We start from the raw sequence: 286,098 nt of genomic DNA, 5'->3' as shown, positions 1-286,098 counted from the left end.
AAATCAAACCTGAAATATAAGTTATAAAAATACTAGAAAATCTATTAAAAAGTTAAATTCACTCCGTTTCCAAAGAAAGTTGCCGAATTTCACAAATCTTTGCATTGTCATTTGTCTTATTTATCAAGGTTTTCTAAAGAATTTCAAACGTATTAACTGTTCGTTGCCATACATGTATGGTTTACCCAAGGTATATGAACAAAACTGTCTTCTTACATTTATAATTTCCTACGTGGATACTACTACACACTAATGCTTCAAATAGTTACCAAAATATTTAGACTCTTTCTTTGTGTTTCTAGGTCTGGTTAATAGTTGTTTGTTTTTAACTGTGGGCAAAGCTACACGAGGGCTGTCTGAGCTAGCCTTCCCTAATTTAGCAGTAAAAGACTAGAGAGAGGGAAGCTAGTCATTACCACCCACCGCTAATTTTTGGACTACTCTTTTACAAACGAATAGTGGGATTGATTGTGACTTTATAACACTCCATGATTGAAAGGACGAAGATGTTTGGTGTGACGTGGATTCAAACCCGCGGCCCTCAGGGTGCGAGTTATACGTTCCGATTAATACATTTATCTCCTCATTTAGGTTTGAATTGTTAACAATATGGTCACATATTAAGACTGCACTACAAATGGAGATACAGAATGGCAAATGTAAATTTACTATTGCAAAATTTTCAAGGGATATTTCGAAAGTGAATTACTTCCATTAACAGGCATTAAAAAAGTAAAAATTCTACGTTTGTCCCTTGTATATGATACTGTTTTAGTTTAGATAAATAACAAAGATGATTTTTAATCCATCTTTACAAAACTACAAAATTTAAAGTTGAGTGGGAATTAAATATTTCACTTTTTTTCTTAGATATACGTATGACTGGAATAAAGCTTGGCACGGCCATGTTGTTAGGGCGCTCGACTACGAATCTGAGAGCCATGGGTTCCAATCTCCATCACACCTATCATGCTCGCCCTTAAGGGCGTTATATAATGACAGTCAATCCACAATTTATTGGTAAAGAAGTAGTTCAAGAGTTAGCAGTGAATGGTGCTGACTAGCTGTCTCTCCTCTAGTCCTACACTGCTAAATTAGGGACAGCTAGCTCAGACAGCACTCGTGTAGCTTTGTGTGAAATTCAAAGCAAACAATCAAGACTAGAATTATATCAAAACGTTCTTCTATGTACCGAAAGCCCGCAAATTCTTTTAAAGCCTATAGAATATGTGATGCAATCTCATTAGACCAAAAAGTTCATAGCATATGTACATTAAAAGCCATATCAGTCTTTATCAAATATAATGAACAAAATAAAATTAACGAAGAATAAGAATTTAGTTTAAAGTACAGCAGTAAATTGAACTAATAAGATATTATAAGGATAAATTAAAAAAAACAAAATCACGTGGAAACCGTAACGAATATCATCGCGATGTCAAAATGTAATTTTGACATTACTCCGCATTTTGTATGTAGTGTGATGTAATCGAAAATTTATTACTTGAAAAAGGTGTGTAACAATCCTTTCCAATGGAAAATATTGATACATTCATATCATAAAGGTGTGCTCAGACTGTGGATTTATAATTTACAGGACGGAGATAATACTTATCTTTAATGGCATTGGAAAGTAAAGAAATATGGAACAGCTTGGGGTACCACGAGCACTTAGAAAGAGAATTGTAATAATCCACATAATTAGCAAGCAAAGTACATCGTCTTCCAACAGGTGTGTAAAGACGTTTTACTATAATGTACTGAACTTGCGTATTGACAGTCTCTTAACTAAAGCTGGTCCAACTGCTATAAGAAAACAGATTTTGGATAGTGAATGACTTTTGCAGATACAAAACACTTGAACTATTATCTATTATTTTCACAAAAGTTTGTTTCTATACCTGCAAAAGAATTGTTAAATGTGATACGTTAGGCCAAAACATATTTCACGCTTGGTGAATTTAAAAATTGTGTGTATGTTTGTAATGCCTACTCTAGAACAAATAAATGTTTTTAATTTTTGTTTTATCAAGTCAAACATTTGAATAATATTTTTACATTACGAATGGCAATGAAAATAAGGTAATAAATTAACAACAACACGTTCCACATATTTGAAAAATATCTGTGTGCATTTAAATATCATGTTTTTGTTAATGTTAGTTTGTTGGTTACTCAGCGTAAAACTATGCAACTGACTGACTCTCTGTGTATCAATTACAGATATCAAAAGCGAATTTTTTAGCTTTGTAAGTTCTCATACCTACTGCTGAACCACCGTAGAGAAGGACATCTCTTAATGTTTCTTAAAGAGTACATAGTGGTTCTTTACAGAGGTATAACATAAAAATTATTTGTTACAACTAAAAACCTGTTCTTTCTGGAATATTTGCGTTACTGCCTTACAGCTTTTCAAACTCTGCAATCATAGAGTAGACATTTTTTGTTTGCTTATAATTAAGCACAAAATTACACAATTGGCTGTCTGTACTCTGCCCGCCACGAGTATCGAAACCCCATTTGTAGCGGCGTGAGTCCATAGACATGCCGCTGTGCCACTGGGTAACAGGGTGGATCTTATTTGTTTATATGTAAAATACTATTGGGAAATCAGAATCCCGATTACGATGCTTAGAAATTCTTTAAATTTAACCTTTAGCAAGTCACTTTATTCCGAGAGAGAGAATACCGCAAAAGGGTGCCTCATATATACCACAGCTGTCATTCTTTATGCGATAACTTTAACAAGCCTACCAATAAATAATTCTGTTTCGTTATGATTGTAGTTTATGTAGTAATAAAAATATCATGAATATAAATATAATCAAATGAGCTTTAACATTTTATCCATTCCTTTCTCTTTCACGTAATACAAGAACAACAAACAAAAGAAAAATATCTTGGTATTAATTTTGAGGAAAGGAACTATGACGAATGTTCGTAATTTATACTTTTTTGAAATGCAAAAAAATCTAATAAAATAATATGCAAGATAAGAAACAAATAACGTAAGTTTCAGAAATTATCTTATTTATGAAACAGATTATTTGCTTCACTCCTGTATTGTGATAAGTAATAATATAATATTAAAGGTGAAATAGTATTGAAATACATTTAAGACCATTATTAAACAAGAGTAAAAAAAAAACGTGGCCATGCAATCCAGTACAGAAAATACCTAAGGTTGTTTTTACATTAACTGAAGCTATTCATTTCAACTAAATTTCACTTTGATTTAGATGGAAAAAAATAAATAAATAAAACATTGGTGTATTTTTCTATTCGTTTCTAAATGATGACGAGCAGGATACACCTAACAAACCGCGATTATAAATTAGAAATTATATGAACTTGCAGTGATTACAGATAATCTAATATTGTCATCTAGTATAAGTCCTGTGAACTTATACTAGCACTGCGATCCTAGTTGCTCCTATCGTTTCTTCAGCTGAGTTAACGTTGCAGTCTTGTGATAAATTACTATTTAATCATGGATTCATCTATTTCACAATGATGTCACAACAAACGTGGTAACGATTTATTACTTATTCACAGCCATTTTGGAGCGGAAGTGTTTAAAGAGTAGAAGTTATAGTAAATAATAACTATAAATTTAGGTTTAACCTTGCTTAAATCTAATATTCTATGAAGGTTTTGATATGTGTGTATACTGTTCTGTTTTTCTCAAATTTCTTTTCTATCTGGACATTTATTATGTTTCGGTCACTAGAACACTTACTGTTTCTGGTATAGAAGCTAGAAGAAAATAGAATAATGAAAGCTTAGAATACCAAATTAGCGCTAAATAAGTATTCTTCATTGCTCTATATATGTGGCTTTAGTTTTTATTTGTCTTGATTAATATCTGGCGCTAGTAAGGTTTTCGATCGCTACGAACACCAGGTGCCAGTAAAATTTTTATCGTTATATCAGGTAACATTTATCTCTTCGAACACCTGGCTTCCATAAATTTTTGTGCTGCTAGTAACAAATAAAAGACACAGTAGCATTTTAAACTGCTTTGAACGTGTAGTGTTAATCAAGCAGCAAGTCTCTACTGTAAAGTAAAATGGTTAGTATGAAAATAAATTCAGGGAAAACTTTTCTTTCCAATTTTGTTATATCAATCCGAAGGCAGATCATACCCTTACAAGTGATAAGCTTCAAGGCCAAAGCCTCGTTATCATAGTCCTACTTGCTAACAAATATTCAAACACAGTAACGTTCATCATAGAGCCTGGGTATTTAGATGCGTTTTGAACATTTTATTGATGAAAAATATCTACTTTATACATGGTTATACAATCTCTGCAATTGATAAATTCATAACATTTTTTAACGAAAAAGTAATACAGTCAAAATAGCTCATAATGTTTTTGTAAGAAAACTTTTTATAAGTAGATCAGTTTTTGGGTATCGATGGGGATCAAAGAAATAATAAAGTATTCTAAGTAAACGGTTGCTGAGTAAGTCTTAGATATTATACTGAACAATTATCCAAGATAGGTTTGAATTTCACATAAAGCTATACCAGGGCTATCTGCGCTAGACGTCCCAAATTTAGCAGTGTAAGACTAGATAGAAAGCATCTAGTCATCACCACCCAACGCCAATTCTTTTACCAACGAATAGTGGGATTGACCGTCATATTATAACACCCCCACGTCTAAAAGGGCAAGCGTATTTGGTGCGATGGGGATTCATCCCCCACTGGTACAGCGGTAAGTCTACGGATTTATAACCCTAAAATTAGGGGTTCGATTCCCTTCGGTGGACTCAGCAGATAGCCCGATGTGACTTTGCTATAAAAAATCACATACACAATTGGGATTCAAACCTCGGATTACGAGTCGAGTGCTTTAACCACGTGTCCATGGCAGGCCATCTAAGAAAGGACGCTATGCAACAACTTAAAGTAAACAAGATTGAAATCGAAACGTAATCTGTAAGGATTTGTCAAAGAAAATTAATTCTTCATAGAATTTGTGCTTATGAGACGATGAAATATTAGCACAGAAAATAACATGAAATTTTTAAGAGTAATATGTTACTTGTGTAAATTATACACATCTTTAGAAAACAAAAGCGGAAAAATGTTTATTGATATATATATATAGTACTTGTTTTTCCGCCGTGGAGAACTAAAGCAAAGTTTTATTGAATTATTGATTTTCTATAAAACATTTATGTATAACTCATTACATTTATTTAAATTTGAGACTTCACTAAATTAAACTTTTTATAGGCGTTTATATTTTCATCTAACATTTGATTTAGTAAAACCTCCAAACTTCGAACTAAGTTGTATAGTTACATTATTTTCTGTACAGGCCAACCTTTATTCGAAGCTTCATTAAATGAGACTGTTATACTAGCCTTCATTTTATTTTCATATGACATTTCATTAAGTAAAACCATTATACTTTGAAATTCATTTTACATTGTTTTTAATTAAATTGTAATGTTTACGTTATTTTCTGTATATGTCACCCTTCATTAATAACTTCCGTCCAAAAATATAGTTATTTGTCATACCTTAAACACTATGGTTCTTTCATTTTAAAAAGTTGCATAAAATAACACAATATTTATTATTTTTCTTCTCTTTCTAACTAAATAAAATTCAAACATTCCATAAGCCGATGTTATTTTCAAGGTCTGTCACAAAAAAAAAAAAGTCAAAGAATCGAATCCCTGATTTTAGCGTAAAATTATGCAGTTGACCCACCGAGATACAAATTTTAAGGTAAGTTTCAGAGCAAAATATTGCATTTTTATGTATCCTCAATATGCTACCAGTGCAATTTCGAAAGAACTTCTTTCGTTTCCATGGATACAGCTCAAAAATTAATATTTATCGTGACATCAGTGTCCTCTTTTGAATTTAGTTATACCAAATGCAAATTTGTGCGTATATATATATTATTATTATGTTTGGTGCCTTATTGAATAAATACAAATACTATTTAATTAAATAAATATACCCAAAAACCTGCTGATACGTATTAAGAGCACACTTTCACTCAGTCCTTATACAAGACAAGGTTGTCTGTCACTAAGCAGAGAGACCAGATTCGGAACACCACGTATTTAACTTCATCTTTATTTTCCAAAAATGACCGTTAATGTGTCTATTTCAAGAAGACTTGTTTGGAATTTACTTGTTTTGGAATTTCGCACAAAGCTACTCGAGGGCTATCTGTGCTAGCCGTCCCTAATTTAGCAGTGTAAGACTAGAGGGAAGGCAGCTAGTCATCACCACCCACCGCCAACTCTTGGGCTACTCTTTTACCAACAAATAGTGGGATTGACCGTCACATTATAGCGCCCCTACGGTTGGGAGGGCGAGCATGTTTAGATTACGAGTCGCACGCCTTACGCGCTAGGCCCTGCCGGGCCGTTCAAGAAGACAACTGCGTAGTTAATCCAATACAGCTTAAGATTCCTCCTTTTCTTCCTGTTTAAAACTAATGGCCTCAAAGCCAGTATTACTTGATTATCAGCGGATTCAGTCTCATTATGTCAACAAATTCATAAAATGTTATACTTAATTTTTAATGTAAATTTGTCTTTACTAGAATTTATTAATTAAATCTTTTTATTTTATTCCTCGCCTGGTAAGTTTAAACGCGTATGAAATACAAACAAAATCGGTTTTCAATCGGGGCCACCCCCAATAACATAGCGATATGTCTGCTAGAAACCAGCTTTCAATACCCGCGGTGGACAGAACACAAATAACTTTTATATAGGTTTGTGCTTAACAGGCAAACAATTTTATAAAGGTTAATAAAGCTGTATATTTTGTTTTCTACCTTGTTTTTTTTTCTCTCCAGTCAGTAAAGAAACTGTATATATGTGTTAGAAATTTTAAGACAAATGATTATCTAACCTTATATTATAAGACTTGCGTCTTTCTAAGATTTACAATTCATTGCAAAATATGAAAACAAAAGTCGACATTTCCGGATTTCGCAAAAAATCCTCAAGCACAAACAGGACAACCTTAGTTTTACGAGAACTTATATTTGTTTAAAGTTAAGCACAAAACTACACTGTCTGTTCTCTGCCCATCACGGATATCGAAACCCGGTTTCTGGCGTTGTAAGTCCGTATACATACTGCTTTGCCACTTGGAAGGGAGAGTTATTAGAACTTGCCAATTTAGTAACCAAAAGGTTTCACAAGTTTAAGTGCACTTAGTAATGAAACTAGAGCGCCTCCAAATACTTTGTATAAACTACGTTATCTTAAATACAACAAGACGAAGAAAGAACTATCGACCCGGCCAATATACGTAAAAGAAGTGAATGAAAAATTCATGCTTTATTATGGTTATTCTAAGCCTATGTTATTCCTTTAGTCTCGTTTATATGACACGCATGCGCATAGCGGTTAATGGGGCAGGAGATTGAACAGGGTAGGATTTGGTAGTGTACAGTGAAATTGCTTCGTTATGCCATTTGCATTTCATGCATCGTTTGTATGTCCGAAATGAATGTATACTAAACAATCCAGATGTTTCTGAAATTGGTTTAACTTTTATACTCAGCTATATTCCAATTTTGTTATTTTTCATATTACTTCATGATAACTTGCCTGTAATGTATATTTAATTTCGTTTCGTGTGTCTACGAAAATCACGTCATAATCTCTTAACGCTATAAAGGTTAGAAACTGCAGTTACAATATTGATATAAATATAAAATAGAAGTTATACATCCCGCCATCTAGTTGATGCTAAAAAAAGCATACGTCGTCTGCAACGAAATCAATCTCTCACTCCTACATAAATTGATCATGGATTAGCGTAACAATCCTTTCTGAATCAAGACTCATAGTTATGACATATTTTCTCGTGTAACAAACAAATACTACAAAAACAATCTTCAGTACAAATGTGAAACAAGACAAGTGTAAAAAGGAGTAATTTTGTAATACTGATTACAATCCGTATGTGAAGCTTCTCACTATTTCTTTAAAAATTATTTCTTCACACAGATTGCTCGTCTGTTCTTCTAAGACTAGAAACAAAGCTACTAGTCATCGCAACCCGCCACCAACTCTTTTGTTTGTTTTAAATCTCGCGCAAAACTACTCTAGGGCCATCTGCACTAGCCGTCCCTAATTTAGCAGTTAAGACAAAAGGAAGGCAGTTAGCCAAAACCACCCACCGCCAACTCTTGGACTACTCTTTTACCAACGAATAGTGGGATTGACCGTCACATTAGAACGCCCCCACGGATGAAAGGGCGACCATGTTTGGTGTGACAGAGATTCAAAATCGTGACTATCAGATTTTGAGCCGAGCACCCTTACCACCTAGATTTGCCGGGCTTTGTCGGAGAAACAATTTGTATTATTTTTTACGACATAATATTAGACAATATGTACGACTTAACTGTATATAATTTTTGCAAGGTTTCAATCTTATAATGCAAAGGAACAACGTTTCACTTAATATCAGCTCTTTGAATTTCTAAATAAAAAGATTAATAACCATAATTACCTACCATAAACTGATAAAGAAATTAATGACAAAGCCTTCTAATCTCAATGGATTGTAAGTCCATTATTAGGGGGTCCAACTGTTCGTTATGAGTTCCAATTCACAACGGCCACTCAGCCCAACCTTCTGAATGTTGAATTGAAAAATCGAGAAATACGATAGTGAAGCGATATTTTTTCAGAAAAAAACCCGACAACATTCATTTCAGTTTAAACCACACGAGGAAATCATTATACATAATTCTAAACATCCATATACAATGTATAAAACATTTACAATGCCATTCATTGAATATTAACAAAAAGAAGCTTTATATGTCTTTCGTTTAGAGCAGAGATAAACTCCATGTGAAGTCCACGTTGCCATGTTTCCATTGCATTTTGCAACAGGAAAATTTATGTGCTCAGATGTCTAAATGTGATGAACTGAAAAATTTGATGGACATTGTTGTAAAAGTTGTGAATTATTTTAAAAGTGAAAGCTCTCTCATACATCGATAGTTTGTTGAGTCTTTGAAGAAAAGTAGTGACTACATTTGATGATCTTGCTGATTTTGCAAATGTAAGATGGTTAAGTAGAGGAAAAGTCTTGAAACGGTTTACTCCTTAAATTAATGAGTATTTTGTTGAAAAAGGTAAGATTGAAAGATTCCCTGAAATTGAAACTTTGTCATGGTAGTCTGATTTACACTTTCTGTGCAATATTATGGCTCACAGTCTATTCATGAATTTAAATTAAAGCTAAACCTCCTTGCGGAACAATTACAAAAGAATGATTTGACACTTTTTGCAAAGTTGAATACTTTTCTAGAAAATAATAAGGGCTGTGATTTTTCTAATGCTAAAGATGATATCTATGTAGACTGGATCAAAAATTTGAATCACGTTTCTCCGAATTTAAAAATTTGAAATTGATATTTGAATTTTTGCATGATCCACTTCAATTTGACTTAGGAAATTTCAGTAAGGAAATTACATTACTTTTGTCTTTGGATAAGTGTAGATTTGAAGACGAGATGCTTACCCTACAAAGTGTAAAACACATAAAAGATAAACATAAACGATTTATCAAAGAGATGTGGCTCATTATTCTGATAAATGAGTCTTACAAATTTAAAGATAGCAATTTCATAATTATTTTCCATGTTTGGTTCCACATGGGCGTGCGAGTCAAAATTTTCTACGGTAGATTTTCTCAAGTCCAGGTACAGATCTTGGCTTACTGATATAAATTTATAGGCAGAGCCAAGATGTTCATTGAGCATAGATATTAAGTCCAATTTCACGAAACTTGTTGATGAAAACCCCCTTCAATTTTCACATTGAAAATTTGTTGAAATGCAATTATTTTGATTAAACTAACATCTTTCTTCTTTTTTTTTCCAACAGTGTGGTCAACGTTGTTTTCACTAGCCACTGTTGTGGCCGCTATGAAAAATAAGTTGCCATCCAGAGTACTAAACAAATACCAGCACAACGATAGAAACTTAAACCATAGCAACAACCAAAGTTTTCATTTTGGCGAATTTTAAGCAAAAATGCATTCATGCATGAATAAAATAATCTTAAACTTTCGGTTTCATTAACCACAGGTTTTCCAAAAATGCCATTAATAATCATCATTAACGCTTAGTTTTACAACTCCGATTTTTAGTGACGTCACAAAGGTGTAAAAATTTAATTCTTTACATGACGTTCTATCAGGAGGTTTTAAAGGTCAAAGTTGTCACATGACTTGCTTATTTACGTATTGCAAATCGCTTTAACATAACGATCTCAATCCCGTATGATATGTGAAACGCTAATCCTTTTCCATTACACTCCAGTTTTGTATCTGCCTAGATCAATCCTTTTGTAATAAGTTTAATGATAAAATGGTAATTAGCCTTTGAGAACTAATTTTACTCATAATACGTTAATTTTGCCTGATCCAGATAAATTTATAAATTTCAAACTTCCTAGGTAGTGTTCCAAAAATATTTATTAACTCGAAAACCAAATTATACCAACATCACTACTTGTCACCAAAACATACAACTTAATATACAGTTGCGTACCTAATAAAGAGAAAATTACATGTGAATATATTATGAAAATGTCTACGTTAATAGTCTTACCATTTACATTATTCTTCATTCGCAATTCACATGAGAAGCTAATATCCGACATTTGCTGAATCTCATAGGCTCGAAGAAAAACAAGGCTTGTTAGACCGGACAAAAATAATTTACGAGACCACGAAGCCATTATGAACAAACAGGGAATGATCATACAAATATTACATCCTGTTAGCTATTCACCCTTGTTATTGTGTGTGATGAGAACACAAGTTCATTATCTCTTTCAAAAGTATAATCCCCAATAAAAAGAAAGAATAAGAGATATGTGGTGTAATAAGAGTGAAAGCACAGTTTCTAATAACTATTTATGTTGTTACTTTATGATGACAAAATTAACAATGCTTACCCAAGAAAAGTTTATTATTCAATGGGGAGTCATTATATTGTAATTCAACAAATGCTACTTATATTCACTAGATGGCGGGACAAGAAGAGACTACTTAGTCTATTTTCGTTTTATTAATTTGTTTTAAATAATACTTAAATACTGCTTTAAATAATTTATTTCACGTAAATGATATATTAAAAAAATGTTAAAACACACTAAGGTCTTTTTTTTATAAGAATTACACATGCCAATAAGATACAAAAATACCACTGACTTATACTTATTTTCAATTGTTCGACCAAGCTGAACTTAAAAAGTGTTTGAAAAAGTAATTAATATTCAAACACTTTTAATAATAAGAATACGCATATGTTAATTGTTGTAGTTGGAAATTATAAAACGAAAAATGTTTAACACCTCTGTTATAATTACTTCTAGGGTTACTTATACATAATGCGCATAAATACTTTATTTTTAAACCTATGTGTAATTTTTTTTTCACAATACATTAGAATGAATATAAAAATTCTCCATTAACATATATCCAGTATTCGTTAGTGATGTATTCGGAGAAACTGCAAAGAAGGATTTATAAAATAATAAAAATGTCAAATGCATACTTCTCAGCTTTTCCATACAAAACATTAATCTTAAACATCAAGCATCTTTACATAATTGAAAAGCACTGTTCCACTTCTTTATAGGGTTTTTTTTTGTAGGATATTTATGTATCAGAGTATCATCAAATAAGGATATTCCAAAGTTATTTGGACACAGTTACATGATTGTTAATCTTACATCTTTATTGTTTTGACTGTCGATGTAATAGATTAGTGGTAACTAATCACAACTGTTTATTACCACATGACAGAAATGCTATCCCTTTTGGGTTCTAGGTAATGAATAAAGGCTAGTGTATGGATTTTTTCTCGACTAATTTTATTTTTTTCTGTTGAAAAAAGCAAATCAATAAAATGTAATAAGTATTCACAGATTAAAAAAACTAGTATTCTCATATTTGTTGTTGTAAGGGTATCTCATAGCTAACTGAATATAGGCTTCAAAATTAATTATGGTAGGTTTGGTTTGTTTTGAATTTCTCACAAATTTCCATAAGGGCTATCTGCACTAGCTGTCCCTGATTTTGCAGTGTAAAACTAGAGGGAAGGCAGCTAGTTATCACCATCCATCACCAACTCTTGGGCTACTCTTTTACCAACAAATAGTGGGATTGACTGTCACTTTTTTAATGCATATCATGGCTGAAAGGGCGAGCATGTTTGGTGTAATAGAAAATCAAGCCCACAACCCGCAGCTTTGGAGTTGGGTACCTTAAGTATGTGGCCATGTTGGGCCAATTATGGTAGATAATTTGAGAAGGTTGAGCTATAAAAGTCATAAAAGATTAAAAATGTATTTGATTTTATTTTGAAGACTACAAAAGGAAGGCTGAGAAATATAGTGCCTATCTTGGATACAGTAAAAAATTCCCAAGCAATTACCCATATCACAGTTGCAGGCAATCAAGTATGAAATATGAATTAAATGAAAAAGACTGGATAGTGCTATGAACTTCATTAATTTGTTTAATGTGTCATTAGCTTTATTTAATTTACCGATGATGTCTAAAAAAATTTTAATAGGGTAAAACAAAAATATTGAAAAAAACAACAACTCACTTTTAATCCCAGAGTATTAAAAAAAATAAAAGAACTCCAAAATATTTTGTGAAACAATCCATGTATTGTACATTTCATTCCATAGCATGTAAAGATAAAATATTTCTTAAACTTCCAATTTGTTAGTAACTACCTTATCTAAATTACAACCTGCAGTTAAAATTGAAATAATGTTAGGCAAGCATCAAATTTTTCAAAGTTACTTTGAATGGTTTTCACCAGTATTCAGTTCGTGAGAACTTCTGCAGTATTAAGTTGTATATCTAGCATTTGATGATGGGTAAAATACCTTTTTCAAAAGCTCATAAGAAGCATTAATAATACCCCAAGAGAATAAGGCTCTTGTATAGTTGATATGAACTCCGTAAAACATATTTTTGACCCTATAACCCCGTTCTATATAAGTTAATTGAAGAGCCTCAGAGAAGCTCAGAAAACGAGTTCCATACTGAACTTGCATTTTTGTTTTGACAACATTCACAGGATAAAAAATAGTACTGATTATGGCACCAACAACAGCCCCACTCACAAAGTCCATTATAAGATGCTCCAACCATGAATTGCTGGTGGGCAATGTTTCTTTGACTTTTCCTCGCAAAGAAAAGAACATAATATTACTTGGTCCATTTCTCATAAGAATTGCAGACAATCCTCGGAAATATTCTTTGGTCCCAAATTGCCTTAGTTCTCTAAATGCATGAAAGGTATTATGGAACTGTTTATGATAGTTTCGATCTTGCAGGAGTGTCTGAATTCGCTCAAAGGGCATAAGTATTGCTTCTGTTGTCCCTGCTAATACTGATGATATACTTAAACAAAGGAACGGAGAAATAGAAGGGAAGTTTTTCTGTAAAACGTTACTGTATTCACTATAAGTTCCAAACATTATAGAAACAGACACAGTTTTTTGAATAAGTGGAGGCAAACAGCCTCGATACAGGCGATGTAGTCCATCTTGTCTTAACTGATGAATAGCATCATAAAAGTGTACTCCATCTCGCATCTGCCGGAAGATGACCTTATGAATAGGGAAAGTAACACTGATATTGATGAAAGCAGCTCCCCACCCACATGTGTATTCTTGCAGATTACTTGTTGTCTTAGTGTTACATTGACCACTGCTTTCCAGTATGGAAGTTTTGGAAAACTGATTGTTGGAATTTGTGGTAACAGGCTGAGATATTTCAACCATAGCCAAAAGTCTAGTTTTTCATTTCTAGAAGAAGAAAAAAATAGTTACCTCAAAATAAAAGATAAACTTACACTATACACACAGTGTCCATCATATAAATAATTCATTAATATGAAGTATATAATAATAATAACAATAAAATTAAACTACTTCCTATAAACACAATTTCTAATCACTTTACACATATCAATTTAATAGTTAATTTTAACGTTGATTGATTGATTGATTTAGTGTTTTATGGCACAAAGCAGCTAGGCTATCTGCGCCAAACGTCCAGTAAAAAGGTAGAAATAAATTAAATGTAGTAAAATACAGAAAAAGTAATGAAGGTAAAACAAAACATTATTGAAAAACAGAAAAAGCATAAAACTAACATTGACACCTAGTCTACAATATTAAGAGAGACAACAGAGTAAGAGAAGTTGTAGAGGACTTTCTCTAGCAAAATGGTAACGATCATAACCCACTAGGAAGACTAACAGGTAAGTACAAGAATCACCATCAGTCACTTGAAGTTGGTCTTTCCAGTCTTGGTTCCGGGTTATGTGTCATAACAGCCATTATCAAAAGGTAAAATAATAAAAGTATTAAAAGACATACAGCAAAATTGTAATAATGATTAGCCAAATGTCCAGTAAAAGGTAAAAGTAAAGTAAATGTAGTAAAATTCATAAAAGGAAATGACAGTAAAAACAAAACAGCAATTAAAAACAGAAAATGGCAAAAAACCAATGTTGACATCCAGTCTACAAAGTTGTAAAGGACTTTCTGTAGCATAATGGTAATGATCATAACCTGCCAGGAAGACTAACAGGTAAGTACAAAAATCACCATCAGTCACCTGAAGTTAGTCTTTCCAGTCCTGGTTCCAGGTTATATGTCATTATGGCCAGTACCAAAAGGTAAAGCAATAAAAGTGTTAAAAGACATGCAGCAAAATTGTACTAACAACTCGCCAGGACAACTAACAGGTAGTTCAAACAGCAGTGTTAGTCACCTGAAGTTGGCCTTTCCAATCCTGGTGTCAAGTGATTTAATGTTCTGGCCATTTTCCAATTTCAAATTGAACTAGAGAGATTGAGACTCTGAAAAGGGAACCACAATTAAAAAGGTGTAATGAATAAATATCCAACATTTAAATGAGATTAAAAGATTAATGGCCATTAAAAACTAAAAACTTTATCAAGGTGGACAGTGTCACCATCACCAATAACACTGTCCAATGTTACAGACAAACCCTGGGACAGAATATGTTTAAAATAGTGCTGTCGTTGAGAGTCGTAACGATAACAAGAAAGTAAAATGTGGCGTACAGTGATTTGAGTGTTACACAAACTACACACTTGTGCAACTGTTCCAGATAAAAGAAAACGATGAGTTAAAAAACTGTGACCAATGCATGGTCTAATTAGAACGACTTCCTCCTTTCGAACCTTATGAAAGCTAGATGGCCAAAGCCCAATATACGGTTTTATTTGAAAAAGCTTGTTGTCGTGTTGCTCACTCCAAGTGGACTGCCAGCTGACACAGAGCCGAGCCTTGAATACAGGACCATAGTCAATGTACAGAATAGGCACAGTGGTGAGAGTGCCAGAGCAGATGGATTTAGCTGCTGTGTCTGCAAGCTCGTTCCTGCAAATACCAACATGGCCTGGTATCCAGAAAAACTGGATAGAAGTAGATGTTAATGAGAAATGGGCCAGTCGGTTTTGAATATCAGCGAGAACAGGGTGTGAGCCAACGTGAAGTGATTCCAGGGCCAGTAGAGAACTAAGCGAGTCAGTACAGATAGTGCAGTTGGAGTACTGCTCAGCTTCAATATGATCCAGGGCAAGAGATATGGCATACAGTTCAGCAGTGAACACAGAAGCTGAAGAGGGGATTCTGCGCACAACCACCGATCCGTAACAAACCATGGCAGAGCCCACAGAATTACCTGATTTGGAACCATCCGTATAAATTGGAACAGAATGATTGTTCCGAAAGATGTTCAGCAAATAACAGACAGTATTTCCAATTGGGAGTGTCTGCTTTTCCCAGATGACTTAAAGATAGGTCATATTTAGGGACTGTAAGAAGCCATGGTAGGATGGGCTAACCAGTGAATACAGCAATGTTATCTAAGGACAGACCCAATTCATTCAACTGCATCTAGATACAAAGGCCAAAAGAAGCAATGGCAGATCATCTGTTCTGAAAATGTATGGTCCACCAAGGAAAAAAAACACAACCTCAGGTGGGATGATTTAGTAAGGAACAAAGTTTTGAAGCTTATATTAAAGACAGTTGCAAACTATGGAGTTACAAAGAAAGTTCATGAGACTCTGTGTATACGCTCTGAACTGGGAAAGTGTGGAAGGCTCTCGTGCAGAGCCAAAGTCCTTGTTGATGAATGGGGTCCAACATCTGTAAGGCCAAGGTCCTGACAGAGCCATAGACCAGTTTTGATCGAATAAGAGCACAATATATCTTTAGCACAGATCATCGATCCGCTCCCCACGTGGTGGAAGAAAGGACATGGAGGATGTTCAGTGCTCTTGTACATTTGACCCATAGCTGTTTGATGTGTGGTATAAACATCAGCTTATGGTCAAAGATAATCCCCAAGAACTTTGTCTTTGGGACCACAGGCAGCACAACTTCACTGATAAAAAGTTCAGGATCAGGGTGAATAACCCATTGGCAGCAAAAGTGCATGCAAACAGTTTTAGAGAGAGAGAGAAGTTAAACCTGTTTGATGTGGTGCACTTCAGTAAATGTAGCTGCCACTCAATACACCTCATGTTCGATGACTGACATTAGATGTAAAAGTCGTCAACATAGAGCTTGTTTACAACAGTAAGAGGGAGTTGTTCAGTGATGGCATCAATCTTTGCACTAAAAAGTGTGACACTCAAAATTCAAGCCCTTAGAGATTCCAACTTCCTGTAGAAAAGAATGGGAAAGTGCCAAACCCACATGAACTTAGAATCACCTGTCCATTAAAAGAATTTTAATAAAAATGGACAAATGGCCACATAACCCATATATATGGAGGTCTCGCAAAATGCCATACCTCCATGTTGTATCATAAGCCTTCTCAATATCAAAGAATATTGATACAAAATGTTGTCATTTGAGAAAGACTTTTCTGATTGATGTTTCGAGTCAAATTAGGTTCCATGGTGAAGTGCTGTTGTCAGAACCCACACTGGGTGGGCAAGAGGAGATTGTTTGATTTGAGGAACCAAACAAAAATAACATTAACCATCTTCTCTAAGGTCTTACAGAGACAGCTCATCAAAGCAACTGGATGGTAGTTTGATGGAATCTTGGGATCCTTCCCAGGCTTAGATAAAGGTAGGACAATAGCCTGGTACCAGGCATCAGGAAAAACATTCTCCTTCCAGATTCAGTTCAAAACAATCAGGATAGCAAGAGAAGCAGGAGGTAGGTGGCATAGCATTTCACAGTATACATTAATAGATCTGATTGATGTACTGCCAGACCGATGAAGGGCCAGTTTGATTTCTACTAGTGTAAAGGGACAATTATAGTCACAGAGACAATCAGCTCAAAATGAAATACGTAAGTGCTCTGCCCAAATCTTGATGGCTAAGAAGATGGAGGAAGAAGCAGAAGTGCTAGATACCCAGCAAAAGCTTTCACCCAGAGTATTAGCAATGCTCTGGATATCAGCTACTTTCTGGTTATGAGAGAGCAAGATTGAGAGAGGGACAGAATTATATTGTCCACTAATCTTTTGAATCTTGTCCCATATGACTTTGGAACTGGTGGATGAAGATATGCTAGTTGTGAACGTAATTAAATAGTCCTTCTGGCTTTGATGTCTTACCCACCGAGCATGTGCATGGGCCTGCTGGAAAGTGATGCTGTGGGAGAGTGTGGGATACCTACACAAAGTATCCCAAGCCCATTTTTGAGCCTTCTGTGCCATGTGAAAGACAAGATTTCACCATGGCGACGATATTGTGGAAAACGTGTTGAGGTTTTATGAATACACTGAGCAGCTGCCTGTGTAATACAGTCAGTTACTGCTGCCACACAGTCGTCTATTAGTGGCTTACAGACAATGGTAGGATCAAGTTCTGCAAGAGCGGTGAAAGAGGGCCAGTTTGCTTGATCCAGCTTACACCAGGGCACACAGGTCAGGTGAAATCGACCATGGCCAGTTTCTCTCAAAATTACAGGAAAATGATCACTGCCTCATGGATTATTGTCAACCTTCCATGAAAAGTGGAAGAATAATGAAGGAGAGCAAACTAAGAGATCAACAGCAGTAAAGGACAGACTAGGTGCATGAAAATAAGTATAAGAATTAGTATTGAAAAGAGAAAGGTTGTAATCAGAGATCATATGCTCTACAGAGCAAACCCTCTCATCAATATTAGCATTTCCCCAGAAAGGATGATGTCCATTAAAGTCTCCAAGGATTAAACAGGGAGATGGCAACTGTTCAATGAGAGCATCAAGGTCTGATTGATCATATCTCTCTCCAGGTGACAGGTAGAGAGAACAAACAGTGATGGTATGACCCAAGGAAACACAGATGGTTACAGACCCCAAAGGTGTGTTGAGTGGCAAAAACAGGGTGGGCACATGCTGACCAACCAACAGTGCCACCCCTCCATGCACTCGTCCATCACACAGTTTGTCATTTCTGTACACAGAAAAACTGCCAAAAGGTAACAGTATCAGCAGGTTTCAGAAATGTTTCCTGTAAGGAAAGACACACAGAATGGTAGGAAGCAATCAGTGCTTTGATGTCATCCAGATTTGAACGTAAACCTCGACAGTTCCATTGTATCAAGGGGACATTTTTATCTATGTGTAGGCAAATTGGGTGGAGAGCCCTTCTGTTTATAACCACATCTTTTTTTTTATTGGTTTTATCTGAGGGAGGTCTTTCAACCTCTATGGATTCTACCCTGGGTCGATTGGGCAGGTCTTTGCTGTTGGAAGAGGATTCCAGTGCTTGAGGACATGAACGAATGATTATTTTGCATCTTGTGATGGGAGAAAAACATGTACCCGAGGAAATGCCTGTACCCAGAACTAAAGGAAGTGGATCTTGGGGTTTGTTGGAATGTATGCTAGAGATAGATAAGGGTGTTAAAGTTGATTCATCAACTTCTTAACCACTGAGGTCAAGAGACTTTTCATTTGGTTTGAGAACAATTCTTTTTGAGGCACAGAGATCTGTCTGCACTCTCACTGTAGTAGTGAAACAAAGTGCAGGAGTATATGTCCAAGATAAAGTGGTGGACAGTAATTTTAGAGCCTCAGGGTAAGTAATGTTTTGAATCATTTTCAAACACTGCACCTCTTTTTCTTCCAACAATTTAGGACAATAATGAAAGTTGGATGGGTGAGAGCCATTGGAATTGATGCAATGAGGAGCCGTTTTACACTCGAAGGCATCATGGTCCTTGCCGCTGCAATGAGCATATGTCAAGGAACCACAACATGATGTCTTTGAGTGAGTGAACTGCTGACACTGGACACAATTGAAAGGGTTTGGAATGTATGGTAATACTCTGCAATTTAGATAACCTGCCTTAACAACAGCAAATGGACATGGTGATGTAAATGTCAGAATGAGGACATTGGTTGGCATCAAAATTCCATCTTTGTGAGTGGAAATATGCTTCACTGCAGAAACTCCTTGGGTGTAGAAACCAGTGAGAATCTCCAACTTGGGGATGTTCTTCAAATCCCTCTCAACAATAACTCCTCCTTACAAATTCAAAGTAGCAGGAGACTTAAACTCAAATGGTGTATCCCAAATCGCATTTTGAATGCAAGAGAAATTCATTGTGTTGAGATGTGGATGTTTCCCCCAATATGTCACAAGAATAAAGCTTCTTTACTGACTTTGGAGAGCCAGCAAGTCTCTCTAGTCTCTTCCAAATAAAAATGGGAAACATATGCCCTAGAGGTTTGTCTGAAAGAGAATGTAGTATAAGAAAATGAGGTACAGGTGTTTCAGATGTTGAAGATTGCTGCTCAGAATCTTGAAGATGTGGTCGTTTACCCACAAAATGTTTTTTCCCAATTTTATTGAAGTTTTTATTTGGAGGATTCATAATAAAAAAAGAATATTTTGGTGCCCAATGACCCCCCCCCCCATGGAGCCCTATGAGGGAACACACTACAGTGTCAAACAAGGACACTGCAGCTATGCCAGGATTTTGTGAGAACTATACCCAAACACCAGTACCAGATACAATGTCCACAACACCTGCTGAGAACATCCAACACTAATACTTGTTTGACCCTAGCCCAAGTGGACCAGCCAACTGACCTAAGGGGGACCACCCCAAGGTTGCCCGTCTACAGGAATTCAAGGCCAAAGTGTTGTGTTAGGGTTGGACCTCTCAACCACCTGGATCCTCTCTTCCACTTCATGGGTCACCAAACACGTGGGTGGATGTTTAGATCCCAGAGGTGAACTGAAAGAACAGAACCTTCCCTGGGAGGTCCCCTCACCATGTACAGGAATCCACACCGAGGGACAATCCACAGGTAACCATGTTATTGAAGAAAAGCACATATGGTTAGTTATTGTGTATAATTAAACAAGTTTTTCAACATTCCTCAAAATAAACCTTAGAATAAATTGCACCACTGTACTTTTAGAGCATATATAAGTATGCATGTGAATTGCCAAATAAGAGATTATTTACCTTGTGTATATACAACAATTTAGCATAACATGTAAGCAGGAGTTAATCTTTTTTCTTGAAACATTATATATGGTGCAAAAATATCTGAAAAAAAAAACAAAGAAAAAATAAAAGCTTATACTATAAGAATACAACAAAGAAATATTCATTAAGAAAAAAATAATTAAATAAAAATCTATTAAACTGTAAACTAGTCAAGGTTTGATCAAGCAGGTAAGAAATATCAAAACTTAATATTTAAGCTGTAATTAATTAATGAAATAGAGTATCTGCATGCAGCTCAAACGTCTGAACTATGTACCATTTCAGGATCCAATTTCTACTCTCTCTCCAGCACACTATTTTTCCTATTATAAGAAAACAAATTATAAATACTATTCCAGATGGAGGCCTCACCAGACTTTTATAAGGTTACCATAACTACTACTTTTAAAAGTGATATAAATACAACACATCTGAAAATTATCTTTCTTTTTTCACAACTGATAAAACTGAGCTGATGAAGAATTGATGTTGATTTCCTATATAAAAACCTCTTCTTTTTCTTTTAAATTACTTTTTCTCTCACACTATCATTTACATTAATATAAATCAGTAAATGGAGGTTTTTAATTCATTTGTACCTAGTATTTTACTTTCCTATCTTTGTATTTACGAAAAAGACCTTAATTTATAGAATGCAAAATTTTGGAATGGATACATACTGTTTGTTACTTTTCAGATAACACAGTCAAAATTATGCATATATAGACTTCATCGACACTTGCCCATTAATTTTCACATGAAATATGTTCCTTACATTTCCTGGAAGTCAACTTTACTAAGATTGAGATAATAACTTACCAACTTCGCAACTGGATTACATAAAAAAAAATAAAAAATCAGAGGTACTAATATCTAGGGTACTAGAGATTTCTATATGATTTTATGTATTCATCCTGATGTATTCCATAAGACATTTATTACACATCTAAAATGTATAATTTTAAGGTATTTAGTTTTTTCACAACAAATGTTATCTAGAAACAAAACCCTCAAATAAAGAAAGAGGTAACTGACAAGAAGCTGACCACATGTTTGAAAGGAGTTGTGTAACTGAGTGTCAGAAAGTAGAGGGCATGCTTAGATGTTTGAATGTATAATTTTATATTATAAACCAATACAAAGAAACACTTTTATACCTATATTAAAAATAATAAAATAATATAAAATTATATATCTAAGCATGTCCTCTACATTCTGACACACAGTTACATAACCCTTTTCAAACATGTGGTCAACTTCTGGTCAGTTACCCCTTTCTTTCTTTGTGAACCTGACAATGACCGAAGAAGGTTGAAAACCCTCAAATATTTAGAAAACCTAGGGGAAGAAGAATTGAGCTTCTCCCCCAGGCCCTATAAAAAGAAAATCTCTGATGTATGTAAGAACAAGGTGTTGAAACAGCATCTTTCTAATAGGATGTATCATTGGCCAAGCAAAAAAATTTTCAACAACCTTGAATTTCTTAACTTTCTACAAAAGAAAAGATTAATTCATTCAATATTTCTAAAAGTCACTTCCCATAACAACACAACAGAATATCTAATTTGCAGCTAAAATATACAAATTCCTATCTTTATCAGCATTCTAGTCCATTTTACAATATATTATGAGAAAGCTAAAAATTTAGGGTAGCCATGTTTCTTCTAGACCAGGGATGGCCAAGCTTGCTTAATGTAAGAGCTACATACAATAAACTTCAGATGTATGAGAGCTGCAAGACATGAACAAATATTATACACACATTTTTATTGTTACACGTACATTTGTTACATAAATTTTATAAAATATTAATAAAAACATGAACGTAATAATATTTATTCGTATATGTAGTTTTTAAACTGTTAATTTGTATTAGTTTCAATAACACAAAGTACACACACACACACACATATATATATACACCAAATGGTTTTACAATCCTGCATGATTATTGTTTTAACTATATTGAGCATTTTTTATAAGGTAATGAACTACGGAAAGATAAGAAAAATATTCAAACTTGCATTTCATTAACATTAAATGAGACTGCCAAAAATAAAATGGGTAAAAACAGATATTTTTAATAATATTTATTTGTCTTAGTAAATATCTGATTAAAATATGGAGGAAAATATGTAAAACAATAAATTTAGAAATATTTTAACCAGATATCACCTTAAAAAATTTTAGTCTTATCACAATATTTTTCTGACACAAACAGACATTGATATAATTATCAGGCTATTTACTGCTAGTAAAAGTCTTGTGAGCTTCCATCTTGGTTGTGAGTCATGAAATTCCAACCGATATATTGTCAAGGCTGTACGAGTTAGTTCTGTCAGACGTTAATTTGTAAGGATTGCATGATGCTTCGACTTAACAAACTTCATTACAGAGTACAGTGATTCACAGCAGTATGTTGTGCTGAAAATTGAGATGAGTTGCACACTGGTTTTCTTCAGTTCAGGATATTTTATTTCTGGAACTTGTTTCCAGAACTCAGTTGTAGAATGGGATGTATGAATCATCTTTAAACCCAAGTCCTCCTGTAGTTTTATCAGTTCCATTTCCACAGTAGATGATTCTATAACCAGAGGTTTGAGAATTGGACAACCATCACTGATCACATCAACCATGATTTACAAGAAATGCAAAGCAGGACTTCAGCTTTTGAAAGTCCTCAAACCTGTCTAGGAAATTATCAAACAGTCCTTGTAACTTATCTTTGTATTCTTTCAGTTTGTGGTCTTTTATTTCAATATCAGGGAATGTATTTACTCTCCTTTTGGGATTGGGAAAGAAATTGAAGTTTCTTGACAACATGCCTCTTTGAAAAAGTCTTATTTTATGCTGAAAGATGAAAATTGTTTGAGTAATATCAGAAACAATCTTATCCTTCCTCTGAAGTGCCAAGTTGAGAGTTTGTACATGATTCATTATATCAGTAGGGAACATTAAATCCGTTCTTCAAGAAAAGTAATAATAGGCTCCAACAGATCCACAAACCTATTTAAGACATAGCTGGTTGACAACCACCTCATAATGCAGTAGAAAGAGACATCACTAAGTTTATCTTCAAGCTCCAGTTCTTCAATAAAATATTTGAACTGTTGGTGGATCTTCCCATTTAAGCATATGAAATTGACAATTTCAAGAACAAATATCATAATATCTTCATACTTGAAGAATCTGGCTGCCAAATGTTCATGATCAATATGCAATGAAAAGGGAAAAATTTTAATAAGTGCAATTAATCCTGCATTTTTCCCCACCATTGCAGGTGCTCCATCTGTTGAAACACTGATAAGTTTATCCAGTGGAATATCAGTATTTGTTAAGATTCTGTCAATCACATTTTTAATGTAAAAACCACACGTTATTTCTTTTAGTGCCACTAAGTCCAATATCTCTTCTTTCACAATTACATCAGAGGAAACACAATGAACAAACACTGCCAGTTGAGGATTGACTTGTATGTCTGTTGATTCATCAAGGACTAAGCTGAATGCAAGGGAATTCTTGAAATCATTTTGAATTTTGCCTGCAATATCAGTACTGATATGGGAGACACATCTCTCTGTAGTGTAGCATAAAGCTTGTGTTTGTGCTATTAGTCACTGAAGTTTTGTGTTATATGGATCTAACACTGCAACAACTTCAGCTATATTCTTCTTAACAAATTCACCATCAGAATATGGATGTTTAGCATGAGCAATATTTCACGATATATCAAAACTAGTTTCACTCGTTGTATAAACCTCCCTACTGAACGGTGTCAACAGTGTCTGCTGGTTATTTAGTGGTGATTTTAACATAGTTAACTTGTTTTTCCATAATTCTGATTTTGGTGGATAATCAGACAAAAAGTTTTTGTGATTTGTTTCATAGTGGGGTTTCAAGTTACTGACTTTGTAACAACTGAGTAACACATTGCAGATAAGACACAAAGGTTTACCTCCTTCAATGGTGAATGCAAAATTCTTCCTCCCATTCTGGCTTAAAATTTCTGTTTTCATCTTCATGCTTTTGCTTCTTATAATTTGATGATGCCATCTTCCTTCACAAAATTTTCACTGACACTTCTTAAAAATTAAAGTGAAAGGAAACAATAAGCTCCAACACGTGCAATGCAACCAAACTCTACAGCACCCAGTATCACACTAACACTCTGCTAATTTCACTGCCTGCAACACAGCCACACACATAACAATCACGGGATCACAAGCCACGCCCACCAAAACTAACATTGTCAGCACCAGCTTGTAGGATTACTGATTCTCCAATACAATTCCTCTGTAATCCTTGCTGATCCGAAATTTCTTTAATCCTTGACTGAAGTCTAGCATTAAAATTAGGATTTAAATTATTAAGTATATTTACTCACCATGAAAATTAAACTTACCTTTTAATCCAGTGGATTCTCAGCTTAAACATGGTAAATAACTATAAAGCTTGAAAATTTGTTATTTACCTTTTATATTACTTGTGATGCAAAAAGAAGCTCAGCCAACGCAATCGTGGAAATTGCACATTATATGTCAAAGAGCCACATGTGGTTCACGAGCCGTGGTTTGCCCACCCCTGTTTTAGACCATAAAGGAAATAGAGGGCACTCATTTAAGTGCATCATAAATATTAAGGATATTAACAAACTTCCTGTACATTTCATTTATGTTGTAGATGTAGGTAACTCATTCAATTCCCTACAGATAATATAACAAGTTAGTAAAGATCACAATTGAATGGACTAAAATTATCAAAATAACTAGCTGAAGTCAGCATTCCTGATTATACAATGATCCAAATAATCAAAATATTACATTGTCACTTCTTACTACTTTTGATTAAAGTTAAGCTTAAATGACAAAGCATGACTCATGAAATAATTAATTAATTAATAGTACTGTTTCCAATCATTACTATTTTGATTATTCTAACCTTGATGGACCAACAGATCCCTTATTGTCCCTAAACATTATATTAACTATCCAAGTCATGTATGATAATAATTAATTTCCTGAATGTTACCAATTACTTAGCCGAAAAATAAATCATTTGCTAGCTTCACTAACTGCCAAACTCTAATGTATGGTGGAATAAAAAAGTTAGAACAACTAAATTAAATATTCAAGATAATGCATTTCTGTCTTAGAAGCCTAATTGTAGACTTATTCTTAGACAAAAGTATTTTTAACTTTTACAGGTAGTTATAAAATTTTGAACAATTTGCATAATGATTGAGTGAATTTTTAGTTTTGTATTTAAGTGGATAATATCACAGATGGAAAGGGCTACATTTAATTAACTTTTACACCCTAGTAGACTGTTTTAATCACTAAATAAATGTATGAATTTAATAAGCTGAAAAACTTGTAGCCTTTTCCTTAGAAACATTCTTATAACATTCACATATATCAATAACTTACAATGAAAAATAACATTTTAAATAAAATATATTTTGATTTTTATGTACAAGTTCTACTAAACTATCATAAAAATTCTGTTACAATACATTTTCTATTTTATGAGCAAAATTCAGATTTTTATGGTATATACATGTGTGTGTGTGTATATATATATATATACATAGGTTTAAGTGAAAACATTAGAAATCAAGTACAAAACTGACTTCCTCAACAGATATCAGCTTTTGTTTATACAATTCAGAGTATTAAGATTAGAAAAAAACATGTGGTGTGCCACATGATTCTGTATTGGAGATACCCATATCTAATTGTTGTAACTGTCCATCACATCAATATATTCCTGACTGCATCATAACATTTATAACCTCTCTCTCCAGTGTTCAAAAATTTATAATTTCTAAACAAGTAATCAAAATTCTACTTCTTGAATTGGACACTATATTGTGGTAACAGCAGAAAAATAAAATATTTATTTAAGATTGGTTTGATTTGTTTTGAATTTCACACAAAGCTACACAAGGGCTATCTGCACCAGCCTTCCCTAATTTAGCATTGTATGACTAGAGGAAAATCAGCTAATCATCACCACCCACCACCAACTCTTTTACCAATGAATAGCAAGATTGAACATCACATTATAATGCCTACTATGGCTGAAAGGGTGAGCATGTTTGGTGTGAAGGGGATTTGAACCTATGACCCTCAGATCACGAGTCGAGTGCTCTAACCACCTGGCCATGCTGGGCCATTTATTCAAGAACAGCATTTTATTTATTATTAAAATACAAAACAAAAACTTTATAGCTCTGGTAAAGATAAACAAGGTAGAATGATTTATCTGTAAACATTCTGACACTTTCTGTATTAGTAGAGCTAGGTGATCAGTGAAATTTGCTAATAAATTAACTGCCAGGCTTGTTAATCACTTTAATTCAAATAATGAGTTATTCCCTTGACTTGAATAAAAATAATAATATATAATGTCACAAACTGCTTAACAAAAACAAACATAATGGAAATATTTCAATCACCTGAACACCTGAAATAATCAAAAACAGTACTAAATGGAATTAAGTTTGATTAGTTGATTATTTTCATGAGTTATGACACCAATCCATAATGTTAATATTTCAGTTACTAGATAGTTAGAATAACAACCCATGCCCGAAAGTTTTATTGTCTTGAAATTTTAACGTTCTACAGTAATTCCTGTACAATGAATCTGAAAATGATATCCATTTTTCTCTATAAACAAAGTTTTCACAAAATGGCATACACACCTTTACATGCATGAAGCATTTCCATTAAAATCAGATCACATTTTGTTATGCTTGAATTGTTGATAATCACTAACTATAAATTTCTCTAAACCAATCAGTCATTCTAGAACTCACAAAAAACATGCTACTAGTATATAAAAGCTTAACAGCCACATAACATGTCATTTCTGAATAATATTTGATTGTGTGTGCCCTGAAACATTATTTTTTTCTTTTCAATATTAATTATTCATTGTAAATGACCCAACCATATTTATTACATTTTGATAAATTCATTGTAAAGAACCAAAGGCAAAACTTTACAAAATTGATCAAAAAACTGAATTACACTTAATTTGGAATAAAAATTGGAGGATCTGCACTGTCTATGTCAAAAAGTTGAGACAAAGGCAAAAAAATTGTGACAAAGTGTTTATACCATACATTGTACAAGAAGATTCACTGGTTTATTGAAACAATATTGCTGAATTAATACCAATGCTAGAAGCTGCAGCCTATGAACTAAGTGAGAACCAATTGTTTATTGATTCCTTGAAAAGAAGTCTAAAAGGTGTTCTCCTTCACAATGTAACATATTTACATTTTTTCCTATTGTTCTTTTTGTTCACTTGAGGGAAATGTATGAATATATCTGAGAGTCAAGTACAAGTAACATAATTGGTTAGTTAAGAGATTGTATGTGTGTTGTTGGTCAACAATCTGGTTATACAAATGACCATGCATAGTTAGCCTGGTACCAAGATAATAAAACAGTGAATGTGAAAGGTCGACCAAACGAAAGTCCTACTACCTCCACTTAACATATAACTGAGCTTCATGAAGCAGTTTGTAAAGGCTTTAGACAAATATGTTGACTGATTAAAGAATGTATGTGGGGCATTTTCAGCTCTTTCAAAAGTTAAATGTAAGGAAGAGATTTCTGGTGGGCCTCAAGTTAGGAAATTAAAGTCAAATGAACAGATTGCAAGGAATAAGAGGAAAGCCAAAAAAGGTGTTATAGACAATTTTTGAGAAATTAACAACAAGGCCCCAAATTTTGAAAATAATATCAACAACATACTTGTTAAATTCAAAGAGATGGGTTGTAATACAAGCTCAAAAGTTCATTTCTTATACTCAGAGAAGAACAAGGGAATAACTTTCACCAAGACATCAAAGAAATGGAGAGGAGGTATCAGGGAAGGTGGAACACATCAGCATGATGGATGACTGCTGCTGCTCATTCAAATAAGATGATTCAGATGTAATACAATGAAAAAAAAAGACCACAAACACTGTTTTGAGATTAAAAGATGTAGATTTCTCACACATAAAAACAGGACAAATGAGGATGCAAATTCATTTGGCATCAATTTTCTTCTCTATTCCTCAACTTGTTTGCATTTTTGTTAACAAACATAATAATAATAATAAAATATCTTTGGAGTAAACAATTTGAGTAAGGGTTGTTTTTGTTCCCCATTCATAAAAGAAATCCTTACACGATAGAAAAAAATTATTATTCTTTTTTAAATCTGCATAGATGAATTATGGATAAATCTATTATTAAAACCAAAACAACTTTTATGAAGTTTAAATTTACAGGTCTGTGTAATCTAACCACTTATTTCAAGTAGTCAATCAGATCTTAACTTAGTTTACTGAATAGTTAGAATAATCAAAAACAGCAATATTTGGAAACATTAGTTGGTTACATTCATGACGTTAATCAATTCCATCATAACTTCACATAATTATTTCACATCACAATGCTCATAGATAATCAGTTATACCAATTAACTGCACGCATTGAATACTGAGTTATGTCAGGCTTTTATAGAACTTTTTTTTTCTGACAGAAAAGACATACTAAAGTAGTTAGATGTGTATAATGATTGCTACTTATGTAACTGAAAATCATATGTGAAACATCACTTTTTATCTCTCGTATATAAATACAGCTGTGTCCTGAAGCAAAAGATAAAATATAAAGTCCTGGACTTTTTACAGACATTTTATGCAGAAAAAATTTACTATGTTATCTGTATTTGTCAGAAATGACAAAAAAAATGCAAATACTTATGAGTATAATCATTTTGCAGGTGAATTGACAGTTTTGTACATAAATTATTTTGAACTTTTTTAATAGTAATGGCAACTATTAGAGCTGCTGTATTTCATTTCAAAACAAAGTTTGTCTAAAGCATAAATAAACATATTGTTTAATGCTAAAACACACCAGTTCTTCATAAATACACGTGTTTGGTAAAACCATATTTTGTGGAAAATGTTTGGATCTGTTTGAAAATACAGCGAGTATATGAAGAAATCAACTAAAAACAAAACACTGAACACTCAAACATAATCCCTGATCTGCTTTATTACTATACAAACTTTCTCCTTATGTTTTAAAACTACAAAGGAAAATGGCCTAAATTAAAGTCTAACTTATTACTTGAATTTTAATATAAAAATTTCACGTTAGGTGAAAAAGATATTATATACATTCTTATGATGTTAGTAGTTACGCATATCTTAATAAAAAAAAAAAAAGAAGAAACTAATGTTTATGAAATTCCTCAAATAAAGTGCATTTTACTGTACTGAGATTACACACAGCTACAGACTACAAATATAAATACAAATAAGAAAATCTCAACTGATCACCTGAGATCATCCTTGATAAAAAACTAATCACTTTTCTTTTCTTAATTATAGCCCTTCATAACTAAGAAAATGAAAAAAAATTAAGGTACATATACCACATAAATATGCATACCATTCTACAAGTTCATAACTAAGCTGAACAATTCTGCATCTACATATAAACTTCTAAATCTAAAACTCATGTTACCCTTAATTTTCCATCACTATAATTCACAGTCCAAAGAATAATTTTCAATGTGTTATTATTTCTGTAATGATGGGATCAAAACAACACACAATGCAACTGATCATCAACCACACTTAATTTTTTTAATCATAGTAATAATACTACTCTCCCACAAGCATTAATAAAATGTAATAGAGGAAAAATTTATTTGTCAAAAAGAGGGACTAGCTTATGGAATGTGTTACTGTCATCAACAATGGAGGTTAGTTCCTTCACAGAAGTGATAGCTTTCAAAGAGTAAAATCTATTTATTATATATGATATTTCATTTACACGTTATATTTAATTTTAATCTCCAAAAATGTGAGGGGGCCAACCATAAATTCTTGCATAGCAATAAAACTGGTGTAGGGTGAGTTTCAAGGATAAAGTAGAAATATCACAATCCTACTGGTTTAAAAAATTTAGGCTTTGAATTTGCTTTTGTAACTTTTCATTAATTGCTTAAACAAAACTGAACCCATCTTTGTAATTTAATAATTCCATAATAACCAACTGACATAACATTTTATCGTATTAAATTTTGCTTTTAAAGAACACTTTACAGACCAGAAAAGTGTATATTATTATTTTACCTAACTTTTAACTGTGAATTAAGGATAGTCATTTTTTTGTGACTGTCATAAAATAGATGGATTTAGTCACCAGGAAAATAATCCTTAAATGTTTTATCATTCTGAACTTACAGGCTGTAAAGAAAGGCGATAGTTAACAGCAACCATCATCACCTTTTGGCCTTGTCTTTTTTTTTTTCTTTTCATGGGTAGTGAAAGTTCAAATAGTGTTCATATAGTGTACCAACAAATCCAAATCCAAAGTTCAGTGTGTGCTTTTGTAGCAATAGGCCATGAGTCATTAGCCCTCAGATTCACAGTTTTGACTCAGTGAAGAAACACAATCAAAAGGTTTGGAAAAATTAATTTTTAGAAGGAAACAACTAACTCACCTATCTAGTACATTAATCTAAGTTATCATTAAGAAGTGTGAAGAACAAAACCTTCTGTTGCTCTCTATTACCACCTAAATTATCTTTTTACCTGCAACAGACTACACAGTTATTAATGTACTTCCACTTAAAAATATGTATGGGTAAATATTATGAATATAATAACAGAATGCATAACAAATTACAAAAATAATGGGATTCAAAGTGACAGCACCTCATTTTCAGTCCTGTGTACACTATTATTTAACACTTAACCAGCACGTTATGAGTGACATTAACAAACAATGACAAACTGGTTAACCACACTATCATTCGTAACTGATACTTTTTTAAATGTTAATCTTGCTTTTACAGTTTTAAATAATAATGTCAACATAGTACATTACATAGTTGTTATATTTAGCTAGGACATGAAACATTAAAGCTAGATGCACACTTATTGTAGCTTTTATGTATAACATAACCACTTGTTATCTGCTGTGTTGATATTAACAGACAGAATCCTTATGAATTATTATATACATTTGTTAATATTCTCAATCCTGCTCTGCAACTTTAATGACTGACAAACTAGATTTACCACAAGTTTAAAATTATTAGAATTATATACCCTGATAAAATATTTAATTTTTAACATCACTAGTTCTAACAATTCTAATATTGTTAGTTTTTGTTACTGGATTTTGCAGTTTTTGATTTCAAAAATTTACCTGTAATCAGCGGGTAAACATAATATTTTCATACACTGGATAATGCATTTATATAGAGTTATAAATAAATGATAAAACTTATATTTTCATTCTTTTTGTTTGTTTAAGGTGAGAGATGACACAGAAGTATATAAACAATTTAGCTAAACAAGTGGAATTATTCCAGGTGGTTTCAAGCATATTCGTTTGTTAAGTGCCACCACGGAATACCTCTTTTTCATGTGATAATCTAATAGTTAAACATCATTTTCTGAGGTGACTTCACCCTTAAAAAACCATGGCTGTTTAAGAAAAATCAGCACTTTCAAACTTTGACCTTGAATCCTTTTAGAATATTCAACATTGTCTAAAGCATCAATCTGCCAAGATTGTTAGATATTGACCAAATAGACTGGGAGTAATTATCCAACAGGCTTTACAAAATAGAGGTTGGGTCAACTTCAATTTTCATACCATTAGGACATTCCCAATAGTTCATAGTACCAAGATATAAATTTTGTTTGATATTGTCCCAATAGGCTCAAAGAGTTAAGAGTGCAAACAAATATACAATTCATCTTCATACATATAATTGGAATCACACATGGAAGGTAAGAAATTTAAGCTATAATTTGGACCAAATGTTCAACACAGATGTGAACCCACTTAAGTAATATTACTAATGAAAATACTTTGGGCAACATGGTAGATACTGTAAGTAATTCAATCAAATGAAACATAGCCCTGTTGCTTGTACTAATAGTAAATATAATAAAATTTTAGCCTCTATTTATAGACCTTATGACCAAGTCAAAGGCATTGAATTATTTATTGACAGAAATTAATAGTTAGGGCTCACTTAAAATACTGTTTAATGTTTTGGTTTCCTTAAGGAACTGACTTATTGAAAGTGTCTCAAAAAAAGGCTAATAAGAATTATCTTATAGGGGATAGATAAAGATAACTTATTTTATCTTGATAAAAGAATGCTAAGAGGTGATCTTACTAAAGTTTACAAGTTTATACTGGGAATCAATAATATAAATAAAGACTTCTGACTTATTTGTGCTGTATTTTAAAAACAACAAAATGTATGGATTAAATTTTAAGATTTGTAAAATTACTGGTTAGACTCCACTTAAAATTATAACTAAATTATGGCAGTAGTGGTATGTGTATTGGACAACCTGCTCTGTCCAAGACAAGGAACCAAACCGTGAATGTTAGCATTTTAAGTCTGTAGATTTACTGCTGTCCCAACCATGGGACAATAGTACTGAAGGCCAAAACTTCATAACAGATTAAGACAATAATGAAAGACTCTCTAAACATTAATTTTTTCTTTTCTCAGAGGGTGAGTGCATTAAATTCCACATATATTCTAACCATAAAGACCAAAGCACAACAAAAAGAAATGAATAACATAATCATTCCAGTGACAAAAAGTGTTACAAATTTTTGAGAAATAAAAATCCATCACTTTGTTTTATCTTCATTGTAAAACAAAAGCAAATCTCTGAAACTCAATATACTGTGAATTTTTTTCCACAGATTTTTTCAGATAATTTATATACGAAAACCAGGTTTCACCCTGTCTCTCGCTCTTATATTATACTGTAGTAATGGTACCGTTATTTGACAGCGTTATTTCGAGAGTCAAATATACTTTTAACATTATTATTATCATGAATTACTAGCAGCCTTCTAATACCTATTTTCATATTTCTGTATTCAGCGTAAAGCCTATACTGTATCCGTGGATAGCCGAAAATTAATAAACGTTTAATTTTATGTTCAAGACACAAACACAGTTACAGTAACATTTCACTAGCAGTAGCCAGTAGTTAATTTTTACACTAGTATTAGTACACTATAATACTCTCGTACAACTAGTCCTGGTAATAACGTTGGTAACAAAAATACTTACATAATCAGCAACAGTAATCGTATTACACTCTGTAACAGTAATATTACCAGCACTTGAAAGTTACAACAGTAAAATGGTTAATGTTATTGTTAACACAATACAAAACAGACGTTGGAATTGGTTTCTTTAGTTTCTAAACCTCAGGCCTTGTCTTTATAATTATGGTAAACTATTAAAATAAAACATATGTGTGTTATATACGTTTTATGTAGAACTAAAATTTTAGAAGCTGAACAGCCGACATGAACCAATATAGCTTTTGTTGTTCATAAACATCATGTTATTTTACAATTTAGAAGTTACTCCTCACTTATTCATTTAACTTGAATGCCAACTATTTCTGCTTTATTCAGGTTTTAAAATTTCCAGCCAACTCTTAACGTAATAAAAAATAAATTTTCTTTTTCTAACACGTAAGTTTACAAATTGGGAAGCTAAAACGAAAACTCTTACTTAGATCAAATTATTATTTCGCTTATCACAATGAACACTTTCTCATTATTATGTTTATTAACACAGCCTTTGTTTATTAACAAAAATACAAATAAAATGAAGAAAAGGAAGAGAACATTGATGTCAAACAAATATCTATATTTATCAATCCTGATTTCTTTTTGTGTGAAATCAATGTCTTTTAGTCTCAAAATTACGTCTTATTGCCTTTCTTTTATCCACTGTGCTTGGAGGATTCCATTTTATTATTGTTGTTTGTTATAAAGCACAAAACTACACAAAAGGCTATCTGTGCTATGCCCACCACGGGTATCGAAATTCGGTTTCCAGCATTGCAACAGTAATCAGCCATAATGATGATGATGCCCCTTCCCTGATATATCCTCTCCATTTCACTATTTTGCTTGTTTTTCGCTGACGGCGCCAAGATTTATAGGGAAATAGTCCTTATATACTCGTAAGTGTAAGATTTGTTTTTCTTTTTGAATTTCGCGGAAAGGCTAAAAGGGCGAGCATGTTTGGTGTGGGATTCAAACCCGCGACTCTCAGATTATGAGTCGAGTGCCTTAACCACCTGGCCATGCCGGACCATTAGTGTAAGAAATGAAATTTCAATCTAATATTACAATTCAATTATTTTAATTTATCAAACATGTTATTGACAATATTTTCGTAATTTGAGTCCATGTTGATTCCTAAAAAATTCTCAATAACATCTTTAAAGGCAATCCACACTTCATTTTCAGCTTTCCTCGTTGTTATTTTGAACTGTTTATCCGAAATCAATTTCTTAATCTGAAGTCCAACAATAAACCCTTTTGTCAGTTTCGCTTTTCAAAAGTTGAAAATTGTCAACATAGATACTTGAAACAGTCGCCATCTTTGTCTACAGCCTTTACAAATTGCTTCATCAAGCTCAATTTTATGTGAAGTGGAGATAAAAGGACTTTCTTCATGTTAACCAAGCTTTCCGTTCAATGTTTTTTCGATCCTTGTATCAGGCTGACTCTGCATGGGCATTTCTTCTACACCCAGTGCTGATTTTTTTATGCTGTTGTCCCATTTGCACATACACATACAAAATAAACAACAACATGGAAATTGTGTATAACTGGATTGTTGACGCAACAAATACAACGAACTTTTAAGTCTCCACAAAGTAACCAACCATAATGTTTGTATTTGACCTTAATAAGAATTCGAGATTTAAAACTAAATGAGCAATTGGAACATATATATATTGCGACTGTAAAGGAGAACACCTTTTAGACTTTTTTTTGAGGAATAAATGAGTAATCTTCTCTCATGAACTGTAGATCTTCGCATTGATGTTAATTCAACAGTATTGTTTCAATAAATTAGTGAACTTTCTTCCAGAAAGTATTGTATAAATCCTTATGTTCTAGTAAAATGATGTTTCTCAATAAAGTAAGACCTTAGCCCGAAGTCTGAACCCCAAAATTTTTGAATAATTCTTTGGAAGGCTCAAATCTCTCACCAACTCATTAAGTTCACCTTTTGTGAAAAGTCTTGTTTCAACGGACATTTCAGGTTGAAAACAATTGGTATCATAATTTCTCTTGACATCAGATGAGACTGTATCATAAGCCTACACGTACATCAGGTCTGTGAGCAACAGGTTATAGAAGACTGAAGGTTCAGGTAACACACTTTTATTTCGAGTGCTTTAGCCTTCTACGTTACATGAGCAAGAATAGCAGACATTTCCATGGTTTCTGGGTTCACGCAAGACTGTATGAATTTCAAAAAGCAAAACATTTTTCTCACTTTTAATATATTGTCTCAACTCTTCGATACAAATAGTGAAAACTTTGTGCAGAGCCAACGATTTGTCTTGGTAACCAAGTTTCATTCGTAAATATGAAGAAGACACGTTTTTGACGAATTCTGTAATGTTTTGCCTTTATTTCTTCACACCAAGTTTGCCACAAACATAAAAGAATATTTCTAGGTCATTTACACGACCTCTTGTTGCCACAGCAACGAATAAACTATATCGAAAAGAAAAAAAATAATGTCAAAGTGCACGCACAAACAAATATTATTCAGAAATGACACGTCGTGTGGCCGTTAACCGTTTATATATCAGTGTGGTATTTCTCGTGCGTCTCAGAACGATCATTTCGGTTCTTACGTCACGATTGGTCCAGAGAAATCTATAGCCAGTAGTTGTCAAAATTTTTAGTAAAATAGAATGTAAACTGTAAACCAATTTCATTGAAAATTATTCACTTATATAAAGCACATATGATGTTTTGTGAAACATTTGTATGCGATGGATAAAAATGAATGTTATTTTCGGATTCATCGTATAAGAATTACTATATAACTGTAAACATTTCAAGACAATGAAACCATTACAACAAAATAAACACAAGTAAAAATAAACATAAACATTAAACTGTCAACAGACCCTCAAGCTTATAAAACAATACAAAATTATGGTATGTATGTGTATATATATACATATATTATATTTATATATATACATACATTATATGGCCAAAAATATGTGGATACCCGACCATCACACCCATTTATGCTTGTTGAACACCTCATTCCAAAACCATGGGCATTAATATGTAGAAATTGGTTCCCTTTGCTGCTATAACAGCCTCCACTCTTCTGAAAAGGCTTTTCACCAGATTTTGGAGCATGTTTGCGGGAAGTCGCTCCTATTCAGCCACAACAGCATTAGTAAGATCGAGCATTGATGTCGGGCGAGAAGGCCTTGCTCGCAGTCAGCGTTCCAATTCATCTCTAAAGTGTTCGATGGGGTTGAGGTGAGGGCCCTGTGTAGACCAGTCAAGTTCTTCCACACCAACCTCGACAAACCATATCTCTATGGACCTCACTTTGTGCACGGGGGCATTGTCATACTGAAACAAAAAAAAGCCCTTCCCAAACTGTTGCCACAATGTTGGAAGCACACAATTCTCTAGAATGTAATTTTAGACTGTAGCATTAAGATTTCCTTTCACTGGAATTAAAGAGTCTAGCCCAAGCCATGAAAACAGCCCCAGACTATTATTCCTCCTCAAACCTTTACAGTTGGTTTTATGCATTTAGGCAGGTAACGTTCTCTTGGTATTCGCCAAACCCCGATTCGTTCGTAAGACTGCCAGATAGTGAAGCGTGACTCATCACTCCAGAGAACGCGTTTCCACTGCAACAGAGTCCAATGGCAGCGTGCTTTACACCACTCCAGCTGACGCTTGGTATTGTACATGGCGATCTTAGGCTTGTGTGCGGCTCCACGGCCATGGAAACCTATTTCATGATAATCCCGACGAACAGTTCTTGTGCTGACTTTGCTTCCAGAGGCAGTTTGGAACTTGGTAGCGAGTGTTGCAACTGTGGACAGACGATTTTTACGCGCTTCAGCACTGGACGGTTCCGTTCTTTGAGCTTATGTGGTCTACATCCTCGTAGCTGAGCTGTTGTTGCTCCTAGACGTTTCCACTTCACAATAATAGCACTTACAGTTGACATGAGAAGCTCTAGCAGAACAGACATTTGACAAACTGGCTTGTTGGAAAAGTGGCATCCTGTGACAATGTCATGTTTATAGACTGAGCTCTTTATTACGACTATTCTTCTGCCAATGTTTGTCTGGCGGTTGCATGGTTGCATGCTTGATTTTACGCACCTGTGGTTGAAATAGTTGAACCCACTAATTAAAAGGGGTGTCCACATACTTTTGGCTCTGTAGTGTATATATGTGCGTGTTTTTGTGTTTTTCTTATAACAAAGCCACATAGCGCTATCTGATGTGACCGCTGAGGGGGATCGAACACCTTATTTTAATGTTGTAAATCCGTAGACTTACCGCTGTCCCAGAGGAGACAGTATATATTTTTTCGTGTGTTTTATCATAGCAAAGCCACATCAGGCTATCTGTTGAGTCCACCGAGGGAAATCGAACTCTTAATTTTAGTGTTGTAAATCGGTAGACTCTTCCGCTGTATCAACAGGGGACTTTTTAGCGTGTTACCATTCGATTTAATTTCTATGTGCTGTTCTTTTTTGTTTTTACTTCTTTAATCATTCGAAGTGATTCGTATGATTAAAAACAACAAAAGAACTAAATGAATACACACAATATAACTTATAATAAAAAGTGAATGAATTAAGAAATACGAGATTCCAGTAAAAACGTCTTTTGTAATATTTTTGTTAGTTACTGACCCTTTATGTAGCTAAAAAATGTGCAGTTGAATAATTATAATGCTTCTCTGATACTTGCATGAGTGTGTCATTCCTAATTATGCCCAGCATGGCCAGATGGTTAAGGCACTCAACTCGTAACTCGAGTTCGAACCTCACCCCCGTTACACCAAACATGTTTGCCCTTTTAGCCGTGTGGGCGTTATAATGTGACGATTAATCCCACTATTCATTGGTAAAAGAGTACTCCAAGTGTTGGCGGTAGGTTGTGATGACTAGCTGTCTTCCCTCTAGTATTACATTGCTAAATTAGGAACGGCTAGCGCAGATAGCCCTTGTGTAACTTTGCGCGAAATTCAAACCAAATCCTAATTACAGATAGGATTCATTTTCTTTCTTTTTATGTCTAGGAGGAGGATGCACTTGTTAGTTCCCTTATATGAGTGCTTAACTATGATTAATAAAATAATATAAAACTAATGTGAAACCACTAATGGCGCTTTACAATAATAGCCATTTCTAAAATTATATCTAAATCTAATGAATCTTATTCTCCGCGTGATATTTAGCCAAAGTATATAATTTACAGTTATGTATGTAATTTATAGTGTCCAAAATGGTAACAGCACCATAACAGTACATACTATCTGATAACATATAATTTTTGAAATGACACTTTTTCGAACCTTGAAGGCCTGCAAAGAGAAGATGATTAGGATGCTCTACTCCCAACGTCAGTGTCGCGGGCTCAAATTTCCGTCCCACCAAATGCGCTTTCCATCCTAACCTTGTGAGTGTTGTAATGTTACGGTTAATCCCACTTTTCTTTAGTAAAAGAGTAGCTTAAGAGTCAGCGATGAGTGGTGATAACTAACTGTCTTCCCTCTAGTCCTTCATTGCTAAATTAGGGGCGGCTAGCGCAGATAGATCTCGTGTAGTTTTGTGCAAAATTAAAAACAAACAGAAACTTGAGTTGAGGTGAAAATATTTAAAATTAAATGCTTACATAATTTTTTGTCTCAACATTTACTTTAAAATATATTTTTACAATGTCTTCATTATGTGTTTTGAACAATAATGTAAAAACATTTAAATCTACAGTTTTAAACATATCTATAACTTTAAGATAAACTACATCAATTATACCACAAATTAACTAGAAATATACAACATTCAGTCTATGTACATGCACAATGCATTCAGGTGGACCAATGGTACGCCTAGGGTTTATAAAGTTACAACTCAGTTTAGGGACCTGCGGTAGGCAGAGCACAAATAGCCCATTGTATAGCTTTGTTCTTAACGAAAACACTCTCATCGTGTAGGAACGGTTTGCACAAGCTTCACTGGAATAAAAATAAATTTTACTAAATTTTTAGTGTTTAATATTCCATGATTAATGACACGCTTTTATCTCATCTCATCTCAGTGGAATAGCAAAACATATCTTTAGGCTTAGAAAGTGTTGGCAATGCCTTATTGGCTTTTTTTAGGTCATGGTCTTATAGAGTAGCAAATGGAATTCTGTTGCAACATTTAATGTTATAATAAACTATGATGTACTTGTTTAGGTGAATAATAAGCTAAGAGTTTCATCAATAAAGTGTAAGCTCATACTCTAGGACACATGTACATGCAGTATAATAATGCTTTTGCTACTTTATCTTTCGATCAGTAAGTTCATTTTCTCCAAGTCATGTAATACGTTTTCATGAGGTCATAATGATAAACTAATACACTGCTGAAGATGGTTAAGGACCTCTATATTTTGCCTATGACAAGGCACAACGTCTGTTGTTGAATAATGTAATGGCATCCTATAGATTATATTTGTGCAAAACAAGAGCTAGGTGATCACTCATATTATTTGACATGCTACTACGGGCTGTATAGATGTAATGTTATAGTGAAGACAAACAACTGGGCATATGGTGCAAAGGCTAACTTATAAAACCTGTATTTGACCACTTTCATTACGATATAGTGCTCAGTTTCTGTTATGTACTGGTTGCTTCGTGTCTATGTTTTTTTGTTTTTAATAACGAGTGTCAAGATTCCTTTTCAATTGTACTGGTGATCTAAAAATGAGTTCACATCTCATATCGTCTAACCTTTAAAACCATCATGTAGCGACTCTCTTTTGATCAGCTTCTAGTCAACTTGTTGATCTCAACATCATGAAAATGTCCAATTATCTATGTTTGGGCTATAGTGTATTTCGATAACAGTCTAGATCTTTTTACACAGTATGTTGCTGTTCAAACTTTCAACTGAGCACTGTGTTTCTATAGAAAAACGTACACCAAATCATATAACAGGCCATTTGACTATCTCTGTAAAAAAAAAAAAAAAAAAAGTTCAAAATTGCTGTTTATCTTATTTAAGAAAGACATCAATATCTTTAAATCGTCTTTCAGAGAAACAGCATTACAAAGGAGGCATGACTTACATCACTGAATACGTGTCGGTCTCTTCATTTGTGACTCGAGGTGTGACACATGACGACAGTTTTCCCAACATTTAATTTGTACTAAGCCATTGAAATAAAATACAACAGCACAATTCTTGTCGTTCACGGAATGTGTGTGAATTTTATAGGAATAGTGCAGAAATCGTTGAATTGTACCCAATGCCAAAAACCTTGCCAAAATATTGTTTCCAAGTGAAACAGTTTCTTCTACTATAATAAAAAATGCATCAGACATCATCAAACAGCCCTATTTTGTAATGATCTTTAATAAGTTCTATTTTGGGATATATTTGCAATGACTATTTTCAAACATTTTTGCTCTCATTTTCAGCACAGTATAAAATTTACACTCTGTTCTTAGATAGTGATTTGTAAATAGACTTTCAGCTGTGACTTTATGTTTAAATGTATAAAATTTAAAAATAAAATTATAAAATTGTAACGTTTATAAATATTTAACTTTCGTTGATCAGTTGAAATACGTCAGTGTTATTTCCCTTGTGTACAGAATGAATTATGATTGTTTGTCTTTGAATTTAGTGCAAAACTGTATGAGAGTTAGCGCAGGCAACCAGTACATAGCTAGTTTCCCCGATACACCAAACATACTTGCTTTTTCAGCCGTTGGGGCGTTATAATGTTACAGTGAATCCCACTATTTGTTAATAAAAAGAGTAGCCCAAGAAATTCGCGGTAGGTGATGATGACTAGCTACCTTCCTTCTTGTCTTACGCTTTTTATCAACAAATAGTGGGATTTATCTTCAAATTACAAGACACCCAAACATTTGACTCTAAACATGCCAATTAACTTGGGCGACTCTTTCACCAACGAATAGTGGGATTCACTGAAACATTATAACGTCCCAACGGCTGAAAGGGCAAGCATGTTTGGTGTGACGAGGAAACTAGCTATGTAACTTTTGTATATCATTTCAATAGCGTTTCAACCCTAGGGTTAATGCTATCTGTGCTCTGCCCACCACGGGTATCGAAACCCTGTTGCTAGCGTTGTAATTCCGGAGACATTCCGCTGTGCCACTGGGGAGCAGTATTGGAAAGATTTGAATCTGTTTCCAGTTCGGGAAGTCAGAGATCTAACATAGTGGAATCACATGCACCAAAATTTTTAAATAAGCAGAATTAACCAATTTTTTATTGATTTTAATTTCTATCAAATATGTGGCTAAAATTATTTTTCTGGACCCAGTAACCACTTATTGGTGTAAAATTTTAGCGGCTAATTTATACCAAATTTATCTTATAAAGACGAAAGTCATTAGTCTTTGTAAGCTAAGTTATTAAATTAATATTTTAGTGCATTATTTATATTCTATTTTATGAATAACTACATCAGATTTTACGCACAAGTAAATCATTAATGTTTTTAACAGTTGACAGCTTAAATACGGGTTTATCAATTTATACTAATTTAAAATTTCTTTGTTTTCATTTTGCAAAAAAATTGATAGGTATGCCACTCTCTTCTTTGATCTCCACAGTTTCTTATACGTTTTCGACAACCTTTAAAATTTGTCTTCCGGCCTTGATTCTTAGATAGTTGAAGAGATATTCGCATTCTTTCAAAAGCTGAACTGAATGCTCTTAAAATAGCTGTATTTAATTGTCTGAACATAAGTGTGGAACAATAAAGCGAAAGTTGATTGAGTCAATAAGAATGAGTGTGAGTAAAAACATTTCTATAACGTTAATGGAGAAAATAGTATCGTAGAAAGCTTCCAGCGATTATAATTATATATGTATATATATATACACACGTAATTTTCTTGTTTGATGTAACTTTTGTATATCATTTCAATAGCGTTTCAACCCTAGGGAGAAATGAAGAAAACAGGAATATCATGATGTAGTTTCTTCATGGAAACAAACTTTGTAACATTGTCTTAAATAATTAGTGAAAAATAGCTGTAATCGATAGCAGTTTGTTAAATGGTAAGACATAGAATGCAGAAGTGTTTATTGTTATGGAGACTTGTACTTATTATAAACTTGATATTGTTTTGTAGCTCAAGATTAACGTCGTTTATTTTTGCTTCTTTTTTATTTGATCTACGTTAATACAGTTAGACATATCTTAATTTTGATCTCCAAAATCTGACTCAAAACATGCCAATTAACTTGTAATATGGTTATGTTTACAAAACACTACCATGATTTATGAATCATTCTGATGCGCCCTCTCGATCAACAGAAGACAGGTTTTATTAAAACCTCTAGTCACTAAAGTATAAATGGAAGAGTAAATAAGTGAAGTACAAATGAGAGCTTTACGGGAGTTTATAATTTTGTTTGTTTGTTTTAAATTTCGCGCAAAGCTACACGAGGGCTATCTGTGCTAGCCGTCCCTAATTTAGCAGTGTAAAATTAGAGGGAAGGCAGTTAGTCATCAACACCCACCGCCAACTCTTGGGCTACTCTTTTACCAACGAATAGTGGGATTCACCATACATTATAACGTTCCAAAGGCTGAAAGGGCGAGCATGTTTGGTGTGACGGGGATTCGAACACACGACCCTCAGAGTTTGTAAATAGAAGCGTTTACATTTAACTCTGCTTTTTTTTTCATTTTTGTATTTCCATAACACAGATTCTACATTGTGTATAATGTACATGGTCTGTTTTTTGTTTTGTTTTTGAATTTCGCGCAAAGCTACTCGAAGGTTATCTGCGCTTGTACATGGTCTTTATGAACTCTAAAATTTTAAATGTTATAGTAAAATAATCATCGGTAATAATACAGTTTAATTATTGCTCGAAATTGATATCAACCTTACATTTTAATCTAATTTCGTAAACTTCTTTCTTCATTACGTAAAACATCAAATCTTCTAATTTACATAGCGTTAAATATGGTATGTATCAGAAATACATTTTGGTATTGTTTGGTTTTTTTGTATGTAGTGTGATGCCACAGAAAATAGGTCGATTGTAGAAAGAGTATATAACAGTTCTTCCCGATGTAAAATATTCATAAACACATGCTGAGGTTGCATGTTGGAAAACAAAGGAATACCCATCAAAATTTTCATCCAGAACCGTCCAATAAGAGACCTGCAACAGGTCGCACCGTAGCTGTGATATGTAAAGCGTCGGGTCTTGTAACAGGCCAGAATACATGAACACAAAGGTCAGGGGCTAAAGCCGTCCGCATACCCCACACAGCAGTATGCAGCATAATCAAAAAGTATATCTGTCAGGAAAATCGGCTTAAATTACATGTACACAGATTTCTTACATGATATATCTGTTGAACTGTCGCATACCCCAAGTAATGAAAAGTGAAATGGGTATTCGTGGTATTCTATAGGAAGACGTACTATTCAAGTCACTGAATTATTGATTTCTCTGCGATTGAACTGTTGAAAGAAGCACTAAAAACCCTATATCTTCCACCCTAGCTAAATTATGAAAAGCTTTGTTTGTTTGTTTGTTTTGGAATTTCGCACAAAGCAACTCGAGGGCTATCTGTGCTAGCCGTCCCTAATTTAGCAGTGTAAGACTAGAGGGAAGGCAGCTAGTCATCACCACCCACCGCCAACTCTTGGGCTACTCTTTTACCAACGAATAGTGGGATTGACCTTCACACTATAATGTTCCCACGGCCTGAAAGAGCGAGCATTTTTGGTGGGACGAGAATTCGTACCCGTGATCCTTAGATTACAAGTCAAGCGCCTTAACCACCTGGCCAGATCAGGCTTAACTGCATTGGGGAGCGCCGATTTTATCTCATAGTTGCCACTATTAGTAGCCTTTACGATCATCTAAGCCTAATTATTAACTAGTTATTAATATTTTTCTATTTTAGTGTTTATTACTTACTATTAATTAGCTTTATTCTAAGTTCCAGCTGCTAATCTACTGTTGTCTTCAAAGAAAATTTCAAAAGAAATATTTGTATGATAGTAATGGTCGGGATTCGAACATAAATGTTTTTTTTTAATATAAAGGCTTGTTTACTCCATTTGAATCGCTTAGGTCTACGTTCCTATTATTCTCTTAAAAGAAAAGGTTAATAATATAGATTTTATTTTCGTTTACATAGCAGGGTTTATATGTGTTTAGCCACATTGAGCTATCTGGTGAGTTCACAGAAGGGAATCGAGCCCCTGATTTTAGCGTTGTAAATCCTAGACTTACCGCTGTACCAGCGGCATACTACACTGCAGGGAAAAATCGAACAAGAGAAAACTTCATGTTTCTAATTGTGTGTTTTATATTTTCAACCACAGTTTCACCTTATGAGACACCTAAGTGTTTTCATTAAAGACCTAAATCTCAGACATAACCATTCCTAATTTAGAATTGCAGAGTCAGTAGAATTAAACAAGGTTACTCATTCGTTGTACAAACAACTTGCAAAGTCTCAGGAAAACATAGTGTAAAAACTGAACTTTGTGGATGACATAGTACACAATTAGCTGATAAGCTTGATTGTAAGAAAAAGTGACAAGATTACAAAAGTGATAAAACAAAGTTTCTAAACCTAATCTTTTTATATTAATTAAGCCAGAAAATGGCCAAAACTGAAATTCTAATAGCACGTACAATAAAGTACCTAGAGATGTCTGAGTTTTTCAGTCAACAGTATCAAATGTAAGTTATTTTAATGATGAACTTAAAAGTCTCGTGTTTAATTTTCAAAAATAAAGACAAAAAGTTACGAATAAAAGTATATTCAAACACAGTAAACAGAAGTGAAAGATTTTGATGGTAAGATGTCTGTACATTTAAGTGGAGACATTTTGAGAATAACATATTGTATGTTTTCCTTCCTTTTTTATGGAATTTGTTGTAATGGTTGCCATTAGGAAATAATGATAGATAGCTAGTTTTAAATCCTTTAAGCCTTCATTCTGTGACAGATTTGTTTATAGAACAAGAACATTTTTATAATTTTTAGTAATTCTAAGTATGAGGCTCAATTATTTATGATTAAAATAAGGACTATAGTATCAGATTCGTCCATGGAACATTAACACTATCATCATCTTGTAATATTTCAGATCTCTACGACATTATAATACGTAATACAACGTGTTATTGAATATTAAAGGCAGGCCTCTATTTTAACGGTTTTATATTATACTTTTTCGTGAAATATTTTTCGAAATAGTGAAACTTCATGCATACAAGGTCACACGTATTCGTATAATTTACTAAATAAAGAACTATATATTAGAAATGAAACTTTTTCCAGATAAAGATTTTCCATTTTCGACATTACCATTTGACATGTTAATGACTTTACAAGAAAGCATTCCTAAAACGCTGAAAACTGTAATTATTGGCAGTATTATTTGAAACTAGTAAAAAAATGCTAATGTAAAAAAAAAGAAAAAAACGAGAAACATGTATGTTAAGTTTACATATTTACAGAACTCAGCCTCGTGTTCGGTTAAAATATATTTTAACACCTGAATACACATTCATTTTCTCAGGGTTACAAACAAAATACCGCAACTGAAAATATATGATTTTTGAAATAAAAAATAACTACGATTTATCAACAAAAAGAAACACATAATGGGCTTCATTCTAAAGTGCCATTTCAGCCGTTTACGAAGGTTTTACAAGTAGCTTATAAATCATGTCACTAGATGACTCTGCACTTGCTTGGTCGTGTTTCCTAGGTTTTATAAGGTGAATAACATGAGAAGCAGTGAGTTATCTAGTTTTGAAAGCCATGATATCTTTGAAAAAAAAATTGGGAAACAAATAAATGCACTATAAAAAACGCAAAAGTAAGAGTAGAAACATTTCCTTTGTTATGCACTTCTAAAAGTATTATTCTAAATATTGGATACATGTCAGAGTAGCAGGTAAAGCTTCTTCATGGTAATTGCACACTGTTTGGTTGGTTTACATCAAAACACTTTTGTATATCCGCTGTGTCTACTGCGGAGAATCGAATCTCAAAATTTCGGATTGTAAGTCCATAAACGTTCCACTGATTCACCAGAAGACGTTGAAACCATTTTAAACATTCAACTGTAAGTCTGTAACTAGTACAAAATGAAATCTGAAAGAAAATATCTGAGCTAGCAAACTGATTTAGCTAGAAATTAGTTATTACAGAAGCTGGGTAAATCATTATTATTTTGATTGATGGTAAAAAATACCTGCAGATGCTTTCTGGCTCCTTTATGTTTCTTTATTAATTTTTTCTTGAGGTTGTTGACCTTTACAAAAGAAAACAGTTACAACTAGAAAACAAATAGTCTAATTAAGCGTCCTAAGATATTCAGTTACTTTGTTACAGTTTTTACCTGGATCGATAATTCCTTTGCTCATTTTCACAGTAGATCATGTAGATGTTTACAGTTCCACATATATGCTTGTAACATATTGAAATTTTTAAAATTATACATTGCAGGCAATACCAGACTATTTAGCCGGAGTTAAAGAAAGCCTTTTTTATTTTTGGTTTTATTCATTATGAAAACGTAACTAATATTCTCATGTAGCATCAAAATAATGCCTATTTTTAGACTTAGATCAAGTTTAATAATTGTATGTATGTAACATATATTAATTATTGGTGTTGCAGATGAATTAATTGTGTTTCCTTTTAGCGTTGTAAATCGGAAGACTTACCGCTGTCCCACTGGGGAACACAGAAGAATTAAAACAAGATTTTCGGATCCCAGTCTTTTTTGTTTTGAAATAACATAAGTGTGTGCAATTTTTAATAAGTCCACAATTCTAACACAAATTGTATTTGGTATTTTCACTTTGAACAGACATTACTGAGTAAATGCCCTAGGCAAAGGACCCTAGGATTGAAGTAAAATTATCCTTAATGTAGGATTGTCGACCAGATGGAAGGCAATCAATTGATTACAAACTCCGTCTATGTAATTATTTTTAAATGAATAGCAAAATTAACAGTCATACCTATTACAGTTATTATACCCCACCGCCCTCCAGTGGCACAACAATATGTCTGCGGACTAACCATGCTTGAAACCCGGTTTCGATATCCGAGGTGAGCAGAACACAAATAGCCCATTGTGGAGTTTTGTACTTAACTTCAAACAAACCAATGTCCCCACAGCTCAAAGTGAGTTCAACCTTATTTTGTGGCTCGAGTCTTGGACCTTCCGATATGCAGACTGCCTAGTTAATTACTGTGCGCGGTGTTCACTTCGTACTTAGATCAAGTATATACTTTAAATTTTTTTAATTTTTAGTTCCACGCTACTCCTACAGAAAATCTCATTTATTCGATCTATTAAAATACATAATAAAGATAGTTTTCACGTCTTTAGCCTGAAACATTTAAAGTTAAAAGGAAGTTGTTGTTTCTCTAAGTACGATTTAATTGCTGTCAAGAGCAAAACTATACAATTGTCAAGATTCAGTGTACTCACCGCGAGTATCAAAATGTAGTGTTTAATGACATAGTCCTCAAATTCACTGATGAACTACTAGGGAGCTTATAAATTCGATTTACTACTACTCATGTAAATTACATTTTCGTTCATTAATATTCTCCCAGTGGGATAGCGGCAAGTATTTGGATTTACAACGCTAAAATCTAAGTTTGCTTCCCTATAGTGGACACAAGTTCCTCGCTGGGACAGCGGTCAGTCTATGGATTTACAACGCTAAATTCAGGAGTTCGATTCCTCTCGTGGACACAACAGATAGCTCGATGTGGCTTTGCTATAATATAACACACACACACATGACGGACACATAAGACAATCCGATGTGATTTTGCTACGATACCCACACACACACTTGTCTATTTTATATAACATTATATCACTGTATACCAAGTATATGTACGGAGACACATCTAATATTAATACGTGTATAAGTAAATTAAAAATAAATAGCTATTTTCAGAGTTTTCAGCCTTTCAAACTGATAAAAATGTAGAGTAAGTAGCTTCAGACATTATTATTGTACTATATTTTACACAAAAGTAAAACTTTTCTAGAATCTTAAGTTGTAATTTGTTGTTTCAAAAATTCGTAAAAAGTTACAAAAGTGTGATCTTAACTAATATATACGAAGAAAGGCAGTTCCTTACCAACCCTCCCCCTCCATCCATATCTTGTTCTAATCTAACTGCATTCGACTGTCACTCTGATAACGCACCAATGGCGACAAAGTGTGGAACACGAATTTGCGGCAAAGGGAACGTTTACCATGGTCATCGAGGTTCACAGCTTAGTATACTAATTCCAAAGCCAAGTCTGGATGACTCAAGCTAGAAACGTTTACATAAAGTTATGTTTTTTTTAAGCATTAATGATCGATAACATTATTAAATACGTAGCAAATAAGTATTTCAAATAATTATTGTTTTTGTTCGCCGGATTAATGTGAATAAAAATAAAACTTAAATGTGTCTAATTCATTTTATTTCAATTACCACATGTTATCGTATTATTTCTTATACTAGCTGCTTTGATAATTAAAAATAGTTGTTTATTTATTTTATTTTCGTTTGCATATCACCTTTTATTTTCACTATGTCTAATGAAGTGGCCCAGCATGGCCAAGTGGTTAGAGCCCTCGACTTTTAATCCTACAGTCGCGGGTTCGAATCTCTGTCACACCAAACATGCTCGCCCTTTCAGCCATGGAGACGTTATAATGTACGGTTAATCTCACTTTTCATGACTAAAAGAGTAGCCTAAGAGTTGGCGGTGGGTTGCGATAACTAGCTTCCTTCCCTCTGTTCTTACACTTCTAAATTAGGGACGGCTAGCACAGATAGACCTCGTGTAGCTTTGCGCGAAATTAAGAAATAAACAAAAGTTTATGTAGCAAACAGGCTTTTTTATCCGCAGTTATTTTGGTATATCTTAAGTACTTTAGATCATCAGTATGTTCCTGTGACGAAAAATATCTGCCCTTTCTCCTTCACTCACATTTTAGTTAATTTGATATAACGATGTTTGCTTACAAAAATTAAAAATAAATAAAGGTATTCATCCTACTGCTTTGGATTTTATCATCCTAAATCAAAATTTACGAATTTGACATATTTCTAAAATACATATATACAGTAATGAATTACATTATTATTTTATGCATCAAAGTTTACTAGAAATAGAAACTGCATTTTATATACTTAAGTTTGTAAATATCTTTTAATTATTCGAAAAATTATAGATTTGCTCAATTATTCTAAACATGTCCTGGAATTCCATAGAGGGCCTATTGCTTGAATAACAGCAACAATAATTAGCAACAAGAAGCAGTAACAATAAAAGCACTGTGAGCATGCATGAATAGCAACAAAGATTTCAGGGGAACGTATCTAACAGCGACAAGAATAATGTATGTTTGTTTTTGAATTTCGCGCAAATCTACACGAGGGCTATCTGCGCTAGAATAATGTATGAGCAGTGATAAAAAACAGTAAAATGCACCTGATCAGCAATGAGAATAATGAACGTACCATTGTAGTGACGAAGAACACAGTAAAATGCGCCTGAACAGCAAAGAAAATAAAGAACGTACCATTGTAGTGACAAAGAACACATTGAAATGCTCCTGAACAGCAAAGAGAATAATACAACGTACCATTGTAATGACAAAGAACGCAGTGAAATGCGCTTGAACAGCAATAAGAATAATGAACGTACCATTATAGTGACAAAGAACAGAATCAAATGTGCCTCAATAACAATAAAAATAATGGAACGTACCCAAATAACGAGCACATTGAAACGCGTTTCTGTTACATGGATTAAAATTAAAGATTTTATTAGGCTTAGTAATTTTAATCACTTTTAAAATCAACTTTTAAATCGATCCAATTACATTCATCACAAAACTTTTTTATTTCTTCCATCTGTCTATGAAGAGTTCACGGATAATTGATACGTGAATATATACATATATTTTTCTGGTAATTATTTTTCACAAGGATATTCAATGCTAAAATCAGGGGCTCGATTCCCCTCGGTTAGCTCAGCAGATAGCCCAATGTGGTTTTGCTATAAGAAACACATACACACACAAGAATATTATTTTAGAAGATCGTTCAACCCACACCACGTGCAAGGTTTAACTGCATATTGTGATAAGACAGATCCTCCTGTTGGAGGTTTGAGCTGATGTAACACCATATTGTTTGTTTTTTTTAACTACAGCTTATTATTTAAGTGTAAGGTCGCTTACGATTTTTTTTGCAGAAGATGTAGTAATCGTAGTTATCACCATGCAAAATTTAGTTTTTACGTATATTTTCAGTTGTACCAGTTAGAATTACATGTTAGAAATTTATTTCATTTGTATTTTATAGAAACGACCCAAATAAATGGAATATACGCCATGTAAATTGGCGTGTACCTGTAGTTAGATTGTTGCATTCTCAATTTACTAATTTATTCAAATACAAAGAATTATTTATCGACAACAACAAATATAAAAATAATAGCGAGTTTGCTAAAGTGATAATCAGAGACTTCAGCATGTCAAATAAATATTGAAAAGACCACACCCAACACCCCTAGATGAGATAATGATGCATGATCAACATCTTATCATAAAAAGAATTTCCACTTTTGAATATTTTTTGTCACTATTTAAGAGTGCAGATAGCCCTCGTCTAAAATTGCGCGAAATTCGAAAAACAAAACAAAAACAAACAAAAGACTATTTAAATAATTATAAAATAATATAAATTCCGTTTCAATGTACCAACATGGCTGTTTCTGTAGTATTGTGATGTTTGTTTTTTTGTTTGTTTGTTTTTGAATTTCGCACAAAGCTACTCGAGGGCTATCTGTGCTAGCCGTCCCTAATTTTGCAGTGTAAGACTAGAGGGAAGGCAGCTAGTCATCACCACCCACCGCCAACTCTTGGGCTACTCTTTTACCAACGAATAGTGGGATTGACCGTCACATTATAACGCCCCCACGGCTGGGAGGGCGAGCATGTTTGGCGCGACACGGGCGCGAACCCGCGACCCTCGGATTACGAGTCGCACGCCTTACGCACTAGGCCATGCCAGGCCCAGTATTGTGATAGATGTAGTTTGATATTATTATATTTATTAGGTATTAATAAAAAATAGTCTATATTTCATTGATTGATTGTTTGGAATTACGCACAAAGGTACAAAATGGGCTATCTCTGTTTTGTCAGCCATGTGTATCGAAAACATGTTTCTAGTTGTGTGAGTCCGCATACGTACATACCGCTGGTCACTGAGGGCCCATATTGTAGGTAAGGCAGAATAGCCGTACTAACAACATATATCACGATATATAACGTATGCATGTATGGCTGGTTACAGCAAATATCCAATCAATAACACCACATATGATAACAGTGATTATGGTAAAGAGAACAGTTTGATGAAAACGTAAACTGATATAAAGATGTGTATATAATATATGTTATTGGACAACATTTCAAAATGTACTTGATAAATCCTGTTGTGTAATTTGGTGATAAGCAACAATTGCTAACCATTATTAATGTTCGTTGGTTGAATTTTAATGCCTTAGAGCAATATAGCTATCTGTGCTACATTTTTAGAATATTCAGTAAAGTTACGCAGATGCGTTTCGTAGCATTTTTTGGTAAGTGAAATTAAATGGTCATTTAAGAGTTTTACTGCATAGTCACTAAAGCAGTTACACAGCATATTAGAATATAAAGCTTACTGAAGATATTTTATACATTTACTTGATGAATATGTTGGCATTGAAATGGAAGTACTGCTTTCTCAATGGTAAATGTTTTTTGGACAACATTTCAAAATGTACTTGATAAATCCTGTTGTGTAATTTGGTGATAAGCAACAATTGCTAACCATTATTAATGTTCGTTGGTTGAATTTTAATGCCTTAGAGCAATATAGCTATCTGTGCTACATTTTTAGAATATTCAGTAAAGTTACGCAGATGCGTTTCGTAGCATTTTTTGGTAAGTGAAATTAAATGGTCATTTAAGAGTTTTACTGCATAGTCACTAAAGCAGTTACACAGCATATTAGAATATAAAGCTTACTGAAGATATTTTATACATTTACTTGATGAATATGTTGGCATTGAAATGGAAGTACTGCTTTCTCAATGGTAAATGTTTACACAAGGTTTACGAGTCTATATTTAAACATGTCTATATTTCAAGGTATTGATATGTTCCAACATCTTATATGACTAAGTTATGTGCACTTACTTTTATGTGTATGAATTAAAATCTTAAACTTTGATTAAACGTCACTGTAATTTTATTATTAAGTATTTGTCAGAACTATATGAAATATGAATGTCAAATGACTTATAGGAACAGAAATGCTTGATTAGTTTCATAAGGAAAGTCACATTGAATTACCAGCTATGTCCACCATGAGAAATCGAACCTCAGAATTCAGTGTTGTAAGTCCGTAATCTTATCGCTGCCCCATCTGGGGACCAATATCTTTTTATATAGCTTGATGGGTCAATAAATAGCTTAATATCCCTTTTTCGAGATGAGGGTCAATTTTGGCATACATTGGAGCATCTTAGGTCATAGTTCAGTAATTGAATAGTAGATTAAATAAAATATTAATGGAACGCGTATCTCCCGAGGTGTTATTATATATCGTTAATGAGCGAACTTGATATTAAGAAGAAAAAAATCTGAAAAGAAAATATATTCCACAATTTCACATGATCCCTCTTCCCATAAATATATTTGAGCAAGCTTGACCTAAGAGAATATTATGTTAAAAACTGTTTGTGCTTAGAGTTGTCAATCACTATTTACGGCTGGGACTAGCTCCTCGAGTAGGGTGTATGTGTGTGTTTTCTTATAGCAAAGCCACATCGGGCTATCTGCTGAGTCCGCCAAGGGGAATCGAGGCCCTAATCTTAGCGTTGTAAGTGCCAGTGGAGGATGCTCGAGTAGTACAGTGGTGATTTTAGTCTCTATTGTTTAGAAGACATTCTATTATGATATAAATTAGAATCTTGTGTGGCTTCCTCAAAACATCATTAGATTTTACTGATCTTTGTGAAGAATGTGTTCCTTTCATTAAGTTACAATAAAGCTCAGTAAAGGTTAGCAGGTTTTCACGTTGTATAACTTTGTTTTTTGATCATTAAAACATTCCTTTTGCTTTCGCTTCAGCAGTTTCTCATTTCCCGGTGGGACAGCAGTAAGTCTTCGGACTTGCAATGTTAAAATCAGGGGCTTGATTTCCCTCGATGGGTACAACAGACAGCCGAATACGGTTTTGCTATAAGAAAACATACCAAGTAACTTCTTTTCTAAATTTCTAGGTTAACTGCCTACAACCCAGAAATAATTAGCGAACATCTGTTACGTTTGGTTGATGACTCAACCGTATTCCTTAGCTTGTTCTATTAGCCTTTATAAACCTACGATAATTTCATGATAAAAATGAACAAAAGAACGACAGCAGTAGCAACAAGCATTTAACACGTGTGTGTGTACAGTAACAAAAAGTAAGTTCTGGAACTTCTCGGAATATACATATTCTACCTTCAGCAAGCTATATTAAACAGGGTAAATTACTAGGTACAAAAATGTATAAATATTTTGTAAAAGTAATTCAAATACAGAATCAAATAATGAAGTGAATTAAAAGACGACCAAATCAGCAAAGGATATGATAATAAAACAATATTACACAATTATTCAAAAGAGATTTAAGTAGTAAAGTTGTGTTAGTATTTAAAGTTGGGAGTTCATTTATAATGGATAAACTTTCTTTGATAAAAAGTTCGATATTGAATGATCCAAATGATATATTTTGAAATTCGTCATCAGGACGGGATGGTTAATGTTTCCACGATCTATGCGAAATGTGAAGCCTTATGGATTTGATAATTTTTTATCAGTCCTGCTTGATAATTACATATGTTCGTAGGTGTAATTGGTGTATATTTTTGCAAATGTAAATGACATTACAGTAATCACGTGTATTTATATACGATTATGGAATGCATAGGAAGGGGTAGGTAATAGGTCTTTAGATCTAAAGAGATTTTGCATTTTTAATGGTGATTTAAACATAATTTGCAGTTGAATAAAATGATTTAATTATTCTTAAAATTTGTGATTTCAGTGTGAAAGAAAGGAAAGACCAGTCTTAATGGTTATTTATCAACAATGTATGGTTTCTTTGAGCGCTTGAATGAAATTCAGAGGATGCCCATTGGTTATTAACATGTTCTCTAAGAATATAATTTCAGTATGGAGAGATAGGTAGTAACGTGAGTTATTGGTCTAACATCTAAAGAGCTAGAGCTTCTCGTAAATGTAAACATAGACTGTTTTTAGTTTTTGTCATTCGGATTGAGGAAGTCTGATTTAGAGCAGCAAAATTACGAAGTGAAAAACGTAAAGATTCTTAAGTATTTGTTTCGCCAAGCATACTAGTTTAGTAGTTACTAGCTCTCATTTTAAAAAGAAGCATAAGTAAATGGGTAATTTTCATTATTCATTGTTATCTTTTAAGCATAAATTTTCTACATTTCATGAAATTTTCCTTATTAAAGAGTTTAGCGTCACGTGATGATAGCTTAAGCAATTAGTGTAGCTAATGATGCTTGATACGGCTGTACCGATTGCACGTGAGTGATGACAAGTAACTGTTAAACTAGATTCCATGGTGTTACGATAAAGGAAGTTATTAACACTGTTTTAGAAATTTAAAGCACCACCATATATCGGTGGCCAAACGGTAGCTACACTTATGATATTGATAAGAATTTTACAAAAATATTTATTAGTTATCTAGGTTGCATTTTTTGTTCAACTTTGGACATGATGGTTGATAAAATTACTATACCTCATGAAATAAGATAAACCGACTCAATAAAAAATTGTAAGTTAAAGTACAAAAAACCCAGTTTCTCTTTTAACCGTAAAAAATATTGTTTAACATAAGTTATAAAAAGTATATGTAACTGTTGTAATTTAAGTAACTGTTTAAATATTTTTGTTTTATTTTTTATCCCTTAAGTATGTACTTTTCATAAAATTATTTTTTGCTTTTTATGTATTTTCTTTTCTCATGCTTGTTTGATTGCGGTATTGTTTTTATGATTTGTAATATTCATTACTTGAATAATATGAAATTGAATAACCACTAGCTTTAGCTGAAATTGGTAGCTAAGTTTTAGTGGTATCGTAAAACATATGTAGTTATTGTTTGGTGTATATATATATATATTGTACTTCCCGACTATCATAAAAAACGTACACACCTCGTGAGTGTTTAAATATTCTGTTGAATTAATAATTGTTCCGAATGGATATATGTGGTACGATTCGATTTTGTAAAGATTGATGAAAGTTTCAAGTTTTATTCAAATTTTGAAAGTATCCACTGAAGCCACAATGAGTTAAAAATAGTTATTCTCACATAAACATTTAAGCTGTGTACCGAAACGCTGTTAATGTTTACTTCCTAAGTACAATTGCAGAAACAATGAGAACACGGAATAACTGATGAATACATGACAAAAAAGAAAATCAATCATGAATGTGTGATGAATTACACATTTTTTTTCAAGTTCGAAATTAACTTTAAATTTTTTTCAAGGTATCTTTAATGAAATTAAAATTTATTTTCGCAAATGATATTAATTTATAAATATACATAAATAATTGGGGATATTTGGTTGTACGAGTAATCTCATATTCAACCAATGCATTTTATATTTTTTTCAATATGGCACCGTAATCATTGGATACAATAAGTTAGATATAAGAATCCAGAAGTAAGTTAATTTACAATTATCATTAAATGTAAGCAATATCTATAAATAAGTGTATTCTTAATTGAAATATAATTTAATATTTTGATTTTGTTTGTTTTTTTGGAATTTCGCACAAAGCTACTCGAGGGCTATCTGTGCTAGCCATCCCTAAATTAGCAGTGTAAGACTAGAGGGAAGGCAGCTAGTCATCACCACCCACCGTCAACTCTTGGGCTACTCTTTACCAACGAATAGTGGGATTGACCGTCACATTATACGCCCCCACGGCTGGGAGGGCGAGCATGTTTAGCACGACGCGGGCGCGAACCCGCGACCCTCGGATTACGAGTCGCACGCCTTATGCGCTTGGCATCTCTTCTCACTCAATATTTAAAGGATTTTATTGAAAGGTTAGCTGCTAGTTAAGTATAATGTTTATGCAAGATTTATATGTAAACAAAAGCAAAATATAATTTTGACTGTCTTTTCTAATGCTTTATCGTATAGTAATGATTATTTCTTACATTAGCATCACCTACAATAAAATAATCGCCATACTGTATACATGTTTATATGTATTAATTGTAGACATTTTATCCTTTAAAAATAGGGAAAACGACGATCAAAATTAAAAGAAATACAGATAATTCAAACATATTGCTTCTGTTTCACCAATGATGCTTCCCCCTCAAGGTGGTTCATTGGTATATCTGAGGATTTATAACACTAAAAATTGGACTTAAATACTCTCGATGGGAAACGCACAGATAGATTATTAGCTTTGTACTTGAAAAACAACAATAATCATGACCAATAATAAATCAATGTTCTCAACTAATTAAGCTACATAGTAATCTAAAACAAACAAGTGTTAAATGAACCACCCGTAATATCCTTTTACAATATACTTTCCTCAGATAATACAATTTACATAAAATATCATTTACTTTTCTTGCGCAACTTTGCACATGTTCTTTTCAGTTCAAATAATTGTCAATGTTTACTTTTAAATATCAGAAGTGTTTTCTAATTCAAATAATTCGTCTTTTTGGACTCGACATGGCCAGGTGGGCTAAGGCGTTCGACTCGTAATCCGAGGGTCGTGGGCTCGAATCCCTGTCGCACCAAATATGCTCGCCCTTTCAGCCGTGAGGGTGTTATAATGTGACGGTTAATCCCACTATTCGTTAGTAAAATAGTAGCCCAAGAGTTGGCGGTGGGTGGTGATGACTAGCTGCCTTCCATCTAGACTTACACTGCTAAATTACGGACGGCTAGCGAAGATAGCCCTCGAGTAGCTTTGCGCGAAATTTAAAACAAACAAACAATCGTCTTTTTGTTTGAAGATTTCTTAAAAAATGAATTATATTCTGTTTGTTAAAAGCACTTTTGATGCTGCTCACTCATGTAGTTATAATACTATAACTCATTTTTATGTGTCGAACACTACTAAAAACAAACATTATAATATTATTTGACATGGAAAAACAGTGTTATACTTTAAGATAATTTAAAGTTTCGTTTCATTAATACATTTTTATATTCAGCAATTTGTACTGAGAAAATTATCCATTTGTGGTTAAATAGATATAAAAAAGACCTATCTGGAGGAATGGCTTTATAATATCCGTTATTGCATTGCAGGTTGAATAATTTGTATTTGAATTGACGCAAATCTTTCATATAAATCAACACGAATGGGGTATGAGTTTATTCGATTTGTTACCATTATCTTAATCGACATGAAATTGCAACTAACAATGTGACCGATTATACACTATTATTAACATCTTTGATAAATTTAGAAGTACGACAAATATCTTCGTATACTTGATACTATAGCTAACTTAACATATCTAACTCCCACAGGTCGCTTTGTTCAGTAAAGTGGTGTAAACGATTATAACCCTGAATGAAATATGAATATGACTTGTTATATTTTACACTATATGATTAACATTACAAAGATAGGCAATTTTTCATGTTTAGCTGGGCTGGCACATAAGCTTATCGCTTAAGATTTCATTATTATTAAAACTGGAAGAATTAAAGGTCATGGTTTTAATTATCGTAAATGATTTTCTATTTTCTTTTATTAAAGATATAGCGATTATCAATCAATTCCATTCAGGTTTTAAATTTTCTGATCAGATTACAAGATTTAAAATATTTCCTTTTCACGTACAAGAAATATAAATAATATAAAATGACCAAAATGAATTGCAGATATTTTGGTGTTACGATTTTCAAATGCAGGGAGGAAATAAAAACATCTTAAGTTGTTTTTGGATAACAAATAACATTTATGTTGTTTAGTTTCTTTGTTTACTTATATGGAATATATTTTGATTTTTATTATCGAAATTATTCACAATTTAAAAAGACAAGAACTTAGAGTTTCAGATAAAATAGTGTTAGCAAAATAGTTCCTCCGTGATGTTTTATATATATATCGGTATAGTAGAACAAAAACACTCTCTTGTGGCGTATCATTAGGTGGTAACATTTTACGGCTGCCTTCATCTGCGGCTACAAAGAGTTGATTAATGTTGAAAATGTTTTTGTTGATATTCTGTCTTTTGCTGAGAGAAACTAAGATTAAAACGCACCGTAAATAGCTTTCCCACTGTCTATCAGCCTAAATTATCGATTACACCGGACAACAAAACCTCTCTCTGCTACTAGAAATAAATGCAACTGTTTCTGAGTATTTGATGATGCTGATTCTAAAACTCGTGTTAAAGATTACTGACCATCTTTCTTTTTCGAGTTATAATAGATTTATTCAAAATATTATTACATAGCGTAAAAATAACAACTTTCTCTTTAATAACATTTTGCTTCACTGATTTTTGGAAACTTGTTAAACACATATCTGAAATTGTTGCCATCTTTGTTCATTTCTTTTACAAAATTATTCACGAGTCTCATTTTAATATGAAGTGGGGTCAGAATCACGAGTCCCATTTTAATATGAAGTGGGGTCAGAAACACATTTTGAGAATTCACTAAAGGTTGATTCTCGATATTCTGTTTCCTGGTATGTAATTTCCCTCCCTGGTCATTCCTTCTTTTTTCAATAATTTTTACCATCTCAGGTTTCCCGGAGACACAAAAACCAACAATGGTTTGTAACCCAACTTTGCAGGCCTAGCAGGAGTGCAATAACTTTTAGATCACCACATATGTTACACCTATGGTGATCATACTTGGTGGATTCAAGTATAATTTGTATGCTTTGATAAATTTCTTTCGTGTATTCAGCATGGGTAACAGTAATCGATGGCTTAGTGTTCCCATTACATAAAAGCACAGTTTTCAGATTAACTTTTGATGAGTCGATAAAAGGTTTTCATTAGGAATGATGTTTAGTAGCTAATTATTACATTAGTACATCAACATTTAGACAGAAACACAAAATATCTTGCATGCTGTAGTGAAAAGCATGGCTTTGATGGCAACTTTGGTAAATTGAAACTCTTGTTCCTGGAGCTAATAAATTCCATTACAGTGAAAAGAGTCAAGAAGTTTCATATGCTGCTTTGCTATAGAAAAGCCATGATTGAAATCATAAAGCTCTTTTTGTGTGATCAGATGAAGCAGTTATGTTGAGGTGCCACAGGAATAAATTAGTTAAATAAATAGGATGAAGATAATTCATAGCCTTTTTTATAGGTTTTCTTATTTGCTCGTGAATGTGGCACCGGAAGATTGTCCCAATGAAGTGTTAGTTTCATTGCAGATTCAATATTTCGATACTTATTGCATTGTTTAGTTTGCCTCGATATCCAAAAAATATTACTATTGTAAATATAGCAGTCAGTTAGATGATCATTGGGCTCATTCCATATCAGAGATAACTTCAAATAACACATTTGCCTTCCTTTTATTCAGCCACTGTATCAAGCCAGGTGTGCAAAATGTACATATACAAGTCGAAACCAGGGTGCTTCTTGGCCACTTTACCATGGGTTTGATGATTTTCCTTCATGAAACCGTACTATTTTTTTTCTCAAATGTAGAAGAAACTAATTGTTTTTCCAATTTTGTAATTTCTTGAGATAGAAGCAGCCAGGTTTTGAAATGATTTTCGACAAAAAAAATTATGTTTGCAGAACTACAATATAAAATAGTTTGAAAAACAAAGTTTTGAATATTTTTATTATATCACGGGTAAGATGCGAGGAAGAAGATCGGACTTTGTTTTCACTGTGCATGAAGCGAGACGAAGAGACCAAATAAGTGAGTGAGAGGCGTCTAGATCCGCTATCTTTATGCTCGGTCAAGGGTCCTCTAGAATGTACTTACAAATTGAGCACTTGAAGGTTTCGTTATTCCCGAGCAGAGAAGGTGAGCATGGGAAAGAAACAAAAGTAGTGCAGTTCCCCACAATTACATCGAAAACAAATAGCATATATGAACAATATATTTATAATTTTATACCAGTGTAACGCAGTTAATATTAAAAGTTATCAAAATGTATGCCTATTATCTATTGAACTGCCCAACTAAACTTAATTTCATAGCATAAATTTTTCGTACTGAGTTTATTGTATGGTATTTCACATAATGCTGATAAAATATTGAGATATTATAACTCAAAATCTAGAAACGATGGACAATTCTTACTGCATGTTTAAAACCAGCAACATCAATTTATTCTAAATCGTTTGAGTTTTCCCTGCAACCAAATGATTTGTTTACTAGCATTATTTTTCGGAAGACATTTTGAGTTTTCTTAAGCACGTAGTTCTGCATTCTTTATAAACTGTTTCATTTGCAAACGCATCTCAATTTTAAAAGTGCAAAGTACATACTAATTTGAAAATTCAGGTTTTATCTATGAACTTTTGAGTTGGTTTTACTTCACCATATAGTAGCCTAGATGTTACAGTGTAATGTTTTAAAATCGGATATTTTAAATTGGCATGACAAAAATACTTATGATTTTTATTTTCAAAAGTGTTTTAGAATACCAGCTCTTAGAGTAAATTTGGTGTTTTGTTATTGCTTGTGTGGTTATTTACATGTCAACGAAAAATAAACCATTTTTTTCTGACTGAAGTAAGATGTGATAAGTTTCAAGGTAAAATCCTGATAAGAATTTCTCAATTGAGCGTAAGACTGCTTTGGTAAAGTTTTATTACAGAGTTTCATACAATAATTGATACATAAGTTCAGGAAAATTTCTTAAATATGAAAGCATTAAAAACTGTTTTCCATGCTTGATATGATCTCCAGATAAATATAGTTCGCCAGTGGAAAGAAAATACCAATCATATTTACTTACACTTCTTCGTTCAAGAACATTTCTTTATGTACATAAAATAGCAAACTTGTGTGGAATTCAATATTATATTATGCATTAAATAACGTCCTCAGTGTATGACTAGTATTCTCGGTTTATCTAAGACGCTAAGATAAAATCATCATCTACAGGGACTACTATAGTTATTGAATAACATACAAGATCAATCTGGTGCAGCAGTATCCCTGAAATCCGACTCGATAAAGGTAAATAGTTTATTTGCCTTCAGACATCTCATTCTATCACAGATCATAGTCTGAAATTAACCTGAAGAAATATTCAGAGCAAATATTTTGGTTTAGATAGAAAAAGTTAACGAACAACGAATTTTTAAAGACTTACAAACATTTCGACCAGCTCTCTCTCTCTCTCTCTATATATATATATATATAAATATATATATAGATAGATAGATACACACACATCTGGAGCTCTTATTTGCAAACTGGATATTGCGAGAAAGTTACGTCACTTTACCTATTTGGTTTATAGTACAGCGACAAGTTATACGCAACGAAGTGAGAGAAATATGAGTGGATTATCTCCAAATACAACGATAAACCTTATTCTATTGTGCAGTGAAAGAACATAGTTAAAGGCTTATCTCTACAGGATTTGACGTATCTTGCTAGATCTCAGGCATTATGTGAATAAGTGCTGTTGGTGGTCACGCGTCTATCAAGATGTTTGTAGAAACGTTTTACCCTTCTGTTACCATTATATTTAATTGTACATACTATTATAAACTTTAATATATAATGCTTTGTTAAACAGACCAAACTACCTAAGCATAATGTTTTAGGTAATAAATAAGACCGCTGTACGAAATATTACGCTTGAAAGGACGCATACTTTGCTTATTTACTTATGAATCATAATTTTAACATAATTATCGCACATATGCCTTATTGTTAAACATTTGAAGACATTTCTAGGTTTAAAACAATGCAACATTTGCTATGTATATGGCAGGTACGTGCTTAATGGTTAAGTTTATAATTACAAAACCTCTGTAGGGCAGGAACTAATTAAATTAAGCTTTTCAAACAACACGACGAGTTGAAAACTTAGAGATACTTAATTTTTGCCTAATATGGTAGTTTACAGGATTGTTTTTTGTCACCCTTTTGTATGAGATTTTATAATAAGTCTCTCCTTAACTTCCATATTTAGACGTATAATGTGTGGAAAATTCAAAACTGCATGTAAATCAAGTTACTATAAATCAAAAATGGAAAATAAAATCCTTTTGCTGGCATTTTTTACATTGTCAGCATTAGTGGAAACGTTGCCATTCAAACGAGGCGTAACTAATCCATTCTTCTTTCGCTAAACAAGAATTCCAGTTGTATATATAAAACGTACTAATATCTTATGTGAAAGTTGATTAAAGGAGAAAACCCTGAGCTGAATTGTGACTCACATGCTTTAGTATAAGATTCGTCAGACAAACTCACCTAAAATACATACTTAATGTACAAAAACTGGAATACATCTTATATATATATATCTACATTCGATATATCTTAATCTCTAACGTCATAACGTATGTCACCTGTAAAACCTGTAAGCTAACAGAATAGGTGCCTAGGAAAAAACAAGACTAGTTATGAAGTGACTTTTCTAGATAACAGGAAAGCAAAGTACTTTCTTTTTATTAAGCATAATTAAGCATAGATAATTAAAATAATTTTGTAATCCTTTGAGATCTTAAAATCTAAATTCAGTAATTTTAGAAACATTTCTCCATTAAAACAATTATTACTAGTTTCTAAGAGCACACTTAAATTAAAATTAGAGTTTGATCAAATATGCCTATCAATTTATTTATCTCTCTCTGTATGTGTGTGTTTATTTTGGCACAATACAGTTCAGTTATTGTCGTTTCCACAAACTGTTTCAATGTTTCACCCAAAAATATCACAAGATAAACTCCATAGATCTAAATGTAGGCTATTTCATAGATTGGTTTATCTACTTTCAGAAAGTGGTCATGAACCACATTTCAGCAAGCTGACTAGAGACTAAAGAGATCATTTTCTTGTGTTTACTATAACTGATATACAATAACTACTATATTATACATGAAAAAAATTCTCTCTCTATCTCTCTCTCTATATATATATATTACGACAAAATCTTAGCTACCATATTGAACATAGTTAACTGAAGCCGATTTAAATTAACCTGTATTCTCTTGTCATTCGCGTACAATTTGCCACCAAAATATCAGAACACTTTCTTCAAAATAAAGAAGAAAGATTTTAGAGGCGAGTATTTATATTCTAAAAAAATGTTACCGGATAATACTAGTTTTGGACATATATTTACTTAGTGTTGATCAGTTTTTTCCAACTGTAGTTTGTGCAGTTAGTTTAATAACACCATCGTTTTCAGATGCATTCTTTATTTATAATAAATCAAGACACCAAAAATTGTAGCAAAATTCACCTTTTTTTAAAGCATAAACTATATTTTATCAATTGTTTGTTGTTTAAACCTCAAAGCACGTTTAAAATTCAGACATCAACAACTAAACGTCCTAAGATCTGTCTTACAATAAACCACTAAACCATCTTCGTTTTTTAACATGAAGCAAGTTTAGCTTTCATAATTTATAAAAATCAAAAGTCACGTTTTTCACTTTATGATAGAATAATTGAAAAGAAAACGCATTGCAGGCATTATAAAAAAAAAAAAGTCGCGTCATATGGCATGACGCATATTTATCGGAAAGGGATATAAGCAACCATGTTAACTAAGGATTGGAAGAAGTCAATATATCCAACCTGGAGAGTATAGTATTGTGTCTTGGTTTTCTCTTACTCACCAGAGTGAGCCTGTATTGGTATCAAAAGCTTATAGTACTTGAATGTAAAGTAAGGAGAATTTTCCTTTGTGTTCGTCGCCTAAATTAGTAAGAAAAAAAAGCTAATCAAAAAAATTATATTTATTGACCCACGTCTGTACTGGTACTTTAGTGTGAGATAAAATCGGAGAAGTTAGCAAAGAGAATATGGAGAAAGATTGTGCGTTTGGAATGCAAAGTTTTCGTTAGCTGAACCAAAATATTTAATTGTTCAAAGTGTAGTTAAATCAAGTTCATACGAATTCCTCAGGCATAAATCGAATTCAGAATCAGGTACGAAATGCTAAAATTTCGTTTTCGGTGATATGAAATAACTCATTAAAAGTTATTCACAATTCTTTAAAATTGAGCCATTCTTGGGTTAATTACTTTATAAGAGAAAAACACATTTTAAACAATAATTCTTAGTTTTAATAACTACTTTTTTCGTCCAAGAAACTTTGCATATCTCTTGATGCTAAAACCACTGACGACTAACTAGAAAGAGAACTTTCAACCAACTGTCATTTGAAACATTTGAACTTTCATTCTAGTAGTATAATATGAAGTAATCTAAATATTTCGTTCAAACACTGATAAGGTTAAGCATTTGTTTTAAATAGAAACTTTTTGTTAAACCGCTAAAAATTTGGATTGTTCCACAATTATGGATAATTCAATATATATCGCAAATGGGAAAATATTTATTTAAAACTTGAAAGGCTCCAACACCCATCTTATTCTTAGAGATCGTTCACTAATTTGAGAGACAGGTTTTCTACTTAAAAAGTCTATATACAGCCGTACTCAGACTTAAAATGCTCTTTAGATTACCAACTGATGTTATAAAATCATAGTTAATTGAAGTCTTCGAAATATTAGCACTGTAGCTAATTAAGATGGAATTTTGATGCCTTTAGTATAAAGTGAAACACTGTCATTGGCAAGATGACTCCAGGCTTCACTCCTTACGAGGTTACCTTGCACACTGGTGATTCATTTAATTATAGTCAGCCACATGTTCTTAACCAACTTTGATCCATCGATCAACGGAGTACTCCAAAGCTGCCAACCATCTGAAAATCATATATGAAAGCTATTACACGTAAGTAAAAATAAAAATGTATATGTGATAATTTAATGAAACCTCCTATTTTTACGTTACTGGATGACGTTTTGAATTATTGCTTTTCAGTATATTAAATTGACACCGAAAGAAACAACAAAGATTTTTTTTCTTTTTGTAATATCAAGAGAAAAAATAATTAGCAAAAATCTTTAAAGTTCAGATCTCAATTCCATTGAGCTCTACTACTTTTATAAGAAAAATACCGAATATTTTTTTATGAAAAGAGAACCAAGACAAAGATATATATACATATTCTAAAGAAAAGCTCTTCGGTAACGTATCTGGTGAAGAAAATATTTTAACTCATCCTTAGGTATCCTCATACACAGGGTAATTTTGTGACATATCTATGTTTGTTTGTTTTTCCAGTGTATTTAGTGATAGGATTTCTACAGTATAGAACAGAATAAAGAACCACGTGTTTAACTGGTTATTTTGGTAACCACATTTACGACACAGAGAACTGAATACAAGAATGTTGTAAAATCGAACACTTTTAATTATAGTCGTTTGAGGATATTTGGAGGTTCACACTTAGCTTAAAGTTCAATATTAACATGGAAAAGAAAAGCATGGGATGATAGTGAAATATACTTGCACCAGCGTACAAAGGGTTCAAGCAAAATATAATAATGTATAACACCATATTGTTGAATAAAGAAAAAAAAGTATTGTTTAATTGGTGTAGTGGCTATTGGTGTATAAGAGACGTTTCAATACTCAAAATAAACGGCCTAATAACACCAACTTTGTTATTTTTATTTAATTGGACACTCCATGTTTCGCTTTACGGCTTCTTCAGGGCCATTTTACTAAAACACAAACTGTAACGTGGTTTCTTCTAGTGTTAAAATCAAAACAAAGTAGATTCAGAAAATACTAAAAATAATCATATTGTACTTACACGTTACAGTAAGATAGGGTAAACATATATGACCTTATGATCACCAGTGTGATCGTTTACAAATACACATGTTTTAATGGTGAAGAAGAGTTTTGTGTGTGTGTTTTCTTATAGAAAAACCACATCAGACTATCTGTCCAAACTTAGTTTCAACAATCTTTTATTCCTGATTAACAGAGGATAGTTTTGTAAGGTTCAGTAGAAGTCTGAGGTAGTGTTTTTCTTTGTTTTAGTAAAGGAAGGATTAACATGTTATTCAGTTTAAAATCATTTTCCGTTAATTTCATAACGCAGTTTATGTTAATTCACAATAACTCATTTAAAATAAATCCCCGATTCTTTGACCAAACCGAAATAATTTAATTTCGATTTTTTGGATTGTAACTAAAATATGGATAATTAAAACAAGCAGTATGGTGAGTAAGAATGAGTTTACTAAACCAGACGTAGTATTTAACTTGTAATTAAAACAAGCAGTATGGTGAGTAAGAATGAGTTTACTAAACCAGACGTAGTATTTAACTTGTAATTAAAACAAGCAGTATGGTGAGTGAGAATGAGTTTACTAAACCAGACGTAGTATTTAACTTGTATGCGGACCGAATGGCAACAATTGAGTAATCGGTTAATACATAATGTCTGTTCTTTATAATGAATAGAAATAAGGGAACTTTGGAAACAAAGCGAATTATGTCTTGCTAACATACTACGAAAAGCTTATCATAAAGTAACAGTTATTGCAACCCATTGCCATATTAAAAGATTGTGTTGTTTTTTTTAATTTCGTGCAAAAATACTCAAGAACTATTTGCGTTAGCCGTCCATGAATTTGAAGTGATAATTAGAAAAAAAGAAGCTAGTCGACATCACTCACTGCTACTTTTTGGACTATACTTTGCCAACAAATGGTGATTGATTGTCTTATCATGAAGTCACCACGACTGAAAGTGTGAGCATGCTCAGTGAGGGGTTTAAATCCCAAGGTCCGCAGACTGGGAATCGAGTGTCCTAGTATTCGAGGCACAAGAAAAATAAATAATAATTTTAATTTACTATTGAAAACGCATGTGAACAATATAAACGAGTAAAATGCTCAATTAAACACTGTTCATCTCGAAACGTGTAAATCAAGTTTGTTTCTTAACATAAATCTTATATAAAATATAGAGTTTCTGCTTTGTAAAACTGTTTTACACAGACTTCGACACCCGTAAACGTTTGTAATTTTAATGGTTCATTTACACGATCTAACCAGATCTTTCTAAATAAAGAACGCTTCACTACTTCAAATTAATTTGGGTCTTACTGCTCCGTCGAACTAAATACTTAACCTGGATAATGCAGTATCACAGTTGAAGAAGAGAGGATAGCTGTACTGAAAAGGTATGTAATGCTCTGAGAGGACGTCAGATGATGGAAACCAAGCAGTGGCTAAACATGTTGCTTCAACAAGCTAGAAATCAAAGAACTGGACACATTTTATTCTTATGGAATAACTTGAATAAAGTTGTGATAACACGAATTACTAAATACGGTATCGTTACGGTGAATAGACTGCTATGGGAATGAATAATAAAAGTAAAGTCGTGTTTTTTTTTTTTGTAAGTTGGAAAATAATATTTACATATTTCGAACGTCTTTCCTGTTAGTATGTTTGTTTGTTTTGAATTTCGCCTAAAGCTACACGAGGGCTATCTGCGTTAGCCATCCCTAGTTTAACAGTGTAAGATTAGAGGGAAGGCAGATAGTCATCACCATCTGCCGTTAACTCTTTTACCAACGAATAGTGGGATTGACCATCACATTTTATTTTGTCCTCACGGCTGAAAGAGCAAGAAAGTTTTTACTGTGACGGGCACTCAGACACGCGACCCACAGATTGGTGTTGAGCACCCTAACCATCAGGCCATGCCGAGCCCTAACAATATTCTATAATAGATACATAGGTGCAACATTTACCTTTTCTTGTCATTTTCTGTATCTGCAACGAAACAGAAATTTCGGAGTCGTGGATCTGGAGGGATGGCTTCAAAAGTATGTTTTTTACCTGCGACAGAGGAAGTCTGAAATTTGTATCCGTGCAGTTGAAACAGTCCTACAAGAAAAGGAAATTAAACATTGTAGAAGTCAAATGTGTATCTAAAATGAGACTTTAGTTGAGTATAAGATCAAGAAATACCAGTGTTTGTAGCACTTTGAAAAAGACGAGTTTGGTGGCTTAACTTTTAGGAGATATATACTTTAAGACCAACCAGATACAGTTTTAACGAGTTTGGAGTATTATAATTAATGTTTCATCTTTTTTTGTTGTTGAATGAATTTAATGCTCGAGCAGCCAGTACGGTACACACGATATGAAACTAGCTTAGAGTTCGTCAGGTGCTGTTGCTGGTATAATATTATAAGAGAGATTGCTCGTTGGGCAGAAAGCCATAAAGTGTAGTCATATTACCGGTTTGCCACGAGGTGTTCTTTTTAATAATATAATATTTTAATAACTAATAAAGGACGAAAAGTGAAGCTCTAGAAATAATATGTAAACGTCAAAAGACGAACTGTTTTGGAGAATAACACACGAACATTTGTAGTGAATGGATTCGTTTGTTCGTAATGGTGGTGCAAAAATTTAACAAATGATTAATTCATCTGCTGAACCAATAACAAACCGAATGGTTCGTTACGTATTTTGTATATAATAAATTTTGAAGTGGCAGAAAATTAAATGGTTTTTGGTAGGAAACAGACGAAAGTTGAATGATTTTTCTTAATTCTATATTTACCAACAATACAAACAAAAAAAGAAATACATGTGAATAGAAAATTAATTAGAAAGCTAAGATAACTTTGATCAAGGACAATTTAATTTAATTAAAACATACACTCAGTACCTATATACATATTTTATGAATGGCTTGTGCGAGACGTAAGACTGGTGCTAGACAAGAGTAAGTTAATTTATCAAAGTAAATGAATTCCATAACGAAAAATGTGGTAAGGAATGTAACTTGTGTAAAATTTGAGAAAAGTCTATCTGAAGTTTATTTTCGGTTAAATAGGGTGGCACAAAAACTATATATTTCTTAAGAAGAAAGTGATTAGTGTTTGGCGAGTTGTTGTTTTTTTTTCTCACCGCAAAACTACACGATGGGCTGTCAGTTGCTAGCGTAGTAAGTTTGGAAACTTATAGCTGACTTATGTTTAATATATAAATATTATTTAATGTTGTCAACATTGTTTCAACCCTTAAGTCTTTTTTTGTTATTTGTAGGGTAAGATTAATTTAATTTGTATCATAATAGTTATAAACTTTAATTGACTAAGGTATCGTTAGAACATAAGTAGATAACAATCCTGAAACACTTACCTATAGCTGATTGAGATGATCTATCTAAATACACATATAACGAAGCGTTTTTTAAAACGAAATATCTCCTTTTATAAGTTTTCCATCGACGACCTAGCCTTCCAAGATACCCGTGGCAATCTGGTACTGTTATTGACAATGGTGAATAATACATATTTTTAATGCTATCCTCTAGGAAAGGATCCACCTGTTGGTCAATAAAAGAAAATAATTAAAGTATTCATCGTAGCTTTAATAATTAATTTACATCAAAATTAATATTGAACATTCTGCATTTATTTATAAGTGGCACTTCAAACTAACGGTTACATTATTACTGAATATTGTTTAGAACAATGTAATTCATGAAACGAATTAACCATCCATATCAAATAATATAATACGTTTTGTAATAAATTTACTATACGCTTATTACTGTTCTCAAAGTATTGAAATATAAAAGACCGTAATCATTTGTTTTCAACATTATCAAGTTCAAAATAGCCACTATTAGTGATGCTAACATGTTTTATTTTGTGTAATATTTACATTTCATGCTAAGATAACTAATATAAAACCCACTTAACATTTGTAGCATATCTATTCCATGATTTATAAACGTTGTTATATAAATAAGGTAGGTATGTGTACCTAGACCATTAAATTGTTTGGAATAATTGTGATAATCATAATTCGAAAAAGTGGAACATTGTTTGTGTTTTATGTAAACAATCTGGAATTGCCTCATAACAGAATTTTGCAGTTTTTTAGTCGACAAAAAAACACAAACTTCTAGTATTCATGAGTTGTATATTAAATACCTGAGAAGCTGAGCTAGCCACTTGATTTAAGGCACTGATCCATCTGGAAGGAAGAAAAATATTACATATAAAAGTTTTGTACGGATAGATTTTGAAGATAAGAAAACTGACGTGTTGTAAAGAAGGGATAAATTACTATTGATAGCCTCTCTAAAGGCGGTGTATTAATTATCCATGTTGTAAGCTTTGAAACAGAAATAAAATGGTGTCGAGATTCGATTTAACAGTTTCCATAAACAACTGTACAATGAAACACCTGCCGTAGAGATAGATGCTTTTGGAAGAGAAGTGTTGACTAACGTATTTGTACATTCTAATACGCCAATGGAAAACGTATAGAGATAAAAACTTTAACTGTCTTTTTTAGTATCTGTACACAATAGTAAAGATATTAGGCATCAGAGTGTTACATACAGATATGGAAATGCAATGTTTTCTGTATCATGTGTATACTTCTATAGTTTAGTGGAAGTAGTTATGATTAAAGTATAGAGCAGAAACTAAGGGCTTGTAGATTAATGGATTCTATTCTACAGGTTCTACAGGTCAATAGAACCAGCGATTAAGATATGGGATTCCACCTACCAGAAAACGCAGATTGAAAATACCAGGCAGTTTTCTTTTTTAATATTCTTGAAGTGAAATAGATGGCATGAAATGATTTTATTGGACCAAACTTTAAGCGTAACTAGTTTTAAAACTAATATCTTTATTATCTCTAACGTTTAGCTATTTTAAACGTCGTCAAGATCTTTTCCGCTCGTATCCTAACATAGCACTAGTGATTTGGTTATGGAACAGACAGACAGCACAAACCGTATTTACAAAACAGCTCTATCACATTTTCCTTATATAGAGTTATAAAATCCGATACATTCGAATTTTGTAAAAATATTAAAAATAATAAATTTGAGCTTGTAACAATAAAATTTCAAATTTCTTTAAGGAACGTCTTCTTTTTGTTACGATTTTCCAAAAAACAATCACCAATTAAAACACATTATTTCACCTGTGCTATCAAGTTGCCTGAATACTTTCATTGATGAAAGCAACTCAAAGCACTGTTTAGAATAAACACGACTGTTATCTGTAGTCTCTGACTCACTACTTGCAAACTTGACTATTACACGTACTCCCTTCACTTACATATCTTCTATAATAAAACATACCTTCTCATTAATCAATGTTCAAACCTCAATTGGTTTCAAGCGAAAAGAAATGAATTAAAATAGGAAATTAATAATATCATACACGATTTAAAAAAACTAATACAAAAGAATGTAAGTCTCACTAATTGCCCTAAAAAGTGCTCAGGATTTTACAGACATTTGTTTGCAAAGGTAATAAAACTGCACCAATGGGTTACAGAGAACACATGTTAAAGATAATGATTATTTTAACATAGATTTGTTTGTCTGTAATTAAGTATTTTTAGTGTTGTATTGCTTCTTTATAGTTTTTTTTTAAGTGAAGCACAAAGCTACACAATGGGCTATCTGTGCTCTATCCACCTCGGGTATCAAAACCAAGTTTCTTTGGTTGCAAGTCCACAGACATACCGCTATGGCACTGGGGGGCGCATTTTAGCATTGTAAGTCCACACACTTATTCCTCAGTCACTGGCAAGGAGTTAACGTTGGACAATTTATAAGTAAAATAAAAGAAAAAGAAGTTTTGAATAGATAGAGAAACAAAGTTAGATCTCTACACAAACCTTAATATAATAAAAACAAGTAAAAAGTGAGGTTTTTAAAAGTTCTACAATTTTTTTGACGTTCACAAAGAGTGCACGTTACTGAGACCTACTGTGTGGGTCTCAGTCAAGTTTAGACATCAACTGATAAATTCTCTTATAATATCCGAATGACAGTCAAAAGACTCGAGCTTGCCTAGGAACACTGCTTTTTTCACTATGATTATCGTTTCACTTATAAGCATTAAATTAATTTTAAATCTTATCATAGAGTATTCCTGCGAGTTTGAATTAATCAGCATTTTAGTGTTTAATCTTGAGCTAGTATCAAATTTTGTTAAAACTAATTAGCCTTCAAGTTAAATTGTTATATTTATAGCCAAGTAAAAGGAGTGACAATATGAAATATGATGGCCGTGAATTTTTGTAGTGTTATTCATAAATTATTCTGTTATGAGGCCATCCTTTACTGATAAGAAAATATCTGGTAAATATCACTACTTATAGAGCAGACATAAATATGGCATGCTAGCAAGTTCCATGAGTGTTTGAATAATGTTAGCCATATGCATGCTAGCAAGTTCCATGAGTGTTTGAATAATGTTAGCCATACCATCATCACCACTACCAACTCTTGGGCTACTCTTACCAACGATTAGTGGGATGGCTGTAACATTATAACGCCCTTACAGCTGAAAGGGCGAGCATGTTTGGTGTGATGGGGATTCAAACCCACGACCTTCAGATTGTGAGTAGAGTACCTTATCCACCTGGCCATACTGGGCCTCAGAAATATTCATAATAAAATTAAAATATCACACAGTGTGGGACAACGGTAAGTTTTCGCATTTACAACGCTAAAATCAGGAGATCGATATTCCTCGGTAGCCCGATGTGGCTTTCATATAAGAAATCGTGCACGCGCACGCACACACTCACACACATCTTAATTCAAATACAAAAGTTTTAGATAATTTCCATGGTATAGCCTTGTTCTAAAGAGTAATAATTAAGTTTTAATCATTGATATAAATATCGATTTTAAAGATAGTAGCAAATATAGTGTTGAGATATAAAATATTTTATATTAATGGATTTACTCTTCATGTAAATGATTAAACTAGAGAGAATGAATAATATGCTCAAGCAAACATGTATAGCACATAATATTACTCATATTAAAAAAAGGCTAATTAGTCTTAGTCCTGCTGTTAATAACTTTAAAACTTTGCATAATTATATCACAGCTATCATTAGTACTGAAGGTATTGTATAACTATTTGAATTAGGAATATTTAATATTTCAACTAAGCACGATTATTATCCAAAATTTTCATGATCTTAGATATATTGATCAAAGTTAGCCAATAATTAGAAAGAGAAAAAACAAATACACAACATATGATCTAATTATAAAAGAATCTGGGATGAAGTATTTTAAAATATTACTAAATATTCTATTAATTACTTCACAAAACAGAATCAAAATGTGCTGACCCCAAAGTTCCTGTCTGACATAATTCTCAGATTACTTGCACAGTTAATGTAAATTTCTCTTCCCCCCCAAATAACACAAGAGATAATTAAAATCAAATGTTCAATGAATTACGAAATAAGTTACATCATAAACGTATTATTTGTTTATCAATAAAATACTCAAAATATTCCAATATCACTTTAATCAATATCATTTAATGTTTGTATAAATTGACTTAATATTGGAACATTTCGAGTATTTTATTGATATACTACAAGTATTTGTTATCTCCAGCTTATGCGGTGTACAACAAGCATAACGTATTGGTTAGAAATAAGCATAAACAGTTTTGTTAACCTTTTTAATGTAAATAAATGTTCATACAACTATTTACACTTATTATAAACCAACTGAAATTTCACTAATTTTACAAACTCTGGATAGGTACGTTATTAACGAACTTATTAAATACCTTAAGAAGTTACTTCTGGTAAACAATATAAGTTAACAATATTCAATTTAATTGTTATTACAAAATTATGACAACAGTCAATACTTCTTTAAATTAAAAACAAATCATTTCTGTAATATTTCTTGTTCTATTTAATAGTCCTTGGTACACTAAGTCATTCTATTTAATAATTAAACTTTTATTGATCCTCATGGATAAATTCTAAGCCCAATCTTATTTAAAATGTTTTCGAATTACTTAACTTATTTGGATTTTAATGCTGATTTTTCTCTTTATGTTGATTTATTATATATTATTATGGTATTAAGTATGATGCTCACTGTATTCAAAAGAACCTTAATCAAATGCCAGATGGCTGTGTAATAACAATGTTTTAAAAATAGCAATAGATATAAATGTATGTGCTGTCATATTCTAAATAACAATGTTCTGTTATATATTCTTATATTTCCATAATGTACATGTCTGTTGAAAAATTTAATCTTAATTCTGATAATTGCTCTGCTATTTAATATGTCCACGAATTTAAGTATATGGGAATAACTTTGTAATCAAACTTTAGATGGGCTATTTTTATCGTATGTGATATAAACTCTGTAGTTCTGCATCTATAATAAACAAACTGTACTATGCTACTCAAAGTACAAGCAAAATAGTTTATACATCTCTGGATAAGTCCACATTATGACATGGACTCTTAATATACCAAAAAGTATTACTAAACCTCTTCATACAAATAATACTATGTAACAAAAGGTTTATTTTTTCTTGTTCTGGGCAGAAAGTGTTATTTCCCAATTGCTTACACCTAAAGTAAACGGAAAAGACCCATTTTTCTCTTCAAACGTTGCTTTTGTGACCTGGGTAATGAAATTTTCAAATTTACCAATTTTCCAGAATATTCCAGGTAGATTCGGTGCTGAGTAGTTGATGCCGAGCTTTTGACATCTAGGCTCAAGGAGTGGGATTTGTTAGATGAAAGTGTACAAGTCAGAGGAAGTGTCACCGACATTTTTCATGCTTCTTCACTCGCCAAGATGAGCTCTGCTTCTGCCAAAATGTATCCGGAATTGCCTGTAACCCGAACGAGTGGCGCCTCTTCAATGAATCCATGTGCTGCTCCATAACGGAAATAAATATCCGTCTCTTCACCTGGCTCATTCGGTGCACCCCAAAGAGGAATACAACACCGTCAAAACCTTGCTAGAAGCCTTGAAGTATGAGGAGTATGGCTGGGAGGTTATCGGAGACTTCAAAATGGTGGCATGATGGGTCTCCAAGGAGGCTTTACAAAGTTTCCCTATTATCTTTGCCTTTGGGACAGCAGGGACACAATAGCGCACTACAACAGGAAGCACTGGCTACAACGGACGGAGTTCTTTGTGGGGAAGCACAATGTCAAGTGTGAGTCACTAGTGGACCTCCAAAGGTGTTGTTCCCACCATTGCACATAAAATTGGGTCTTACGAAACAATTTGTCACAGGAGTCTGCAGCCTTAAAGTACCTTCGAGACTTCTTCCCTAAAGCTATCTGAGTCACCAGTCAAAGCTGGTGTCTTCGTTGGACCACAAATAAAGAAGATCCTGGAGTGCACAGAATTCCCAAAGAATCTCAATAGGAAGAAAAAAAAGCTTGGGGCGTCTTTGTCGTAGTGGTTCGGGGCTTTTGGGGCAATCACAAGGCCAAAAATTGTGGAACTGGTTGAGGCTCTCGTGAAAAACTACGGCAAAATGGACTGCAGAATGTCCCTGAAAGTGCATATCCTTGACGCTCATCTTTATAAATTCAAGGAGAACATGGAAGCAAGGCGAACGCTTCCACCAAGATACACTGGACTTTGATCGCCGCTACCAAGGAGCATATAACGAAAACATGATGAGAGACTATATTTGGGGACTGATACGTGAAAGTGATTTACATTAGAGCCGAAAACTACTCATTTCTAAACATTTTTGTATAACTTTAGTATAAATACATGTAAATCTTGATTCATATGTTGTTTTATTCAGACCTTATGTAAATGAAAATGTACCCGATTTTACACAGAAAATAAGTTAATTTCTAAATTTCATTATCCAGGTCATGAAAGTAACGTTTAAAGGGAATAATGGCCATTTTCTGTACTTTTACAACACAAGCAATTAAGAAATAACACATACTATCCAGTAACAAAATTTGTGTTACATAGTGCAATCATAGATATATTCTTTGGATATATTGAGTTTTACTGATTTATATAAAAAAACTATTGTTGTTTAAATCTAGTATTCATATGAATGTAATGGTTTTGTTATTTATAAAATTACAGTGACTAGTAATAATTATGGCATGTGTTTCAAACATTATACGGTTTCTGTAATTTTTTATTAATTACGTATTATTACGAAGCAAATTTAAACAATGACTTTATAATTTGACCCAATGTGATCAGGGCTCTTCACTCTCAATCTGAAGGTCATAGGTTCGAATCCCCGTAACACCAAATACCCTCATCCTTTCAGCAGTGGAGGCATTATAACTTAAAGACCAATCCCACTATTATTTGGTAAAAGAGTAGTTCAAGAGTTGGCGGTAGGTGGTGATGACTAGTTGTCTTCCATTTAAGTCTTACATTACCAAATTAGGGAAAGCTAGCGCAGATAACCCTCCTGTAGCTTTGAGCGAAATGAAAGCAAACCTTCTTGGTCTATATGTAATTATAGCAAAGCTACAAAAGCTATTTTCTTTAGTTCCTAATTTTCGAATATCGATCACAAGAAAGGTAGGCCGTTCGTAGAATACTTCTACCCCCTGCTATAATGGCCCGGCATGGTCAAGCGTGTTAAGGCGTGCGACTCGTAATCTGAGGGTCGCGGGTTCGCATCCCCGTCGCGCCAAACATGTTCGCCCTTTAAGCCGTGGGGGCGTTATAATATTACGGTCAATCCCACTATTCGTTGGTAAAAGAGTAGCCCAAGAGTTGGCGGTGGGTGGTGATGACTAGCTGCCTTCCCTTTAGTCTTACACTGCTAAATTAGGGACGGCTAACATAGATAGCCCTCGTGTAGCTTTGTGCGAAATTCAAAACAAACAAACAAACCTGCCATAATTGCTAATAGACTGACTGCCATTCTTAGAACTCGCCAACAGCTGAAAGTAAGTATCGCACAGGTTTTAGCACGATTAGCGAGCTCTGAAATCCATACCTTTACTGAAGGGACAACTTGAGGCCGCTGCTTATATAATTTTAATCTCAGTTTCTAAGTAGTTTTACATCTTATCTATGCCTTAATTTAATATTTAAATCTATGTATTTGGTGTTATATTGTGTAATTGCACAACACTGAGCACACAAAAGTTGAACCGAAAAACCTTGAATCGCTTTTACAGTGTAAAAACTACCTACACCAACATATAATTAACACCTTCAACAATGAATACAACACAGAACTCTATGGTGAAGATAAAAGTAGTACCGTAAACAAAGTAGAACTACTAGTTAATCAGATTATCATAAACAAAAATGTACCTTTTCACCACCATAAGTAACCTTTAACATAACCATCCATAATAGCATTAGTATAAGCTAAATCACCTATCTTATATAGAGAACAGAGCGTAAACAAGATATTAATATTTAATCAAAATTGAGGAGATATAAACAGATGATGTCTAAACAAGTGAAAATAAATATTTTTTCAATATCCATATTGTTACAAATTAAACTTTTTCATGATGTAACAGTTAATATATCTTACTTTTATTCAATTCGTTTTAAGTGATCCCTCAAAGTGCATCACACTCAACTGAGTTTTGTAACCTTTTATGACACGAATGTATCTGGTTCACGAAAACGTTACACATAAAAGAATAATGTGTAGAATCTACAAATAATAATGCTATCCATGACATTAAAGCTGTTAATAATATGGTTCCCCCAATTAAAACTGCTGTTGCAAATGTCTTAAAAAACCCTAAGTGATACGAAACGAGAATTAGAAATGGTCGGCCCAAGAAAATTTCGCCGGCGTTGAGCAGGAAGATTTGAAGGGTTGCCCGGCAAGACACAAGCCGATCGTCGTATCAGATTAGGGGCCTTACGGACGCAGAATGCAGCTCAAGAACAATGAGACGGCATCTGAGTAGCACCGAACACGAGTCGTAGAAAAGTGGACGAAGGTTTTGTTCTCTGATGAGAAAAAAGTTAACCTGGATGGTCCAGATGACTTCTAACGTTACTGGCAGGATAAGGATATCCCACTGGAGACATTTCCTACACGACACAGTGGAGGAGGTTCCATCATGATCTGGGGTGCTTTCTCCTTCCATGGAACAATGGAACTTCAGGTTATACAGGGGCGTCAAACAGTAGCTGGCTACATTGGCATGTTCGAGAGAGCATCCTTATTGACTGAAGAGCCTCGCTTGTGTGGAAATGACTGAATCTTTCAGCAGGACAAAGGACTTTTTCATGGCGAATTACATGATTCTTTTGGACCATCCAGCGTCTTCGCCCGAACTGAACCCCATTGAAATTATTTGTGGGTGGATGGCAAGGGAAGTCTATAGAAATGGACGTCAATTCCAAACAGTGCATGATCTTCGTGAAGCCATCTTCACCACTTGGAATAACATTCCAGCCAACCTTCTGCAAACGCTTATATCGACCATGCCAAAGCAAATGTTTGCAGTTATTCGCATTGACGGCCGTACAAGTCACCACTGAGATCTCTTGTTGGGCATTTCCTACTCTGTTTAGGACTTCTTTTTGATATGGTCTTAAACTTTTGAACAGCTAGTATTTAGGCTAATTTCATAGTGTTCACATTTTCCTTATTACTAAAAAAAGTTTTTATTTTTTATTGTCCCTTTTCTTATTTTCATCTTTCGAAGCTCTACTCAAATAAGTGCTTGAGTCTAACAACGCAAAATGCATATTTTTTTCTTTATGTTCATTGGCCTCAAGATTTTGGCCAGCAGTGTAGCTGGTTGTTTGATAAATGCTCTTGTTGAATTAGAAAAAAATCTAAATTTTATTGGAGGTTTATGTAGTTTGAGAATAGCGTAAAGAAACGGTAAATCTACATAAAGATTTTGTTTAAAATAAAGTTTATTATAAGATTTAATGAAAATATTAATTACTCCATCTTGAGATTGGCTAACAAGTTTAAATGTTTATTTACTGTTGATTTCATTTATCATAATTCATGCATAAAACATTTTACAAATGATACCAATATTACGGTTAATCTTACCATTGGGAACTATAACATATTTTTCTTGCAATTCTTGAATCTTATGTTTTGATTGAAGAAATGATAAATCTATATGGTATTTCTTTAATTTTATACGAGATAATTTAAGTTTTATTTTTTAAGTGAATACAACTTCCATTCTCGAATGTCCGGAATGGCCAGGTGGTTAAGACACTCGACTCGTTCGAATCTCCGCCACACCAAACATGCCCTCTCAGTCGTGGAGGCGTTATAATGTGGCGGTCAATCCCACTATTTGTTGGTAAAAGAGTGGGTGGTGTGACTAGCTGCCTTCCTTCTTGTCGTACACTCCTAAATTAGAAACGGCTAGCACAAATAGCTCTCGTGTGGCTTGGCGCGAAATTCAAAACAAACCAAAACCATTCCAGAAACCCTCTAAGTGGAAAAGATGTAATATAGCTAAGCTTTAAAATATATTCAACAATATTGTTTTCAATACATTTTAGAATATTATTCTTATTACATTTTGTGACTAATCTATATTTAGATCCTTTTTTGAGTATTTTACATAAATTTTTATCTTTTATAATTTTCAAGTTACCAGTAACAATATGTTTATGAAAAGTATCAATAAATCTATTTTCACACTCACAAGGTAAGCTATTAACTTCACCTACATTTAGATTAGTTTAAAAAAATTATAATTAGGCTTTAAGTTTTTACAAGAAAAATATTATTTTTTATATATTAATGAACAATTTTAAAAATCTGCAAATCATTGAATATTTTATATTTAAAATTAATTATCAAATATGAAGGTTTGAATTGCAGTTTCTCTTTTTCAAAACTTGATAAATCATTGGCTTTTATCAATATTTTATAATACCTACAAGTAAGTGTTCTGCAGGATCGTTTCGAAACTCGAATTATTTTAATTATATCAATTAATACTCTTATTTTGGGAAGATTAAGTTGATAATTTTTTTAAAAATGTACTATAGGAGCATAGTACTCATTAGGAGCATAGCACAGTAAAAAGTTTCGGAAATTAATAAGTCTGTCTCAATAAACAGTCAAATTAATCGAATTATTATTTGTATTTTGGTGTATATTTTTAATAAGCGAAATCCAACCCGAACTTTAATAAAATGTTTTTGTCACAAGTTCACGTAAGTAAACCGTGACACATAGCTCTCAGTATTATTGTTTGTTTGTTTTGAATTTAGCGCAAAGACACACGAGAGCTATCTGGGCTAGCTGTCCCTAATTTGGCAGTGTAAGACTTGAGGGAAGGCAACAATAGATATCACCACCCACCGCTAACTCTTGGGCTACTCTTTTTCAATGAATTGTAGGATTTATCGTCAACTGTAACGCTCTCATGGTTTGGTGCGACAGAGATTCGAATCCGCGACCATCAGATTACGAATTGAGCGTCCCAATCACCTGTTCATGCCGGGAACTCTGAGGATAAGTTTCTGAAGATGGTATGTAATATAATACCTTATTGTTTTAGACAACTTCCGGAATATGTTTATGCAGTTAGGATTTATCTTGTAGCTTTCGCCGATTTTTTACAGATGTTTATGTAGTGGTATCTACCATGTGGTTTAAGCTGGGTCTTAAGATTTTAGTGCCAGTGTTCCAAAGATCTTTTAGAATTAACTTTGTAACTTTTAGTCTATTTCATAAATATTTTTATGCGTTAGATAAAAACATATCACTCAACTGGTTGCAGCAACTTCATCGTTTGTAGTAAAATAGCTTCTCTTTAATCAGTTGTAAAATAAAAATATTTTATAGGCTTATTGTATAAACTTAATTATTACAAAATTAAAATTATCTTTGTATCATCATAATCGTCTGGAACATTAGGATATTTGACTTACCTTGTCGCTGTTTCTTCTTCATCAGCAGTAAGGTAAAGATCTCCAACCCCTTTTTTAGATACTCTGAAGGAATGAGGAGATTCAGAGTCAGATACTCTACAGATAATGTGGCTGTTTAATAGTAAAGCTCCCACAGGAATAGAGTCCTGCAAAACCAGAGAGTAGGTTATAAATCTTTATATCCGTATCTTGTATACCAAAAGCACAATATTCTTGTAGCTAATCACAAAATTACTTTTTAATATACGTATAATAAAAAGGACTAACATATTATTTTCATTGGTAAAAAAACGTACCATTGAATATGGACTTAGGTAACAGCAGGTACCATTAGTGCAACAATTTAATATTTGGCTATTTTTCATTTCAATTTGGCAAATAAATCAACAGTAAAGCTCGAACCAACTGTTTTAATTCACACGTATTATTTGTCATTATTTCAAAGAAGAAAAGATAAGTTTGTTATTTGATAATACAAGAGTAAGAACAACTACTGCAGAACATCGAAAACAGTCGTAACTAGGGGGTACTCAGTACAGTGCATACTCTCCCCCCCCCTCGCTGCGTTGATCATATTCGGCCCTCAAAACATACAAAAATGTGTCTATATGGGCGTTCTTTTTAACAGAAACGGATTATGTTTTTATAGGATAATGAAGAATAATATTCTACGTATGTTCACCAAATTTAATTAAAAATCCATCATTTTGATTGAGATACAAAGCAAAAATAGCGTAAAAATCGGTCCCCGTGTTATCATAAGGAATTTTCTGTTTTTTTCTTGACCTTGCTGTGATACTGACGTTTGGTTTTTACTCTTCAAAAACAAATCATTTGTACGATGTGTTACGGTCCAAATGTATACTAAAGTTCGTCGAAATCCATTCGGCCATTTTTGATAAATATTGCTGACAAACACACAAATGCTGGTGAAGGCAACAATATCCGTTATTCGCTGACGCAACAAAGGCGTGTTTCTAGAATAAATCGAAAAACAATCTCTTCTGTCATCTACCGCATTTGATAACTAATCTTTAGAACAGTGCTTCCACGTGAAGGTGATGCATAGCAATAGCGTATTTCATATAAGATTGGTTCTAGCGAACGGAAATTGCATTGAGGTGCTGGAAGATTGTTATTACTAATGTGTAATGATACACCTTATATATAAATAATAATCAAACTCAACGAAAAACAAAACAGGTTTAGTTACATCGTCTTATAGTGTTGTATTCAAATGAATGGTTATTGAATTTCATTAATATACGTAAAAAAATTAATGATGTACATTCTAGTAGAGGTAGTAGTTGAGGTATAACCGATAACTGAGAATTTTAGAATACTTAGTTGAGAACTGTTAGTTAGTATAAAATAGTTACTTCAAAAACCTGCTCAGAATGACCAATGCTGAGAACGTTATTACGGATACTTTACGTGAATTAGATTATTTCAGGATTCTGCTTTAGTCAATACTTCTAATGATTGTCATTATTCATAACAAAGAGGACACTAAACTCTGTAAACATTTATATCAACCAATATATCTACGTTTATGACTCTTAGTAGGAAAACAAAAGATGGTAATAGCCAAAATATATTTAGTAAATGTTTGAAATAAAAACAGAAAATAAAATTGAAAAAACGCAAGACAATGCTATATCATTAAATATTATGAAACTACTTATTTTACTTGTGATTGGATGATACAAGTTTAACCTGTTCAGTGCCGTAGACGAGATAACTCGTCCACACCGATCGGTAACAAAGTGCCACGGACGCGTTTATTCGTTCTCAATAATACCTAACTTCAACGCTAGATTTCAGCACCATACATGCATTTGACCTACTTACAAATTGTTTCAATTTCGATCCAAAATGGCGTCACAAAATGAAAAAGCATTAGAGTTGTATTGTAGCAGCTTAAATACTTGGCAGTCAACAGGTTAAATTACTGTATCAGTTTTTATTTAGATAATTGGGTTTCGCCGTGCTAGAAAACTCACTTGTACTTAATTTAAATTCTAAAATAAACGTTTGTGAGCAGACATATTGTCTGATAAATAGTACATACTTATCACTGTGTTAGTCTTACATTGAATTTTTTTTTTCAGTTTTGTACTTATGGAGTTTCATCCAGTACAGATGGTTTCAAATTTCAATTACAGAAAATAAAACTTTCCTGAACATAAATTGTAATTATCAATTCAAATTTAGAAAGCAAAACATTCTGTATTATGATATATAGAGATAATGGGAAACAAGTATTTAATATACAGAATCATAAAATATTATTTTATAAATTTGTAAATACGTATAGATGTATATGTGTGTGTTCATACAAAGGTCTCAGTCATTGTTTAACATTGTTGATTATAATCAGTGATGTTGAGAAAACCCACTTGTAGAGAAAAATATATATGTAAAAACGGCTCGTTTTGGTTGAGAAAATATATATTTGTTAACTATAGTATTACTAAATATCTGGTGACTGTCCTTTTTGAAGGACGTAAAATGGTTGACTGACCTTACATTTACATTTTCTACGAATATATTGCAATATGTCAAAATATTTTTTTTAATTTTCTTTATTCTGTACGTTTAATAACCCTTTTTTACAGTTTTACGAAGGGTTAGTGGTACTATAAGGATTTCATATAAGCAGTAGGCTTTTCATAAAGAAGCATTTATCAAATAACATAAAATATTATTTTCCTTTGTTTTTGAAGTACAATACAAAGAATAAAAACATTACCAGTTTATGTTGTAGTGTGACACAATAAGCAGTGTATTCTATGGAAGATAGTGCTTTAACTTTCAAAATATCTCCTTGTTTCATGTCGTTCACTGTAAATGCTGGGGTTCACATATAGCATCATATTATATAACGTTATTTAAACACATCACAAATAGCAGTAAATAAAAAATGATTAAAATAGTTGACAAAATTACTAATTTTCTGTGCAAAATAGAAGGAAAACCCTACAAATAATCAGTGAGGTTAAATACAATATTAATGGTGTTTTGCTTACATTGTGTTTGGTGAATTATGTGTAAATAGTCCTCTTGATACCAACAATGCAAGTTACGTTGAATTTATTTTTTGTTTTAATTAATGGAATCCATTGATAATACTGTGGTTAACTAAACGCTTTATCTGGCAGATTGATTTAAAAGTTTGTGATTTGAAATAAGTATTAGTAAGAGGAAATGACAAAGAAACTTAGTTAGCATTTGCTTTCTCTACAGTCAGTTATATTAGGATAGAAGAAACATGACGTAGGTTTTGTTTGTTTGCTTATGAATTTTGCACAAAACTACACGAAGGCTACCTGCGCTAGCCGTCCCTAATATAAAAGTGTAAGAGAAGAGGGAAGTTATCTAGTTATTACCACCCACCGCCAACTCTAGGGCTACTCTTTTACCAACGAATGGTGGGATTGACTATCATATTATGACGCCCCCACGGCTGAAAGAGTATGCATGTTTGGAGTCACGGGAATTCGAACCCGCGACCCTCAGATTACGAGTCGAGCGCCTTAACTCCCTGGCCATGATGCAGGTAGCATCACCTGTTTGAAGTTACTGAATACATTTAAGGTTGTGAATGAAAAACTCGCAAAAAAACAGAACTATGAACTTTGAAAAAAAAAGCTGAATTAAGCTTCAATGAGGTTTTGCAAGATATTCTTACTAATAGGTGACAGAATTTGAACTTGTGAACCGCAAATTTGGAGTTCAGTCTCTTTATAACTAGACTATCCAAAGTCACTGAAGCGAGGCAGCATGGACGACTTACTAGAACGCCAAGTTCTCGGAAATCTTAAGTGATTAGATGTCCAGCCTTCATTTCTTCTTAGTGTGCTAGTTAAGCTATCGTTACATCTGCTTGCTAAATATAAACCCTAAATAAATTAATTTCAGAAGCCAAAGTTGCAGCTTTGAGAAATCAGAACTACAATATATACTAACTTTTGAGTTTTATACCAGTACAGACAGTTATCAGATTTCAGGACGAACCATCGTCTACACCATCGTCGGGTCTCACCTCCGCCAGTGCTCAGTCGTTGAAGATATCCCATTAGAAGCTGTTGCTGTTGGTGGTGGTGTTTGTTCGCGGACTCCATAAGGTGGTAAATACGAGCAACCTCTAAGCAGAGCGTATCACAACCTTTAATTAGAGAAAAATAATAATGTTTAGCGTATATTGGAAGATAACATTCTCTTTTGGCATAAGTTGAAAAACAAGACTCATATGGCGCATAACGATTCACCAGCAAATGTAGTTGTCAACGTTAAGTCAAAAAAATAATACTATAAATGAGGTAGTGGCCCGCCTCTTTTTATTATTTGGAGCCTTACAATAAAAACTGTTCGTCGTATGCAAAAATAAGTGTTGTTAATATTTTTATGTGTGCACGTGGAATTAAACCTCGTTTTCATTCAGCGTCAACTATACCTATTTCACTACCGATTTCTTGGCTCACCAGAACCCTCATTCATACCTTTGAAAGCGATAAACTAAATAGGTCTACCATATTCAAATTGTTTTCCATTGCAGCCAATCCATTTCAACTTCATTTTCTGGAGTTCCTTTGATAAATTTTGTCGTAACTGGCAAAGACAGGCAACTTTTGGAATAACTCGTTTGCGCAGGCTCGTCTCAAAATTATCATAGGTACCTCAAACCCATTACTCTATCTCTAATGAAACTAAAACAATATTTATAATGATATGTAATAAAAAATATATATATAAAAGAAATTGAGTATTTTTTTTATTTACAGTGACTTCAGTTCAGTACGAGTCTTAATTCACAATAATTTGTCAACATTTAAAAGTACCTACTAAGTATTTTTTCAGAATATTTCTACTTGTCAGTGTAGCGCACAAGATAGCTGACGATTAATTTTCTTCATATATACGTTTCTATAATCGACGTAAAATACAAGTGGCAAACGCTTAATCAAATATGTAATATGGATCATTCATAAAATTCCTGATGGCAAAAGTGACTATACAGTTGTCTCTTTCAAAATATCGTTTAATTTCTAAGGACTTATTACGAAACAAACAATAATTAAATTGGTTTCAGTTGTTTATGTAAAAGTTTATTTAGTAACAACTCTATAATAGCTTTAACCCCATCCTGTACATAAAAAAAAGGATTAGTACTTATTCCAGTAACATTATTTAATTTTATTAATCGTAAGGTATCAAAAACTAATTAGTGTTAACAACAACTACTAGTCAGCGACCATACCTGTGCTTCTCTCCATTAGCTCAGCGACAAGTTTACAGACTCATGACGCTAAATATCGAGTTTCAATACCCGTGGTGGTCAGAACACAGGTATCCCATTGTGCAGTCTTGCACTTAACAACAACCAAATCAAACCATACCTGTATGCGCTGTCTTCACAACTTCGGAATGTGAGGCGTCTAAGACTTTAATTCCATTAATACTAATAATGATATCCCCAACTTCCAGGCCACAACTCTCTGCTGGTGTCCCTATTTCGAAAAGATAAAAGAAATGGTTGTATAAGCCCCCAAAAAATGTGAGGCGTCTAAGACTTTAACTCCATTAATATTAACAATGATATCACTAACTTCCAGCCCAAAGCTCTCTACTGGTGTTCCTGTTTCGTAAAGACAAGAAAGACGGTTGTATGAGCTGGTAAAATTGTGAATTATTCAAAAACAGCCATCATATAACGACCCTTTTTATGTATTAGCAACATTAAACTATCGATGAGTGTATGACGTTTATGTTTGTTTGTTTTTCTAATGCAGGTGGATTGGGCGCTCCACTCGTAATCTGAAAGTCGCTGGTTCGAATCCCTGTCATACAAAACATGCTCGTTCTTTCAGCCATTGAGGTGCTATAATTTGACGCTCAATTCAACATTTCGTTGGTAAAAGATAAGCCCAAATGTTGGCGGTGGTTGGTGATGACTAGCTTCCTTCCCTCTAATCTTATACTGCTAAATTAGGGACGGCTATCGCAGATAGTCCTCGTGTAGCTTTGCGCGAAGTTCAAATCAAATAAACAATGACTTTTTTTTTTCTGAAGATATAGTATGGCACTATCAGTAACTAACTTATTAAATATATTTTGTTTTGAATTTTAGTAATTTGCCAACAGGTATATTAATATATTGATTTGTTTTATTTTTATAAAGTATGTTACCCATTAAATAGTTAAGTAACTGCATCTTTATATATCTGAAATATGCATGAATGATATATAACTAACGTTGACTCAGTATTTTATGTTCCAAGCTACTATTCCACTGTTTAGAAATTCTTTAAAAACACGATAGTTTCTAAGTTATTTGTTTTTCTATATATGGTGAATAAAGCTTTTATCTTTTAAATTGATTAATGACATTTCCCTTTGTTTATTAAAGGTCCATAACAAACACTGCTAGGTTAGTTGTGACATTAGTTGAATACAAATATGTTGTTTTGTAATTAGGTGAAACTCGAACGAATTATATCATATTTCTTTAAGCTTTACTGTCATGGAAATTACAACCAGCTTTATCGTGAACTTTTTTCAGTTTTCAGTAATATATGTCCAGCCGATTAATTAGGACCAAATTTTTTGTTATTTATAGATAAGTATGTCACAGATTCATTTTCATTATCACCAAAGAAAATTCGAAAAGTAGAATCTGTGAAACGCAAAAAAAAATTGTTGTTATTGTTTTCTCTACAACAATATTCGTTGACTAGTTTCAACTTACGTTCAGGATTTAAAGGATGAAGGAATATACTTTCTTTCACTCTTCTCTCCCTGCTGTTCGAGGTAACAAGGAGAATCTCAACGTTTTCACTGCTTCACTTGCCATCATGAACAAAGTGAAGGTAAATATCTGTATACTTCAACTTCAAATGTCCTTTTACACATGCGCAGTGGCAACGACTGCTAATTCACCTCTATCTCTGCGATTTCACACAAAGGTATATGAATTATATACTAATACTTTAAATGTGTGTTTGTGTAGTTGGTGATTTCCTTATAGCAAAGCTACATCGGGCTATCTGCAGAATCACCGAGGGTAATCGAACCCGTGATTTTAGTGTAGTAAATCCATAGACTTACCACTGTATCAGCGGGGGACTAATACTTCGAATATCCTCTATCTCTGCGAGTTTACACAAAGGTATATGAATTATATATATATACTAATACTTAAAATACGACGCTAAAATAGGGGTTTCGATACCAGCGGTGGGCAAAGCACAGATAGCCTATTGTATAGCTTTTTGCCTAATTACAAACAAACATTTTTTTGAACCGAAAACAATCACTAAGCGAAGAGTAGGTTTAAACCTAAAACGAAAATAAATTGCAGTAAATGGTGAATTGAAAATAACATTCAATTTAGGCACATTAAACCTATTAAAAAAAAGAGGTGTAAAGCATTTTTAATGTTTTTTTTCTATTTTGTGATTGTATAGCAAAGCTGAGGTCTCTAAAACCTCTAAAGATTTAAGTTTCTTTGTTTTGAATTCCGCACAAAGCTATTGAGGCGCTATCTGCGCTAGCCATCCCTAATTTAGCAGTGTAAGACTAGAGGGAGAGCAGCTAGTCATCACCACCCACCGCCAACTCTTGGGGTACTCTTTTACCCCACGGCTGAAAGGGCGAGCATGTTTGGTGCGACGGGGATTCGAACCCGAGACCATCAGATTACGAGTCGAACACCTTAACCCACCTGGCCATGCCGGGCAAAGATTTAAGAGTGAAACTACTTTGCTACTTCACTAGTTGAAACTTCAATTTTCGATAAACAATGAAATAAACATTTTTTCTTCATGTTTTGTTATAATAAAAACCAATCCTTTCGAAGTAAAAGCATTATGCATACAAAAGTACGTGAATAAATATTTATTGCTAAGATTTCATATATTATAAAGAGATCTTTTAAAGACAATAAGAGAAACTTCCAAACATCAATGCCAAAATAACAATACTTAATCAAATACACGCATCTAGGATTAACAAAGCCAGTAAGATGTAACTCTTGATGAAATATACATCGTTTAAGCAGTCACTCAAAAAAAAAACAGATTATATAACATCATTAACACAACTAATACAAGTTGACATAAATTTTTGTTCAATAAACAAAAACATTACCCTTTTCAATGGCTGATACCACCACAGGCCGACTTCCATGGATTCGAAATCCGAACTCCTCATTACTTCGTTGCACTGTTACTGTCTTATCAACCTCTAAGACAGTATAAAATATTCCATTATTTGCCGTTAGATTGGTACAGATAACATTATATGTATTTTATAGAAACTCGAACAATGATTCTTTAAAAGTGATATATTTCATTTTGTTAACGGCTCTTTAAGTGACACTTGGCTCTTTATTAAATCTACAGATAAGAGTTCAGACATTGTGAGTGTAAACATTCAACTTATAATCCTTAATTGATGTTTCATAGCTGCTGGTTATTTTTACATCAGCGTCTGAATGTTGTCTGATAGAATATAACCAACGCTTTTAAGTGCTATGAGCAGCAACATTATCTATTATGACTAAACGTTGACAACTGGAACTGATAACGGAAACTAATTAATTTTAGTTCATTTATAATGTATGTTTTATATTTAGTTAATTATTGTTTTATCAAGCTGATTTAATCGTCCATTGACAATTATTGTAACTTATGGTATTAGTATAATTAATTGTACATAAATAATTACTACAGTATCTTAACTCTTCTGTTTTTTATCTTATCTGTTATTTTGTACTGGTCAACATAAATAATCAGAAGTAAATACATATTTTAAAAAAATTAAACATGTAACATATAATTCTTACATAAATTATCTACCTAAAAATATACTAAAAAATTAATTAATTTAACGTTATCGAAAACAATTCCTTTCTTTTCTCTATCTTTATAAATTTTGATTAGATTTAAATTATTTTAATTATAATTTTCCTGTTATTATAGAAAAACAATGTTTTCATAATACTTAAAAATTATTTTAAATACAAAATATACCACTTACTTATTTTAATATCCTTTCTGTGATTCCCATTTATAATTTATACTGTTGCACAATTCTAAATAATTTTACTCAACTACTATTACTTCTGGCCTATCCATTTAAAATGGTGCCAAAAATTTATAATTTCTTTCGAAAAGTACTCTTTTATGTTTTACCCTACATGTCCCAAAAGGAAACACTTGAAAATGTGGTTGTTGTTTGTTTTTACACAATTTTTAAAATGTTCAGTATTTAAATGAGGTTGTTGTTTGGTTTTCCAGAATTTTAAAATTTGTTCAGTATTTGCTAAGATATATTTGATTTGTTTCTGAATATGTAACATGTAATTTATGTAAATTTATCCCTTAATCTTGTGTTTCCCCAATACAGAATTCACCGTAACTTATATATTTTAAAAGACATCGAATCTCGGGAATTTTAATTAAACAAATTATTAATGAAAACAATAAATCTTTTTTTTTAATTTTTACTGTCGTGTTTGTAGTTTTGCTATGATCGAAAGTACATAAACTCGAAATATCTTTTTTGAATATACTTTTTAGGCTTATACAGTAACATAACTGAAATATTAGGTTGCATTCTTGATAAAATAAAATCTTATCTTTGAAAACGTCTTCCAGTTTTTATTTGCTATTTGTTTTGATTGCGTACTGACAAATAAAATATCGATGCGTATATTTCTAAAAATGAATTAATACACAAGCAATAATCTCCTCTTTAGGTTTATTAATCTTTCCATCCTATTATGTTTGTTCAAAAAGGTATTCTGAGCAATTTTTAAACTTCGTAATGTAACATTTTTCGGGTAATGACACTGAGCTTAAAACAATTTTAGTTCGAGTAATCAGTTATGTACCAAATATTTTCGGAAGATGAGATAATGGTGGAAGTTATCATTTAATTCTTTATATTCATTCACCCTTCTTTTACAATTTAATTTCATGATATAATTTTTATCCTTTCGAGGCAAAATTCATTTTCATGCCATAAGATATCCCGCTACTGTAGTTTATATATAAAGATATGTCTGTAATTATGTATTTTGTTTTTAATATTCATTCTATTAAAGATATATATAAAGTGGTGCATCTTATGCAAGTTATTAAATCAATACACGATTTTGTTACTCACAGTTTTTTCTTAATCTTCCAAGAAGAAGTATAAAAAAAATGTCCTTTAGAAACAAATACCCTACACTCAACATGTTCATCTATATGAAAATCTAACCTTATGTCTTTGTTATTTTACTGTAGAATAAACGTGTACTCCTATCTCCCGAATTAAATAAATATATATTGGTCCTAATTGAGCTTTGTACACAAATATGTATAAGAACATTTTTATGATGACCTCAGATATATTCATATTGGAATTTTTACTAATACTTCCGCTTGAAAGTTGGAAATGAATACCAAAGAGATTGATATTCTATTTACCTTAGTTTGTTTTTATTAAATCGTAGCAAAGAACGATTAGGTTGTACTTTTGGAACTTGAAAAACATTGATCAATAAAAATATTTTAAAAGAAACACTAAGGATTTCTCAAAGTCTATGTTTATTTATTAAATCAAGCGAAATTCCGTCAACACACTAGAATCTGATGGTTAAAGTGCTCGATTCGTACTCGGAAGCGCCTGGTTAGAAACGTGTTACCTAACATGCTCGCTTTTTCGGTCCTGGACTCCTCATTAGCATAGCAACATGGATGCAGAACCCACCGCTAGAAACCGAATCTCTATACAGACAGCCAATTGTGTAGCTTTGTGTTTAATTCCAAACAAACAAACTTCCAGCCTTGATAGTTTTATAACGTGACGGTCAATCCCAATATTCTTTGATAAAATGTAACCTAAGAGTTGGTGGTAGGTGGTGCTAATTAGCTACCTTCCCTCTATTCTATCATTTAAAAATTAGGAGCGGCTAATGCAGATTGCTCTCGAGTAGCTCAGGACGAAAATTCAACATAAATTATTTCGTATGTTCTATGAATCAATGTCCTAACCAAGAAATTCCATCTCTTGTTTAAGTAAAATCAGGTACATATTTAATGTTGAAAATATATCGCGAATAAAAATTATGTAATTTTATTCAAAAAGACTAATACATTAGTATGTTGTATACCATATATTCTTTTTTTTTTTTTTGTCGAAAAACGAACATTTAGTTAATATTAGAGAATAATTACACTTATTTGATCCAAGGATACACAATAAATTATATGTACTGTCTTCTACGCGAGGAAGACACCCAGAATGTTAGCGTTTTAGGACGTAAAACTTACTGCTTGTCATCATCGTGGGATGTAAATGCTGCTTAAATACTAAAGGTAGTACTGGATATATAAAATAAACTGATTACTTTATTAGCCAAAGAGAAAAGGTTATATATTCAACTCAACGAGGATACTATTGTTAAAACAGCTGTTTTTGTTTTGTTTTTTGTAAACCATATTACAAAGCTTGCCACTTTGATGATCAACCAGAAATAATAGATGACATTAATATTCAGCAAGTATTGTGAGTACTTGTATTATAACGACATACTTCACTCTTAGAAATATGTAATTACTTTTGATGCCTGGGATTACATAAAACAAAATAAACAATGACGTATAGAAGTTCATGTCGACAGTCGTTTCTTAATTAAAGACTCAATTTGTTCGAAATGTTAACCCTTCAGTGGCAAAGCAGTACGTCGGCGGACTTATATCACTATAAAATGGGTTTTGATAGTCGTGATGGGCAGAGCACAAATAGCCCATCGTGTAACTTTGTGCTTAATTACAAACAAATAAACATCAACACGTTAAAAACACTCTGATCAGGTTAGAAGCCACAATGAAAACATCACGTATTTTGTGTGAAAAAAGACCAAGTGGGTACTTTTTTGATGATGATATAGGCTTAGTGATAAAAATTAGTTTTAATTGATCAGTTCGGTGATTTTTTATATTGAAACACCAACTAAACACTAACACATTTTATATTATCACACGTCATTGTACAATATGATGTATCAATATTCTGGAATCTTATACCAGTTTTTGTCTTGGAATGATAGAATATTACTTGCTGAAGCTATTTAAAATATCAATAATTCTCTTGGCTAAAAAGAAACAGATAATATCTGTTGGTCCTACAAATCACTGGGATGCTTGTCTAATAATGAAATATGTGTTTCGATAAAATTGTAAAATCAAATTGTCCAATTTAATAGCAAGAAAGAAACAGCATTTACTTTCGATGTACGATGGCTAACATTGGAGTTCGTTTATTAATGAAAAACAATTATTGTTAGAAATGTATTACTATAGTAGTCCCTATGATATCGAGTAAAAAATAACATACACCTAATATCTTGTAGATAACGTAGATCCTGGCTGAAAGATGACAGATATTTTGTTTTCATAATCAGAAACAAAAATACGATATTCACATTAAAATATGCCGAAATCATTAAAAATGCATGCACGAAATTTAAAATAAAGCTAAATTATTTTACACGATGTATTACAACTGTGTTATTTATTCTAAAGCTTAGATCATTATGTTAGGCTTAATTCGAGATTGAAACGACTGGTCAGCGAATTTGTTTGCGATGAAAGCTTCGAATTTTTTGAAGATTAGTCTCTCCTTACCGACACAAACATCAATATAACAACACAGTGTGAAAAGAAGAATGAAAGAAAAATGAAATACTGAAACCACACATTTAAAATGCAAGCTAGCTTACCAAAGTCAATAAAAATAGTATAGTTATTTTACTTTCCTTTAATGACGTAATACCACATGGTTACTTTTGTAAACCATATATTTCTCAAGATTGTATTATGAGAGGAGTAAATCTTAATCATTCGTGATTGTACACTGAGAAGAATTCTGGATATTTACTCTTATTACTTGTTATTCTTTTACAAAATCACTGTATGAAGTTAGTGTTGAAATATGGCATGGTATGGTTATATACACACATAAATACTGATATAATTCATGTTTAAAGAATATTACCAAGCGTGTGCGTAGACAGACGTTTATATAATTCCATGCTAGATTTCCGATGTATGAGTTTGTGAGTTACTGATTGATACTGGTTTCGAAATTCACGCTCTGACGTCGTAGAATCACTCGATTCTGACCTATGTAATGTTGGTCTAGTAACCATAGCAACAGCCTCGGAATCCAGTGGAGCTTCCTCTAATTGAAGGTAAAAGGAATGAAAGAGTTTCTTACTTAAGAAAATTGAACTTCACCGAAAATATAATCCATACAATAATATCATATATCTTTACATAATCGTTAACGCGAAACTCATTACCGTTTCTACAACATAAAGTAATTAGAAGCCACAGAGATTGAGTAAACACACTTATACAAATAGACAGTTGTGTAAGAGAGAAGGAAAAAGTAAAATAAGAATTTTCATCTTTAATTATGCATTTCACGTTTTCAGAGGCATTAAGTTTAAGTATTGTATCAAATGAAAAACGTGTTTAAGAATTTCGTATCATAGTACTTAGATATTTTAAACTATGATTAATACTTTCCTTAAACACAAAAGTAACCACAAGTTGGAAGTAATATTTACCTTTCTTTGAGCTGAGTCTGGCTGGAAGCAGCAAATAATAATAATAAAAATATGTTTACGATTGTTGTATATTATCTCTTTTTTTGCTTACATCACGTATACCTCAATTAATACGTTTGTGCTATTTTTCAAAAGTTTGGTACTTAACTTATTAAACTTTCTGGTACATATAGTTTAAAAGTATGATTTTGTCTACAATAAAACTGTGAAATAATTAGTATTTCCTCTTAATTCTCTTTAAAAATGTCTTAGAGGTTATATTCATAAATTTTATTCTAGCCTAGATTGTACTAACATTATAATATATATATTTGCTAAATGCAATATTTAGAACAAATGAGGAGTAATGGGGATTTCTGTATACTTTAATCGTGACAAGACACTAATATCGATACCACCCAAGGCTTACTTCTTATCCAAAACATGTGCCAATTGACTACGGTCTGATATGCACATTTTAGTTTGGTATAGCAGCAAAGGAACAAAATGAGGTCTTAGTTAACAGTTTAAACTGTGCAAGAAATTAAGAACTGTAAGACTGATACTAGGGTCACAACAAGAGGCATATGGGCATGTTCATGACGCGGAAATATGGAGGTTGGCTGAAAGCTGATAAAACATGACGAATTATTGTAGAGTGATTAAAGTCTAAGAATGTGTATTTAGCATTACTTTAATAAAGTGTTAATGTGAATTTGCTTTCAAGCCACCAATACAGTTGGCCAGAGACCTGGACAGAGTATAACATTTTCAAATACTTTTACGGAAGATTCACTTTGGCTTTACACGAGCAACAGCCTTAACTTCCCATGTGAATCAACAGCTCATGTCAGGGCAGAAACTGGACATCGATTCAGCAACCAAATGGCTGTAATTAGGCTTCATTCATAAAACTAACTTTTAGGCCAAATGACTGATAAGTCTTTCTTTCTAATCTATAAACCACAAAGCACCTTTCCTGTGGTGGTGTCTAGAACATTTGGGTCGGTAAAAAGACGCGTGGACGAATGTTTTCACAAACATATCGCGCATTCCATGTTGCTAGATGCTAGGTGTGCACACACCTATAGAGTTCAAGGGACCCGATTCAACCATAATTTCAAGACACGTACATAGTGGTGATGGCATACTTGTTTAGAACACTGATTGATTGTGTTATAATATGGCAAAATAACAGCATATGATATAAAATATTTTGTAGAGCTATTAGTTTTGTCATATGCCGGTTCAGCTAGTCAAAAAATTCTCTAATGGGTCACAACTCTCGCTCTTACCGCGCATAATGGCTAACAAATTCCTAAAAAAAAATAGCACCTATTGTGTGGACTGGCCATTATATAAGTACGTTTCAACATGTATAAGCTACTCAGGGAATAATCACATTATTCACTCCAGGCATTACTGAATAACAGGAAACAGAGATCTTATAGACAAGTGGTTCACGTTTCCCTACCATATCATAGACTTCTTCATTTTACGCTTCACACTTTGTCTTGCATGGAAATGGGTTCAAGGATATGATTAACATGATTTATTAACAACAGTTATGCTTTATCGTAGCTAGAGATAAATAGGTCAAAATTATTACTTAATTAACTTTAGTTGTTAATATTAGAGCTTTCTTATGAGTGCAGTTTCTAAAAATGTGTCTTATTATATTTTTTGTTCACAAACACTTATATAATAGATATGGTCGTTTGTAACATTACTAAAATTCTGTATATACTAATGAGGTGTGTAATATTATGTCTTGTTTCTGTTAAAAGAAAACAAAAATGATAATTTCTGAATTAAAGCCACTCTTGTCTTTAAACAGTTGGAAAATATATTTATATTCATGGCCATACTTATTAGTGGGTAAATTTTATTATATATATATATGTATGTATATGTTTGTTACATTGCATTTTTACTTTTAAAACAATATTTCTTCTAGTTTTGTCACAATTGTGATTTATTTAAGCAAGAATATAAAATTCAAGGAAACGAATAAATCAGGATAAAGAACGTGTACATCAATCAGTGATCAGGAATGTAAATAGAATTGTTTTAAACAGATGTTTAAATACACTGAACAAATGTCATGTAATGGTTCTCTGACAGCATTCTATATGTTAGGGGAAATGAGAAGTGTCAGGGAAACGTTTGAGTTTACGTTTCTTTCCTTAGCTAAACTTATCGCTGTCATCATTTGATATATATATCACGGTTTAAATAGTTTGAACATTTTGGGAGGTCATAGTTTATGGATAGAAGAAAATTGAATTTTGAAAATTATATTCTATTTACGTGAGATTATTCGAGTTGTTAAAGCATCCACACACAAAAAAATTTTCACATTAAAACAAATTAGGAATTATAAAATTAGGGTTTGCAAAAGTCTATCAGTTAATGTTTTTTTTTTCCCCTGTTAATCTCTGGTATGAAGTTAAGAACGCTGTACAAATACTTTTTAGTATTATAATTAGGGTATTTTACGTTTCTAGTATAAGACAAATTCATTTAAGAAATTTTTTTCAGCTAACTTGTTTGCTTCAAGTAGCAAACTTGTACGTAATTAGATGATGCAACCGTACAGTAAAGTTTATTAATATAATCACACAACTTTTTGGCATTTAAGTCTAATTGTGATAGGTTCTGAAAGCTAACATTTAATTCTGTATTTATCAAATAAATTTAAATATAAGAGGTGACCTCCTTGCCTGTAAGAACTTTTTTTTATATTTTATGCGTGTGTTTTCTTATAGGAAAGCCACATCGGGTCATCTGCTGAGCCCACCGAGGGGAATCGAACCCCTAATTTGAGTGTTGTAAATCCATAGATTTACTGTTGTACTAGAGGGGACATATTTTATGCAAACAACAGTTATAAGTAATTACTGTTATTTAAAAGTTATTTTAATGTGAGATAATTTGCAAAAAAACAACACTGTACTTGAAATAAACTTTATTTTTACACTACTACACACTATTAGTCATTTAGAGAAATATTTAATCAATGCATTTAGCTAAGAGTCGCATGATATATTGTGAATTTTATATATCTGATTTTTCTGACTGATCTATTTTAAAATTTGAAGACACCAATGTTTTTAGTAAATTGAACTTTTTATAAAAAATTTTCTAGAGATTGACCTCTGATACTTATCTATTGGCACTTTCTTCTTAAAACGACATTTCGCCAGCATTCGTTTTCTATCTTAATAAACAAACAAGCGAGCTATAACCAATTAAAACAAGACCTGTACAAGAACGATTGAAACATGAAACATACTTAACTCTTATTTGATATATAAAAAAGTAAGTGGCTGGGAAAACTAGAAAAATTAAAGGTTTTCCCTGATACATGGAATTACTTAATTAGAACTAGCGGTAAATAATCGAAAGTCAAACAATGGTGGCTGTCCATCTTAAAGCGAAAATTCAGTCATAAATGTCATTGTTAAAAATAAATTTTAACTTAGAACCGTATTCCAAAATGACAGTTACATAACGAGCAAAAGATAACAAATTGACAGTTACATTACTGGCAAATAATAACAAATATCAGAATATCAGTGGATAAATTTCGAAACCTGTGAAGAAATTGAGACTGCAAGCATCAGGTAAACTAAAAACGCCTTGAGAAGCCTTGATAACATATTTTTTTATCATTCCATTAGAAAACGTTTCCACTTTGACGAGGTAAAAGCATAACATATTAAAAACAGATAACTACGAGATATTAACTTTGTTAGTTTTTATCCATTACGATACCGTTATTAAACTAACCATTATCCTTTAGGAAATTCAAAACGATATCATTTTTGAATATCAAGGTATCACATAAAATCGAATTTCATAATTCACTGTTTTGCTTTCTTTACATATTAATACTCTATAATGTTTGTTATCAAAGTTCTTAAAGCAATATATTTAATGTACACATACTTCATCCCAACAGAAATTCGCTGTTTGTTACAACTAATTAAATATTCTAAAACATTGACAAGCTAACTTTGATATTATACTTGACAACAATCCACTGTTATTACACTAATTACTTTTAACAACTTATTTTGTTACAACAACAAAGTAAACAATGTCATAAGTAATCCAATTTTGTTGTTTAAATTATAGCTCTGAACACAAATTCACACGTTTTAAAGCCACAGGCGCAAGGCTAAGAAAAATAATGTTCATATGAGACATTATAAGATATATTTTAAAATGATCCTTTCACGGGTTTGTACGGGTTTTTTCTTCACTTATCATCAAGTATTGGAGAAAGAAGATTGTTTAATCACACACGAAAACATGTATCGTAAAAAATGATACTATGAAGGTCTAACAAATCGCACAAAATTTTAAAATAATTAATTAAATCTAGTTTTATCTTTAATGAATCTTTCTTTGTGGAATATAAAAAAGTTTGTTCCACAAACTACAGGATTTACTGTAATACTTCAATTAATAATGCAAATTCCTTACTATTAGAATCTACGAGTTGTTTCCATACGGCTAACTCTTCTTTTTCTCCAACAAAAATCCATAGAGACAGGTGATATCCCTCTAAATGAAGGCCTAACGAAACATTCAAATATGTTTTAGACGTATAAGCTAAAAACAATAACTCTCAAAATGATTTTCAAGCCTGATTTCACCAAATCAGCTATTTCAGTATTATTAATAACTACGTCAAAGGATCGATGGATCTTCGAAGACTATTTAAAAATAAAAGCAAATAAATTGTTTTTTATTGTAAATTAACTAGAGCAAAAAAACTCTAACCATTAAGATACATATTAATGAAAGTTTATCTCGTTCATATATATGTGGTAAATTTTATTGATGTTTATTCTTGAAAAACATATATTTGATTGTCTGATGAGTACAAATGGCACATTTTTATCATAGGGGCGAGCGATGAGTTCATAAATACCAACAAATTACTTCTACTTGAAGACAATAGAGATTTCTATTGCATAAATACTATAACTAGAGGAGTACATCTAAAAGAACAAATTAAAATATTTTAAAAAAAGCTTTAAATCAACAGTATTATATTTTTCTACTTTTATGTAATAACAACAATTAACACTGGAAAATAATGGGGAGAGGGCACAACACATGTATAGAAAGCGGCGCAGTTTGCGTACCACTGCTCTATTCATGTAACAGTTTTGTAAACTTATGAGTCGTCGTTTTACCTGACTGTGTTGTTGTTTTACATGAAAAATAATGACATTTTCTTTTGTAAACATATAACAGTTTTACAGACAACTGAGTCGTTGCTTTACTAGCCTACGTGTTGTTCTTTCACATAAAATTAATATTTTCTTTCCTAAACAATAATTTCGGTTTTCAGATTGGATAACAAGTATATTATTAAATAGTAAAGGATAGTGAAATAAAATGTGAAAACAAAATCAGCTTTAAAATTTCACTGATTAATGAAAGGCCACGTAGGACTGATTTTGTGTTTATGAAGTGGAAAATCCCAAAGTTTGCAGAAATTTTGTTCAGTGGTATAAATCTCGTTCTGAGAATTTCATATTTTTATATTATACAAAGCACAGTAGATTTTTAGTCTGATAATTCAAAGTTCTGCCCACTCTAATGCATAGAGCCAAGGAATGCTATACTCAAATTTCTATGTTGAAGATCATGGATGAATTATCAAACTACCTTTTTTTATAGTGCTTCAATGTGAAGTACTTCCATGCTAACTATAGTTAGTTTAATGTTAATTATAGGTACGTAAGTATTACGTAACTCACCTCTATCTTCATCGTCCTCTTCAAGCACATCCTCATCTACGATAGTGGATCCCTCACACCATCTTTGCAGCCTGGAATGTGGAAAAGAGAAAATATCTTTGGTTCCAGTAAACCTTTGTATGTCTCTTTCTTGTTGTTTTCTTGTACTAGAAGGATCAGCCGCCTGTGGAAAATCCCACCTTTGTCTGGAATAAAGCCAGTCACCACTTAAAGAAGAGACATTTCTGTTCTGATCTTTAACCCTGTCTCCGCAATGACTACACAGAAAGAAAGGAGGACATTCCTCTCGCATGTTATTTCCCCTATTTAAAGAGTGTGACCTGCGAAGTGGATCGTTTCGGCGAGTTTCTTCGTTTAGTTCTGTTGTGTTGATTGTTACTCGAAAGCGATCTTTCTTCTTGACGAGATCTGGATTTTTCTTTTTAACAGAAGCCTCACTCTCTTTTCGAAGAGAAGTTACTGAAGTTGATGGAGAATCTTTTGAGTCTGTTTCAAGAACAGATTCAGTAACACTTGTTGTTCTGCTTGAAATAATGTCTTTCTCAATGTTTAAGCTTACAGAGCTAACGTCATCTGGTTTAGGCGAAGAAGTTCTTTCTAAGCGCTGCTCCAGGTTTTCAGTGTTAATGAAATTCTCGATCCCTTGAAGATCTACACTGTCTTCAAATGACCCAGGAGGATCGGTTATTTCTACGTCCAGATTCAACCGGTTTACACTTTCAACTGCTACTTCCTCGCTTTGAGAATGTGAACACTCTGGATCAGTTTCGAAAACATTATCAACAAAACAGCTACCAGACGCTGTACTGTCGAAAGATGGAGTTGTTGTTTCTGATTGAAAATATTCAGTTGTCGTGGAGAAATTTCGTAGATTTAAACTAGACGATTTTTCACTGTTTTCCGTATCCTGTTTAAGAGTTACCGGTGTGAGTTCATCTGTTTTAATACAATATTTTTCAGATTCTGACAGTGTTTCTGAGACTTCTTTAACAGCCAAAAGTTGCTCTTTTGGAAAAAGAAGATCTTTCTTCTCATCTGAAAATGTATTCTTCTCGGCATTAGAATGTTCCTTGTAACACAGTTCATGATCACTAGTAGCTACAAATTTGTGAGTAGGTGATTCGTGCAAAGATTCGACTAAATCTTCAGAAGTACCATCACTTTTTTCGATGACTGTTGTAGCTTCAAGTAAACTTGAGTGGTCAGGTGAATATTCCAGCTTTAATGGAAATTCTTTGTCATTTTCTTTCTGAGAGAATAACTGTATTTCCGCTTTACACAAAGTGTGTGTTACCTCCTGAAGTTCAGAGTCAGAACTTAAAAGACCCTTCTTAGTTGAATCGTCTGAAGAGTCTAGGTTTTCATTTGTTGTTTCATCTAACGGAATTTCTTCTTCAGAATTGTGAAGTATTTTGTCGTGATCAGGTTGCTGAGATATCAGTTCGTTTTGAGCTTCTTTCAGAGAAAATGAGCTAGATGTTCTGTGGTTACTAAATCGAGAAGCGGGAGAGCCAAAAACACTAGCCGAAGAAGATGTACTTTCAAACGAGTTTTGACAAATATTATTTGAATCTGCAATTTTCTTATGAAACAACATTTTATTAATGCCAGTCCCTTTTTCTCTGTTTGAGTGTTCATTGGCCGTCATGTATTCCGAGCTTTCGCTTACCTCTTCACATTCGGTTTCAGTCCTAAGAGATGCCTCTTTTTTTGCTAACCAGTATGAACTACTAGTTGACACCTCACTCTGAGACGTCTCACGCTCAGTAAAATGACTGCTGGATGATTCACTTTCTGGAGAGGTTAACATCTCCTGTCGATCCATTCGTCTTACGACATTATCTGGATATCTTTCTTTTACTGGTAATTTGGAAGACTCCTTTGTCTCAAGAAGTTGATTAGGCTTTCCGTCATGTAGTGCCACGTCCGACGTCATTGTTGGTGATTCATCACTGAACACAGAAAAACCTCCCACATCTGCTCTTAGGAAATGTGTATCATCTAAATCTAGGCTAAACTTTTCTTCGATATTTTTATGTTGATTATATGATACAGAGTTTTCAAACCTTATTGTAGTTTTGGTTGCTGAGGAAGCCATAGTATTTGATTTTTCAGTAGAATACAAAATTGTTGGGTTATTCATTGTTTGTAAAGGTTCATGCTCAATTGTTGAATGCCGTCTTACAGGTACTTTTCTTTCTTTTAAAATTTTACTTTTTACGCTAGAAGAGGACACATCTATAATGAAATCTTCACCATCATTTGCTAGAGAGCGGGATAAAGGAATCCTCTTCTTTCTTATCACACCCACTGAAGATGGTGTTAAAAGTTCTCTTGGTGTTTGGTTGTGCACACTAGAATGCTCAGTAGTTTCTGTTGAATGGTCGACTCAATGAAACGCTTTTCACTATTTGCTTCTGTATTAGAAAGCGAAGAAGAAACGTTTTTTGATAAAAACCCTCTGGTTATGGGAGAATTCGGTTTGAATGAAACTATTATTTCCTCTGAAGAAAGATCAATGGAACGTTGTTTTGAGATAGTTCTTCCTCTCAAAGGACGAATGAGCCGATGATGTTTTGATATAACATCTATTTCCATAAGGTCTTCATCACTGTCTTCATCACTTCCTAAGTTTCCGTAAGAGGACTGGCTTTTAGTCAGTTTACTTATTCCTCTGTGTTGTACTCCTCGATGTCTCTGTCTCAGGGGAACGGACGCTCGAGGGGAGAGAGTAAGATATGCTGGAATGCGTACTCGATTGGCTGCTGATTTATCTGTTTGTGTTGCCTGTGTCTTCGTGGGGACTCTTCTTGGTCTAAGCTGAATAACACTGCCTGTCAGAGATGACGTACTTAGACCAAAGTATGAATCGTAATGTGTGACGCTATCCACTGTGAAGTCTTCTGTTTGTGGAGCTTTCTTTAGTGGCGTATCTAACAATCGTTCTTGAGATCTACTTTGTTCTTTTGTAACACTAGTTAATTTTTGTTGATTTAAAGGAGTTGATGTTGCTAATGGTCCACTCTCGCTCTGCACCAATTTGATAACAGTGTGATTACGCTGGAGAGAAGCCGAATCAAAACTAACGTGTTTTTGCCTACGTTCATCCAGGGACAGCTCCTCTGCTTTAGATTCTACAGTTTCAGAATCTTTAATTATGTCCGGGGTTAAACTGGGAGCTGAGTTAGTATCAGCTTCTTTTCCTACCAATGAATCACGCGACTGCTCTATTTGTGGATACTCAATGTTAATGCTATTCTGATTAGCACTAAAAGAAGAAAATAGTTTGGTTGCAACTACACCAACATTTTGATCATCAAAACTCTTATTAATCCCAGGTAAACGAACTTTTGGATCGTAGGCACAGAACGATTTTGGTCTTCTACGAAACCCAGCTTTAGCAAACTCTTCATTGTCATCATCATCTTCATCGTTTACCGAATTAGCTAACGCCATCTTTCCTTCACCTTTACCATGGGCGCTTCCTTTGTCTACGCCACCACTTTCAATTTGTCCTTCTTGCTTTCTAAAGAAATATAAAGGTTTGCTAACATTTTCAACGCTGGAAGCCTTCTTCTTTGACATACAGGAAAACAGTGAAGACCTACTACACGACGTATCTTGTTGACCTCTGAGACAGCCGAACATTCGACTTGTGCGTGCATTTTCTAAAACTTCTGCTTCTTTTCTATTAATACAATATTGTTCTCTTATGTCTTCCCGAGAGTAGATTGGGTGGCCTTTCTTATTCCGAAGGATGTTAACCCTTCTTTTCACCATTTCATCATCCGAGTCGTAAGTAATGGTATCAGCTGATAGATCTACTTGGATGCTTTCATCCACTTGGTCAAACGAAGCTGATTTCAAAGACAATACCGTGTCTCGAGAGTCTAACGTGAGGCGGGAGTTGCCCAAAGAACATACTGAAACAAATGGAAAAAATACTCATTTTTAAACATGTATTTATATATATATATATAACGCGTGGTTACTGTCAAAACATAACGACATTATTATTATAAATTTTTCTTCAACTTTTTAAAGAAAAAGTTTTTATTCGCCGCATAATCTCATTCTTATTTTACATCGGCCAAGTCACTGATTCATCAAAATCTTGCTTATAGTGAGACATATAAAATGGATTTATTAGTACAAGTTTTAATATAATCTTTATCACATCCTACTAGCTGAAGTACTATATGAAAATAAATCATTAAGAACGCACGCTAATTCTTAGCTATTCTTTTTAGTTGAAAACATCTTCAGAAAATATGTTTTAAAATAATCAAAAGCATTTAATTTATTCAGCTATATTGTATAAGATAACTAGAAAAGAACGATTTGAAACATCTGTTTACAATTATCATAATAAACGATTACATCAGTTTAAAGCATAAACATTGAAAGTGATTTTTGCAGGTTGAAAATTAGATATACAATAAATTAATTTACAATTTTTAAGTGTAATTTATTTGTTATATACTTTAATTTCCAAGAAAGCCACGTAGTTTTTTATTTTAATTACCTGGACACACACAAATAAACTGTCAGTCACACATACATACAAGTACAAAGATCTGAAGACAGCATCAGTGTGATGATATTATAAGTTCGATCATTTTATGATGTTACATCTACGCCTGTAAGTTAGGTTCAGTTTGTTTTGAATTTTTGCTCAAAACTACACAAAAGGCTATTTGAGGATAGCCATTTCTGATTTTGAAATGGTAGACTAGAGGAAAGACAGATAATTAGCAACACCTACTGCCAAACTTAGGGCTACTGATGTCGTACGACCAAATATTTTTACAGCTCATCCACAATTTGAGAGTACGAGCAGATTTTTTATCAGCAATAAGTAACGAATAATGTTAATTCAGATTCGTATTTAGAACTTGTTAACCACTGAGACAGCTATGGTCCATTAACGAGAAGTTTATTAAAATGTTAATGTAAGCCAAAGCTGCACAATAGGATATCCGTAATATGCCCACTGCACAAAACAAAACAGAAATTTTAGCCTTGTGATGAAAATAAAAGGATACATTTCCTATTAATGATTGTAGCTTGTAAGCTATTAGTTTTGAAATAATTAATTTTCTTAATGAGTTACGTCATCTTTGTCAAATATGAAGTATTGGTTAAACTCAATTAAACATTTCCAGCAGACATTAGCTTTCTCTTCTTCACGTTCAGATTATTTAACCTTTCGCTTTTCACGAGAGTCATTTATTTCAAAGGAAAAAACACAAATGAAAATAACAAATTAAGCCTAATATTAACAGTAAAAAAGTTAGAAAACATTTCTGACCATAAGATATACTGACACAAAAATAAATGCAAACACAGAGGAATAGGAAATTTTGAAATGACAAAAAGTCTTTGAAGAAATGATAATAACAAATGCACTTAAACGTAAAAAGGGAGTAGCTGCAAGGTAAACATGTGTTTTTAATGTACATTAATGTATCTCCTCTTTACTCGTTTAATAATCTATCTACCCAAAATAATCACTGTAATATTCTGAATAATGCTCCATTAATGTCTGTTTCGAAGAAAAATACATCCCATTAAAACATTTATAGAATGGTATTGTGCAATGCAATCAAGTTATCTAAGCCAGGTTTTTGCAAATAATACTTGACTTTAGCATGGAAATAGAGATAATAATTTATTAATATTTGGTTTAATTATTAGAATGCGATTAATAATTTTAGGAACATTTAGCAAACTTACGAAGTAACAAAATTTTTATTTTACATTTCTCTAAATTACAAGAACGATCGTGTTTAAAATAGTTAATATCTATTTTTATTTGTTATATTTGATATTTCTTAAAACAAGTTGGTTTTTATAGCTTAGAACGATGCAGATAGACAAAATTATGTAACCGAATAATCAACATTGGAAACTATGGGACAGAAGTGTTTTGGAATTTGTATAATCTTGTTAGATATATTAGCCGATGGTTACAAGTTCAGTCGAGTTTTTGTGTGTGTGTGTGTGTATTTTATTAGGCACCAAAGCTAGATCAACATGAGAATTATGTACGTCAAAGTCAACATGTTATTTTCAAACGCAGTGAACTTGGTTATACAGATGGATCCCTGTTCTCCACATTCAAGGTATCGATTGAAATTAATTTTTTCTGTACAAGACGACTGCACTTTAGCAGTGATTAGAAGTGGAGCAATACGCTTTCGAAGCCTCAAGCCACTTTTTTGTTCCTTTCTCTCTCTCGTCAATTTTATATGGTACTATAAATACACACGTTGTTCTAGTCTCGTTAACTAGAGTTTTTCTCGGTGCATATTTTCCAAGAAAGATAAACTTCAATGTGGTTCTATACAGTTCTTTTCTACATTTGGTCTTCAAAACTCAAGTAAATATGACAGACATTTATTTAAATAATTAATATGAATTCATTATGTAACATCTGTAATGGAAAATTGATACTCAAGCTTCTGGTAAGGCTTAAATAGGTTTTACTCCCAAAAATAAGACCACCACTAAATTTTGATGATTGATATTTCAAGATGGATATTTCTTAATTAAAGTTCCTTGTTCCTCATCAGTAACAGGTAATTAACTTACATTGTTGCCCCCCGCTAGTACAGCAGTAAGTCTACGGATTTACAACGCTAAAATCAGGAGTTCGATTCCTCTCAGTGGGCTAAGCAGACAGCCCGATGTGGATTTGCTATAAAAAAACACACATACATTATTATTTTTTTCTCTTTTCCATAAAATCTTCCTCCCTGCCTATAACGTTGTGTAGTACTTTCTGTTAGCATCCATTAGTTAATTATTTAATATTTGTAAGCCAACCATACTTAAAACTACCATTATAAAACAAGAAAGAGAGCAAACACTCATTGTAAAATAATTATAATAATTACGTTAATAATATTCGGAATAAATAATAACCCAATTAACTTTGATAGTTGCATTATTAAAGGAACATTCTGTTATGTAAAACTTATCGTACCTGACGATGTCAGATTAACTTTCTGAAACTCTGTAATTTATATATATCATATTTTGTGTATCCCATAACAAGTAAGCTTTAGATTTTACGAATTGTTATGAAAAACTTTATATGAAGCAATTAGTCATGAACCACGATAGTGATTCATAACAGGGTTCATTCAAGAATTTGACAACAATTTCCAAAAGCAGCTATATTTTTAAAGCAACGCTTAAGACCTTCTACCCCAATGGCTAATGCTGCTAATATACTGATAATCTCAAAAAAGTTAATTTTCACATTGTTAGACAAACATTCAAACTTCATTCATTTGTTCTTTATATTCTGATTGTTATTCATTGTATACTTGTTTCACAAGCCTACAAAATAAACAACGGTTATGAGTAGTTTTCTCAAAAGATGGGCAAACCTAGTAAAAAAAAACTCCAGTAAAGGTCATGGGACTATTTTTAAGTTGGTTTTTATAAAAAAATATATTTGATCAGTTTTTCACTGTTACTGGCCAAGTTTCTCTTCAAAGCCATTCAAGCACCAAAACCTATTGCAAAAACGGCTAAGTATGCAGTGTCAAAATACACAGTTGGCCAAAATCTTGAGGCCAATGAACATAAAGAAAAAAATATGCATTTTGCGTTGTTAGACTCAACCACTTATTTGAGTAGAGCTTCGAAAGATGAAAATAAGAAAAGGGACAATAAAAAATAAAAACTTTTTTTAGTATTAAGGAAAATGTGAACACTATGAAATTAGCCTAAATACTAGCTGTTCAAAAGTTTAAGACCATATCAAAAAGAAGTTCTAAACAGGGTAGGAAATGCCCAACAAAAGGTCTCAGTAGTGAGTTGTACTGCCGTCATTGCGAATAACTGCAAACATTTGCTTTGGCATGGTCGATATAAGAGTTTACAGAAGGCTGTCTGGAATGTTATTTCAAGTGGTGAAGATGGCTTCACGGAGATCATGCACTGTTTGGAATTAACGTCAATCTATAGACTTCCCTTGCCATCCATCCCCAAACATTTTCAATGGGGTTCATTTCGGGCGAAGACGCTGGATGGTCCAAAAGAATCACGTTATTCGCCATAAAAAAGTCCTTTGTCCTGTGGGCATTGTGGATTACAGCGTTGTCCTGCTGAAATATACAGTCACTTTCACACATTCAATAAGGATGCTCTCTCCAACATGCCAATGTAGTCAGCTGCTGTTTGACGCCCCTGTATAACCTAAAGCTCTATTGTTCCATGGAAGGAGAAAGCACCCCAGATCACGATGGAACCTCCTCCACTGTGTCGTGTAGAAAATGTCTCTGGTGTGATATCCTTGTCATGCCAGTAACGTTCAAAACCATCTGGACCATCCAGATTAAATTTTTTCTCATCAGAGAACAAAACCTTCTTCCACTTTTCTACGTTCCATGTTTGGTGTTTATCAGCAACGTTTAACCGAGCTGTTTTGTGGTGTGGAAGGAGGCGTGGCCTTTGAAGACATTTACGGTTTTTAAAGCCTGTCTCTCGTAGATTCCGTCTTATTGTTCTTGAGCTGCATTCTTCGTCCGTAAGGGTTTTAATCTGGTTCGACGATCGGTTGGTGTCTTGCCGAACAACCCGTTAAATCCTCCTACTGAATGCCGGCGAAATTTTCTTGGGCCGATCACTTGAAGTTCGCGTTCCGTGTCCCTCAGGGTCTTTTATGATATTTGCAACTCCAATTTTACTGCGCCCAATCTCACCAGCGATGGCACGTTGAGATAGACCTTGCTTTTGCAGCTCGACACTTTTGCTACGTTCAAACTCTGTCAACTCTTTAGCCTTTTCCATGTTTTTACCCCATATAACACAAGCGATGTCAGTGGGAGATGTTGACAACGCTAATTCTTGAAAACAATTGACTAAATTTCGTTACGTGTTTACCGATTAACGCTTCGTTTCAGTATGATATTAAACTTTTGACCAGCTATTATTTAGTCTAATTTCAGAGTGTTTACATTTTTTTTCTATTAAATGCTAAAAAAGTTTTTTTTTTTTTTCCTTTTTCTTATTTTCATCTTCTGAAACTCTACTCAAATAAGTGGTTGAGTCTAAGAAGACAAAATGCATATTTTTTCTTTATGTTCATTGGCCTTAAGATTTTAACCAGCAGTGTATATGCACAGTTTCTAAATACCTTCCTGTTAAGGTTGTAGAACTATTTTTGAGTTGATTGTTAAAATTGTGGATTTCCGCCTCCAACATTTTCTAAATTATATTTCGTTACCAACATATGCTCTTCCAAATCATTTTAGCTTCCCAGAAATATATAAGCCATTGAAACACTATTATAATAGTCAAAAATGCTCAGTTTTATATTAGTCAGAAACACTTTGTTTTATTAGAGTAAACAATGTACACTTTCTTAAATCTTATTATTACTGACTATAGTTTTACAAGTCACTGGAGAAAAAATGACTAGGGATATTTTACTGATATCTGGCCACAGGGTAGTTTTATAATTAATTCAAGAACCTTCGTTTTCTCTCCCTGAATAATTTCTCTGAGTTCTTCACTCTTCGCCTTGGAAAATCTTTAGTGTTTTCCTAAATCACATTAATTGGAAAATGCAATGTAGAAGGTTCGTTATTTCTGAAGATCACTGTTGTACTTTGTCTCTTAGTGATTTTCTGCGACTATTTCAGTAATATTTCTAGCAGTCAGCGACTGATGTATTAGGTTTCCTATTCTTGAGAGTAATGATTTATTTAACTGATTCCGTATTTTAATATTATTATTACTCATATTTTTGTTTCATGAGTGTGCAGCAAATTCCACTGGATATTTTGCACCAAAACATAAACAAATATACTCAAGATGAAACACTGCAAATGTTCGTGATTTATTTAAAACGTTGATTATTTTTCCACGTTAGTTGACTTATATGGCTCTAAATACATAATATATGCGATGTTGTGAGCGCCTTCCTTTGTACCGACCGTTATTAAATGCATGTTTACACGAAAATCCTCGGGTACAAAACCACTTGGTTTATTAAATAATGGTTGCGTTAAAAAATAAAGCTAATGCAGCAGCAAACTGTTTAAAACCATGTAACATTCAACTGAGTGCATATGCTCGCACGAAACTCAACATGTATTTTCCATAAATAAACATAAAATTAATATTTAAGATAATTAAAAATAGTTAATTTAAAAGGGAGATTAGGGATCTTAAAAATGTGCAGAAACAAGTTGAATCTAAATACAAAAATTATATTTTCAAATCTGCAACTAGGGGCTCTTAAAAAAGTAAACAAAGGTGAAAATATTGTCTAGATTATTTTCTTAAGCTACTAATCCTTATTTTGACTCCGCTAAAATCGGTAAATATGGTATTCATGGAGTTAAAATAGGAATATGTAGATTGATAAACTAATTCCAGCCTAGTTTGTTTAATGTTTTTATAACTCCAACTTGAAGGCTCGAAAATATAATCTTTACATTTTGATTCAACTTGTTTCTGTACATTTTCGAATATCTTCTCCTCTTTTTAATTTAGAAATTTTGTAATTATCTTCCTATTTTTATATTTTTTCTAATGAGAAAACATTAGTCTATTGTTTTATGTTTAGCTGCACATCTCTCTCTTCAGTAAAATAACAACAAAGAAAGGGTTTTTTATGACTTTACTTTTAAAACATAAGTGTAATGTTTCTAAATTCTGTACTTACTCTTAAATATCCTGTTATAAAATAACAGTTAAGAAACAAAACGCAAGACTGTAATCTACCGCCCTCTCTTTTATGCCATATTTATTTATGCATGTGTTATTTTGTTCTGTAACATTTGTTTTTTTTTCAATAAATTTCTTGTATTCGGAAAACTAGGTTAACAACCGTTATTTTAAAACAATTCAAATCTGTTCAGTTGGCACGGATGCGGTCACTACGTTTTGTTTTGCGGAAAGGATGTAATTTATGCAAGATCAAAGCTTGTTATTCTAATTGGTCTAAACCCACAAAAGTGGGTTAAAATATCGCATTTTGTTAGTTTAATAGCAATTGGTAATATATGAAATACGTCTTTGCTAGCAGAATTTTATTAACACGTATTGTTTGCGTAAGAACTTCGTAATTATAAAATCGAAGTACATTTCGAGTTTCAGTGGATGAAATCGGTACGTAATAAACCGTTAAACTTTAAACCTTTAGGTTATGCATTCATTTTACACTTCTTATTGAACGATATCATATTTCCAAGGTACATGTATTTTATTCCACTTTAAGGTTATAACCTTCATTATATGAAAGTATAGTCATACCTATATTGTTATAGCAACTCTGATATTAAAAGCATGATAAAAAGAGAAATTTAGAATTACATATACAGTTATACATATTTTCAAAACATAAATGCGTGATGAAGTAACTTATGAGTTTTTAGAAAATATATCAAAATACCATACAGCCTACACCGTAACCTCGAGATCATCAAGAATACGTATCATATATCCTACTATGTAAATCGGAGAACATAAAGAATACATATTACATCATAATCCTTAAACTTGAAAACATTAAGAACAAGTAAAAATTAAGTTGATCAGTACAAAAAAAAAATTACTTCCTCTTATTCTGTTGTTATACATTCTTATATTCTCCCTTGCTCTCAATGGAACTATGTAATATTTCAGAGTTGTTATGTATGAGCTCAAGGATTGAAGAATACCTCAGATACTACTACAGCTATCGGAATGTTTCTTGAATCATTGATGGCGTAGGTTGAATACAATGCTACAGAATAAAGAGATAAAGAATTGATAGTATAGGCCGAGTAGAAGGCTACAGAAAAAAAAAATACAATCATTGAGGGTGTAGGTTTACTGTAAGGCTACAGAATAAAAGGATACAATCATTTATAGTGTAGGTTGAGTACAAAGCTACAGAATAAAGAAATACAGTCATTTATGGTGTAGGCTGAGAAAAGGCTACAGAATAAAGGGATACAATCATTGATGGTCTAGGCTGAGTAGAAGGCTACAGATAAATGAAAACGATCACTGATGGTGTAGGTTTAATACAAGGCTACAGAATAAAGAAATACAATCATTGATGGTGTAGGGTTACTGTAGGGCTACAGAATAAAAGGGTACAATCATTTATAGTGTAGGTTGTGTACAAAGCTACAGAATAAAGGAATACAATCATTTATGGTGTAGGTTGAGTACAAGGCTACAGAATAAAGGGATACAATCATTGATGGTGTAGGCTGAGTAGAAGGCTACAGAATAAAACGACACACTCATTTATAGTTTAGGTTGAGTACAAAGCTACAGAATAAAGGAATACAGTCATTGATGGTGAAGGCTGAGAAAAGGCTACAGAATAAAGGGATACAATCATTGATGGTCTAGGCTGAGTAGAAGACTACAGATAAATGAAAACGATCACTGATAGTGTAGGTTTAATACAAGGCTACAGAATAAAGAAATACAACCATTGATGGTGTAGGGTTACTGCAGGGCTACAGAATAAAAGGGTACAATCATTTATAGTGTAGGTTGTGTACAAAGATACAAAATAAAGGGATACACTCATTTATGGTCTGGTTGAGTAAAAGGCTACAGAAAAAAGAAATACGATCATTGATGGTGTAGGTTTAGTACAAAGCTACAGAATAAAGGAATGCAGTCATTTATAGTGTGGGTTCAGTGCAAGGCTTCAAAATAAAGGGATAAATCATTGATGATGTAGCTTGAGTACAAGGCTACAGAATAAAGGGATACAATCATTGATGGTCTAGGTTGAGTAGAAGGCTACAGACTAAAATGATACAATAATTTATAGTGTAGGTTGAGTACAAAGCTACAGAATAAAGGAATACAGTCATTTATAGTGTATGCTGAGTAGAAGGCTGTAGAATAAGAAGATACACTCATTTATGGTGTAGGTTAAGTAAAAGGCTAAAGAATAAAGGAATGCAGTCATTTATGGTGTGGGTTGAGTGCAAGGCTTCAAAATAAAGGGATAAATCATTGATGATGTAGCTTGAGTACAAGGCTACAGAATAAAGGGATACAATCATTTATGGTGTAGGTTAAGTAAAAGGCTACAGAATAAAGGAATACGATCATTGATGGTGTAGGTTTAGTACAAAGCTACAGAATAAAGGAATAAAATCATTAAGAGTGTAGGTTGAGTACAAGGCTACAGAATAAAGAATCAAATGCAATCATTGATGATGTAGCTTGTGTACAAGGCTACAGAATAAAGGAATACAATCATTTATAGTGTAGGTTGAGTACAAGGCTACATAATAAAGAAATACAGTCATTTATAGTGTGGGTTGAGTGCAAGGCTTCAAAATAAAGGGATAAATCATTGATGATGTAGCTTGAGTACAAGGCTACAGAATAAAGGGATACAATCATTGATGGTCTAGGCTGAGTAGAAGGCTACAGAATAAGAGGATACACTCATTTATGGTGTAGGTTAAGTAAAAGGCTACAGAATAAAGGAATACGATCATTGATGGTGTAGGTTTAGTACAAAGCATTTATGGTGTATGCTGAGTTGAAGGCTACAGAATAAGAGGACAGAATAAAGGGAATACAATCATTTATGGTGTAGGTGAGTACAAGGTTGAGAATACAAGGCATTTATGGTGTAGGTTGAGTACAAGGCTACAGAATAAAGGAATACGATCATTGATGGTGTAGGTTGAGTAAATATCAGGAATACAGTCAGTGTAGGTTATACAAGGGTGTATGTTGAGTAAAGGCTACAGAATAAAGGGATACAATTATTGATGGAATAGGCTGAATAGAAGGCTACAAAATAAAGGAATAAAATCATTTATAGTGTATGTTGAGTAGAAGGCTACAGAATAAAGGGATACAATTATTGATGGAATAGGCTGAGTAGAAGGCTACAAAATAAAGGAATAAAATCATTTATAGTGTAGGTTGAGTAGAAGGCTACAGAATAAAAGGACACACTCATTTATAGTGTAGGTTGAGTACAAAGCTACAGAATAAAGGAATACAGTCATTGATGGTGTAGGCTGAGTAGAAGGCTACAGATGGTCTAAAGGGATACAATCATTTATAGTGTAGGTTGAGTACAAGGCTACAGAATAAAGGAATACAATCATTGATGGTCTAGGCTGAGTACTCATTTAAGGCTACAGAATAAAGGATACAATCATTGAGGGTGTAGGTTCATCACAAGTCTATAGAATAAAGGAATACGATCATTGATGGTGTAGGTTGAGTAGAAGGCTACAGAATAAAGGAATACAATCATTTATAGTGTAGGTTGAGTACAAGGCTACAGAATAAAGGAATACAGTCATTTATGGTGTATGTTGAGTAAAAGGCTACAGAATAAAGGGATACAATTATTGATGGAATAGGCTGAGTAGAAGGCTACAAAATAAAGGAATAAAATCATTTATAGTGTATGTTGAGTAGAAGGCTACAGAATAAAGGGATACAATTATTGATGGAATAGGCTGAGTAGAAGGCTACAAAATAAAGGAATAAAATCATTTATAGTGTAGGTTGAGTAGAAGGCTACAGAATAAAAGGACACACTCATTTATAGTGTAGGTTGAGTACAAAGCTACAGAATAAAGGAATACAGTCATTGATGGTGTAGGCTGAGTAGAAGGCTACAGACTAAAAGGATACAATCATTTATAGTGTAGGTTGAGTACAAGGCTACAGAATAAAGGGATACAATCATTGATGGTCTAGGCTGAGTAGAAGGCTACAGAATAAAAGGATACAATCATTGAGGGTGTAGGTTCATCACAAGTCTATAGAATAAAGGAATACGATCATTGATGGTGTAGGTTGAGTAGAAGGCTACAGAATAAGAGGATACAATCATTCATGGTGTAGGTTAAGTAAAAGGCTACAGAATAAAGAAATACGATCATTGATGGTGTAGGTTTAGTACAAAGCTACAGAATAAAGGAATACAATCATTGATGATGTAGCTTGTGTACAAGGCTACAGAATAAAGGAATACAATCATTTATAGTGTAGGTTGAGTACAAGGCTACAGAATAAAGGAATAAAATCATTTATAGTGTATGTTGAGTAGAAGGCTACAGAATAAAGGGATACAATTATTGATAAAATAGGCTGAGTAGAAGGATACATAATAAAGGAATAAAATCATTAAGAGTGTAGGTTGAGTACAAGGCTACAGAATAAAGGAATGCAATCATTGATGATGTAGCTTGTGTACAAGGCTACAGAATAAAGGAATACAATCATTTATGGTGTAGGTTGAGTACAAGGCTACAGAAGAAAAGGAATACGATCATTTATGGTGTAGGTTTAGTACAAAGCTACAGAATAAAGAAATGCAGTCATTTATAGTGTGGGTTGAGTGCAAGGCTTCAAAATAAAGGGATAAATCATTGATGATGTAGCTTGAGTACAAGGCTACAGAATAAAAGGATACAATCATTTATGGTGTAGGTTAAGTAAAAGGCTACAGAATAAAGGAATACGATCATTGATGGTGTAGGTTTAGTACAAAGCTACAGAATAAAGGAATAAAATCATTAAGAGTGTAGGTTGAGTACAAGGCTACAGAATAAAGGAATACAATCATTTATAGTGTAGGTTGAGTACAAGGCTACAAAATAAAGGAATACAGTCATTTATGGTGTATGTTGAGTAAAAGGCTACAGAATAAAGGGATACAATTATTGATGGAATAGGCTGAGTAGAAGGCTACAAAATAAAGGAATAAAATCATTTATAGTGTAGGTTGAGTAGAAGGCTACAGAATAAAGGGATACAATTATTGATGGAATAGGCTGAGTAGAAGGCTACAAAATAAAGGAATAAAATCATTTATAGTGTAGGTTGAGTAGAAGGCTACAGAATAAAAGGACACACTCATTTATAGTGTAGGTTGAGTACAAAGCTACAGAATAAAGGAATACAGTCATTGATGGTGTAGGCTGAGTAGAAGGCTACAGAATAAAAGGATACAATCATTTTATAGTGTAGGTTGAGTACAAGGCTACAGAATAAAATGATACAATCATTGATGGTCTAGGCTGAGTAGAAGGCTACAGAATAAAAGGATACAATCATTGAGGGTGTAGGTTCATCACAAGTCTATAGAATAAAGGAATACGATCATTGATGGTGTAGGTTGAGTACAAGGGTACAGAATAAAGGGGATAGTGTAATCAACTGAATAAAGAATGTCAGATGGTGTAGGTTGTTACAAGGCTACAGAATAAAGGGATATAATCATTGATGGTGTAGGTTGAGTACAACACAGAATAAAGGAATAGAATCATTTACGGTGTAGGTTGAGTACAAAGATACAGAATAAAGGTATACAGTCATTTATAGTGTAGGTTGAGTACAAAGCTACAGAATAAAAAGTACAAGGCTACATCATAGTACAAGGATACAGAATAAAGGAATAGAATCATTGATATTTACAGAATAAAAGGATACAATCATTGGTGTAGGCTGAGTACAAGGCTACAGAATAAAAAAAATACGATCATTTATGGTGTAGGTTAAGTACAAGGCTACAGAATAAAGAAATACGATCATTGATGGTGTAGGTTGAATACAAGGATACAGAATAAAGGAATATAATCATTTATGGTGTAGATTGAGTAAAAGGCTATAGAATATTTGAATACAGTCATTGTTGGTTGATCGAGATAATATTTTTTTTAAATTGGTGTTTTTATTCCTCTTTTTGATCACAGAAGAAATATCTTGAGTAGTGACTTTGTAAGTAAACATGTCTAAGAAACCTATTTGTTATGAAATTAAAACTCATTGAATTACCGATAAAGTTTATTTTTTGTGCACAAATGAGATATTTATTATTAAAAGTAGTATTAAATAAAGAATAGGGATTAAAACTTGAAACTTGCAGAGCATGTAATACACACGTAGATTAAAAGACAATATTAAAATCCCGTTGATTCAGTATAACCGTTCTTAATTTTGAACTACTGACCAGAAGTAAGGCATCCAGGCAGCAGCACTCTTTGTTAAAATAGTCATGTCGTGTTATTTATGCCAAATATCATCTGTCACTTTTATAATGTACTCACAAATGAAAGTACTATGTCACGTCTCCTACCCTGAACTCCTGTGATCCGCAAGCTAACCATTAAGCCACTGCAAGTAACCAAAACTAAAAAAATACAGTTTTTTTTTAATTCGCAATATACAGTTTTCCTTGTTTTAGTTTATTTCTTTGATCACGATATAAAAGTTCCACACTGCTGCCAATAATTGTACTTTTCGTTTCGTCAGGTAAGGTATTACCGACTGCTTCTGCCTGTATTTTCGATTAAGTATTCCTTTATTCTGTGGCCTTGTTCTCAATCTATGGTATACGTTTGTCATCTATTTATCTTCTTTCTTATCTCATTTTGTCTTTTAACATTAGTTTGATTCATTTTATTTTGTTTCCATAAGTTACTTCCCCAGACTGAGATCGCTGTTAGTGAGAAAATGAAAAAAAAAAACTATAATATTCAACCTCTAGTTATTGTTTCATTCCTTCAAAACTATATTTAAACTGAACTTTAAACAACTGCTCTCCCACAGCTTAGGTATGATACGATTTTCGTGTTTTGTTTAGTGTTGGTTTTGAATTTCTCGCAAAGCTACACGAGGGTTATCTGCACTAATCGTCCCAAACTGAGCAGTGTAAGACTAGAGGGAAGGCAGCTAGTCATCACCGCCCACCGCCAACTCTCCGGCTTCTCTTTTACCAACGAGTAGTAGGATTGATCTCCTCATTATAACGCCCCCACGGCTGAAAGGACGAGCATGTTTGGTGTAATGGGGGATTCGAACCTGCGACACTCAGATTACGAGTCTAGCGCCTTAAGGCCATGCCGGACCATTTTATTTTTATGCAAAAAAAGATCTTAATACTAAACCAAATACTATGGTAATATTTTGGATATAACTTGTTATAATTACGACACTCAACTTCTAATGTTTAAACTGATTTTTTTTTGTAATTGATAGCTAAAGGTTTCATTCAAAATTCTTAAGTTGAAACTAGATGTGGACGTAAAATAATATAAAACCTGTAAGGCAGACATAAAATAATATTGTCTCTCCGCGGTGATTAACAATATTGTTGGAATGAATTTTTTTTAGAACAGTTTACCTGCTCGAGAAGAATTTAAACTTCAAAGCAATAAATTTCTTTTCGTCAAAATTTACACAGACGGTTGGTTTGAACCTGAACACGAGTGGTTCTCTTTTAGATGCTTGAAACTGTGACAAACTTTTAAAATATTTGTAAAGATAAAAACTTAAACTCAGATTAACAGAAATATGGCTATAGATGCGTACACGGAAGAAATTCATAAACGATTTTATCTCGTATTTATTTACTGAAGAATGTATACTTTGTAAAATAAACGTAGGCTAAACATTCACAAACTCTTTTCATCGACTAAAGGGAACACTAGATCATAAAAAAATCAAACTAGAAAATTTCGAGTAACTGGTACAATATGGTAAAGCAGATATTACAAAGGAAATTACATAACAAATTAACTGGTAAAACGTACAAATGTTTTACAACATTTTTGTTTGTTTTACATTTTATCGCAATGTTACATGAAGGCTGTGCTAACTGTCCTTTATATTGAACTAGTGTTTCACTAGTGCCACATTGGCTTATAGAAAGGTAAATATGTAAATAGAAATTCTAATTATACTGATGTTATTCGATGAGCGATCGCAATATTGTGGATTTTTCTTTCTCCAGAGAAAATCAGGCTTATATTATTCAGTAGTAAAATATATCATGTGGAAAATCAATGTAATTTATATTCTAACGTATCTATATAGCTGTCTTTAAGAACGTTTATTAACTAAGATTTTCAAAATAATTGGATCTCTAGCAAATGTGCATTTGTAATTTTTTTCAAGAGGAAATCGATGGAAGATCTAAGCATTCAAAAGATCAGATACGAATGTTTCATCATGCCAAAAATAAAGTATATTTAACATTTTGTTTAGAGGTTAATTATTGAAAAAACATCAAATTAAGTACCGCATCTTTTAATGTGGCACTTTTACCTTGTTTAATATATTTAATTTTATTCATTACCAGCCGAACAAAGTTTTCAATCAAATCGCATGCGTACTTTAATTAATTAATTTCGCTGTAATTAAAGGTACGTATATTAATTAGTTGGGTTAAGTATTTGGATATTTATTATAACGTGTAGGGGTCTGAATTTGGGGTGTCTATTTTTACGATGTATGGTGGTTGGGGTGGAAATCCATGGTGTTTATTTTGTTTTGTAAGGTATTTCACGAATAACTGGATGTCCAGTTTTCACTACGGATCCAATTTTCTTTTCGACTATGGATCCAAGAATATATTTTACTTTAATGTTTGAGGGGAAATTCTAATGCGCGATTGCTACTTGAAAATATTAAAAAGAGAAACTTTATACAATTTTAAATAAATTACCAAAAATACAATAATTACAGATAATTATTATTGTTAATCCTTTATGAACAGCTTTACTCTTTAAATAATTAATCGGTAGTAAAAAATTATTAGATATATATACAAATAATTGAATGATAGTCTATGAACAATTTCGTTTGTTTTGAATTTCGCGCAAAGCTACTCTGCATAGCCGGATTTAGGAGTATAAGACTAGAGAGAAGGCAACTAGTCATCGCCACCTGCTGTCAACGCATGGGCTACTCTTTTACCAACAAATAGTAGGATTGACCGTAACATTATCACGCCCCACGGCTGAAAGGGCGAGCATGTTTGTTGGGATGGGGGTTCCCACCCGCTACCCTCAGATTACGAGTCGAGTGCCTTATTCACCTGGCCATGCCAGGCCGTCTATAAGTAATGCAGTCTAGGTTATCTCTACTGAACAAAAGAGGACTTTTATACAAGAAAAATATGTTTGGAAGTAGAAATGTTGTTCTATTACAACATTTTACTTTGTATTTTTTGTAAAGTTATATCAAACATATCTTTTGTTTAGATTTTTCAATAATTACCTAATTATGAGAATAAAAATAAGTTTTGCTTGTGTAGAATTAAGCACAAAGCTACACAATGGGCTATCTGTGCTCTGTCCACCAAGGGTATCGAAACCCGTTTTTAAACGGGTGTGAGTCTGCAGACATACCTTTGTACTACTGAAGGAGAAAAAACAATATTGAATATAAACGTGTGTTTCATTAGTATTAAATCTGTGGAAATTATTTTCAATACAAGTTGGATACAAAAGGTATAACTATTGTCTTCATTTACCAAAATTCCCATTTAGTAGAAAAAGTACATTGAAAATGTGGTTCAGATCAGGTAAGCAATCCCATAACGTTATAAGTTTTAAACTATTTTACATCAATACTTTTTTATCAGGCTCAGCACGATCAGGTGGTTAGGACGTTTAACTCTTTATAATAGTGTCTCGTGTTCGAATCTTCGTCACACCAAACATGCTTGCTCCTTCAGCTGTGAGGCGTTATGAAACGACAGTGAAAATTCCGCTGTTCGTTGGTGGAAGTGTAGACCAAGAGTTGGCGGTAGATGGTGATGATTAGTGTGAATATCCCTCATGTATCTTTGCGCGAAATTCAAAAACAAACAATCATTGTGAAAATTATTTTGAACAAGAAAGTGAACTGCTTTCAGTCAATACTGAAATGAATTATTTGTGCCCTTTTCGAACAGCCGGCTAGTTAGGTCGCTCGACTTGTAACCTGACGGCCGCGAGTTCGAATCCCCATCACACCAAACAGGCTCGCCTTTTCAGCCGTGTTTGTGTTACAATGTGACGGTCAATCCCATTCTTTGTTGGTAAAAGAGTAGCCCAATAATTGGCGGAGGGTGGTGATGACTAGCTGCCTTCCCTCTAGCCTTACACTGCAGATGGCTTACAGAGATGGCTAGCGCAGATAGCCCTCGTGTAGCTTAGCGCAAAATTAAAAAAAGGAAAATACAGTAATTTTTCTTTATGTTCTCTGGTAAAACAATATTTACATTACACAGAGTTCACATCATTATCATAAAATATGCCGGTTTTCATAATGTCAGCCACTGTTCATTTATTCAATCCAAAAATAATCAACATGTAACTCACAAGAAGTAAACAGTTAAGTACAACAATTCTATCATAAAGTGCAAAAAATAATTTGTTTAACCAAGACAGTGATAACATACAGCTCACGTGAATTACCAATAAACTATATAAATTCTAAATATTAAAAAAATCGAAAACAATTATAATAAATATATTTCTGCACTAAGTTGATAATTTGTTTAATACGATATCACAAAAACGCACTGAATTTTTCAAAATAATTTTTGAAAGAAAAAGCGTGTAACTTTTCGGTCATTTCCAATTACAGTAATAATCCGTTATATTAAGAAATATTCAAAAGACAAGAAGTGGATAACAGATATTAATATTCACAAAATATACACATAATGTATCAAAGGAACGGACAACTATCTGTCAATTTTTTAAAAAACAGCACATTAATATTAATACCCATACCTAATATAAGCACACTTAAATCATGTATTTAGTGTGTGTTCTTACGAAACTTACAGGCTGAATTTTTAGATGGTATCAGATCCTTTCGATTCTGCTAAACCAGATTATTGACCCTAGTGTCTTCTATATTATCGTCAGCTCTTTATGTACAAAAGAGTTTTTCATCGTGAAAAGCTCCACCCTCCACAGTAACACAGCGGCATGTCTGTGGACTCACACTTCTACAAACCGGGTCTTGATACCCGTGGTGGATAGAGCACAGATAGCCCATTGAGTTTAGTTAAGTTTGTTTTGAATTTTCGCGCAAAGCTACATGAGGGTTATCTACGCTAGCTGTTCCTAATATAGCAGTGTAAGGCTAGAAGGAAGGCAGCTAGTCATCACCACTCACCGCCAACTCTTAGGCTAGCTACTCTTTTACCAACGAATATTAGGACTGATCTTCCCATTATAACGCCCCTACGGCTGAAAGGGCGAACATGTTTGGTGTAATGGGAATCGAACTCGCGATCCTCAGATTGCGAGTCGAATGCCTTAAGACCTGGCCATGCCAGGTCAGCCCTTTGTGTAGTTTTGTACTTAATTCTGAACAATCAGTCAATGAAATAAAGATTGTTCTTTATGAATACCTAATAAATATAATAATATCAAACTATGTCTGTTACAATACTACATTAGCAGCTATGTTGGTACATTGAAATGGAATTTATATTATTTTCTAATTACGTAGATAGTGACAGATCAAAAATGTCCAAGCAATCATTGTGAAAATACCACAAACACTTCTGAAACAAAAATATTAAGTTTCTGTGTAAAACAAAATCATTATGAACGTGAGCCTTCTTTTATAACAGGATTTTGAGAGAAAATAAAACGTTAACCATTATAAGAAATATATGACGCAAAAAAACTAATTTCGATACGCGGATACTTACTACATGTTGTTGCTATAGGCATGGCCAAGTGTGTTAAGGCGTTCGACTCCTAATCTGAGGGTCGCGGGTTCGAAACCCAGTCGCACCAAACATTTTCGCCCTTTCAGCCCTGGGGCGTTATAAAGTTACGGTCAATCCCACTATTCGTTGGTAAAAGAGTAGCCCAAGAGTCGACGGTGGGTGGTAATGACTAGCTGCCTTCCCTCTAGGCTTACACTGCTAAATTACGGACGGCTAGCGCAGATAGCCCTCGAGTAGCTTTGCGCGAAATTCAAAAAAACAAAAACAAAACAAGCTATATGCAGAGGAAAAAAATTCATAGAAATAACATTTTCAGTAATGCTTCGATTTACGAGAACAAAATTTCAATTAACGTATCGCACGTAAAACTTGATATTTTATCAATTTTACAGCATCATAAGCTGGTTCTCAGTTTACCATTAAATTACATTGCAGACCTTATCAAAGCTAATGAATAATTTGATCCATATAACGTGATTAGAGAACACGATCCATTTTTTTTTATAATGTTTAACTCTTTGCTATTAAAGAATCTAACTAAGCATCCATCAGCTTAATGGCACTTCAACCTTTTCTATACGTTTTCTATCATCTGTTACAGGTTCTTATTAAGAGATAGCAATATCTGAACTCATGCTATCACGAAGATTGTACCATTTAAAGATTAAGTTGGGTCATTACTTTAATTATGTACCAAACAAATAAATGATACTAAACATCATATACATTGTTTTGGAGTTTATCACACTTTTATAAACAAAGTAATGTTATATTTCTTACTAAATTAGCATATTACTATATGTACACAGTCATGCGCAACATAATAAATTATAAAGTAATGTGTAGATGTCATATAAGAATGCTTGCTAAACCAGTATATATATATATGTATATATACTACATAAGAATAGTTTCTAAATCTGTATATGCATGTGTGTGTATTTATAACAAGTTTCTAACCCAGTATATAAGTATATAAATATATATAGGTATGTATGTAAATATATATTACAGAACAATAGTTTCTGAGCCAGTATATATATCCATATAAAACAATGCACAATCCCCAGTACATGTCAAGTCTAGGCTTACTGTTTACAGAATATTTTTGTTAATTCACTGATTATCTTGAAGTATTTCCGACTGAAAATCAATGTTGAAAACTATAAACGTTTTTTTTTTTGAAAATCAGTCTCCTCAGCATATACTGAGAAAGGCTTAGTTTGATTTTTTGCAAAAAACAACAAAACGAACTGCACTTTCACAGTTACGTTCTAGAAGATATTAATCCGATTACACAATCGATCTATGTTTTTAAGAAAATGATTAAGATGTTATATAAAAATTGCTCTTAGTAAAAATGATAATGTTTCTCAGTGTTACAAATGGAATTATTAAAAAAGTTTCACTTCAGTAAAGATTGCTTTATAGAAAATCTCTACAAACACAACAAAAGTAGAGTTTAGTGTAGTGCAGAATTTCATCTAACACGATGTTGCTGTTTGTCATGATAACACAACGAGATAATCGAAATCGTTGATTGGACCGTTGGTATTTCTTACCCTTACAGTTTTCTTTGCGTATAGAGGAATTTCTCTAGTGTCCCAGATTTTCGAGCAGTTGTTACGAAGCAAAATTGATCGATCCTTCCGTGGCACAAAACCTAAAACTAAGTCTGACATCAGCTAAAATAAACGGTTTTTGAAAAGTTTTATTTTATTTAGCCACACACACAAAAGTATCAACTGAGTAAAAGTATCTGAGTGTTAAGGAAAAGTGAAATATACTAAAAGCAATTTATTTCTCTACTTACATTTTATTTTTAAAATGTAGTACAAATAAAGAAGTGAAATATCGACTCATGTCTATCGAATTTTGTTCATGAACAGCACAAAAACCAGTAACAGATAAAAGGGCCGAATAAACATTATGTTTCTTCAAGTCTCCTCTAGGAACCTTTTTTATTTCACGATGGTCTAACATAAAGTTACTGACTGTTACATTGTTGTTGTTTTTAATTTAGTTCACAGCTACACAAAGAGCTATCTGTGCTCTGCCATCCACGGGTATTTAAAACCCAGATTCTAGCTTTATACTCAATTTAGGTGTATGAATAATATTACGGTATTAAGCAGTGAGTCAGCTTTGAGGATTTTTTTTTTTCATTTCACCAAATTAAAACGGAAATTTAATCTGAAACGTTGCGGCTTAATATGCTCGTCGAGTCACCTTAGGCCTCTACGTCAGATATTTTAGTTTCAATTTCGCCTTGAAAGAAATGAAATCTGTAATATGATCATTCAGCAGTTTTCCACTGTATAATATCGAACAATAAGTTAAGCTTAATGCCTTAATATCATTCGGGAAATATCCTGAAGAAACCTAACGTACATTTGACAGTCGATAACGACCAACTAAAAAAAAGTCCATAAGAAAAGAATAACAAGACAAGAGACGCAACTTGTTTGTGACATTTCCATTAAATATGTTTTTTTTATCAACTTTTATAAAAATTTCTATGATGTTTTAATTTATCTATATTATTGCTACAGTTGACTGTGCTTGCTTTAGAACTGTCACACAAAAGGTTCTCTATGCACAAACGCTCCTAATTACATAAACAAGAGTGTAGGATAATCAGCATTTCTCATCGTCAACCTGTTGGTTACTCTCATGTGATCAAATATTGGGTGGACCGTCACTCCAAGCACATCCATACCATCAAAGTTTGAAATCTGATTTTGTAAAAACGGGATGATAATATAGTCCTTTAGATTCATAGTTCAATCACGCTAACCCCTGAGAAACGCCCTGCCTTCTAGCAAGCAATATGGATGGCCAACAGATACCTCGATATTGGTAAATCTCTGCGATTTGAGGCTGAGAAAGCATCAATTGCCACTGCATCTCTCCTGTATTAATTTATGCCATGGACCAGGCTGATTGGGAGAAAATTGTGAGTTGAATCAATTTTCAGTAATTCTCAATAACATATGATAGCATTGTGGCGGATGCAACTTTCATGTGAAACCTAGAAAGTACGGAAAATGAATAATATATATGTTTTTATAGCATCAAAGCTGATTATCTATGAATAGAGAATAAAAATGAATATTAAAATGTATAAATGAAATCTGCTTTCTCTAATTTGTTTATAGACAAGATCGAAAGCTTTCAAAAATAACTTTTTGAGTTCAATTCAAATCATTGTTAGTCCTTTCTCTTATATCATTTTAGTATATTTTGATTGAAATAGCTGGTGATAATAATTGTTGTGATGGGTCCAGCATAGATGGTAAAAGATATTAACCATTTACTTAGTAAGAAATTCAGAATCAAATTCACTTGTATCATTCATCACATAGATGAAAACCCTATAAGTATTATGATTAAGGTCACAAATTTTGCATCGTGAGAGACTCTCCTAAATGCAGCCAAAACCAGAAATTATAGGCTTACACTTGATGTGGCAAGAACCGTACTTAAAGGAGAGATACCTCTGGTCTTGCACAACAAAAAGCGCAGTTTTTCATTCAGAATAAAATGAGATTTAGAGTATTGAAAGTGTAAATAACAAAATGAATTTAAGGAATCTGCTCTGTCAAAACTCAATTACAAGATGGCTGTCAGACAACCATCCCTAGCTTTCAGGATGTGTATGAAATAGTGAATATTTTGTCAGAAAAACAAACATTGTTCTGGTAAAGAATAGTCAGAGAGATTACCATAAAAGACAAACAATAACGAATTATTGGCATTATTTCACGATATATTGTGATAGCTGAAAGACAATATCTATCGCTTCTCGTGCTATAGAAGCTATACAAGGAGACTGGATGATATTCTAGCCTCTATGTCAAAGAATATACTAGTTAATATAGTTATGAGGAACCAAACAGCAATCTCAACAATTACTTGTATTAATTCCTAAGCAACACAACACTTGCAAAGCCCTGAGTTATTAAAATGGTGACTGCTGTATTCAAAGAGATACAGTTTCTATCAAAAGCACACAAGAATAAGACTTGTAGCTAAATTTATGGCAACACTTCACTTATTGCCAGGTGCAAAGTTCAAACCTCTTAATATTTTAGACAACTTGCTAATTTGTATTTGGCAAAATTTCTTTGAAATTACGCACAAAGCTACACAATTGGCTATTTGTGCTTTACCCACCGCAGGTATCAAAACCTGGTTTCTAGAATTCTAAGTCTGCAGGCATACCGCTTTGCCACTGGGGAAACTTGGAAAAGAAAACAAGAAGCTCACTGAAGTAGTCTACTCTCTCAGAGCAGATACTTCAAATAATGATATAATGCTGCATTATAGCTGAGATCCACAATTACAAGCCAAGATTTTTCACAGAAATAGACTCATCTACAAGAAATACATGACAAAACTACAATAATAAAAAGGCCAATATTACCACTGAGAAGGGTTTTCTTCTGTTTAGTAATAGTTGACGTTACATACCACAGGCCATTAAATATAACTGTATAGCTTGTACGTTCATACAGAGCCTATATTTTGCTGTTTTTTGGGTAATACATTTTAACATAGACTCTAAACAGGCTTGGACTCAGTGGAAATCCTACTATCAGGTGTAAGAAAGTGAAAAACCACTCTGCCTACAGAAATTGGTTTCATATACAGATGGAAAAGTTCTTTTAACCAACGGCATCCAGCTTTCGTGCTCAACAACTTGACATAAGACGACATTGAATTCCTGAAAGAAACCTTTAAGATGAAGTTGATTAAGCAGAGTTTTAATACAACTTCAAATTAAGTCAAGCTGTAAGGCAACTAGCGTTAATATTATTGCTATTAACCTACATCAGTAGTTTGACTATCTTATAATTAACCATAAACACTCGATAACTAGCAAGTTGCTTCAGATACGTCACTCAAAGCTGTATGATATTACGTCTAAAAATTAACAGTTCCAAATGTTACTTTTAGATGTATCGAGCAAAAGTGTTTATTTGGATGCAAGAAATATCGGTCGTTATTGGTTTTAATCTAATAATGGTTTAAAATTGATTTACTATCAATCAATCAGTCAATAAGATTATTTGTGTAGTATTGCTTTTGCATCAGTTTGAAAGTGAAACAGTTATAAATGGTAAATTTTCATTTAAAACAACATTATCAAAGTTGCTATCATACATTTTTAATCATCTACAGCTACTAAGCTTTAAAAAGTGTATTATTAGAATTTACCTCTTTTTTTTGTGGTATCAACTATCAAAATTCAGGTACAGGGCCAATGGACTAATTCACTTTGTGTGCTTCTCTGGCTGCAAACTTTTCTCGTAGCTTTGAATGATAGCATGATGAAATTTAAAACACGTGCTTAAGGACTCCAAACTATTATCTTATCAAGGCTTTATTTCAGATTCGAGGCACTTCTGGTGTAGCTATGGATGTAATAGGTGAAAACGAAGGAGCTTTATCGGTACAATACAACTTAAAGGCCTTTGAACCCCGCAACAAAGCACGAATATTTTAGGTTAATTAAGAGAAATAACACTGATGAACTTTGTTTACGTACCAAGAGAGAGAATATTGATATATGCTGCAATTCTCATTCATGAAAGAAGGAACTTTAGTGAACACTGTTTATAAAACAAGGGAAACTGCTACTCTACAGTGTGTATACACTAATAAAAAGAATATTAATACATAACGTATATAAGCCAAGAAAAAATGTTTGTGTACATTGTTTGTACACAAACATAAAATGATGTTTATAATAAAATTGCTTATAAATAAAGGAAAATAAGATCGATGTACACAGCTGATACGTCAAGAGGATAAACACTAGCACTGATAGTTTATAATAAAGGGTTGTTTATACGGCAATAAATACAATATGGGTGTGAATTTTAAACATCTAGACAAGAAAAACGTACTTAAACGTTGTTTATACATCAAAAGAAACATCTGCGGGTGAAGAATATTTATACATCAAGAGAAGGAACCCTGGTGTCCAACGTTTCTACAAGAGAATGCACGCCGTTGTTCGACGTTCATACAAGAGAAGAAACACTGGTATCCAACGTTTATACAAGAGAAGAAACACTGGTGTATATTGTTCATACGTTAAAAAAAATGCTGGTGTTCATTGTTCACACAGCAGAAAACTACTGTTTATACATTAAGGAGAAGAAGGCTGGCTTACATTGGTTAAAATAAAATAAAAGACTGCTAGTTTATACTAATTATACAGAAATAAATTATCTATAACTGTACTGCATGAGAAATGTCTAAAAATTAGAACCACTCTAGACACAACTGATTTCTGATGCAAATAGGACAGTAACATAATGAAAATGTGACACGTGGACTTGATGATTAGCGTTTTACTATTTTCTGTAATTATTTACATTAACTTTTTTATCAGAGCAAGTTACTTATCTGGAGCGAAACTAAATTTTAACCTGGTAATAAATACAGCTAATTAAATATATTCGTATTATGTTTTAACGTACAAAAATTATAATTTAGTATTCCATCGGGATAACATCCTCGTTGTTTACGATATTTTCGGCAGTAAACCAAATGATATCTCACAATAAGCTAATAATGCAAAACATTCTTTATAATAAATGCATCATAATAAACATTTAAATTTTAAAAAACTGATAGTTGATATTCCTTCTTTAATTCTACTTTTATTAACAGTATTAAATCTCCACAGCACTTGACGCTATCAGTTGGAATCAAAATATGGAATCAAAGGCCTCTACTTTTGTTGTGTCAATCTTGTGTTCGACTGGAGCTTTTGTGATAAAAAAGGGGAAGTTCTCATGGCAGGGTTTGAGTCAGACCTTTGATCTCTTTATTAGTGCAATTAACATCCAAAGTATACCCAAAGTTGTTGGCAAATATATCCATTCTTATGGACAATGGTTCTTCCAAGACAATAATTTAACAATACCCTGTGCTCGCATTGTTGGAAACTGGTTCAGAGAGCCAAACAATGACTTCAGCGATCTTCCTTATCCAGAATAATAGCCGGGAATAATAAATCTTCCAAAAATATTTAAGATGGTCCTGGTGCATTCGTTTCATCTGTGAACTGACTCACAGACCCTGTTCCTGAGTGAATATTATATAACGAACCAAAACACTTAACCACCGGAAACTAACTAACAAGTGATTTTTGTAATTGTGGTCATAGTTTTTACCACGTCATCACCTGGAAGTCAATTCATTATTGAAGCGATTTTTTTTCTCCTACGCTACAAATTAAATTAATTATTGAGAGGGTAGTCTCAATCAGCATTTTCTAATTAGTTGGAAACTGGGGTACAATTTTATCAGTACATACAATGAAAGAATACGTGTCATTAGTTTTTAACTAGGGAGATAAATATACACATAGCAAATAAACATTTAAATATATTCTTAAGGAATTCAGATGATGATATTAACTACAGTATATGTGAAGGATCTCGGATCTTTATGTTTAATGTTTATTTTGAGCAGATGCATAAAGATTCAATCGGTGACATCCACAAGTATTGATACATTAAAACAGAAATGTTGGGATCAAATATCACGGTTTTCAAAGCGCTTTTGGAAACAATGTCTGGTAATTTGATGACATTTGAGAAGCAGTCTCGTTAATCGAAAGGACATCGAAACTAGCGAATGACACTTTTGTATTTTCGTTCTATTTTCATTCTTCTGTTAAGTATAAAAGATTAGAAAATATTATACAATTACAAGTTGGAACTTTTCGCGTCTCTCACAAGAAAACGATTAAAGAATTATTGATGAAATTTTCACGTGCTCACATTAAGTTACGATGATGAGTTAAATGAAATGAAAGTTTTGTATCTCAGACTACATAACGCGTTAAAAACGGTTAGATGTTTAAAGTGCATTCTGTACATAAGACTGTAAACTAAAGCTGAGTACAAATGAAGCTCGCTGTTTATAAGCTACATACAATTAACTTTTCTGGAGAGAGAGTTCACTAAGGCTTTAAACATTCTTAAATAAATGGATGTGCAATGCGAAAAAATCACAAAGTTTGAAAATTTACGGCAACGCAGAAAATTTGAAACTTTTGCCAGTGCATGCTATCTTACACCACTTTGTTGAAGAAATATCAATACGAGAATTAAAGGTTATCTTATTCAATATGAATATTGAAGGTTATCTTATATACTCGCTTTGCTTTTGATATTACTCTTCTTATTCGCTTTTATGATGCATAAAATGTTTGTTATTATAGTGGTTAATGACACGAAGACAAAAATATAAACTCCATAAAGGATAAGCGCCATCAGTGGATGAGCAAGTAAGGAGAGAAAAGCTTTTAGTTTCCTTTGTAGCTTAAAACCATCTTCACATTAAATGTTCAGTTAATGTGAAAACAAAACGAATCTCTTTGCTATGTAAAATGCTTTATTACTAGAATGCACTAAAATGCATCTCATGGTCGCAAATCTTTCAGAATTATCAAACTGTAGAAATTAAAACATAAACGTCAGTTGTGGAAAAGCTACCAAGTTTATCTACTGAGGAAATACACGAGTCGTCCCAAAACATATCCATACATACAAAAGAAATAAGCTAGAGATGTTTATTACACATAACGTGAGTGTATATTTGACATATCTGAAAGAGTTACAACGAAAATTGTACTGCCGGTTAAATGTATATATATATAATTTTCTCTCAAAGATTTAAGAGTATTTTTCTGCTAATCACTCATATTTTATTTTTGAAATTATTTTCTGCTATGCCTTTAAGAAAAATTCAATCAGCTTGACAAATATGAGCGTTTAAAGCTTTGTCAAGATACAACAATGAACGTTTCTCCGTGGTTAGTTGAACAAAATATCTCTCCAGCATTTATGAAAAAGCAATACTTAACACAGAACGTACATTTTGTTCATAACTCTTCCATTTAGAAGCTCGTCTTTTAGGATGTTTGAGACATCACAGAACTTCATGAACAACTGCTACGTTTTTCGAGATATTATACAAACGCTTAAAGGTATTTAATAAAAAGCAAACCCATTGCTCCACATTAGCTTTGTGGTGAATTTTAAAGCTTATGAGATTAAAGGCGAGTTTGGATACCCGTCGTTGGCACAGCACAGATGGCCCATTGTGTGACTTTGCACTTAATAACAAACATGGCAAATCCTTTCAAGTTGTTTTGTGTGCATGTGCGTGACGGAGTTAAGACAATATATATACAAGGACATTTCTAAACTTTATACTGTAAGATGATCTATATTGTAACCAGATGTACAAGTAAGATCGATATGACTAAGTTTCAGTACACGTTATTTATGTGTTTTGAACCCAGAATTTAGAGTTATACGTAGTAAAAGTAGAAACTGCAATCAATAACTGACAACTGAATGTCCAGTCTCCGCCCACTTAAAATAAACTATGTTTAATATACATCTGATCGAAACTACAAAGCTCGATTCTAAAAACTTTTAAACCGCTGTTAATTTCGTATTGAGGAGAGGCTATAAATCGTGTTATATATATATATACTTGTTTCTTATATTTCTAAAATGATCAAATCATTAATCGATTTTCTACAGTTCTTAATCTCTCCATCAAGCCTAAAATCGAAACCATTCTATTGGTTTGGTTTGCACAAAGTAAGATCAAACAAACCATTCCTACAACTAAATGCACTCTCTGTTTTTTTGTGTTTTTTCACGTTTCACTAATTTGGAACAGTATCACCAAAAAGCAACAAAAACTATTACAGTAGAGCTTTAGATGTTTATTCGGGAGCTTGTATAACAAATTACTGAAAAAATGTATAAAAAATCTCTTAAACGCTAACACTCTTTTATTATTTTTCACGCTTGCTAAATGGAAAACAAAATGTTAAAATTCTAATGCACTCAAGATAAAGAGAAATACTGACAACGTTGGTTTGTTTTCCGGATTATCCTTGTTTAGTTGGCTTTGAACAGGATCATAATCAAAAATGCAAACTCCTAATTCACTCCTTTTTTTCCTTCAGTTATGATTAGTGGGGAACAAACCTAATACAATAATTTCATCGAAAAATATAGATTCTTGTTCATTATAGAAAAATATAGATTCTTGTTCATTATAGTTTAATTAATGAAAACCACATTTAATCAAGTCAATAATTTCCGGTTTTACGAAGTTTGTTTAGACACACAAATATAATTGCTCAAATTAATTCCTAATATATTTTCTGTGATATTTCCACTTAAGTTACTGAAAATCATAGTATAAAACTATGGCGGTTAGACTTTGGCTGTTCAGAAAAAGAACTAAGACAATTACTAAAAGCTATAAATGTAACAATGAAACTGACTATCAACAAGTAAATGTTCAGAATTCAGGATTCCTCCCCTTCTATTAAAGCTAGTAGTGTCGCCTGTTTTTTACCAATATATTATACTGAGTGCTCATATCATTGCTAAAGTACTTGAACAACCAATAAACTGTCTATTGAATAATTAGCATGTGTGTGATTTGTTATAGCAAAGGCACATCGGGCTATCTGCTGAGTCCACCGAGGGGAATCGAACATCTGATTTTAGCGTTGTAATATAATTAACACGTTCTTTTAATAACAACTTACAATCGTATTTATTTGGCTTATAACATCAAAAACGATACCATTTTAAACAAGATGTTGGAAAATACCAGACTATGACTTAATCAAATGATTTGTTTCTTTAATAGAGCTAAACGTTATGAAGACATTCTCTTGTTTTGAAGAACATAAATTGATTGTTTGAAATTAAGTACAAAGCTACATCAAAGGTTATATGTGCTCTGCCCACCACGGGTATCGAAACCTGGTATTATATTCTCGCTAATTATATGGAATAGCGATAAACAAGTTACTATGGTTTTCCAGAGGGTTTATGGTGATTTTAGTATGCATCATTAAAGGAAAATTAAATATTGAGTGTTGATAGAAGTAGCTATGAGAATAGAGTGTGGACAGTACTATACCGTGATGAAAAAAGGACATTTTTTGTACAGACTGGATGCCAATAAAAAACTAAATATCCAACCACAACCACAAAGTCAAACTCTTTACTAAGTCATTTCCTGAACATCTTCTATAGGCTTCATGGTCTTTGGGTTATATAAACAGCCCGTGGAAGTCGCCGTTTTCTCAAAATTAATGGAATTTGAACAAAAAAATGTTAAAGAAGAAAATGGCAACAGGGACCTCAAAACTTTGCCAAAAAAATTTGTAGTGCAAAATTCTCTACATAATAATAATTATCCATCACCAGGTACAGCAATAGTGAAAACATTACCAGTGGTAGAAGAATGGATTTTTAATATTTGCCACAGATCGTAAACAATAATCTGTTTAAGGACTATTAATAAAATAATGAGGTAAGTAACTGTATCGATATTGTCCCATGATATATAAGTATATCAGGATATCATGTTATGTTATCCAAATGAAGATAAAAGTTATTGAGCCACAATATAAAAAAGTACCCATTGTTTTAAAAATTTGCACAAAATCAGTGAATCAGTAATCTACTAATAGATGTATGATAAGATATATATAAGAAAACACGTTATCGATAATTAAGCGTTTTGTAGCAGCCAAACATTACCTCATACCAGAATAAAACTTGTTTGTTTGAATTTTCCGCAACGCTACACGAGGGCTATCTCCGCTAGCCGTCCCTAATTTAGCAGTGTAAGACTAGAGGGAAGGCAGCTAGTCATCACCACTCACCGCTAACTCTTGGGCTACTCTTTTGCCAACAAACAGTGGGATTGACCGTCACATTATAACGCCCCCACGGCTGAAAAGGCGAGCATGTTTAGAGTGACTTGGCTTCGAACCCACAACACTCAAACTACGAGTCGAGTGCCTTAACCATCTGGTCATACTGAGCCAGAATAAAACTTGCACGAGATTTTAGAAAAATTTTCTTATTGGCTAAAGCAAAGACAGATGAAAATAATCTAAGATTAATTAAGACTGTTATAAAGGTTGTGACGATCAGAGTATTTGTGTTAACGGGAAGAAATTCAAATAATTGTACCGTAAAATTTTTAGATTCACATTTTACATGTCTTTTGAAAATAATTAATTATTCTTGGAAAATAAAATCTCTTATGTTGACACGAAAATTTCAACTTTGCTGATTTTCACAAGAAATAAATAGGATAATATAGGTTGTCATACCATTTTTATTGTGAGCTCTTATACCATTTTCATTTTCATTTTTCGCTCTTCTATGTAAAATATTTTCTCAACCCAAACGAACCGTTTTTGCATATAAATTTTTCATTTTTGTTGTATTTCGCTTCTAACGAATAATGTTTAAACATTATCCGCTAGTGTTTACTCTTCACGAGGAGTTAAAGCTACCCTCTAACCTTCAGATCTTAAATCAGAATACCAAGTACAGAAAATAAATTATGTTAGAGAGTCATCAGGGGGCCGGTATTGCCAGGTGGGTTAAAACGCTAGTCTCGAATCCGAGGGTCGCAGATTCGAATTCCTGTCGCACCAACCATGCTCGCTCTTTCAGTCGTGAGGGCGTTATAATGTGACGGTCAATTCCACTATTATTTGGTAAAAGAGTAGCCCAAGAATTGGCGGTGGGTGACGATGACTAGCTGCCTTCTCTCTAGTTCAACACTGCTAAATTAACGACGACTAGCGCAGATATCCCTCGGGTAGTTTCGCGCGAAATCAAAACAGACAAACAGAGCATATTTTTTGTATGGCAAAAATGAAGGTAACATAGTGCTACAACAGTTGTTTGTTTTTTTATTTTTGCTAACAAGCACCCTCATGGAGCAACATTCCAAGTAAAAAACAGCAGGAATAATTTAACAATTCATTTTGACCGCAAGCGTAACAAATGGCATTATCGAACAACCCGTTGGTGGTCAAACGGTGTAACTAAGATTGTGTGTGTCACAGAATTTTTTTCTGTAAATATCATCCAAGTATACTTTGTTCAATAGTTCATCAATGGCTTTTATGCCTTTAACATACTGTATACGTGTTCACGAAGTTAACGACTCTCGAAGTATGTGACTATTGTCAGCGCTAGAATATCATTGTGTTTAAGAGTTGAGATGTTAGCTTTTTGACAACGTAGGACCATAAGGGCATTTTATTGTGTGACTATATGCTTAATAAAAACACAATTTGGTCATTTATAATAGCAATGTTTTAAAGGACCCTCCTTGTGGAACACATCACAGCGACTATGACATTCATAAATTTATTTTGTCTTGTATTTTACATCAATAAACTCTGTGCATTGACAATAATATTTCTTCTTTTTTTGTGAAAAACTGAGTACAAATTATTTCCAGCTAACGAGTGATAAAACCCATGACTCAACTTACCAAGCAAAAGAAATGTATAAAGATATCGCAAGTATGGAATTATTATTCTAATATGATTAATACTCACGTCTGATCAAAGCAACCTACCAAAACTAAAGACAACCTAGCAATTAATACAACTACTTAAGTATAGTGTACTTCAGATTAATCAAAATGTTCCAGTAGTGAATTTTTGACAGAAATTTATCAAATCAGTAAGAAACGGCGTTGGCTAAAAGGACCAACCACAACTCAATATTGACCAATAAAATCATCTGATAGAGATCACCCAGAAAGAGATTAACACTAGAAATCGTAAGAACAAATACGTACGAATGTATTTTAATAAATAATGTCCATTTGATTGTGATTATAAATACTAGCTTTAAAATATTTTAGAACACCTGCAAGCCTAAAATATCACAAACAAAAACTATGGTGTTCACACTTCTTGAGATGAGTCAAAAACATTGTTAAAAAATAAAATTCACTTTTATTGACAATCAGTGGTCACAAATTGATATGAAGACATAAAGAAGAAAAAATCGTCTAAGAAAATGAGCACAAAGCCTAAAAATCTAATAAACTTTCATTTTAACTACCAACATAAGTTAACTCTTCTTTATAAATCCGGTGGATAATTTATTTGCAAAGATATGATTATGTTTAACTGTCTGAAGAAACATATTATACGGGTCTGATCAGCTTCCGTTTCTGTTAAATAAAATAATTTAGTTAAGGTATAGTTAAATATTAAAACATTTATATTGCCGCGATATTTTGAGTCACTGTTGTTATGATTTTATAAGTTTCTGCTTTCGCATGAACTAATTTAATGTTTGAAAGTCAGATTGATTATATAAAGTGCTTCAAGCATGTGCCTCGAATTGGATCTTTCTCACCAAGAACATCTTTCTCAAAATCTCAGCTAGAAATTTCGCGTGTAATGAGATCAACTGATCTGAGTTGTAGATTCGTAAATATTTTATATGAAGAAAATAGCATTTTGATATCATCTGTATTTAATTCATTCGTGGATTATGTAGTGGCGGAAGAGTACAGATCGATATTTCTCTTGAGACTTTTATAAAGTGTCTCAATTTAAACCCATATTGGCGGACATGTTTTTAAACTTTTATTTTGGCACGTAGCCAAGTATATATTCACGGATCTTTTCATGACTGGATTGAAATAAAGTCATGCACATATTCATGCTAGACGTTGACAGAAAAATGTATATAAATGATGTTTTTACACTAATATATAAAGCAAAAATAAGCTATTTTTATTCAACAAAATGCAACCGATATTATATGAGGTTGAGAATATCTAGATATAACTGAAATAGTACTGATTATATCTTCATATAACTTTTATATTTATCATTTACTTTCCCAAATATTCAAACTTAATATATATTTACTTGGTACTAGATTTTCAATGTTGTTTAACAAAAAACAATATAACGAATCGAACCCCGAATTTCAGCGTTATAAGCATTCAAGCTTACCTCTTAAAGGTAAATTTTCAACAAATTTAATAATTGCCTTAGAAACCGAACTTTGGTTAGGTATAATTCCTGTGTGGTTGCCATATTTTTAAACACTTTAGTTTTTGAGTGAAATATGAAACAAAATATGCGGTTCCTCGAACTCAAGTTCTTCTCGGTCGTTCGGCTGTGTCCGTGACGTTTTACAACTATGGCATAATAGTTGCAAAACATGCTTTGTTGAGCGCCGACCAGTTTGTTCTTTTCAGCGCTGGTGTTTTATGTAAATCTATCGGTGACTTTTTCGGATTACATACTTTGTGAGACTATTTTTAGTCTTGATATTGCTACTTTATGTTTGTTTTATAATAACATGGTTACTGGTCAACAAATTCATGGTATGATGCTTCCATAACATCGATATTCAGGCAATTTCCATCAAAGCCTCGAGTCTGGGTAATGCACTTTTCATCTTTTAATCGCTTTGACACGTTGTCGTATGAGCGACAACAAACGCACTCTCTCCTGGTTGGCATCTGCTCGCATAAACCACACCTATACCTTGCACAAACATACGGAATATGTCATATAAAGGCCCGGCATGGCCAAGCGTGTTGAGGCGTGCGACTTGTAATCTGAAGGTCCACATTTGTTGTCATGACTTAGGTTTACCGTTCTTCCACTGGAGGAATGACCGACTCGCAACCGGTCTGGGCGCCATCAGTATAACTCACAGTTCCGCTACTCTCGCTCGTGGAACTGTCCTCATCACTAGAACTTGTCAGATCTTTGTCAAAAGTAAGTGTTCTAGATTCGTTCAGAGTAGGTTCAAATTGATATAGCGATACTCGACACTATTCAGAACACAAAGTCAAAACAGACTCCGCCTCTGTTTCTCCGTATGCACTGGTCATGTTTATTTACATTCAACGCGCTGGCGTTGGCACTTTGTTTGGCAAGTATTACGTCACAGCAATGTTCCTAGCGGCAAACGTAAAAACTAAAACGTTCGTTACATTTATTAGCACATATGTTTTACAAAAAATGGAAACCTGCCAAATTAATCAGTATGGGTAGTTCTTTTGACTGCAAAGATTTTTTTTTTCTGTAAAATTCACCTTTAATCATCAGGTTTTCTGTACTTGAAGTATTTTTGGTATAATCTTAATAAAGAGGCTTAGCTTTGTCATAAATATTTTTCAATTTATTGCTTACAAAAGAACAAAGAAATATCGCAAATACTGTTTAATGACGCGAACGTATACATGATGAATTCTTAAATATGTACTAAATTTGCTTGTATATTTTTCGTTAAACGCTAGACTATCTGCGTTGTGCTTATCACGGGAATCGAAATCCAATTTTTAGCGTTACAATTATGCAAGCTTATTATTGGGTCAAGTATTTTGCGAAATAAAATGTTTCAATAAAAGTCTTTCTACTTTTAAGTAATTTTTCAAAATTCCAAAATATAAACCTATTTCTGAACTGTTTCCAGCATGCAAAGGAATTGGTGTAAAGTTGCATATTACGTTACCACACTTTTTATTTAATATGCTGAATTCAAAGGAAAGTAATATTGAATATACTAAGCAGTTCACTGGTTGTAATTTTGTCGATCGTAACTGTGTATAATTTTTAAACTGAGAATAATTTTCAGCCTTTTGTTCTACAATCACTATTTTACAAATCATTCGTCCACTCATAGCAAAATAAAATGTTAGGTGTCACAAACACAGCATTTTAAAGAGAAAAATAAGTTAACGTTTCTATACTTACACAGACGCGTGATAAAATATTTTAGTATTAGCAAAGATGATTGACGCCATTTGAGCTATCAATACCTTTAAAACCAATCTTGAAGAGTACTTCTTTTATTATTCTTACGTTCATCATCAATAAGCTTAGCGAAGACAAGATAGGACTTTTGAAATTTAGTTTCATTTTTCTCTATTGTGTGTTTAAGCTGTAGTTTATTAGCTTTTCTTTTATTTCTGAATGGGTAGATAAAACAGCATCTTTTATTTTGTCTTTTCAACCGAAAAGGGTATTATTTTGCTTTAAAGGAAAATAAAATGTCACGTGGATGGTGCAAAACCAGTCAGTGCAATCACTTTCAAGAACAGCGAAGTATGCAATGCTACTCAATCTCTATAACCACAACTATTTATTTAGTTTAATCAAAGCAAAAAATAAACTGTCTAGCATAGCTCTAGTTATCTTTTGCTTCAAAAATAGTTTCAGTTTTTAAATTTATAAAACAAAATCCTGACTGCATTATATTAAACTATTTCAAATATCAAAATAAGTCACGAGGCAGCTTTAAAGATAAAAAGTTGCGTTGTTAAACGCTTTTGTTAATAGTTTTGTTACAGCCCTTTCCAATATAAAATATTGATACATTTCATAACATAAAGACAGGATTGAGAATTTACAGCAAAATGATATCCACTGTACCTAATAGCATTGGGAGACAAAAGGCATATGGATCATATGCACAGCTTATAGGATTCCAACAGCACATTCAAAACGCATTATAACCAGTTTAATAGCCGATTAGCTTAGATACAACAATACGTGTGAAGAACATTATAATAGCTGTACTGATGTTAACCAGTCTGAAAACGATTAGTCAGATGCAACAATATATATAAGGAACATTATAAAAATTGCCACTTTGATAACCAGTCTGAAAATGAACTAGTCAGATGCAACAATGGATGTGAAAAACTTCAAGAGCACTGTCATGTTAACAAGCATTCTGAAACTTGTTAAGCTCAGAAGCAGCAATACACTTGAAGAAACTTTATAAAAACTGGCATGTTGATAAATGGTCAGCAAATCGATAAGCTCAAACACAAAAAATTCGTGTGAATAACCTTACAAAACTGCCATGTTAAGAAGTAGTCTGAAAACCAATTAGATGAGATGCAATAATACATACATATAGCATAACAAAAGCTCTCATATTGATAACAGTTCTGAACACGGACGAACTTAGATGTAGCAGCACATGAATAAACACTACAAAAAATATCATGTCAACGACCAGTCTGAAAACCAATTAACACAGATGCAAACAGACCTAGAGCGTAAACTTTGAACAAAGAATGATTGGAAGCATATGATGCAGTTTAATAAGTCGTATTCCACTATTTTACGTACTGGCAGCAAGTATATGGAGGAAGCCATCTGAAACAACTGGAAGGCTATTGTTGTTCCAGCAATCCATGTCTCTGAAGTTGTTTAATGGGATGAAAATAATTATCTTTGTAGGGTTGGGTTCTCTGATTTGATTTCTAACCTGTATTAAGGCTGTTATCGATTATGTCCTCCCCATAAACGGACAAGGACTCTTTCGAGACGACAAAGCAACAGTCCTCCGGGCTCATTTTATTGGAACTTACATCAAACAGCACAGCATTCACTCCAGTGATCTTTTTATAAATCCGGCTGACTAGTTAAAGATTAAAGTGAACTGTAATCCCCTTTAGAGACTTATAAAGAAATGTTAAACCGAAAACTTTGGAAAATGCCATGAGCGAATAAAATACCTTACATACATAGAGTGGAGTTTATGTCACGTCGAGTCCAGGTTACAATAGCGGCTAAACTTGCTTCAACTCATTATTGGATGAGGTTATAATAAAGTAGTCAGTCAGAGTAGCAAATGACAATACAATTTATGTGAATTATTGATGGTTATGCGTATTACGTGTTTATCAGTAAAGAATAGATAATTATTTCATCTGAAGCTATTTACTATCAATATATTTTATGTTTTAGTTTATATTTATATCCTTTTTACCAAAACATAGGTCAATTAAAGAAAAAATAACATTTTCACACACAATTTTAGTAAACTTTAAAGTGCGTCTACTATGGCAAATGATAAAAAAACACTTTGTTCAAAACTATTTGCTCCAGTGTAAGTGCATTTTCATCACACCTACAAAAAGAAACAGCCATTTTACTGAGAAGTGGTATTTTGGTGCTTATAAATCAGTTATGTTTGACCAGCATTAACTACAATCCAGCTATAACGCACACACACACACACACACCAGGTGGTAAAGGCACTCGACTCGTAATCCGAGGGTCGCAGGTTCGGATTCCCGTCGCACCAAACATGCTCGCCTTTTCATCTGTGGAGGCGTTATGATGTGTGGTCAATCCCGCTATTCGTTGGTAAAAGAGTAGCCCAAGAGTTGGCGGTAGGTGGTGATGACTAGCTCTCTTCCGTCTAGTCTTACACTGCTAAATTAGGGACGGCTAGCGCAGATAGCCCTCGTGTAGCTTTGCGCGAAACTCAAACCAAGCTACACACACATATACATATTTTTAATTCGATGTATATCTTCGTGAGATGAGTCAAACTTGCAATTTATGCATTTATAGTAAAACACACTATTTATATTAAAATATTTATAGTAAAACATCATTTTGGTGTTCTTCCTTTAAAAAGTTAGGCGATTCTTCAAGATATTATTTAACCATCATCTGATGTAAACATTCAGAAAGAAAAAGGATTTTCTTTTTACATACACAACATGCAAGTAAATGTAGTGAACAACGAACGACCCGACCGAGTTAATAGGTCATTATCTGTTTACTGTTAAATGTCTTACAGAATGATAATGGTCCGAACCTTGTAATGCTCATCATGTACACTTTTCGCGCATTGTTCTAGACAAGAAGTACATCCATGTGACTCTATTGTTCAGTATCTTCAGAGACAGTCTGCAAAGACAACTGATGTCACTAAATCAGTTGTACGCAACAGAATTCATGATGTCACTCCTCAGTTCTAATGTGCTTTTAAAACATAAGTATTAGATTTTTCAATCGTTATACCACTAAAAAGCAACGCTAAAACCAATATTACAACAAAAGCGAGTGACGTTTTTCTTTAAATCAACTTCAAATAAGAACGGCATGCAAAAGCAGTTCTCGATATAATCACATTTCCGTTAAATCATTGGTTTAATATTTAGATGCATCGAAATTGTTGAGAAGTAAAAAGAATTATATGTGAAACTTCACATTGATTTCCTTTTGTTAATTACGCTTATCAAAAAATTCGTAATGATGAAACAACAACGAGAAAATGTGGAACTGTTGTTCAGCGGTTTTGTAACGAAAAACAAACAAAAAATCGAAAGGTAGATAAATATTTTAAAATTGATAACTACATCTTATTTATTCAAGCAAATATCTTGACGTTTGATCTCTACTTTCTTCACGTTAATTTCTTTCTTTCACTGAAGAAAATATAATATTAACTTTCGGTCATAGTAAGGAGTTTCTGTTAACAGAGTTACTATTGATAAAAATCCTAGGGCATAAACGTATCCTTGGTTTATTTGTTTTTATTCGTTTTAGCCCCATGCTACTCAAGTCTTGGATCTTCGCATTGTAAAAAAATAAACTTAATGCTGATTTATCGGGGTGGGGGTATTTGTAGGAACACGAGAAGTAAATGTGTTAAATAACTTAAAATCATTAGATAAACGCTATATTCTCTACACGCATCTGTATCAGTGTCAAAACCTTAATAGGATTTTATATCCTGTTTGGAGAACAAGTATAGCTGTCTAGATAGGGAAAGTCAATTCACCAGACTTGATCTAACGTTACAGTGATCATTATCAGCTTAATTATATTTCCCTCTTGTTCCATATTTATTAGACACATTATTCAGATGACGCGGCGCTAGTCCTGTAACAATTAAAGTGTTATCGTCAACACTAGTGTTGAGAAACGGACACAAATTAATTAAATGGAAGTAAATGTTACGTTTAAAACCCAATTTAATGGCCACAATAGATATATATACTGATATATAATAAACTCTTTAAAAATTATGTAACGTTATAGAATATACCTGTAGTATTAACGTAATTGTTTTCTACACTTATAACTAGTTTTGGTAATTTTTTTTATAAAACTAATGTGGACATTATTGGGAATGGTCTCATAAATCACAATAATAATTCCACGTTGTCCTATAATGACAATTTAAGTATCGCTTAAGTTCTGTTACTATGGTTTTATATAGTGTGTTGTTCTTATTATTTGTAAACTGAGAAATACTTAAAGTTTGTCTGTTCTGATTACATGACTATCAGGCATCACAGGTTCCACATATAATCTCTAAACGGTTTGCTTTGTTTTGGATTTCGCCCAAAGCTACACGAGGGCTATCTGCACTGGCCGTCCTTAATTCAGCAGTGTAAGATTACAGGAAAGGCAAAGGCAACTAGTCATCACCACCCACCGCCAACACATGAGCTACTATTTTACCAATGAATAATGAGACTGATCGTCACATTATAACGCTCTCAAGGCTGAATGGGCGAACATTTTTGGAGTGACGGGTATTCGAACCATCGATTCTCAGATTACGAATCGTGTGCCTTAACCACCTGTCCATGCCGAACCTTCCTAAACGGATTTTATAGAATGTAAACTAAAGCATTTTGCATCAATAAATAAATGAAAATATTTTCAAGTACAGAAATCCTGATATTGAAAGTTTGCGGTTTTTTCAAACTTATTATACATAATTTGTTTTTAAAATTACACCGCTTACTCGAACCCTGTGAATGTCACTAAAAGTAAAAAGTTTTGTTTTAAAATATCACCTTAAAAGAGATTTCTGCAATTTTATAAAACTGGACGGTAGCAGCTTTGTTCTACGGTCTGTAAGTCCTTTCAGCATAGAATAGAGAGGGTCCGGGCTCGTCATGGCCAGGTGGGTTAAGGCGTGCCACTCGTAATCCGAGGGTCGCGGGTTCGCATCCCCGTCGCGCCAAACATCTTCGCTCTTTCAACTATAGGGGCGTTATAATGTGACAGTCAATCCCATTATTCGTTGGTAAAAGAGTAGCCCCAGAGTTGGCGATGGGTGGTGATGACTAGCCGCCTTCCCTCTAGTCTTACACTGTTAAATTAGATACGGCTAACGCAGATAGCCCTCGAGTAGCTTTGCGCGAAATTCAAAAAACAAACAAACAAGTGAGAGCCCGAACACCATAAACGTTACACTATAACGTTTACATATTAGGGTTAAGAGACGGTCCGAACATAAATCACATCGCATTATACAACATTAATACTATATGTTTTTATATTAGAGGACACATCATTTATATCACGTTATATGTTTGATAACGAAAAATGGTTTGTAAACTTCATGTAGCAGTTTCTCGCGGAACCATAAAGTACTTTTCCAAGTCTGATTTAAAGAGATTTAGGTGCATCAGTCTACACACTAAATCTTCTAGTGCAATAGAAATATTGAGAATACAAATCTGCTATTTCTAAGAATAAATGTCTGGTTATTAAAAATTAAATAATTATATGCTAGTTAAGTCGTTTTGGGTAAGATTTACTTAATTTACTTAAATTAACTGAAACTACTTAAGAGATAGTTATATGTTTTATAAGTTGAAATAAGGCATGTGATTCTTTAAAAATAAGATATAAAATAAGCAAATATAGCGACGTTAAATAATAAGCAGTAAATTTTTTTTCAAAACCAGAAAATTCTTCAAGTTATTTTTTACCCTATGGAATACTGAAGTTAATATTAACGTTAGCATAAATTTAGTATCGGTAAATGTAAACGTGTTTAATTTCAAAGTACTAAAGTAAAAGATGTAGATACGTAGAATGATAGAAGCATCTATCACTGGCTGGTGACTTATTTACTGACCTAAGTCTCGGTTTTATAGCCTTCTTTATGGCTTCAACACTAGATCCAAGTACGAACAAATTACACGCAAAAAACAACAACCGCGAAATAGTGTGTACAAGTAGAAAGACATGTTGACCATCGGGAAGCCATTTATGAAAGATCAATGCACTCAATTAAATCCCATATAAAATAATTGAAAATAAAATTACTGTACAGGGACAAGGGGGAGGGAATAAAGATAATTATTATCTATGTGTTCTTGATGATGAGATACCCACTTGAAATAAAAAGGTATCTCAGAACGGCTGGTTTGGATATTAACACTTTTACTAATAAAGCAGAGAACAACGTTTCGACCTTCCTAGGTCATCTTTACGTTACGTTGTTCTCTGCATTATTAGTAAAAGTGTTAATACCCAAACCAACAGTTCTGAGATACATTATTCAAGTTTCTTGTAAAACCAGTCGTATTATTATATGTGGAAAGCAGGTAATCATTATGTAATTTGACTATAAATAATTTTAAAACATATCTTAATCCAGCAAGTAATTGGAATAACAATTAACCAATTAACAAAATGTTTGATATTTTATCATTTATATCTTTCTTCTTGTATTTTCTATTTTTATTAGCAAGTATGGATACTTGATGAAGATCCATATTACAACTGAATCACAGTACAGTTTTCTAATAAATATTCAGTCTACGAAGCTGAAACTATATAATACACTTCTAAGGGGTTTACAAATAAATATGTGTTTATCTGATTGTTTACAAGACAGGAAAGCATTTGCTAAATTCTAAGTCATTACAATAATAAAATTTTACAAGTTTAGAGAAACAAGCCTCGTCTTGCACTTAAATGGCTTGCTCTTACATCTAGAGCTTCCTAACCTTTACAGTATGTTCCTTATGCTATGCCTACATGAAACAGGCAGCAGACGTTTAGTACGTTAGTCGCAAGATGTGAAACTTCAAAAACTATAACCGTGTATTAAACATGAAGCACATTTTAATGTATTTCCAAAAAGTGTATTTTTGTTTTTTTGTGCAAGTTACACAGGCGTCAGTAATACTATACTTAACTCTGGCCTTTTTTTCTAAGTAATTTATCAAAGTGCAATGTTGCACGTTATTTTAACTAGAAACTAACTAACACAGTTGCAAATATACCCATATATATTTACACTAGTCTGAGGAGAATAGCACCCGTTTGGAATATATAATGAATTATTTGATATTTTTCTGGAACTGTTATTTCTAAGAATAATATCATGCATTTTAGAGGACCTTAAAAAGGGCATATTGCAGCTAAAGTAGGTTTTACTGTATTTTAAATTACAGAATATTCTTGATGTACCTGCACAAAGATAATGTTTCTCAGAACCTTAAAATAATATTTTACACGTATAACTGATTACTCCCCTTCTGACCTATGCTGTAATAATTTATCTATAAATACGTTGCAGTTATTCACATATATCTTCGTTAAAAGTCAGTATTGTTGTGTCTAGCTTTTACTTCACGCATTCTAATCAAAAGTGAAGACCTTGACGTAATCAGCCTATTCGCGTCAAAACTCCAAGTTGTTTTTTTTTCAGATATCTGAGACATAGGTTTGGAACACATTTTTAGTGACTGCCCTTTTGGAATATGAACCCATTCCAGATTGTTTTTATTCCTGAAGATATTGCATAATGGAGTATAATATCGTGGTAAACCTTTCTGTTTATGATTTCGTCAATACTTTCCAATGGGTAGAAATTACTGCTCCAAGCCGTTACAAGTCCACTAAATGTTTACTGGTTGACTTTAAACCCTCATTTTTCGGGTTAAACGTAGAACACTTTTATCGAACAATTTAAACTTCCTATCTTCAAGAATCCATGTAAGTTAATTGTTGGTTTCTTTGAATATTTAAATTGTGTATCTGCTACATTCTTTGAACATTTTACTTTTAAAAACTTCGCGGTAGCTTAAGCCAGCACCTGCCACAAAAATTATACGAAACCTCTTTTCATTTGATAAATATCGAGATGTTGTCATATCAGTTAAAGTACTTATTTTCTTGACTAAGCAGAACCGACATATGTGTTAGAATGTCATAAGAGTTTGTATCTAATAATACGTGTCGGATGCATCTAAGGTATTGCATGTTTACACAGACAACTTTGAGTTATAAGATAGTGTAAAATTGGCAATGTAAGGTTAAATACACGTTTGGAACATCAACCTGTCTGAAAACATATATGTTGTAGAAAATGTTTCCAAAGTAATAACAAAACTTTCCAGATCATTTAACATCATAAATAAAATAAGTCGTTACTAGAAGAGCTTGTGTAAAAGTCATTTAGGCATGTACTTATCAAGTATAAAAGTAATTCAATGCACTAATGTACATGTGTACACTATTGTGCAGAAGTGTTAGGATAAGAGAATATTCTGTAATTATTTTCATTTTATGTAGCTAATTCTTTCATGCCATAACTTAATGTAAATTTCTACACTCTAGTAATGTTTCGCTGATCCCTGTTGACAACTGAATGAGTCAGAGTGAGAATACTTATCATTCTTTAGAATTCCCATATACTTGTACCAAGGACATGCCATAAGGGTTTTGCTTGAATGAGCATACTGGTCAAATATTAGGGTCTGAAATAACTGTCATGGTACCCCATGTGCTGTCTTAACTACACAGAAAGAAGTTAGCAAAGAGCTAGAATACGGTATTGGTATACGCTACAAGAAATAAATTTAATAGCACTCCACAAATAAACCTTGATAAGAAACAGTGTTTAACACTTTATATTAAGTTTTGTTGTGATGCCACGGCCAAAAAATTATAGACAATTGTTAGTAAAGCAGAGAGTTCGCATAAAAGATTTACGAGATGCTGCTTGGTCTCTCTAATAAATTGCTGTAGACTTGAAGTATTCCCCAAACAGCGTGAAGTACACCCTAGATCATGATACCAAGACAGATAAATTTGAAAATAGAAAAGCAAGAGGTAGAACACCTAAACTTAAAGACACCTTTGTTTATGCAGCCTTCTCAACATAAAAAAGACTGTTACTGATCTCAAGAATGAGATAAACAACCATGTACAAAATGACAGAAAAGTGTCCAGATCTACATTATCAAAAATACTCAACAAGAATGGAATATTGGATCATGTTCTTCGATCTACAAATATTGTCAAAAAGATGAAGTTTGATAAAAAAGTACAAAAACTGAACTGTTGATTACTGGAAAAGGATGTTATGGACAGACTAGTCCAAATTTGAAATATTTGTTTCAAAGCTAGGTTGTAAGTCCGGTGAAAGAAAGGTAAAAAATACCTCAATGCACAGCACCTACCTTGAAGCATGGTTGAGGCATTGTGATGGTTTGAGAGTGTGTTATTTTTAAAAGTTCAAAGGACATATTTGTAAACCAGATGGAATAATAAAACCAGTGCCAATAAGTACCATCAGATGTTGATCCACTATGGTATAGCCAATGGCTTGCGTATTATTCGTAAAACATTCTAGTACCATATAGATAATAACCCCAAACATTTATTCAACCTGTGTAGAAACTACTTAACTCAGAAAGAATGTGGTGGAGTCATTCAAGTGATGCAGTATTATCTTAACCCAACTGAGTAGATCTGGCATTTTGTAGATCAAAAACATGACAAAAACAGAGCTACTTCCAAAGAAACTTTATGGAAGTGTTCTTGATAACGAGAAATTCCCTTGAAATAAAAAATGTATCTTAAAAAGGCTGGTATGGGTATTAACGAATTTATTGATAAGCAGAGAACAAAACATTTGCAGTAAAGTCCCAAAAGACGCTTTGATTAAATATGTTGCAATAATCCCTGAAATACTGTGTGCAGTTATTAAAACAAAAGTGGAACACAAAAATTACTAACTGTTTGCTGAACTCAAGCACTTCCACTGGGTTTTTATTGTACTAAATATGAAGATTAATAAAATGTTGATTTTTCATCTGTGATTTACCTTCCACTGTTCTTTTAATGTAGCCTGAAATCTAATTTTTGTATTTGTTTTAAAACTTTATGAGTTTTAACTTCTATTAACTTCTATGAGTTCTACTTCTCCGAGAAAGAAAAAAAACCTACTTGACTATAGTTCTCAACACATATTGCTTTAAGCAATAGGCTGTCAATATTTTAGTACAAAAGATAATTGCCCTAAATTTATCTACTAATCTACCTCATATGTTGAAGAAATTAATTAAAAATACTGGTATTTTGTTCACTTTATTAAATATGTTTTGTGTATTCAAGTCACAGATCTGAGAACAATGGGATCTAGTACATAACACCTAATATGTAGCATCGTGAAATGTGGCACAGTTGTTCTAACGCATGGGATCTGGAACATGGAATATGAGAAATAAAGTTTTGAGTAAGAAATTTGATACACAATTCCTCATATATTTTTGTAACTTTCTGAAAGGTTGTAGCGGAATATTGTGATAATAAACTTTCTGCATATGTGATTTACTCTTAAAAGTACAGGAACGCCAACTAAAGTATAGTAAATAAACGTTATTTATCACTAGTGTATTTATTTTTCTCATTGATGAAATAACAAATGTCTGTCTTACTTTATAAATGAGCTCACAATCTACGAACCATCGTTGGAGCAGCAAATGTTAATCTGCAGAAAATGGCTTGAAAATCGTTGCTAAATGTATATACTGAACTGCTTGTATTGAATTTCCAGACAACGCAAAAACAGGTCACCTGCTGTAAGATAGTTTAACAAAGCGTGAAACATAATGCTACTACTTTACCATAACTTCTTTATCGGACACTATGCTGCAAAACATTAGTTACGTGAAGCAGGAAAACTGCACATCAAAGAAAAAACAAAGAAAGAAGCAAAACATAAAAACAAAGTCAGAGTCGAATGTTCTTAAGGTGCGCAGTGCCAACTGAAATATACTGAAGAATATCCGGTACAAAACAAGCAACATACAGTTTTGGATAAAATCATATCTCTGTTTCCTTTTTTTAGTTTTTCCCTTGATCAGAATAAAATTCAATGAGTTAGCAACATTTTGAAACGTTGTTGTTGTTGTTGTTTTGAATTAAGTACAAAGCTACACAATCAGCTATCTGTGCTCTGCCCACCACGGGTATCGAAACCCGGATTTTAGCGTTGTAAGTCCGCAGACATACCGCTGAGCCACTGGGGGGGCATTTTGAAACAAACTTATTACAAATCTTGGCAGCCAACGTAGTAGCTTTTAGGTTTAGTAGCGCATTTATATCCGTGATTTTACTTTTACGAATAATAAAGAACAACAACAGGTGGTAATTTGTCATGTGTTACTACGCTGAGGATCATTCCGTTTGCTCAAAACTTTTTTTCCACAAAAGAAACAAAACGTTTAAGTTATTTTACTTCCTTTTTGTCAATTCTGTCAACACCAAGTTATTCGACTGTCAGGTGATGAGCAGTTACTGATTTAAAGTTTTAACTCTAACTTCATTTATATTTTCCCATATTTTCCAATGCCCCCCAGTGGCTCAGCGGTATGTCTGCGGACTTATAACGCTAAAAATGGGGTTTCGATACCAATGGTGAGTATAGCACAGATAGCCCATTGTGTAGCTTTGTGCTTAATTCAAAACAACAACATTTTCCACAGGGTCTTCTTCACAATACCAAAGTGAAACCCAGTGATGCCAATTCATATTCGTCATGAAGAATACGGTATTCACACCTTAACAGTATTATTCATTATTCAATCATATTGTTGTTTCCCACCATCACCAAACCATGTACGTTGATGACTACAGTTTACTCCATTTTCTCTTTTCCCGCTGTTCTGCACCACTTTATCTAACCCAACCTTCTCATCTACAGTCCATTTTAAATCGTCGTCCAATCAAATGATTCGTTGCTTGCCTTTAATTCTTCTTCCTTCAATTTCACCATTGATAATTTCTGCCAAACGTCCCTTGGGTATAATTCTATACATATCTTATTATTATTTTATTTGTAATTTCTCATTAAAAAAAGCTACCATATGGAATTGAAACACAAACGTATCTTACAAATTAACGAATAAAATGCTATACAACAAACTGACTAAACCTAAATAGCGTCATATATTATTATGCAATAAATAAAACTTACAATGACAGCAATGCAGTGAATTATTAGTTAGACATTATCGCTGTTAGCAGTGTTTCTAACGCAATCACAATAATATCTTACAAAGTTTGACCCGCTTACGAGAATTAAATTAGTTTTAAATATTTATACTAAGCTATAGATTCAAATTAATCTTTGTAGACATAAAACTTATAATAACATTGAGAATTATTTAACCATTATAGCCAATAAGATTAACAAACTGAGATTTTAAATCATTTTAAAAGCCAGTAATTTGCTCTAATGATCCACACTTTTCATCAATACAATAAACCTGAACTTTTAAAATAAATTTTCAATATTTTCACTAGTGTATATCTCACAATGAAAGTTGATCAAGAAAGTTATGAGGACCCTATCCCTTGTGACTCAGCGATAAAAAACGAGATTTTATGATACAAAAAGCAGTGTTCAATCCCGGCATAAAACAAAGGGAAGACAGCCTATTATGCAGTTTTGTTCTTTAAAAAACACAAAATAATTAAGACTCACAAAAGAACGCTACAATCTGTAGTTTAAGCAGTGTTTCGAACTATAGGAAATCATCACTGTATTTGGTTTAGATTGGTTTTGGGATTATTTACTGTCTGGAATCTAATAACATTCGCAATACATGTATAGAAAACAAGTTTTACAATGGAGCAGTGTCAACAATAAACACAAGTATTTTGGCGGTTTTCTGTAGGATGGTGTAATAGGGTGAAGCTATACTTCTATTTCTTACAGGCACCTCGTTATGTAACTTTTGTGTTTCCAAAAACAGATTAGTGTTTTTGTTTGATCAAATAAAAAATGACGAAAACATCTGTGAAGAATATTATTTTCATTGAAATAGTTTATCACCTTTTCTTTCACTCGTGAAATTGGCTCGCACTCGATAAAATCTTCTGACGATACTAATGGCTCATAATTTCTTATCATTTTCGGTTTCCTGTGGCATGTTGTTGTTTGTTACAGATAGTTCTTCCATGTTCGATAGTACACTGATTATTAGTCTAACGATTTACTTAAGGAATCATCTTATATTTGACTCTGACGTGTTTATAAAAAAAAATACGCTTCTCTCCTGATATATTTATCAATGTGATCCCAGAGGTAAAAAGATGTGGTGAAATATGTTCATGTCGTAAGTGTAACTCCCTAACTCGTTGGGTCAGTGTATAAAGTAATACATTTGGAGCTTGCATCTTCAAGTGGTATATCTCTGGTAACCAGAGCATTACTTAACCGAAGTTACTGGGCTCTGTCAAGCGAGCTAGGTGTTTTTTTTTTCCGACTGTTTATCTTGTTTGTCAAGGTCCTCAACTTGCCTTCCAATAGAAATATTTTCCTTTTATATTAAGTCGACCTTGAAATATGTAATCTCTTAATAATCTATGAACCAAATATCAAATATTTCACATAGCTTGGTAATTTTCATGGGTATTTTGTAAAACAATGATATTAACACTATATTTTCCACAGCTGATTTGATTTATTTTAACGCTCTCCTCATGTATCTAAAAATTTCCATTTATAATATTTTACTTTCTGTCCTTTAATATTTTGCCAATGTGTAGACTAACTTAATTTAATATTTCTCTAATAATTCTGTAAAACGGTTTTTTTCGCTTTTTCTTCTAAATAATACAAAACGTTCTCAGCTTTTATAACATCTATCAAATAGAAAGTCACTTTAAATTGTTAATTCCAGTAGAAACACCAATTCTATTCAGATTGAGTGTAAGCTGATACATAAAATGAAAGTTTAAACATAAGAAATAAAAAGTTATAAATAATTATATAACCTCACATGCCTAATTGTTCCTAGCTCAAACACTGTAATATCTGTTTGATATTAAAAGCATATAGTTTCTACCGACACAATAAGGATTTTAACTAGCCCTGTCTTAATGGGATTAAATTACTGAGTTTAACGTATTTCGGGCACTTCTTGGCATAATTTGATAATTAAAAAACTGATCGGGTTAAATTCAGATAATAATCATCCATATATATCGGTTTGCTTAAACACTTCCTTTACTTTACGTTTTAGTAACTTCCACACGAAGTTGTTTTTCCAATAATTTTTAGATTGCGTTATGTTTCAATTCTTTTGAGAGAAAACGACTTACTAGAATATCAATTAGACAATGAAATGTTATTTTTTGGTTCACTTCTTTATGTTTGGGTGCAGATCTAGATCTTTACATAAGCAAACAACATTCCTTCAAATTCAATGTGTTACGGCAATGTAGACACCTTGTATTGAAGAAGTCTTAACTTTTGCACATCAGTGTTGTTACTCATATATCAAAAGTATGTAACTAAAAGTTATTTACTATTTATATAAAAAGTATGAAGAGGGTTTATTCACCACATTTATTACTGTCGGATGTATTAGAAAATTTCCAGATTTTGTGTTATTTATTTACTGTGGCCATATACTAGATGTAGTGGTGAAAATCACAGATATTCCATTCTGTAGGTATTTACCAACAAACAAATGAAAAACAAACTCTATAACTCATGTTGCATGTGCAATTTCTGATCATATTCTTGAATATTAATAAAAAATGTGAAGCACAACAGCTGTAAAGGAGAGAAACAATTTTTGAGGGATATCATTAACATGAACTGAGGATTTAATCTGAGATTCGAATAAGCAGATAATTCATCGTAAAGAAAAGAAATAAAAGTAAAAATATAACACAAATAAAATAGAAAACAAGGGTAATACAGAAAATAGTTATAACAATATTGTGGCATAAAGAATGTTGAAGTAATTTTAAGTTAAATTTGAATAATAAGAGAAAAAGAAACATCGAATAACTAAAACATTTCAGTACGAGTTAGTTTAACACCTGTAGGCTGCTTTGGTTATAATTACGCGTACATTTGCTTAATGGTATATTTGTACTCTGCCATCGACGAGCATCGAACTCAGACTTTTAATGTTAAGCTTTCAGATGTACCACTGATCCGCTGTGGAATATTGTATTCAGTAAATAAAATAACTTTCTGTTTGGTTGTTTGGAAGTAAGCTCAAAGCTACACAATGGGTTTCCTGTGTTCTGCCCACCACGAGTATCGAAAGCCGGTTTCTAGAGATGTGAGTCCGCAGACATACCGCTGTGCCACTGAGAGGCAATAAATTTTTATAGTAAATTTTTTGCAGGGTAGATATCGTACAACATACACTCTTGAATATTATTTTTAATCGAAATATACATTAGATCATTAATACCTAATGTAATAGCAGTGCGTTTATTAGATATTTGGGCTCGGTATGGCCAAGTGGATTAAGGGGTTCAACTCGTAATCCGAGAGTCGCTAGTTCGGATCCCTGCCGCACCAAACATGCTCGCCCTTTCAGCCGTGGGGACGTTATACAGTGACGGTCAATCCCACTATTCGTTGGTAAAAGAGTAGCCCAAGAGTTGGCGGTGGGTGGTGATGACTAGCTACCTTCCCTCTAGTCTTACACTTCAAAATTAGGGACGGCTAACGCAGATAACCCTCGTGTAGCTTTGCGCGAAATTTAAAAACAAAAACAATTATTAGATATTTAATTCATATAAAAAAAGTGTGACAGTGGCACCAAGGCCGAACATAATTTTCCAATTAATCTTCTTTTATCCCTATGGCATATAATAAAATATAACAAAAACATAAGATAAGAATTAGTTATATTTAAACAGAGATAAAAGCCATTTTAAAAATTAAACATTGAAGACAGATATTAAAGTAAGACATCTTTCTGTCTAACGAGCGATAAGACAAAGAAAAAAGAAAATTCAACTCTTACTCTAACTGTTTAAGCAAACTGAAGTTATTTCAGCCTATACCATGTCGTTAGAACTGTGTACGCATTTCGCCCACTTCAGCAGCAAAGTTTACTGACGTCTTACACGCTCATACTAAAGTAATTATCAATTGTACAACTGTCTCAGATTCTATTTGTCCACGTGTTTTTACGAGTCATTTATAAACCTTTTAAACAATTATCTTCAATTGTATAGATGTAAAAACAACTAGTGTTACTGACCTCACCCCCTTTATCTGATTACATTTACATTTCTAATAGTTTGCATTTAAAGAAATTCTCGTCCTACAGAGCCATGTATATGGATATATATTATTAGATTCACCATCGAAGGTGGACGGGAATTATGTTGAACCTTCGGTTTGGTTTGTTTTGAATTTCGCGCAAAGCTACACGAGGGCTATCTGCGCTAACCGTCCCTAATTTACCAGTGTAAGATTAAAGGGAAGGCAGCTAGTCATCACCACCCACCGCTAACTCTTGGGCTACTCTTTTATTAAAGAATAGTGGGATTGACCGTCACATTATAACGCTCCCACAGCTGAAAGGAAGAGCATGTTTGGTGACGGGGATTCGAACCCGAGTGCCTTAACCACCTGTCCACGAAGGGCCACTGAACCAGGGAGTGTGTGTTTAAAAAATGGCCGAAACCAATTTTTCACACTGTTTTGATTCTATATTACAGTCAAAATAATTGACTTACGTACAATATAATTCCTCATTGTACAACCAGTTAACGTCGTTGATAATGTTGAATATAATGGCAGATTTGCGTATATTTTGAGAGCCCGATCGATCAACGTTGCATAGCGGAGGTATGTATTCTACTGAGTATCCTTGTAGCTATGTAGGTATGTATTCTACTGAGTGTCCCTCTAGTTAAAACATTTTTTTTACTTGACACCACGAAATCTGGCATTGGTTTACAAAATAAGACAGAATTAAACTTTTATTGTTTTAATTTATATATGTGTAACTAGTGCTACAACAAGAAGTATATTTTGAAACAATATACATTGAATATTAGTATAAAATAGCATATGTATTGTGTTTTCAGATGTACTTTTCTCATCACAGTGAATAATCCACAAAAGGAAATTAATAACATCATTGCTACATATTTTGAAGTACTGTGTAAACTAAGGCTCACTACAGTGTGTAAAAGACATTTCAAAACACCATACACACGATATAGGTTTTATGACTAAAGAAACCTAATAATATTGTATCGGTTTGCACTTTTTTAGGTGTTATTTCACGAGGGAGTGTAATTCTACGTCACTGATATAACTCAAAAACTAGTAGTGAATCGAATGAAGAAGTGCTTTGTACATTTGTTTTTAATAATAGTTAGTAGCTTAGTAGCTCTTTCTCTATACTTTAATTATATGGTGGCATCAATTCAACTATTTACGTTGGACTGTCCAGTTCTTTCTAAACATTATAATTTCTTCTCCTTAAATAAATCTTACTGAGCGAAGAAAGTGCATTTCAAATTATTTTCCTGCTGAAATTCAAGGCTAGGAGAAGTATCGTTTAGTGAATGACAAATCAATAATATGTAATACTGAACTATTTTCAAAATGCAATAAACTTTAATAATGCGTCTAACTTCTCAAACAGATTGTTTAAACAAGCTCCTGCTTAAACATCACAAGGTCACGTCTTCAAACTAAATCACACAAAGTTCCTAAAAAAAATCTAACCTTTGTTTCACCAGTCCATATGTAACTGTTGTTTTCGTCAAAAAACATACCACTTTTCTACAGGGGAGACTCAATAGTTAATATCTAACTGAGAGGTAATCTGTTTATGAAATAAATAATTCTACGTATCTCAGAGCGGTTGGTACGGGTATAACACTTTTACTAATCAAGCAGATAGCAACATTTCGGCTTTCTTAGGTCATCTTCAGTTTAACAAAAGAAACCTTTTACTTCAAGCGGGTTTCTCGTCATCGCGAAATAATTCTTTGCTATTGCAATTTCAAAGGTTTCTGCAAATGCAAAAGAGAAAGACACCACTACTGCTTTGCAAAACGTATTCTCATTTTTACAGTATATACTCCATCTTGTTGTACTTTTCAGTTTCCTGCAATCATCTGGGCAGAACACAGTGCCAACATATGCAGATGATATAGCACCCTAATTTTCTTCCTGCTGATTTCTTACTAGTACACATTAGTTTGATCTCTTAATGTTAAATGTATTACATTATGAAGACTAAAAACTTTGTTAAAATAAAGATGTCTTTACACACTCATAACTTATTAAGTACCATTTTCCAGTAATACAGTTCTTGATGGTAAAATCATTGTTATTCTGGAACACCCCCTTCCCAGTATCACAGAAGTATTTCTACGGACATACAATGCTGGAAAGCGAGTTTGATACCCGTTGTTGGCAGTGCACAGATAGCCCAAACAGAAAAACGAATGAAGCGTCCCTTCAGTGTCATATTGGCATGTCTGCGAACTTACAACACCAGAAACTATAGTGTACAGGGCACAGATAGCGCAGAGAATAACATGTAATTATTTTTATATATATTTAACATATAATAGAGCACGTTTTAAGTAATATGTTTCATTATTTTAACTTAACAAATGATATTGGGATGCGGGGAAAGTGTTTTTTCTTGTTTTTTTCTTTTATTTTGCGCAAAGCTAAACGAAGGCCCTCTGTGCTAGCTGTCTGTAATTTAGTAGTGCAATAGCTAGTCACCACCACACACCCCCGACTCTTGGGCTACTCATTTCCAACGAATAGTGGAAATGATTGTAACATTATAACGCGCTCACAGCTGAAAGGACGAGCTTCTTTGGTGGGATTCGAACCCACAACTTTCAGATTTACGAATTGAGCTCCATAATCACCTGGCCATTCTTGGCCCGAAAGAGTGTAAGCAAACAGATTTATCCAGTTACTTCTAGTCATGATTTGATCTTAGTTTATTAGTTTGACATCAGATATTTCACTGTCTGCCAACAATGGACAGTATCGTCTGTCGCATTATCCTGAGTTTGATAGCATTCTACATTGTTGGACAAACAATGAGAGAACATTACCAAATTTAGCTGTGTTTTTCTCTGTTTTCCAATTGTAAACGACCCTATAGAAAACGAGGTTAGTTTGATTATTCATCGAGAAAAGAAAAGAGACGTGTGCGTAATATAGAAAAAAAATATTTATAAATACTAATTTATAACGATATTAATAATAAATATAACACCTACATAACCTACCAAATGTATACATTTACAATACTTTGCGTATACAACTCTTCTTCCGAACTAAACTTGACTCATTCTATTCTCTACGCTATAAACAGAATATGAACTCAGATTCAATAATAATTTAAGCAACTGTAGTTATTGAAAACAGAAATAAAACACCACTCGATAATTTTAACCATAAAATAGTTTGTTTTAACCAAGTTGTATACATGGACCACTGATAATGAATCAAAAACACGATTATTATAAAGTAATTCGATATTATTTCCGATTAACCATTTTACAGCCTTCAAAATCTGAAAGTTAGAACAGGATGAGTGCCAAAGCTATCTTATAAAGCCCACTAACCTTAAACACTTCTTTTCTATAAAAGTGAATATTGGTCTTTAAAGCATCAAATATTATAACAAGCACAAAATATTACTTTGTCTTTCATTGTTTATGTTGAAACAAACTTAAAACTTAGTTTGATAAAAGCTGTATCTTAAGGTTGTGCGTACGTAATACTAACAATAATTCTAAAGTACCTTTGAAAATACTACACGTTTCAACATTTTCCTAGCTTTTATAGGAATATTATTCTGTTACAAGAGGAATAATACAGAAGTGCCGAATGTGGAAATATCCGTGTTTTTATAATATCAAACATTTAACATCAACAGAAAATAAATTTGTTTTTTATTCTACGAAGGTAATTTTAGTAAAAAGTTTGTGAATGGTTATTAAGCAAAATTAATGATATTTATAAGTTATTACGAAATAATCTTATGAAGAAAAATTGTATGTTATTTAAAAGGTAATGAAATAACATTGGGAGAAACTTAAATCTGACATACTTCCCAGTACTCTCGTATTTGGTGTTAGTTTGTTCAATATTACTGAATGTAAATTATAATTATTGTCCTTTCATTGCACAGCAGCAAGCTTGAATGTTTATAAAGTTAAACCTCGTGGTTCGATGGGGAGAGCACACGCCCCATTGTATAACTGTGATTAACAACAAGCAAACAAGTAATAGCTATTAAAGAGTTACTGGCATTTATCTAAAAACAACAACAAATTAGAATAAATAGTATGTACATATATGTACATAAATACATAGAAATCAGTTACAAGATCTAGGTTTAAAGTCGGTACGTCTTTAGCCTGAATATGTTAGCCTGAGACAAAAATATTTAATATATGCCTTTTTAACTAGCATGAGAGGTACTTTACGGTGAAAGTTCATAAAGGTATCTGGCAATGACAAAACATAGTTGAAAAGTAACCATTAGCATCAGATGGTAATTCCAATATTAACATATTTTAAATCCCATGAACTAAGTAGCGTTAGTATTCTATGAAACAGGACTGTTGCATTTATACTGGCCATGTACAAATACGCGAAAGTTATTGTCATTCTGTAAGCTATGTAACCCTCTCTCTGTTCATAACGTATTTAACTGACCTGTCGCCCTCTGTCTATTAATTTATTTTGTTTGTAGGTTTTGAATAACAATTTTATGGTCTTGGACTAAGAGGCCTATGACGAATTTCAACTTCTCAAGATATAGCGTACAGTTCGAATACAACAAAACTATAAGAAATACTAAACATATATCTTGTACGCGGTTCAACAACCAAATAAATATATAAATGAGTATTCCATCTTCAAATAATTAGAAAACTGTAGAAACTTATGACAAAAAAACTAAATAAACAATCCTCCAAATATTAAGCCCCAAAATAGTGAATTAACTCATGTGAGATCTAGCCAGAACACTGAGTTATTTTTCAGATGTACAAATAAAAGAGTGAAGAAAAGAAGGCATAGTCTTGAATTTCATTCATACATTAAACAACGTACAATTAATAAGTTTCTTTTAAAACATAAACCTGATAAAATGTTTAATAACTTTTAAATGAAAAAGGGTACTGAATAGACTACACAATTACCTAACATATATACATATATATATAGCTATTGTTATTTCGAACTTCAAATAACTTTCTTGTTGAACATTTGCATCCCCCAGTTCTAGTTTTAGAATTTCGCATAAAGCTACATAAAGGTTATCTACAATAGCCGTCCCTAATTTAGTAATTGCAGACAAGAGGGAAGATAGTTAGTTAACACCACTCATTGCTAACTCTTGGATTACTCTCTTGTCCAACGAATAGTGAAAATGACCGTTACTGTACAGCCACCCTACGGCTGAAAGGGAAAGCATGTTCAGTGACGGGGATTTGAACCGCAGATTGGGAATCGATATCCCTAACCAACAAGAATTGATTGATTAATTTATTGCTCGTAGTTAATCACAAAGTTGCATAACTGGTTATAGGTACTCCGTCGATCATGGATATAGATACACGGAAATTCAAAAATGTTAGGATATGCTAATAACAAAATTATTAATGTAATTTTTAAAGCTCCTTATAACTCTTTCAGATATACGAGGCCTAATTTGATTTAAAATGAAATTGAAAACATATTTAGAACCAGTATTGAAATTATGAAGTCAATAAGACTTCCATGCCTTGGTTTACTTAAAATAACAGCTTATTTGGAGGAACCACATAATTTAATGTGTGAAAAATTTCTTCATTTTTAAAATTCATTTTTGAGTAACTCCTGAGATAGTCTAGTCAGCCCAACGATCTCTGGTATGAAACAAAATATCCCATTTTCAGTAAACTACTACAGCTATAGTATAATCAAAATTATACTTTTCTCTCCACTTATTGTCACTAGTATCCAGCAGTTTAGAGTGAACTGTTTAACAAAAGTGTCAGAACTGTTAGGATGTTTAATACATCACAGTCATTACAAAAAAAAACACATTTGAGGTGAACTAACTTTCACACACGCTCTGAATGAGTTCAATATATCTATATATAACTTCAATTATTGATTCATTATTACGTGCACTTCAACAATTGATAAATATAAACGCTTGTATAATGTTTTGTATAAAATAAAGTTTATAACTAATTTTAAAATGATGTTAAATTATTCATTTTTGTGACTTTTCCATTTTTGAACTTCACCCAAACTCACTCAAAGGCTATCTGCACCAGCCATTCCTAATTTGGACTGATATAACAGAGGGAAACTAGGTAGTTAACACAATTTATGGAATATACTAAATGTTTTGTGGGATTTAAACATCACTCTTATAACGCACTCACGGCTCTAACGTACGGTGCGAGATTTCTTTTGGCTGTAACGAGGTGCGAACAATGAAAGCTCGAATTCTTAGTCAGAACTCTCACCACATGGTTTGTGATATTATGGCCCGGCATAGCTAGGTGGTTAAGGCATTCGACTCGTAATTTGACGGTTGCGGGTTCGAATTCCCGTCGCACCAAATATGCTCCCCCTTTCAGCGGTGGGGCGTTGTAATTTACGGTCAATCCCACTATTCGTTGGTGAAAGAAGAGCCCAAAAGATGACGGTGGGTGGAGGACTAGCTGTTTTCCCGCTAGTTTTACAATACTAAATTATGGATGGCTAGCGCAGATAACCCGCGTGTAGCTTTGCGCGAAATTCAAAAACAAACAAATTGTGATATTGGATGCAGGTTTAATAATTTAATAAGAGAAATGTATTGTCGAAACATTTTTCAGTGTAATTAAGGAAATATTCTACAAGGTATTAAATGTTTGAAAAAAAGAAATGACATTTCTATCAACAACATTTCCAACTTGAACGATTAGTTCTCGAAACATTAAACGTTTATTCTTGTCGTAATAAAAGTTAAAAACTAAGTAAATGTTGATAACATGATAGAAACACAAAAACAGACATAAAGAGAAAAGTGAAACACTATAATATATTAGCAAAATATTAACAAAATTTTCATCGAATAAAAATTAGTGCTTGAGTAATATTTTACGCATACATTTATTAGAATTATAAAAATTGATTTATTGTTTTAAAATACGGATTTTCTCCCATACAGCTTTGACTATGCTACTTCTACCAATCCTCCTTGTAGAAGATGATTTGTAATTCGGAAATGAAGTCTTTTCAATACAATTTTACTTTAGTAACTCTCTGTTATGTTCACTTGGCTTAAATTTACTACAGTTTCTGGTTAACTCTGAATGAGTTGTCATTTTGTTCAGATTTCTTAATTTACATAAAAATCGATTATTCAACTATTTTTGAGTGAAGGGAGGTTATCAACCTGTTGAATAAGTTGTATTTATTTCATTTGTACTGAGCTACACTGTGGGTTATCTTTATTGTTACATAATAAATGCTCAAACAACAAACAATGGTTTCAAAACCTAAGCGCCTCCCTCAAGTCACACAACGGTATGTCTGCATACTTACTAAGCTATAACATGGCCAGGTGGTTAAGGCGTTCGACTCGTAATCTGAGAATCAAGGATTCGAATCCCAGTCACACCAAACATGCTCGCCCTTTCAGCCATGGGAGTATTGTAACGTGACGGTCAATTCCACTATTCATTGGTAAAAGAGTAGCCCAAGAGTTGACGGTGGGTTGTGATGACTACCTGTCTTTCCTCTAGTCTTCCACTACTAAATTAGGGACGGCTAGCGCAGATAGCCTTTGTGTAGCTTTACGACAAATTAAAAAGAACAACCAAATTTATAAACAGGGTTTCGATACCCGTGGTGGGCAGAGTGCAGATATCTCATTGTCTGGTTTTGTGCTTAATTTCAGAGAAACAAAATTCCAACATACAACTAACAAAGAAGGCTGATTAGAAGAAAGCCCAGAAGTGTATCACGTAAATTATGTTTGAAGCCCAATTTCATGTATATCGAATCTTGATTGAAACTGATATTTCAAAGTCACTATGAAATAGACGGCGAGAAACAACTTAGATGCACGTTCGCAAAGCAAAAAACAAAAATAAAACGAATGATTAATAATGTTCAAATCGCAGTCTCAGCTGTGTATGTATTACAAACTTTGACTCAGCATTCCAGGTTGGAAGAGAAATGCTCAGACGCAAACACTGTTTTAAAAACCTCAGCACCCCCTCAGTGGAATAAAGGTATATCTACAGACTTACAACGCTAGAAACAGTGTTTTGATACCTGTGTTGGGCAGAGCACTAATATCCCATTGTATTAAATGGATATTTAATTACGTTTAAACAATTACTTTGTTTGTGCGTAATTACAAACAAACAAACAAAATCTTAGCACACAACTAACAAAGAAGGATGATTAATCAAAAGCTCAGTAGTGTATTACGTTACACGTTTAGGCCATTCATAAAATAATTAATACTTCAGGCAAAATTCGTCATTTGTCAAAAAAAATACAAATGTATTGAAACGCAGCATTAACTTCAATCTTTCCCATAATTGCAGCACACATACGGCAGAATTTCGACATTCTTTAACAACGATTCTGTATTCATGTTTCTTAATTCTATGCCCCCCAGTAGCTCAGCGGTATGTCTACAGACTCACAACGCTAAAAACCGGGTTGCGATACCCATGGTGGGCAGAGCACAAATAGCCCATTGTGTAGCTTTATGCTTAACTCAACACAACAACAACTTAATACTATAATTATTTGCCATGATTCACATATCAAGGAATTTATAAGTATCAAAAATCAAGTTTTTGTTAATTATATACAACCCTTAATTATTAACAAAATAAAATTTGGTTGTTCGCTTGTTTAAGTTTTTTCGAATCACTTTAATCGACGTACCTTAATATTTAAATATAAAACTATATATATATATATATACTGCACGTATAACGGTATATATACATACGACTGAGCTTATTTTATCAATTTGCTATTCAGTACTTTATTATTTAACAACCTTACATATGACCATCGGTGATTTTGCACCCTAATAGAGCAGATGATTTTTATAGGATTTCTGCATATGCACTGTAAAATATGACCTACTGCCTGTTTTTTGTTACGTTATTGAATTCTATGTGTATTTTATTATTCTTTCAAATATTTCTAGCCTTTTTTATTTTTAAGTTGGAGAATATGATTCATTCTACACATTTCACAATTTTTAAAGAAGTATCTGACTTATATTTCAGTCTCATGTCAGACTTCGATTTAGTCAACATACGTTAATGATGTTTTTATCAAAACTGATCAAAATATATCTTCATAATGCTGAAATTTTAATATATATATACATATATAGTGTAATTCCTTCAAAGAGTAAAATATAGTTAATAAGAAAATTACTTATTTTTCTGCCTAGTGTGGCTAGCTTGTTAGACTATTTATAGAAAGGTCATGGGTGTAAAACATGATGACACAGAATATCTATTTAATTTCAGTTTTGTTGCATTTTATGAGTGAAAGTTCATCCTCTGTTTAGTATTTGAAAATAAGGGAGCTATACCCGGTATTCTAGGGGGTTCACGACTTAGCAGCTTAGCTCATTACATTGAACATCCTTGAGGTTTATAAAAAGTTAATATTGGCTACTATTAATCAAGTAACGTTTTAGTAATCAGGCGTAAAATAATTCATTCTGTAATAAAAGCAAATAAATAAAAAATAGCCAATACAAAAAACACTGTCTACAGTTCAAGACAGCATGGAAGCTGCCTGCTCCGACATTTTGAGACATACCAATTAACTAATAACGTAGAGCTAGCTTTCGCTCGATGAAATTACCACTGACTTACAAAAACAAAACACTTCAATCCAGTCAATGACATTTTATTACAAGTTCTTAAAGAGAAACAGTGCACTTTAACTTCTGAAGAAATTGCAAAAGAAAAAGAAAAAAAATGACTTAAATACTTTCATTCTTCTAAAGTTAAGGTCCGTGTGTAAACATGTGTATCAAATATTGAGTTTGACCTAAAGTTAACTTTGTTACTACAAACCCATATCAACTACTGTCGTTTAATATTTGTTAGTATGTTCATCTCATTTCTTTAACTTCTGAATGATGGAGGACCCCATCAAACAGATAACATAAATCTTTACCACACTTTTTATAATGAAAGTGACACGAGATTGAAATTTTATATTAAATAATAACAGTACTGTAGCGTTTTGATAAACGTTAATCTATGTTTTATATTTTGAAAATATCTATCTATTTATCATTTCATTTAACAGCTTCAATTCAACTGTGGTTAAATTACACTATGTATGCAACAAAATTTTACTGTTTTTGTTACTGGGCAAAAAGTGTTATTTCCCAATTCATTATGCCTAAAGTAAACGGGAAAAGACCTATTTTTCTCTTCAAACTTTGCTTTTGTGACCTGGGTAATGAAATTTTTAAATTTACCCATTTTCCACAACATTCCAAATAGATTCAGTGCTGAGTAGCTGATAGAGAATTTTCTCGAACTTACAAGAATTTTCTAGAATGTTGTATAACTTACGAGAATTTTCAAGAACCTTTTAGAATTTTCTATAACTTTCCACAGAAATATATATACAGGGCTCACCACTCACTACTTCAGTTTAGTTCTAGCTGCCTAAATGAACACATAGACATATCTGATTTTATCAGAGATTGCATTAAAAAGCTGCAAGCATTCTCCAGACGCATTCTGCTATGTATGTGGCCAATTTAGCAAAACAAGAGCGAAAACATACTCTGTGACAGCATCTGCTAAAATGTGTGAAGATTGCAAAGCATATTTCGGTATGCCTGCCGGGGATCAAGACAAACCCTGGACACCTCATTTTACCTGTGAACACTGCAAAAAACCCTAGAAGGTAAAACAGACACTTTTCGCTTCATTGAATAGTAAGATTTTATATTACACAAATTTTAGACCTTTTAAAATGTAAATATCTTTCAGTGCATCTCAAAGAGGAACACAACAGCGTCAAGACCTTGCTAGAAGCCTTGAAGTATGATGAGTATAGCTGGGAGGTTATGGGATACTTCAAAATGGTGGCATTCCTGGTAAGTCTCCAAGGAGGCTTTATCAACTTTCCCTGTTATCTTTGCCCTTGGGACAGCAGGGACACCGCAGCGCACTACCACAAAAAGAAGTCGCCACAACGGACCGAGTTTTCTGTGGGGAGGAACAATGTCAAGTTTGACTCACTAGTGGACCTACAAAATGTGTTGTTCCCACCATTGCACATAAAATTGGGTCTCATGAAACAATTTGTCACATCTCTTGATAAGGTGTCTGCAGCCTTCAAGTACTTCGAGACTTCTTCCCTAAGCTGTCTGAGGTAAAGGTCAAAGCTGGTGTCTTCATTGGACCACAAATAAAGAAGATCCTAGAGTGCACAGAATTCCCCAAGAAGCTCAGTAGGAAGAAAAAAAGCTTGGGACAGCTTTGTGTCGCAGTGGTTCAGGGCTTCTTGGGTAATCACGAGGCTAAAAATTATGTGGAACGGGTTGAGACTCTTGTGAAAAATTATGGCAAAATGGACTGCATGTTGTCCCTGAAAGTCCATATCCTTGACGCTCATCTTGGCAACTTCAAGGAGAACATGAGAGCATACTCAGACGGGCAAGGCGAGTGCTTCCACCTAGATACACTAGACTTTGAACGCCGCTACCAAGAAGCGTATAACGAAAATATGGTGGTAGACTATATTTGGGGGCTGATATGTGAAACTGATTAACATTGCAGTCGCAAACCTTTAAAAACTGCTTACTTCTAAACATTTTTGTTTATTTTTCTATAACTTTAGTATAAATACATGTAAGTCTTTATTCATACGATGTTTTATTCAGACCTTATGTGAATGAAAATATGCAAATTTGCCCGTTTTTACATAGAAAATAGTTTAATTTCTAAATTTCATTATCCAGGTCACAAAAGTAAAGTTTGAAAGGAATAATAGCCATTTTCTGAACTTTTACAACATAAGCAATTAAGAAATAACACATCTTATCCAGGAACAAAATTTGTGTTACATAGTCTTATCGTATAGAAACTACTGCAATATAATGTTCTGCAAAAAGATTCTCCCACGATCCACAGCGATCCATAAGTATGTCGATCAAATTTCACCACTAACCCCAATAACTTCTACACACATGAAAACAAATCCTGTTAAAACATAAGTCTGTGGTACCTGAAACCTTAGTCTCATTAGCCGGTGAAAGAGGACCATGAACACAGTTTCAAATATGAAGCCATTGGGATCTAGAAAGGGCCAAGAAACTCAACATTTTATGCTAGTTTCGGTCTTAGCGACCCTGAAAACCTTCTTCGTGCATATATGACCATCCGTATGGGTTTTAAGCCACCTTGCTAGGAAGAACGCATCTACGCCATATAGATAAAAATACATCTTAAACCATCCAGGGTCCGCCAGTCAAATTTTCAATTTCACAAACAAAAGGTATAAATTATTATATCGTACAGAAGAGTGTGAAAAGCAAGGAGATTCTTGTGGCTCCTTAACTTTAGAAATCTCACCAGAACGTACTTCTCTGTGAAGGATTAGACCCAATATTTTTTACTACATTTTGGTTCAGAAAATGTATTTTTGGTTTTTTTCGCGTTACAGTCTGCCTATGAATGTTTACTTGTTTCATTTGTCTTTAACACGAAGCTACTCAATAGACCATCTGCGCTGTGCCCACCAGAGAGAATTGAGCCTCGAATTTTAGCATTCTAAGTCTGTAAAGGTATCGATGATCCACTGGTAGACGACCAGAAGAGACAAATGTATTTGGTCAGTTTCATTTATCTCTAAATATAAAGACATAAGAGACAAGGAAATATAATAGGAATTGGATGACGAGTAACACAATATTTAAAAATAAAGTTTAGAATCGGCTTAACTTGATATTAAAGCAAACTTCATTACCCAGTCATGTCCCATTCAAAACTTAAAACATAATACAAATGTTAAATGGTTATTCATTTTTATGCCAAATATTACTCGCCAAATAGTCGATACGTGTCTGACTGTTGCTTTTGTTTTAGTGTTCAAAAAATGTCTTAGGGACTTCATATTGTGAATATGATATTATGGTACTTTTTCTCAAATTCACAAAGAATATTTTGCGGTAATTTGAATTAATTCAATATAAAATTTATTAATGATGTAAATCAGATAAATTCGATTTGTTTTTGAATTTCGCACAAAGCTACTTGAGGGCTATCTGTGGTAGCCGTCCCTAATTTAGCAGTGTAAGACTAGAGGGAAGGCAGCTAGTCAATACCACCTACCGCCAACTCTTGGGCTACTCTTTTACCAACGAATAGTGCGATTGACCGTCACATTATATCGCCCCACGGCTGAAAGGAGAAGCATGTTTAGCGCGACGGGGATGCGAACACGCGACCCTCATATTACGAGTCGCAAGCCTTAGCACGCTTAGTCATGCCGGGCCAATTGGACCATTGAAAAATAGTACATTAATACTTACATAGAATATGTATAGGCTGTGTAATGAGTAAAAACAAATAGATTTAAGGTATCCGAATCACACTCAATCATAATAAATATTTCTATTCACCAATATTCTCTTCAATATGAAACACTTGTCTTCTTAATGAACTTTTAACGTGAGAATTATTCGAATCCGGAAAAAAAAGTTTAGAATTAAGTACAATGGGCTACGGGTTCTCTGCCCACAACGGGTATCGAGTCCCGGTTTTAGCGATCTAAGTCCGCAGACTTACAGCTGTGCCACTGGAGAGACCAAAAGAAAAACTAAAAATTTGTTTTTCCTATTTAACTGGAGTTTACTAACGTTCAGTAATTGAAGTATGGTCTCCACGTACTTATGGAAAATAATTAAGGATGATAAACACATAATTGGAGAGATGGATAAACTTATAAGTAAAAAGATAGGCAAATGTAGTAGGCTTGCTTACATTCATGAAGACAGATATTTAAATAATCAGATTCACTCCGATCATCTTAGAAAATTAAGTTTATTTTTAATGAAAAGTCTTTCTGTTGATTGCTTTGTACTGGTTTAACATTTATTTAACAGCTTTACTTGATATGCTTTGTGAAGTAAAAAAATCTACGTAATCCTTATCATATAACCTCATACATCATACATAAAAAAACTCATGACTCATGATAACCAAATGACCTGTTAGAGTTTGATTTTCAGTTCAGTTGTAAATTAGCGATTTGATAGAGTAAATTGGGCATTTTGGGGATTAAAAACAAGACTGTAAAATAGGAGGATATTCACTTTTTATGCTTCACGTTACAATATGTTTATGAACGAAATTCGAGTGTTTAAAACGTATGAACAAATGATAATTCATACTTACAGCTCACACCATTTTATTAAACATAAAGACAGTCATTTTGCATTAGATTGAAAATGTAATAAAACTTAAGAAAAGGCCAATGAATTACGTAAAAAAGAAAAACTTATTTAGAGCTTAAAGATACACGTTATGATACGAATTTCAATGTAACTATAATGTTATGAGCTCTATAACACACTGTTAGTAATTATAATTCATGATGAGATGACAGGAAAGATGACAAATTTATGGAAAATTATGAAGAAGTTAAGCGGAATAATGTTGCTGAATTTTCTTTTTTTCTGCTCGATTTAAAGTTTTGTTGTTGCTGTTGTATCAAGATCTACACAACTGGTTAGCTGCACTGTGTCCGCTACAGGGAATCGAAGTGCTGGTAGTAAGTCCATAAACTTACCGTTGATCCACCAAATAACAGAGGGTTATTTATGCGTTGCCAACCATTGGTATCAAAACCCAATTTAAGCATTATGAGCCTTCGGGCTTATTGCTCAAGATAAGAGAGAAAAGGACAAAGACACTTCTTTGATTCAATATTAAACAAAAATCTAAATAAACGACTAAATATGTCATTATAAGCTGTTCAAATGTTTATGTAAAACTGAAATCATCAAACTAAAAATAACCTTTAGTGGATCAAAATCAGTTAGATAGATTACGAAAAGAACCAATGTAAGTACCTTCTTAAAAATTGAAATATGAAAACTTTGTAATAAGCTTATCGAAAAAGTAATATATAGATTCAGAAAAGTAAACTTAAGATGGTACTGTAATAGTTTTCCATTGCTTAAGTAGGTTGATATCTAATACAAAAGAAAACAACGGAAGGAAGAATACGAAAAATAAGGACTCCCTGTGTTTTGGAGTGCATCAAGTTTTCTGGTAGCCCATTAAATGATGAAATTTACAAAATTTTAAAGTAGATGAAGACAATTGTGAGTCTAGATATAGATTACATAAAATGTTTTTTTATTACCATTTCTTTTTTATAACCGAAGGTAAAAATTTACCTGAAATACGCATTAACCTACAACCTTAAAACATTTTTTTTAATCAAAGGAAAAGGCACTCGCCGAATTACTTCATAAAAGAAGAAAGGTCAAAGTACGGTGGTAGTTGAACATAATGATTTGTACATATGTATTCCAATAACTTTAAACAAAATGAATTAACCATAATTTATTATCCTTAGAAAAACAAACAGAAAAGTGATGAATAGTTTATTTAAACTATCACATTAAATCAAGACACTACTGAACATGATTTCGCCAGGTGTAAAGACGTTAAGAAAAGGCTCTAGATACTCATAGGTCAAATTTTGTATTATTAAGTTAAAAGTTATGTGTGTATAAATCTTTACATTTGTGTGGGGTCATATGACTACTTCTGTTATTCAGTATTTTTTATACGTTTTCTCACATATGGAAAACTTACAGACATCGTGATCTTATGTACCTGTAACTGCTTCTTTTATGTATTTCAGTATTTGTTTCACTCATAATACAATATAAAGTCATATTGTGAACAATCATAACTAAAAGTATCTCTTTATTGTGTACATACAAATCAACCTATGAATCTATTATATTATTATTTTAAGGGTTTCCTTGTTTCGGATATTCAGTCATATGAAATCCGCTCTATTCGACTCAAACAATAGACTAGCGAGTAAGCGATTCATCAACAACAACCACCGCCAGATTTTGTATTGTTCTAATCAAATGGTAAGATTACACGTACCTTTAATACTCTGTTACAGATTAAAAACAGAATTCTTTGCGAAAAACAAGCAATTTCGTTTGAGTTATAAATTCAAATTATAAAGCATGTCTCAATTACATATATTTTGAAGTATACAACTTTCATCTTTTCAAATAAAACCTTATTTAATGTGGCTCTCAGTCATTGTTAAAATAGAAATAATAAGATTAATGTACATTACAATAATGCTATCAGTTTTCAGAAAATGTTTTTTTTGAAATTTGACTTTCAAAATTACATTTTCTGTTTACCATTTTCACTATTTCATTATCAAAGAAATGTAATATTTTTATTTGAGGTATTAATAATATATAATCAAAAAGATCGGGTTATTATAATAAAATCAAGCACAAACTAATAAATAATAATTGATTTTTTTCATATAATATTTGTGCCCGACTAGTTCAGCTGTAAGGTTATGAATTTAAAACTCTAAATTCAGAGGTTCAATTCCCCTCGGTGGGCTCAACAGGTAGCCCCCATGTGGCTTTGCTATAAGACAAATACACACTCATATACTATTTAAAATTTACATGCAGATTTTATGAAAGACAGATTGCTAAGAATGTTATAATAGCTTTCAGTTCGTTGAATAAAACACTACTTTTTCGTTATGATATAATAGTTATATAGATAACAGTAATACAGTAAGAAGCTAAAACAATCCACTCAGATTACAAAAACACAACACCATAAATCAGATACAAGTTCTTTACATCATTTCCGTTATACAGCAATAATAGGACCCGGCATGGCCAGGTGGTAAAGGCATTCGACTCGTAATCTGAGGGTTGCGTAATCAGCCGTGAGAGCGTTATAGTGTGACGGCCAATCTCACTATTCGTTGCTAAAAGAGTTGGCTGTGGGTGGTGATGACTAGCTGCTCTTCCTCTAGTTTTACACTGGTAAATTAAGTACAGCTTGCGCAGATAGCCCTCGTGTAGCTTAGCGCGAAATTCAAAACAAACAAAACAAAACCAGGAAGAAAACACAACAATCCACTCAGATTCCCAAATAGAAAACCTTAAGTCAGATATAAGTTCTTTACCTTTCTTGCTTCTCGTTTTGTCGTAATAAAAGAGCGTCAGATTTATTGTAAATAAATAAATACATAGAAAATTATAGAAGTTTGTATTTATTCATAACAATATACGTTTTATTGGATACCACATTAGTATTTATTTAGTATTCGCTTGGAAATTATGTTGAATGAGTAAATAATTTTAAAGGCAGTTAAACCGTTTTCTGGTCAAGAACATAGTAAGGAGCTATGTATGGATGCTTTATTGTAATAGAGCTAGCGATGTATATGTCCAAAACTCGGACCTCGAAAACAACAGCACCAATCATAACTAGGTAATATGATTATAACTAAGCAGTATTTTTATATCCGGACAATAAATTAAATAGCTGAAGTTTCCACAAAATTTATATGTTTCAGATTTAACCAATAACAATTACAAACATAAAGGAGTAAGTTTCAAATATAAAACAACGAAAAACTAATTTAAAAAATATTTGTTTTTCTTTAGTAAAAATCTCATGAGTTTTGCAACAAAAAAGCGAGGATCTTTTATCGAAAACTGTGTATAGAAAGAAATACTTCAATAAAATATACTCTATGGTGATAGTTGTTGATGATAGCTCATTTTTAAACTAAACTTTCTATAAAATCAGTTTTCTCATGGATGATAAAAAGTATTCAATTTTCAGTACAACTACATTGTTGTAGGGCCCGGTATCGCCAGGTGGTTAAAGCACTGGCCTCGTAATCCTATGGTCACGGGTTCGAATCCCTGTCACACCAAACATGCTCGCCCTTTCAGCCGTGGTGGCGTTATAATATGCGATTAATCCCACTGTTCGTTGATAAAAGAGTAGCCCAAGAGTTGGCGGTGGGTGGTGATGACTAGCTGCCTTACCTTTAGTCTTACACTGCTAAATTAGGGACGGCTAGCGCAGATAGTTCTCGTGTAGCGTTGCGCGAAATTTAAAACAAACGAAAACAAACAAACATTGTTGTAGAACTGTCATACAATTCCAGAAAAGGTCGCAGGTCCAATAACCTCCGTAGGAACTATCAGTTATACTTCCACAGAGGGCGGATATTTCTGCTTATATTCTATTACCAGTACAATGAACTCATAACATTTTTTTTTCAGTTGACTTTTTACCTGAAGATTCGCGCAACGTTACTCAAGAGCTACCTCTACTAGTTATCTTTAATTTCGATGTGATAGAACAGACGGACGGTAGAATTAACGCGCTGCTAACTTTTGTACTACTGTCTCCATTAGAACACTAACCCGCAGCTGCAAAGGTAGAGCATTTTCGGTGACGTGGTTTGATCCTACCACCCCAAATTAAAATTCGAAAGCCTTAACTAGCCACCAAGCATCCTTCATACGCAATGCATTTAATGATTTTTTTGTACTAGCTTGTTGACAAAACTGATTTCAATGAGTACAGTACTTTGTAAAGACAACTCACTGAACAGAAAATTTCAAGGTAAAAAATGCCATTATTATATTGGTAGATACCTATACGTATTTATTATTTATATATGTTTTTCATGATAAGAAAATTAAAATCACATTAAAACGGATAAATTGTTTTTGAAACTGAACTTTATTTCCTACAGGTTAATTTTGTAGGGTTAATGAAACGATATTCTGTTTAGTATTATTTATAATGATGACGAATAGCAATGATTTGACATAGAATGTGAGCTTTAGCACAATAAATTTACTCTAAGTAACCAATATAAAACATTTATTTTTCTCAAGCCTACATCGACATAAATGACTATTTGAAGTGTATAATAACAAAAAATATTCAAACAAAAATTGAAAATATTGCAACTAAAAGTTTCATTAGAAAACGCGAGAAAAAGAATATTTTTGTCTTCTTCCTCGAATTAATTTGTTTTTAGTAAGAATTTCATTAGGGTGGTTTATTTTTAGTGATAAAAACATACGTATTGATAATTTGTAAATATTTCGTCTCCAGCTATCACATCTAGCTATATCTTCACCCATTAGGTTTTTCTTAACCAGGTTTAGTTTTTATAAATATTTAGTTACTTTTTAGTATTGTGTAGATTACTAATTTATCGCCATACAAACATTTGTATAGTTTGTTTTTAATGATATATTAAAGTTCCAAGAGTTTATAATAGAAGCTATAAAAAATGATAACTTAATAGAATCGCATGGGTACGAAGAGTTAACCGAGTTATGGGTCGACTTACATTGCTTATGCTCACTAGTATTAGATATATAAAAGAGACTGACAAATTTCTGTCTGGTAATTTAACATCATTCATACAAAACCCACCTAGTCATAACAAATTACAGAAATGGTATAAAAACTTTAATTGCAGCTTGATTTGTAAAAGACGAAGAACATATAAATTAATTCAAAAATCAGTTCAAAACTTTCTCAGACCTGTCGCTGGGAATCAGATTTATTTGCACAACTTGACACTTCTAAACAAGCAAGTGGTGTGCTAAGCCTAAAGTGCTTTAGTTTTACATTAAGGTTTAAAAAAAATAAGTTTCATTTTCGATTAGCGAGCAATTACTTAACTGCTTACAATATATATATATATATAACATATTTATCCTGATTTATTTTTTCTACTTTAGGATGTACACACTTTATTATGAATTAAGACTGTATATATATGAAGAAAAACATAAATGCTTCTGTTATCTATTCTATCCTAGAATTATGCATGATTATATAAGTAATGTATCTGCAAATATTGATTACCGAACAGTTTCATAAAAGTTTTTTTTCTCTAATAGCCAAATATGTCTTCTGAGCTGATTAAAGTAAAACATCAGGATAAGGATGAATGATAATTACAATAAAAGCAACATTCTTTGTAAAACATATTTATAATGATCGTTATTTCATAGACTGCAAATTTTTTTCTACAGTATTGCTTATGGTAATACAGTTATTACGCACGAATCACTACTCGGGAGATGAAAACGATGTTTCTTTATATAAGAACATTTCTAGATTACAAACTAATTTTATTTTTAGCGATAAAACATGTGATATTTTCGTTCCTTAAATGAAATTTAGTTTCTTTCCTGCATAAATAAACCAAATCATTTGATTTCGTCATAATATCTCACATACAATGTGTAAACGTATTTTTTCTCTGTTTGCTTTCTAGTCCGATGATATCAAATATCTTAATTCTGGTATCATCTAAACCTTCGATATAACGTCAACGTGACTGTCGTCAATAAAACCCACATATGAAAACAGCCATCAAGTGGCTTATTTCATTTTCATGAGCATATGCATATGTGTTATAGATATCATGTGAAATGTTTTATTAATATCTAAATACGTTATTAGATTTTCCACTTCATTAATTTAATGAATATCCTTTTAGTGTAAGATATATACATGTATTATTTTTATTTATAAATATCCTTGCATCTGATGTTACCACTGTGTAAAAACCTAAATATAGTTACCATGAGACAAATTGCAATATCTGCTCTATGTCTGACTATATTCTGCAGAAAACTGATTATAGCCCACTTGATACTTACTAATAGTCTTTGTACATCTAAAATGTTCATTAACTGGCTATACATGTATACATATACACACCTTCTATGGCGTTTACATATTTCACTGTAATGTGGTCTTCATATATTTGCTTTTATATCTCTCCATACAGAATATTGCAGATTCTTTAGCCACATAAAAAGATGGAGCCCAAAGAAAGTCGTCTAACTGATTTTAACCATTAGCATATATTTATTTTATTATGTTTGTAACTATGCACTTTACCTACGTTTGATTCATCTCCTATTTATAACTAAATGGAATAATTTTTAACCCCAAATTGTTGAATAGTAGCTGTTCGTATATAATTTCAATTTTGTATATAAAACACACATTTTTAAATATTATGATAGCACACTAACATTTAGGGTTTGTGAAATAGCAACAAAAGTTACTCCACTTCATAAACCTCTGCGCAAAATTACTTCATTAGCATACTGTATTGAAACCCACACAGGAAAATAAGTTAATGTATAGAACAAATGTCAGACATTTAATTAATAATAAAGGAATATATGACCACTTTGGGGGAAGCCCACGATTTTCAAAATGGAAGAAGCCTTAATGAATGGATAACGGAGTGTATAAGAGAGAGATTTGTCCCCTCTGTGTTATGAGGTTTAGTGTTTCTAAAACATTAACAAGGTAATAGTATACCACAATTTCTCACAATCAGAAATAAAAATTGTAGAATATATTTAGAAACAAAACTATTTTGTCAGGGATACATTTACACATCCTTCTAACTTGTTTGGTATGTCGTTATTTTGTGTAAGATAACTGTAATGGTCTGGTAATTAGATATTAATGTGGCTTAAAAGGAAGCTAAAACAAAAATCAATAATCCAGAAGCATTTTTGTGGTTCTTTTGTTCATAAGAGCTTTTTTCGGAGTGTTGAACAAACTATTCAATTAAAATTATTTTTTCTCGAAGACAAAAAGGTATACGGAATAAGAAACAAACGTAGAGATAATTGATGCAAATTTGTCACACAGTAAACAAAAAAAAAAAGAAAGTAAACCTGTACACAAAGTTACTAGTGAAAGACTGCTGACTCAACAAGCATATATTGAGTTTCGGTTGTCACTAAGTCTAGTCTTTACTGCGCTTTACTGTCTTTGACCTAAATTAGTCTTAACAGTGTACTGCAGATATAACGTGAAGATGTAAACAACATGAAAAACAAACATTCTAGGTAAGACACCTTTTAGGAGGAAATATGTCAATAAGTTTGTAAGACGTAATTTTTTAAAATGTTTGTGTTAAAAATGTTAAATAAATAAATTCGTCTCCTAAAGTAGGAAGGTCTATCTTCCAATAGATCACAGGATTTGTTATGTCTTGGTTAATCAAACTTTTTAATTTGCTACTAGAGGGGTGGGTGCTTTTCAAACAGGAAAGGATGAAACGAGACTCGTAAGACCATATCAAACGTTCCTACTTAATGTTTCTCTAAAGTTGGAACAATTAAGTTATGCTTATTTTGTTTGCGTTCGATACAAACAGTTTGTGAAATGGTTGGTGGCTTATATGTTACAATATTCGTAATGTCCTTCGCATGATATGATTAAAACCCGATATAGTTTAACCACTATTGAAGAAGACAGGTGTATTTATTTTTGTCTAACATTTCTTGTTGTTTTTTAAAACCTGTCAAACTAGCACATTTCCCTCGTCGTTTTATAACCACTGGTCAGTAGTCATAATTTTGGTTGGTGGGAGACTGTAACTTATTTCAAACTGATGAGCAAACCTTCGGTTATTCTTTGAAAAGGTCAGAGAGATCTTTAATTTTATGAACAGTTTCGCAATTTAACTATAATATAGTCACATCTTAGCATTGATATAATTCAATTAACCACATAAGACAGTGTACTATTAGTGTTTTAAATTTGCAAATAAAAGAAGTGTTTTACAAAATTATTGTAAATTAGCCATCTCGTAAACATTTACCTATTTAACTATACTATGTAAAAAGGAACCTGTGACTTTCTAAGTGGTATAACCATCGGGATTTGAAAGAATTATCAAGTTCTATGAATTCCTGTTTAAATTAAACATTTTTGCCTAAATTTCTATTTTCTAATAATGTGTAAGGTTGTAGATAAATATTATTACATCACATTCAACTGCATGAAAACTCTTCGTTTAAATATAATTACGGTTCGCTGATGATCCTTGATAATATTTGTTTTATGCACAACAATTTTCTTATTACATTTAGTTATTAATAAAAATGTGTTTAAGATCAACATTAATATGTTTAAATTCAACAAAAACACTGAGATTAAAACTAGTTAAATGCCACTTAGAAGCATTAGATTATATATCTAAAACTACCTTATACAGAACTAATGTGTAATTACTGTGCTTTAAACATGCGAGTGTGTATCTACTCTCATTTAATATGTACATATACGTTTTATCTATTTACTTCCAAGGCCAAGAAAACGATTTCATTGAAACCAAATCTTTGTTTCAATGCGTGACGTCTAACATCTGGTTCTGAAATGCACAAAAGAAGAAATGTTTTTTTCGCTACTCATTAACTGGACGAAGTCTGAACCCGGGAACCCGTAATGTATATGTTATTATAAAATCAATATTTAGCCTTCATCCATTAATTTCGATATCATGTCCAATTTTTTTTTGTTTTAGCAAATTATGAATTCAAAATGAAAATATGTTTAGTGCAAAGTCGACAATTCCAATTCTATTTGAGTTTTTTTTTTCCTGTACATTTGCTGAGAGTACAAGAGTGTTTTGTAAAGTTCCAAGCAGAGAGAAAGGTAGACATCATTCCAGTTATAAGAATGGAAAATAAGCCGTACCTTGTGGCCTAAAGTTTTGGAAGATTACCAAGACATACTTTAGTATTTTAAGTACCTCGTGTAGACAAAGTCGTATGTGAGTAACTATATATAAAGCGACCAAAATATGAAGCTGACGAATATAGTAAGAAATAAGAAGTAAATGTTAATTATTCATTCACCAAACGTATGTTTACGGTGGAAGTGTTTCCTATTCAGCATCAGACACACACCAAAGATGTATATAAAGCACATGTGATGAAAAATATAAATACAACATTACACGAATGTTGTAATTTCCTTATCAACATGAAATTATCGGTATTGCTAGAGGTAATGTATTCTTGGGATACGGTTGGCAATTAAAGTCTCGAATTATTTACACGTGTGAAACTACCATCAACGGTTTGTGTTCAGACTCGAAGGAATTGTAATATACATTTTATCACCACGTAGTCCACAAATAATCTAAAAAAGGAAATAGTAAGGCACAGAAAATAATTTTTACACTTGCAAAGCTCTGTAAAAACAAGAAAGCATGATTTTTACCTTACTCGTTTTGGATAGGAAATAGACTATCTTTAGGTTTCACCATCGTTATTTATCATTCACAAAATTTTGGTTTAACAGTGAACTACAACATTAACAATGACCTGCAATACTAACAGTGGACTATAACATTAATAAAAAAACTACAACACTTGCAAGGAACTACAACATTAACAATGACCTACAAAACTAACAGTGAACTATAACATTAATAGTGAACTACAACACTAATAGTGAACTACAGCACTAAAAATGAACTATAACATCAACAATGAACTACAGTATTAACAGTGCAGTGAACTGCAACATTAACAGTGAACTATAATATTAACAGTGAAAACTGATACATCTTTATATGTATATCTGTGTTTGTGTGTAAAATTGCATAGCTGTAAACAGTAAATTCTTATTACCTTCTAAACTACAGATGACTGAATAAAATCGAAGAATTACGGCTACAAAAAAAAATAATAAAGGCCGCGAAATAATAATATATTTTATAGAAAAATAAAAAATAAAATTGGAGGTTAAAACACGCGGGTTATTAGATAATCAATCAGACTCCTTCACGAAATTCCTATTCTAAACTCTGGTGTAAAGTAGCGAGTCTTACTAAAATAAGAACAGACAAATGTGACGCTTACCTCAGGGCCTTATAAAAAGAATTCTCGCACACGTTCTTGAATCATGTTGTCATCCTTTTAGTCTGATACACTTATCTCACATACATACTCGTAACAAAATACCAAAGAGATAGTTGTTCTGAAGCGGACACGTTTTTTGCTTTCCTTTTGCATCTTGTTCCTAAATATTACAATAAATTATCTTTAAATTTCTAACCACGCCAAGGATGAAGTCGATACGTTACTATTAGTTATTCCATTTGGCAGGAAAGAGACACGAGTGTCCAAAAGAGCCACACTCCTACAAATTCTACTTGTCGATAACAAGCTCGAGAGCGCGTGCGAAACAGAGAACACGTAGAGAATATACCAGACTTGCGCTTTATGCATGTAGGTTTGGATCAAATGTGACAAAGCTTGTCATTGGTGGTTATTTTCTGTATTATAATACAAAACCGCTCCGTTACGCCAGTGATGTTTTTATAATATTCCTCTCAATGCTCCTCAACTTATGGATTTTGGTTTCTTTTAAATGTACTTTATCATAATACGATCGTCAAGCTATAGTGGTTCTAATTAACTAATCAAAGTTCAGTAATCTTATACTTGAAACCACACGATTAAGGTCACATCTCACCGGGATATTGAATAATTCAACTTTTGTTAAATTCTAAAATCTAGTAAAACATTTAGTTTGCTCAGTGTGTAAATTATCTGATGTAAATAAGAAATTATCGCAACTTATCATTTGTGATGTTTTCAAGTGCAATATTAAAGGTGAAGAGTAGAAATATTAAATTGCTTATTGCACAAAAATACAAAATGGGCTATCAGCGCTCTGTCTACAGCAGGTATCGAAACCCAATTTATTATCGTTCTAAGCAATCAGACTTACCGCTGATCCACCAGGGGGCGTGCTGGATAATCCTTTGACGACTTAAACACGTCAGTTAGACTTAGAAACTGGTGAAGTACCGCTACAGCTCCAAGTTTAGTTTAGTTTCACATTGTTGCTTTCTCGCGATTGACCCTCAACTTGTTAATAATACAGAACTCTTCTACTTTACAAAATATCTAAAGTTTCAAAGAAAAGTATCTCAGATACATAGGAGGATATCTTTGTGTTGTTTTATTTTTATTTTTAACTGTATTTTTTGCACTTATTCGTTTTTAACTGTGTTAAAAACTTACTGGAACTTTTTTTTATTTTACCTCTTGAAATATCTCTGTTTGTAAAACATGTGCGTTTCATATTTCAAATTAAGTGATAAAACTTTGAAAATAGAAAATACTGTGTCAAAAACAAAGATAATTATCAAATCTATTTTGGCCATGGCACATCTATTAGTTTGAGGTTAAAAATGTGTTTTCTCCAAATCGATGACTAGACAGTATTAAAGACAATAGTAACTCTCCAAACAGATGCTTTATTCCTAATTCCTTGATCACCAGTATCGATATAGTCCTATAATATAAGCACATTCTTTCTAATTCTTTGAGCTTCTTAATGAGCAAAGATCAACAATAAAAGCTTTCTCCTTGATTCATTGACCATCAGTATCTATAGAGTCCTATAATATAAGCACATTCTTTATAATTATTTGATCTTCTGTATTCATAAACTAAAATAAAATAAATGATTTATTTCTAGTTTATTAATTTTCAGGAGTTCTTTCATAAACTCCTCTATGAAAGTTTTTCTTTTTTAATTTTTACTTCATATTTTATAAGTATACACAAAATCTTCCCTCCATACATAAAACACTTTCGAACTTCACCTATATGGTATGTTTAAAATAAAGCTAATATTCGTAATGTAATTCTAATTATCTAAATAGAACTAAATAAGCCATCGATGTTATTTGACAATAAGCACATTTTTAATTAACGTAACTTAATGGACTCTGTTCTGAAATGTTAAGGTAAACAGATAGTCGGTGAAAGCTTAACTGGCGCCCCAGGCATACTTAAGGTTGTAACTGTACTCATACTAGTCTTAAAGCCCGCGGGTAGTTAGCGCTCTAGACAACCTTCTATGTCGCCTATCATTAACTTATTTATGACTTGTAAAAAACACATCAGCGAACTACAGACACAAACGTATAGATATACATACGTCTGCAGCATGGCTATTATGTAAATATTTGTAAATTTACATTTATCCAGTTTAAGAAATAATTTTAAAATTCTAAAGCCGATTGCGTAAAATACGTTTATGATATTATTAATATTCTTTCACTTTATTTCATTATAAATTATACCGAAACCCAAAGTATCAAAAACATTATTATTATGTAAAACCTTCACTGAAATTCTAACTTAAAAATAAGATAATTTTCGAAATATTCTTGTTGTTTTTTTTATACTAAAACTGCTATTCTATCAATAAATTAGGATATTCAATTGTAGGATTCAAATAAGATTATTTTATTTCTGATAATATGAAAACAAAACAGTATACCAAAAAGCAAAATTAAAGGCAAGCAATTCATTTTTTTTATCACTATTCATTTCTCTATCAAAATTAATTCTGTGTTGTGATATCTAAAGATGCTATGAAAAATGGTAATCTAAGTTTGATAGATATCTTCACGCTTCAAGTAAAAAGTAAAAACAAATTACCGGACAATCATTAGCAAATGACTAATAATAGTTGGATCTTGTTATCATTAACAACTGATTTGATCTGTTAGTATTAACACCTGACTAGTGAAAGTTATTACATGTTAATGTTAACAAATAACTAGTGACTGTTTTACTTTGTTAAAACCGTTAATCAACTGTGATATTAATGATGTTCAGTTAATGCAAAACAATATTATGCTACTGCTATATTTTACTAGTATTAACACTGAAATGTAAGCGTTTACACTTATCTAAGCATCTCATTGAAGTACGCTCTTTGCTTGTTAGTTCGCATTCACAGCACATAATAGTGGTTGACATTGTTTTTCACTTAAGACCTGTTCTTACATTAACCTCATAGGTTCCTCACGTGAGAAACACTATAATAGTGAACGATAAACGGAATTCTCACTCATCGATAAAATAGATCTAACAGGATTTTTTCTCATCACGTAGTTTCCTTATTTGAAACAACCTTTCAAATGTCTGAATAATAACAATAACTATTGTATAATATTGGTTGAGCTGCACTAAATCTTACCGTACTTAAACGCCGCCTAAATCACTATACTGGAGTGAATTAAAATTTCACTATTTCAACAAATGTTCATATAAGTAATTAAGTAAGTCTGATTGTTTGTTTGTTTTTAAATTTCGCGCAAAGCCGTTCTTAATTTAGCAGTGTAAGACTAGAGGGAAGGCAGCTGGTCATCACCACCCACCACCAATTCTTAGGCTATTATTTTACTATAGAATAGTGGGATTGACAGTCACATTATAAAGCTCTCACGGCTGAAAGGGGGAGTGTGTTTGGTGTGACGGTGATTCGAACCCGTGACCCTCATGTTACAAGTCGAATGCCTTAACCACCTGGTTATGCTAGGCCCCAATTAAGTAACTCTTCCAGACATGCGTAAAGGGCAAATGACCAACGTTATCTCTCTAATTCTATCACAGAACTCTTCCTTCGGGAGTCTCAAAGATTCTTTTCTTGTACCAAGAAAGATATTAGTATAAATATATATAATAATAATAATAGGATATTTTTGTGGATCTGTATGTTTGTGTGTGTGAGACAACCTTAATTCCAACAGGAAAACCTACAAACCTGAAATTTTGAACACATACTAAATGATCCCTCAGAGTTTATACGTGGGTACTTACGTGTGTGAGCGCTTGCACATCTTTTTGTGAAGTTAGCAGACAAAAATGACATAGAGAAGAATATGTGACCGCAATATCTCCAGGAGCAAAGAATGTAGAATCTTGAACCCTGAGGGTGTGTACTTGGGTATTATTATTTATCTATATACGTGCGCGAAAAACCATATATAAAAGAAATGTGACCATCTACTCGTAATCTGAGGGTCACGGGTTCGAATCCTCGTTGCACCAAACGGACTCGTCTTTTCAACTATCGGGGCGTTCTAATTTGACTATAAATCCCCCTATTCGTTGGTAAAAGAGTAGCCCAAACGTTAGAAGTAGGTGGTGATGACTAATTGCTTTCCCTCTAGTCTTACACTGCTAAATTAGGGACGGCTAGTACAGATAACCCTCGTGTAGCTTTGCGCAAAATTCAGTAAAAAGCAAATAAACAAACAGATTCCAAAAAAGGAGAAGTTAGAAATGGGAAATTATTACTTAATATATCCATATGCGTGATCGCATGCACGTGCGCATATTTTTAATGAGGTAAATTAGGAAAAAACAACAATCCCGGAAAATCTATTAAAAGTATTTGTCTACAAGCAACAATCAAAAAAATAATAATGTATATGCTCTTACAACTAATTAAATTTGCATATATGTTTTTTCCATTTACTGATTATAAAAAAGGAGTCACTAGTTACCAATTATAGCTTATAACACAATGACGTCTCAGGTAAAAATATACTCAGTTGCAAGGACTATATAAATCAAATAAGTTTATATCAGCATATATGATTTTACTGTATCATGTTTCTACTTGAAATAAGAGAAGAGAGAGAAATTACCGAAGTATTATTACACCAAAGAAACTGTATATTATGGAAATGTAAACAACAAACAGAAAAACAAAACAACTTTTAATGGTACTTACACATCTAGAAATAATTATTAAAACAGTAAATAAAATTGGAATAAATTACAAACTTTACGGAATTAATCACCTTCTAATATATGGAATTCAACTGTACCCAATTAAAGTCATTTATTGACTAGTTACTTTGCAATTGGCTGGTGAAGGATACGGTATGCAAAATATTAGGTCTAAGCTTGATTGTATGGAAGCTCTGAAGATGATAGTGAAACTAATACTAATGATAATAAAAGTAGTACAGATGGACAGCTTACACTCTTCACTAGTGATGTCATGTCACAACAATCCAGGAGAGATTTTGGAAGTGACCTCGTTTCAAGAACAGGTGTGAATATTACTTTCAGAAATGCAAGAGACTTATCAATATGTGTATTAGACTTCTGGGAAAGAAATAAACATCTGCTCTTTGCAGATAAATCTAAATTCAATTTTTAGAAACAATCAACAATAGTTTTCTCAGTTGACAACGGTATCACGATAAACGCACAACATCTACAATATAACATGCACGAGGACCAATTCACGTATGACCTGCACCTCGGCAAATGAAGTTGAAAACCTACACATAATTGATGACATCCTGACTAATAAAGATATTCTTAATTCATCATATTACTCCCTCCGAAAGAACTGTTTTGTACGGATTTATCTTCCAGTGAGACAATGACCCCAAGCATTTACGATTTGTGGTGAAATAGAATACAAAGAGGCGAATGGAGCACTCTCAACTATGGCTCAACCATGTATGCATAATGTTCAGATATAAATATTGTTAAGCCTGCACTGGCTTGTATGGAAGATCAAAAAGTGAAATTGTAACCAACCAACCTGGGTGAACCACGGGGTGTAATACAGGAAGATTAGAACACTATTTCATAATCATACTTTTATGAACTCATGGTTGCATAAACACAGTGTTTGTGCTGCTCAGCGTAAAGCAAATACAAACTACTATTGCATATTACATATTATTCGTGTGAAAACTCGCAAACAAAGAGTCCTAATTAAATGAGCGTGATATGACGTCTTTAGTTATCGGTACAAAACTATTATATTAATTATAAATTGATTATTTATTTGCAATCATTCATCAGTTGTGCTTCCTATATGTGTGAAACATGTACAAAATTAATTTCTGTACTGTTGACAAAGAACAAAGCCTACAGGATTGTGACTTTGCAACTAATATATGTAGCTTCTAACACATCTAAACATACTTATTTACATTTTCTATGAATTAACCGAGCAAATCACTAGCTATAGAAATTGTTAAGCACTCTTTGCCGCTAGTTATCTTTGCCCAGATTTTCTCCGTGTCTTCATGCGTGCTTGAGATTATCCATTTGTAAAGTACTCCTCAAAATTATCTAGATGAGGTTCACTCAGAACCATTATGTAGATTTATAAATATTAGATCATGTAGAGAAGCCCCAGATATTACAGTTTATATTAAAAATGCTATAGATTATTTAAATCTACAACATTCCAAACGCTAACACTATAGAATATTAATATTAGGGAAACCGTAGTTGTGGTAAATCTACAACATTTCAAACGCTAACAGTATAGAATATTAATATTATAGAAACCGTAGATGTGGTAAGTCTACAACATTTCTAAAGCTAACAGTTTTGTGTATTGACATTAAGGTTGCATATAATATATATTTATACCATATCAATCGCTAGTACTATTGAATATTGAAACTAGAGATGCCTTAAATTATCTAAATCTTCAACATTTCAAGTGCTAAGTGTATAGAATAATATACAGAGTTTTTACGAAATTTACTTTATAAAAATATAACATGTTTGAAACATTTGCAAGAGAACATGTACGATTATTCGTAAACGCCAAAAACACTGCAGAAAACGTTTATTTCATATAAAGATAGTTGTTACCTAAAGATTTAATACGAATTTCACATCTTGTCATTTTTAATTTCTTACACAACGATGGTTATTTTAAGATTAAACTCAAGGTAACTATGTTTTAAAGAATTTATAACAACGGTTTTTAATTCGTGACTTCCACCAAGCAAGTCTTTTGTTAGAAAAAATAACATTAAATATGTAGCTGTTTATTGCTTTCTGGAACAGGTTACAACTATAGAATAAACCAGATTCTAAGAACGTAAAGAATATGTTCACTAGCAAGCAATAGCCATTGAAATATTTTGGTATATGTGAAAATAGAGTATAATATAAATTGAGCCATCTTCCCAAACTGATTTAATTTGCATGAAACGATTTTTTTTCAACAAATTATAATTCAAAAAAGCAACTGACGTTTGTCTGCTAAGTAATGAATATTATTATATTATAGAACGTTTACTATGAAGAATTAGAAATACAGATAAGGTAAAAAAATATGTTAGTAAACATTTACTTTGTATATATTAACACAAAATCTTAAATCCACCTGCCTGTAACTTCTATGTCAGATTCTTTCATAATTTGAGTTAAAAGTTTCAAATAAAACCTACAGAGGTGAAAAAATACATAAAAAGGAAATATAAGAAAAACCTAAACAGAACAAACGATTTCAGTTAAAAATTATAAAGTTTACAAAATACTACTTATCAAAAGCAGAAATCTTAGTTATACTACGAAAATAGTATATTTTCGTAATGAGAATACCATCAGATAAGTTCTCACAGTATCCTTCATTACGTGAAGTTTCTTGTATTCTTTTAAGTTGATTGCAGTAAAAATACTATTTATTACTGTAATATGAAACAGCATCACATTGAATTACTAATTTCACACAAATTCCTTGTCTGTGGCCAAAGTGTCATGTATTTCCGATTTGAAATAATTCATTATTCAAGACACGGAAAACAGACATAAAATTTCAAGTTTGTTGTATGGAGCAAAATAAAGATATGACCCAAAAGCTTTTCTTCTATGATAAACAGAAATTAATACAGATCTAATCCAATAACACCAACTTAAAACAGGGTATTTTGACGAGCTGATAATGTCATGGGTTGTAGTTTTGAACGACTGCAATGCTTTTAAACAAAAGTTAAGTGCACAGTTCTTTCACCACGAAAATGAGATTAAGTTTGATACTAATCCAAACTAAAAGAGAGTATATTCATAGAAAAACACATTCTTAAGTTAGTTCAATTGGGTCACTTAAAACTATATTGTTTCTTGAATTATCATGAATTATTGTGCTTAATTCTTGCATAAAAATTCATACTTAAAAGAATATGAACTTTTAATCTTATATTGAAAAGTATTTGTTCAAATAGGTTTAAATAATTTGTTCAATAAATGAATTTATGTTTCTTATAAATTGTTACGATTTCTACAGTACAGTGAAACGATTTGATATTCTACTACAGGAACTTCAACGCACTACACGAATATTTAATTATACCCTATGAAACTGAAACGTTTAGAAACTTCAAAATTATCTAAGAGGGAATCAGCGTTATTAAGATTTGTGTTCTTCTTATTGTCTAAAAACTGCTTCTCTATATAATTAAGTATAAATATCGCTTAGATTTGATAAATCTTGATGACATCTCTCTAGTTAATTATCTAAAGATGCGTGATATCTTTCTCACTCCTTATCCACTCTTGGTGTTCCAAGATCAAGCTCATAATGAAACGAAAGTTTAAGCAACGATCTCTATTTAAATAAAATTGACTCTTGGAAGAACCTCTAAAGAAGGCAGTGATAAGATTACCTTTAGCAGTCTTCACTTACATTTCATAGTTTTATTTAGCTAATGTTAAAAGTAACACAATTTAATACATTTTACTTAAAAATCTCATTCCTACGTATTTGTTAACTGTAAACACAGAAACTTTATACACTCTCCGTGTGAGGTCGTTCAGCATTTGTGGTTCATCTCACATATTTTCAGCAGTAAAATAATGAATTTGGTTGCTTCAATGTAACAACGTACTGTAATTTCTGAAATTAAACTTTCTAAATTTATTCAGTGTTTTCTCAAATTAGAGTCTTTTATGCCCCCTCCCCATTCCTGCTTCGGTATTGTTGTTGTTTTCCGTGGTTTGGTATGGCTAACACGGAACTACTGACTTTCTGTATCAACGGAACATTGTGGGTTGAACGGTTAGATATCTAACAACTTTCATCACAAAAACTTTGAAGTTATTCTAGTATAATCAAGCATCCGTTGAAAGTATTTATGATTATATGCCTATTGTGAATCTGGAGTAAGGAACTGGTTCGAATCTAAGAGTTCTTTGATAAATGAATAAAATATCTAATAAAAAACACTCCTCGTGCCACGATTGCCTTACATAGAAAACGGAACTACTTTATCTGCTTGAAGTACATTAAGTTATCGATTCTTTAATTTATATCGTCTTTTGAAGTTTTTATTTTTTGTAATAGTTTCAATCTTCACTTCTTTTCCCGTATTTCAATATATGTTTAATGAAGTTTATCTATGTAGCAAATAAACACTAAACGCTTGATTCCATCTGCATAGAAGGTAGAGTCAGGCGTCCACCACACTTACTTCTGAAATAAAATATTATTTTAAAACAAAATGTTTGAAAAAAAGCCATCAAAACCGCCTTTTACCACAATACGTGTTCTCTTATATTTATGTCTTTGCAACCATTTCTTTTACATTCTCCAAAGTCAGTTTCAAATACGTTATGCATACGTAATGGATGAATAAAGAACTTATGGAATTGTATGTTTTTGGTGATTACAATATATATTTATAAATAAATTTTAAGAATCAATAATCTGAAAGTTTGGTTTCTTTTGAATTTCATACAAAGTTACACAAGGTCTATCTGCGCTAGCTATCCCTAATTTAACAGTGTAAGACTAGAGGGAAAAGAGTTAATCATCACCTCCCACCGCCAACTCTTGAGCTACTCTTTTACCACCGAATAGTGGAATTGATCGTCACGTTATAGTGCCCCCACGGCTGAAAGGGCGAGCATATTTGGTGTGATGAGGATTCGAACCCATGATTCTCGGATTACGAGTCGATGCCTTAACAACCTGACCATCTGAAAGTCAAGGACTTTTCGCTTCTGTGCACTTTATAGCTGAGGTTTTATTGAACTGGTGTATTTAATATAAAGGGTGGGACAGAAATTATTATGCGATTGTTTCATCTACCCTTTAGTGTATTAATATAGATCATATTCTGTCTGTATATTTCCTTCTTATTTCGAGAAAGGATGAGTTCTTGGTTTGGTTTGTTTGAAATTGACCACAAAACTACACAATGTAGCTATCTGTGTTCTGTCCACTACGGATACCAAAACCAGGTTTCTAGCCGTGTGAGTCTGCAGACATATTGCTGTGCCACTGAGGGGCTGTTCTAGCCGACATGTTTTCATTGTGTGATGAGTTTTTCTACTCAAGCAGGACCAACTTAAAAAAACAAACAAATATTCTTCAATACTGACCAAAGTAACGTAACTGCAGTCCAAGAAACGTATTAAATACCACATATTTAAATTGTTGCTGAATGGAGCTAATTACTACAAAACAGGTTTTATATATATGTATATATATATATATTTCAAAAAAAAAATCCAGAACGTTTATTACACCGGTTAGAACGGTTCTGTTTTTGTAAATAACAAATGTATATCAAAACCTGTTGATTTTCCATATCAGTATAAGAATGAATATATATCATTTGGTAATTCACAACAATTAGTATATTTGATGGTATAAGTAAAACATTCTTCCCCCAATTTTATAGTTCTAAACATGATACCAAAGCAACAAATTTATAGCTTTAAGCTAAAACAATATTTATATGTAAACTTTTATTCGAATTAAGTTTCTCGAACTAAATTTCTGTGTTCAGAATTACTTTCCCTTACAGTATGCGTAAATGCTTTGCACAAACAGCCCAATTGCATTGTGCAAAAACACTCCAACCAACCAACTTATACCTCTTATTCCGTTTTTATTTTTCTCTTTATGTATGTATTTATATATATATATATAAAACTTAAGAAAAACGAAATTCGTTCATTTTCATTCCGTTTGAAAATAATATTACCGATAATCCTTGTTACAACCTTTCTACAATATGAAACTCTACAAACCGTTTTCAAGTTGTAGATTATTGTGTTGAAGTAACGTTGTTTAATTTTATTCATGCAAAAGGTGAAAAGCTTTATCTATAAATCTCGAAACTAGAATTTATAATAAAACATAAAAACAAACGTTTTTGATTTTTGTTATGAATTTCGCTCAAAGCTACATGAGAGACATGTACGACAGCTGTCCCTAATTTAACAGTAATAGACTAGAGGGAATGAGCTAGTCAATACAACCCACTGTCAACATTTTGGCTACTCATTTACTGATAAATAGTTGAACTGACCGTAAAGACATTACAACGGTCTTTCTTAACATCAAGTCGAAATTCTGGCAAACACTCTTGGAAATGGTGCACATTATATGTATTCCAGAATTTCGATTTTTGTTTGTTTGTTTGGAATTAAGCACAAGGCTACACAATGGGCTACCTGTGCTCTGCCATTCACAGGTATTGAAATCCTGTTTCTATATAAATATTTACAGGAAATATTCATTCATTAGTTAGCTAAGCCGCATATGTTTTTTTATTCACCATCATATCCCCAGTTGAAGTAAAAACCTTTACTTGCTGTAAAATTATTATCAACGTTATAATTGTACCTACAGTTTGGTCTCCAATTTTTATTTCATTCATTTAAATTGCACACTCTATACTTTTTATCCGCACCTTTTTTCTTTTCACAACTAAGTTGTTTTTGAATAGATATACGTATATTAAGATATAATATGTGATATCGCTCAACCAGCACGCTTTGCAAAGAAAATCAGTGAATATAAATACACTACCGAACCAAATAATTAAATTTATAGCGTTGAAATGTGTGTGAGATTCCAAAACGTGTATTTGAAAGAACATATTATAAGTTGCTAGAAAATGAAATGGGAGGTAGCCGCGGGATTATTCGTGATACAGCGTGCATAGACTTTGCAATCGGGCTTTGCGATGATTTCTCTAAGCCCGTTCCCTTGGCTGTGGTTTCGCTAGATAGTAGATAGGGACAGTGGGAATCTCGTTAATCCATTCATGCGCGTCACTAATTAGATGACGAGGCATTTGGCTACATTAAGAGAGTCATATTTACTCTTATTGTTATTTGTTATATTATCATATAACGTTTATGATAATCATGGTCAAAATATTTGAAACATTTAAATCGTCTAAAAGCGAAAAATAAAATGTTAAAAATAATGTTTCAGCACATTCGTAGTAAATTTATTGTATTCAGTGTAGACATATATGTGAAGTATCTAAATGTAAGTGCTTTTGAAATGCTGGGATACCTATAGTGTGTACCATCTCCAAGGGTGTTTGCCACAATTTCGACAGAATATTAAGAAAAGTAATACTGAAATGTTAGTAATAATTCGCGAACTGTGTGGAGTGATGAGGGCCGCTTCATCCAATTTTAAAATGATTTTCAAGGACGTTTATGAAGCACTTGCCGTGAAAGATTGAGGATAGAGTGTTAAATATGGAATGCTTATGCATTTTGGGAACGAATAACAAGTGATACAAAAAGGCAAATTACAGAAATTATGGCGAGATGTTTTTTGGGCGATCACCTAGTGTGCTGTTTCCAAAAGATATTTCTCCCTGTCGCAAAGGCCCGGCATGGCCAGGTAGTTAGGGCGCTCGACTCGTAATATGAGGGTTACGGGTTCAAATCTCCGTCACACCAAACATGCTCGCCCTTTCAGCAGTGGGGACGTTCTAATGTGACGGTCAGTCTCATTATTCGTTGGTAAAAGAGTAGTCCAAGAGTTTGCGGTAAGTAGTGATGACTAGCTACCTTTTCTCTAGTTTTACACTGCTAAATTAGATAGCGCAGATAGCCCTAGTGTGGCTTTGCGCGAAATTTCAAAACAAACATACAAACAAACCTATCACAAAACAGAAGCAGCCTGAGTCAAGTAATACTCAAAACAAACATACAAACAAACCTATCACAAAACAGAAGCAGCCTGAGTCAAGTAATACTCAAAACAAACATACAAACAAACCTATCACAAAACAGAAGCAGCCTGAGTCAAGTAATACTCAAAACAAACATACAAACAAACCTATCACAACACAGAAGCAGCCTGAGTCAAGTAATACTCAAAACAAACATACAAACAAACCTATCACAAAACAGAAGCAGCCTGAGTCAAGTAATACTCAAAACAAACATACAAACAAACCTATCACAAAACAGAAGCAGCCTGAGTCAAGTACTCTACAATGTTGAAGTTGTTCTTTATTCATGGCAGTGTTCCTACATATTTGTTCCCCAGTGCACAATGGTATGTCTGCGGACTCATATTGTTATAAACCGGATTTCGATACCCGTGGTGGGCAGAGCACAGGTAGCCCTTTGTATAGCTTTGTGCTTAATAACAAAGAACAATCTTACATGTTTAAACCTAGCTTAGAAAATGCCATTCAGAACAGCACCTGCTACTCAGACTAAAATCAGTTTTGCAATACGTTATAAAATTATTAGGTTAATCTATGACTGCGCATATTGTGAGCAGAGTTTCCGTATATAATAAAATAATATATAACATTGACTGACATATAATTATTAAACTATCCTTTAAAAAGTAAAAAAGTACATAATAACAAAATATGTAAAGGGTAACGAATAAACTTATTTTCAACGAATAATCAGTAACGTTACAAATACAGGAGAGTGAAAGGTGTATTATCTCACTTCACGTTTCAGTTACATTAAATGGTCTGTCCTTGCATAATGAGTCAGGCAAGATCAAAGTACATACATTATGCAAGTTGATCACAGCCAATTATTACTGAGAAGTTATTCGTAACTGTGGAAAGATTGAGTGAGAACTGATAAAACTCAGCAGTTGGAAGAAGTTATTAGCACTTTTCAGCGTCGCGCCAAACATGCTCGCCCTCCCAGCCGTGGGGGCGTTATAATGTGACGGTCAATCCCACTCTTCGCTGGTAAAAGAGTACCTCAAGAGTTGGCGGTGGGTGGTGATAACTAGCTGCCTTCCCTCTAGTCTTACACTGCTAAATTAGGGACGGCTAGCACAGATAGCCCTCGAGTAGCTTTGTGTGAAATTCCAAAAACAAACAAACACTTTTCATCTATCTCCCCCCCTAATTTTCGATGTTCTTTGTTAAGTATATAATGAAGTTGCATTGGTCAGTACATACAATTAGATTCTTAAGCTTATCACAGAATGTTATCTTAACTGTACGGATAACTGTCTGTAATGCAAGGTAATGTTGTTTTTCTCATTATTTTAGAACTAAAAATATCCTATGTTGTTTTCACTGATATTACATACACCAACTGGTTCTGTAATCTGTGTTTTAGCTCGTAATTTTTATTCTAAACATACTTTGCAGATAAATAAAAATAGGCTTCTCGTAACAAGACAGTCAGAGTCGCTAAATTCGCAGATTCTACACGAAAAAGCTGTAAAATTATATTTTAACTCCGGAAAGTTGCATAGTCAGGAGTGCCTAACATTCTCTCGGCATATTCTGAGAAATGCAGGTTTTTGTTTATTCAACATTTTTTTTAAGTAAATGTATTTTAAATATTTTAAATACACGTTTATTTCCAGAAACTTTATACGCAAGAGGGATGAAATTATAGCTCCATTAGATAATTCCAGCTACTGTTTGCGAATCTGAGAAAAATGAGAAGTATCGTGTCTCAACCTTTCTCTCTAACACTAACTGTAATTATATTTTCTAAATGGAAACGGTTATCCTCGAGAGTTTTAAAGCATTATTGTAGCATAGAGTAAATATATTACCCTAGATATTAACTGAAAATTTATTTTTTAGGCTTAACATAATTCAATTTTGCTACTGAAAAAGTTAAATTTTCTCTCAATCCATAATTCAAGATTTAAGATGGCACATTTTATACATACTTTAGGCACCATAGATGTTTTTTTCGACAAATTGTGTGTTCTATCTGACCTTGTAAACTTCTATCATATCATAAAATTGTAAGATTTACTATTACGTTAATAATCACTTGGTTTTACAGCCTAAAATCTGAGTATCTCTTTGAAAAAAAAGTTGTTTCGTTTGGGAAAAGCCTCACGCTGAGAATATTGAACATAATTTGCTTCCAATATATAAACACGTGTTCAAGTTCTGCAGAACGTTCATGTTGATAGGTGTAGAACTAAGACAGACCTTACTCTTCAACATTTGACGTCATTTTATCGCTAAGTAACCAAATCACTGCGTTAGGAACTTCACGTTCCTGAAGGCCTGTCCTTCAAACTCAACTACAAGATCTTGTAAAATGACAAGAATAGAAGCTTTTAGGTATTTAGTGTTAGCTCTATCCTTTTTTGTAACTTATTTAAAAAAAATAGAATCCTAAAAATCATGGCAACTTCGTAGTGAAGTAAAATTAATAAAATTCATAAACAATAGAGTTTTAATTTTTGCTTGTAAACGTTTATCTAGAAGTTGCTTTAGTAATATTATTTCTTAAACCCCATCCGTATCAAACATTCAGAGTTATGTATTCGCATAAAAATATCTAGGAAAGATATATCAGCATTCACCAATTGCATACTCACAGTTACAAGGTGTGTAAAACTTGATTGTAATTTATAACAAATACGCACTAGCAGGACATAAATAATCATTTATGAATTATATATCTAAAAGTACGATTCATATATCAGTTATATATTAATATTTATCAGTCACATGTTAATGCTGACAATTCGCATACTTACAATTACCTGACGTATAAAAGTAGCAACGTATACGAACAGGAACGATGCAAATGTTAACAGTAACATTTCACAATGAATACATTTGTTATTGATAATCATGTACCGGTGTCTTACTTGATCATTCCACAACTGCCAGCGTTATATTGATATTTAATTTGGCAAAACCAACGTTTATTAACTTGCGACAGTTATTTTATTTTAATTTTGCGCAAAGCTACACGAGGGCTATCTGCGCTAACCGTCCCTAATTTAACAGTGTAAGACAAGTGAGAATGCAGCTAGTCATCACCACCTACCGCCATCTCTTGGGCTACTCTTTTACCAACGAATAGTGGGATTGACCGTACCTTTATAATGCCCCCGCGGCTGAAAGGACGAGCATGATTAGTGCGACCGGGATTCGAGCCCGCAACCCTCAGGTTACGAATCGAATGCCTTAAAATTATAACGTTTACCATATGCCAAAGCGTTACACCAGCATAACAGAAAGCTGCTTCACAACACAGTTACCTTATTTTACCTTCACTTCTTCCCTTATTTACTGTTGTTTTTCTGCGCTCCCCTCCCAGTGACTCGGAAGCGAATATAAACGCTTATAACTCTAAAAATCGTGGTTCGATATCGGCGGAGAACACAGAATAGATAGCCCGTTATCTAACACTGCGTTTAACAACAATAGATAGCCCTTTACCTAACACTGCGGGGCCCGGCATTAAACACTGCGTTTAATAACAAAACACAAACAATGTTTTAATGTTATTCATGTGTTCCACAGTTAAACAAGTTTTATTTATCTAATCTATTACACGTCTTTTATTCACGCTCGAGAATCACCTCTCGTCCCTTTTATTTAATTTCCGTTTACTAATCTATTATTTCAGATACTCGTTGCTTATCACAATATTTATCTTAGCGTATTTAAGAATTTCTTTACCACTCTGCTTGACACGTTTCTTTTTATTAACTAATTTTAGAGTTTTCCTTTGATTAAAAACTATTTTAATTGATTTTTAAGTGTTTTCGTTTCCACTTTCTTCTATTCTTGTTTCTTAAATTTTATTTTTATTCTTTAAATTTTCTCTACAGACACTTGGTATAATCCTCTCTTTACCCTATGTAATTTACCATTAATTAGGATTTTTCTTCCTGTTCATCTTTTATGCACATGCTTTTCTTTTTATTTATCTAATTAACTTATTTTGATTTCAAACCATTCTGCAATTACCAGCATTCTCACCATTTTCACTCATTAGTGGTTTTTTTTAATTAATTTCAAACATATGCTCTAGATTTACCTTTTATCTCTCTTATCAACATCTGTTTTTTTATTCAACTGATGATTCCACATCATCTTCTACAGCACTTAATATACTTTAATAATTCCTCTCTGGTTCTTGGATGAATATCTCCCTCATTCTCTCTTCATTTATCACACTGGTTCTTTCGTATTTTATTTCACTCACCAGTTCTCCCTGTACTTGATTTCTACTTTTTCATATCATATTTTTTCCTAGCTCTTAACTTGTTTCTCCTTGTTTGTTATTACATTTTCTAGCCCATATAATCTTGTTTGTTATTATATTTTCTAACCCATATAATCTTGTTTGTTATTATATTTTCTAACCCTTATAATCTATTTTCGGGATTTTCTCTTCGTTTCTCGTTCATTATCCTTTTTCTATTATTTTGATTGTCTTCTCTTTCTAAATAAGTTTTTCTTTTGTTTATAATTTCCACACAAAGAAGTTTCATATCCATTCTGTACATTTGGTTTTCCTTATTTATTCGCCCAATTCTTCTAAATTCTCCTTTCATTCTTCTACATTAATTTTCTGTTTATTTTCAACTCATCTTTTTAAAATTGGGTTATTAGTTTTACTAGTTCTTTTTTTTATTTTTCCTTTCTTACACACCCTTTGCTTTTACTTCTTTTGTTACTGTCATCTATACCATTTTTGTGGTATGATTTATTACTTTTTAGTACTGTTTTTAGCTCCTTACATAAGCTTCACTTATATATTTTTCACTGTTATACTTTTTTATCGCTCTTTCTTCCTTCTCCAATGGCTCAGCGATGACTATGAGGGCTTATAATTCTAATAATTAAATTTCAATGCCCACAATAAACAGATCACAGCTAATCCATTGTGTGGCTTTCTACTACACAATATTAACAGTTCAGTTTTACATCATCACGTCAAAGTAGAATCTCTTCTATTAAACAGGTATAAATACGAGAAGTTTTTTATTTACATTTGTCATTCTCTATTTCTTTTTTATTAAACAGAGTTCTGGTAAGTTTGTTTGTGCTGTGCCAACCATGGGTCAAAACACATAAACTTACCGCTGACCCACTAAGGAAAAGCAATTCATCTAAGATCATACCATATTTAGGCTAATATTAATTTATTTTATTACGTTTAAATTGTGATTTATGAGTTTTTACTTGAGATTGCACTTTGCCCTATTTATTCAGCGTTTTTATATAATTTTTGGATTAATTTCGATTCACATGCATTTTTGTTAAACGTAATATGTTTTTAGTTAAAGGCGAGGTTTATAAAAGCCAAATTCTATAATGTCTGCACTATTTAATTGGGTTGGTTTGAATTCCACGCAAAGCTACATGGGACTACCTGAACTAGCCATCCCTAATTTAACAGTGGAAGACTAGAAGGAAGGCCGCTATTCATCATCACCAACAACATTTGGCCTATACTTTTACCAATAAATAGTGGGATTGACCATCACTTAAATTACCCCCACAGCTAAAAGGGTAAACATATTGGTGGGACGGTGATTTAGCCCGCGATCCAAAGATTGGGAATCGAGGGCCCTAATTCTTTATTGTTTAAAATACCTTTGAAACTATTTTCAGTTTTGTTTATGTTGTGGTTACGTATAGTCAGTTTATGATTTTATTTGAATTAACTTATGCGATGTAGCTTAGTGCTACTACACTTCATACTCTTTATTTATACTAATATTTGTTACAATAATTGGTACATGCGTTCATTTTTAATTTTGTTATTTTTTAACTTCATAAAATAATTTCATTTAATTTGGATTTTTCTTTACTGATTTGTTAACTGAGTGTAATATTTAATCACGCATTCAGATTGCTTATTTTAAATTCTGGTTTTCTGTCATTTTCTAGAAGTTTTGAATTTTTGTATTCATTGTAACAGATTTACCGTTTACGTTTATTTTAATGCCTACGCTTGTTTTAGTATAGTTTTCTTTTTTGCATGTAGCATATATTGTCGACTGTATATTACGCAAGTCACGCCTGTTCTCGAACTTTGTAGAAATTTCTTGAACGTAAGAGTCAACAATATTTGTTTTACGAAAACAGGCTAGAACATTGTTGAAATTTCTACAAACTCACGTGTTTCGTTTAAAAAAGACAGAGTATTATTATTATTGGTTAACTACGTCAGTGTGCTATAGATCTCGGAAAGTACAATTGTGATTAACGTTTATTTATCAAAAAGCCACAGAACTGGACCAGGAACATTTATAGATTTTGAACATTACAATCCATACAACTTCAGTGAATTACTACGGACGCAATTATTTTTACGAAAACATCAAATATCTTCGCTGGGAAAAGTCAGCTTGTAAAGGCGTGAGGCCAAACAAAAACCAGCAAAACTACCTTAACCAGCAAAGCTATCTTAAGTAAGGTGTGAAAAAATATCAATTAAGAATTAATTAAACGGATATAAGGATCAACATTGTCTGTAAGTTTGTAAAAGTGTTGTATATAAATAATGGTTATTTCATTATGTAACAAAATTTTTACTTTTTCTTGTTCCTGGGCAGAAAGTGTTATTTCATACGCGTAATTGCTTGTGCTTAAAGAAAATAAAAAATATCTATTTTTCTCCTCAATCTTTGCTATTGTGACCCGGGAAATGAAATTTTCAAATTTACCCATTTTCCAGAACATTCCAGGTAGATTCAGTGCTGAGTATCTGATAGAGAATTTTCTCGAACTTACAAGAATTTTCAAGAACTTTCTAGAATGTTGTAGAGCTTCACTCGCCAAGATGCCCCCCGCTAGTACAGCAGTATGTCTCCGGAGTTACAACGCTAAAATCAGGGGTTCGATTTCCTCCGGTGGGCTCCGCAGATAGTCCAAGTAGCTTTGCTATAAGAAACACCCAACACCCTCGCGAAGGCTGACTCTGCTTCTGCCACAATGTATCTGGTGCGAGGTAATTGGAATTGCCTGTAATCCAAACGAGTGGCGCCTCTTCATTGATAGATCAAAGCTGTGCTGCTCCATAACGGAAATAAGTATCCGTCTCTTCACTTGGCTCATTCGATGCACCTTAAAGAGGAATACAACATCGTCAAGACATTGCTAGAAGCCTTGAAGTATGATGAGTATGGCTGAGAGATTATGGGATACTTCAAAATGGTGGCATTCCTGGTAAGTTTCCAAGGAGGCTTTGCCAACTTTCCCTATTATCTTTGCCTTTGGGACATAAGGAACACCGCAGCGCGTTATAACAAGAAGCACTGGCCACAACACACCAAGTTCTCTGTGGGGAGGCACAATGTCAAGTGTAAGCGACTAGTAGACCTCCAGAAGGTGTTGTTTCCACTATTGCACATAAAATTGGGTCTCATGAAAAAAATTTGTCACAGCTCTTTATAAGGAGTCTGCAGCTTTCAAGTCCTTTCGAAACTTCTTCCCTAAGCTATCTGAGTCCACAGAATTCTCCAAGAAGCTCAGTAGGAAGGTAAAAAGCTTTGGGCAGCTTTGTCGCAGTGGTTCGGGAATTTTTGGGCAATCACAAGGCCGAAAATTATGTGGAACTGGTTGAAGCTGTGGTGAAGAACTACGGCAAAATGGGCCGCATGTTGTCCTTGAAAGTCCATATTTTTGACGATCATCTTGATAAATTCAAGTAAAACATGGGAGCATACTCAGACGGGCAAGGCGAATGCTTCCACCTAGATACACTAGACTTTGAACGCCGCTACCAAGGAGCGTATAACGAAAACATGATGGTAGACTATATTTGGGGACTGATACGTGAAAGTGATTAACATTACAGTTGCAAACCTCTAAAAACTGCTCACTTCTAAACATTTTTGTTTATTTTTCTATAACTTTAGTATAAAAACATGTAAATCTTGATTCATATGTTGTTTTATTCAGACTTTATGTGAATGAAAATGTGCAAATTTGCCTGTTTTTACATAGAAAATAGTTTAATTTCTAAATTTCATTATCCAGGTCACAAAAGTAAAGTTTGAAAGGAATAATGGTCATTTTCTGTCCTTTTACAACATAAGCAATTAAGGAATAACACATACTATCCAGGAACAAAATTTGTGTTACATAGTGTTACTAAATAGCGGTTATTACTGACAGTTATTTATTATAAATTGTATTGTTTTTGTTTGTATATTAGAATATATTTGCGTTAAAAAAAGAAAATTATGTTTGTTTTTTTAGAATTTCGCACAAAGCTACTTGAGGGCTATCTGTGCTAGCCGTCCGTAATTTAGCAGTGTAAGACTAGAGGGAAGGCAGCTAGTCATCACCACCCACCGCCAACTCTTGGGCTACTCTTTTACCAACGAATAGTGGGATTGACCGTCACATTATAACGCCCCCACGGCTGGGAGGTCGAGCATGTTTTGGCGCGACTCGGGCGCGAACTCGCGCCCCTCAGATTACGAAGCGCACGCCTTAACGCGCTAGGCCATGCCAGGCCTAAACAAAATTATGTGTATCAACTTTGTTGGCAAGTGTCATATAAACTTTATACTTATTGACACTTAGTAAGCTTCTAAATTAAAATGTATATTTCCTGTTATTTGATATAGTAACACGTAACATACATTATATAATAAAACTGAGATTCGTCCGAAATAAATTATAATACGTGACAACATTATTTAATTTTTTTAACTTCATCAAGAGATTTGTGGTAACCTGATTTAAATTTATAATTTTACATGTGTTGATTGGGTGGTGGAATATTTATGTTTTAATAAAGAATTCATTGTGTGTGTGCTTGTTGTGTTCTTCTTATAGCAAAGCCACTTCGGGTTGTCTGCTGAGTCCATCGAGGGAATCGAACCCCTGATTTTAGCGTTGTAAATCCGTAGGAGGAGGTAAGTATGAATACAATGGTTGAACTTTTGATTCGGCCTGTAGCGTTTAATTTCGAGAATCGGGCCTATGAAGGTCATGAGAAGACATGAAAAGTATCCCGCTGGGACAGCGGTAAGTTTACGTATTTACAACACTTAAATCAGGTGGACGAATAAGATAGACCGGCTTTGCTATAAGAAAAACACACACGGATATGAAAGTTTTCGCAGTTAAAAGAACTGAAATACTTGGACCTTTTCAATTAGAAATGAACACATCTTTATCCGTGTGTATCATGGTAATTTGTTTAAAATTTACTCTGCTAAACGTTTAAAAAAATACCATCTTAGGTATAGCCGTACATAACAGTAACAAGAAATCTTTAAGTCAGTAAAATCGTGAAATTTTCTCCTGGTGACATCAAGTGGCATATTACAACGTCAAAAGGCATGTCGCAACAATAAATGAAGCTGATATCTGCGTTGTATGTGAAATTATTTAAAACTAAAGGCCTGGAAACGTTCCACCACCAATAACAAGATGGATTGTAACGACTAGAGATTTATTAAAACTCTATAATTAATTATCTTCTCTCCTATGAATTAGTTCAAACTTACTGTTCGGTGTTGTTTTACAATAAGAATATACAGGTAGACTTTCGAAACAGACGCTGTTGAAACGATGTTTTTGTTGTTTTCATTTTAACCATGGATGTTATATGATAAACAAGTGTGTTTGTTTCCTGCAAGCTAGTAGTGATATATTTATCGAAGTTTTTAAAATTTACATACTTAGAACGCTCAAATCAGTGTTTGATTCACCGCTGTGGACAAAGAACAAATAGGTCATTGTGTAGCTTTGCGTCCGAAAACAACAAGAAGCATATATGAAAATTAGAAAAGTCTCGCTAATAGCGCTTTAGTTTCCATCATTTTTATTTGTAAATTATCTTCGCATATGTAAAATAAGATATTAATTTGATGTTTTATCCGTATTATAGAAATCCCCTCGGTAGGCTCAGCAGAGAGCTCGATGAGGCTTTGCTGTAAGAAAACAAACACACACACACAACCTTTAAAATCAATTACTGCAATAATACAATATTATCAAAAATCAGTAGTACCATCTGTTGGCTAACTTCTTAACTACGGACAACATATAAAGAAATAAACAAAAATATAACTTAAAATTCAATTGCTAGACGACAGGTTGTTTTTCAGTTCCAGTAACCTGAATATAAATTTACCAAAATAACTTGTGCTCTGACAGTTGCTGGTTAGTTGTAATATCCAGGTAATTTGGTCGAAATTTTAACCATATGTTTCTCTTCATCTCTCATAGATTATAAGCAATAACTGGTAATTTCAAGGTTTAGTATGGCAAAGAACACATTTTGCGTTTCTACCTCAGAACGGGTGGTATGAGTATTAACACTTTTATTGATAAGCAGAGAACAACGTTTCGACCTTACTGGATCATCTTCAGGTTAACAAAGAGAGTTTGTAAGTGATCGTTGCCTACCACATGTGTTAGGGACGAAAGTATAAACGAGTACGAAACTGAACGGAGCGTTTCATTTGGTTATTAATTAGTATCGGTATATAGATGTTTTAGTATCGGTATATAGGTGTTTTAGTATCGGTATATAGGTGTGTTTTTTTGTATTGGCTTAATTTTGGTTTTAGTTGCTGTATAAGTAGGGCTTCTAAGATTTTACATTTGTTTATATTTGTTTCGCTACTTACCACCTGGGTGTTTTCTAAAGTTATGTTGTGTTTATTTGATTTGCAGTGTTCATAAACGTGTGAAGGTATTTTTTTTGTTCTTTGAATCTGGTTTCCATTTTAAAGCTCGTTTCTCCAATATAGTAGTTGTAACAGTTGTTTCATTGTATTTTATAAATTATGTTGATGTTGTGTTTGTCAGTGTAGTTTTTCCATAGTATGGACTTTAATTTTGTACCTGGTTTTTGAATAAATTTGGTGTTTACTGGAATGTTGTGTTTTGTTATAAGTTTTATCCATATGTTTTTTTTTCGATGATGTTGGGAACATATGGTATACAACAGTATAAGGTTTTGTAGTTTGTTGTATCTTGGGATTTATTGTTGTTTGTTTAATGCTGGCTCAGGTACACATCTATAATTGTATAATTTTTTCCACAATTTTTTTTCAGGAAATTTGTTGATGTTATGAAGTGTTGTTTTAGCTTATTGATTTCATTGTTAATTCTATCTGGTGGACATAGTTTTGTGGCTGTGTTTATTTGGTTTCTTAATATGTTGAGTTTATGCTTTGTTTCTGTGCTGAGTCCCACGGAGTATATAATCTAGTATGGGTGATTTTTTTGTGAATTTCTGTTTTTAATTGAGTATCAGTTCTAGTGATCTTGAGGTTAAAAAATTCTATTTGATTAGTTTTTTACCTGTTCACAGGTGAACTTGGTGTTGGGGTGTATCAAGTTAACTTACTGAAAAATCTAAGTGTGTGTCCTGTAGATATGAATCCAGCAATTATATCATCAACATATCTGTACCAATATAGTGGTGGGTATAAGGCTGAATTGATCGTTTGAAAATCAATTTGTGTTATAAAAATGTTGGCTAGAACTTTGAACACTGAAAATCGAATAAGCATAACATAACTATAGAAAACTCCCAGATACTAAGTAGGGAAACAAATATAAACAAACGTAAAAATCAAATAATAAGCCCAACATATACAACAACTAAAACCAAAATTAAACCAATATAAAGGAACACCTTTATACCTATACTAATTAATAAACTAACATCCAACTGCAGTGACCCGGCATGGCCAAGCGTGTTAAAACGTGCGTCTCGTAATCTGAGGGTCGCGGTTTTGCATCCCGGTCGCGCCAAACATGCTCGCCCTTTCAGCCGTGGGGGCGTTATAATGTCACGGTCAATCCCATTATTCGTTGGTAAAAGAGTAGCCCAAGAGTTGGCGGTGGGTAGTGATGACTAGCTGCCTTCCCTCTAGTCTTACACTGCTAAATTAGGGACGGCTAGCACAGATAGCCCTCGAGTAGCTTTGTGCGAAATTCAAAAACAAGAAACAAAATCCAACTGAAACGACCCCTACAGCCCCGTATTCGTTTATACTCTCGTCCCTAAGAGATGTGTCCAGCAACGGTCTCTTGCAAACACTCTTTCTTAACCTGAAGATGACATAGGAAGGTCGAAACGTTGTTCTCTTCTTATCTTGAAATAAAAATGTATCTCAGAACGGCTGGTATGGGTTTCTCGTCATTAAGAACATGTTGTGTTTGTCTTCGCGCACGCAAAACTATCTGTGCTGTGTTCATTGCAAGAATCGAACTCCTTATTTTAATGTTATTAGAGCTTACCTTTGAGTCATTGAGGAATAGTTTTTTGCATAATTCGTGCCAATATAACAGTAATATGTGAATTTTGAAGATAAAAACCAATTTTCCAAGATATGCTTTTGGCTTATTTATAACACTTCCTGAAATGTAAGATAAATTGACTAATGTTTCTCAGCTACAAGTTGTATTGGAATTTCAAGTTTCATTTAAAATTGTAATTTAAGCCTAAGATACTGAGGTTTCGATAAATATAGAAGTATATAATTAAGAAGTAGTTTTACTTCGTACACAAATCATTGATTTTTTTTTATGGTTTATAATGAGACTCCGATTAAAATGTAACACGTCACTATACTTTCATTGAAAACTGCCAATAACTATCTTAAGAAGAGGGACTAACAAAGTAAAAACAATCAAGTGCTAGGTTGCAGTTGGCTTAAGGTGAATTGTGTTGGCACGCTCACTTTTACACAACTTATCTCAGAAAGAGCATGCTGCTTAATATTTAGCCATAGCACATGCAATTTGCTAAACCTGTCGCACCACAGCCAAAATAAAAATCAGATGGAAAATGTTGATAACGGCCTGCTGTGTACAGTAATATTACAAGCAGGTTTTTAACTACTTTATCAGTTAAAGAACTATTATCATTACTTGCGTCTTTTCCAATGCAAGACTACTTTATTCTATTTAGAATATATATCAGGTTACCTATAAAAATGATAGTTGATTTACTACAGAAACAAACAAACTTACCTTCGAAGGCTTGATTATTCTTTTTACGGTCAGTAAACAAATGCTGCCTTTGGTACAACGTGTGCTAAAGAATGTTCCATTGTAGTGACAAATTTGTCTAGAAATGTTAATTAAGAAGACTGCAAAACTGAAGTTGTAAAAGAGTAATGAGTAATGTTTAGTGGAGTAAATACAAATACTAATAGATGTTGAAGTGATTATGACCAAATTTCCAAAACATTCACGAATGACCAGGAGGTTAAGGCACTCGACTTGTATGTAATCTGATGGTTGCGTGTTCGAATCACCATCCCACCAAACATGCTCGCCCTCTATGCAAAATTAAAAAAATAAACAAACTACTGACTTACAACACCGAAACCTACAGTTTAATAACTAGCCTATTACAGAAGCTAATGAATAAAACAAACAGGTTTTTCTGAATCACCACCGTTGTTATTCTTCCAAATTTAGGAATAATTCAATTTGTCATCATGAGATGGCGATATAGTATATATAAAGATATGAACCTTTACCTTCACAATAGCAATACACATAACTTAAAATTAAGTTTCTAAATATATACTTTTCGTGAAATTAAGGCAGACAACTGGAAGTTCTTTGCAGTTCTCCTGCTTTTAAAAATTCATATTTCTAAATTTTAAAATCTACAATTTGACGTACATTAAAATGTAATCCATTAAATACTTTTCTTAGTATTAACTAAATTCGGTTATTTCCACTTTATGAATCAATCCCACTACACTTTATTACGATTAAATAGTATTCAAACGCCTTTTATGTAAGTCCAAAAGTACGATTATTTGAGTTGATGTATTCATAGCTGAAATATAAGCTGTATCTAAAAGTGTTTTGTGTCATTTAGTTTGAATTTCGCACAAAGCTACACGAGGCCTTTCTGCGCTAGCCGTCCCTAATTTAGGAGTATAAGACTAGAGAGAAGCCTCTTAGTCATCGCCACCCACCGCCAACTCTTGGGTTACTCTTTTACCGACGAATAGTGAGATGTTCCGTACCATTGTAACGTCTGAAAGGACAAGTATTTTTAATGCGACAGTAATTCTAACTCTCGACCTTCAGGTTACGAGTCGAGCGCCATAACCACCTGGCCATGCCAGGCCACGTTTATTGTGAAATTCGTCTTTTGAATGATAATAGTTGAGTTTGAAATGGTTGCTGCAAGATATCTCTATACTTTTAAATACAAGATATTTAAAACGAATATTTTCTGTTAACGAAACAGAAAAACAAGCTAAATTTCAGATTAATACTACATAGTACCTCACAGGTTTGCGAAAATGAGCATCAACCAGGTTCATTATTGTTGGGTTTTTTTTCGGTATTAATTAGAAACTGAAAAAAAGGACATGTACTCTAACCTTCGATTATTAACCTCCAAAACGTAAAATTGATATTTTTCTCTAAAATTATGATACTAGCGTTTACTTGATAGTAAAATTGATTTTCACCATGAAAATAAGTTAGAAAAAAAAATGCGTTAGACGTAATAAGATATTTTAGGGGCGGTATTTTTGTACCTAATGGGATTAGTTCTGCTCATGTCTCGTCAGTGAGTCTATATTTTAACCTTAGCTTCCTCGTGTTTGCTGTTAAGCGTGAATCTTTAGAATGGATATCTGTACTATGACTACTGTAGCGATCGAACTTCGGATTTTAACACTAACAGCCTCGATCTTGTCTCTAACAACAGAAGAACTTTAACATTAAATGTATTAGAGAACAATTACTTTAACACAACAAAAATTAAAGTAGTTATTCATAATGAAAAACAAAATTACACAATGAGCTACCTATACTGTGACTGCTATGGAGTTCGATTATCATATTCTAACGTTAAAACTCTCAAGCTTACAATTAAGCTATATGATGACTTTAATAATAAATGTAATAGGAGCACTAACACAGCACTAATGAAGTAAATATTTAAAAAGAAAATGAAAGCTGTATAGTGAGCTATGTGCGTTTTATACACTCAAAAGCCTGCTTTTAGTGTTAAAAGCCACAAGCTTATCGCTAAACCCAAAAAGGCTTTAACATTTGAATGTGATACAGGGTTAGTGCACTAGCAGACCTCAAAGTCAAGTAGGTGCTTTGGAAAGGAAATCAGCATATAAACCACGATAAAAATAGTTGAGACACTTTAACCAAGGTAACACGATGCTTGTTCTTAAGGTGAAAGAGTATTTCTGACTATATTTGAAGAGGCCACGTATTTTCTCAACAACTTCGTAAGTGAAACAGTTGAGAGTTCTCATCATAAATGTTTAAGAACAATGAAATAAATTTTAGGTAAATAATTTCAAGTAAAAACTAGAAATTTGTTTTAACAGACGTATTTTAACACATATATTAATGTGACCAGAAAAAATATGGAAAACAATATTTTTTGTTATACAGAAAAGTGTGACATTTGTGATGAAATCTGGGAAGAAGCCACAATAACGATGATGAAACCTGCGGAAGTAGCCACAATAACGATGATGAAACCTGCGGAAGTAGCCACAATAACGATGATGGCATTTGTAACTGGAGTTGCTCAGGTTTGCAAAGATTATATTAAAAACTCAGATTAACACGGAAGCTTAAGTAATGCAAATTTATTTATCTTAGCCATTAGGATTTTGTGAAAGTTAGAAACTAATTGAAAACAGATTTGAACTGAGAAATTTGCTTTAATTAAAAAGTGGTTGATATTATGTTAAGCTTTTATAAACCTCTTGTCCATAAAAGAAATAGCAGGAATCCTACAAAGACCTAACATCTTATTAAGACTGCCAGAGGCGGTACATTAAAAATATTACGTTACTTGTTTCTCTAAATAAAATATTGTTTAACTTAAGGAAACAAGTTTTATTATGTGCATATATCGATAAAAACACATACATTAATGACTAAAGTAATTAATTTCATATCCTCACAGCGGGTCAGCGGTAAGTGTACAGACATATAATACTAAAATCAAAGGAAGAAAGTAAATAATTCATTGTGTATCTTTGTGCTAATGGAACAACTGTTAATTTTATTTGAACAACCAATAGGTTTTCTTCTCTGCCAAAAGGTCCGGCATGGCCAGATGTTTAAGGCACTCGACTCGTAATCTGAGAGTCACGGGTTTAAACCTCTGCCACACCAAACATGCTCGCCCTTTCAGCTATGGGGGCGTTATAATTTGACGGTCAATCCCACTATGTGTTGGTAAAAAGAGTAGCCCAATAGTTGGCAGTGGGTGGTGATGACTAGCTGCTTTTCCTCTAGTCTTACACTGCAAAATTAGGGACGGCTAGCGCAGATAGCCATCAAGTAGCTTTGCGCGAAATTCACCCCAAACCAAACTCTGCAAGAATTTAAACATGCGCTTCTGTTGTACAGTTTTATTCATTTGTGACGTTTAGCTTGGCTATTTGCCTTAAGAACCTTCGGGACACAATAATTTTTTGTTTGTTTGGGAATTTCGCACAAAGCTACTCGAGGGCTATCTGTGCTAGCCGTCCCTAATTTAGCAGTGTAAGACTAGAGGGAAGGCAGCTAGTCATCACCACCCACCGCCAACTCTTGGGCTACTCTTTACCAACGAATAGTGGGATTGACCGTCACATTATACACCCCCACGGCTGGGAGGGCGAGCATGTTCAGAGCGATGCGGGCGCGAACCCGCGACCCTCGGATTACGAGTCGCACGCCTTACGCGCTAGGCCATGCCGGGCCTGGGACACAATAAATATTAAACTTTTTTTTTTTAATTTACAGGAGAATATTTCTAATTAGTATCGCGCATGCTCACAAATAAGAAATGTAAAGGTTTAAGAGTTGTACGGGATGGGACTATTGTCTATCGCTAGTTATTTATCATATTAAATAGGTAAAATTTAATATTTAAACATAAACACATAGACTTGAATACAAAGTAAACAACAGAGTCTCGTATGTATCAAATTCTTAAAGTATGCAATACAAACGATGAAGAAGGGATTATTTTCAATAATAAAATCGCCTTAATAATAATAATTAATAATGAAGTAGAGTATTAAAGGTATAATTAATTTACTTTGTTTTAGTTTTTAATAAAGTTCATGATGATTATTTTACCATTTTCTTTACTTGATTGTTGATTTCCTTATTAAAATATTAGTATCGTACTATACAATCTTTCAATCAATAGTTAAGGGCTTTTTTTCTTATCTAAACCTAATTAGCTCTAGAAATGTCTCTAATTTCAACCTTAGGTCATTAACTCATCTGAAACTCATTTTTTCAGCACTAAATTGCGTATTTTTCTCCAATCAACAGAATAATTATTTTACAAAAAATACTAATTAGTGGTAAACTGATAAACGTGTTGTTGTAAGATATTTTTGTACATAAAAATACTTTGCATCAGAGGCAGCAACTGCATGTATTTATCTCGTCTATAACAGTTACAAAGAGTGTTGGTATAGGGTAAAACCTGTGAATAAAATACTGATACATTAGTTCAACAAATAGTTTGTGTTTTATCAGTCTTATAACAGTGAGAAAGTATGTTAGTAGAGAGAGAAGCGTGTCAGCTACTAATAGCGTAGTTCGACTTACAGCGTGTTTTATTAGGCCTATGAGAAAGACATTGTGTTTTGGTATGGAGGAAACATGTCACCTATTGATTTAGTCTGGTTGAATTGTCTAGATGGGACACTGAAACTGAGATTAGTAGTTTGTTCGGAGTAGAATATACCGACACAGCTAAAATGTTTCTCTTATATGTGCAGATGTTATAAATACATTTTGATGTCTTTATTTCTAATCAATTAACACAGAAGACATTCGAATAGTCATCTCGCATTCTACATATTTTTGGAATCAAAGCATTCGAATGGTCACTTTGGCTTTAGAACTATGCTATAAAAATGATCATTTTATGATCATTCAGTACATCAAGAATGTATATGATTTGATAACTTCCAGTTTATTTATTTCAGAATCGCTATTAGAGTGGTGACTTGTTAGTATATGTTTTTGGTTGTCAGATTCTGATTTCGTATTTATACTTTGTTCCACAAATAACACCACTTTATACAAGCTGTTATGAATATTTTATTCATACACATACATCACCTGTGCTCTGAAGATTCGCAGAGCATTTCTGTAGTTTATTGTAAACTTCTTTTATTTGCTTTTATGTAAAAAAAGTATGTAATGGCATGATAAAATTAACATGGACTTTTTCTTCACTTATCAAGATCCTTTTGCTGGCTTCATTAAATAAGAGCTATTAACAATAATTCAGATTACTTTTCCCAACCTATTCCGTTGTTACATTACTAGTTAACATTGTTTGTTTGAACGAGCTTGAAGCTAAGATTTCTATTCTCACATCTCTCTCTTTTTCGCCCTTTCACCCATAAAGAAATAGACATTTCCTGAAAAACCGGATGTCCTTCATGATATCATTAAATTTCCTTATTATGTATCACTCATTCGATTACTTTGTTTGCTGGTTCAAAATTAAGCACAAAGCTACACAATCGATTATCTGTGCGCTGCTCGCCACGGGTATCGAAACACAATTTCTAGCAACATGAGGCCGCAGACATATTACTGTGCCACTGGACGCTCATTCGATTGCACCACCATTTCTAATTTGCTCTTAAAGAAGAAAAGCCCATCTCGGTTTATAGGATTTTCATTCAATTCTCTCAAGACTCCTTGGAACTACTTGTTTTTCTAACATCATTCATATAATGTGAAGGATATTTTACGTGTAACAATGGCACTTTCTACGTTACTATCAACAAGTACTGCTCATAATAATGCCAGTAAGTTGTTATTATTTTAATGTAACATCTTCTGTTCAGGGAGAGTTTTACAATGAGACATTTTATATTTGCGGGGCATGCAACAGGTATAAAATACACTCAACTACCACTTTCATTTGATATTTTGCTTGTTTTTGAATTTACCGCAAAGCAACACGAGGGCTGTCTGCGCTAGCCGTCCTTAATTTAATAGTGTATGACTAGGGAGAAAAAAAGCAGTCAGTTATCACCACCTACTGTCAGCTCTTGGGCTACTCTTTTACCAATGAATAGTGGGACTTACTGACATTTATATCTCCCCACGGCTGAAAGGGCGAGCATATTTGTTGTGGCAAGGATTTTAGGTTCACTGTATATAAATCGGCTTTTGTCTAAATGCTCCAGCTTTTTATTGGGTACTACAGTTCTTATAAAGGAAACAACTTATATATATATTCTTTATTAACTCAAAGAAATGGGGCACGTGCCCTGAAAATCGGAATGGGCATTGATTTTAGATTTTTAAGTGTTATACATGGATGCTGAAAACACAATTCCGTTGGACAAACTTTAATTTGTCGAATTATTCTTTTGAAGATAGCAGAGCCAATTCTGTCTTTTAAATATGTTAGAAAAAATCCAGATCCTTTATATTCGATATTACAAAGACTGCTAATGTCAGTGGCTTAGAGTTTATTCCCCTCGTCACACCAAACATGCTCGCCTTTTCAGCCATGGAAGCTTTATAATGTGACGGTCAGTCCCACTATTTGTTGGTAAAAGAGTAGCTCAAGAGTTGTCGGTGAGTGGTGGTGACTAGCTCTCTTTCCTCTAGTCTTACACCGCAAAATTAGAGATCGCTAGCGCAGATAACCTTCGTGTCGCTTTGCGCGAAATTCAAAACAAACTAAACCAGAGTTTACTTTGAAAAATACTAATTGTAGCAGAGTAAATAACAAGATGAATTCTTAATGCCTTAATCACAGACCTATTAAAAGCAAGAACGTAAAACACGTGACATCTCTTACCAAATTCATTTAATTGGCCACCATGGCACAATATGGCGAAATAATGGCGCTCTATGTACATGCGTGCAGTAGGTTACTAACTGAAATTTGTTATACATTCTCCTACAAGGCACAAGATTGTCTTCATGTTTATTCAGTACTCGTCAAAGTAGCGTAAAGATTGAAAAGTAGGCCTAGGTATCATGGATCTAGATCTACAGATTTCTGAATTCTAGTATTGGCCTGGGCATATTTTATACTAAAGTTAGATCTAACATTCTAGGCATAAGTTAACGTTACATCTAACAATAGAAACCAACTATATACAACCATCACATTTAAGTATGTATCTTATACTAAGATCCTCTTCTAGTATCAGGCCCTAAAGTCGAAGGTTTACGTTTAGTTCACTTCAGGCATATGGATTTAAGCCCATTTACTCATAAAAGGTTTAATAGGCCTATCTAAGTCTTAGCCACTACGTATTAAATGTTTATAACTGTTATAAGGATGGTTGTATTTTAAGATGAGTGCTCACCCTCACTTATCTTAATTAGTTTCTACAAGTTTGTATTAATTAGGGAAATCTATTGGTCATTCGCCTTACCCCAGAAATACAGACTCTATATTATATCTGTAAACCTAATTGAAGAATAATAGTAATATACAAACTACCCACCAAGAGAATGATTCTTAGTTCATGTAAGATTTGAATTATTAAAGGCTATCCCTGCTGCAACAGTCGTGCAGCTCAAATCTAAACCTGTATATCTACAGCAATGAAAGTTTTAAGGTATATACCTGAAATCAGGTATTGCTGTTTTAGTAACATCATAATTTAACAGCAAAATATTGATCTTAAATTAGCAGAAGGAACATTTATAAATATGGAGTAATATTTTTATAAGAACTATTTACTGGATTCTCTTATGCATAATTAAGCAATCTTTGGGCTGCTTCGGTTCAACTTCTGGTATTTTCTTAATGAGCCACTGTTATCTGTGGATCTAGATCTAGTTCTTATCACAATTATATTCACTTGGAAGTTAATATCTTTTAAATTGCATGAAATTCTCCTAACATGAAAGTAAAAGTTTACAATAAACTAATATATATATATATATATATATATATATAGCAACAGTAACACATTTGTTGTGTGCATCAAATCATAATTTATTTTGTTTTTCGTTATAGGAAGAACAGTGGCACGAAAAAAGTGCAAAATAAGGACACTAGTAAAAGATATGATTGCATACATGCCACAGACTTAGAAGACAAAGGAAACTGTCACTGAAAATCTTAGTTGTGTTAAGCATTTCCTTAAGAACGCGGTTGATTCGTGTTTTCAAACAACCTAAATTTCAGCTCCAAACTCAATAGTCTGTTTTACGAAAGCATTATGGATACGTTTAATAATAGTTACTACGATACTGCCACAGGTATTAACTTCAGGTGTTCACAAATATTAAACCTTCATTTTAGGACACTCTGCTGAACTGTATCTATCATCTGGCCAACCATGAAAAAAACTGACAAACTACAAAGACAACTGCTGCTGCAAGACGATGGGTGATGCACAAAAATAGAATAACTGGGGGACTAATTGAAAATTTGCAGAGAAAAGATTGGTGTCAGAGGAGGCTGAAAAGAACTTGCTGATCCAGTTTTTGATACGACATAGAGATATAATTTTATCATAGATTTAAAAATAATAATATCACCAGGTGTGTCTAGAATTTATAAAATGAGAACTGAGAGTACTTGTATATGACACATAACAACACTGGGAATTGAGAAACCTGAAGATTGAGAAGCTGTCTCATAAAAGGATGAAATTATCTGACAAAGCATCTTTTTGATAGCAAAGTTTTTATATCTAATGTTGATTAACTTATTTGAATACAGATGTTTTATAGCTTCTATTACCTCCTATCTCAAGTGAAAATATAGTACATACATATTGATACAAAACTGGCTTATTGAGTTTGTACATTTAAAAATAGATCAGTTTATTAAAGGAGATACTTTGATATATTCAGAAAAAAAAAACAAATATATGTGCCACACGTTCCATCCTTAATCAACAAAGGAATATGACATTGTCAGTAAACTTCACCTCATACACCTGTCAACTTTAAACGGATTTGTAGTCGATTCTTCTGACAAGACTCAATTTAGTTTTCAAATGATGGTTGCTGGTGAGGGTATTAAGTAAGAAGTTATTATTAGTCTTTCGTTTCTCTGTTCACTTAAAATCACAACTTCGTACAATTTGATTGGCATTAATAAATGCTTCTCATTTGGCGTTTACTATCATAATGGTAAGTTTTATCTTTTTTAGACTTATAATGATTATTATTTCATTATCTTTGGATCACGAACGAAAGAGCCATCAAAGGTACCAATTGCTTCTGAAGATGTTGTAATTATGGCTCTTGGAATTTTGGGGTAACTCAAGCCAGTTGTTGAAGGTAGAGGCATTAACATAAAACCATTCTTACTGGATCACTCATATTTTAAATGTGACAGTGCAATATTAAATTTATCACTTAATAGGCAGTCTTATAAAATTCTGGATACTTTAATAATCCTCACAGGAAATCTCAGAAAATACATATCTAGTTATGTGAAAAAAAAAAATATATATATAGCCATTATGTGTAACATCTATAAAAACAGCCTTACGCTAAATCTAAATATTACAGTTTGAGACAAGTAACTTGTAAAGGATGTATAACAATACCTACAGAAAGTGTCACACAAATTATAAGTACAGCAGGGAAGTATTCCTTTCTCGTATTAAGCTTAAAAGTGATAAATGTGAGACAAGTAAGTGGGGTATAGCATCACAATGCGCTATTCTTAAATAACTGAAATGTGTAAAATTGTTTCCGGCTATTCACAGACAGTTCTTTGCATCAAATACTGTAACAGAAAATCACTTTGTTGTTCTTATCAACAAATTAATTATATACTCTTCAAAACAAGAAACGCAAAAGGGATATTTTTGTTATTTTAAAGAGAAATATATGTAATAACGTTACAAGCTCAGAGTATGTGATGTTACACGTGTTAAGGCACTGATTGTCAGACCAAAATGACAATAAAAGTTGTGCACTTTGAAAACGAAGGAAAACATTGGATTTTTCGTCGAAACGCAAGCGTGTCCAATAAATTTGTTTAAGAGATCTGCATGTTCTGCAAGTGCAACATGTGCAAAATCCCTATAAAAGTGACGGGTTCTCGGTTTCCATAGCTCAGTGTTAAGCCACCGACACGCAATACAGTTACGCCAAGACTGACTGAAGCACAACTCAACAACGCCATTGGTCGTTGGGAGCAGGCGAATCTCGATCAGATGTTGCCAGAGCTGTGAATATCCACCCAAGCACCATCACAAGGCTATGGAATCGTCACCAACAACATGGATCAACTTGTGACCGTCCACGATCTGGCAGACCTCGTGTGACCACGCCCGCACAAGATCGCAACATCCGGTTACGGGATAGGACCACCACTACGACGTCTACTGCCTCAACCATACCAGGGCTGCTTAGGAGTTTCGATCAGACCGTACGCAACTGTCTACGAGATTCTTAGGCCCCATGTGAAACCCATCATGGTGAACGTCAACGACGTTTTTCAACATGACAACGCCCGTCCTCACACAGCCCGACTCATCACTGTCTTCTTGAGACACCACAACATCAACGTTCTTCTCTGGCCCTCCAGATTACCAGATTTAAACCCCATCGAACATCTTTGGGACGAGTTGGACTGACGTCTGCGACGGCGACAACCTCAACCGCAGACTCTACCTCAGCTTGCAGCAGCTTTGCAGGCTGAGTGGACAGCCATTCCACAGAATGTGATTCGTCATCTCATCGCTTCCATGGGCAGGAGATGCCAAGCAGTTATTGATGCTCACGGGGGGCACACTCGTTATTGACGTTGAGTGACGTTAAACTTCAACTAGTGAGCGTGGACTTCGACTTTGCAGACTTTGGATGTTCAGCAGTGAATGTGCAAAGTTTCACACATGTCATACAGAACTACCCGGAATAAACTTGTTAACAATTTGTCTCATATTTTGCCTTTTGCGTTTCTTTTTTTGAAGAGTATACAATTTGTTGATTTAAGCAGAATTATTCACAGATCAGAACTGCGAAAAGCTTGAACGGAAAAGTGGAAAGAAAAAGATTCATTTTAAAAACCAATACCTTAATTACATGTAATTGACACAATGTCATTGAACAACAGTCAAAGAAATAATACAATTACTTGTTCTGTAAAACTTTTATGGTACCACTACTTTGAAATACTTTTCAGAAAAATGCACTGAAACAGTATAATGTAATCAAATGTAATATAAATGTGTCATTGATAAAGGGAGTAATACCGTTACTCCTTGCTGACAAGAAACCCACTTGAAATAAAAATGTATCTCAGAATGGCTGGAATGGGTATTAGCACTTTTATTAATAAGCAGAAAACAACGTTTCAGCCTCCCTAGGTCATCTTCAGATTACCAAAAAAAGATGAAAATGGCCTAGGAAAGTCGAAACATTGTTCTCTGCTTATCGATAAAAGTATTAATACCCATACCAGCCGTTCTGAGGTACAATATCATTATTTGTTCTGTAACAATGTGCAAAACAAACGGCACAATACTTTATAATAGATTTTAATACTTACAGAAGAATATAATGTAAAAAAATGTAATTAATTTTAATATAATTTGAAAATACAATACAATAAAATAGTGTAATTTCATAACTAGTAATAATATAGACAGCTTGCTTTGTAAGAAACTTTCAACACTGCTTTTCTTCTTTTAAATCTCCTGCTCTGGGAGAATCAGGAGGGGGTAGAAGCTACCTGTTCTAAGCCATTTCTAGTTAAGGCCTCATCATCACCTGAAAGAAGAACCTCATTTTCTACTTCACTTCCATCAGCTTTCATTTTTTCTTGCTCTGCAACCTTCGGTTCTGCTTTTTGACAGTCATGTACCCCCAAACACAATGTGAAGTTCAAGTGTTCTTTTCCAAGAACTCAATTTGTCTACTGAGAATTTCCGAGAATTTTTGTTTTTTACCTTTTAGAATGCCATTGTCCTTTAGGAAAGCCATGTTTCTGCTCTGTAGAATATGGTCGTTATAAATCTTTAAGGAATTACTGAAAACATTAATTAATGCTTTGTAATATTAAGAAGAAATAAGGAACACATTAAAACAGAGAATGGTTGAATAATAATGGTCTCATGATTCTATCGATAACGCTAACTAATTATTGTAAATTAAAGTGTAATTGAATGAATATATAATAAAAGCCACTTTCTATTTTGTCGGTTACCTTCAACTCTCTGTTAGTAACTCTCAAACTGGCTCAATGATTTCTTTCCAATGGAAGTTTAAAGCTCAAATATCAATCGATTGGAATTGTTTATGTCTTTTCTAAGTATTAAGTCATTTTATTTAGAGCAAAATATGATGGAAATCCATAACAACGTAATAGATTATATTAGGGATCTAAATTCTTCCTTAAGGGTTGATTAGCAAGACGAGGTGTGTTTGTGGTTATGATGTGCGACCATAATGTAGAGATCTCATATTTAAATCAAATGTGAATTTTATGTTATATTTTTATTTTATGTATTTATTATCCTAATTACAATAGGATGTTTGAATATTAGGAAAATTATTATTACAATTATAGATTAAATCAGGAATAATATCACAATTTATACTAAACACAGTAGCTATATACGTCAGAAAAAGCTTAAATATTTTTCATATACATAGATGGCGCTTTAGAACACTATTATTAATATTTTTCACCCTTAAAATTTAACCAGAAAGTTTATAAATCTTTTTATGAAACTCATACATTCATGCATTTTACTTTCACATAAGGCCTGGCATGGCCAAGCGCGTAAGGCGTGGGACTCGTAATCCGCGGGTTCGCGCCCGCGTCGCGCTAAACATGCTCGCCCTCCCAGCCGTGGGGTCGTATAATGTGACGGTCAATCCCACTATTCGTTGGTAAAAGAGTATCCCAAGAGTTGGCGGTGGGTGATGATGACTAGCTGCCTTCCCTCTAGTCTTACACTGCTAAATTAGGAACGGCTAGCACGGATAGGCCTCGAGTAGCTTTGTGCGAAATTCCAAAAAACAAACAAACAAATTTTACTTTCACTTTAAAATTCATTCCTTTTGCACTTATAATTAATAAAAAACAGGGTCAGACATTTGGTCACATTGGAATGTTTCTTCGAGAGTCAGTAAAGACATTTCCCGTCTTATAAGGGGCATTCAACTAATTTATAATTCAAAGCTTTAAGCTTATTTCTGGATGGTTCGTTTCTAGTTGCATTATGATCTTGATACTACTGTCGGGAAAACTGCTTTGTGGTTACGTCATGGCATCAGCCGGTGTTCCTTCGATTTTTGAATTTTGCACAAAACTTTATCATGAGCTATCTGTGCTCTGCCCACCACGAGTATTGAAGCCCAGTTTCCAGCAATGTGAGTCCGCAGACATATTGTTTTGCTACTTGGGGCATTGGCTGGTGATGGAGAAGTTATTCAGAAAAGAAGTAAGTTCAAGAAAAATCATTTGAAGCCTAAATACCAGAAGACAAAAATATTTCGAGATCATTTTAAGGGTTTGGATGCAGGTCTTAAATATACTATGATGGAGCTAAACAATATCAGTATCTCTGTCATGCTAAAGCCAGAATACTTTCAAGAAATTCAAAGTGGATAGTCATTCTTTTACCAAGAAAACTCTTCCCAGTAATGTGGTTATAAGAGATAACTATCTCGTGATACGTAAAAGTTCGAAAAAAGATTTGGAGTTATCAGTGAATATTATATGAAGTTATTAATAAAATCACAGCCTGTAGCAACACAACCTGCAGCAAAGCTCGTCTCTACAACTCATGAGATAAGATGTTAGTCACTGAAATACTAACAACTGAACTGACAAAGCTACTGCAACTGTTTCTCATATAATGTGATCCAAACAACAACACTGGAAGATGCTCGCACTTCAGTTTTTGTAACACATAGGTTGGCATTGGAGCTGAGACTGAAATTTATTTGGCAGTGATGAGGAATGTCTTCAGTAGTTTATCGAAGATTCATCACTATTGTCACCTGCAGAGCAAACACACTACTGTCCTGAAGGAAAATGACATTTTAAATTATGAAAGACCCTTCACATTGATTTGAAATATAAACAAATGCTCTTGGAAATTTTCAGCGCCGACACCAAGTTCCTGAAAAAAAATAACTTATTAGATTACTCACTGTGCTTGTACATACATGACTTGAAACATCAGAAGAAGAGATTGAACAACAAGAGGAATTGGACGCTGGTGGAAGTGGAGTAGAAAATGGAGTCCTTCCATGTATGAGGATGAGAACTCAGTTGAAAATGGTTCACAGCAGGCAGTCTTACTCCTCCAGATTTTCCCAGAGTAGGAAATCCAAAAGAAGGAAAACAACAAGAAAGCAAGTATATAACAGCATAATATACTTTAATTCGAATTATAATATATCAGTTCTAATATAAAGTAATATAATAATGGTGGGAGTTATGATATGTAAGTGCATGTAATTTTATTATTGAAATTTGGTATGTATTCACTTGTAACATATATTAATAAAATGTGTTACATTATGTAACATAATGTACTTTATTCATGTAATTCTAATGTAATCAACTGAAATATACTTTTAGCTAATAGAATACAACACAATGTAAGACGTGATAAATGTGATAAAGGTGGTAGTTACGATGTATATAAAGAAACATGTTTATGGTTAAGTTTGGAATTCTCCAAATATAGAAAAAATAAACCTAACTCCATGAAAATACATTGTCTTTATCTTTAAGTATTCCATTATATGAGGTAAAATCCTGCAAAAGGAATACAAAATCTCTGAAACTTGTATGTCACCCAACTCCTGAGGATTTTTTATCCATCGGATAATAAAGAAAATCAAATAATCTACCGAAAAATCCAATACTGTCATTTACATATACGAATTGGTGGATAAAAAGTGAGGTCTCTGTCTATGTTAATACAAATAGGTATAATAACGAGCTAAGAAATATATATTTATTTAAATTATGCTTCTCAGCTCAGTAAATTAAAACAGTTTAATGTATTTTATATCTATGTTCTTTTCTTGCAATAAAGTATGTTCCAGGAATGATATTTTGTATATACGGATTATCATACATGTGTGCATATTTATCTACAATTGTGGTTTCAAGAGCAGACCAAATAATTAGATTACAAGTGAACCGTATGTGGTAGATAAGCCATGGTTTTAAAGTTCTGTATTGGTATTACTAATAATCGGGGTATATGTCAAATTAAGTCCAATAAATCTATATGTTGTTATAAACGTTGAACGTAATATTAGGAACGTAAGGAACATAAATTATAATGAACTAGTTATCTATGCTTAATCAGAATTAATTATAACTTCTAGTGGGCGTACTAGTTTACATGCTGCTTATGTATGTCAAATTGTATTTATTTCTGTTTGATACGTCACCTGTTTTACTGCCATATTTAACATGACGACCAATGATTACACCAAAAGTCACGTGCTAGCAGTTCTAGGCTTTAATAGGCCCGTGGTCTTATTGATATTAAGAAATAATTAACTTGTAGTAACCAAATTGACAATACATTAGATTCACCAATTAGTTATAAAAACATTCTAAAATGACTAGCAGAGGAATTATTCACGTTCAAAAAATAATATAGCGAGTTTTCTGTTTTCTTGCGATAACCGTCATTAAACTTATCGAAACGTATTACCTATCATACTAGAAAAATATGACAGACATTTTTCGTAGGACGTTTTCAATGTATTTATAAGAGTTCTAGTTTGAAATATATACAATAGTATGTGACGAAAATAAGATTAATATGAAACCACTTAACTAAGCGCTGTCTTCTTTTTGTATCTCGTCTGCCACATCCTTTCAGTCCTACTACTAGAGAACAGACAGTTGAATAGACACTGATATTAAGATGTTGTTCTTTCTTAGCATTGAGGACTGTATACATCTCTCTCTCTCTCTTCACATATTGATATGTATATAAGTACATAGGTAAAATTTTTAATTGATCAAGTTTTATCTTTGGAGCTTCAACCAAAGCATACCATTAAAAATATGCTCAGTGTTAACATTATGTAGATTAATTAAGTTTGGAGATGGCTTGCATGAATCATGAAGAAAACTTTATTACACGTTTAATAAATTATGTAGATTGAAACAACTTCCAGGTTTAGATATAACTATGGGCTATTGAACCCAGTTATCTCGATTATCTCTAATGGGAAAAAAAAAGACCTGATATGTTATTCGAACATACTCGCAGAAAATCAGTAGCCTTGATCTAAATATTGATAATTTTCTAGACTAAATTTTATGACTCATGATTCACTGCTTGCTTATTAACCACTTAGAATTTAAGATGTTTTGAAAACATAACATGTATAACGTCATAAATGTTTTCGAAACTCTGACTACTGGCTCACTTTCACATCTTAATCATTTTTAAATGTTGTGAAAAAAGAGTTGCCGATTTCTTTAACTGTAAGAAATTAAATGATACAATATATAAACGATATATGCATATCTCATAATTTAAAAGAAAGATGGTAAAGATTCAAAATTCAATCGCATACCGCGAAACTAAAGTTTTGATTGCATATTACTTCATTCAACAAAATGTTGTGTTTAGCATTTATGCAGTTTGTTTACATAATAATAAAATATAACTTGACGGAAATTATTATTATTTATTTCTGTAATCTATTTTACTCAGAAAAAGAAATTGATCGGTAATTAGAAGTAAGGTCGAAAAAGGACAATCTACAGCGATATGTTTACGGAGTTATAACGCTAAAATTTGGGTTTCGATGGCCCATTGTATAGCTTTGTGGTTAACTGCAAACAAATAAACAAGTCTAATTACCAACATTTAGTAAGTATAGTAACTGCAGCTGATCAACAAAAACAATATTTGATCACAGACTTTACGTACATACAAACCACAATATAATTATACTAATGCTAACATGTAAAGGAAATAAAAAGAGCTTCCACTATTCCAGTTTACCAATTTCAATCACATTTTAAACAAATATTTTCTGGAATGTTATTTCTTTCTTATGTGAAGCTACGCAGGTCTAAAAAGTTTGGAAACTCCTGGTTTATATCACAATAACATTACAACAGTCGCTCAAGAAACATCTAGAGTACGAAAAGGGAGAAAATTTAAAAAAAATCCTAACAGGGTCCTATTCAATAAGGTAGAGATTTACAAGAATATTGAGTAAACCAGTCATGACGGTTATTTTAAAAATAAAACCAACTGTGTCACTGCACTCTTCAGTCTGATAACGTGTCGAAATGTAACAGCTACAGGTTGACAATTTATTTGGAATTCCAGTGCCTTAACAAATGCTTTTGCAACTTTGATTCAAGAATATATTTTTTATTTAATATCTTACAAAATTAATGATTATAGATTCAACTTATAATAGGAGCGATAATAACTGTAGTTTTATAATATAAAAACAGTTAAAACAAACTTCTTTGACAAACAGTCAATACAGACTGAGTGTTGTCAGATAGCAGCTTGTAACCAGTTAGTGATCCATGTTCTCTCAAGGTACAAAATGTTGATATTTCAAGAAATAAAGAGTTCACTAAATGTTTCTGGTACGAGGAATATGACCTTTAACCTACTTTTAAATACATAAAAACACAACATTATTACACTATCGAGTAAAGTTACTGTTTATTTTATTTTATAACAAACTAAAATTGATTCGAATTTTCATGTCTGCATATTAATCCTCTTTTAGGTAGTTGTCGGTGGTTGTGTGACCCAAAACTTTAAAAACTAGTAAACCCCAAAACGTACGGCGTCACTGGTTTTTTTCACCTTTTTTGTATTTATTTTTGAAGCAAAGCCAGAGTAAAATATTTGCTGTTTCACCAGGAGGATCGAAACCCGGGTTTTAACGTTTTAAGTCCGTAATCTTAGCCCTTTATGTATCAGATTCGAATAAAATGGACAAGAGAAAAGTAAGTGTGAATTTATCATCAATCACCTTATGTTATGTCATTTGTGTTGCACCTTAAGAACATAGTTCTTCTTAATCAAGTTTGATTTTGCAAAACATTTCATAATGGAGTCGAAGTTACAAGATCCACGATCTCTGAAATTTAAAGCAGTGTAAAATTACAACCGTAGATCATTCGCACCTTTAATAAGATATAATATGTGAGAAATTATCATGAAAGCTAACGAAGTGAACCATCGATTCATCATTCTTAGCAAATTGCTTAACCTTGCAATACCAAGGAGACAGTTCAGTAAAATAGGACTAACTTCGTTATGGTAAAATGAGAACAAGTAAACTGTAAAACTTGGGATTTTTTTTCGTGTAAGCTAATGATATATCATAAAGATCTTGTTAATAAATCAATATCTATCCATTGCTACGGCCCTTATATGTTATCTGTTTCCATAATAGGTGGCGTACATGAAAATGTCATACTCGAGTGGCATCGGCTTTGAACAACACGCTTTAATCAAGATCTTAGTAAAGAATAAGCAATTAACATGTTTTACTTAACTGTAACCGGTTAATAAATGTCATTGTTAATGCGTTCTGTCGTCTAAATAGAATTTATAAGTAGAACTAACTTGAGTAAGTTTAGTACTATTTACACTGCAAAACATTACTGAGGATTATCGATGTCGTAAGTCTCCACTTCTTAATGTTGATATTTCGAGAGAGCCTCTTTAGCCTTCAAAACCTCCCTCTTCATGTATCATACCTCATGTCAAAGTCTGGAGTTATTCTGAACCAACCGATGATGACTGACATCTGAGGTTTTTCTTTGGAGATTAAATTCACCTTAGCAGAAGTTTAACATCTCAGTACAACGTATAACCATAGTAAAGGTATAGTGGCATCATTTCTCTACCTGAGTCATTCATGGAAGTCCTGCTATTTGAACTTTACCATAATGAATGGTAAACTAATACTGATGAAATTGTTCTCATGGCCCAAAATGGTTATTGTTTTTTACCATACTGTCCTTGAATAATGGATATGTATAGAGAGTGATTTAAGGTTTCAAGATTTAATATATGTCCTGTAGGTAGATGATGAAGTCGTTCAAATATGTCTTCGTTGCTGTGTGCTATTTGGAAGGTACTTTGTACCAATGATATTTCCTAGCGCCAGCAGCAAGCCTTTGTACTATAGGCACAGATATGTCAGATGAAGTCAACATGACAGCCTGGATCTGAGTTAACTGATGGAGAAGTGCAGATGTACAAATCATTGTACAACATATGCTCTATCAAGTCTCCTTTGTTAGTTGTGGTCGGCCATCCTTCATGGACACACTTGTGTTTATGCCACGTAACCTAACAGGTTAAATAATAATTGTTTCCCCCCATACTTATCAACAAGAGTTCTTGCACTGCTGTAATAGCAAATAATATTGAGTAACGTTAAGTTAGCAAGTTGTAATAAATATGACTTATTCCTAGTAAAACTCATAATTGAAAATTCCAAATCAGCTTAACCTCTGATCATAATTTCAGAATATAATATAGTTTTAAACCAATTTCCATATCCACGTTCTGTTTACAAGAAGAATATCCTACCTTCTGACAAGATATAATTCGAATACATAAATAACATTGTGTTTGATTTCAAAAAATACATCCAGACTCATTTTCATGAAGTCTTCAAAAGATAATGCTATAAAATTAAGATAGCATGTAGTTAAAAAAGTTATTGAACAACAACTACAATGTTAGGAAACAATACAAAAGTGTAGGGGTTTTAGTAGTACTTGAAAAGTATAGAAATAACTCTTTTATACGAATTATACCTATTTTATAATTAAAACTACTTTACGAATACTAAGCGATAAAATCAGAATGTTACTCTTGTCTCATCAACAAAATATTTCTTCATTAATAGAAACAAAAATAGTGGGTTTACCATTTTCACACTTGATATAATATAATAAACCAACCACTCTAGTCTTTGCCAAGCATGCACATGTTTATCGTTTAACCAAACTCTTTATTTTCTTAAGAATTGTACTCTTATGTCTTTTATATTCGGGTAGATACTTAAATATACATAAAGTTGTTGACATTCTTAAGGTAAAACACACAAGTACTAGTATATACATGTCCATGTCAGCGTCACATATTAAACAATTTATATTGCAATAACAATCACCTTACAATCAACACTCAGTGGCAAGTATAATAACAATAGCAACCAACGCCACCATCGTCGCAGTTTCCTCATTATCTAAAGAATACCCAACTTTTAGGGATCATCCAAAATGCTAGGCTAACACTTGTTCGAACTATAACACAAGTTAAAAGTTAATTGCAGCTGGAAGCTGTCACATACAAGCAGTTTCTCCGTAGCTGATGTGCCATTGCTGCTACCTTCTTATTTCTTTGCAACAGAGATTGATGCAACCATTTCAGATTACGTCACAATAGGACCTGTATTAGCCAAAGGAAAAAAAAAATGTTTCCGAGATCCATGTGGTGTTGCATGTGTTTCATTGGAAGAATTCAAGAAACGTATTGATGAGTATCTCATCACAATACACAAGAGACATACTTGGGGTCACCTCTCCATATAACCTTTTCATATTATTCACCTAAGTACCTAAATTCTCAAAGTTTTCAAAAGACGATTGTAGCAGCAATATAACTGAATTTGATATGATTACACCTGAAAAAATAGCATTACTTTTGGAAGACTTATGGAACTAAGACTATGATAATGAAGCCAACATGACAGGCAAGAACAGATATCTAAAAGAAATTAGAGCCTCGCATCCAACAACTCTCCGTATCATGCAGTTCCACAATCTCTTAATCTTATGTTTAACAATGCAGCTGTCACTTCCAGTCAGTGGCTTTTTTTTGACTTGAAGCAAAGAATATAATTCTGTTTTTCTGGGACATAAAATCATTCAATATAAGTTGTATGAAAGTTCTTCAAAGGCTCTGATAGATGCAACAGTTTGAAAAAGAAGTGAATCACTGAACAATATTCACAGTTATAAACTTACTCCCAAGTAAAGAAGACATATTTGCATGAAACATGGTATAAGCTTCTAGGTCAATATCAACTTCTTCAACAAAACCTTTAACACAGCCACCGAGTCCTTGAAGTTAAAGAAGTTTCAGAAACTTCAGTTCACTCTTCATTTTTCCGTATTGTACGGCTGAGTTTTCGAAAATGGGTTCAAGAGAAACGCTGAAAAATTATGTCAATTTCCAAAATATTTTATCAGATAGTGAGGCAACTTAATTTTAGCGTAACCAGATTATGCAACTATTTGTAAATCATTTTACTAATAGTGGCTAAAATTATTTGAAAAAGTTTATTGAAATACATGCACAAGCAAAGATTAGCATTGTCTTTTTTTATCAAAGTGAGAAGCTTGTTACTTTGACCATCGCCACTTCCATAAAATTATTCAAAACAAATTAAAATTTACCATGGCACAAACAAGTCTGGTTGAATTGACAACCATTTTAGTCGAGCATGTAATTGCAGAAAATTCAACTTGAAATATGCAGTGTGTGATTTGATCTGAGAGAAAACAATAGAAGTGAAATTTTAGTAATTCTAACATTTTCAACAGACATGGGAATCACGTGATAACTGTTAGTACAACACTTCTGAAGTCTTTAATAAATAATTAAAAATTGAAAAATTTGGTAGTCGTAAGCTTTTGTGTAGAATTTACCCTAGAGATTATCGTGCCCATGGTGTGAATCACAGAGTTCGTTGTTCGTGCACTTTGTCACAAAGTAACTCGTCACGCACTTTAAAGTACGCTGTAAGTGTAAAGATTAGATCCCATTACGTTATCTAACAAAATCAGCAGTGGGTACTGATGAGTAAATGCTTTCACTCCATTGTATCATTTCAGAATTAGATGTTAGTAGGCCCGGTTTGCTCAGATAGTTATGACACTCGACTGTATAATCTGAGGGTCGCGGATTTCAGTCTCCGTCACACCAAACATGCGCGCCCTTTCAGCCATGTAGGCGTTATAATGTGACGCTCAATCCTACTATTCGTTGGTAAAAGAGTAGCTCAAGAGTTGGCGGTGTGTGGTGATGACTAGCTGCCTTCCATCTAGTAGTCTTCTACTGCTAAATGAGAAACGGCTAGTGCAGATAGTCCTCGTGCAGCTTCGCGCAAAATTCAAAACAAACAGAGGTATGACTATGCACAGATAGTTCCTGTTTAGCTTTGTACAATAAATTCTAAATAAAACAAAACCAACAGTTTCATTTCCCAATTAAAAGAAAAACTTAATGTGGCGAAAGTAGATTAAAATTTATCTAGGGTTGCAAAATAGTTTGCACTCGTCCTATTAATTATTCCATTAGATGAAAAACTTTTAATCACTATTAGCTTTGTTTAGAAATTTAACTTTGCAACAAGTTAGTTTGAACAGGTTCTGTTTAAACCTTCCACTATATTCCAATTTATTAAGTTAGTTATTTGACAATGATATACTAAGTTGTTTGTTTGATTTGGGGGGAGTGGGAGGGTGGTCCCAGAAATATGTCATTGTTCTCCTACTTAGATTTTAATTTTTGGAAAAATATAGTTATTCTGCACATATGACTTACAACGTATATAGTTTTCTGAAATACAATTGCTTTTCTTGTTTATTGCGATTTTTATGAAGGGTTGTCTATAAATTAAACTCTGTTTATATGCAGTAGAAAATTCGACATACTTCAAGGGTAGGAACATGCGATACTTAAATGTTTGGTACCGTAACTTTGACCTTTAATAATATACTCACGTTTTTTACTTTGAAAGATAAGAAAACTAATTTGTGCAAAGTCCCAATTACATGTTACCCTTTGCCATGTATGCGATTTAGAAAACGTCGTTTTGTTTTATTTTCAATTTAAGGATATCATTTCTCCATTACAATGTTGTATGTTTTCATTATACATGCTGAAAAATAAATTGAATTTTTTTATTAACGTTGTGACAATAAACGAAATATAAACTTAATTCCTCATATGACCTGTTAAAGATATAAATAAAATTTATTATACAATTCTCCTGCATTATAGTTTATAATAATTGCTGCCATGGAATTATTAGAGAAATAAAAATCGCACTAATCTGGTCTGTATAGGTTTCGAGGAAGAAATGAGGATGAATTATTCTAATAATTCACAACGTGTTAGTTATTATCCTCATTACACAGACGTGTGGTTCAAATACGTCTAATAATTCACAACGTGTTAGTTATTATCCTCATTACACAGACGTGTGGTTCAAATACGTCTAATAATTCACAACGTGTTAGTTATTATCCTCATTACACAGACGTGTGGTTCAAATACGCCACTTCACCTTTAGTAATAATTTATACCTAATTTATTTATCATCGAGTTTCTCTTAGGCAAACATGCGCGACTAACTACAAGCTAGCAAAGTCCATAGAAAAGTTCACTACGTAGTGTAATACTCTGAAGGTAATTCTGAAAATAATGACCTATATATAAATGTATTGTAAAGCTCAAATGAATTAAGCTTTACAATATATTTATATATAGACTCTGTCAGAATTAATGCAGCGAGTTTGGTTACCGTAACACCTGGTAAAGCATTATATAACGTTAAACCTTTATCAATCGTGTAATTATAACATGACCGTCCAACTGATCATCTGAATGTAATAGGACTGGTCATTTAATTCCTGGAGAAATTAAACGTTCTGTAAAGCTACAGAAAGAGAAGTGTTTTGTAACTATAATAATAAAATCTTAACACAGGTAGTTGATATGAATTAGTTAGGATATAACTCCGTACATTTATTTTTTATTAACGTGCCTTCAAAAAATCGCAGTTTTTACACACAAGCATATATATTCATACACATACAACCACTTTACGGAGCTTTCGCGGTACGTTGCTTGTCAAGGAGATGTCCCTGTATAATAATAAAACAGCTTCAAATACTAAACGATCAACCTCCGCAATATAAAATTAAGTCTCATCAAATTACATAACAAGGAAAGTAATTTTGTTTATGTCGCATTATGATGCACTGCACTAATAATTTGATCTTGTTCACTAGCAAAAATATAAAAACTATAGTGGACTAGCAAGAACTTATTAAAATATTAATATCCTGGCAACGAATATACCCATGCACCATCCTCCAATCATTTGCGGACTGCAGACTGGTCGATTATAGAAAAAAATCGATTGAACTTTCTGAGACACGAATAAAAGAAATCAGTGGACAAGCTGTCTGAGAACAACAACATCTGTACTATTGATACTGTGCCATATGAATAAATGTATCAAATGGTGGCTATTAACGATGGTGGAGCAAAAGTAACTTTACAGTTAGTTTAATTTCTAAGGTATTTCTCTGAAACAATGAAGAATTAAACTGATTTCAGTTTTCTTTTCAATATTTTCTTTAATATCAATCATATAATACTAACAATACCAAGTGTATCGTAACAATTATATAGTTACTATAGCAGCTTTTGCCCCGCCCTGATTATAGCATTTTATCACCAGGTAATGTTTTCTCTCTTTTCTTAAAATTATTATTCCATTTGGAATGGCACGGCATGGCCAGGTGGATAAGGCACTCGACTCGTAATCTGAGGGTCGCGGGTTCGAATCCCCGTCACACTAAACATGCTCTCCCTTTCAGCCGTGGGGGTGTTATAATGTGACGGTCAATCTCACTATTCGTTGGTAAAAGAGTAGCCCAAGAGTTGGCGGTGGGTGTTGACTAGCTTCCTTCCCTCTAGTCTTACACTGCTAAATTAGGGACGGCTAGCGCAGATAGCTTTGTGATAGTCGAGTAGCTTTGTGCGAAATCCAAACCAAATTAAAACCGCTTGGAATAAAATTCACACACGTGCTATCCACGAATCAATACAAATGTTCCAACTAGCAAAACGCACAATAAAAGTCTGAAGATAACGAATGGCAAAGTAAACAAATAAAAATGTAAGGCAATGTACTTACGTATATAGAAATACCAGTACGTAATTGAAATCCTAACATGGTATTAAGAATAATTAATTACAGTAGTCCAACTGCGCATTTTTGGTTTGTTTATCTTTGAATTTCACTCAAACTATTCGAGGTCTATCTGCGCTAACCATCCCTAATTTAGTAGTGTAAAACGAGAAAGAAAGCAGCTAGTTATGACCACCCAGTAGCACAGCAGTTTTTCGGCGGACTTATACTACTAGAAACTGGGTTTCGATACCCGTGGTGGGCAGAGTACAGATAGCCGTTTGTGTAGGTTTGTGCTTAATAACAATAAACTTCTCTTAATTTCTAAGAAGCGTCACCTGGTCAATTCTATCTGGGTGCCGACTATATGAACATGGGTTTCATAAATGAATTGTTTTACCTCGCATACGTAAAACTATAACATCATTGTTATCAAAAACGCTGAAGTAAAACATATTTAGTTGAAAAATATGTTTATTGTTCATCATCTTACTATTTTAGTCATGTATCAAGCTTTATGTTTATGTGTGTGTGTTAGAGTTTCTGTTGTGATTTCTAGCGTTTGTTTAGACGTGATGTATCCGATACCCCACATTCTTCTTAATAGGACAATGTTAAACATAATATAAAATATACCTAATTACAATTTTAAATATAACTATCATGACATACCACTGTTTACTCGTTTAATCACTGCAAATGCTTATTTTTTACTATTAATAGTTTTATCAAATGATATAACTCATTATATCTATGGTATATACTTATACATGTTATTCATGCAAAGTTGTAAAAGAAGATCATGCAGTATTAAAAATATATAAATATTTGGTCATTGTCCAAACATGACGCATTACCAAATGGAAGTAGTATTAGATAACAGTAATACAGATTAATCAAATGTTACTTTAATAGGCATGCCAGAAATTAACATCTCAACTTACTTTATACTTCGGCTATAGCTTCATGTAATGACAACAACCAACAAGTTCTGTCAGTTAAAATCGCCAACATCAAGACAGACATGCAGTGACATGGCTTAAGTATCAAAAGGCACATCACAATAATAGATGTAAGTGATGTCTATTACGTTCATTCTTAAATAAGATAAGCTGTTGGCTAAGAAATGTCGCAATACAACAAGCATATATATATTTAAACTATTAGGTCATTACACATAACTTTTAAGTCCATTTTAACCATGTATTTCATATGACAAAACAGTTAAGACATGCATTATTGAAGATAAAATATCATGTCTTCTCGATATAAGTTAGGACATGCCTTACTGGAGATCCGATACTGTGTGTTTTCGACATAAGCTTGGTTTGGTTTTAATCTCGCGCAATATACGCCAGCCATCCCTAATTTAGTAGCGATAGAAGGAAGGCAGTTTGTCAATATCATCCACCGTCACTGCTAGACTACTCTCTTACTAACAAATAGTAGGATTGACCACCATATAACAACGCCACTACGACTGAAAAAGTGAACATGTTCGGTGACTAAACTTGTATAAGTTAGGACACGCTGAAAATACAACTCCGTGTGTTCCCGATATCAGAATCATAACTGAGTGGTTCTGGTACATTATCTAACGTCCAGTGACACCTCATCCTAGGTAATTTTTTGTCAGCTTACTTATTCACATGTAGCATAAATATTTCGTTACCTTATAAATATGTCCAATATCTAATTTATTTTTCTTCATCCTCCTTAGTTATGCATTATCTACTACTGTTATGTCTAATTATATATTAGTTTATTATTATTGTGTTAAAATTTAAGATCATGAAAACGCTGCAATAGATAAGGGTTAAAATACATGTTAACTTAGGGATGGTAAAACCAACAAATTTTACCAGGAAAAACGAGATGATACAGTTACTACATTAATAAAATATTTACCTTAATGTATTTGATTCAGTAATCTGTTGTTCTAAAAGTACTTTTTCTTTCCTTTACTCCAGATTTGTTTATGTTTCAACAAAGCATTTACGTGAATGCATTACTTTTCTTTCATTATGCATTTTTCCAAAGAAAAAAAAAAAGAGACACCAAAATACATTGAATTTGTAGTTTAATATATATTTCATTGATTGGAGCCTGTTTTGTACAGAAAATGCAAAGCTTTAGCATCATTGATTCTAACCCACGTTGTTTCTGTAACATTGGAGAGCTTTTTTATCACAAAGAATTAGATGCTTTTGTAACTGTTTTCTTTTAAACATGTGGAGAAAGAACTCATAAAAGGATCGATTTATTCATCCGTAAACAAGACTGTGTGTTTGTTATTAAGCACAAAACTACACAAAACACTATCTGTGCTCTGCACACCACGGGTATCGAAAACCGGTTTGTAGCAGTATAATTCTGCAGACTAAAAGAAGAAGAATTTTCCAGTTATATAAACACGCTGAAATGTGATCGTTCGTGACATTAGAATGACTATGTATTAGTTATGCATGAATTCTAGATGAATGGTCAACATTTCAATCTTACATTTGTTGAGGTTTTTTTTTTAAATAGATTGATTGAATAATACGGCAGTGTTAACTGAATGACATTTTTTATTATTAACTGGATATTTTTAGGATGACTGGTGATTAGTATTATTTAGACAAAAACTAGACATTTGTTTTCTTTTTATGTCATAATGATTGTACGGGACATTGGAATGATTTCAGTGGATTTATTTATTTATAGAAAACAGTTACTGTTTTCACCATGTTATAAACTGTTGTGCATTATTTAAGTAATGTGTTAGCATTTAGCTTTTGCTGGAATTCGTTTTTCAGAACTATTTTAGCAATAGGTAGAAAAATAATCCTTTGCTAAAAGTGATTATACAGGAAACTGAGACAGCTGTTTATTACATGACTGGTGTGTTTTGTAGGGGAAACTGAGACAGATGTGTATTACATTATTGGTGTGGTTTCTTGGGAAACTGAGGCAAATGTGTATTACATGTCTGATGTGTTTTCTTGGGAAACTGAGGCGAATGTGTATTACACGACTGGTGTTTCTTGGGAAACTGTAATGGTTGTCAATTACAAAACTGATGATCTGCGTGGGACAGAGATGATTATGTATTAAAAGATAAGTTTAGAAAATATATATTGAACTGAATAACACTGATTCCATGTGATCTGTTTTATCGTGTTTTGTTGTTGCACAAAGCTATACGACAGCTATCTGTACTTTGCCTACCATAGATATCGAAACCCAGTTTCAAGCGTTATAAGTCTGCAGATATTTTACTATAATTTCTGCCATGATGAAATTTAAGTCATTGATTGTTACGTATCTTTAGTCATTGTGAAACTTAAGTAATTGATTTTGACATGTCTTTAGTAGTTGTGAAACTTCACAATTTGGGCATAGTTCCCTCGTTAAAACTCCATCGGTTGACTAGAGCCTCTAATTTGATGTGGCTTCAAAATCTGTTATGTTTAAGCTTTGTCGTTAAGTTACAACCACATCACAAGGAAACTTCGTCAATTGATTATTTGGAATTAAACACAAAACTATACAATGGGATATCTAGCACTGTGATCCGCAAACATATCGTTGTACCACTGGAGGACTGCCTTTCTGTATAGAAGTTCATTGTCGATCACTACTGCTATAGACATGAGACATACTTGTATCTTCCTACTACATTAGCTGTAAAATTTATTTTTAAAACCGCGGAAACCAGTCTTGAAGTAATTATAATCATGTGTTACTTGTCACTATATCTTAAACACTTTAAACAATATTCAGATCTGAGGAATTATTTTTCGTCTTTGAAAACGGCACAGTAAACCGTGTTTGATAAATTTATGGCTCGTGTATTTAACTCTTTGAAGAATAATTTTTGGCATTATTTTAAATGTGTAACTAAAAGAAAGATGTTCGCTTCAACCACTTTCTTTTTTGCAAGACAAACAATAAAATATTAGTTTACAATATTCTACTATGAAGTGGATAAAGTTTTTAAGTTCATATTTTATTAATTTCCTTATCTAAAATATGTTTATTTTTTGTGTTGTTATTTTTATTTTATTTTACAAAGGAAAGAAATACGCTTATGTTTTTTCACAAAGAACAAAATGTACTGTCTTATGAACATAAACCCAATTTGTTACACATGGATAATTAGCTGAGAGTGCTTTGGAAAATGTTTTGGTTTAATAAACAGTAATCTTACAGCAAGAAGCCCTCCTCAAGAAGCTGTTTTTTTTTAATTAAGCACAAAGCTACACCATGGGCTATCAGTGCTCTGCCCATCAAGGGTATCGAAACCCGGATTTTAACGTTGTAAGTCCACAGACATACCGCTGAGCCACTTGGGGTCCCCCAGAAGCAAAGTCTTATGTCTGCGGATGTACAATGTTAGAAACTGGGTTTCGATACCCGTAGTCGGTAGACCACAGATACCCCGTTGTGTAGCTCTGTGCCTAATTATAAAGAAGCAAACATTACCGCTAGAAAGTTCTACAGCAAATGACCTGTTAATGAATATGTGAGAACAATCTTTCCTAACTATACAATTTCGTTTTGAATCAATATCATCATGAAACAAATTAAAATATTTATGTTGCTACAGATCTTCATCATCGTTTATTATCCATAAATACAGTTCATAATAAATCAGTTAATATTACGTGAGAGTTCGACCACTGGCACTGTTATCCATAGTAAAATTATCTCTTAACTTTCTTGTTAGAGGTTAGGAAGAAATATTTTATTAAAATGCTCATATTTTTCGTATAATTTAGCTTCTTTGTATTTTATCAAACACGTGCAAATTATCTACATTTTGTTTGAAAAGCGGTGAATTATTTGATCAGAATGTGTGATGACTTATTTCGTTACATTAAAAAAGAATCAAATCACTGAAAGAAAGTGCATCGATGTCAAGTAAACTTTTTCTCTGGATGTATATAGTGGAATTGTTAGTTATTATGTGCATTACTACTGTCATTCAGCCCAACGTTCTAGACTTTATTTTTGGATTGAACTGTGTTATACTCATCAGTGATGTCGAGAAACCCACTTGTTGAGATATTTATATGCAAAAACGGCTCGTTTGGGTTGAGAAAATATTTTACATAGAAGAGCGAACAACGTTTCGACCTTCTTCAGTCATCGTCAGGTTCACAAAGAAAGAGGTAACTGACCGGAAGCTGACCACATGTTTCAAAGGGGTTGTGTAACTGAGTGTCGGAATGTAGAGGGCGGTGTTAGATGTTTGAATATATAATTTTATTTATTTTATTATTTTAATATAGGTATAAAGGCGTTCCTTTATATTGGTTTATTTTGGGTTTAAGTTGTTGTATAAGTAAGGCTTCTTTTAATTTTGCGTTTGTTTATGTTTGTTTCTTTATTTAGTATTTGAGTGTTTTCTATGGTTATGTTGTGTTTATTTGACTTGCAGTGTTCGAAAACGTGTGAAGGTGACGTTTTATGTTCTTTGAATCTGGTTTCCTAGCCAGGAGACTTGTGATACTTTCTACAGAGAACAAACACAAGGAAACAACCAAAAACAACCAACAGAATGAAGACAACTTAGATAATTTTATTGACATCCAACAGCCAAACTTCCCAGGTAAAATTACAAATTTATATTTTCCAGAAACACCTAAAAACAACATCTTAAACGATTTTTTCAAAGAATTTTCTCACAAAACCATCAACATAATTTCACAAAACAGAAAACTAAAAAACAACCTTACAAAAAAAGATATTAATTCCATTAAAAACCTAAAACAAGACAAAAACATAAAATCTCTAAAAGCAGATAAAGGAAACGCTATAGTCATAATGAACACGAATGAATACATCCAAAAAATGAATAACATCCTATCAGGCACGAACAAATTTAAACCAATACACACAAATCCAACAAAGACACACGAGACGCAACTGAACAAATTACTACTACAAATGAAAAAAACCAACACAATTTCACAAACACTTTATTCCTACCTACGTAAAACCGACTCACGCACACCGCAAATATACGGCATCCCCAAACCTCATAAACCAGATTGTCCATTACGACCAATAATGTCCACATATGAATCGTTTAATTACAATCTTGGTAAATACATAGCATGGGCATTCCCCAAATATGTAACATCAGCCAGCTCATTCATCAAAGACTCTTTTCATTTCAAGTATAATCTTAATCAACTTAATCATAAAGCCTTAATGGCCAGTTTCGATGTTATATTCCTCTTTACAGATGTTCCAACCACTTAAGCCTGCAAAATAGCCTTAGAACTCTATATCCGAGACCCTAACCCAACTATAGAAATTCCCAGTAACCAGTTAGCAACCCTCATAGAATTCACCACGATAAAGACAAACTTCATGTTCAACAACCAAAACTATATACAAACAAATTGCCTAAGCATGGGCAACCCAGTATCACCAGTTCTAGCCAATATTTTTATGACACAAGTTGAAACACAAGCAATTAACACAGCTTTACATCCACCACTATACTGGTACAGATGTATAGATGACACGGTTGCGGGATTCAAATCTACAGAACACATACTTAATTTTTTCAATCACATTAACTCTATACATCCCAACATTAACTTCACATGTGAACAGGAAGAAAGCAATCAAATATCATTTCTGAACCTCAAAATTACAAGAACCGACACACAATTCAAAACAGAAATCCACCGAAAAATCACCCATACTGGACTATACATTCCATGGGACTCAGCACATGAAACAAAACAAAAACTCAACATACTAAGAAACCAAATAAACACAGCCATAAAACTATGCTCACCAGATAAAATTAACGATGAATTAGACAAAATAAAACAATACTTCATCAACATCAATAAGTTTCCTCCACAAACCGTAGAAAACATTATACGCACACACCTAGACAGAAAGCAAAATCAACCAACTAAAGTAAATATATCTCACGAATCAAAAAATCACGAAACCATATACTGCTGTATGCCATATATTCCTGACATCAGCAAACAAATAACCAACGTTTGGCAAAAATTACTAACAAAATATGACATTCCAGTTAATACCAAATTTATTCAAAAACCAGGCACAAAACTGAGGTCTATACTATGTAAAAACTACACTGACAAACACCACACCAACATTATTTACAAAATACAATGTGATAACTGACACGACTTCTATATTGGAGAAACAAGTAGAAAAATGGAAATCAGATTCAAAGAACATAAAAAGTCACCTTCACACGTTTTCGAACACTGCAAGTCAAATAAACACAACATAACCATAGAAAACACTCAAATACTAAATAAAGAAACAAACATAAACAAACGCAAAATTAAAGAAGCCTTACTTATACAACAACTTAAACCCAAAATAAACCAATATAAAGGAACGCCTTTACACCTATATTAAAATAATAAAATAAATAAAATTATATATTCAAACATCTAACACTGCCCTCTACATTCCGACACTCAGTTACACAACCCCTTTCAAACATGTGGTCAGCTTCCGGTCAGTTACCTCTTTCTTTGTGTAACTGACGATGACCGAAGAAGGTCGAAACGTTGTTCGCTCTTCTATGTAAAATATTTTCTCAACCCAAACGAACCGTTTTTGCATATAAATGTGTTATACTCAATTATCACATCGAAGAAGAGAACAAAATATTAAACATAATGTGATATTTTTCTAAGGCTAGTGTCTTATATCTACGTCTCCATAATAGAAACAAGCTCATGTTTCATACCACGTGGAAGTATTTAACAAATTAATCCAAACATTTGAGGTTTCACTTATTATTTATAGAACTTACATTATTTGTTTAATAAATACCTCAATTCATTAAACTTAACAATTATTCTAATGAGCAACAAGATTCTCTTTTGTTTTTCAAAACTTGCCAAATTTAAAAACACTACCTGTAATACGTATATAATAAACAGAAAACTTTATAAAAAATAGTATGTTAACATCATTAGTAGAGCTTGTTTTAATTGTATTACATGATGTAAATACGCATGATACACGTTTACTATCTTTTTAATAGAAAATAAAATACATTTTTTCCTGGATAAACAACATCTGCTCTATATAACAGTATTTAGTTATTAGGAATTTTTAGCAATATGAAGTTATAATATATTTGATATTAGACACAAGTAACACAAATTTCTAATGTTACTACTTCACAATTTCGGTTTGTATCGATCAATAATCAATTATAATACTGTGTTTGCAAGGAAAGTCTAAACGTAACGTATACTGAGTCATATGGTAGAAATAGGTGGGAGAAAAAGGTAATAGAAGTAAAACATGTAATTTTGTATTTAAAACGAACTAAAATTAATCATGAGAATAAATATAGTTAACAAGAGAAATAAGAATAATATCCCTGATGTAATTTTCCATCGGAACCAAATAGAAAATGAAATTATTTTTCTTTCTTGAATATTTTTTCACTTATATGTAAATATATATAACAGAATTTTCTGTATATGTGATGTCTTGTCGTCACTATTTTCGATACATTTAGGTTGAAAACCTCAGGTGAACCTCCCAAAGATGGCATCGATAAACGGTTCAAATTTGATACTAATTTAACTGTTATTACTTGAAGCCCACACTAAACGAAAGTAGCATTTAATTCTGTGCCATGCATTGACCGTATGTTAAAGTATTAATTTTCCGCCTTAATACTTCCTTCCTTAATGGACTTCCCGAGCTCTGATCATAATACTTACACAGAGAATAACGCATAGCATGCCATCCAGTCATTTCAGTGAAGACAACAAAATCACTGCCGTACGGGTGGCTGTGGTACCATTGGTAGTTTATATGTATTTGTTTGTATTTATAGGCGCATGCGTGTGTGATTATATATACATAAAAACACATTTTGCGAAGATAAGTTAAAAATCGTTAAGAAAGTATATAATAATATTACCTATATATTTGTTATCTCAATAGGCACATTAATTACTAGTCTATGTTGTCTTCTGACTAAACATTAATCAACAATTATCAAGTATCACGATTACAACACCAGTAGAAATGGTGTTTAGTAGTTAATGCACAGCTTATCGTTTCAAACAACTAAAATCTCAATTAATAATTTAACTGCAAAATAGGTTTACAAGAGTCTGTTAACCCTAAGTCTGTCTTTATTTTATATCAGTAACTTTACGAATAGCACTACCAACCAACGTCAAACAATATCAAATTGTAGTTCTGATACAGCCCGTCCACCACAGATGTGGTTGTCAAGTGAAATGCATCCTGAATTTAAATCGAATATGCTTTAAATAAAAATCACTAATCAAGTGTATTATTGCTTGAGTGTTTGTTTCTTAGTGCAAACTTTTCGTATTCAGAGTTATGTTAAGTAATTACCTAATTTGTTCTATAGAAGCTGAAAAAACTCGTAACATGTTTCACACTAATCTAATTTTAAACGAAGTTAATTACTTAACATGATATTGCTGTATTTTAGAATTAAATCTCACATATGAAATATGTATGGACTGGGAATTTCGTAGTATTTAGTGTTATTGGATGATAAATCCGAAGTTTCGTGATTTCTGTTCATTTGCTGCAGAAACTGGTTCCGCTCAATGACGCATGGAGTGTGGCAGTCAAATCACACTATTAGATCAAACAATAGTCGCCAAACAACTAGCGAAAGATGATCTGGACCTTCTTCTAGTCTGTCGTTTTTAAATATGGACGGCTGTTTGCAAATTTTTCTTGTATAGATTTGCGCAAAAATTCTAAAACAAGTATATTAACGAGTTCTATCACCCAGTTAACGCTGATCAAGCTTTTTCACCACATAACATTATTATTCTAACCTGATCCTTGTCCTTGAGAGTCCAAGCTTGCTTCCTTCCTAATCTGGTTCATAGCTAACGACCACTCTCTTCACATCTGAATATTATAATTTATCAGCTTCTTTCTACGTCTTCTGTCGAGTTTCAAAAGTCGTGTAAACTCTTCTTCCTGTAGGATGAACAGCTTTTTGTAGATTCTACAGAAAATGATTTACTAAAAGGAAAAGGAAGAAAAATAAGCTTGTAGATTCTTAATAGTAAAAACATAGACAATAGGTAAGTTTAGCAACTTAAAATTTTATCCCTATTTTTCTAATTAAAACTCTCAGTTTAAGGTACTTAAATCGTAACCTATTAATTATTTTTCAATTGTTAAATTTGAAACACCTATTTTTGCAAAAATTGCATCTACGACTTATACAGACTGATACAGATGCAGTCGAATGAACAGCTTAGAGAACATAAATAGCGACAATTATTCGTGTACACATGCTTATCTATGCATAGTGCTCACGTGACAGAAAATGCAAGACAACATTCTGTTACTACTTTCGTTGTTTGTCAACTTCTATATAGTATGTCTGCCTGGCAGTTGAGGAAATCAGTAAGACACCAATTACACTATACTTTATCTGCTTGTTTCATTCCATAATGATATTCATTTACGGGATTATTGTAGAAAGAAACACATTTCTAGTATAAGTGCAAACGTTATCTTAAAGTTCATAAAACTGCACAATAATTGGCATGTTGGAACATCTTCAAAGTTTGTGGATTTGAGAAATTGTGAATTTTATAAAAATGAAATGATAAAATACGTTTTAACTTGCGACATTCAAATTTTATGTTTTCAAATATTTTCAATACATAGCTAAAGACTTCCTCGACCATAAGTAACCACATAATTATTACAATCCATTGTCCGAGATATTAAACAGAAATAAAATATGTTACTGTATATCTTGTTAAGCGAAATATGTGAAAAATAGTTTGACAGTCAAGAATTAATGGCCAGTCATAAAACTAAATTAATCTGTAAATACAAATATAGTTAGGGTTTTTGTATAATTGTGTTGGTTATTTGTATTAAATTTAGTTATACATATATCTTTAAGAAGTTAATTCTAAAATATTAAAAATGGGTTGCATTTGCACCAGACCCAGTGGAGCTGTAGTAAGTTTGATGGCTTTAACGGTAAAAACGGAGTTTCGATACTCGCAGTGGGAACAGCACAAATAGCCTATTGTGTAGCTTTGCGCTTAACTACAAACAAAAAATTCTTCATACAATTTTTATGGTTGAATCGCGTAATCGAATATTACTGGAAACGTTGTAAGAAATCACACAACAAAATTCCGCTTTCAGCACAAGTGGATTATATTTCGAAAAGCTTTTAAATAAATTTTCTAGAATGTCTGATAGAAAATTTCAATAACAATAATAATTTCTATATGTTAATCTTCACTGACAGAGGAAGATGCATTTTAATCGCCTTTGTACTCAGATTCTACGTTAATTCACACACAAGAAGAAATTTAACTACATGTGATGAAACAGAAAATAACTGTTTTGAACATCAAATTACAGAAAATCAAATGTCTCACCTTTCAGAAAAGAAATGTCATATATATGTATATATACACATAAAAAAATGAATGATAAAGGCGCGAATGGGTTTCTCGGCACGACCTCCTAATATTTATGGAATGTCTTGTACTTTATTCACGTTAAAATGTCCAAATGCAGGGCGGGTTTGAATGCTAATTTCCACATTTCAGAACACTTACGTTACATTATGTGAAATAAACATATGTCTCTGAAGTAAAATTTAGATAGAACGTGTAATTTTAGCTCTTGTAGTTACGGATTATTAGATTTTTTTTATGATTTGTCTGATACTTTATCAGCAATTTTCCAGAAAAATTATTATATCACATACGTGGCAGAAATTCTAACTTGCCAATTCTCGTTAACATCATGCCCACTGATGTTCAATATTGATTTCAAAGCGTAAGAATATTATTTACCGTTTTTGTTCATGAATGATGTTATTACTTAATACATTTATCTTCGTTTCAAGCTATTGGAAACTTTCTAGGTTATATTACTTTTATAGGTATTATGATTGACAAGAATCTTAAATAAAATGTCTTCTTGGGCAAGCTTCTATTGTTTTAAATTATTGTGTCAAACAGATACTCATTTTATATTCGAGAAAGGAATTTTAGTTTTCTGGCTTGAAATATTATATTATAATTACGACAAAGAATGTAATTCGAACAATTTTTAAAGTAATTCTGTCGAATGATTGCTGGAAGTAAAAAAGAAATAAATTTTCTAGTGGATCTCTAACAATACTATAACACATTTTTTATTATTTTTACAATAAAATAAATATGATTATCTTGTTGCTAGGTAATTCAGAAAAATATAATAAATTTATAATATTCCAAGATAGTTTTATTTTTAATGAAATGATGGCTCTTATCATCAGTAATAAATTTCCAAAAGAAAATAATTGAAAAAAAAGAAACACTTAGTAAACTATTTATTACTGCAAAAAACATTTATATATACATATACCTCCTCCCTTCTAGTGGTTCAGCTGTAAATCTGAAGGCATATAATGTCAAAAACATAAACATGCAAGAAAATAAACGGTTAATCATATTATTAGTAAACACAGCGTAGATGACTTATTGTGCAAACAAACAAAGGAGCAAACTTTGTATATATATATATATATATATACACTGCTGACCAAAATCATAAGGCCAATGAACTTAAAGAAAGCATATGCATTTTGCGTTGTTAGACTCAACCACTTATTTGAGTAGAGCTTCGAAAGACGAAAATAAGAAAAGGGAAAATAAAAAACTCTTTTAGCATTTAATAGGGAAAATGTGAACAATATAAAATTAGCCTAAATACTAGCTGGTCAAAAGTTTAAGACCATACTGAAACGAAGCGTTAATCGGTAAATACGTAAAGAAATGTAGTCATTTCTGTTCAAGTATTACCGTTGTCAACATCTCTCACTGACATCTCCTGTGTTACATTGGGTAAAAACATGACAAAGGCTAAAAAGTTGAGAGATTTTGAACGTGGCAGAATTGTCGAGCTGCAAAAGGGAGGTCTTTCTCAACGTACCATCGTTGATGAGATTGGGCGTAGTAAAACTGGAGTTGCAAATTTCTTAAAATACCCTGAGGGATACAGAACGAGAATTTTAAGTGGTCTGCCCAAGAAAATTTCGCCAGCGTTGAGTAGGATGATTCGACAGGTTGTCCGGCAAGACACCAGCCGATCGTCGAACCAGATTAAGACCCTTACGGACGCAGAATGCAGCCCAAGAACAATAAGATGAAATCTACGAAAGAAAGGCTTTAAAAGCCGTAAACGACTTCAAAGGCCACGTCTTTTTCCACACCACGAAACAGCTCGGTTAAACTTTGCTGAGAAGCACCAAACATATGGCATAGAAAAGTGGACGAAGGTTTTGTTCTTTGATGAAAAACATTTAACCTGGATGGTCCAGATGGCTTCCAATATTACTAGCACGATAATAATATCCCACCGGAGACATTTTCTACACGACACAGTGGAGGAGGTTCCATCATGATCTAGGGTGCTTTCTCCTTCCATGGAACAATGGAGCTTCAGTTTATACAGGGGCGTCAAACAGCAGTTGGCTGTGTTGGTATGTTGGAGAGAGCATCCTTATTGACAGAAGGTTCTCGCTTGTGTTGAAACGACTGGATCTTACAACAGCACAACGATGCAATCCACAATGCCCGCAGGACAAAGGACTTTTTATGGCGAATAACGTGATTATTTTGGACCATCCAGCGTCTTCACCCGAACTGAACCCCATTAAAAATGTTTGGGGATGGATGGCAAGGGAAGTCTATAGAAATGGACGTCAATTCCAAACAGTACATGACCTTCGTGAAGCCATCTTCACCACTTGGAATAACATTCCAGCCAGCCTTCTGCAAACGCTTATATCGACCATGCCAAAGAGAATGTTTGCAGTTATTCGAAGTGACAGCCATGCAACTCACCACTAAGACCTCTTGTTGGGCATTTCTTACCCTGTTTAGGACTTCTTTTTGGTATGGCCTTAAACCTTTGACCAGCTAGTATTTACGCTAATTTTATAGTGTTCACATTTTTCCTATTAAATGCTAAAAAGTTTTTATTTTTATTTTCCCTTTTCTTATTTTCATCTTTTGAAGCTCTACTCAAATAAGTGGTTGAGTCTAACAACGCAAAATGCATGTTTTTTTCTTTATGTTCATTGGCCTTAAGATTTTGGCCAGCAGTGTATATAACACCCAGGCTTGCTAAGTATATTTTGTTAATTCCAAATAAGCGTGATACATCGCAAGCAAAAGTATAGTCTATTTAATATATCTTGGTTCAGACGGACCCGGCATGAACAGGTAGTTAGGACGCTCGACTCGCAGGTTCGGCTTCCCGTTACACCAAACATGCTCGCACTTTAAACCGTGAGGGCATTATAAACTCTTAACTTACTTGTTAAAGGTAAGGCAGAAATATTTCTTTGTATTTTACGAAACACGTGCAAATTATCTACATTTTGTTTAAACAGCGGTGAATTATTTGTTCAGAACGTGTAATGCCTTATTTCGTTACATACACTCAGGCTGCACTATTAAAATGTAACCATGCAGTCAGTTACCAATTAGAGTTTTTGAAGAATTCTTTGTTACACGTTATATCTAAAAGCATTTTTCTTATTTTTCACGTAGTTCATACTTTTTCAAGCTTCTAGTCTTACTATATTTTCTTGGTTGGGTTTGTAAATAGCTTCATCGAGTAGCAGCTGAGTTTTTGAAACAAAACCCAAAAGCTCTAAAGACATAGGCTTTATAAATTTTTGAAGAATACACCGTTTTAAACATCAAATCTTTGATTTTCTGTTTTCACTGTATCCGACCTGACCGAAAACGAATCTTCTCGTGTGATTAAGCCGAATAGTCTGACTTAAATTATCTTTAATCTTATTTGGGTAACATACTGACTAAAGAAATATACTGGTTTATTCTTACACATGAAGTATCAAATAAGAAAACCAAATACGCTACAGAATTGACTGTTTGTATAAAAACGTATGATTCAAATGAAGACGTTGAAAAGGACAAGATTTACTTTGGAAAACTGGCACATGTATTGAGGTTTAAGACCACGTCAAACCCTGAAACTAAAGCGCCCTTTTTTTCGCAAACTATATTTACTTTTGTTCTTCTACTTTTTCTTGTTTGTTTTTTTTTAATTGCACCAGATTGTAAATTCTTGTCAGTTCGCAGAATATTGTGTGGACCGAAATACTAAGCAGGACAGTAGTGCCTGCAATGATTTTAGTATTATGATAAGCTTGGTATGATGGTTGAGAATGACAGAACAACGTCTGTGGCATTTTTTTGAAAAACCTTGTTTCAGCAGCGAGAAATGGGGTTGTATAAATGGCATAAAGTATAAGAATGTCAACCTGTTATCGTGTGAAAATGAATTGCAACATGATAAAATGATATATTGATAACTTACTCTGTCATTAGATCAGAAGCCTTACTATGATAAACCCTTTAAAATAATGGACATTGATGTTTTGTTCTGTAATATTCGTAATGTAAGCCAATTCATGGCTTCTAGGGTTAAAAAATCAAAGTTTAGGCTGGTCTGCAAGACTATAAAGAGAATACATGAAATAAACGATGATGAGTGATACTAAGTGTAGAATATGTTATTTGTTTTACGAGGCAGACCATGGTTGAATACAAATTTTGTCAACGACCTGAGATGAGAGTATAATAAACATTGGCACGTGGTAATTTTCGTGAACTTGTAACTGCTCTAAAACAGCTACTGAGAAGAAGTAACCGAGCAGAAAGGTTCCAATGACCGTCACACTTCAAACAGTAGAAAGAGCAAAACTGTAGACAGAAGAATCTAGGATCGAATTCTTCAGCGACAATCAATAATATTTTGTTCAACGGAGGAAAAGAGAATAGTATTATAATCAATGTACAATATATACAGTGAATCGTGGTGGGAAATTAATACAAGTTTGTCTGGCAACAGTATCACTGATCTACATACAAATAATGGCACCTTGAGTTCTGTCAAGTAGGTGAGATCCTGAATTCGGAACCCCCAAACCCATTGAGCAGAGACACCTCTTTTAACAAGATAATAATTTCAAGCATACAATAAAAATGGCGTAATGATACATTGACAGTAAAAGTCTGATGGAACACTCAAAATAAAGACTTCTCATACGTAAAGCCTCATTAAATAATTCATGGGGATGTACAAGCTTGTGTTAGTTCTAAGAGGGCAACAGTAGGAGTTTGGTGACTTGTGAGAAGTAATACAAGACATTAGAAATAATATTTTTAAGTTTTTAAAATATAATGAAACAAGAAAAGAAGAACAATGTTAAATGCTCACACATAAAATACTAATGATTCTTACAATTTATTAGCCCCCGTGGTGGCACAACGGCATGTCTGCGGATTCATACCTCTGTAAACCGGGTTTCGATAGCCCCTTGTGTAGCTTTGTGCTTAATTCTAAACACACAAACATACAATTTATTCACTTTTCTTTTATATTTTCTGTGCTAATGTTTTGCCCCATTAATAAAATTTTAATCTAATTGTTATTTCTCCTTGTTTGTGACTCCTGTGTGTATATCACTTTTGTGTTTCTGTAATTATTTTTCATTACTACATATATAAGGATGTGTAAAATTTCCTCTCTTATATATGAAGAACTTGATTGGTTTCTGAATGTGTAAACAATACTGTAACGTATCTGAGTTTCAGAAGTAAGCCAATGAACGGATCCTAAATTATTCAAAACCCACGACTTTATAGCCAAACGATCGACTATTATTTATGCCAAAGCAAAATTGAAAATAGCTTGTCGATATGCTGTGTTGTTGTTGTTTTGAATTAAGCACAAACCTACACAATGGGCTACCTGTGCTCTGCCCACCACGGGTATCGAAACCCGGTTTAAAGCGTTGTACGTCCGCAAACATACCGCTGAGCCACTGGGGGGCTGATATGCTGTGTACTGTGACTAATATGTGCGAGTGTATTATACTAAAACTTTAACGTTTTTGATTAATCGCAATAACTAAGTTTTAATAAGTAATTATAACTTAAATTAAATTATTAAAACACTAAAGTTTACTTATTAAACTACTGATTTTTGTCATAGAATCAGGTTTAAAACCCTAAATGAATCCATTTTATTAAAATAGCGCTTTAAACCTGACATTCTCGAAAATTTCTACAGAATCAGGTTTTAATAGTTGCTATCGCTGAAAGGTGAGTTTTAATCTTGTGAAATTAAATATTAAACCAAACGTGCAAACATCACAAATTATATAAGAAATACATTAATCGCTTCTAACTTGTTGCAGCACAAAAGCGGTGGTATTATGGAAAATGTTATAACAGTGTACTTGAAACTTTGTAGATTGGACGACAACTGCTTGTTGTGGAGATACAAGTGTAGAGGACGTCGTTTCGAAAGGCGAAAGACTTTTGAAATGTCATCCTTTACACTTGTGTCTCCATAACAGGCAGTTGCCGTCCATTCTGCAAAGTTACATCATGAATATTCTGCCTAATCAATCTATCTAAGGGTAGTTGAAGTTATTCGTATAGATTATTACTACAGTGAAAGCTTTAGGGTAGACTTCTATCTAGAACCAACGCTATGCTGTCAAGACGTTCTTTTACTCAGATTGTCTGTTTTAATATTCGTCCACTTAGTAATCTATTGTTGGCAGAGATTGCCCGGGTCTTACTATACGTGTTACCAAAAAACAACGGGTAAATCACGAGCTGAAAGAGCGAGCGATCAATACATCTATTCCGCTAAAGACGATAGTAACATAACAGATTATAAAAATAATAAAACAAGGAACTGGATGTAATACCGTGATTTTTATACCTTCTGCTACACGCACTCATGTCCTTGTTACTTATATTATGTACTCCTATATTGCTTTCTATAACTTTACAAGAACATGATAAAGCGACAATTAAGAGAGAATTTTTTAAAATGTTTGTTCGTCACAAACCATCAATATAATTAAATTGTATGTAGCTTATCAAGTGTAAGGCCCTGTAATGCCCGGTGGTTCAAATATTATATTAAAACACAGCATCTTGACTATTGGCGTAAAATGGATTAATTGTTTGATAAAGTGTATACTACAGTCAAGAGGATATTATTATCTTCTTTGAAAATTGGGGTTTTGTTTCTGCTCCTCGATAGAACCCGGGTTTTGATAACCGTGATGGTTAGAACACATATAGCTCATTGTGTTGCTTTGTGCTTAGTTACAAACAAACAAAGTTTTGTTTCTGCATTTTGAAAGCAAACTCAGGTTGTACTATAGAATATCTTACCGTCTTCTCACACAAACAAGTCCTGTTCCTCGGGGTAAAAAACAGCAGATTAGTTTGATATTTTCTCTTACAATCTGTTGAGTCAATCTCGTAGCAATGATCCTTTTTCCAAGATCTTAACTAGAATCATGATGCTCTTTCAGTTGAGTTTTCATCTGTTAAATGATTTGTGAATTTCTTAATTTTCTTACAGAATGAGTTAAAGGAATTTAGTCTTCAGAAGAATTGTATTTGTTTGTTTTTTAATTTGGCGCAAAGCTACACAAGAGCTATTTGCGCTAGCTGTCCCTAATTTAGCAGTGTAAGACTAGAGGGAAGGCAGCTAGTCATCACCACCCACCGCCAACTCTTGAGCTACTCTTTTATCAACGAATAGTGGGATTGATCGTCACGTTATAACGCCCCCACGGCTGAAAGGGAGAGCATGTTTGGTGTGACATGAATTCGAGCCCGAGACCCTCAGATTACGAGTTAAGCGCCTTAACCACCTGACCATGTCGGGCCATCTTCTGAACAAAGGGAAGATTGAAATATTGCATTTCGTAATTATCATTAAGAAAACGTCAATTGCGTCAATTTTCTATATTTTTCGTGTTTCTTTTGGAGTTGATAAATAACACAATTCAGAACATGTTTACCTAGTTCTTTGCGAAATTTTCAATCAGAAAATTGAACAAAAGATTGAGAACTAGCAAAAAATTAAGCATGAAACCATTGGATACAAACGTAATAAAGATAAACCTGTAAATTAAATCACTGCAGAGAATGGAATTCCTTCTTTTTTTTACGTTTTTTGGTGGACAACATTTCTACCTGTATGCTAAAATTATGTTTAAACTTTTAGTAAATCATTGAGTTGCCCATGTGAACGAATTTACAGTTGGTCCAAACACCTGAATTATTTCCTTTTTACAAAACAGACAATACCTTGAATTTCATTTGTACATAGAGGTAGACTGAAAGATTTACTACCGAAGTTTAAGATGGTGCGAATAAACACATAAAAGAGAAGAGTTCTCCCTATTGATATTAGGGATACAATATGACTCCTCTTACTGCAAACGCATTACTTTGAAGAAAAAAAAACAGAAACGGAAAAATTCCTTCATACAGAAGTTGACTTAAGAAATTCTAGTTCGCCAATGAAAAGCTAAAAAACGAAAGAGCATTTGATAAAGAAATCGAAGATGGGCACGAAGACGAAAGTACCTCAGAATTGGTTTAGTTATTAGCACAAATATAACAACTAGCTTTACCATCTCAAAAATAAGTTTGAGAAATTTATTATTATATTATATGCTAAACTTCTCATTTTAAATGAATAAGAATTACTTCTGCAAGTATTAATAATATTGTGTAGTAAATTACAAAAAGAAATTACATATATCTAATGTTTGTTACAAAATTCCATCTCGTATTTTGTTTTAACTTATAACTAAAGACAAAAAATAATTAATGTTAAATATCGTTAATATTTTTTAAGCATAATATTTTCTTAATACGTTTAAATATTATTTTCGGTATCTTATAGGTCGGAGTAATTTAGATAAATAGAGGAAGCATCACAAATATCTTTTTTGTATTAACTATTATTAACCAAATTGCCCTAAACGTGTCTGTAATAGCTTGGGATAAAAAACAAAAACATCTAGTTTTCACGTTTGAATTTTTTTGTCATGTCAAGCTGTACAAGGAGCATTCATATGAACGACGTTAACAGGGTGAAAACATTATAAGGTATATATGAAAGAGTAAGAACAGAAGTTGAAATAAACAAACACACTTTTCTTAATAATTAAGTAATGTAGCTATTTTTAAACTCGGTTCGGAGCAATAATTTTTTAAGTCATCACATGTCATACATGTATCATGTAAATTACACATATATAATTTAAATATCATGCAAAAACTGAAAGTCTTTGGATGGCTGGAAAAGTACGTTCTGTTAAACAAATCCGATATTATACGATTTAGAAAGAAGTATACTGGGGTAATAATGTTTACTAATAACTATGTGTACTAGCACATTTATAATTATGAGGCGTGGAACCGCTGGTGTCTAACTATAACAAGTATTATCAGAACAGAGAGATGATAAAATAAGCAGTTTTGGTTAAGATTGTTTTAACTTAGTTTATTTCAAAGGAAATTGCATTTTACTGAAACTTTGCAAAAATAAGTAACATTTTTCAATCCAACGAAGCTTTTGAAATATGTCTTTACTTTTACAACGCACCTAAATTATTGTCAATAAGAAGTTAAGGTTTATAAATTTGGATTTATTCTGTCTCTGCCCACTTCATCATAATTAATTTTTGTAATCTGTAAAATAGTATACCTATTTCACATGTAATAAGTCATTTTTTATTCAGATTGCCTAGTTAAATAGAAATAACCAATAAGCTTTCATTTGGTATGTTAAAGAAACTTTCCAAAAAATGATAAAGGAAATAAGATGTTTACTGCTCTAAGTATAAAACATTTTAAATATACTTTTTTAAATTACACTGCACATACTGATATAAATATTTAATAGATAAATTATGTACGAAAATGCATATCACTTGTAAGGATTTTCGACGTTTCCATAGTTAAAGTATTAACTGGACCTGTTTGTTTTTTAATTTCGAGCAAAGCTACTCTACAGCCGTCCTTAATTTAGAGGGAAGGCAACTAGTCATCACCACCTACCACCAATTCTTAGGCTACTCTTTTACCCATGTCACATCATAACGCTCCCCCCGGATGAAAGGGTGAGCACGTTTGGTGTGAGGGGGATTTGAACCCGCGACCTTTATAATACGAGTGGAGTGCCTTAACCACCTACCCATAATGTGCTATTAAGTGGATCTAATAAATAATATGTATTGTTTTTCAGAATAACTTGACTGATTTTGTTGTCTTATTACACGTGTTTGACAACCATGTTTGTTTGCTTGTAGTTATATACTAAGCTACACAAAGGACTATTTGTGCCCTGCCCACCATGGGTATTGAAATCTGGTTCCTAGCGTTTTAAGCTCACAGGCATAATGCTGTATATAAACTGTGTGTGTATATATATATACACCACGAAACGATATATAGTACGTGTGATAACCGACATTATTTTAGGTTACAACTATTCAATAAACCAACGGTAAAATGTAAGTTCATGACTTATACCGAACAAAGTATTGATTGTAGTTGAGTAATTTATCAATACATTAATAAAAATTATTTTTGTATTGTATTCAAATTACTATATTTTGCTTTAAAATAATAATATTTCATAAATGAAACTGAAAATGTCTCTCGTATAGTTCAAACAGAAGGTTTTTCTTGACACACGTATATCACCGAGTTTATTCATCTGTATCGTAAGCCTAAACTCACTGATTTACGATCAAGTACGAAATTCGTTACTTTATACAGTTGTTACTACTTTCAGTTTTCATGAATACTAACAGCTTAAATCAGCTAAACTTTAAACATGTTAAGCCTTTACTAATTTTTATCTTATAATTTTTTTGTGGGAGCCTTTCAGTTCAACAATTTATTTTACTCACGTTAGTCAAACCTTATATTGTTAAGATAAAGAAATCGAAGTTACTATGGCAATGTACAACAACAGTCTATTAACAACATTTAATTATTACCTGATTCAACCCAAAACATAGCTCATTAAATATTTAAATAAATTTTATATTGGCCACTTAAGTATGTTTCATTAATCAAAACACGTGTCTCTGTTAAGTTAGCAATGGATCAAATGTCTGTTTATTTTTGTTTGGATATTCGTGTAAAGCCGCATAGGAGCTATCAACACGATCCGTCCATAATATTGAGCTAACAAGCTTAATGGAAAACATCTAATCGACAGTTTGGTTTGTTACACAATGGGCTATCAGTGCTCTGCTCATCAGGAGTATTGAAACCCGCATTTTAGCGTTTGCCAGAGGGCGCTAATCAACACTGTTTATCATCAACTCTTGGGCTACTCTTTGAACATTCGAATTTGGTCATCATCATTATAGCGCTTTACCCTACTGGCTCTGCGATAACCTTGTGAGCTTATTAGGCTAAGGACTGAGGTTCCATATCTGTGGAGGGCACAACACAAATAGCCCACAGTTTCGAAGTGATGAGCGCATGTTTGCGAACCATCGAGCCACAGATTCATAGTTTGACACCTTAACTACTGAAGTCACGTCTGACTCCTACGAAAATGGTAGCAAAAAAAGAAAACAAACTCAAGTACCTTTTCCTTTTGTTTGCACTGCGTGAAGAAATACGTGGACGTTATCTCAGAGTGATCGATCGGAACAGGTTAGATTTTTTAAAGTTTTAGTTGATCAAAGTGAAAATTAAAATATTTTTCATTGTGAAATTTAACTTCCCGATAGATGTAAATGCAAATGGACGAATCGTCACACTTTTAAACAAAGATTTGCATATGCTAATACAGTAGTATATTGATTTATATCTAAGTCGTGGTTGACACGTTAGCTTCTACTTTTAATTCCAAGTGAATTCCTAATCATTATACAATACAGTTCCACCACGGCGTGAACGTACTTACTGCAGGATACGTGTCACAGTTCTCGAGAAAGATTATTCGAAAAATGCAATTACTTAAACTATTTTATAGAAGAACACCTAATTTAGAAATAGGAAGTAGTTCATTGTGTAAGTAGAGAAACTCGCACAGCAAAGCATCTATGACAATAATGGACTGAGAAACTCCTTGCAATCCAGATAAACATCCACAATAACAAAGTGAATGCTATTAAAAGTTTGATGATGAAAAAGATCCCTCCAACCCAAAAAGCCATTGTAATATGATCGTTAAAATTTCTTACACTATTAACAAAATAATAAGCTGGGACTTAAGTTCGAAAAGGGTCATGAACGTATATGTACTCACATTTACAACTTTAAAGCTGATTTCTTGAGATATCTATTTTGGTTTACTTGTTGAATTTTGCTCAAAGTAACATGAGGGCTATCTGCCCCTAATTTTGAAATGATAGACTGGAGAGAAGGTAGCTAGTCTGTTCCACCCACCGTCACTTTTTGAGTACCTTTTTGTCAACGAATTATGTGATTTATCATTACATTATAAAGTTCTCACTATTGAAAAGGCAAGCATGTTTGACGAAGGAGTTTCAAACCCGCAACACAGAGATTGTGAGTCAAGTGTCCTAATCAACAGGTCATGGCAAGTAAAGATAGAGGGGTAAAAGAAGTGAAAAATCAGAACCATCTCATTAAACCACGTATTTGTCAAGACCCAAGCAGTGCTCCAGAGGATTTTGAGACTTTTGTCTTCTAAAAATAAAGTGTTAAAAGACAACATTCATATATGTCTGGAGAGAGTTTTGAAGGCGTGTGAATCTATCTTGGCCTTGTTATCTTTTACAAAAGCTTGTTGTAAAGGTTGTTTTGATGTCTTGCATAATGCACAAGCATTGTCATTAAACTGAGCACAGTAAACAATGAAAGATCAGTCGCAAGGGTATCAAGAGATCTTGAGGGTCGGCCTTCTGAAGTACAATTATTCTTTATATAAATAGAAAACAAAATATGAAAAAAATACTTATACCGCGAAACAGGCTAATGAGAAATAATGCTTTAATATTCACTACATTTTGGGCCAGTTGTCCTTCCTCTGGTTATTTTAAAACTGTAATGTAATAAAATATTTTATATTAAAAGGATTATCAAACAAAGAACGTTCGAAATTAACATCCTGCAACAGATCTAATGTAACATACACGGAAGACTCTGGAAAATCAATGTTTTTACAATAAGAAAAAAATATATGTATATCATTATAAATGTTGGTGTATGTGTGTGTGTGTGTGTGTGTGTGCGAGTATAAACATATGCGAGTTCATAAAGATGTTTGTGCAAGAGCCATTTTTATCTTTTATTTGCACGCTCACACATATATATTCTTAACTTTTAATTAATTAATTAATCGTTTACATTTTGTTTATTTATTTCATTTTCTATTCAGCCTGAGAACATTAGCTACATTTCGAACATTGTGGCATTGTGAATTTAAAACATCTATTTCACATCAGCCATTTTGTGTAATATAAAATATTTTTGTTTTAACGTCGGTTTGTTTGCTAATCTCTGTACAACATAGACATTCAGTCTCATCGATGCTTAATAAAAGTATTAGCTAATCTTTGTATAAAACAGACACATGGTTTTATTGAAGCTTGATAAAAATATTAACTCACTCTGCATAAGACACGTACTCAGTATTAGTGAAGCCTGAAAAAGTACTATTGCAGTACCAGCTTAGTAATGTTACATAATATATGTAATTTTTGAGGAATAGCTAAAGTTAGGTATTTAGTCGATGTTATATGAACTCTTTGTGAAACTGTAGGTAGTGCTTGTAGTAAAGAAATGCTGTATGTATGTTCGTCAATAATATGAAATAAGTTGTTTCCGTGTTTTCAGTACACTACCAACTTTGGATTCATTATTTGAGTATTTCTGGTTTACAAATTAGAGTATAAAATATTCTGGAAATATGCAAAGTTATTGATTCTTATGTTTAATTATTATTTGACGATAATACGTACTTAAGTCATTGATTTAGTCATACGTAAGACAGCCAATGGTTGAGAATCTCTGGTATTGCCATTGAGACTAGTATCGAGAGAATCATTATTAGCTTGGATATCCACTTTATAAAATGGTACTATTTATATTTTTTAAGCATAAATATACATATTGTACTATCTGCGGATCAAGGATCGCATCAACATACACATTTCAGAGTTATAAGCCCTAAAGCTCATCGATGAGCCGCATTGATAAAAATTAATGTAATCGAGTCACTGTAAATGCTATATCAGCTGCGGTTTTAGATAAATGTTTTATAAATAAAAAAACTGTTTCAAACGCAATGTAATTAACTTTCCTAGATCTATATATCTTGGCATACACTAGTACTAGTAAGCCTAAGCATTTATGTTAATTTTCAATGTCTATAAACCAAACGTGACTTAACAGCACCGTGAATAATTATTAAAACTCTGAATAATATGGGTGTAAAATGCTAATATTATGAGATTATTGTTTGTTTGTTTTAATTACGTGCAAAACTACACGAGGGCTGTCTGCGCTAGCCGTCCCTAATTTAGCAATGTAAGACTAGAGACAAGACACCGCCACCTCTTGGGCTACTCTTTTACCAACAAATAGTGGGATTGACCGTCACATTATAACGCCTCTACGGCTGAAATGGAAAGCATGGTTGGTGTGACGGGGACTCGAACCCGCGAACCTCAGATTACGGGTCAAGCGCCTTAACCACCTGACCAGATGAGATTAATCATCCTTTACTGTATGTAAGTGAACCATTGTTGATAATTTGCCATCATTTATCGTCATCCAGATTGGGATAAAATTAATACTTCTGTATAGAAATTTAGAAAAGAGTACGTGGTTTTGGTTTGGTTTTTCTTTTTTAATTTCGCGCAAAGCTACACGAGGACTATTTGCGCTAGTCATCCCTAATTTAGTACAGTAAGACTAGAGGAAAGGAAGCTAGTTATCACCACCCACCGCTAACACTTGGGCTACTCTTTTACCAACGAATATTGGGATTAACTGTCACATTATACCACCCCCACAGCTCAAAAGGCGAGTATGTTTAGTGTGACGGGTATTTGAACCCGCGACCGTCGGATTACGAGTCGAGTAAGAGTACAAGAAGCAAGTACTATTGATAGCATAAATTTGTCTCCATCCTGTACCTAATTTTACATAAGTGAATAATATTTTGTTATATTTAAAACGTTAACAACTACTATACATAGATTTGTCTGAAACAGTCGCGACGCGAGGGTCTTTTCGATCGTTCTAGAACCCATACGTACCAAACATAATAATAGAACATGTTCATTGTGGTGAACATAGTAATAATTTAATCTAAATAAAATGTTTTTATTCCCGATTTTTTAAAAAAAACAAAAAAAACCTTAGTAATAAAAAATTTAAAATAATATTATTTTCAAAATCTGCGTATTTAAATTATGGTTAATCCGTTCTTGAAACCAAAACAATTTTTATGAAGTTTAAATTCGCAGACCTGTGTTATAGAAACGATCGATGTAGAAAGCTTAAGCCGTTCTAAAGTAATGTTAAGTAACTCAAAATACATGAACACGTTAAACAACTAGATATCTTGTCATTGATCTAAGGCATGTTTATGTGTTAATATTGTATCCAGAAACGTAAAAAACACGTTATCACGAAATGGCTTCAACAGAAGTGTCGATGGCTAAACACCACTGCCGAGGTGAAACAATCCAACCTAAAGATCAAAACGAGCATCTGACATGAAATAACGGAAGAGGAAAAACTGGAGGCGAGAAACATTTTATGGACGAATCTAAACGAATCTGATTTGACAAGAGTCAACAAACTGTTGAGAAAGAGAATGGGTATTGTGCGGAATGGGCAATAATTATTATAAAGCACGTTGGAGAAACAATACAACTGAGTTACATCGGTCACCAGTGTTATAGATTTACTCAAAACAGATGAAATTCTAACTAATGACAGATACAAGAAGATTTTATGCATTGTGTCGTTCCTTCAGGAACAAGACCTGTTAAGATAACGACCCCAAGCACATAGAAAATGTTGTGAAACAATACTAGAAAGTAAACATAGGCGGATGGAACACTTGTAATTATAGTCTGATCTGTGCATAATGCCTTGAATGTTTAATAGGAATCTATGGACTTATACAGGCACTGAAAAGGTCGAACATCAACCAAACCGCTTGTCTGGATTGTGGAAAATGCTTCAAAACATTTGAAAGAATGTTACACAAACATGAACTGACACGTTTTTGATAGCATAAAAACAAAGTGCAAAACTGTGTTCATAGTAAATGCAAAACACTAGCCCACTATACAACTTATTCGCTTGTCTTTATCGTCTTATCAAGCAGTATTTGTCTTATGATAATTGAACATTTGATTACAATTTTTAATTTTGTTACTGTCTCAATTGTGACCTGAGTGTTTTCATAATCTTTTCTTATTTTCTTTTTTTAACGCCGTATTATAACAATAGATAATTCACACAGCTTGTATTTGTTATTCTGAACCAGCTTTAACTCTCCTCTTTAGACGTTTAAGGAGTTCAGTTTTCTTCCACTAGAAGTATGGTTTACGAAGACTGTAACTTATTACTAGATACTCAGTTACATATCATAGTCAGTAATCAGTACTTAGGTTATAAATTTTATCGTCCTTCACATTTGAATATTAAAACCATGAGCTTCACTATTAAACGGAGTATATGTACCTTTTGCATATCACAACTTGAATATCACGTATTTAATGAACATAACTTGCCGTAAAACTAGAAAAATGTAAATTAAATATTTTGAAAGTTAAAATATGATAGTTGTAACGTAATAGAATTTACCTCGGACGAGTCTCCGAATTATTATGTTGCGTATTAAGATTTCAAATAACCGTTTTGGGTCAAATTTATGTTTGCTAACAAGATTCATACATACAATATTCTTTCTTAGCACAAATATATTTTAATATACAAATAATAACACTATTGATATTAACGGTTATTATAAATGTTGGTTTGTATACAAGAGTTTTACAAGCTTACAAACTATACTGACTCTTCTATCTGGTCTGAAAGTGAATATTTTATCGATGGTCCAGGTCCAGGACGAATATTTATTTCTGTGTTGATATTTTTATACTCCGCTTAATCCAGCTACCGTGTTTCTCCGAAAATAAGACAGGGCTTATATTAATTTTCACTCCAAAATATGACACTAGGGCTTATTTTCGGGGGATGTCTTATTTTGATATATTAAAAAAAATGAAGTTACAAAGTAAAACTATTAAACTAACCATTTAAAATAAACTATTATTAAACTATTAAACTAGCTGATTAATACTTAAACAAACTAATTAACTAACTATTAAACTAATTAATAAATTAATTTTTTTTTATTTCTTTCCTCTTCCTGCCACTCTTAACTAGGGCTTATTTTAAGGGTAGGGCTTATATTAAAACTATCCCCAAAATTCACATTAGGTCTTATTTTATGGGTAGGCCTTATTATCGGAGAAACACGGTAGTTTGGTTGCAACAATAACGATACTCACTATGTTTTTAAAGGAAAACATTTTGTTATCCCATGTTCTGCCATCATATTTCGACAATATCGATACTCTCTATATTAAAGACAAAGTTTTATTATCCCATGTTCTGCATTCTTTTTGCAACAATATCAATGTTCATTATTGTGTCGGAGGGAAAAACTTTAATTTTCTTATGTTCTACCTTCTTCTCACAACAATATCGATACTCACTCAGGTTTTGCCTTAATCTTCCAACAATATTAATACTCACTATTTTTTTAACAAAAATTTTTCGTTTTCCAATGTTTTGCAATCAATAGTAATGCTTACTATGTTATTAGAGGGCTAAATTTCATTATCACATATTCTGCTATCATTTTGCAACAATATCAGAGCTCACTATACGTTTGGAGAACAAAACTTCATTATCCAATATTCTGCCTTAACCTTGTAATAGGTGAGAAATATTTAATGATCTCATATTCTACCCTTAGCTTGTAACAATATCAATCGGATTAATAATTTTAATAAACCTGTAATAATCTCATAAATGAAAGCAGACATTTTCTTCCTCCATAGTGATCTTGAAATGTTCTATTTCCGTATTTGTTTCGGAAGTTTTTATTTGTCAAGGATTTTGTGGATGAATAATACAAATAGTATGAAAAACGGTTTTAAGCCCGTATGAAACGTTTGACTCTAAACATTATTTATTCTCATAGTTTTCTGTTTTATAGAGTGTTTCTTCACTTTTTGTGTTTATTTTGAGGAGAAAGTTCATGTTTTACAAGTAATTTAAATAACGAATCTACTAAACTGTTCAAAGCACTTTCGCTATGTATGGAAAGATGGAGTTTAATATACTAGACCTTTTGAAAAGCTAAACTTTTGAAAGTAATTACAAACTTTCACTCTACAAAGTAAATATTAATTAACTGCACTCAACCGACTCCACCAAAATTATTTTGCATTTTTATACAATCACCCTTTGTTGACTCAGCAGCAGTCTTGAGAGCTTATATTGCTCAAACAGGGCTGGATTTCTACAGTGGGTCAAACAGACGTAACTCATTGTGTAGCTTTGTAGTTAACACAGCAGCACATAAACAAGCATGACACAATCGACATTCTGAGGAAAGCTAGTGAGTTTCTTCGAACACCCTAGACAGCTTGACACTGTCACACACACACACAAACTCTACCGCCTTTAAATCACAAATCTAATTAAATTACATTATAACAGGTGACAAGTAATTTTTCTACGTTATTGCAACTGTAGATTTAAATGCAAAGTATGTTGTCAATTTCATTCAATGTATTATATCATAGCATTCTCAACTTTATCAGATGAAAATCATAAGAGACGGTTTAATGAAATACTCTTAGGCATATTGTATAGAAAACGAAACGAAATCTTCGTATATTAGACATATTATTCAACATTACTGCTTTATTGTTTTAAATTATACTAGCTTAGCCACTTTATAAAAAACAACAAGTATTGTATTTCTTTCTTTTCTGTCCTAGTCTTGTTATTATTATTATTAGCATAAAAACTGCAACCGCTTCCTTTTAAAACTGTCGTTCTTGTTATCATTACAACTTCTGATAATTTAACAATCACAATTATAACGTTTGGCCTCAATGATAACACTAAAGGACTCTGACGAATATCATATAACAAGCATAATTATAACGTTTAGCCTCAATGATAACATTAAAGGACTCTGACGAATATCATATAACAAGCACAATTATAACGTTTAGCCTCAATGATAACACTAAAGGACTCTGACGAATATTATTTAACAAGCACTATTATAACGTTCGGTCTCAATGACAGCACTGAAAGACCCAGATGAATATCGTTTAACAAACACAATTATAAAGTTTGGTCTCAATGATAGCGTTAAAAGACTCCGACGAATATCATACAACAAGCACAATTATAACGTTTCATCTCAATGACAGCATTAAAAGACGCTGATGAATATCATTTAACAAGCACAATTATGACGTTTGGTCTCAATGATAGCACTGAAAGACTCTAACGAATATCATTTAACAAGCACAATTATAACGTTTGGTCTCAATCTCAATGATAACATTAAAAGGCCCTGACGGATATCATATAACAAGCACAATTATAACGTTTGTACTAAATGATAACATTAAAATACTCTCACTAATATCTTTTAACAAGCACAATTAAAACGTTTGGTCTCAATGATAGCATTAAAAGAGTCTGACGAATATCATTTAGCTTAGTTTTTTTTAGTTTTTGAATTTCGCACAAAGCTACTCGAGGTTAGCTGTCCCTAATTTAGCAGTGTAAAACTAGAGGAAAGACAGTTAGTCATCACCACCCACCGCCAACTCTTGGGTTACTCTTTTACCAACGAATAGTGGGATTGACTGTCACATTATAACACCCTATAACACCGGATTACGAGTCGAACGCCCTAACCATGCCTGTCCAGGATCCTTATATCAGTGAAGTCTGTAAATAACAATTAAAATCAAATGTAAATATTTGAAAGGCTTTTAATATATCTCAAATTAAATATGGGCGTTAATCTTACAAAGCTATTACACGATAGATATTGTCCAGATATGGTTGCGAATTTAACTTTCTAGTCAGTAAAGACATATATATCTTTTATTTTATTTTGAGATAGAATAGCGGTAAATGTACAGGCTTACAATACTAAGGTCCGTGGTTAGATTGTCCACGGTGGACACAGTAGATAGCTCAAAGTGGCTTTGCTCAAGTTCAACTTTTTTTTCTCTATCGTAATTTAATAATTAACATTCTGTACAATTGTTATTCCACGACGTTCTCGAATACTTCTCACCAAAACAATGCTCAACCAAATGGCTATCACAACAACCAAATAAACCTTGTTTGCTTGTTAAAATACGTTTCATGACATTATCTATCCGTTTCTATTTGATACAATACACGATTAATAAGTAACTTAAAGTTTCGTTTTATTCGCAACTTTATTATTTGTGTATGTCTTAAAATTTAGATTCGCACAAAACGATTACATGGTTGTTAAAGTGGAGAGCAAAATAAAGTAGGCTTTTCTTCGTAATTACCAATTCTCTTATAGAAGTGAATATCCTTTCCTTTGTAAGTAGCAATACTCTAATATCAAAGAGTATTTTCCTTTGTAATTAACGATACTGTAATATTATGGAATATAATTTCTTTTATAACCAACATCACTCTAATATTCGAGAGAATCCTTCATTTGTAAGTGTCAACGTTGCATACATTGAGGAGTGTCTTCCTTTCTGACGAGCATTACTCTAATATTAGAGAGTATCCTTTCCTATTTAAGTATTAATGCTGTAATATTAAGGAGTATCCTTTTTTTTCTAAGTAGTAATCTATGTAAATGTGATAGTACTGTCTGTTGTATGTCCATATAACTACTTCACCAGAATTAATATGGAAGTTTAATGGGTCCATGGGAAGACATACAATTTTTCAGTGTTATATATTGCAGTTTTAATGGACGTTTTGCGTGTTATTTTATTTTTATAATTATGATATGTAAGGATATGTATGTGTGCGTTTTCTTATAGCAAAACCACATCAGGATATCTCCTGTGTCCATCGAGTGGAATCGAATTCCTGATTTTAGCGTTTAAAATCTAAAGCCTTACCGCTGTCCCATTGAGGTACACATATATGATAAGCAACTCTTCATGACCTAAAATAACCTTTTAGTAATCATGAATTTAATTAAATAACTTCTGTCCAGGAAATGGGTACTCCATCTAGTAATTTATATATTAATGTAAAAAGCAATGCTCTAGCATTAGAGAGTACTCTTTCCTATGTAATTAACAATGCTGTAGTATAAGGGTGAATACTTTGTAAACAGCAATGATCTAATATTATGGAGTATCCTTTCCTTCATAATTAGTAGCATTTAACTGTTATATTAGGACCAAGTGTGACTAAATAAAAATTACCAAAACAATTAACTCGCAAAGATATAGAGATGATTTTTTCAATAAAATTATGGAAAAAAACGACGCCTACTTTCCAGATAATAACAAAATAAATATTATTATTATTTTAAATAGAAACGTTTTTATTACTTTTTATTCTTTTGTGGAGAGTGTTTGTTTGTTTATTTTTTAATTTAGTGCAAAAGTAGACTATCCAGCTGGTCATCCCTAATTTATCAGTATAAGACTAGGGAGAAGACAGCTAGTGTTATGTATTGTGATTTATCTCGGACAATCTCTGAGTTATTATGTTATACGTTATGTACCAAGATTTCAAATAAACGAAAATTTGAATATGAAATTAGAAGTCAAATGAATGTCGGTCTGTTTCAAATTTATGACATTTGTCGACAAGATTGATACACCCAATCTTCTTTCTTATCGCAAATGTATTTTAATATACAAACAACAATAGTGTAAATAACGGTTATTACACATAACAATTTATATACAAACGTTTTATAAACTTAATAACAATACTGAGTCTTACAACCGATCTGTAACTGAATATTTTTATCGACATCACAAAAAGCTAATTAATTCCATGTTGATACACTATAACTATACACTTCTCTTTACGGCTTGAACCAAACCTAAGGTTTTCACAAACGACAATATCAGCGTGAAAATACTAACGTCAAAAGTTAATTCTCTGAAATTGAATTGTTCGTAATGTTCAAAATTGATAAACTTTCCTGGTCAAATATCTGTAGCTTTCCGATTAAAATCGTTTATCACCTTTATAGCTTCCAAGGCTTATAGTATACTGACTATACCGTCCCAACAATATTCTAAAATTGTCTCTTGGTGTGTCGTTTTATAATATTTAGACAAAATTTTGAAAATTTACTTAACGACATTTGAAGATACGCTAACGTTTTCGTAAAACATATATTGTTGATTCTTACTCTCCGAAATCTTCTACACATTAAGAGATCAGTACACATTTAACAATACACGTTATTAACATTAAACTGAAACAAACGTAGACATTAAAATAAATATATAACAATAAATCTGTTACAGTAGTAATCATTAAATCATTACTCACCGCCAACTCTTGTGCTACTCTTTTTACCAACGAATAGTGAGATTGACCGTCACATATAACACCCCAAGGCTGAAAGGGTAAGCATGGTTGTTGAGATGGACATTCGAACTCGCGACCCAGAATTTTCATAGTTGAGAAACAAAGAAGGAAACACACAAAATAACTACATTATTCTTTCGATTCTTGAGTATACAATCTCGGAGATGCTTTTTTGGTGGAGGGAAGGCTTGCCTTGCTACCTACATTTTTAAATATTGGTGTTTTGATAATTAGATTATATACATATGTAAAGTAGTAGGTGATCATGAGAAATGTTTGTATGGACTTTATCGCACCAACTAATTTTAGTTTATTCTGTAGTTCTAGTAAAAGTACTCGCACTCAGCTAAGCAGTTCAAAGACATTCACAGAGTATTCAGTGAAGTGATCAAACACTATCCACAATTACTTCTATAATTAAAACAAGGAGGGTTTGTAGGTGTAATAAAAAACTTGTTATGACACCCTACTGTGATACCTGAACATCTGTGCTAAGTATCGTCCAGTTAACTGGTTGAAGTATGAAAATGTTTTCAAAATGGCACCTCGGGGCGTCCTAAAGGAGGCCAGGAAGACAAAATATAATGTTAGATTCCACTTCAGCGACTTTGTAAACCACCCAAATCCTTGTAAAGTTTAAGTGACCTTCCGGGTGTTTAATCACGTTCTCATGATACACCCCTAAGTAGGGAAGTTAAATCATATAAATAAGGACACTTCCGGTCAACCTTTACCCCACTTTCCCTTTTGCTAGCGCAAAAACCGAAATTAATTTTTAAAAAACACACGACGTGATTTAATATTATATGTTTCATGTGCCTATTGCCGGGAATGTGTGTGTGTGTGATACGAAAATCATACAATTTCTACAGTCTATAGATATTTCAATAATTCTTAAAGGGGCTCGTGCGTCATGTACAACTAATTAAGGTCATTATGGCTTAATGATGTGCCGATAGTGTCGCAGAAAAACAACTTACTTTTCAAATCTAAATATATATATATATTATCTTGAAAACTGTAGAGAAATTGATATATTTGGCTTAAAAACTGTAGTGAATCTGACATACTTGTTAGATGAACAAAAACCTACATTACAAAAAAACTCTTCAAAAATGAATTACATTACACCTTCACTTTCCTTTCCCAGACATTTTGCATAATACTAGCTCAAGGAAAAAGTTGCTGATGTGATACAAACAATGACAGAAAATGATGCATCTTTGAATTCCAGTTTGAAATGTTTAAGTATCTCTTATCAGTATAAGTGTCTCAAAATTACTTGTACAACTGATCAGAGGAGTAGGATGATGTCTAACATTGGGCGGAGGGTGGGAATAACAGGCCCTGCAGCACTTGAAGATACTGTCACTAAATACCTGTGCAGCCAATAAGCGTATGCCCACACACTCCCCTTCCATTCATAGAAATTTGAATGATAGTTCAGTTCAATTGTTTGTTATTAAAAACGAAGCAACACAAAGTGTTATCTGTGCTATTTCCACCATGGGTATCAAAACTCGATTTGTCCGACTAGAGGACTCACATAAATTATATTTTTTATAAAACGCCAGAGCCACTGAGCGTGCGGACTCACATTCTCTAAAACACAATGGTTTTTAATATTTTGTAGATTTGAGGTGACCAAAATATATCTTGGTCCCCACATACTACTGGGGCTCCAGTCCCTCTCGTCCGACCTTTCTTACTCTTACCCAAAATTTAAGAAAGTAATTAGATGAATGAAATTTATATATTCAACAAAACAAAAAAAATAGTTTTTTTGTCAGTTGAATAATATTTTGTTAGGGGTTTTAAGAACCTTATATATGTAGTTTTTCACTGAAAAATCTGTTTATTGATGCGCATATATCTTTCATGTATTGTCGGTAAAACATAATAATCTTGTACTATTGTTGTTTCAAAAACCAGGACAATTCCTTTCTCAACTGCACCAGAATAGTTTTGACACGTTTAGCCAAATTCGGAAATAAACTAATCCCACACTAATTCCCATGAAAAGTTCATTAATTACAGCTAAGCCATTATACTATAGCAGGAATAATCCAGGAAATGGTTTGCTTTTTTTTTTTTAATTTTGCGCAAAGCAACTCGAGGGCTACCTGCATTGTTCACTCCTATTTTTGAAGTGACAAACTAGAGGAAAGGAAGGCGGATAACACGACACATAACGAATTCTAGAGCTACTCATTCATTATTAATGAATAGTAGGATTAACCGTAACTTATAACGGCCACAGTGCTAAAAGTGCAATCATGTTTGACGACGAGTTATGATCCCAAACACACAGATTGCGAGTCGAGTACCCTAAACACAATGGCATGCTAGACCCACCCAAAATATAGAAAAGATCATCAATCAGCAAATTTAAAAGCCATAGATATACAAATTTTAGGTTTTTGCGAACAATATCGTAACAGTTTATAATTTTTATGGATGTATCTTATACGTTTTATGCAATAGAGGCGAACATGTTGTGATACTGTGTTTATATGTTCAAGTGCAAACCTCAAAGTGACGGAAAAAGTTAACTCATATGAAAACTATCACATTTTTTTCAACTGAATCGCCCCCCAATGGCACAACGGTATGCCTGTAGATTCTCATCCATAGAAACAGGGCTTCGATACCTGTAGCTGGCAGAACACAGATAGCTCATTGTGTAGCGTGGTGTTTAATTTCAAAACAAAACACGATTTAGTCGATTCGTAATATGTACTATTACATGTTTTCGTGTATTCATCATTATATAATGTGTTAAAATAAACAAATTTAATCAAAATTAAATCATTTATAAGTTTCCACACTGTAAAATTTGTTTTGTTTTCGAATTTCGCCCAAAGCTACACGAGGACTATCTGGGCTAGTCGTTCCTAATTTAGCAGTATAAGACTAGAGGGAAGGCAGCTAGTCATCACCGCCCACCGCAAACTCTTGGTCTACCCTTTTACCAACGAATAGTGAGATTGACCGTAAATTATAACGCTCCCACGGATGAAATGGCGAGCATGCTTCATGTGACAGAAATTATTACAAGAAACCCATGCATTCGCAAAATATGTGGTACCGTCATAGTAAATATTACAAGAAACTCGGGTATTCACAAAATATATTACTATAATAGCAAATATTACAAGAAATACAGATATTTGCATGTACGGTACAAACATTACAAAAAACACAGGTATTCGCAAAATATCTGATACCATTGATGAAATGTTGAGGATACTTCACTAGAAAGAATCGTCTACGACGTTCAATACTTAGAATAACACAAAATAAGACGATGAATGTGTAAATATTAATTTTAATTAGCGCCACTACTCCAGTTGCATATTTTTAAAAAATAAAACGATGAAGCCAATATTTTTTTATAGAAATTCATTTAATAAATGATTCGCAATCCATGAACAACTATTTTATTCATGGCGTTAATGATATTCGAATCTCTAGCTTACATTACATTAGGATCACTACTGTCAAAGCAGATAGTCCAGATCAGAAAAATAACATTCTGATTCTGTTATTAGAAATCTGCAAACATTTCGTTTGGTAAACGATATATCTTTAAAGAATATATCTGCACATTATTACTCTAAGAGAAAAAGTGCGATTGATGTCATGCAGGAAAAATATGCACGTGAAAGTTCGAATTATGAACAAATTTAGATGAGAAGAACCACGAGAATAGTTAAAAACACTAAAATCAAATACAACGTAAGAAGTAATAAAGGATAGGCAACTTGTCGTTATAATCGTTGAACAACGATAGCAAATGGTAGACAGACTATCGTTATAATCCATGAACAACGATATCAAATGGTAGGCATCTTGTCGTTATAATCAATGAACAAAGATCAGTAACATCTGCAGGAGTTAAGTGCTTATCCATTAGGGAATTTATATGAATTTGCTTTGATTTAAGTGGTATTAAACTGTTAGGGACACAACAACAAAACTTGTTTGCTTTTAAATGTCTCTATTTTAAAGTTAAAATCAATGTTTCTGAAAATGTAAAGCTTAACTTTTTTATCAAACGAAAATTTAAAGTATTTTTAAATTCTCAAAAATAACAATAAACGTCTATCAATAACACATTATTCCAAGATTTATTTTACATACTGTCATGAGCGTTGTGAGAGATATCAACCACAAATGCACAATAATAACGATAATAAGAAAAATGTGTCAAATTGTCGGTTAATATTCTAGTAGACTGCATCTGTATAAACACAATATAAATTAAATATCTTCTATTAGGAAGCTGATGTACCTCATATGGACTCTACCAATAGATCTGCTGTTAACAGCCTTAGATATTAGAATTGTTTGATTTCATCTTCAACAGATGGGCACAAGTATGTTTCTAACTTCCTTAAGATGAAGAGAGAGAGAAGTAATAGTTTGTTTCTATACATAACTCACGACAATCTTTTGATATTTTTTATTTATTTCTGTATTCAAAATACTGTATTAAATTAGTGTGTCACAAGAGCAAGGTTCTAGCGGGAGTACATTTCTGCATATCCACTTAGTTTCGCATCTCCTTAACGCCAAAGATAAACAAAAATAAAGTTTGACATCTGTGCTTTTGAATCTCGGACAAAAATCATGTCCCACTTTTCGGACAAACAATAACATTGTTTGTTTGTTTGTTTTGAATTTCAAGCAAAGCTATACGAGGACAATTTGCACTAGCCATCCCTAATTTAGCAATATAAGATTAGAGAAAAGGCAGCCAATCATCACCACCCACCGCCAACTCTTGAGCTGCTCTTTTACGCCCGACCTCAGAACAGTAGTATTGTTTGTTTGTTTCGGAGGGCTATCTGTGCTAGCCTTCCCTAATTTAGAAGTGTAAGACTAGACAGAAGGTATCTAGTCATCACCTCCCACCGCCAACTCTTGAACTACTCTTTTACAAACGAATAGTGAGATTGACCATCACATTATAACGCCCCCACGGCTGAAAGGGCGAGTATGTTTGGCGCGACGGGGATGCGGACCCGCGACCCTCAGATTACGAGTCGCACGCCTTAACACGCTTGGTCATGCCGGGCCTGAACAGTAGTATCCCAAGTAAATAGTACTAATGAATAGCCGTATCTCTCTCGTCTGTTAATTTACAATTTGGGGCAGCTGAGACAGATAGTCCTTTAACGGTTATGTGCAAATCATAAAGCAGAAGAAAACAAAGAAAACCCACCAGAAAAATTTAGGAAAAGTACACTTTTAAGTGAAATTTACTTACTAAAACAACTTAAGTAACTCTGACTCCCTTCATTTGAAATACCGGCAGAAACGGCATTGATTCTAGAATAGTCTCTTTGCATAAGATTGTGCCTAGTTAAGCACAAAGGTGCACAATGGGCTATCTTCGTTCTACCCAGACGGAGTAGACATACCGTTGTACCATTGGGTGGAGGGAGCGCTTTGCACAAGAACGTCAAGTCTACCAGTGAAATATTGGACCAAAATCCATTTATGTTTTTGTAAATTTTTGTCTGAATTTTAACTTGCACATCTTTTTACACTGCTACAGATTTGTACTGAAGGTTTTCCATTCACTTTAACCATTTTTATATTTTTAGATCTGAAGCAATATGAATTATTTTTTATTTCTACAAAGGAATGAAAGAAATTTGGCATTTGCATAGTACAGTAATTATATAAAAAAGGTTAATATGATAAGAATTGTAATCACTAGCAGGCGAGCTGGGTTTATATACAAACAAAGATGCCACCTAGAAATAGAATCAAAGATCTTGTTTTCTCCGTGTCGTATGGTCTATCGTAGCTACCTTTCCAAGGATGTAAGCCGAAGTGTCATGTACAGAGAAGACCTCTCAGAAGGTTATGACATGCGTTAAAGAAATCACATCTGTGCCTGAAGTTTATGCCTGATATTACGCTGTAGTCAGTAATGTAATCCTCTTTGTACAGAGATCAACAACACATTACAGCGGTCGGTACAAGTAAAGCTATTTGAAGATCTGAGAGAGTAAACACAAATAAGTCGTATGGTCGATCTAATTCTACAGGAATGCTTTATGTAATATTTTACTTCGTTTATAGAAAAAATACAGTTCTTTATGGATGAGGTTAATAAACACCTTAAGCTTAACAGTGTCAACATAGGTTTGGTTCAAAGTTCGCGCAGTAGGAATATCTGCTCTAATTGTCTTTAATTTAGCTGTGAAAGACTACAGGAAAAGAAGTTAGTCATTACCGCCTGCTGCGATCTCTTGGGCTACTCTTTTGCCAAAGAACAGCGATATTGATCGTCACATTAGAACGCCTCATGACTAAAAGTGCAAATGAGTTCGGTTGGACGGAGATTCGAACGCATGAACCTTTGACTGCGAGTCAAGCGCGATAACCACCAGGTCATACCTGACAGTCGGGATAGGAACTGATACATTAACAAACTAAACAAATAAAAATGAAATGATGTATTCAACTCTCCTTTCTCTTGAGGTATATATCAATATTCAACCTAAATTATTCTTTAATCACTACGAAACATTTTAAAATGTTAATATTTTTTCCTAAAACTGTAAAATTGAATTAGAATAAGCTGTACAAAAAAGTAAAAAGTAAAATATATCTTTAATATAACACTTTTGCCGCGTATTGGACCTTTTGATATTTTATTCTGCCTAACGCCAGACGATTTTATTTAGCTCAGGGGAAGTTCCCGCGGTGAAAGTGTTAAAACAATCTCAGTTAACATCGACAGGGGCACCACTGGTTGCTAGTAAATGAAGCACCATCTCAAGATCGCATGCGTCATAGGAAATGCAACATAGCGTAATAATTTTCGTATGACACATCTGTAAACTCACGATACTGATTGCAACTGTCTTTTAGAAGTCGGATCTTTACTAGCGGCTAAATCTCAACCAAAATGAAACAAAATAAAACATTACGTCATAGTTGTCACCCTTACAATGGCTAAGTAGCTAAATATCAATAAGAAATCTGATACGAGTGAAGACCTTCCTAGACCTGGGCCTGATACGAATTCATCGGCGTGTGTAAACACTTCAACGCAGAATGACGCAAGAACTACAGAAACAAGAAAGAAAAGAAAGTATGATGAAAGTTTTATTGAATATGGTTTTAGATGTACAGATAATGAAGATGGACCTAGTCGGTTGTGTGTTGAATGTGGAACAGTGATGAGTAACAGTATTATGCATCCAACACTCCAATTAAAAACTCCAACTTCCAAGTATTTCAAAAGAAAGTGTTTGCAATTAAATGCAAGGAAAATTTAATTTCGTTCGTTTATCCATCTGGACAACAAAGGTGCTCTTAATGCTCCATATTGTGTTAGTTACCGTACCTCAAAAGTAGGTGAAACTCATACAATTGCAGATGATTTGATCAAACCATGCGCAAAAGATTTGGAAGAGTGCACGATTGATGAGAAATATCATAAAAACATTAGCTCTGTACCCCTTTCTGACAACTCGGTCACAGGCTGTGCGATGTTGCTTGTGTTTATTCGCTATATTCACGAAGCTAGTTTTGAAGAAGATATGCTAATTTGCAAACTTTTGCCTACTCAAACAACACGCGAAGAAATATTTAAACTGATCGATTTATTTATGGAAGAACATGAGATACAATGGCAGCTTTGCTTGAGTATTTGCACTGATGGGGCTGCAGCTATGATTGGAAATTTTCAGACGCAGTAACACGCATAAAAAAGAAAAAAACCCGGACTTCGAGAGCATTCACTGCTGTCTTCATCGTCATGCACTTAAAAAAGTTATTTGGTGATGTCGTAAAGCTAGTTAATTTTATAAAATCAAGACCACTCAATGCGAGGATCTTCAGTTTACTCTGTGAGGATGTGGGAGGTTTGCAGAAAAATTTGCTGCTACGTACTGAAATCCGATGGCGTTCTCGGTGAAAAGTGCTTACTCGGTATCACGAACTGCGTGAGGAGATATGGTTTCTTTTTATCTGAATGCCATCTTGAACTTGCGTACAAATTAAGGAACAAATGCTGGAGACAAAAAGTGGCTTACCTTTTGGACATATTTGCCTATCTAAATGAAGTGAATGCTGCAATGCAGGGCAACGTACTTCAAAGCTCAGAGTAAAATAGAAGTGCTTCAACGTAAGCTAAAACTTTGGGGTGAATGTATACTTATGGAAGAACTTGATTGCTTCGAAAATCTCAGTGTTTTTTTTTTTTTTTACTTACGAATTAAATTTCCTTAAGTGAAGATGCAAAAGTTTCAGTCTTGCAGCATATATCAGATTTGTGTACAACTATTGGGGAGTACTTCCCTCCACATTTAGAAAAATTGCTGTGGATTCAAAATTCCGTTGTTGACGCTGAAAGTACCATGATTTGCCTTTGAAAGAGTGGGTGTTTTAATTTAAGAAATCCACCTCGGGCTATCTGCTGAGTCCATCGAGGAGAGTCGAACCCCTGATTTTAGCGTCGTAAATCCGTAGACTTACCACTGTACTAACGAGAAACTTTGAAAGAGAAAGAACAACTTATTGAAACTTCATCCTATTACACCCCAAAAACAAAATTCATCAGCATGAAATTTCAAAATATTTAAAGTTCTGTTACTTATTTCAGGCTATTCCACGGCCATTTAAATCCAATTGGTCTTTGTAGTTGGGACCGGGATGGCCAGGTGGATTAAGGCGTTCGACTCGTAATCTGAGGGTCGCGAGTTCGAATCCCAGTAGCACCAAACATGCTCGCCCTTTCGGCCGTGGAGGCGTATAGTGTGACGGTCGATCCCACTATTCATTGGTAAAAGAATAGCCCAAGATTTGGCGATGGGTGGTGATTACTAGCAGCTTTCCTTCTAGTCTTACACTGCTAAATTTGGGACGGCTAGCGCAGATAGCTCTCGAGTAACTTTACGCAAAATTAAAAAAAAAAATAGTAGCTGTATACAGTGAAGATGATTTGCGCTTACAGGTAAGAACCATAACTCCAAATATTGAATTATTTTGTAAACAAAAGTAATTCCATCCGAGCCTCTAATAAATATATTAAAAGTTCATTGTAATTTTAATAATACAAATTTTGCGAGCAAAAATTTTTGAACAAGTAGAAGTAAAAAAAAATTCTTTAAATATTGATATTTTTAATATATTTATATTCTAAAAGCTTGAGGTAAACTTTTTCTGGCGCTTGTAACCGATTGTTTCTATTTTTAGTAGTTTTTTTTTATTAAGGCTCCGGAATGGTTTTTTTTTCTTTCTGATGTGAAACTCCGCAGGTCTAAAGAGTTTGAGAACCCCTGTTCGAAAGGACTAGGATTAATCGTTAATAAGGAAAATACTAAACATTTTATACAAGGTTAGTTTTGCTTACAGGTCCGGCATGCTCAGGCGATTAAGCGTTCGACTCATAATCTGAGGGTTGAGGGTTTCGAATCCCCGTCACACTAAACATGTGAAGGTTATGTGCGCTAATCGTATTTAATTTAGCAGTCTAAAACCAGAGGGAAGGCAGCAAGTCATCACCACCCACCGCCAACTATTGGGCTGCTCTTTTACCAACGATTAGTGGGATTGAACTAACATTATAACACCCCAACAGCTGAAAGGGTGAGTGTGTTTGGTGTGATAGGGATTCGAACCCACAACCCTCACATTCCGAGTCGAATACCTTAACCACTTGGCCATGAGAAGAATAAATTACTGATCAGTTGAAAGAAATAAGGAATAATTGGTTGTTTTATAGTAAAACTGTGTATTATCAAAATGTTGTATGCTATGATTTTAATATTTCTATTTAAATGCTTTGTAATGTTTGCTACAAGGAGATTTTGGTCTGATGTAGTGATGATGTGTGACGTCTAAAAATTTCCTGAGTGATATCTCGAATTTTCATAAAATTAGAAGAACAACTGTTTTATTAAATCAGTAAAAGTAATTTAGTCGTAATTTAGTTAGATAGAGTCTCGATCAATTAGACAGTAAATTAACTAGTTAGGAGTTTGTTAGTCAGCCAGTTTTAAGTTTGTGTCGTAAATTATTGCAAGATAGGCCTATCGTTTGGTTACCATTATTTAAAGGAACAGTGTAAATTGTTAGTGTCAGTTGAAAACGTTTTTATCTTCTGTTAAGAGAATTAGACTTGGTATTATTTTTGAATAATAATAAAATATAACTCCGCAAAGAATAGAAAACGTTACCCCGGGTATATGGCATAGAATATCATAATCCCACTACTTATTCTTAGACAAAACTTACCGAATACGTTTAGTTTGGTTCAAACAATTTTCTTGTTCTATTGTCATGTCGTACGGCGGGCAATCTATGCTTTTTATTTTAATTTTAAAATTATAGGCCTAATCTTACTAGTGAGCTACCTGGAGCTTTGTCTAATCGTTAGTGTTGTTGAATATGTAACAATACCTTAAATAATGTAATTTCTATTAAGACTTTTGCTCATTAGTGTGATAGAAGTTATCATTTTTTCTTATTGTTGTTTATTAACGGTTTTATTTTTAAATAATAAGGACAACTTTGTTTTTTCATTACAACACGTTATATTTATTATCTTAATATACAAACTGAACTTTAGTTACTTAATAAATTTAAAAGAAAATTAAAAGCACTCGCCTCCAAAGGTGACTACTCTTAACCATAGCAGAATTTACTGGAATTCTTATTACACATCCACAGCTGAAAATATGAAGCATATTTCGTAGTATCACGTCTCGAATATAAGAGCTCTAAACCGATTCACTAACCACTATAGTCCTCTAGAATCCCTTATACTCTAAACTATATAAAATGTTATAACTTGGGAATAAATGAACATTTTCCAATTACAGTAAGGACTTTGCTTTGTTTACGTTCTACTTTCTTTTTTCGCCAGATCATAGTAAATGTAGAGTTAAAGTAAAAAAAAAAAAGATTTTATTACTGATTTAGCACAAAACTACACAGACGGTTTTCTTTGCTCTGCCCAACAAAGGAAATCGAACCCTGATGCTACCAGGAGACGTCATAAATGAAATAACGAATTAAAGTACTACTAGTAGTGACATAGGTATGAAAAATGGCAGCCACATTCCTTTACAAATATTTTATATTGGTTCATATTAGGAATCCAATATTTGGTCGACACTGAATTATCTTTCCTCTTTTCCATCTGTCTTTGTCATTTAATCACAAAATGCGGTTAGCGTCATATAGCATTCCTAAAAACGTTCAAGACGTTGGTATAATGCAACTGATAATTTCTTTTTACCAAAAGTGTAAACACATAACGTTCGTTCAGCTATCGTTAATTAAAAAGATTCAGTTAGTTGTTTTAAGACTTAAATTAAAAGACAATTTAAATAATATCATTATTTAGTCAACCGCAAATATATTTAATTCTAAGATTATTTATTTAATATGCGTATTTGGTATTAAAATAACACAATGAGCTAAAGCCTACTATAACATCGAATATGCCTTTATTAATGCACTTTTGTTTGAACTTTTAATACGTATTTTATTTAGTCTTAAAATCTAGATAAAAAGATGCGCATTTTCTTGAATTTTGTTAAACGTGCTTTAAGATATAGTTTTACACTTTCAAATATTTATCCCGTATCTTTGTTTAATTTTGCCTGCTTTGAACACTGGTCTGAATGAGTTGTTTAGCATACTATATGCGCAACCTAAACAAGTAGGAATCACTGCTTTTCCTTTTCAGTAACCTTTAGTGGAGCTTGTATTTGTAATATAATATCAAGGATCGCTGGTACTTTGTGACATTCAACTGTAGGCCCGGCATGGCCAGGTGGTTAAGACTCTCGACTCGAAATCCGAGGGACGCAGTTAAGAATCCCCGTCACACCAAGCTCGCCCTTTCAGCTGTGTGGGAGTTATAAGGTGACGATCAATTCCACTATTCGTTAATAAAAGAATAGCCCAAGAGTTGGCGGTGAGAGGTGATGACCAGCTACCTTCCCTCTAGTCTTACACTGCTAAAGTAGGGACGGCTAGCGCAGATAACCCTAGAGTAGCTTTGCGCAAAATTCAAAACAAACAAACAAACAGACATTCAACTCTTTGTGTCGCGAACAAGTGTTTTTGCTTTCCTTGTGTAAATTAACCAAGTAAGCTAACTTAAAGTGAAAAGAAGTATTTATGTCTCCAAAAACTTCACATATTAAATATTGTTGTTCATGCAATAAATAAACATGAATATTTTGTGATCAAAACAAACAATTTTTGGTCATATGTTATGTATTTGCACTCTGCATTTCAAATTTTCCAAAACCCTTTATTTTATAGTATGTTTGGATCCAGGTTTACAGAAAAATACCACAAGCTAATCTTGTTTTCTTACTCCGAGCTCATCCTGTTAGAATGAATGAAGATATTAGCTCTCTTTCAGCTAAGTAGTTAATTTTCAGAAAAAAATTGGATTCAGAAACTTTGAATATGTTGTGTAAAAGAGAGTTATCAAACTGTGGAGCAGTATTTTTTTTAAAATGAGATATGACATAAGAGTTATACTGTGCGCTGTGTCACCTGACATAATTATTTTTACAGCTGGTGCATATACTGATGTCCTAAGCTATAGTAACTGTAAATAAATAACACTATGTAACAAAATTGTTACTTTTTCTTGTTACTGGACAGAAAGTGTTACTACTTATGCCTAAAGTAAATGGAAAAAGACCATTTCTTCTCTTCAAACTTTCCTTTTGTGATGTGAGTAATGAAATTTTCAAATTTACCCATTTTCCAGAACAATCCAGGTAGAATCAGTGGTGAGTAGCTGATAGAGAATTTTCTCAAACTTACAAGAATTTTCAAGATCTTTCTAGAATGTTGTAGAACTTACGAGAATTTTCAAGAACTTTTTATATAGCTTTCCATAGTAATATATATACACAGGGGCTCACAACTCACCACTTCAGTTTAGTCCAGCTGCATAAGTGAACACATAGACCTATCTGATAGTACAATTTTATATTATACAAATTTTAGACCTTTTAAAATTTAAATATATTTTAGTTTATTTTTTTAATTTCCACAAGTACAGAAAAATATCAAATATAAAATATTTTGCATGAACCTCTTACACATTAGTTGTGGATGAAATAAATTTATTCTTCATAATGGTTTTATTTTGCTCTTTTGCAGAATGGTACAGAGGAGAAGAGAGAGCCATGAAGTTCGTTATTTCAAGAATTTGGCGGGAACCCACTGTCCACTTAAGCAATTGCTACTTCTGCATGGTGGACCCTTCCAAACGTCAGGCTGGTAAGACTGCGTCTGCTATCATGTATCCGAACCCTCCATCATCCATCGCCCTAGTGCCTTACTGCCCTAAGCTCCCTGTACCCACTCCACCAGAGAGAAACCAGCCATTCTCAAAATAAAGCAACAAATCAGAAGAGAGGGTAGACGTTAAAGATCCAGATTACAACTTCAGAGGTGCAGCTGGTGAGAGAAACCCATATTACCCCAACCAAAAAAACCTCAATGACTTGATCAGAGATCTTGGTCTAACAAAGTCGAATGCCGAACTTTTGATATCTAGACTCAAGGAGTGGGACTCGTTAGATGAAAATGTGCAAGTCGCAAGTCAGAGGAAGCGTCACCGACAATTTTCAAGCTTCTTCACTAGTCAAGATGAGCTCTACTTCTGCCACAATGTATCCGGTCCGTGTGAGGCAATTGGAGTGACGCCTCTTTATTGAAACCTCATCCAGAAGCCTCAAACTGTGCTGCTCCATAACGGGAATAAGTATCCATCTCTTCTCCTGGCTTATTCAGTGCACCTCAAAGAGGAATGCAACAGCGTCAAAACCTTGCTAGAAGCCTTGAAGTATGATGAGTATGGCTGGGAGATTATCGGAGACTTCAAAATGGTTGCATTCCTGATAGGTCACCAAGGAGGCTTTACCAACATTTCCTGTTATCATTGCCTTTGGGACAGCAGGGACACCGCAGCGTACTACAACAAGAAGCACTGGCCACAACGGACCGAGTTCTCTGTGGGGAGGCACAATGACAAGTGTGAGCCACTAGTGGACCTCCTGAAGGTGTTGTTTCCACCATTGCACATAATACTGGGTCTTATAAAACAAGACATAAGACATAGTGTACATTAACTATAAATGACGGTATTTTGGTAGGGCACGTGGAAATAACTGAAGATATGTGGTGGCTTAGAAAAGTAGCATACATTTATTATAACTATGTGATTTCTCTGATGAGAAAATACCCGGCATTACCAGGTGGGTTAAAGCGTGGGCATGGTCTTAAGGCGCTAGACTCGTAATCTGAGGGTCGCGGAGACGAATTCCCGTCGCACCAAATATGCTCGCCTTCTCAGCTGTGGACACGTTATAATGTGATGGTGAATCCCACTGTTCTTCGGTAAAAGAGTAGCCCAAGAGTTGGCAGTGGGTGGTGATGACTAGCTGCCTTCCCTCTTGTCTTATACTGCTAAATTAGGGATGGTTAGTGCAGATAGCCCTCAAGTAGCTTTACGAGAAATACAAAAAACAAACAAACAATCTGATGAGAAAGAGTATTAAAAGATAGATAAGTTATTTTCGTTGTGCTTGTAAGAAGAAATAACTTATTTGTTCTGAATACTCTAACTACAGATTTGGAACTGCATGAAACTATCAGGCAGGGAGTAGCACTGCCTGTGTAGGGATGACCCGAATTATTCTTGAAATGGTATTTCAAATATCTCATTAATAGGACATTAGAACTTTATAACGTACTACACAATGTTTCCTTTTATAACAATATGTGCCCCCCGCTAGTCTACGGATTTACAATGCTAAAATCAGGGGTTCGATTCCCTTCGGTGGGCTCAGCAGATAGCCCGATATGATTTTACTATAAGAAAAACAAACGCATAACAATATCTATGTAATGACTGAGTCATAAGTTTTAGGAATGTCTGTGAGTATTATAGCGAAACGTTTTAACTTTTTGTTTTTCTTTCGTTTGCTTCTTTCCCATATCTAATGAAACAATGCATTTAACACAAGCCAAAAAGTAAAGGCAAATATTTTCAAAAATGGAAGTAAACATAGGGATAGTTAATATCGATACTTTAAAAATAATGTAAAAGTTTGCATCATACTTACATGATAACAATATAAGCAACCATTCAATCAAAGTTTAGTTTATTTAACTCTACTTTTGTCTGTTAACATTCTACTACACTTTGTGCCTGTGCTATTATGTAGGAATGATCAAGATATGATTTCTAATTCATGTTTGCATCGTTTCTTGAAGAATTGATATTAGCCATCTCGTCAATTTCTTCCGTTTCTGAAAATATTTTTCTTTCTCTACTTTAGACACTGAATTACCAATAAGCTTGTGTTTGTTAACGGTTTTTGTACACTTTAAGATACAGAAATCATAGTCATGGAGTCAAATGTATTCTAAATACGGCCGGTATGGGTATTAAAACTTTAATTAAAATAAAGTACAGAAGAACGTTTTGATCTTCTTAAGTCACCTTCAGGTTATCCTCATCATGACTTTTAGTGTTTGTTGGGAACAATAGACGGTGAGTTATTTACACAGTTAATTCCATATATGCTAGTAAAGTACAAAAATTGTTTTTGTTTAAATAATTACTTACATTCTGAAAAGGTATGAACAGAATGCTACACATATAGCTCAGAACAGAAGCATTTTAGTTGGTTCATCAGTTAAAAGTATATGATAATATGTGGCTAATCTGAAACACATAATATCTCTTTACAAAAACATGTCTGTATATGGGCTATAGAAACAAAAACATGCAAAAATGCATTTATTTTACCAGTTCTAAAGATTTTCTGTCATAAGTGCTTAGGATCTAATGTAGATTGTTAAACAAAATACACATACTTTCCTTAACTGTAAAATATTTATTTCATCACTTCTAAAGAATTTCTATTACAAGTCTTAAGTAAACTTGACGTAGATGATAAAACAAGAAGATATACCTTCTTTGGGCGCAAAAATATATTTATTTCACCAATTTCAAACAATCTCTGTTATAAATCTTAACGTTAAGCGACTTTGTAGTAATGCGCAAAATAAAATATTTACATTGTTACTAAGGAAGAATTATATTAATACTTAAAAAAGCAAAATCATCAACTATAACGTATAAAATAAAAAATCTAATAATTACAAATGAGAAACAATTCCAATAAACAAATTAACATTTATTTACTGAAAGAAATTATTATATACATTCATATTTATATTTTCGAAATTTTTGTTGTTTTATAGTTGTGTAATTAAACAGTCCTCCTTTGAGAAATAACAACATACGCATGTAAAATATACGCTGCTAAGAGGTTTGACTTAAATTTTAATCTGTTAGACTCCACTGTCTCTGCCATCTTTCCATGTTTTACAAAAAGCAGTCTACGTTATCTTCAATATCCCGATCTTATGCTTTGAGCTGTAAAGAAAATACCAATTCTTTCCACAGCAAAAATGATAGAAAAGCAGGCTACGTAGATATCTTGATACCACAAAATCCATTAACATCAATCATATAAAGACTGTTATAAAAAAGGATTTCACGTGTTCTTGGTGGATGATACTTGGTGTTCGTGTTTAGGTTATAAAACTGCTACTTTAAAATGGCGCCTTAGAACAATTTAGTTGATATTCCCAGTTGGTTAAACAGTTGAAAAATACCAGTAAAACTGCTCTCAGTAGAAGGCATTCATATTCTGTAACATTTTGCACGAGTGAAGTGATAAAAATATTTGGAATTCTTATTACAATCCTGGAGTAATCCATGTTAAGTAAAATATCTATTGAAATTTGTAAACGCATGTGAGGTTTAAACTACAATAAATTTTGATTAAGTATCCACTACCTTCTTTCAAACTGGTAAGTTAATTCCACTCTGAACACGTTTTTCAACGACTTCATACGTTACCTTTAAAAACATTCATGAAATTCGATGGTTGATGCTGCTACCGGCTACATTAAATATAAATATAATTTTCTTGCATAGTGATGCCGTCTATCTTTGTTTTTCTTATATTATAGCACCAGAACGTGTAGATTGCTTGTCCAGAATGAAAGGTTGAAATTATTTATTTAAACTAATCCCTACTTGCTTTCTAAAATAGTGATAAACAGAAGCATGTTTGTTGTATGAAGTATAGAACAAATTTAATGTATTAAGATTTTTAACATTTAAATTAATAGTTACTTATAAATTTTTTGTTTTTATTTTTAACTCGTATTTTATAGTTCTCCTGTGGGACACAGGCGGCAAGCCTTCTGATTTCCCACGCTAAAATAAAGGCTTCAGTTCTCCTCGTGGACACAGCAGATCGCCAACTGTAGCTTTTGCATAAGAAAACACACACGTACACGCCTATTTGATAAAAGTCAGTATTTCTTCTTATAAGCAAGCATGAAAAGATTAAAGCTGTATTATCTGTGAAGCTATGTTTCATCCATCTCCAAAATTAAATAGTACCCAGAAAACAGCCTTTTCATACTTTATGTTGAATTTTAAGTTCTTTACCTTTTATTTTCTATTTGTTAAGTACCTTGGTATGCAATGTAGTATATTATAACTTAGTCCCACCATTTCTTGCGATGCTGAATCAAAGCCTTTTTCATATTTATGAGAATCATCGCTTGTTCAAAGTTATCATTATATTTTTACGAACTACAAAAGTCAGCTGTTATATTTAATTTATTATATTCATATTTTTTGTTAAACACAAACTGATTACAAGAGAAAAATATAATTTTAAAAAAAATCAATTGTTTTGTTTAGCAGCTTTTTCAATAATTTTATATGTTAGAGACAGCAAAGAAATGGGTCGGTAATTTTCATAATAGCCTCCTTTATACACTGCTGTTTCTATTTTTAAATTTGCTGAAATTCTGTCTTTCTAAAGTGATGAATTTGTTCCAATTATTTCCTATATATATATTACAGTTGTATATACGGCTCTACTAGTGTTAAATTATCACCTCTTCAACTATATTTTCAGATATCTGTTCAACAAATTGTATTTAAAAAGTTCTTTTGTTATATAAACTATGTAAATTCTCATCCATAAGGCTGATTGTCCTTTCAATATACATTTGGCAGCTAGAGTTTTGGGTTTTATTGTTCTGTTTTGTTGTGTTTGTTTTGTTTGTCAAGGAATAATTTTCCTGTTTGAACAATCCCCCTCCCTTTCTGCAACACAGGTATTGTGTTCTTCGACATATTCCATACCTTTAAACTGAAGTACTGCATTTTCTGCGTTTCGTGCTCGCGATCTGTTGGAGACAAAACCGAAAAGATTAATTTTGCCTGTTAAATATTCCCTTTCTCAAGTACTTTTGCCTGGAAAATTCATTTTTACTGAACAGATGAGTAGCATTTATCAAATACGAAGCGATAATACAAACAGTTCAAACATTAAAGTAAAAGTACAGTTTTATTTAATACCAAATTAAATTCTAATTTTACAGTAACGCATTTTCTGTCGACCTACCTTTTCAAGATGGCTAAGAGTTCTCCTTATATAACTGACCTATTTATAAAACGACGCTAACTCACTTGACTGCTAAAGTGTTTGTACTTTATAATGTGATTTACTAATTGAACAATGTGTATATACATATTTATATATGTAAATATTGAAGAAAATTATGAAGAAAGTCGGGTATATTATTTTATCATGATGTGTATTTAGATTAATACATCTGGCATTTTAAGTATGGCTTGATTTTTCGTAGTAGGTATGTTAAAGTATCACATCATACTAACTAGTTCGAATATTTAGAATTATGACCTGATTATTCAAAGTAGGAATAGTGTATTAAAGTATGGTCTAAAATTATTCGTAGTTGATCGAATATCTTGGGATACGGTTCCACTATTAATGATAAATCAAAAATGTTCAAATATAAAATAATACCATGGTTATTTGCGATGAATCATTGTAATTTTAAATCAACCATTTAAATAAATGAATGCTTTTTTGTTCTGAATATTAGACTTTAAATAAAATATATAATGTATGAAATACTATATTTAAGTGAAAATATCTTGAAAGTCCACTGTTCCTTAGCTGAAAAGTAATTTAAACGGTTGTCTCTGCTATATTTCCTCACTTCAGGGCGGTAACCAAGAGTTTCTTTCTTGTTTCTTAGCATCTAAAGGTAAATACTCTTAGGATTATTTCACATACATTCCATCACTACATATCTCTGACATGTTTGATTTCATATCTTCACCATTTTCATTTTATTCTATAAGTCTGTCGGCGAGTTAATACTCACTACATCATACATAGCACCCGAATAAGTCATGCTATTCAATCTTTGAAGTTTGCTACTGCAATTCGATCGCATTAAGCCGAGCACACAAACCCATCTTATAAAATATTGTAGTAATATCTTATATCTTATCACTTCTTACTAGAAGCATTGCGGATGGTTGGACAAGTGTAAGTATAAACTAGTGCGAAAGCTGAACAACATCGCAGTTACTCTTGGCTTAACGATATTTCTTCTTGCTTTCTGTTTCTTCAGATGGTTCTGAAAAAGTAATTTCTATTACTTGTCTTTCCATTTAGCGGACGTTTGTACTTGTCTAGAAGAAGTCATAGATTAAATTCCTAAGTGAAAGAAACAATTTTCCGGCGTATTTACACTTTGTTGATATTTATTTCTATCATAAATTATTCTGTTCCGCCGGATGTTTCAATGTTGTCATAGATACCTACGCTTTCAGCTGATACATTTGTAGTTCCTGCATTATACACAACAAATGAAAATTTCATGTTGCAGTGTGTGTTTCACACTTTAGGATATTGTGTTCTTGAACAGAAATAATGAAACCACTTGTTATCAATGAAACTTTAAAGCTATGTAAAGAAAAGGTCATATAACCGCGCATATATTTCAAAGATCTGAATATTTTTCGAGCTCTATTTCTCAAGTTTCAAGTATTTTCGTTTGAAAAGACAGAACTGCGTCGAGATAATCGTCGGGGAAGCCACTAATAATAAATAAAATATTGATACATGTACAGTTTATACACACACAAACCTACCCACTGTTTTAAAACGAAAGAATGTTTTAAACTTCCTAACTTTGCAGCTAAATATAATCCAGCATTTTCTTGTGATTATATAAACTGTAGTATAAAACACTTTTATCCATATTATATATTGGATTAAAATATCGGGAGAGAATTTATATAGTTTATAAAGTGGAACTTTGTTATTTCTTATTTAAAACATAGCATATCTACTTAGATCCACAATTTCGTAATTAATAAGTGAACCCGCTTAAAATTATGGGAAAGTTAACCTGCCACTCATAAAATATCAACAATTATCCACCTATTTATGTAATTGGTGTGTAATATATATTTAATTTTTGTATTAAGTATTGTCAAGGAGGATAACTAGATACCTGAGTGAAACGTACATCTGTATATAGATAGTTAAAACTTTCGTAAATTACAATCTTATAACTAGCTTTTAACAACGTCTAAAGTTTATAATAAGCAAAAACGCTTTAAACGGTGTTGTACTGTCATGTTAATTACTAGAAAGTTTAAGATAGCTAATTTCGACACTGTAACACTACCTGATCAATTATATAATTTTCTCTTGGGAAGCATTTCATATTGTAGCCTGAAAGATTCATATATGTCCTATATTATTTGACATATGCATATGTAAAGTAGAAATATCGTGTTTAATTACCAACAGATAATTAGGCAAGATCAACAATAAAACTTGGGCAACCCTTTTCTTTGTTTATATAGCAGTTGTAGTTGATTGCTGTATCAGTTATTTGTTCAATAAAACTAACGTTAAGAATCACGTTTTCCTTCTCACTTCGCTAGCACAAGCAAGTTCTATAAAACAAGTTTGGTTGAAATCAAAATACAGAAGTATTTTCCAGTAGCTATAAGTTGTTTATTTGCATATTATGCTCACGTTTCTTTAGCCAATTTTAGAGCAAAGAGTAAAAACATTTATTACCTATGAAAATTAAGCTTAGTGAAAAAACTTGTTAATTAGGAAAATAGCTTCAGTTAGAAATTATTTAGAACATTTTAATGTTCAACGATAATGTTGAATTGTTTGACTTTGTATAACACACACGTAACACTCTACACTAATATAGTGCAGTAAGAAACTGTTCATCTAT

At 33.0% G+C, this 286,098-nt stretch overlaps 1 protein-coding gene and 1 pseudogene across 20 annotated transcripts; both read right to left on the bottom strand.

Moving 5' to 3' along the window:
* Nucleotides 1-12,614: 12,614 nt before the first annotated feature.
* LOC143223149 (mitochondrial nicotinamide adenine dinucleotide transporter SLC25A51-like) lies at nucleotides 12,615-34,020 on the bottom strand. 19 transcript variants are annotated; one of them, XM_076450695.1, is made up of 5 exons: nucleotides 33,678-34,020; nucleotides 25,009-25,118; nucleotides 20,815-20,860; nucleotides 20,514-20,597; nucleotides 12,615-13,851 (listed from the first exon to the last, which is right to left on the bottom strand). In XM_076450695.1, the coding sequence occupies exon 5, from the start codon at nucleotides 13,825-13,827 to the stop codon at nucleotides 12,886-12,888; it is 942 nt and encodes a 313-aa protein (XP_076306810.1). In that variant the 5' UTR covers nucleotides 13,828-13,851; nucleotides 20,514-20,597; nucleotides 20,815-20,860; nucleotides 25,009-25,118; nucleotides 33,678-34,020; the 3' UTR covers nucleotides 12,615-12,885. The 19 variants fall into 19 exon arrangements, with proteins under 19 accessions (XP_076306810.1, XP_076306808.1, XP_076306809.1 ...); XM_076450693.1 differs by lacking the exons at nucleotides 20,815-20,860; nucleotides 33,678-34,020 and adding exons at nucleotides 29,890-29,950; nucleotides 33,462-33,633; XM_076450694.1 differs by lacking the exon at nucleotides 33,678-34,020 and adding an exon at nucleotides 33,462-33,633.
* Nucleotides 34,021-61,619: 27,599 nt separating this feature from the next.
* LOC143223982 (uncharacterized) lies at nucleotides 61,620-241,408 on the bottom strand (annotated as a pseudogene). The gene is made up of 13 exons (XR_013013187.1): nucleotides 241,222-241,408; nucleotides 100,961-104,883; nucleotides 99,672-99,764; nucleotides 95,202-95,222; nucleotides 94,625-94,810; nucleotides 89,726-89,821; nucleotides 86,977-87,087; nucleotides 85,543-85,745; nucleotides 81,578-81,723; nucleotides 70,851-70,893; nucleotides 70,051-70,237; nucleotides 68,646-68,781; nucleotides 61,620-65,729 (listed from the first exon to the last, which is right to left on the bottom strand). The product of XR_013013187.1 is annotated as an uncharacterized LOC143223982 (transcript).
* Between the last annotated feature and the right edge of the window lie 44,690 nt (nucleotides 241,409-286,098).

Source organism: Tachypleus tridentatus, chromosome 8, assembly GCF_004210375.1.
Source record: "Tachypleus tridentatus isolate NWPU-2018 chromosome 8, ASM421037v1, whole genome shotgun sequence".
NCBI lineage: Eukaryota > Metazoa > Arthropoda > Merostomata > Xiphosura > Limulidae > Tachypleus > Tachypleus tridentatus.
This window is presented reverse-complemented; position numbering and strand designations above follow the sequence as displayed.

Coding starts and splice junctions, on each gene's coding strand:
- LOC143223149 (XM_076450695.1), bottom strand. CDS start 13,827: ATGGTTGAAATATCTCAGCCTGTTACCACAAATTCCAACAATCAGTTT.